General features: G+C 43.7%; 2 protein-coding genes across 2 annotated transcripts; both read right to left on the bottom strand.

Annotated features, from left to right (window-relative positions):
• Positions 1–873: 873 nt before the first annotated feature.
• On the bottom strand, positions 874–87,605 carry R3HCC1 (R3H domain and coiled-coil containing 1). Its single transcript, XM_030202502.1, has 9 exons — positions 87,428–87,605; positions 62,872–62,946; positions 25,141–25,426; positions 21,060–21,197; positions 19,937–20,624; positions 14,235–14,407; positions 12,282–12,352; positions 4,587–4,682; positions 874–2,174 (listed from the first exon to the last, which is right to left on the bottom strand). The coding sequence occupies exons 1-9, from the start codon at positions 87,603–87,605 to the stop codon at positions 2,065–2,067; spliced, it is 1,815 nt and encodes a 604-aa protein (XP_030058362.1). The 3' UTR covers positions 874–2,064.
• A 2,452-nt stretch (positions 87,606–90,057) lies between these two features.
• Positions 90,058–168,937, bottom strand: GOLGA7 (golgin A7). The gene is made up of 6 exons (XM_030201812.1): positions 168,822–168,937; positions 149,541–149,660; positions 147,654–147,806; positions 132,223–132,324; positions 126,409–126,480; positions 90,058–90,243 (listed from the first exon to the last, which is right to left on the bottom strand). Exons 2-5 carry the CDS (start codon positions 149,649–149,651, stop codon positions 126,433–126,435), a joined length of 414 nt encoding a protein of 137 aa, XP_030057672.1. The 5' UTR covers positions 149,652–149,660; positions 168,822–168,937; the 3' UTR covers positions 90,058–90,243; positions 126,409–126,432.
• Between the last annotated feature and the right edge of the window lie 74,856 nt (positions 168,938–243,793).

Below are 243,793 nucleotides of genomic sequence, written 5' to 3'. Positions count from 1 at the left end.
CAGAAGCCACTTGTGTGAGATTGTTTCTCCGCATTTTTGTACATGTAAATGGTGCTAAAAGCGTTCCTCTGTTTTATGAGGTACATGTTATATGTCACCCGAGAGGACTTATACGTACTTGAATAAAATGGATTTGATCCACTTCTGCTCTGTCTTTATAGAATGAGGAATGCTTTTTCTACAGCAAAGGTCACCAGGGGAAGGTGCGGGGGGGGGGGGGGGGGGGGGGGGGGCAGGTTCACAAACTGCTGCACACAGTCCATTTCATCTAACCAGCGACTATGATCCTCCTCTGTACACTGGGGCACATGCTGCAGGACACTTTCCAAGAGGGAGAAGAAAGATGATTATTAAGGATTTCAGAGGGTTAGGGACAGGATTCCAACATATACAAAGACCATAAAAAGGCAGGCCCAGCAGGGCAGAAAACCTAAAATAGAAATAGGTATTTGAAATTAGCATGCACACACCCACCCTCATTTGGTCAAAAAAGGATTCAGATAACACCATCATGTGTCAGCTTTCAAGGTCACATAGACTCCTTCATCAGATGTGATCATGAAGTTCACCATTCACAACCTCTACGAAATCTTCATGCTAGTCCAGTAAAAATCATGCCAGCCTGAAAAAGAATCCAGTTTTCTCCAGAACATATATAGCTTTTAGAACCTTGCACTTGTATTTTAACAGTACAATTTACTTATGACTGTTATGCCATCTGTAATCAGACTGAAAGAACACAGATCCAGGGAAAACATGTCTGCTCTGAAGAATGTTGTGCTGAACATTGGCCAGCCTGATAACCATACACATAAAAATGAGCTTTCAGAGTTCTTTGGACTGAATAAAAGACACACACACATTGTGAGGCTCTGTCAAAGAGTGGTTTATTCCCTTCAGAACTGAAGACAGCAAGTATTAGCTGAACTATGAAGACAAAAAGTTATTCCTCAAAATCATTCACCTTTTGAGTGGACATCAACGCTGTAAGTGATATCCTTTCAGCTTATGTCTGCTGATCACATCAAAGCAGTGTACAGCCTGAATAACTTCTTTTCTAATGGCCCGTAGACCTTGATAAACAACAGTTACATAAAGTATAAGAAAAATTTTGGCCACAAGAAAGAGGCTCACCAAAGCCCCTATAGACTAACACCACTCAGCCTTTTTTAGGAGCAGCAGAGGACCCTTATGAGATGGCCTCTAGAATTTGAGAAGGGTCTATACATTTCTAATACTGGAAAATCTAATATCTTGAAAACGTCCAGATAGTTTTCCCATCAGTTAACGTATTTAACAGACGTCACAGAGCGCAATGGGTAAAATAGAAAACCCAAGCAGCAACAAAGATACTCAAACTACACAAACCAGGCCCTAAACATTAGAAATCATGCAACAGTATTAATCATTCTTTTTCAAACCTCTAATACTTCAAAAACATTAAGACACCAGGACATATTCTTTTCATAGTTCAGCATGATCACAGTTGGGCTATCCACACCTTCCAGCGAAAAAGGAAAAAGGTACCTGTCAGGAGAACTTCAGTATATGGGCAGTCGTAGGTCCCTCACGTTATCTTCTGCAAGTCTAAACACAGATCTCAGCAAAAGCAATGATGGGGAAGACAGATTCAGGTCCACAACACTCATATTTATGGAGAACTATCCCAGTAAAACGCAGGTGGCTACGCGGATACTGTCACATTCTTTCCTGGCAGTTTTCTGCAACTGGGAGTTCAGAGGGCCTAAACAATTTATCATGCTTTTAGGGGTTTTTTTTTTTGTTTTTTTTAAGTTGAAGTGCTCCTGTGGGAGATGTGAAGCTCTTGCCACTAAAGTGCTACATCTGAATTCTTCAAGTATGTCAGGTGTGGCACCTCTAATCCTTGGGAGCCACAGATGGGCCTGGTTTTCCAGATAACTACTGAACATTCATTGTGGCTATGTTTAAACATGATAACCCACAGTTTATGGTCGATTTAGAAAGGCTCGCCATTCTTGAACCCACAACTGTCTGAAAACGAGGGTCCTTCATCTCTGCTCTGGAAGAAAAGTAAAGAACGTGTCATTCGGATGTTGGCTCTTTTTGGTTCTGCAGTCCCAAAGCTCTTTTTACTAGCCGTTTAGCCACTGAAGGGTCAGTTGGAGATCTCCACTTGGTAGGCTGAAAGAATTCTGAAATAACACACAAAACAAATTATTACACACACACAAACACACATTTTGCCCTGTCACCCCATTCATGCACTTTTTCCTACAATCCCTTATTATACAGAAATGGAAAAATGGGAGAACCGGGCAAAACAAAATCAATAAACACCTGGGAAAGAAATGGAACGATCCCAGTTTTCACTTCTTGTGTAATTATTGTGCCACCCCGCTTGAACGTCATCAGGCAATATTAGTCTATATTTTGTTTGTGTCCCCCATTCCCACCTAACCTAAGCTGTTCACAGCTTAGCTCTATGTCATATGGGATGTGAACCCAGTCCTGGTTTTCTATATCCCAGTATTGCTCCGTTTTTATTCTCCTGCAGAATGCACTGGGATGGCAGTTATAAAACAATGACAGAATTAGTGTACTATGACAATGTGGAAGCAGGCTGGTACTTTTTCAGCATTATGACAAAATCATTACTATAGTACAGCAGGTCTAAACCCAGACCTTAGAATATCCCATCAGTCTGGACTTCATACAACCCACAACTAATATATATGCAAATCTATCTAATGCATATTTACTGTGGATAGCCCAAAATCCAGGCCAGTCCAGTATGTCCTGAGGACTGAGTTGACCCACTGCTTCAATAAGTATTAGTAACGTGGAGGGGCATAATCGAAGGGGCGGGGAAACCCGTATTATTAAACAAGATGGGCGGCCATCTTTCGTTTCGATAATACGGTCGGGGACGCCCAAATCTCCACATTTAGGTCGACCTTAGAGATGGTCGTCCCTGGTTTTCAGTGATAATGGAAACCGAGGACGCCCATCTCAGAAACGACCAAATCCAAGCCCTTTGGTCATGGGAGGAGCCAGCATTCGTAGTGCACTGGTCCCCCTCACATGCCAGGACACCAACCGGGCACCCTAGGGGGCACTGCAGTGGACTTCATAAATTGCTCCCAGGTGCACAGCTCCCTTACCTTCGGTGCTGAGCCCCCCAAAACCCACTCCCCACAACTGTACAACACTAGCATAGCCCTAAGGGGTGAAGGGGGGCACCTACATGTGGCTATAGTGGGTTTCTGGTGGGTTTTAAAGGGCTCACATTTACCATCACAAGTGTAACAGGTGGGAGGGGATGGGCCTGGGTCCGCCTGCCTGATGTGCACTGCACCTACTAAAACTGCTCCAGGGACCTGCATAATGCTGTCAGGGAGCTGGGTATTACATTTGAGGCTGGCAAAAAATATTTTTAAAGTTTTTTTTTTTAGGGTGGGAGGGGGTTAGTGACCACTGGGGGAGTAAGGGGAAGTCATCCCCGATTCCCTCTGGTGGTCATCTGGTCAGTTCGGGCACCTTTTTGAGGCTTGGTCGCAAGAAAAAATGGACCAAGTTGGCCAAGTGCTCATCAGGGATGCCCTACTTTTTTCCATTATCGGCCGAGGACCACCATGTGTTAAGTACGCCCCAGTCCCGCCTTCGCTTTGCTTCTGACACGCCCCCGGGAACTTTGGTCGTCCCCGTGACGGAAAGCAGTTGAGGATGCCCAAAATCGGCTTTCGATTATGCCGATTTGGACGACCCTGGGCGAAGGACGCCCATCTCCCGATTTGTGTCGAACGATGGGCGCCCTTCTCTTTCGAAAATAAGCCTAATAGCAACCTAAATGACAGCACATAAAGACCAATGTAATCCACTCAGTCTGCCTGGCTCAGCCTTATTCGCTTTGGGTAGGTGAATATATAAATTACCAAATGCAACCCAACACCAGTTCCCCCACCATTGTCTTCCATATCTGACCCAAGCGGGCCCCAAATTAGCCTTCTTGTTGTGATGCATAGAAAGGCTCTTTTTTTCTTAACGTGTTTACCATTAGGTATGCAGGCAATGCAGTTAAAAATCCCTCTCGGAGGCTAGCCCTATCACTCAGGCTGTAGATCAACAGCACGGGAGGGATTCAGATTCAAATTCCTCTTCATTCAGGGCTAATAAGGCCTGGGTGGGGGGAGAAAGACATTTGTTGCTGTTGTGGCATCATCTCCCATCGGCCATTAAACAGCGAAGATTGTGCTAGTCCAGACCTTGGGCCGATCAAGGGCAGACTGCATGCTCTGCTTCCTCTCAGTGACTGATGTGAGACACCAGTGCATAGCAGGTCCCAGATGGTGGCCAGGTTTCAGACTTATCACTGAGGTACAGTGGGCCATTTACACTGCAGCCTACCACATGCTGCTCATTTTGTTCATGTATTGTCTGCAATTTTATCATTTCCTTCACGTCTTCCACCCAGTTTGCCGAGTCAAAAAATGAGGATTCCATGTGAGAAAGTAAAAGAAGGAGCTCACCAAGGAGACAAAGCGGAAGAACACGACCTAAATATGGGCCCATCCCTATCCAAAGCCAACCATCACCAGGATTCTCACCTGCACGTTGACGTGCCCGAAACTGCGACTGTTTTGTTCCCTGAGACAGAGGACGGAATTTGAGGAGAGGGTGGGTCATCGATAATGCCTGGACCGCTTCAAAGAATAATAATACCAGTCATAAAATGAACAGTGCTCCAGGTTTTAATCATCAAAATTTACAGTGGTGCTATCAGGGACTGATTAAGCTAAAAAAAAAAAAAAGAGTTGCTCAAATTTAAAAAAAGGTGAATCTTAAAATATTCCCTGTGGGTAATCACAGCAAGAACCTCTGAAACCTGGAAGCCCAGATCCATTTTCTTTCATCATTATTACAGTATGACCTTAAAAAAATATTACATGGTCAATTGTTCCAATGTCTGTGCTCAGCATCAACAGCAACCAAAACATTATAAAGCCCATAACATCAAAAATGCAATTTAATATCACAGCAAAAAATGCTTTCTTTTCTAGGACTGTAAGCTTCTTGTGACAAGCACCTTGCAGTCAAACTGTTGATGCTGTAAAATGCTCTGTAAATGATATCATAATAATTAAAAAAAATAATAATCCAGTAGTTCACCTAGCACAAGAGTCTCATATGGTATTAAAAACTGAAATCCCATCTATACGCACAGAGAAAACATTCAGAAATATAAGTGTGTCCTGCTATGTGAACTGGGAATAACAAATTCAGTGTTTAATTGGTTTGAACAATTCTTGGTTTCTAGATCATACAGTGTAAAAGGTAGACATTGGAATTCTTTTCGTTGGAATCCGGGTAGTGGTGTCTCACAAAGTTCTCCACTTTCTCCTTCTCTGTTTAATATTTACCCAAGTTCATTGGGAAATTTCTTACAGATTTTGGTATTTTTCTCTTATGCCCTGCTTTGGCAAATTCTTCAGATACTATTGCTAAAGTACAAAGTTATATCTCAATTATTGATAAATGGGCAGCTACATGGTTTTTTTAAATTGAATAAGCAAAAGACTAAGCTTTGGTTTGGAGATTTTGATCATCTCCCACATAAGATTAGCTTCTGAAGAAAGATTAATAATTAATAATCATTCTAAGGTTTTAGGGATTATATTAGATTCTAAACTATCATATGAAAAACAAATTAATGTACGTAGTAAAAAAATGTTTCTTCCGGCTTAGACAGTTAAGAGCAATTAGGCCCTCATTATCTCGAAGGAATTTTAGAATTAGAGTTCAGACAGTGCTGCTTCCTCAACTAAACTATTGCAACTGTTTATAATAATGCTTCAGCTGGGCTGCAGAGACTTTTTCAGTTTCTGCAGAATATGGCAGCAAGATTGTTCTTTGATTTGAATAATTTGATAGAATCACTCCTGTTTTGAATGATTTGTATTGGTTGACTGTTCAAAAACATATGCAATTTAAAATTATTACCTTGATCCATAGATCTTTATATGGATTAAGTTCCGAAGGAGTTGGGGAATTACTGAAGTTTCCGTCTCAAGGTCGTAAACTTTGCTTCCCTAGGACTTTTTGTATGGGTTTTCCATCACTTAAAAATGTACGTTATAAGTCTATTCATGTCAGTTTATTTTCAGTCCAGGGAGCTAGACTCTGGAATTTATTGCCTATAGATTTAAAGGTAAAATTATGTATAATCATACCTGATAATTTTCTTTCCATTAATCATAGCTGATCAATCCATAGACTGGTGGGTTGTGTCCATCTACCAGCAGGTGGAGATAGAGAGCAAACTTTTGCCTCCCTATATGTGGTCATGTGCTGCCGGAAACTCCTCAGTATGTCGATATCAAAGCTCCATCCGCAGGACTCAGCACTTAGAGAATTACACCCACGAAGGGACACTCTGCCCAGCTCACCACCGCCGAAACGGGGGAGGGGAATCCGTCCAGCTCATCCCCGCGGAGCGGGGGAGGGACACCACACCCGCCGATGCGGGGGGATCTGGCTTATCCTGCAACCGCAACCGCGGGAGGAGCTGACTGACCCTAACACCGCCGAAGCGGGAGGGGTACAAAACTGCCCTACAGCCGCACGAAGCGGGAGGGAGTGCCGGCAGAATTTTAAGTCTCAATCCAGCCCCGTAAAACGGAGGGGAGAGGAATGCAGCAGCTCACTGTAACACAAACTCGTCTTAACTCTTGAAGAATCCAAGTGAAAAAACTTGAACACGAAGTCTTTCTGAAGTAACTGAAGACTAAACTTGAACCTGAAATACAACCAGAATAAAAACAATACAGATATCTGGGAGGGGCTATGGATTGATCAGCTATGATTAATGGAAAGAAAATTATCAGGTATGATTATACATAATTTTACCTTCCATATCATCAAGCTGATCAATCCATAGACTGGTGGGATGTACCGAAGCAGTACTCACCCAGGGCGGGACATAGAAATCCCTGACCGCAACACTGAAGCTCCAAACCGGGCCTCCGCCCGAGCAGCCACAGTCAAGCGGTAATGCTTGGAGAATGTATGGGCCGAAGCCCAAGTTGCCGCCTTGCATATCTCTTCCAAGGAGACGGAACCGGCCTCTGCCATCGAGGCCGCCTGAGCTCTTGTAGAGTGAGCCTTCAGCTGGATAGGCGGCACCTTCCCCGCGGCCACATAAGCCGCTGCAATGGCTTCCTTGACCCATCTTGCCACTGTAGGCTTAGCAGCCTGCAGACCCCTACGAGGACCTGTATACAGGACAAACAGATGATCCGATTTCCGGAAATCATTGGTCACTTCCAAGTATCTGATGATGACTCGTCTCACATCCAGATATTTAAGAGCAGAGTACTCCTCTGGGTAGTCCTCCCTACGAAAGGAAGGGAGACATAGCTGCTGATTCACATGGAAGCGAGAAACAATCTTGGGCAGGAAGGAAGGCACTGTGCGAATAGTCACTCCTGCCTCAGTGAACTGTAGAAAAGGCTCTCGACACGAGAGCGCCTGGAGCTCGGAAACTCTTCTGGCTGAAGTGATAGCCACCAAAAAGACTGCTTTCAACGTCAGGTCTTTCAGAGATGCCCTTGACAAGGGTTCAAACGGCGGCTTCTGCAATGCTCTTAGCACCAGGTTGAGATTCCACGCAGGCACCACTGAGTGCAGAGGAGGGCGCAGGTGATTAACCCCCTTGAGAAAGCGCACCACATCTGGCTGCGAAGCCAGGGAAGCACCCTTCAGGCGGCCCCTGAAGCAAGCCAGAGCCGCTACCTGGACCTTAAGGGAACTGAGCGACAGGCCTTTGTCCAGACCTTCTTGCAGGAACGTCAACACTGAAGAAATTGGAGCAGTGAAAGGAGAAAGAGAGCCTGCTTCACACCACGCTGCAAAGATACGCCAAACCCTGGCGTAAGCAGTAGAAGTAGAGCGTTTCCTCGCTCTCAGCATAGTGGCGATGACCTTGTCTGAGAAGCCCTTCTTCCTCAGACGCTGCCGCTCAATAGCCAGGCCGTAAGACCAAAGGGGGAGGGATCCTCCATCACCACGGGACCCTGATGTAACAGGCCCTGCTCCACTGGCAACCGCAGAGGATCGTCGACTGAGAGCCTGATCAAGTCCGCATACCAGGGACGCCTGGGCCAATCCGGACCCACCAGGATTATCCTGCCGGGATGCTTTGCCACCCGGTCTAGTACCCTGCCCAACATGGGCCAGGGCGGGAACACATAGAGAAGCTCTTGTGTCGGCCATTGTTGGAGAAGAGCATCTACTCCCAGGGATCGAGGGTCCCGTCCTCTGCTGAAGAAGCGCGGCACTTGGCAATTGGCCGATGACGCCATCAGATCTAGGCTCGGCTGGCCCCAGCGCTTCGTGATGTCCAAGAACGCCTGAGCAGATAGCTGCCACTCTCCGGGCTCCAAGGTATGGCGACTGAGAAAGTCCGCCTTGACATTCATGACTCCGGCAATGTGGGCCGCTGACAGCTGTTCCAGGTTCGCTTCCGCCCACTGGCATAGACTCATAGCTTCCTTGGCTAGAGGGGCGCTCTTGGTACCTCCCTGGCGGTTGACATAGGCCACAGCCGTGGCATTGTCCGACAGGACCCGTACAGGCTTGAACACCAGTACCGGGATGAACTCCAAAAGCGCCAACCGAATGGCTCTGAGTTCCAGGAGGTTGATAGACCACTTTGCCTCTGCAGGAGACCAGAGCCCCTGCGCTGTCCTTCCCAAGCAGTGGGCTCCCCAGCCCGATAACGAGGCGTCCGTCGTGACGACAATCCACTCTGGGGACACCAGAGGCATTCCCGCAGACAACTTGTCTGTCTGCATCCACCAGCTCAGCGCCTTGCGCACTGCTGGATCCAAGGGAAGACGCACAGCATAATCCTCCGACATCGGAGTCCAGCGCTGCAGCAGAGAGTGTTGTAGTGGTCTCATATGAGCCCTGGCCCAGGGCACTACTTCCATCGTGGCCGTCATAGAGCCCAACAGCTGCACATAGTCCCAAGCCCGAAGAGGAGAGGCTACTAGGAACTGGTCCACCTGAGCCTGAAGCTTGACAATCCGATTGACTGGCAGGAACACCCTGCCCACTTGGGTGTCGAATCGAACTCCCAGATACTCCAGGGACTGAGCCGGGCGCAGCTGGCTCTTCTCCCAGTTGATGATCCATCCCAGGGAGCTCAAAAGAGCAACTACCCGGTCCACAGCTTTGCCGCACTCTGCATAAGAGGGGGCTCGGATCAACCAGTCGTCCAGATAAGGATGGACTTGTACTCCTTCCTTTCGCAGGAAGGCCGCTATGACCACCATTACCTTGGAAAAGGTCCGCGGAGCAGTAGCCAACCCGAACGGGAGGGCTCTGAACTGGAAGTGTCGGCCCAGGACTGCAAAACGCAGAAAGCGTTGATGAGGAGGCCAGATGGGAATATGCAGGTACGCTTCCTTGATGTCCAAGGATGCCAGGTACTCCCCTGCCTGCACTGCCGCTATAACAGAGCGGAGAGTCTCCATGCGAAAGTGCCGCACTTTCAAGGCCCGATTGACCCCTTTGAGGTCGAGGATAGGCCGGACCGAACCTCCTTTCTTTGGTACCACAAAGTAAATGGAGTAACGCCCCTTGCCAAGCTGACTTTCTGGCACCGGAACGACCGCACCCAGGCGGATCAGATTGTCCAAAGTCTGCTGCACTGCCACAGCTTTGACCGGAGACTTGCAGGGAGAGAGTACAAACCCGTCTCCTAAGGGTCGGCAGAACTCCAGCTTGTAGCCGTCTCTGATGACTTCCAGCACCCAAGCGTCTGAAGTTATTGTGGTCCACTCGCCCAGAAACGAGGACAGCCGTCCTCCAATCTGCACTGGGGCGTGGACCAATACCCCGTCATTGGGTACGAGACCCTGGGGGAGGACCGGAGGGAGCACCTCCGGGACGGCGGTCTCTGCGAAAGGAATGCTGCTTGGGGGAGAAATTCCTCTTAAAGGAAGTGGGGGCAGAAGCACCCGACCTGCCCGGGCGGTACCGACGGGCTTCCTGAAACCGTCCTCTGGAGGTACCGGGACGAGCACTCGCCCGAGCCCTGACCTCCGGCAACTACTTGCCCTTAGACGTGCCGAGATCAGTCACGATTTTGTCCAGCTCGACCCCAAAGAGCAGCTTGCCTTTAAAAGGCAATCTAGCCAGGCGGGATTTTGAGGCGTGGTCAGCAGACCAATGTTTCAGCCAAAGCCACCGCCGCGCAGAGACAGTCTGAGCCATGCCTTTAGCTGAGGCTCTCAAGACATCATACAGCAAGTCTGCCAAATAGGCTAAGCCCGATTCCAGGGCTGGCCAATCATTCCTCAAGAAATGATCCGAGGGGGAAGCCCGCTGCACCATAGTCAGGCACGCCCTGGCCACATAGGAGCCGCAAACTGAGGCCTGCAAACTTAAAGCAGCCGCCTCAAAGGACGACCTTAAAGCCGCCTCCAATCTCCTGTCTTGGGCGTCCTTTAGGGCCGTGCCACCTTCCACCGGCAATGCCGTTTTCTTAGTCACCGCAGTGATTAAAGAATCCACGGTAGGCCACAGATAGGCCTCACGTTCACTCACAGCCAAAGGATAGAGGCGGGACATAGCCCTAGCCACTTTAAGGCTCGCTTCTGGGACATCCCATTGAGCCGAAATTAAGATGTGCATGGCATCATGCACGTGGAAGGTTCTAGGCGGGCGCTTAGTCCCCAGCATAATGGCAGAGCCAACAGGGGCTGAGGGAGAGACGTCCTCCGGAGAGGATATCTTCAAAGTGTCCATGGCCTGTAACAACAGGTCGGGCAAATCCTCCGGGCGAAAAAGCCGCGCTGCAGAGGGGTCATCCGCTCCATCCGAGCGGGGATCCGTCTCCACCAAGGAATCCGCAAAGGACCGTTGGGAGACCTCAGACACGCTGCCCTCATCTACATCGGAGGAGACAAATTCCTCCAAGGCCTGGGAATCAACCCGAGGGCGTTTACCTCTGGGAACCTCAACCTCTTTACCAGAGGAGGGAGCGGGGGCAGCGTTGTGCATGAGGAAGGCCCGATGCAGCAGCAAAACAAACTCGGGGGAGAAACCCCCCAGACCGTGCACCTCCGCAGCCTGGGCAACAGCCCTAGGCGCGCTCTCAACCGGCGCTCGCAATAGCGGGGGAGAGACATGCTGCGCATCCAAAATGGCGTCCGGCGCGAAACTCCGCGAAGGAGCCGCGCGGGAAGAACGGCTCTTAACTTTAGCCGCTTCTGTGCCGTCGCCCAAATTAAGGGCGTTCATGGCATTAATGTCTCCAACCTCAAGGGCGGCCCAAGAAGAAGCCGTCCGAGCCGCGTGGCCGGCCAAGATGGCGGAGGCGAGGGGCGGGGGATGGGCGTTTATGGCGGGAAAAACCGCCACGCCGGAGGAAGGACCGGGACATGCATCGGTCGCGAAACTGTCACCCACCAAGGGCGAATCCGGCTTGAAGACCCCCGCATCCCCTCTAGAAGCGCTCGAGCGACCCGGGGAGCGACCCTTTGCGCCCTCGCCCTCCGACGCCATGAGCCACGAGGAGAAGAATCGGGGAACCCCCGCCCGCTATAAAAAGGTAAAATTACCTGCTGTCCGCTCCGAGTTGTAACGACCTGGTGTCTCAGTGAGTAGCTGCAATAGACGCTTAAATAAACGTCGAAATAAACGCCTTTAAGGCCGTTCAAAATTTTTTTTTTTTTTTTTTTTTTTTTTTTAACGGAGCCAGCGGGAGGGGGGAGAAAAGGAGGGACCTGGCACCACCAGGTTTGCACTTGCTCAAAAGAGCCCTCAACCCCAGGCACTCAACAAAACCTAAAAATTAGGCTTGGAGGCCTAGCCAGAGCTGCTGCTGTGTGTGACCACCACCTGCTGAGATAGAGAACATACTGAGGAGTTTCCGGCAGCACATGACCACATATAGGGAGGCAAAAGTTTGCTCTCTATCTCCACCTGCTGGTAGATGGACACAACCCACCAGTCTATGGATTGATCAGCTTGATGATATGGAAACAGGTGATATCACTCTTTCTCTTCCGGAAACTCTTAAACATTTGTCTATATGAGTTTTAATAAGTTAGTGATGCTTGAGTTTGAGGAGTTTGAAAGAAGTATTATTTTAGAGGACTGATTGTTTTTTTATTTTTTGTAATTTCCTCTTCAAGAGAAGAGTTCTTTTATTTTTAAGCTGTACACTGACGAGAAGTCCATCATAGATAATTGAAGGGTATATAAGATAAATATAGTGTATTTGTTAGCTGTACCTGCTGTCTGACTAGAGAATATTCCCAAGGCATGTGTATCATTCACCCACTGAAGCCGGAAGCCTTCAGCCCTGTAAGCAAAATACAAAAGAAAAAAAGACACACAGCTGATAACCAGGCAGAACAGAGAGAAAGGAACCATCTCAATACAAGATTACAGACCTGGGGAACAGGAAGGATGTAGAGAAAAGAGGTGCAGAAATGGCTACTACCCCCTAAAAACTTAATGTGGCAAACATTCCCCCCCCCCCCCCCCCCCCCCCCCCCGGGTAGTGAAAGATCTATTGTGAAGTTGGCGAGTGCACATTTTCTTCTGTTGGGTCCATGGGGAAGCTTCTTGCCTAATAAGCAGAACTTTCTTGCTGAATACTGAGACATAAATGGTGTGGCCATTTATGTGGTTACACCATTGAAAAAACAAACCTTGTGTATTGTCTCTATCTCTAATTCTTGATTTACCAAATCATTACAGATTAGTGAAACACTTGCAAACAGAGTTAAGTACAGTAAAATTTATGTTTGAGTGGCTTTGGGGAATAGCAGAATGGTTCGGGTGCATATAAGAGCGGTCCTCCAGTCCAGCTCCTAGCTTAATGAAGAGTGAGCACTGTGTGTCCTGTAAGTATAGGCACCTGCTGAAGCCCTGCCTTGACCTTCCCCTCTCCAAGGGTAAGAAAACAAGAAGACAACCAGTCTACAAGATCCACCATGGAACAGAAGAAAAGAGCAGATCTTATTATAGAAAAACAGTCTTTAATGGGTTGTTTCAAAGCTCCCAGGACTTGCAAATGAATGCCCAACATGGCATTAATCAGCGTTGGTGGAGTTTGTAGGTTAGCATCAGCTGGTTTCTATTGTCCCTGATGCATCTACTTCTGGCAAAACACGGCCATGTTGGCTACTCGTCTGCAAGTCCTGGGAGCTTTGAAACATTACATTAAAGACTGTTTTTCTACAATAAGGTCTGCTCTTTTCTTCCCTTCCCCTCTCCAAGGAAGACTTCTTGTCGTCAAAGGACAAGACACTGACGCATGGGGGTATACTTACAGGGCCCACCCAGCATGGTCTTTTTTAAGCTCAGGATTGGCATAGGAGGAGGTAAGGGGTGTCGGCAACAACCTAGAAGTGGGAAGGGAAGATGATGGACTTGAGATGGGTTTATATAAGGGAAGATGATGAACTATGGGGTGGAGCAAGTGGCTTAAGGTTTGCCTAGGGCAGGCTTGTCTAACCTATGGCTCATGGGCTAAAACCTGGCCCACCAAGAGTTTTTACATGGTCCTCAGGAGCTCAGCGGGATTTCTGCTTCCCCCGCTGTGATTTGGCTGTTTGCAAGCTTGAGTCATGTGGTGCCAGAAGTTCAGGTTGGTCTTGTAGTTTCAAGTCTTTAAACCATGTGACCAACCCAAACTTCTGGCATCGCATGGTTCAAGCTTGCAGACTGCTGAGTCAAAGTGGAGGAACCAGGAATCCCACTGAGCTTTTGTCACTGAAGCCAGATGAGGGGAAAAAGACTGGGTGAAGGCTGGGATTGGGGGTGAAGGGGGGGGGGGGGGCTACAAGAGAGAGAGAGAGAGATTGGATGAAGACTGGGGGGGGGGCATGAGAAAGAGAGAAAGACTTGGTAAAGCATGGAGAGTAGGGGTAAAAGAAAGAAAGAGAGACACTGGGTGTTCTCAGAAAGCATGTGAGTGCAAGATTCTCAAAGAGAGAGTGTGCATGCGTGTACGTAATTTGGCCCTCTGAATATTACAAAATATAAAATGTGGCCCCCGATAGAAAAAGGTTGGACAAGATTGGCTTAGGGCATTCGATACCCTTAGGCTGGCCCTGCATCTTTTGTGTTCCAAATTAAAATTAGTATCCAATTAATCAAGCCCACAATATCATTCTAGATTTCTGGTGACTGCCAAGAGTTTGGTGCAAATTTGCTGAAATGTGACAAGCACTCACTGGAATTCAGTAAATGCTTCCATAAGATCCTCAGTTCGAAGTGCTGGTGCAAAGTCAAATATCTCAATGATATGGCCAAACTTATCTTCATTTTCTGTCACATCGCAATAGGTGGAGTAGTCAAACTGTGGCTTCTCGATGCCGATATCCTTCTCTGTCAAGCGAGTTGCAATCTGTAAAAGGAGAATGTATGCATTCATTATAAAGATCTATTTTTGCATCTTTATTTTCCAGTAATGGGGAGAACAATTTCCAAAGCCATTTCTGTGTGTAAAGCACTGTTTTATCCACAAAATGGGCTATTTGAAAACTGCCCTCCCAGTGTGTAGGTAAAAGTACAAACACTGCTAACCTGCACTGAATGGAGACATTTCCAGTAGCAGTGTAAGGACAGGAATTTCAACAATACACACATTTTTCTTTTTGGTTCACCTTTATTTGATATACCACAAAATTATAAGGAATGTTTAATTGGTTTAAAAAAGAAAACAAAAAGATACAAAGCCGACAGTAGATTCCACAGGGAAAGAAAGGGATGGTGGTCCTAGGTTACAAATTTGAAGTCAATAACATAAAAACAAAGAAATACAAAATTAAACATACTAAGAAACAAAAGGAAGGTAGGAGGACAAGGTTCAGTGATAAAAGGCTAACCATTAATGCCGAAAGACTCCAAATCATTGGTCTGGGGGGAAAGCTTAAAGAAGTAAAAAGTCTTTAAGGAAGACTTCAATTTTGTAAAAGAGTTCAAGGTGAATATTCAAGGGCAAATGGTTTCAAAGAGAAGGTGCTACAACACTAAAAAAGAATTATCGAGCATGATGAAGTCTGATATGATAATGTGATGGAATAATCGACATATTATGCTGAGCAGAACGAAAAAACGTTGGGTGGGGGGATATGGGATAAGAGCACTGTGGAGAAATGGGATCCTGGAGTTTATAAAAAAAAAAAAAAAAAAGGAAAGCAAGAATGAGTATCTTAAACAGGAAACCGTAAGAAACAAGGAGCCAGTGTTTCGAATGTAACAGGGGAGTTACCCTATCAAAACATTTAGCACAATGAAGAAGCTTAACTGAAGTATTTTGAAGCAGTTGCAATTCTAATTTGCGAGAGATTGCAGCCTTGATAAAGGAGTTGCAGTAATGGAAACCAGGACAGAACCAAAGAACCAAGAAGTAGATGCAATGCGCTGAAGTCTAAAAGGAGTGGACTACAAAAAGTTCTCAATGTAACAAAAGATTTTTGTATAATGTTAGAGATCTGTGAATCGAAATTCAGGTACTTATTTAAGGTAACACCCAGGACACAAATAGAATCCTTCAACAAGATGGGAGCACCCTGAATAGTGAGGGAGGGAAGGGCAGGAATAGTTGCACTCCAAGTTTCAGTTTGTTATCTGTAAGCTACTCTGCAATAATGTCCTGTTTCAAAGAAAGTTCAGAGCCAAGAGTCAGACATATAGGAGTCAATGGGCACCAAAAGATGTATGTCATCAATGAAAATAAAAAATGTGAAACCTGTGATCAACCAGATGAAAAGTAGAGACAGATCAAGTGTAACCAAGTTAACTGGCAAAGCTCCACCAAGGCAGGTAAAAGAGGTTTAAGTGCAATACTGAGGGTGGAAACAAATTTGTCTGAGGTGAAGGGTACCTACTTTCCTTTGCAGGATAAGCTCCTAATGAGCGCCCTACAGGCACCTAAATCTAGGCATCCTTATAGAACTGGCCTCTTAATTTACAGTTGATGTCATGATATACATCCCCTTTAAACACAACCCAACAGAAATCATCAACGAAACCGAACTCGGCCTGCAAATCATGAACTCATGGGCAGATGCTTTCCAACTAAAACTAAACGCAGAGAAAACACACTGTCTCATCCTTACATCCCAATACAACACCAGCAAACTCATCAATATTACCACCCCAGATTACATCCTCCCTGTTTCTGACAACCTAAAAATTATTGGAGTTATCATCGATCGAAACCTCACGCTAGAAACCCAATCGAAAAATACAACAAGGAAAATGTTCCAATCAATGTGGAAACTCAAACGAATAAAACCTTTCTTCCCGTGGGCAATATTCTGCAACTTAGTACAATCAATGGTACTAAGTCACCTAGACTATTGTAATGCAATCTACATGGGATGCAAAGAACAAATCACAAAGAAACTACAAACTGCTCAAAACACTGCAGCCAGACTAATTTTTGGAAAAACGAAATACGAAAGTGCCAAACCCCTACGCGAGAAACTACATTGGCTCCCGATCAAAGAGCGGATTACCTTCAAAATCTATACTCTAGTGCATAAAATCATTTATGGTGAGACCCCGGGATACATGCTAGACCTCATTGACCTTCCAACCAGAAACACTACGAGGTCAACACGCACATACCTAAACCTACACTACCCAAGCTGCAAAAGAATTAAATACAAATCAACCTACGCATCCAGCTTCTCCTTTACAAGCACATAACTATGGAACACAATACAATACATCTTGAAAACAACTCACGACCTATCAAACTTTCGGAAATCACTAAAAACTTACTTATTCAAAAAGGCATACCCTAATGACCCAACCTAAATGACTCAATCTCACAACTTAATGAAACTAAGACTCAAATTTTTCACAACTCAACCCTTCTTCCATATTACCTGATGTGTTTATCATACAAGAACCTCAACATTGTCACTCTGTATCTGCCATACTGGAAATGGCGATCACCATCACGGTCATTATGTAAGCCATTTTGAGCCTGCAAATAGGTGAGAAAATGTGGGATACAAATGCAATAAATAAATAAAAAAATAACAATAAATATTTAGGCCAAGGCCACAGACAACAGTTTATGCTAACTATGGAAGCTGGCAGTTGCCAAGTATGTTGATTCTAGTGAGAGATCAAAGATTAACAAGCACATGCAGATTCATGAGGCTGCTCTCCTGTTATTCTCTTGTTCTTCCAAAAGAACTGCAGACGTGTTGCTGGTGAAAACACAATCGTGCCAAAAATCCCAAGTAGAAAGTTTCACAGACAAGCTGCAAAAGATATAATGATCCAGAACAAAGAAAATGCCAACATACTCTGCAAAACCAGTCTGATCTGAGAAGTCTGCTCTAGAGCACATGGTCTGGCCAGTCATCAAGTCCTGCAGAAGTCAGTTTCATAAGCATTATTTTACAGGTAACATGGGAAATCTCACCGATACATATATTTTCTAGAGAGCAGAACTAAGAGTAAGATTTACCTAAATGTATCCTTTGTACTAAGCTGGAGTTATTAGAATTAATAATTGTAGTCTGCAGCAATACAATATTAGCTTAAATGACTTTTTAGGTCCCTTATGTTCAGCAAATATTGCTAATTCCTCTGACTCATAACAGAACTCGGTTGTGGTTGTTCATAGAGCAGCCTGGAGGGCGGGCCAGTGTGCAAGGACTCAGCAAGGGAGGAAGCTGCCCCAGCCTTTATGGTTGAGAAGTAAAAAGTCAGGGCTATGTTTCGAGAGATTTGTGTAGGGAATTGTTTGTTAACTGTGAAAAAGCCTGAAGGGAACAAATTTGCCTCAGAAATGTAAACAACAAAGTGGAAAAAAGATTAATGGGTGCAGGAGCGAGAGCGATGGCTCTAAAACCCCAGTGGAGATAATTCTGGGGGGGGCTACAGCTGGCCTAAAGGAAAGGAAGCCCAGAGGAGAGACTGTGCAGACAGACTGATGCCAACTTTGGTATGGATACTGCAGGGTTAATTGGGCAGTGGAAACCAAGTTTGTGTTTAAGGTTTGAAGCCCTAATAAAAACCTGGTGACTAAAATAAGGAATGGCTTGAGCCTTGTGTTTTATGGAAGGACGAACACTTGTGGCCAGAAAGGAAATGTTGAGAGGCAGCTAATCAGAAGCCTCCTGCCCGTGACGTATTGTAGTATAAAACTAAATGTCCAGAATCCATCTCCATTACTGCACTTCTACAAGCATTCCAACGAACACAAGGAATCACTAAGAACCCAACAGCACAAGCAGGGAAGGAAACAACTGAATCTGTGGAACAAGAGAAAAAAAATCTTTAAAGAGATCAGTGAACAAAGAAAAACAAGTGGCCAATGAATAAATACAGTGGAAATTACAAAATGTTACTCCACGAACCATACATTGATCAAATTTGGACCCATGAATGGTTATGCTTTGTCCAAATTGAGGAAAATTGTTTCTTTACTTATCAGTCAAATGGTGGAACATGTTACCTTTAGTGATTCAACCAATTATGTAAAGTTTCATAAGATGTTAAAAACCTCTATTTCAGAAGTCTGTGGTAACCAAATGAGATCAGAGTGAAACATTTTGTTTCTTTTCTGGGCATGCCCAATCATTTTGTCCTTCTTTTTACAATTGTGAGCCACACTGAACTCGTGAGGCCAGTGTGGGATATAACTGTCCAATTAATGTAACGCATGTTGCATTTTACAAACTCCAGAAGGAAGCTCTCTTTGGCATGATGCAAGTACTACAGTGAGAGTTAGAAGTGAGATCATATACCCTGGCTTAGGAGTTAGGCTCAGTACTATCACAGTAAATGCAAACATAACCCATTTTAAGCCACTGCCCCATGAATAGATGGCACTGCCCTGGGTATGTAGTTCCCATTTGTAAACCAGTCATACCCAGTACCATAGTATGCTAAAACATATGAACTACAGGACGTGAAAATAAATGGTTAAAATGTTAGCCCAATAACGTACATATTTTAATCCTAAACAGCCTCACCTAGCATTTCAAACCATGCCAATTTTCTGAACCAGTTAAGTAGACAAGTTTCTTTAATTAAATGAGCATCATAATCATGTTTTATATTTTATTAGATGTCAAATTCACAGGAATTTAATGAAATTAATTTATTTGTTAAAAGTGAGTCAGCAATTCTTGCAAATTCTTTTTGAATTCCTGTTGAATCTACCTATGCACATCAAACTGAGTCTGGCGCCTAAAGATGGCATCTTACCTACTCCGAGTACTGCCTCTCACTCCCACCAGCAGATCCCTTTACACTAGAGGAAGTATGAAGAAAGACGGTGTATCATTCTACACTACAGTGATTCTCCACTGGAGAGCACAATCCAACACTCAGGGGCCCTTTTACTAAGCTGTATAAGCATCTATGGACGCCCAATGTGCGCCAATTTGGAGTCAAGCGTCTGATACGCAATTCAGAAAAATAATTTTTATTTTCTGGTGCCTGTCCGCTATGTGTGCCAAGTGGCATTTGATGCGCGTAGGTCATTACAGCCCGGTTAACGCATGAGATCTTACTGATAGGTCAATGGCTGGCGGTAAGGTTTCATACCCAAAATGGATGCGTGCCAAGTTTTATTTTGTCGCACATCCATTTTCAGCAAAAATTTTAAAAAGGCATTTTTTGCAGGCACGCTGAGGATCTGCGCAGCCAAAACACACCCCCACACTACCACAGGCCATTTTTCAGCACACCTTAGTAAAAGGACCCCTCAGGGAGCTGACCAAAAATAAAATATTAACTTTTCAGATCTTAAAATGGCTTCTTTCAGTGCCTTCCTTAACCTCTCTGTTTTAATTTCCTTACAAGGGGTATAAGACACCCCCCTTTGGTAAGGCCATAGCGCCTGTCTGTGAAGATATTCCTCAGCAGGTTCTGTTGACCATCTTGGTTTTAATGTTACCTCTTTTAATAGCTGATCAGCGCCATCCTCATCTGTTTCTTTTTCCTCGTCACCTGCTGTAGAGGATTCCAGTGTTCCACTGTCTAAAGGTAAGTCTCTGATACACTCCACCTCCCCTGTTGCTGCTGCTGCCACGATGCAGTTCTCCCCCTGATTCCCTTGCTCTGGCATGCCCATGCCATCAGCTAGTGCTGTTATTTCTGTACTCTCCCCCAGAATCCTGCTGCTTTCAGTCTCCGAATGTTCTTCACCAGTGTTTGCACTTGGGAACTGCACATCTTCTTCACACTTTGTCACTCCACTGGATGAGCTGAGCAAGCCCTGGTTATCTTGCGCATAATCCTTATTATCCAGATCTTCCTCTAATTTTCCTCTGAGGCAGGTTTCTTCCTTGTCTACTGCTTCAGTGGCTGGCTCCATTCCTACTCCAAGCTCATTCTTCTGTCCCCCTGCATCTAGTTTTTGGCTTCTCCTGGGGGGAACATACAGAGCTTGATCTGGTCTCTTATTGAAACGTCGTCTTCCTCTGCTTCTTTGGGATCCTCTGTTGGGTGGACCAGTGCCAGGCTGATGCTCTGCCACTGTAGAATCTGAGCCCCTGGCACCATGGTACCTTTTCTGGTGGCGATTTGGAGTTTGGTGCATGGTAGTGCCAATACTGTGAGTAACATCTTCTTGATCAGGCAATCTAATATTTAAAAAAGGCAGCAGGAGATAAAAGTTAATTCAATCACCTTGAAAGCAAAAGGACAACTCTATGAAAGCCCTTTATTCAAATACTTCTTCCAAGCACATGCGCTTGCTACCATCAAAGACAGAACTCTGGATTATATGGTGCTTCAGGTTGACACATTCTGGCAGTTCTTAAATCTTATGGTATGCCAAAAAAATGCTGCACAAACAAAACCTCTTTCTGCTTTTCACATTTAAAAATTTTCCCTTTTCGGTGATATCAAAAAACAACTCTTTAGTTAATTACTACATCAAGACAACTATTTTTCTAATCAGCAACAATATTGCTTAATTTTGGAAAGGCTACTGTCTCCTGCTCTTCCTACTGAAGTTACACACTAATCCACAATTTCATCGCCTCTAAGACAAGTGCCAGTTTCTCTAAGATTACCTGACATTTAGATGGCAAACAACAGTTCTCCTCTTCCAACCTTCCCCAACAGAAAAGCTGCTTAAGGAGTTGAATGTTTCAGTGATTCGGTGGGTTATGTATCTCAGACGACTGGTCAGAGGAGGAAAGAGGAGCACTCTGGGAAAACAAGAAAAGGCAAGTTATGGGCAAAGTAACAAAAGAAAACATGAAACACCCCAGCTTCAGACTGTCTCTCTGAACACTAAACTCCCACAGGGGCAATGAGACAGTTGGCATTCTGATGCTTTGAGACTTCTGACTCATCTCCTGTTGCGGTTACTAGCTACATTAGTTAAAAAAAAAATACATTCAGTTACTGCACATAGAAAATGGACTAGGATTTGTAGGAAATATTCTTGAGTAACTATTACTGGACACAAAATTCAAGTACAGGTGCAAGAAAAGCTGATTTTAATTTCTGACTTGTGCAGCTGCACACGAACACCCCAAAAGCCATATTGCTACACAGCGAAATAATTCAGAGAAATGCACGTTCATTACTAAGTGTTTGCTCAGCTTGCTTTCTGTCTGGCTTTTCTGCTCTCTGTCCCTCATTGCTTGGCCATGACACCAATATTAGCAAGGTCAAGATTTCTCTCTGGTCTCAACCAAAACCATAATGGCAAGAGAGCATGCGAAAAGTACCATGAGCATGGACAGGAAGTGTCCTAGCTACCTGGCACAAAAACCTTTATTTAAGGACAAGAGGTCAAGAAATGGTAGGAAATGAAATATGCATTAGTGTTATGCCAGGCCAAAACTATTACCTGTTAACATATGTTAACTATTTACTTCTCGATATCGAAGTAGCGTAGCAACAGATAACTAATTTTTAATGCATACCAGGATGGCTAAGGACAATTCACTTCAATTTTACAGCCAGCTTGCAGACTTACTGAGAGCACAGCTGTTTTGAGGAAGTGTTGCTCCCTGCAAAATCTTTCCTTTTATAACTTTACTGCCTAGAGATGGCATCCCTGGGGGAATTCTACATACTCACAAAATAATAATAATTAAAAACATTCTGCACATGGTATTTTAAAATTCTGAAAATTATATTGATAAAAATCAAACAATATAATTGCTGTCTTTGAGCTGTAATTCATTTAAACTTGAAAATCAAAAAAACATTCTACCTCATGGATGCAAACTTTCGAACGATTTTGTTTTTGTATTCCCCTGGTACAGTAAGTGCATCATAATTAATTCTGGTTTTCATTGATTAATCCAGGTAGGTTATCAACTAACTATTCCTCCAACAGGAGGAGAGAAAGATTTCAGATAGAGAGCACCTTATTTTGACAGCAAGCCCCTACTATTGGGCAGCCCTGGGTTTTTTTCCAGGCTCACTCACTGCTTGTTGTACAAAATGGTACCCAAGGTAAATAGCATGCATTAATGCATGTTAGTGCATGGTAATATGGTAGTCTTTTACCGCCATGCACATCTCCCTGTCCCTCATCCACCCAACCCTCCCTGTCCCTCACCTAACCCACCCTCATCTTGTTAGACTGTCACTGAAATGCTTTGATGTTTCACTTATAAATACTGTTATTTACTAACATTTGCTTATTTCTGATCTGATGAAGAAGGGCTACCTTTGAAAGCTAATCAAAAAAATGTATTGTTAGTCCAATAAAAAAAGGTATCATCTTATTTTCTTTTCTATGTTTTATTTTATTCTATTTCTATTGATTGCCCTTGAGTCACATAATTTTGTTGATTTTGAGCCACTTTTGGTTGTCTGTATATGATTCAGTAGCTTTGTCTACTGCTTACACATAAAGACTTATTATTTATTCCATGGTGACTACTAAGATTATTGTAATTCTTTGTATCAGGGTTTTACGGTTGAAGTATCAGTCAACTGCAGATCTGCTGCAGGATACAACTGCTAAGCTACTGATGGCAAGAACAGTGAAAGATCAAGTGTCATCCATACTTGAAGAAGGGAGTATTCACATTAGGAAAACTCTGGTTCATAGGATGCTTGATGGTGAGAGGTCAGCATACTGGAAAAAAAAACTGTTTTCCCACTTATCAGCCAAGGCAGATAATGAGTTTCCACAGGTCAGGATCATGAAGCTAAGACAGCAGGAATTCAGTCATATGGCACCTGTTCTGTGAAATTCTATTCTACTGGACATACATCGAGCAGATTGTTTTCATTGTTAGGAAGGTGGTGGCCCACTTATTTCCCCCTGCATTTGGGATTTAAACTGGCTTGGGGAGGAGGCATGGCAATGTGGATAATGTTGGGATGGGCAGGAATATGGTTCTCTGATAATATACAATGATATTTGGATTTTGAACTGAATAACTTTACTGTAAATGACATGATCCTTTTCAGGAATGGGTGCTTAACCTGTTTTTGTTCAAATTTTTAGTTCCACCCTAGATTTCTAAAACAATTTTGGAACACACTGAGCCAAAATGGGTTATCAACCATTTAAATAAATCCAAGGGGAGCTCTGAGCAGCAGGCAGTGTTGACTCCTTGCAGTTGCTAATACTCATGGTAACATATGTTTCATGGTTGTGGCCATGGATGTCAGCAGGTGAGAGAAATCAGCGCTTCCTACCACTCCTCTTGGGCTTTGTGGACTGTCAAATAAGAATCCCTAGTCAGTAAAAGAAAGTTAAGGTCCAAACTGAATAATTTATTAAAACGAAAGCTAATCAAGAAATGTATTAAGTTATGTCCAATAAAAAAGGTATAATCTTATTTTCTTTTGTTTGATTTCTATTGATAACCTTTAAGAGTGGACTAACACGGCTACCACACCTCTCTATTTAAAACGACATAAAACTCAAATGGCCATGTTTCAGCACATGCTTGCTTCAGGCCTTAAATACAATGACAGCAATGACTTTTTTTCCCCCCAATGAAAACATAAGCTGGGACCAGGTTCAAAATGATATAGATCCTAACTTGCCTTCCAACCATAGTTTACAACAGCAGCTGTTTAAAGAATACTGAAACATCATAAAGTCCAAAGTCTGATGTTGGTTCCAGCATATGTTTTCATTGAAAAAGACACTACCATCACTGTATATAGTCTACTGAAGTAGGTGAGCTATTGCCAAAGTCTTACAAAAACAACACAAGACTGTGGGACACTAAGCTGCTCACATACTGACAGCCACATGATGCTCCAAGGCAAAAGCACCTGCTCTCATTACACTGGTTATGGAGCCTCTCTCTTTTGGGCACAGCGCTGCACTGCCTCCACCTACTGCTGCTGGCCTGCTGAGCCAATTGTTTACATTGCCACATTCACACATCCAGCTGTAAAGGAATTTTGCAGTGCAGAATACCTCAGGAATAAAATAACATGATTACATTTAGAACAATGGAGGTGGGGGAAGTTTTATCATCAGGATCTGTATAGTTAACACCAGGAGTACAAAGTGAGTCTATTTCGGGCTAATGTGGGGTGTAAATTTCATGAATAAATTAATTAATGTTAAACTGCTTTGATTGTAACCACAGAAAGGTGCTATATCAAATCCCATTTTCTTCTTCTCTGACCAGCAGTAATGTTGTGGAACTTCATATACCACCTTATTGACCGTACAAGTCAAGGTGGTTCACATATCACATAAAAGAAAAGGGAACTCCAAGAAAACATATGAAAGACACAATCATACTAAGGGGCTATGCAATAAAAACAATAAAATCACAGCACTCAGAAAGGATGCTATGCAGAGATCAGACTAGGATCTTCTATGTTTATCTACCTAGGATCCAAACAGAAAGACCACAGCAACTGTGACTGAAATATGAATTGACACGACTAGCAGCTGACATCTGTCCTGTACAGTAGACAGAAAAACTGTGCAGCCTGGATAGTTCATTTGGTTTTTTTCTGCCCACGTCTATCGTGTTACTCTTGACATTTGTCCTCAGGACAGTTAAGCACACTGATTGCTCTGGATCTTCAAGGCGGGGGAGGGGGGAGGAGACAAGCCTGCTGGTGGACCCCTTCCCAAATGTCTGTCCCTGCCCCGCTTTTGCGCCTGGGGCTTCCTGCAGGACAACGGTGGGGCACGTTTCTTACTTTTTCTGATTCTCTTCCAGTCGGAAACGCTCCAGGTCCTCCAGCACCTGGCTGTAAAACTCATTCTCGAGGCTAGAAAGATAAAGCCCGTCCAGAGAAGCCAGAGCGACTACGGGTGAGGCGGAGAAAGGGGCCGCGTCACTGAAAACGACCAGAGGAGAAGAGAGACGCTCTGCAATCCTGAACACATACACACTGACACAACCGGCAGAGAGAGAGAGCAGTCGCTCGCAGGGTAAGAGAGACAGCTCGAGCGAAAGCCACCAGGCAAGTGTTTGGCGCCATCCTGCGGAGCGGCGGAATCACTGCACGTAGTACAGACCTCTTGCTCGTCTCATTCCCACTGCAGCTCACGCCTAAGAAGGCTGCACTCATGGCTAATAGGAGAGCCATATAATGATTTAAGGACTGGAAAACTATTTCGAACCCAAGTTCCAACGCCACTAACATAGCCCCCTGAGATATCAAATACACTTTAAGCTGTTGGTTGGTACTTGCACATACATTGGGCATATTATGAATACATCCCTGTGTATTTGCTTCATTAGCAGTACCATATGTACCAACCATCTGTAAATGATCACCGAATGGATCCTGTCTGTTGCTACAGCACGAAAAGCTGCCACTCGAGAAAGCGTGTTTTGATTTGTTTTGTTTTTGGTTAGTACCTAATTTATGGCATAACCTTCCCAGTTCTGTTAGGGAACAAGCTTTGTAAGACGGTTTAAAATACTGTTAACAAAAAAACATATTTTTTTTGTACAGGCCTTTGACCAGAACTGTGACCTTCCACTACAAGATAGGAGGAGGGGAAAGGGCGTTTTTATAGCATGCACTAAACGCTAGAGATACCCATATAATTTGTGTGGCGTGTGTAGTGTGTGCTAATCATTAGCATGCACTAAATATGCTACCAACCTTTGTAAAAGACCCCCTAAGTGTGTGTGATATCTAGTATACTTGGCATGTATGGATAGGTCTGTCCTGTTTGTGATGGAGTTCCTTTCTTTACATTTGAGAGTTTTTAATGTAAACTGCTATGACTTGACAAAGCTTAGCACTCTTATCAAATTTCAATAAACATAAACGTACCTCTACTTCAGATAGCGGGTGAAATCCTGCTTCTCCCAAGTCTTTAATTATATGGAAACTGACTATAAACTCATTCCACACTTAGACTAACTTGCTGCACTCCCTGTAGCTTTGACCAGTTCCTCATATCTTGTTTAAGTGTATAAAAAAAACTTGCCTTCAGTTTAATTACCCATTTATCCCATTTGACTCTGTACAACCCATCTTGTCCCCATTTATATTGTTGCAGGAATTGAGATAGGAATTTGTGATGCTTCAGGAGTCAGACAGCACACACCAGTATGAGAGAGTAATCTTCTTTATTTGCCAGCAAACAAAGCAGGACATCAGTTCTAGCTCTCTTCTCTTCTCTTAGCTCTTTGTGTCTTTCTCTCAGCTCTCTGGGTCTTTCTCTCAGCTCTCTGTGTCTTTGTCTCAGCTCTCTGTGTCTTTGTCTCAGCTCTCTGTCTGTTCCTTCTGTCCTTCTCTTTCTTCTGAGCTCCTTCTGACGTAAACTGCTTCTGCTCCCACTTAAATAGGGTCCTAAGCCCTCCTCCTAGCCTAGCCCCCTTTACTCCCAATTGGTTAAGAAACTGATTGGCTACCTTGCCTCAACCAATCATTACTTTTGAAATATCAGTTACATAGGTTCCAGACATCCTAAACTGACCTGTGACCTGGGGCCCCTCAAGCCAGACATTTGGGCTCCAGTCTCTTACATTCCTCATTATGATTGATGTCTCATCTATAGCTTAGACTGGATTCCCTTAGAGACCAAGAGGCCCCATCTAACATTGGTTATTCTCATATCCCTAGTCTGGTTCATACTAACTGCTAACTAAACTCTGGCATTCATTAAAGAGGTCAAAAGTCAGTCTTACTTAATAGCATACATATCAGGCTATCACTTCCAAGACCATTCCTGCATTTTACCTATAATTAATCAAGGAGAAGAGAGCTGACTAGTTCTGACCTTTTTCACCTCTCAGCTCCATACACAGAACTAGCTAAGACCACAGAAAACTCAAAACACATGTTGATCTCCTCACTGCAGCCCTACTCAGCAGACAAAGGATCATTTTAAAAGTAACACAGAGTTGAACAAACATCCTACATAGAAATTACAGAGAATAAAACATATTCTAAAATAAGCATTCTTATAAGACATATCCTAAATATAAACAGAACTTCTAAATACTAATCTATTGCCTCTCTCTAAATAGTATTTTCTATCTTGTAAACTACAATATATCTAGCTCATTCCTTTGTTCAGTCATAATAGTTTACAGCTGTGCCAGCTAGCATTGGCAATTCACAAGGGACAGAGTTGCATTTCTCACTGACCTTTCCTAACCTTAGCTCGGCAGCTAGACATTGAAATAATATGAAACATCTGGCATACCTTCACTTCAGTTGCAAAGTAAAAAGCTGATTTTGAAATAGGAATTCAAACACCACTTTTAAACCCCAGATTTTAACAGTTAATATCACTTCTTATATATATAATTTCTTTGTCCACTGCCTCATTCCCCCCTTTGAGACTAAAATCAGCTTATGCAGAAATAAGTCTCACAACTCAAACTCTGGAGATTATAGTGATCCTAATTAGGAATAGACTTGTGAATCACCATTACCCTACTTGTTAAGGTTCGACGGCATACTGCCGAAGCACATGAGGCCAAGAAACAAAACAAAAACCCTGCTAAAACTAAGACTATTAGGGAAATGAACAAGGGACGTATCCAGGAGGTCAATGACCACCACCAGGAGGTAAGGTCTAATCCTCCTCGGTAATCCTCCACATTAAGGCTGGCCAACTGTAGGACTTTATCCATGGCATGCCTAACTACATGCGTCCTATTTATGACAATAGTACAGCACTCTGAAGAATTTAACACTGTGCAGAGACCACCCTGGGCTGCAAAGAGATAATCAAGACCCATACGGTTATACCGAGAAACTATACTTAATTCATTAATTTGATCCTGCAATGCATTGACTACCACGTTCAGCTCATGAACTAAAACATGGAGTAGGGATTGAAGTCTCCGGGTAGCCATACCTAGTTCAGTAATACCCGCTACCGGGCCTCCAATTGGAATCCAGGCCGTGGCAGAAAGGGCTACAAGTCTCTTTTTAGTCAGAGGATAAGTAGAATTAATATACTGGAGGGCTAATTCAATCGCCTCATCCTCTGTGGCAACGGAGGAGGGTAAGGACAAAGCCTCTCGCTTAGAGCGGTGCGGGGATAGTGGCTTAAGAGGAATAACTTTAGGAAAATAATTCAAGGTTACCAATACACAAAAATCATATGTGGAGGGAAGAATCATGTGGAGGACATTATCACAGAGCCAGTAATGACCAAGGAGAGGGTGAGGAAAGTTCCCAATAAATGTTGGCTCAGGCTGGACAGGGTACTTAGGGTGCCCATAATGCGAGCCCCTATCCCAGGGGGAACGAAGACGAAATGGAGACTTTGCACACCATAGGCGCCAATCCCCAATTGTGACAGGCTGCTCATTTGTTAGTAACTCTTCATACCCCGGGGACTTATGAAAGTAGAAAATAAGCTTGGACACTATAGTCTTCTCAGTAGTATAGTTAGGAGCCAGATAATCACCTTGGTCATAATCTACAGGTATGGTAGTAGGGCACATAGGAGTACCTGGAGAAACTACCCACACAGGTTCCTCCTTCTCTAGGAGAACATTAGTATAGTTACAGGGAATGGGAAGAACAGTTGAGATGCTTCTTGTTAAACAAAACACTCCAGAAGCTGGATAGGGAGACGTAAAAACTGGCCTTAGAGAAGAGTCAGAGGGGGAAGTAGCATTATAAAAGGACCACCAAGTATAATCCTGGCTCCAAGGGCCTGAACTCGAAAAGTAGGGAGGTATAAGAGCTGGGAGTTGCACAGGGACAGGAACAGCTGGGACATCTGTAGTATAAGGAGAAAATCGGGAACACACAATACAAGGGGAAGTAATCTTTGCCTGGCTAATTAGTTCCTGGACTGAGTGTAACCAAAGGTTGGAGCGAGTTGGGGTATTAGGAACAAGGAGGCAAGGAGTAGAAAACAACAAAAGCATCCAAACTACTAACATTTTCTTTCTTCCTAATCTAAAACAAATACAGCAAACTAATTAAGCAATAATATTTCAACAGTCTGTGCTAATCACAGATTACTCTAATATAGTGTTCTCAGTCTTTGAGTTCTTATACCAGTTGGGATAGACCCTCAACTGACAAGGATCAAGCTTTCAAATTCCAAGAAAGCCAGAATCAGGCAAGAAAGAGTCTCAGTGTGAAGCCGAAGTTCAGCCGCTCCTGCAGTATGCAGTTGACCCTTCTTTTCAGCTAGTAGATTCTTTGGTTCGGGTCAGGCGCAACTTCAATGGCTCCGCTGGATCTCTTTCTGCTCTCCACTGTCTAGGCTCCGTCTGATCCGTGCTGGGCTCAGTCTGGTCAGCAGACTTAATTCGAGACCAATGGACCCATGGAGTTATCCCTGCGACCTTCACAGCTGCAGGGGTAGAAAGCAAAACAGTAAAAGGTCCTTTCCATCGGGGCCCCAAAGGCTGGAGCTTCCAGTCTTTCACCCAAACTCTATCCCCTGGCAGGAAGGAATGTACCTGAGCCTGGAAGGGGACAGGGTTTATTTCTCTCACATAAGACTGAAGCTCAGAAATTATCTTACCCAAGAGGGCTACCTGTTCCTGCACCTGGGCAGACCCTAAAATCCCTATGTCTCCCTTAATTCCCTGTAAAATGGCTGGGGGCTTCCCATACACAATTTCAAAGGGAGAGAGGGCTGTTCCTTTAGTTGGGGTGCATCGGAGGCGGAAGAGGGCTAGTGGCAGTGCCTGTGGCCATTTCAGTTGGGTTTCCTGACAAATCTTTGCTAGGCTATTTTTCAAGGTTCTGTTTGCTCGCTCAACCTGCCCTGAACTCTGGGGACGATAGGCACAATGCAATTTCCAGGTAATGCGCAATGCGCGGGACAGGGCCTGAAGTGTAGCTTCAACAAAGGCGGGACCATTATCTGAACCTATGGCAAGGGGCAGTCCATACCTGGGGATGACATCCCTAAGGAGAGCTCGAGCTACTTCTGTGGCTTTCTCAGTGACTGTAGGATATGCTTCCACCCACCCAGAAAAGGTACAGACCATGACTAAGAGGTATCGGAACCTACCACTCCTGGGCATTTCTGTGAAGTCTATAACTAGGGACTCAAAGGGTGTTAGTCCTCTAGACTGAACTCCTGGTGGAATACGGGGTCCCTGACGAGCATTATTCTGGGCACAGAGAGTACATCGGGCAGAGGCAGTGGCAACCAGACTATCCAATCCTTCCAGCACCACTACTCGACTGAGTAGACGGGCTAGTGCTGTTTTCCCTAAGTGTGATAGGTCATGAGCTTGAGACACTACAGGCCAAGCTAGGTGGCGTGGCACCAGAACTCTGGTATCAGGGAGATGTAACCAGCCATCAGGTCTCCTTACTGCACCTTCTTCTTGAGCCCATTTCTCTTCCATTTGGGTATACATAGGTGTCCATTCTTGCAGTCGAATTTGGAACAGGGGGGTCACAGTACTTGCTGGGGGTCCTCGAGCAGCTTCCTTGGCCACCCGATCAGCATGGCGATTCCCTCGGGCCACTGGAGTATCTATTCTTTGGTGTCCCCTGCAATGAATGACAGCTACCTTCTTAGGGGCCCACACAGCCTCTAGCAGCTGAAGTATTTCGGGTCCATACTTAACAGGTTGGCCTGCAGCATTTATGAGTCCCTTTTCCTTATACAAAGCTCCATGAGCATGTAGGGTTGTGAAAGCATACTTAGAATCAGTATAAATGTTGGTCACCAGTCCTGCTGCTAGCTCCAGAGCTCGTATGAGGGCCACAAGTTCTGCTTTCTGGGCTGACGTTCCTTGGGGCAGGGCTCTTGCTTCTATCACCTTGTCCTCTGTCACCACAGCATAGCCTGCCAATCGCTTGGAGTTCTCCACATAACTGCTTCCATCTGTGAAATAAATTACATCTGGGTCCCTCCACGGAACATCTTTAAGATCTGGTCGACTGGAGTACACTTCATCCATAGTTTGGATACAGTCATGATCCGGTGGTCCCTCAGATGCTGGCAAAAGAGTAGCAGGATTGAATGTAGCCACTGTTTCCAGGTGTATCCGTGGATTCTCACACAAGCTAGCTTGGTACTTAACCATGCGGTTATTTGTAAACCAGTGGTTGCCCTTATACTCCATGAGGGTAAGAACTGCGTGGGGGACTTTAACAACCAGTTCTTGCCCCAAGGTCAACTTATCAGCTTCCTGGACCAGTAAGGCTGTTGCTGCAATGGCCCTCATGCAGGCTGGCCATCCTTTAGCCACTCCATCCAGCTGTTTAGACAGGTATGCAACAGGCCTCTGCCAGGATCCCATCATCTGGGTCAGCACACCCAGAGCAACCCCCTGTCGCTCATGGACATACAGTGAGAAAGGTTTCTCCACATCAGGAAGGCCTAACGCAGGGGCTTGGAGTAGGGCTTTCTTTATGGCAATGAAGGATTGTTGAGCAGTAGGTCCCCATTCAAATGGTTCCTTTTCACCCCCCTTTGTGGCTTGGTAAAGGGGTTTCGCCATCAATGCAAAATTTGGAATCCAAATTCTGCAGAATCCAGCTGCTCCCAGAAATTCCCTAACTTCTCTTCTGGACTTGGGTTGGGGGATTGCAGCTACCGCTTGCTTCCTACTAGCATCCAGTCTCCGACTTCCCTGGGAAATGCAAAAACCCAGATACTTCACTTCTGACTGACAAAGTTGGGCCTTTGAGCGTGAGACCTTATAGCCTGCATCCAAGAGTAGCTCCAGCAATTCTCTAGTAGCCTCAAAACACTCTTCCTGGGTCACTGCTGCAATCAGGAGGTCATCTACATACTGGAGTAAAACTCGCCTGGAAGGCTCAGATTTAAAAGTCTTAAGGTCTTGCCCTAGGGCTGTCCCAAAAATAGTGGGGGAATTCTTGAACCCCTGTGGCAGGCGGGTCCATGTATACTGAAGCTTCCTTCCTGTTACTGGGTTTTCCCATTGAAAGGCAAAAAGCAATTGACTGGCGGGGGCCACCCGAATACAAAAGAAGGCATCTTTTAGGTCTAGTGTCGTGAAATGGGTAGCTCCAGAAGGTATCAATCCTAACAGGACATATGGATTAGGCACTACAGGATGTAATGAGATAGTGGATTTGTTGACCACTCGTAAGTCTTGGACTGGCCGGTAGTCCTCAGTCCCTGGCTTCTGAACTGGCAATAGTGGCGTATTCCATGGAGACTGGCAAGGTCGAATAATTCCATGGGATAACAGACGATTCAAATGTGCTTGAATCCCTTCCAGAGCCTTTCTGGGAATTGGGTATTGGCGAAGATGGATTGGCCGGGCACTTGGAAGTAAGTCTACATGTACAGGAGGAATATTTCGGGCCAACCCTGGGGGATTATCTTCTGCCCATACCCCACTGACCTGAAAGCTGTCTGCCAGGGGTAGGTCAACTTGGCCATGCGACTGATGCAGCCGCCATTCTTCTTCAAGAGGGCAGCAGAAACTCAATATACCCTTAGGGCTGGATGTCGGAGGCCGAAAGGAGACTGAAGTCTGGCCATCAGAGTCAAAAGAAATTTGGGCCCTAAGCTTGGACAGCAGGTCTCGACCTAACAAAGGGATTGGACAGTCTGGCATATACAGGAATTCATGAGTGACTATGTGTGAGCCTAATTGGCATCTACGGGTTGTCAGAAAGGGCCTCCGGTTCTGCACCCCCGTGGCTCCCACCACTCGGACAGTTTTTCCAGACACAGGCGCTAATCGCTCCGTCACAACAGAATGTTCAGCTCCTGTATCAATCATGAATGGAATTGAGCGGCTCCCTATAGTTAGCTTGACCATAGGTTCCTGGGAGCCCAGTTTATAGGAACCCGGTCTGTCCTATTCGTCCCATTCTGCCATCTCGGCTATCCCGATGATGTCAGATTCAGGAGGCTCATATCTTCCCTCTCGAACTCGGCCTCGGCTTCCTCGATCTCCTGGTCCCCTTCTCAGTCCCTGGCGCCTCTGGGGGCATTCATCTTTCCAGTGCCCTCTTTCCTTACAATAGGCACACTGATCCCTCTCCAATCTTGGTCTGGGATTCTCCCCCCTTGGCCGGGATTGATTGAAGGAATCTCGGGGCCTGGCTGGTGGTCCGGGGTCCCACTTTGGCTTCCCATTAGCTAGAAGTCGACCTCGGTTAAGGGTGGAATTAGTAATGGCTGCCGCTAAAAGGTCGGCCTTCTTCTGCATCTTCCGGTCAGCCTCTCGGCGCACCTCCTGATCTCTATTAATGAAAACCTTGGTTGCGATCTCAATTAGCTGGGTGGTATTCATCCCTGCGAATCCCTCCTGACGCTGCAACTTCTTCCGGATATCTGGCATACTCTGGGCCACCAATGCGCTATTCACCATTCTCTGGTTTTCTTGGGCTTCAGGGTCAAATGGGGTGTATGTTCTGTAGGCTTCAATTAGTCGCTCTAGAAAGGCCCCAGGGGATTCAGTTGCCCCTTGGAGAATTTCAGAGACCTTTGCCAGATTAATGGGCCTCTTTATGCCTTTCCTCATACCTTCCAGTAAGTCCCGGCAATAGCCAGACAACAGTTCATAGTGCTGCCCATCATTTGGATCCCAATCTGGAGCTGCGCGAGGAAACCGAGCTCTAACCCACCCCTCTGGATCCTGTGTCCCGTCGGGAACACGCTCTCGCGTGATGGCCTCAGCATTTTGCAAAATCTTCCGCCTCTCCTCAGTTGTGAAGAGGGTCAGGAGAAGTTGTTGACAATCAGTCCAGGTTGGGTTATGGGTGGCCATAATGCTAGTCACTAGGTCCACCACTGCCTGAGGCTTTTCAGTATAAGAGGGGTAATGCGTCTTCCAATTCAGGAGATCAGTGGTTGTGAAGGGTACATACTGATAGGCCTGTGCCTGTATAACCTGACCCTGATTATTAGGATCCGGTCGAGTGGTAGTTACCTGACGAAGTGGCAGAACTCTCGAGGAAGTGGGAATGGAACCTGAGGTAGAGCTAGGAGCTACCCTCCTATCATGCTCAAAGGTGATTGCAGCAGGTCTAACCCATTCAGTGGAGGTGTGTTGAACCCCTGAGGGATGGGGAGGGGTACTCATAGACTGAGAGGTGGTCACAGGTGATTCAGTCCATTGAAAGGGATGCCGGGCCCCTAATGAGTGGGTAGGGGTGCTAGAGGGAGAGGCTGGGCTGTCAGGAGTTGAGGAGTCAGGGAGTGGAGCCCAAAGTGGGTCTACAGAGGTTAACAGGGGAGGATGTGGCACAGAAGGGTAGAGGCCAGGTGAAAAGTCCAACCTAGGGTGTGGCAGGTTTGGCACAGGAGGGGAAGAACTATCCGGAGAAGCCTGTGCTGGAGAGGCTTGGGCTGGGCGGCGTGGATCTCTAGGGGTGGCACGGAACCCCAACAATGGGCCATAAGGTGGTGGCTCAAGGTCTGAGGGGTCATCAGAGAGTATGGGTTTCTCGGACAGGGTAGGGGCGGAAGCCACCGATTGGGTGGTAAGCTTCCTGGGGCTCTTTCCCTCTTCTAGTTTAGATTTTCTAATCTTTCTTTGAACACGGCCTAACATGAATTTTACTGGGGATCCCATATAAGTTTTCAACCAGGAGGGAGGGTCAGTCACAAGGCTGTCCCAGGAATCTATATAAGGGAGTTGTTCAGAATATTCTGATTCTCCTACTACTATGCTATAGACCTTCCGGATTACTTCAATATCTAAGCTGCCACTAGGGGGCCACCCCACTCCCATAGATGGCCACTCAACTTCACACAAGGTTCTTAAAGTACCTGAGCTTAAAGTCTGTCCATAGTCATTAATTAAAAAACCTTTCTTGAAATTTCTAAGCATACAATCTAGGGGGGTAACAATTTGTCTAGATGATGTCCCACCCATAATGCTTACAATTACAACACACAAAAGGGAGGGAGTTTTTGAGAGTGCAGTAAGGGGTCCGCACTCTCGAGACACTAGGTAGACAGACAACAATCGCTTCCTTCCGTTGCTGACCAATTGAACTCGCGTTAATTGGAAATGCAGCTATAAGAAGTCCGCACTCAGTTAATCATTCACGCATCACACATTCCATACAGAAAATCCCACCCAACAATTTCAGATTTCTCAAATACAGATAAGCTCAAGCGTTTTCGCTTCTAGTCCCCGCGACTAGAAGGTACTAGGGCCTTTGCTGAGAATTGATCAGATTCTCCTTCCTCAATTTTCTTGAGGGGCTGGTTTACAATTTCCTAGCTAGGATTACAATACAAAATACAGAATACATACCCGGCGAATGTTCTCCAGTCAGTTGGGTGCTGGGATTAATGCAGGATTCAGGATCCCACCGCTGCCACCAAGAATTGTTGCAGGAATTGAGATAGGAATTTGTGATGCTTCAGGAGTCAGACAGCACACACCAGTATGAGAGAGTAATCTTCTTTATTTGCCAGCAAACAAAGCAGGACATCAGTTCTAGCTCTCTTCTCTTCTCTTAGCTCTTTGTGTCTTTCTCTCAGCTCTCTGGGTCTTTCTCTCAGCTCTCTGTGTCTTTGTCTCAGCTCTCTGTGTCTTTGTCTCAGCTCTCTGTCTGTTCCTTCTGTCCTTCTCTTTCTTCTGAGCTCCTTCTGACGTAAACTGCTTCTGCTCCCACTTAAATAGGGTCCTAAGCCCTCCTCCTAGCCTAGCCCCCTTTACTCCCAATTGGTTAAGAAACTGATTGGCTACCTTGCCTCAACCAATCATTACTTTTGAAATATCAGTTACATAGGTTCCAGACATCCTAAACTGACCTGTGACCTGGGGCCCCTCAAGCCAGACATTTGGGCTCCAGTCTCTTACATTCCTCATTATGATTGATGTCTCATCTATAGCTTAGACTGGATTCCCTTAGAGACCAAGAGGCCCCATCTAACATTGGTTATTCTCATATCCCTAGTCTGGTTCATACTAACTGCTAACTAAACTCTGGCATTCATTAAAGAGGTCAAAAGTCAGTCTTACTTAATAGCATACATATCAGGCTATCACTTCCAAGACCATTCCTGCATTTTACCTATAATTAATCAAGGAGAAGAGAGCTGACTAGTTCTGACCTTTTTCACCTCTCAGCTCCATACACAGAACTAGCTAAGACCACAGAAAACTCAAAACACATGTTGATCTCCTCACTGCAGCCCTACTCAGCAGACAAAGGATCATTTTAAAAGTAACACAGAGTTGAACAAACATCCTACATAGAAATTACAGAGAATAAAACATATTCTAAAATAAGCATTCTTATAAGACATATCCTAAATATAAACAGAACTTCTAAATACTAATCTATTGCCTCTCTCTAAATAGTATTTTCTATCTTGTAAACTACAATATATCTAGCTCATTCCTTTGTTCAGTCATAATAGTTTACAGCTGTGCCAGCTAGCATTGGCAATTCACAAGGGACAGAGTTGCATTTCTCACTGACCTTTCCTAACCTTAGCTCGGCAGCTAGACATTGAAATAATATGAAACATCTGGCATACCTTCACTTCAGTTGCAAAGTAAAAAGCTGATTTTGAAATAGGAATTCAAACACCACTTTTAAACCCCAGATTTTAACAGTTAATATCACTTCTTATATATATAATTTCTTTGTCCACTGCCTCAATATAACTGGACTTGGCCCCTTGGTTACATTGTATTGTAGGAAAAGCATTAGCATCATATATATATGTTATTTGTTCTAATGTGTGCTTATTAAATGTTTCATTGGTATTCTGACATATCTATGCTATTGCTAATGACTGACATTTTATTTTTGTTATGTGATTGTTCTACAGTGCTGTTAAATGTGTATATTTTTTAATTCTGTTTCATGTTAGTCCCATTATTAATCTAATCGACAGTTTATATACCGACCAAATCCCAGCTGGAGATTTGAAGCGCATTACAAAGTAGAAGTTACTCAATGGCAAAAGAACAGAGAGATAAGCTAAGAATTACAGTATATCAGGGAGCAGAGGATTCAAAATTGCATAGCCGCAAGAAGATAAGTAGACTAGGGTATGCGGAGATCGCGATTTAGAATTTATCAAAGAGCAGAGTCTTCATTTTCTTTTGCAGCCCCATCTGGTTTGGGAATTCCATTCAGCAATGGCACAGTGGGAGAACATAGAGTTTACCTGACTTTTGAATCTTATGTTATTTAAAGCCGGATATTTAGTAGCATACTGTCACAAAGCCTGTTCAATTTGTAGTAGCATTGAGAGAAGAACTTCAGTTTGCTATTTCCAAGTTTACCTCATTGATTGTATTGATGGTTAAGTGTGGTCATTTTACTATTGTTATGCTGTTAACAAAATTGTAAGTCTTATGTTAAAATGTACCTGCTGTACACCACCTTGGGTGAATCTCTTCATCAAGGTGATTAATAAATACCCTTAAATAAGTAAACAAACATACCAGTGGTCTGGGTTGGCCCTATCACTGAGTAACTGTGTTTTATACATATCTCTCCACTTTTCAACTCCTACTAACTTATGCAAATGAAGCCCATAACGAACTTCTGTACATGACCCTTTATCCCTCCTCATCGTCAACAGGCTACCCCTCCAGGGACCAGTCCTTTCTGTGCCTTTCCATATTGCTTGGTTAGGAGTGGAAGGGAAGAAGAGGTTTGGAGAGCTATTTCTGCTGGGCAAAGACAGGGAAGGGATGGGAGGCCACTGTGAGGGAGATAACAGCACTGCCGAAGGAGAGAGCATTGTGTTGGGTCTGCCACCATCAAAGGAGAATGGGGTAGAAGCCAAATCCTCCAGATTCTATGTTTTCCACCTTAGAAGCCACCAGAGATGCAGTGGATCCTCTTGGTCACAGTTTCAGTGGCTTTTCATGTTGAAAGCATAGGATCCAGGTGAAGAAAAGGAAGGCAAATTCTCTCTATGCTTTAAAATTGAAAAGGCACTAGAGCTGTGACCTGGAGGATCTAGCCCAGCTCATCAACATGTGACAGATGTAAGATATTTGCAAAAACAAACCTCACCAATTTGCACCATCAGGTAATCTTTACTCAAACATGAAATTGCTGATCTGATCTGCTGCTGTGATCTGTAACCTATCATTAAAATTATCCGTAGTACCTGAAGATTGGAGGGTGGCCAATGTAATGCCAATTTTTAAAAAGGGATCAAGGGGTGATCCGGGAAGTTACAGACTGGTAATCCTGACTTCAGTGCCAGGCAAAATAGCAGAAACTATTATAAAGAATAAAATTTCTGAACACATAGACAAACATGTTTTATTGGGACAGAGTCAATATTGGTTCAGACAAGAGAAGTCTTGCCTCACCAGTTTGCTTCATTTCTTTGACAGTGTGAATAAACATGTGGATAAAGGTGAGCAGTTGATGTAGTGTATCTAGATTTTCAGAAAGTTTTGATAAAGTTCCTCATAAGTATTGCCACACTGGGACAGACCAAAGCTCCTTCAAGCCCAGCATCCTGTTTCCAATAGTGGCCAATCCAGGTCACAAATACCTGGCAAAATCCCAAAAAAGTTCAATACATTTTATGTTGCTTATCCCAGAAATAAGCAGTGTAGAGACTCCTGAGAAAATTGAAAAGTCATGGGATAGGAGGCAATGTCCTTGTGTGGATTAGGAATTGATTATTGGACATAAAACAGAGTATGGTTAAATGGCCATTTTTTTTTCAATGGAGGGGGAACAGTGGAGTGCCACAGGGATCTGTACTAGGACTGGTGCTATTTAACATATGTATAAATGATCTGAAAATCAGAACAGTGAATGAAGTAATTAAATTTCCAGATGACACAAAACTATTCAAAGTTGTCAAAACAGATGCTGATTGTGAAAAATTGAAGGAAACTGGAAGACTGGACATGCAAATGGCAGATGAAATTTAATGTGGACAAATACAAAGTGATGCGCATTGGGAAGAATAATTCAGATCATGATGCTAGGGTCTACCTTAGGAGTCAGCACTGAAGAAAAGGATCTAGGTGTCATTGTAGAAAATACAGTGAAATCTTCTACCCAGTGTGCTGTGGTGGCCAAAAAGGCCAACAGGATGTTAGGAATTATTAGGCAAGGGATGCAAAATAAGTCCAAGACTATTATAATGCCTCTGTATCACTCCATGGTGTGACCTTACCTTGAGTATTGCATTCAATTATGGTTGCCATATCTCAAAAAAGATATAGCAGAATTAGAAAAGGTTCAAAGAAGAGCAATCAAAATGATAAAGAGGATGGAACTCCCAAATGAGGAAAGGCTAAAGAGGTTAGGTCTCTTCAGCTTGGAAAGAGATGGCTGAGGAGGGATATGATTGAGATCTACAAAATCCTCAGTGGTGTAGATGAAAAAAAAAGTGAATTGATTTTTCTCTCTTTCAAAAAGTACAAAGACCAGGAGACATGCAATGAAATTACATGGAGATACTTTTAAAACAAATAGGAGAACATATTTTTTTCACTTAATGAATAGTTAAGCTCTTAAACTTTTTGCCAGAGGATGTGGTAACAGCAGTTAGCATATGTGGGTTTAAAATAAAGTTTGGACAAGTCCATAATCTGTTTTTGAGGTGGACATGGGGGAAGTCATTGCTTGCCCTGGGATTAATAACATGGAATGTTGCTACCTATTGGGTTTCTGCCAGGTACTTGTGACCTGGATTGGCCACTGCTGGAAGAAGGATACTGGGCTAGATGGACCATTGGTCTGACCTAGTATGGCTATTCTTATATAGTTTTGCCTACTAAGACGTCCAACATTAAAAGCACAGGAATTTTGCCCATTCCTTAAATTTCCTTGTTGATTCCCAAGGCAGAAACTGTACTACAGAATACAATGTGAAGCAATGACCACTAGATGGTGCACCATATCCACATAATAACTGAGCCAGACTCCAACAGAACTGGGGCGAAAAAAAACTGTAATAGTTCTGTACAGTGTGATCATTCTTATTGTAACTCCTGAAGTAAACCTTAGATCATAATATAAATGCAATCACATAGTACTTTAGGTAAATCAGTGGGATTTCATAGGATTTGAAATGTGGACCACTCAGGAATAAAATGCCAGTGGAAGCTAGGCAGGGAGAAAAAACCCATTCTTTCATGCATCCACACCTACACTAGTATGACAGGGTAGGCTTATCCTTACATTGGAGAAACTTGTGAGCATCTGCAGCTTAGAACAATTATGGTTCACTGGAACAGACAGAACATTTCAGTTTCAAGTTAATTCATAGCACTGTGTCTGAGGAAGAGCACCCAGAAAAACCCTTTAAAGGATCATTTGGAAGTTATTAGAAGCTGTGGGCAATGTCCAAAGGATATATGGACAACAAGCTCCCACTGAAGTCTTCAAGGCTTCCAGAGGAGTGGGTTGCCATCAAGAGTGAACCAAAAGGATTACTGGGAGCATCAGTGGAGGATGAAAAGTTAAGTAAGGTATTTTCTTGGGGAGCGGTGAAAGTGTTATTATTTTATATATGTCTGACCTATTTTCTAGAGAGAATGGGGAAGGATATATGGCTAGCTGTAAGTTAGGATTTATTGTATTATGCTCTTATAATTATATTCTTATTACCATATTTTCACATATATAACCCATAGGTTCTACATGATTTTACATTTAGAACAGGATAGGTGCGGGGCACACATTCCCAGACAATAAATTGTGAGATGTGAATTCAATAATAAACTGTATATCTTTTTAGTTAACCAATAGCAAAGAGACAGCATTTACAAATCAATTTCACCAACCATTTTCACAAGTCAAAAAGGACATTCACTGATTCATTTCTTGGGCGTCATCTTCCTCTTTAACATCAGAAGTAAAGCATTCAAAGTCAGTGTTGGCAAAATGTTCTGCAGCAAATGCTTTAGCTTTGTCATCTCCCATTTCAGATTCTTCATCATCACGGGAGTCTGAATACGGTAAGCTGTCATTCTCTAGTAAGCCTGCCTTTTGAAAGCCATGGATAATGGTAGCTGGCTTCACAACATTCAAAGTAGTCTCTACCCAACAGCAAACTTCTGCATATGTTGCATGCAGTTGTCTACTGGAAGGAGTGAATGAATGAGTTTGTTCTTGTATCCACTTATCCCACTCTTACGAGCATTTTAAATGCGTGATTGATGGTGATGTCCACCGGTTTGCTTGTAAATCCACTGGGAATGACAGCAATATGAGCCCCAGTGTTGTTTAACATCTTCTTAACAGATTCAAGTTTGTTGGCTGCCATTGAGTCGAATATAAGTAAAGACTTCTGAGCAAACAAATCCACCAGATTGAGCACGGAAGCACTTGTCAACCCACTCTTTCATAATGACTTCATTCATCCAGTCTTTTTTATTGATTGTCATGACCACACCTCAAATTTTCACAAGGAATAATTAAGCATTTGAAAATGGCCAATGGTTTCAATTTCCTCCCATCGGCATCACAGTCTAATACAACAATGAAGCTGGCCTGTTCATAGTCACTGCTCTAGTTACTGGTGTGTCAATTGCCATAGGGACTTCGTCCATGTTAAGAATGCTTCCCGGTAAAAGATTGCCTTTATGCTTCTCGCCTCTGAAAAAAAGCACAGAAGTTAACCATTTTCTTTTCCCATTCTTCCAGTAGCCTCTGACCAACCATGGCTCTGGCCCTAACTGACAAATCATTTCTATGCATAAATTTGTGAGTCCAGTTAACCCCTTCAGTAAAATATGGCATTTTCATCTCAACGGCAAGTGCTTTGGCCTTTTGTTTGATGCTGATAGTTGAGATCACCCTGCCACTTTCTCTTTGTGATAGTATCCTAGATAGATTGTAAGCTCTTTGAGGAGGGACTGCCCTTCTATGTTAAATTGTACAGCGCTGCGTAATCCTAGTAGCGCTTTATAAATGTCAAATAGTAGTAGTAGTATCCATTGTTTCAAATTCACCTCAAGCTTAGTCTTCCCCAGTACAGCAATTCCTATGTTCTTAAGAAAATTGGGCTTCCTAGTCCAATTGTTTCTTATGTGCTATTATCTACCATGATACTATAAGGGGCAGCTGAAAGCAAGCTGCTGCCTGCGGACAGAAGTGAAATGGCAGCACCCCTCTTGTCCCTTAGTGGTAGTCTGTTTCTTCCCAAACAGAAAAAATAGCTGTAAATGGCACTTTCATAAGACAAGAGGGGCTCAGCCACCCGAAGATATCTTCCGCCCCCACAAAATCAAGAAGAGAAGCCTTAACATAACACTCTCCATCCCTATAGAAGCAAGTGTCTTCTCTTTTCCCCTGCATGCTTTGCCCCATAGCTTAATCCCTCAATCTTGTCCCTGTCTCTCCTGCTCCTGCTGTCTGCCTCACATCCCTTTACCCTGCATTTCATGTGTTTTCAAAGAAACTCAGGGTCGCCAGCACTATTTTAAGAACTTGAGGTATGTAGATATTTTAATCATAAATTTTAAACTCTCATTTTCAGTGCCCATGCATCAACAACAAATTTTCACTTTCTTAGCTATATGAAAAGCATGTCTTCCATGTTCGCTAAAGCAGAGTAAACACCTGACACTGGTGTTTCAGCACACACAGTACACAGATGGGGGGGGGGGGGGGGGCAGAATACTGATTTGATTTTATAGCTGCATTGAAAAAGTATTTAGGCAGCTTATTGAGATGTGATTCATGATGTTTGTGTGGATGTACTTTTGCTTACTCGTTGCTGTAATATCTGTACTTTTGAACAGTTGTATTATTATTCAATGCTCAATAAAGATTCTTATAAATTAAAAAAAAAATCAGTCATCTGTTTGGAGAAGTAGGTTCAGCGCAGAGAGAGGAGCAGCAGCAGCAGCAAAATAATTGCACAGCAGAAGTTGTGGCTTCTTCTGGTCTTCGGCCAATGGTGCCTAAGGATCCCTACTAATACGTGGAGGGCAATTCTATAAAGGGGAAACTATATTTAGGCATCTAACTGGAGCCTATTCTAAAAAGGGAAGAATACTAATGTAACCAGGTATATACGCGTGTATTGGTGTTTAAGAGTGAGCAGTTACACCAACTATAGAACTGGCATAAATACACCTAGGTTTGGGAGACATATGCGTAACTTACTGTATTCTAGAAGTTACTTGCATAAGTGTGAACCCTACCTGCACTCTCACCCATCTGCAGATTACATGCTATCAATTTCAATATGAAACGACAAAAAAGGAGGTAAAAAGAACCTCACGGAACCGTGAGATGCAGAAAAAGAAGGACAATCCAAGGAGGACAACGAAGAAGTCTTTATTTGAAATACTAAAAACCGACCCGACACAGCCGTGTCGGGTCAGTTTTTAGTATTTCAAATAAAGGCTTCTTCGTTATCCTCCTTGGATCCTCAATTTCAATATCTGAGCGCCTTGGAAAGCAGATTGTGGAGTACCACAAGGATCACCTCTATCACCCATTCTATTCAACCTAATGATGACCCCATTAGCCATGTCCCTATGCAATCAAGGCGTTTGTTATGATTCTGCCGGTCTGGCAGGGGAGGGGTGTGGACTTCATTCCTGATTGGCTGTCAGGGTTTGAGCTGACATCAGTGGGTAGTACTTTAGCCTACAGGTTCCTGCTTCGGCGTTACATTCCTTTTTGGCTAAGCCTTTGCAGTTCTCTGTGCTCTGGTTTTGAATCTGTGTTCGTGTGTGTGTGTGTGTGTGTGTGTTCGTGTGTGTGTGTGTGTGTGTGTGTGTGTGTGTTCGTGTGTTCGTGTGTTCGTGTGTGTGTTCGTGTGTTCGTGTGTTCGTGTGTTCGTGTGTTCGTGTGTTCGTGTGTGTGTGTGTGTGTGTGTGTGTGTGTGTGTGTGTGAGATCAGTTCACGTGCCTCCAGATGGGGCTCTCCCTCGCTGCTTGCAGTTCTCTGTGGGAGGCCAGCTGCTTTGTTTGTTCACTGGGGGCTTTGCTCTCTTCTACCCTCTCAGCAGGCTGCTGGTCCCTGGGGCTTCCCTCAGGTTTGTTTATTTAGTTATCTTTCTCCTCCTGTTCCTGCCTCTGACTTTTGGTTCAGTAAGTGTTAACCCCTTGTGTACTGTGTCTCTGCCTCTGGCTTCTGTGTGTTTAGACAGAGGATTTTCTTCCTCCCTTTTGTGTCTTTGCCTCTGGGTTGGGGCTAGTCTACCTTTTTGTTTGCTGTATCTGTCTCTGGCTTTTGTGGCTTTTAGTTAGTTCTTTTCCCTTCTTTGCTGGGGGGTTCCTGGCTGCGGTGTTCTTGTGGCAGCCTAGTCTTCTAGCTGTTTTCTCCGTATCACCCTGTGGTTTCAAAGTGCTTCCTGTATTAGTTTTCCTTTCCTGCGCTAGTCCCCTGGGGGAGGGGGGGTGGCACCCTGTGCTGATTCCTTTGGTGTCTTTCCTTTGAGTCTGGGGGAGAGGTTCTTTCCTGGGTCTGTGGAGCCTCCGTGGTTGGTTTTTCCTGCGCCCTGTGGCTGGTGTTCAGTGCGTGGCTGGCACCTTGGGTCCTGTGGGGACTCCTGGGTTTCTTTCTCCCCTCCCTGACTGTGTATCAGTTCCAGTTCTGCCGTGAGGCCCGCTTGAATGCCTATTTCCCTTTCTTCCTGAGGTGCTGTGTGTGGGTAGGCTAGGGGTGTTGGATAGCTGGGATGTGTAGTGGCGGGTTGGTCTCCCTAGGCCTTGGCCTCTGCTATCAGTGGGCCTTGGCCTCTTCTATCAGCGGGCCTTGGCCTGGGCTTAAGGGTTCATGACCAATCCAACAGATTACAGCCTTAACCCTTTTCTCTAAGCAGACAATGTCACAATATATATACCTTTCAAATCGAACCCATCAGAAATCACCAACGATATTACGAACAGCATGAGCATCATGGATTCCTGGGCAACAGCTTTCAAATTAAAACTCAATAGAGAAAAAAACTCAATGTCTCATTCTCTCATCCCAACATAGAACAGTCCACCCCACAACCATCAATACCATGGAATATACTCTCCTAATCTCAGACAATCTGAAAATCCTCAGCATCACCATTGACCGCAATTTAACACTAGAGAACCAAGCCACAGCCACTACAAAGAAAATGTTCTACACAATGTGGAAACTCAAACGCATAAAACAATTCTTCCTGAGGGAAAGATTTCATAACATGATTCAAACAATGGTACTAACCCATGTCGACTACTGCAACGGAATGCAAAGATAAAATCGTAAGGAAACTTCAGACTGCTCAGAACACAGCGGCTAGGCTTATCTATGGAAAAACACAATTTGAAAGTATGAAACCCCTTCAAGAAAAACTACACTGGCTACCAATCAAAGAACGTATAGCCTTCAAGATTTGTATGCTGGTTCATAAAATAATTCACGGTCTAGCTCCGGGTTACATGACTAATTTGATCTACTTACCAATTAGAAATACAACTGAATCAGCAAGAACGCACTTAAACCTTCACTTCCCAAGATGCAAGGGACTGAAGTACAAATTGACATATGCATCAACTTTCTCCTACATTTGCACACAACTATGGAACACATTGCCAAAAGACCTGAAAAACCACAAACAATTACCTAAACTTCCAAAAAAAAACCTAAAGACTCACCTTTTCAGAAAGGCATACCCAAAAGAATCAACATAAATGCCCAAATACTAAAACAGAACATAATTAAACTATGAAACGGACAATACACAAAACTTTCACTGCATGATCCTACCCCATGCAACCTCCATGGGGCGAACCACACTAACTCTATTTAATTATACTATAAACTCTGTATTTGTCTACTCCGGAGTCTGTAATCCACCTCTCCGGAACTATGTAAGCTACATTGAGCCTACAAATAGGTGGAAAAATGTGGGATACAAATGTAACAAACAAATAAAATTCATCACCCTTTCCATGAAGATGTATTTCCTCAAGTTACTTCTGAGTCTATCCCTTTTCACCTCATCCTATGCCCCCATGTTCCACACCTTCTTTTCAATTCAAAGAGACTCGCCTCCTGTGCATTTATGCCACATAAGTATTTAAATATATTTATCATATCTCCCCTCTCCCCTCTTTCTTCCAAAGTATACATATTAAGATCTTTAAGTCTGCCTACATAAGCTTTATGATGAAGACAATGAAGGCACACAGTTTATTTATCGTTTATTTGTTTCCTATACCATCACTTATTGCATAGAAAGCCAGAACAGTTTACACATCAAAAAATGTACAATAACATGCAATGTAGTTTAAGCTAGTAAATCCATTATATGATAGGACAGCACAAACAGAACTTCCATACTAAAGATAATAACAAAGACAATCATTACATCAGTCATACACAATTATCTAAAATTTTATCTCCTTTTATAGTGTAAAGCATATTAGTCGTCTATGTGGAACCATGTCAAAGACACTGCTAAAATCTAAATACACCATAGGAGCCAACCTTTCAAGATGATTGGGGGTGCTTAATTTTTTTTTTTTTGTACAGGTGGTGCATTTCTCCCCCTCCCCTTGCTCCCCTCTCCCCCTCCCCTCGCCCCCATAGCCCCCCTCTCCCCTCGCCCCCCTTTCCTCAGAGTTCCAGGCCCCCTCCTCTCCTCAGAGTTCCAGGCCCCCTCCCTCTCCTCATAGTTCCAGACCTCAATCCCTCCCTCCTTCCTTCGAGTTCCAGACCACCCTCCGAGTTCCAGACTCCCCCTCCCTCCGAGTTCCAGCCCGACCTCTTCTCCCACTCCCACAACAGTCCTTCGCCTGCCCCTCGCCTTCCTGCATGCTGCCCATAACTTAAAAGTCATCTTATCGGGGTCCCGGCGGCAGCAGTAGAGAAAGGCGAGCACGAGCAGGCTCGGTGAGCCGGCGCTTCTGCCTGCCTTCTCTTCTTGTTGCTGTCAGCTCTGCCTCTGGTCCCACCCTTGCGGAAACAGGAAATGAGGGCGGGATCAGAGGCAAAGCTGAGAGCAATGAGAAGAGAAGGCAGGCTGAAGCGCCGACTCGCCGAGCCTGCTCGCCTTTCACTACTGCTGCCACCGGGACCCCAGTAAGATGACTTTTAATTTATGGGCGGCATGCAGGAAGGCGAAGGACTGTTGTGGGAGTGGGAGAAGAGGTTGGGCAGCGGGCTGGCTCCTGGGAAACTTCCAGTTCCGGCGTGGAAATATTGGGGGTGCTTGAGCACCTACAGCATCCTCGGAGTCGGCGCCAATGAAATACGCCACATCTAGTGCTCTCCCTGAATCCAACTCTCTGGTCACCCAGTCAAAGAAATTAATCAGGTTTTCTGACAAGACCTGCCTCTAGTGAAACCATGTTGCTTTGGGCCCTGTAATACATTGCTTTGAATCCTTTCTAGTGGACAGGACCCAACAGGTGGTGATTAGTGGGACAGAGTTTTCTTGCCATCCTCTTTGTTCAGAGGTTTCTCAGACTTCTACTCAGTCATTCATTTTGTTTAACATTTACTTGTGGTCTTCAATTCTGCTTCTGGCCTCTTGTGGGGTTAAGTATAGTCTATACGCAGTTGACATTAAGCTTAATGCACAGTTCAGAATGATTTTGCTAATTGTCTGCATGCCATTCATAGTTGGATGCACACATGCCATTTTTAAATACAAACAAAACAAGCTATTTCAGTAGTGAGCTGGCTGAGTACGTGATGCCTGTTTTATGAAATAGGATATCAGTTCTTTTAGAAATGAGGTGCACAATTTAGTGGTTTTATTGGATTTCAGGTTATTGATGAAGACCCAAGCTGAGGGTTGCAAAGACAGCCTTTTTTAAGTTAAACCTAATGCACATAATATTTTCTTCCATTAGACTCATTTAGAAAAGTCTTATAGGTCTATACTTCCATAGAATATTCATTACTGAAACAGTTTATGTGGGCCTGCTGAATATGTTTCTGCATGTATTGTATTACAGATAATTCAAATGCTGTTGTGTGCCTTTTCATTGTGAGTACAGGGAGCAAATAATGCCAAAGTTGAAAGCCGTACACTGGCTGTAAATTGTATAGTGAATTAATCCTGCAACACCATCCAGATGAATGGATTGTATTCCCCTACCAGCAGATGGAAGTAAGCAGAACTTTTCCAGTGACATCACTGTTAAAAAGGACTTGGAAACCTTTGGTATTTTTTTTATCTCCAGCAGATGGTGAGGGTTAGGCTGGTGTAGTAGCAGGTTTATTTGCTGGCCACAGTCCCTGAGGTCAAGTCATTTGGCTGGCTGCTCCTGAGGTTTAGGCCACAGTCCTTACCCCAGTCAAGCTTGAAAGGGTTCTCCCACCAGAGCTCTGAACCTAGCCCATGAGCTTGTGCTCATTAAGGTGGCTTGCCAGTGGTCCCTGTGAGGCTACTGCCAGTGGGGTGCATGCATAAATATGTGTGTTCATTGCCCCTCCCCCCATGCACCTCTTTGAAGCTCTTAGTTAAAGAAAAATAGAGAGAACTTTTCTTCATGGGGGGAAACAGCCAGCAATGAGTCTTATGCTTGGGTAAGTACTAGACATTGACGGGGGGAGAGCAACAACCTGGTCCCCTTAGAGTGAGTCAAGCTTTAAGTCTATCAGGGGTAGGTCTTCCCATCAGCAGCAATGTCTGAGGCCAGGAGATGCAGGGTCTCTGGAAACTGGTGGCAGAGTAGTGTCATGCCGCCGCTTTTGGAGGAGCCTGACATTGGGCAAGCCATTCCATCTATTCAAAGGGGTCCGACTGGACCCTCCTGATTGGATGGTGGTGACCACAAATATTAGTCTCTCTGGTTTGGGAGCCCATTGCCTTGGTTGGCTTATTCAGGGCCTCTGGTCATGGATGGAGGTGGAGTGCACCATCAACCAGTTGAAGACATGGGCCATTTGCTTAGTGATGCAGCACTTCCTGCTCTTGTTGAAGGGCAAGGCAGTCCAGGTGGCGATCAACAATGCTGCAGCAGTGGCTTAGGCTTACGTTACAGGCAAGAGGGATGCCATGGTGCGTAAGTGGCATAGGAAGCTGACCAATTGTGCAGCTGGGTGAAAAGGCATCTCATGGTGCTCTCGGTGGTGCACATTGTGGGGATAGCCAGGCACAAGCAAACTTTCTCAGCCAGAACATCTTGGATCTGAGGAGTGGTAGCCAATTCCCTTGGCCTTCCTGTCCCTTGTGGACTGCTGGGGTCTTCTATACTGTGACTTGATGGCAGAGCGGTGAAACGCAAAATGACCCCTGTTCATTAGTTGCAGAAAGGAGTTTGGCTTGGCTGACATCGACATTCTTGCACAGTTATGGAAGCAACAAGTGCCACTATACGTGTTTCCACTTATGGAGCTTCTGAGAAGATTTCATTGATTTCCCCTATTGTAAAGGCCAGAGAGACACACGATTCATTTAAGGGCTCAAATGGTAGTCCCACCAGACACTGAGTACCAAACTGAGGTCCTACTGCAGTAAGACAGCCCAAAGAGGGGATGAATATGCTTCATGCCCTACAAAATTGTACAGCATCAGAGTGTGCCACAAGAGATATACCTTGTACCTTGCCCCATAAACAAGACAACCTAAGTCTCTAGCCCACATCCCACATCTGGATGTGATGAATTTTTGAGAGGTGGTGCACAGAATGTGGAACTAGTCTGTCTCCTGGATTTTCTACAAAGGAGACTGAAGCAGGGATTGGCTTTCAATTCTGTCGGCCCTGGTATGCAGACCTAATCTGCCTCCTGCTGGGTTCCCCGCTCCCTCTTCCACAGGGATGGGGACTTTTGAGGCAAGATCCAGTTTTTGTGGAGGACCCAGATCTCTTTTGGCTTACAACCATTATAAACAATAACTGCATGAACACTAAATATAATGGGGGGGGGGGGGGGGGGGAGAGAGAAGGGAGTGGTAATATTTGGCAATCAGCCCGCAGCAGTCTGTGGGTTTTTAAACCACTCATAGCAATAGGCAGAATAACGCCCGGTTATTCAATGCCAGCCCATGTCCATGCTCTCGGCATTGAATATCCAGGTATGTGCAGTCACCTGGAATTTAACTGGGCACTGGCCAATATTCTAACTGGTGTATGGTTAGTTTGGTGGATAAAATTAGGACAACTAGTTTGGTGTCCTAACTTTATCGTCTTACTTAGGGGTCCTTTTACTAAGCTGTGGGAAAAAGGGCCCTGCGGTAGCAGTGGGTGCCGTTTTTACCACGTGCCAGGGCCCTTTTCAATGTAGTGGGTAAAAAGCCCTCCCCCCCAAAAAACAGGCAAGCGATAAGATAACTTACCGCATGGCCATGTGGCAGGGAGAACTTATCTCCACCCATTGAGATGGTGGTAAGGACTCCCAAGGTAACCCAGCAGTAGCCGGGCAGCACACGGCAATGCCTGGTTACCGCCACACTGGAAAAAATAATAAACTTCCATAGCGCAGGAAATGGCGCACGCTCGACCCGGAACCACCGCCGGTGACCACGTTGAGCTGGCAGTAGCTCAGATTTAGCATGCGGTAAGCCCACATTGGGCTTACCACCGCTTTGCTATCCAGTTACATATTGGTTCTGCACATAGACTGCCTCTGCACTAACCGGACAGTGTAGGGCAGTTAGTGTTGATTTGCCTGGCAATGTCTGTTTAAGTACTGCTCAGTAACAACAGAAAGGCAGGCACAAGAGATTTAACCAGGCAGGAGGCTCTCCCGCCTTGTTAAATTGCTTTGAATATTGACGCCAACATAATTTTCAATGTGTCTCATATATCATCTGCCCCATAGGGCTGGTGTTAGACATGCTAGGCGGAAATTTGGGAAGGTTTCCAAATTCTACTAACAGGCAAGTAGCCTGGTAACACTACTGTACCCTGAAATTTAAGGAGATGGATGCATTGAACTTGCTTTGATAATTGCTTTCATCCAACACCAAACAAAAACTTAGAAATGTCATGTACCTGCATTTGTTCGTCACTGTTAATTTTAGATTATTTTGGCTCCTGCCTGGTCATTTCTCTCATTGTCAATATCTAGTAGGTCCTAAAATTCCTTCCCTCATCATATTTTCACAAACCTCAGTCCAATAATGAAGACAAATGAGCTGAAACAAGCCAAGACACCTGGAAAAAATATAATACACATCCAAAGTAGTTTTTGCACAATATTTTTGTATTACTGCAGAAGAACCTCTAGGGTAAGAAAATCTGTCTGATTCCTTACATTCCAGAAGGTTCAGTTGAATTTGTGCAAATTTGAATCAGTATGTGGCTCCCCTGCCCAGCCTGATGTCTTTATATACATGTATAAATCAAATATTTAACTTGCTTTTTCAAGAGGAATCATAGCACTGCATGGTTAGGAAACTTCTCTCCAGGGTTATACTTCAGGGTCAAATAATGACCCTAGAATTGGAAAAATAGAGCGGAAATAAATAAATAAAAATGCTTCTGGATCTCGTTTCAAAAACACTAACTTGGGAGATCAATGAGCAAAGTGTAAAAGTTTTCTTTTTTTTTGTGCTTCTAAGCTTGTGCCAATGCACTATAAAACCACTAGCAGTTTCCATGAACCCCCTGGAGTCAGGCCTAGCGTGTAATGTTAGATGAGCTAACCCAGCATCAGAACCAGACACCCGCCTGGCCTGACACTAAGAGCAATTAATCATCCCATTCTGATACACCGCAGGCCAAATTACAGACCTTTCTATTAATTAACTATGATGAGATCTGCTTTCAGCAGAGGGAGCGAGTGGCAGGTTCCAAGCTGTCTTACAGAAAGAAAGGGAAGAAATATTATAGCACAGAAAACTGGAGAAGAAGCCAACTAGTTTGCAAAATTTCATTTAATTTCTCATTCCATTTGGGATTTCCCCTCTTTCTCTTGTGACAGCAAACATAATTGTTTGGAAGAGGTGATTCTTTCAAGAACACTGACATTGATAAATTCTGCAATTAAAATGCTGTAATGGATCTTATAATCAAAGTGAGAGTAGGGGTGTTTTTTGTGTTACTCTATATGTGTATTTTTATTTTATTTTACTTTGACAGCTTCCTCCTACTGCTTAATTGACTTCTAATGTTGTCCAGTGTCTCTTTGATGTTTTATGTTTATGAGATGCTTGTAAATACAAAGGAGTAGGGTGTGATGACACTTCCAACCAAGGAAGACAGGAGGACTGAGTCAAAGCAAGGAGTTTATTATATCAATTGTACCACCTAGACTTGGCACGGTGCCATGTTTCGGCATTTCCACCTGTGTCAGGAGTCTGTGGATGTGCAGCCAAATAAAACAAGAGTCAAGCAATATTTTCTTCAAACCTTAAAACAAGTGTTTATGCCTTAAGGACAGGGAGTGCACTTCTTCATAGAAAAAATGTCTCTATGAGTCTAAGTGGTGCAATTGATATAATAAACTCCTTATTTTAGAGTCAAGCCTCATTACTTCCTTGGTCAGAAGTGTCATCACACCCTACTCCTCTGTGTTTATCTGTGACTGTTTGTAGGGGTGCTCTTGTTTGGTTTCTCCTCCCTCCCCCTTGAAATGCTTGTAACATTTGTCTGAACTTATTTGTTGGCTAATGTAAGTTATGATTGTAATATGCAGGGCTTTTTTTGAGGGGTACTTGGGGGTACTGAGTTTGGATTAGTTGGAATATAAATAAATAAACTTATAACCATAACATGAGGCTCTGAAACCTTCGCTCACAAAAAAATTGAGATTTTTCCAATTCATTTCTTATTCCCCCTTTTCTTTTTCCATCCAATTCAGCTACTGTGGGCACAGTTTTGAGACATCAATTCAAGAATGGGGTAAAACCAAAAAACGTTACAAAAGAACATACTAGGACAGACCAAAGGTCCATCAGGCCCAGCATCCTGTTTCCAACAGTGGCCAATCCAGGTTACAAGAATTCCAGAGTTTAATCACACATTGAGTGAAAAAAATATTTTCTCTGATTTGTTTTAAATTTACCACTTTGTAGCTTCATTGCGTGCCCCCTAATCCTAGTATTTTGGAATGAGCTATAAAGAACAAACTTTACATAAGAACATAAGTGTTGCCATACTAGGACCGACCGAAGGTTCATCAAGCCCAACATCCTGTTTCCAACAGTGGCCAATCCAGGTTACAAGTACCTGGCAAGATCCAAAAACAGTACAATACATTTTATGCTGCTTATTCTAGAATTAAGCAGTGGATGTTTCCCAAGTCCATCTTAATAATGGCTCATAGACTTTTCCTCTGCTAAGCTAACTGCTTTTACTACATTCTCTGGCAAAGAATTCCAGAGTTTAATCACACGTTGAGTGAAAAAATATTTTCTCTGATTTGTTTTAAATCTACTACTTTGTAGCTTCATTGCATGCCCCCCTAGTCCAAGTATTTTTGGAAAGAGTAAACCAGTGATTCACATCTACCCGTTCCACTCCACTCATTATTTTATAGACCTCTATCATATCTCCCCTCTGCCGTCTTTTCTTCAAGCTGAAGAACCCTAGCCGCTTTAACCTTTCCTCATAGAGAAGTTGTCCCGTCCCCTTTATCATTTTTGTCACCCTTCTCTGTACCTTTTCTAATTCCACTATTGGGCTCATTTTCGAAAGAGAAGGACACCCATCTTTTGACATAAATCGGAAGATGGGTGTCCTTCTCCCAGGGTCGTCCAAATCGGTATAATTGAAAGCCAATTTTGGATGTCCCCAACTGCTTTCCGTCGCAGGGATGGCCAAAGTTCAAGGGGGCGTATCGGAGGTGTAACGAAGGGGGGACGTGGGCGTGCCTAACACTTGGACGTCCTCAACCCATAATGGAAAAAAAAGGCGTCCCTGACGAGCACTTGGACGACTTTACCTGGTCATGCTTTTCTTACGACCAAGGCACAAAAAGGTGCCCGAAATGACCAGATGACCACCGGAGAGAATCGGGGATGACCTCCCCTTACTCCCCCAGTGGTCACTAACTCCCCTCCCACCCTCAAAAATATTGATTGCCAGCCTCAGATGTCATACTCAGCTCCATCACAGCAGTATGCAGGAACCTGGAGCAGTTTTAGTGGGTGCAGTGCACTTCAGGCAGGCGGACCCAGGCCCATCCCCCCCTACCTGTTACATTTGTGGAGGAAACAGCGAGCCCTCCAAAACCCACCACAAACCCACTGTACCCATATCTGGGTGCCCCCCTTCACCTGTAAGGGCTAGTGTAGTGGTATACAGTTCTGGGTAGTGGGTTTTGGGGGGCTCAGCACACAAGGTAAGGGAGCTATGTACCTGGGAGCAATTTATGAAGTCCACTGCAGTGCCCCCTAGGGTGCCCGGTTGGTGTCCTGGCATGTCAGGGGGAACAGTGCACTAGAAATGCTGGCTCCTCCCATGACCAAATGGCTTGCATTTGGTTGTTTCTGAGATGGACGTCCTTGGTTTCCATTATCACCGAAAATCAGAAATGATCAAGTCTAGGGACGACCATCTCTAAGGATGACCAAATTTCAGGATTTGGGCATCCCTGACCATATTATTGAAACAAAAGATGGGCATCCATCTTGTTTCGAAAATACAAGTTTCCCCGCCCCTGGATGGGGGACATTTTGCGAGGATGCCCAAATAGAAATGAGGACGGCCCTTTCGATTATGCTCCTCCACATCCTTTTTGAGATGCGGTGACCAGAATTGCATACATATTCAAGATACAGTCATGCCATGGAGCGATACAAAGACATTATAACATCCTCATTTTTGTTTTCCATTCCTTTCCTAATAATACCTAACATTCTATTTGCTTTCTTAGCACACTGAGCAGAGGGTTTCAACCAGGGGCGTATCTGGAATCCGGCGGTAGGGGGGGCACAGCCAGAGAGGGGGGGCACATTTTTGCCTCCCTCCCCCCCCCGCCGCCGCCGCCGCCGCCGCCTCCTCTCTCCACCCCCTCCCCGCCGTCAACCCTCCCCCGCTGCTTACTTTTGCTGGCGCCGAGGTCCGACCCGCAATCTCCGTTTTTCATCTTCCTCCGTGGCCATGCTTCCAGGAAGTAACGCTGCAGTGCTGATTCGTTGAATCCAGTTCGACGTCTGACGTCAGACGCCGAACTGGATTCAACGAATCAGCACTGCAGCGTTACTTCCTGGAAGCATGGCCACGGAGGAAGACGAAAAACGGAGATTGCGGGTCGGACCTCGGCGCCAGCAAAAGTAAGCAGCGGGGGAGGGTTGACGGCGGGGAGGGGGGCCAGGGCGAAATCTGCGGGGGCCCAGGCCCCTGTGGCCCCACGCAGATACGCCCCTGGTTTCAACGTATCATCAACGATGACACCTAGATCCCTTTCCTGGTTGGTGATTCCTAATGTGGAATCTTGTATCACTTAACTATAGTTCGTGTTCCTCTTTCCCACATGCATCACTTTGCACTTGCTCACATTAAATGTCATCTGCCATTTGGATGCCCAGTCTCCCAATCTCATAAGGTCCTCTTGTAATTTTTCACAATCCTCTTATGAATTGACAACTTTGAATAACTTTGTGTCGTCAGCAAATTTAATTACCTCACTAGATACTCCCATCTCTAGATCATTTATACAGTGGGGGAAATAAGTATTTGATCCCTTGCTGATTTTGTAAGTTTGCCCACTGACAAAGACATGAGCAGCCCATAATTGAAGGGTAGGTTATTGGTAACAGTGAGAGATAGCACATCACAAATTAAATCCGGAAAATCACATTGTGGAAAGTATATGAATTTATTTGCATTCTGCAGAGGGAAATAAGTATTTGATCCCCCACCAACCAGTAAGAGATCTGGCCCCTACAGACCAGGTAGATGCTCCAAATCAACTCGTTACCTGCATGACAGACAGCTGTCGGCAATGGTCACCTGTATGAAAGACACCTGTCCACAGACTCAGTGAATCAGTCAGACTCTAACCTCTACAAAATGGCCAAGAGCAAGGAGCTGTCTAAGGATGTCAGGGACAAGATCATACACCTGCACAAGGCTGGAATGGGCTACAAAACCATCAGTAAGATGCTGGGCGAGAAGGAGACAACTGTTGGTGCCATAGTAAGAAAATGGAAGAAGTACAAAATGACTGTCAATCGACAAAGATCTGGGGCTCCACGCAAAATCTCACCTCGTGGGGTATCCTTGATCATGAGGAAGGTTAGAAATCAGCCTACAACTACAAGGGGGGAACTTGTCAATGATCTCAAGGCAGCTGGGACCACTGTCACCACGAAAACCATTGGTAACACATTACGACATAACGGATTGCAATCCTGCAGTGCCCGCAAGGTCCCCCTGCTCCGGAAGGCACATGTGACGGCCCGTCTGAAGTTTGCCAGTGAACACCTGGATGATGCCGAGAGTGATTGGGAGAAGGTGCTGTGGTCAGATGAGACAAAAATTGAGCTCTTTGGCATGAACTCAACTCGCCGTGTTTGGAGGAAGAGAAATGCTGCCTATGACCCAAAGAACACCGTCCCCACTGTCAAGCATGGAGGTGGAAATGTTATGTTTTGGGGGTGTTTCTCTGCTAAGGGCACAGGACTACTTCACCGCATCAATGGGAGAATGGATGGGGCCATGTACCGTACAATTCTGAGTGACAACCTCCTTCCCTCCGCCAGGGCCTTAAAAATGGGTCGTGGCTGGGTCTTCCAGCACGACAATGACCCAAAACATACAGCCAAGGCAACAAAGGAGTGGCTCAGGAAGAAGCACATTAGGGTCATGGAGTGGCCTAGCCAGTCACCAGACCTTAATCCCATTGAAAACTTATGGAGGGAGCTGAAGCTGCGAGTTGCCAAGCGACAGCCCAGAACTCTTAATGATTTAGAGATGATCTGCAAAGAGGAGTGGACCAAAATTCCTCCTGACATGTGTGCAAACCTCATCATCAACTACAGAAGACGTCTGACCGCTGTGCTTGCCAACAAGGGTTTTGCCACCAAGTATTAGGTCTTGTTTGCCAGAGGGATTAAATACTTATTTCCCTCTGCAGAATGCAAATAAATTCATATACTTTCCACAATGTGATTTTCCGGATTTAATTTGTGATGTGCTATCTCTCACTGTTACCAATAACCTACCCTTCAATTATGGGCTGCTCATGTCTTTGTCAGTGGGCAAACTTACAAAATCAGCAAGGGATCAAATACTTATTTCCCCCACTGTAAATATGTTAAAAAGCAGTGGTCCCAATACAGACCCCTGGGGAAATTCACCTATCTACCCTTTTGCTCTAATAGCTTTCTTCACCTCACTTTTTAACCATGCTGGCTGTCATTTGACCTCCCTTTTTAATACATGGAATATAATCTTGAGCTACTACTCAAAAGTTGTGAGCAAAATCTAAATAAATAAATAATAACTGTCCTGGGTTTCCAGGATGGTATTTTCGAACAGCATCCATGCTTGCTGTAAATTTTTGACCTTCGCAGCTGCTCCTCTTAAGTTTTTTTTTCACTGTTCTTCTCATTTTTTCATAGTCTCTTTTTTGAAAGTTAAATGCTAATTTATTGGATTTCCTGTGTGTACTTACTCCAGACCCAATATCAAATCTGATCATATTATGATCACTGTTATCAAGTGGCCCCAGCACCATTACCTCCTGCATCAGATCATGTGTTCCACTAAGAACTAGGTCTAGAATTTTCCTACCTCTTGTTGGCTCCTGTACCAGTTGCTCCATAAAGCAGTCCTTGATTTCATCAAGGAATTTTACCTTCATAGCATGCCCTGAGCCAGTCAAAATCGGGGTAATTGAAATCACCCATTATTATTGTGTTGCTCAGTTTGTTAGCCTCCCTAATTTCTGATAACATTTCTACATCTGTCTGTTCATCCTGGATAGGATTGGACGGTAGTACAATCCTATCACTATCCTTTTCCCCTTTACACATGGAATTTCAATCTATAGGGATTCCAAGATGAGCTTTGTGACCTAGAGAATTTTCAATCTATTTGAGTCAAGTCCTCCTTAACATACTTTCCACCAATTCAATCCACCCTATCATTACAATATAATTTGTACTCTGGTATGACAGTATCCCACTGGTTATCTTCCTTCCACCAGGTCTCAGAGACACCTATTATATCTAATTTTTCATTTACTGCAATATATTCTAACTCTCCCATCTTATTTCTTAGGCTTCTGGCATTTACATATGGACATTCAAACTATGTTTGTTGTTCCTATTTACATCTTGCTGAGCAGTTGACAGTAATAATTTGCAATCCTTGTCTGCTTTTTATTTAAAGACACCTGGTTCACTATGGTCTCTATTGCAACCTCGCTATTGAGATACCCTATCTTCCCTGCTTGGTGATATCTTGGACAGATACCTTGTCCAAACCATGCGCTTTTGTACGACTGTGGGCCTTCCCCCAGTTTCTAGTTTAATCAAAGTAAATCATGCAAAACTGAAGTAATGTGTTGGAAATGTGAATATCCCAAAATAAGATTGTCCACAGTATTTTGAATAATGTGTAAAGCTCATAACTTTGAGGCAGGCATTCCCAAATACAATGAATTGCAGTAAATCAAGACTATTCAATACAAGGCTTTACACAATAGATCAGAAATCAGAATGTGGTAAGCAGTTTTTCAATTTACCCAGCATCCTAAGTTTAACAAAAGAATTTTAACACCTTGATAAACATGTTATTTAAAAGACAAGTGTCACTCTAAAATAGCTCCTAAACTATGAACTTGTTTAGATAAATGAATATCATGATCATTCAGCTCAGTTATATCCAGTACAGCCTCTTCGTACACTTCTATTAACATTATTATTAACCAGTGGCGTAGCCAGACTGCCAATTTTGGGTGGGCCTGAACCCAAAGTGGGTGGGCACAAAATTTTCTCTCTACCCCCCTCCCCCAGCAAAATTTAGTCATGCTTTTCAGTGAGCTTTCAGAGGCCAAAACCTCCTGCCTCAGGTCAGTATAATGCTGTTACGGTATCCTCTCCTGACCTAAGGAAGGAAGTATTGGTCTCTGAAACTTTATTAACACAGTTACCATATTACTTTATCCTAAATTAAAAATAAAATTATTTTCTTTACCTTTGTTGTATGGCCATTTACTTTTTCTCATTGTGTTGCTCCCAGTTTCTAGATTCTGCTTTCCTTCGTCTTTCTCTTGCCAGGGTTTCCTGTCCGTTCAGCACCTATGGCTTTTCATCTTTTCCTCACCCTTGTTCTCCACATGCCCCTTCCTCTTGTTCTCCAGTCTTTCCCTACTCTGTCCTCTCCCTCTTTCCATCCAGCAGCTCCCCTCTTTCTCTCCCCATCCTTCCAGTGTCTTCCCTCTTTCTTTTGTATCCAGCGTCACCTTTTTCTCCCTACCCTTCCATCCAGTGTCTTCCCTCTTTCTCTCCTTATCCTTCCACTCATCTACCCTCTCTCCTGATCCTTCCATCTAGTGTCTTTAACTCCCCTCTCCTTCTATCCAGTGTCTACCTCTCTACCCTTTTCTGTTCAGTCTCCTCCCTCTCTCCACATCCCTTCTAGTTTCTCCCCTTTCTCTCTGCATCCTTTCATCCATCTCCCCTCTTTCTCTCCCTATCCTCCCATGTCCAGCAGCTCTCTTCCCTCTAGTCCCTTTTTCCTCTTCCTTCCTTGTCCAGCAGCTCTCCAGCCCCTTCCTCCTCTCCCTCCCATGTCCAGCAGCTCTCTCCCTTCCCTCTAGTCCCTTCTTCCTCCCTTGTCCAGCAGCTCTCCAGCCCCTTCCTCCTCTCCCTCCCATGTCCAGTAGCTCTCTCCCTTCCCGCCAGTCCCTCCCATGTACCAGCAGCTCTCCCTTCCCGTCAGTCCCTTCTTCCTCTCCCTCCCATGTCCCAGACGCTCTCTCCCTTTCCTCCAGTCCCTTCCTCCTCTCTCCCTCCCATGTCCCAGCAGCTCAGCCATTTTTCCTCCAGGCCCACCCATCCACAACCTTCCCACTGCTCTTTTGTCTCACGGAGGCAGCGTTTCCTTCCTGCCCTGTCTTCTCCTCAGGCTCCGCTGCATCGTCCCTGCAAGTGGAATCCTCCTTTTCGGCCGTCGCGCTGCACTGCCGTTCACACAGGCAGCTTCGCTCCTCCCTGCCGCGTCCATTCTGGCCCTCTCTGATGCACTTCCTGTTAGGGCCGGATGAACGCGGCGGGGGAGGAGCGAAGCTGCCTGTGTGAATGGCAGTGCAGCGCGACGGCCAAAAAGGAGGATTCCACTTGCAGGGACGATGCAGCGGAGAAGACAGGGCAGGAAGGACACGCTGAACGCTGCCTCCGCGGGACAAAAGGGCAGCGACAGCGTGCGAAGGATGGGCGGGCCTGGAGGGAAAATGGGTGGGCCTGGGCCCGTCCAGGCCCACCCGTGGCTACGCCCCTGTTATTAACATTTGTATAGCGCTACCAGCTGCACACAGCGCTGAACACCTGACACAGAGAGACAGTCCCTGCTCGATACAGCTTACAATCTAAAAATACAGACAGACAAGACAATTAAGGGCGAGGAAACATTACTTTTGTTTTGTCCATATTTAACACTAGTTTATTCTCCCACATTGAGTTTGCAGTTGCCGTAAAGGCAGATCTTAAACATTTAATCACAAGATTAATTCCAGTATCAAATCCGAAAAAGAACTGAATATCATCTGCATGTATTTATTTGATAATGCACATTCATGGACTTTAATTTTTGATATAAAATGCTAAGATAAATATTCAATAAACCAGTCTGTAAGATCCTTAAACCAGAAACCTGATCTCCAATGCAAATTTCTTGCTATCACTTAAGAATGACTAAAACCATTTCAGTATATGCCTGCAATCAATTAAAGGGCCCTTTTAAAGTTAAAGTTAATTAAATTTGATGTATCACCAGGCTATAAAACAAGGTCAAAGCAGTGTACAATCAATAATTATAAAAACAATCAAGAAAATACTTTTTCTAAAGGTTAGCACATGCTAACATAACTAGCGTGCACTAAATTCTAAGAAGCCCATACATATAAGATAAGCTTCTTCACATTTAGGGGTAAATTCTATAAATGGCACCTAAAAAAATTCAGTGCCAAAAAACATTTAAGTGGTATTCTATAAGCCATGCTTAAAGTTTGGCATGGTTTATAGAATACATGCTTAAGCGGAGAGTCATGCATAAATTTAGGTGTAGCCATTTGCACCAATGAAAGCATGGTGCATATGCTTGTGCATAGATTTACATGTGAAGCACCATTATTCTGTATTAATGCTGGTAACTCGAAGCCACACCCATGACCCTCCCATGTCTGCGCCTTTTTTGGAACATTCGTAAATTTTAGGCAGGGATCCCAGGACTAACTTTATGCACATTGGTCCTAATAATTCTAATTAATGCCAATAATTGCTTGTTAAAAAGCCTAATTGTTGGCACTACTTGGCTTGTTATTCAATTAAATTGCATGCACAAATCAGAAATGTGCCTATATTTGCACATGAAATTTTTTTGACGACCTTGATAAAATCTAGCGTACACTAATTCTGAATTCTGAAGGTCAAAAAGAGTGGATGCTGTTTAAAAATACCATCCTGGAAGTCCAGGCCAGTTATATTCCATATATTAAAAAAGTAGGAAGGGAGGCCAAAGAATATAACGAACATTAATTCTGAAGATACATCTCTTCAACAAGGCCTACAGAGAAAACCCACAACCTTACTAAATCCACCCAGTTATGAAAGTCTACTTTCTATACCTATCCGCCTAAATCTTCTCTTCCTTCTCTTATTTAATATTTTCACATCACTAATTGTACCTGACATCCTGGAATGACAAAGCCATAACAGGACTCTGTAAGCCACATTTAGCCTGTAAATAGGTGGGAAAATGTGGGATACAAATGCAATAAATAAATAAATAACAATGGTCAAGACTTTGCCTTATTACATCAGCATTACATAATAATGCAGATTTGTACTATAGTCTCTCCAGAATCCATACTGGAATAATTCTGAACCATTAGTCTTATCCAAAAATTCAACTATTTGCTTTAATACAACTTTCTCAATTACCTTAGACAACATAGGGAGTGATGAAATTGGTCTATAATAATTATTGTTTGGTACTGTCAACTTCAACCCCAGATTTATTTTTTTTAAAGAGGACATACAGTCACCACCTTACAAACTTTACAGAATACAACCCCAAGATTACTGTGTGGGGTGCTTGGAGATTTGATCATGTGACCCTGCTTCTCTGAAGGTTGCATTGGTTGCCCCTGGAGGGATGTGAATCCTTCAAACTTGGTATTATATTTAGATTATTATTTGGGTTAGCCTCATCTTAATTATATCCCTTATTCATTTTTCCTGCATCAAATAGATCATTACACAATAGGAATAAATCAATGATCAATGATCACCTTTCCAGCAGTAATGAACATAAAATATAACCTAATTTTTTCATCATTGATATCTTATCATGAGGCAAAAATTGACAACTTTTCCATTTTCCAAAGTCTGGGAAAACTAAGATTTTTTTAAAGTAATATGTTTCTTTTTGTAGTGTACGCTAGTAAGATTGTAATTTCCCAGTGATTGACTGGCCTCTTTATGTTGTAAATCACAATGAACCTTGGTTTAAGGTAACTGCAGAATATAAGAATGGAACTGTATTGTACTGTAAGAGAAGATGGTAACTTACCCAGCTTCAAAGAAGAGCTGACAATAGCAGTTATTGCTGGTGATAAGCTTGGACCAGCTGCATGATGAACTAAAGCTGAACATAAATTACCAGATGAAATAGTTAACCTTAAAGACCTAAGAATAGACCAGACTTCCTATTTGCCAATAGCATAAAATTTGTTCTGAAAGTCATCTCTAAGCAAATAACTTTCTTCGCTGAGTAATTGGGAACCAAAGGATTTTTATCTAGTTTGCAATCTTTTCTAAAAAAAAAAAAAAAAAAATCTCCAGACACATCAGGTTCTATAGGGCTAGAGAAATCAACTGTTTGTGTACTCTGAGTTAGAAATCTCATGACACTAAAAAGCTCCTTCAGTCTGAGGCTTCTCAAATTCTTTTCTGATGATGTTGTTCTCTGGCGTGGTTAACTGTAAATGTGCATTCTTCTAATTTCAACAAATAAGATTCCTTCAAATCTAAATGTCCCCTTTTCTCTACTTTCTTTCAGACTGCCCTAATTCTCTCCATAATTGCTACAGAGCACCATAATCTAACTTCATTCTTAGATGTAATTTTAATCTCTCTTAAAGGAGCCATTTCATCTAATACTAATCACAATGACTCATCCCACTCCTCCACAAGAAAATCTACATCTTTGTTCAAAATATAATCTCCTACATAATTACACATCTTTTCAGCCAACAAATTGGTATTTATATTTACTCTCATCAATTTGATCCTCTTACAAGTTATATGGCTTAATATCTCAGGAACTAACATATCAAAGCCAATTAAATTAAGGCTTCACCAAATTACAGGTTTCAAAAAAGATTTAGAAATTGACTCTAAAAACTTCAGGAACAAAAATCAAATCCATTGTAGAGCAAGCCACAAGTCAGGAGGAATATGTTTTTGGGTCATAAGTGGCAGCCGTGCCAGAAATTACTCCTGCTTTAAAAGATCGTATCTGCTTTCTTCTCAGCTACTGCAAATCTCATTAGAATAGAAATCAAGAGATTTACACCAGAATTGCAGCAGCTCACAGTTTAAACCTAATGAAAGCCAAGAGTGCAGACATAAAAAAAAAAAACTTTCTTTAGCAGCAGCATTAAAATAAAAAAAATTTTGAGGACATGAAATCACAGGTGCTAAAGTGCAATTTTTAGGAGCCATGGCAACCTGGTGTCCAGGATTTGTCGAGCTTTGATATAAGGCACCAAACTTTAGGCACTCAGAACCAGCAAATATTTAAATTCAAAAATTGAGGTTCCTTACTCTTAAATTTGATCAACAGTGCTTAGACCACAGTGTTTCAGACCCTCTTCGCCATTCCCTCTATGACTTTGAGCATTTCACTTAATCCACCTCTGCTGAAAGTAAGCTTGCAAACTCTTTGCAGTAGAGATGCCAATGTGACTGTTTTGTACATTGCAATAGCTACTCATGATGCAATGAAAATTATATTTTAAATCATGCAGCCTTTATGCTTCTGTTGAGAAAGACCTGGAAGATCTTGGTTATTATTCCCCTCCCCCATGCTGTGTGTAAGAAAAATTGGCTCCCTGAGTTCTTGGTACAGAATGCTTGGGAGGGGAGGGGAAGACAATATCCCCTAGATTCATATTCTGGATTTTTAAGTGCAACTTAATTAGCTAACAAACCAATCAGCACTGATAATTGCCAATTAAAAGCAATTATTGACACTAATTGATATTAATTAGAACTTATGCACACAACTGTCTAAGCATATTCTATAACGTGGTGCATGTAAATTCTAAGTGCATAGTTGACAGGGCGTGGATTGGGTGGGTTGTGGGCATTTCTAAAATCTATGTGTATTGTTATAGAATACATGTGCTCTGCGCATAATCCAGGCATCAACATTTATACCAAGTTTTACTTGGCATAACTGCCCACGACTAAATTTAGTCATGCGTATTCTATAAACCACATGGAAATTCAGATTTATTCTATTGTCATACCCTAAACCTGGGGGAACCACGTCAGGGGTGTCTCAGACCCAGCAGATCCTTGAGGGCCAACACAGGGGTACGGGATTGTGTCAGAACAGTGTGTTTTAAACCTGTAAAATTGCCTTCATTAACTCTTGAAGTGCATTGCTCTAGTTTGTCCAGCAGGTGGTGAATGTTTTATGTTAAAGCTGCTATAGAAAAATGCAAGCCCTCTTTTAGTTTCACTCAGTGAAGAAGTGAATCTACAGTACTGTGAGCAGTATACTTTTAAGTCTTGTTGACTGGGCTCTGATTGGCCTGGAGTTTGAAATTACCCAGCAGCTGCTGGCTGTTGCTTCAGCTTCAGCCCAGGAGAAGAGAGCAAGAAAGAGAGAGCTCTTTCCTGAAGCCCTGTAAAAAAACAGTTATATTTGATAACTGGTGAACAGCTATATATATGTCCTGATCTCCCCAGGTAATTTCTAGGATGTAAGCAAATATTTAGTGTTATAATTGATCCATATTTCAGTTACCTGTTATTGTTTCATGATTGAACATTTTTTTTTGTTCATTGTTCAATTTTAAGGCAATAAACAATTTAGTATGTTGACTGGACTGATAAAGAATCCTGGTGGTTTGTGTGTTGGGTCTGAGTGCTTTCTGGGAACTGAGGGACCACTGGGAGTGTGGCCTCCAGCAACCTAGAAATCACTGGAGATAATTTGAGAGTGATAGACTTGCCCAGAGGCGGTTGTGACCCAGTCAGAGAGAGGAGGGTACTAGCTGTAGAGCATGAGGATCAGGTACAGGTGGACCTGAGCTGTGCTGGGGATAAACCCTCCAAGTGGTTACAGAGTAATCCCAGGTGGGTGACTAGGTGTTTCATGACAGGGATGTTCTGCAACTGTGCAGGTTTGTGGCTCTCTCCCAAAGCACTGGGCCCGCTCCAACACGCCATCTTCGCGCGCTCTCGCTCTCTCACACACACTCCTCCGTCTCACATAATTGGAGACATCAGGTGTCATGGGGTATCATCTGATGTCAGCTGCACGCCTCTTCTTATTCCACTTCCGCAACTTGCTCGGGGCTTTGGCAACTGCCTCTGGAGGCTGTGGCTATGTGTGTCTTATCTTCTGCTTGGTGGTTGCTGCTGGTTCCTGACCCATGCTGACTTCTGATCACACTGTGTCTGCTGTCTTCCCTGAAGTGAGCTGACTTTTGATCACACTGTTTACACTACCTGTCCTATGCTGATTTCCAGCCACGCTGTGCTCACTGCCTGTCCTACTCTGTGCTGGTTCTGTTACCATCTTCTAGTGTGACCAGTCCGACATATGCCTTTTTCCCATAAGATTCCTAAGTCCTGCTGGCCGCCTGCACCAGAGGGTTCAATCTTCAGGGAATGGTGGTTGGTCTAGGTGAAGAACTAGGGGCATTGTTGGCTACCTTTCGCGCCGTGGATGATGGCACAAGAGTTCACTCTTCTAGGTCCATGACAGGATGTGATATCCATAAAGTACACCTACATTTAGGTGTACTTTATAGAATATGCCTAGGCGTATTTTGTTTCTGTGACAATTTTATTTTTACTCATGATATATACAATCTAGTCCTATATGAATTACACCAGAACTAGAACCTGAATAAACTTCATGCTGGTGCTCCTCCATGGCTGCTATCAATGCTACTTCTATATTCTTCTGTGCAAAGGAGGCATTTTTATTCTACTTTGAGGCATATTTTCAAAGCACTTAGACTTACAAAGTTACATATTGAGCTTTGTAAGTGCTTTGAAAATGAGCCCCACCTTTGACTCACAGCCTACTCTTCCAGCTCATTGTGGTGTCATATAATATGCTGCTAGGTGAAAACAAAAGAAATGAAGGGGAAGGATCTGACCCTTGCAGGGAAACCAAATACATCACAACCTTCTCTGTTCCCAAATAGCACAATAGATCCTTTCAGAGATTTTGAGCATGATTAAACTCTTCAGAATCAATAAACTCTCTTACACTTCACTGTTAAAATGTTGTATAGGATGATCAGATGATGGATAAAACAAGCAATAAGATTTTAGTGAAAATTCAGTCAAACTTATAATGCGTATCATTGTCTTACTGACAATAGAATGCCATTACAAGTTATTATGAATGTCACTGTTAAAAATCTGCAAATCCATGGCTGAAAAGGAATAATAAATCTGGTTCTTGGTAAAGTAGTTGTTTAGGGGTTAGAGCATTGGCCTGACAACCAGTGAAGTCTGGTTCAAATCCTGCTGCTGTTCCTTTTAAGTCTTTGAACCCTCTATTGCCTCAGATACAAAGTTAGATTGTAAGCCCTCCAAGGACAGGAAGATACCTAGAGGCATATTTTCAAAGCACTTAGCCTTCCAAAGTTCCATAGGTTTCTATGGAATTTTGGAAGGCTAAGTGCTTTGAAAATATGCCTCATAGTGTACCTGAATATAACTCACATTGAGCTGCTAATGAAAAAGGTGTGAGCTAAATCCAAATAAACAAATTGTTACATGTTGTAAAGGGGTTGAACAACGAATAGTTATAGGGATCTAAATACTATACATCAAGATACTAGAGTTAACTCTATAAACATACAATATAGTATATATGTAGGAAATACAGAGCAAAATGTCTTATTTCTCAAAAATGCCTAATTCTCAAAAATTAGAAGGAAAAGACCACTTTAAGACCTTAATCCACAAAACTGGAACTTATGGAGGGGCATAATTGAACGAAAACGCCTATCTCCATGGGCGTTTATCTCCGAGAACGGGTCCGTGAAGGGGTGGACCGAACCGTATTTTGGGAAAAAATAGACGCCCTTGTTTTATTCAACAATGTGTGAGCTGGGCGTTTTTGTTTTTCAGCGATAATGGAAAATGAAAGCGCCCAGCTCAAAAATGAATAAATCCAAGACATTTATTCATGGGAGGGGCCAGGATTCGTAGTGCACTGGTCCCCCTCACATGCCAGGACATCAACCGGGCACCCTAGGGGGCACTTTTACAAAACCAAAAAAACAGGTTAAAGAGCTCCCAGGTGCATAGCACCCTTCCCTTGTGTGTTGAGCCCCCCAAATCCCCCTCAAAACCCACTGCCCACAAGTCTACACCATTACTATAGCCCTAAGGGGTGAAGGGGGGCACCTACAAGTGGGTACAGTGGGTTTGGGGGGGGGGTTGGACGACTAATAAGCATTAAGCAGCACAATTGTAACAGGTAGGGGGGATGGGCCTGGGTCCACCTGCCTGAAGTCCACTGCACCCCCTAACAACTCCACCAGTGAGCTGCATACTGCTGCCAGGGAGCTGGGTATGACATTTGAGGGTGAAAATAAAAAGTTGTGAAACATCATTTTTTTTGTGGTGGGAGGGGGTTAGTGACCACTGGGGGAGTCAGGGGAGGTCATCCCCGATTCCCTCCAGTGGTCATCTGGTCATTTAGGGCACTTTTTGGGGCCTTATTCGTGAAAAAACAGGGTCCAGGAAAAGTGTCCTAAATTCTAGCTAAAAACGCATACTTTTTTCCCATTATCGGTGAAATGCGCCCATCTTTGTTTGGCAGATAACCACGCCCCAGTTCCGCCTTCGCCACACCTCTGACACGCTCCCATCAACTTTGTCCGCATCCGCGACGGAGTGCAGTTGAAAACGTCCAAAAATCGGCTTTCGATTATACCGCTTTATTCGTTTTTGTGAGATAAACGTCCATCTCCCGATTTAGGTCGGAACTTAGGCGTTTTTCTCGTTCGATTATAAGCAGGATAGCCTCCTACATGTGTGATTGGTCAAACAAGTCATCATTGGTCTGGAAAAACCTCCTATTTACAGTTGCTGGGTAGACAAGAATTTCAAAAACTTTAATTCACAATTTAATTTTCTGCCAACAACCAAATGGCGTAAAAATTGCTACTTAGTTTAAGTTGCATGGCATAAAGGAACTTCAAATTATTATCAATTTTCTTTGTTATCCAAATTCTTTTAAGTCCTAGGTAGAGGTCCCGATGGGGACCCATTTCACATAGGCTTCTTCCGGAGACCCCACCACTTTCTGAGATGATCTATTGTGCCTGTTTTCTTCACTGTGTCTTTCAGCCATGTTGTAAAGAGGCCATATTTGAAATTTTCAACACTGTAGTAGCAAGCGTTAGAGACTAGCTCCCATACCTCAGCTTTCATCTATTTATTTATTTATTATCTCACTTATACCCCACATTTTCCCAACTGTGTCAGGCCCAATGTGGCTTACATCACACTGCAAAGGCAGACGTCAATACAGTAAATTAAGCTAATACATCATGTAACCTACATAAGAAATAAAGGAGAGAATGGGGAAGAAACGAAAGGAACAGGGAAATCAGGGGAGAGAAGGGAAGGGTGGATGTGTCCAAAATTGTCATTGTTGTGAATCAAGTAGTGGAGACACATGTTGAGTCCTTAGGGTAAGCTTTTCCAAATAACAAAGTCTTTAGAGATTTTCTGAAATTTAGATGGTTGTGAATGGTTTTTATAGCTTTTGGCAAGGAATTCCATAATTGTGAGCTGATGAAGGAGAAGGATGAAGCCTATGTGGATTTATACTTAAGCCCATTGCAGGTTCGATAATGAAGGTTAAGGTATGAACGGGATAATCTTAATGCATTCCTCGGTGGCAGGCTGATTAGGTCAATCATGTAGCCATCTACTTCTGCTATGGTTCTCAAAACTGGACCAAGACCACCAAACTCACGCCACACAGTTCACGTGATATGTTCATGGCTGTTAGCAGCACATCAGATTGAATATCTCTTCCCACTGCGCCGAGGGGGGGTAGGGGCTTGGGTGATACGATTTGCTGAGTGTCAGTGCTCCGCCCTCGACATCATCACGTTGTGACGCAAGGGCCGGACAGACGCTCATGGAGAAAAAGCAATCTACACAACTACAAATTTAGAATGTTGGGAGACTTGAGGCTTCATGAGAACGTTGGAGGTGCGTTTTATATAGAGAGATCAGTAAAGCTCTTGGCCAAAATTGATGAAGTTTTGATTCTTTAATATGGCATCTCTTTCTGGTTTAGGTATCACTAATTTAACTAAAGCATGTATAGTTCAGCTTTACAAGGGAAAACACAAGTTCACAAGGGAAATCATAAGCATGTAAAACTATATCATAACTTTATTCTTTTCTGGAGGGAACTCACCTATTTGTTCTATCGCCTAATAGAACTGGTTAGGTGGCTTTGGGGCTGATTTTCAAAGCACTTAGACTTGCAAAGTTACATGGAGGGGCATTTTGAATATGATGTCTAAGTCCAACTTTGGACGTTTTGCTAAAACCCGTCCAAGACTCAAGTGGGGAATATAACCATTTTCAAAACAGAAAAAACATTGATTCCCCCCACCCCCAAATGGCTATTTGCTAGATGTTTTTGTGCTCTGTGCATTTATCTTTTTGATCCATTTTTGAAAAAAAAGTCCAAGTGAAAAACACACAAAATCAAGCCATTGGGATGTATGAGAAGCCAGCATTCTTAGTAGGCTGGACACACAGATGTCCCAGGAGAGCAATGGGGCACCCCAGAGGGCACTGCAGCTGACTTCAAATAAATGCTCTGATACTCAACTCACTGTTCTCCCTTATCTTGTCTGCTGAGCTCCCCAGAACCCACTATCCCCAACTGTATACCACTATAGTAGCCCATATGGGTGAAGAGGGCAGCTATATGTGGGTACAGTGGGTTTCTGGTGAGTTTTGGAGGGCTCATAGTTTCCACCACAAGTGTAACAGATAGGTGGAGGTATGGGCCTGGGTCTACCTCTCTGTAGTGCACTGCACCCACCACTAGACTACTCCAGGGACCTGCATGCTGTTCTAATGGCCATGAGTATAAAACATTACTTGCCAGTCTCAGATGTTAATCACATTTTGGGGGGATGTGCGTGGGTTAGTGACCACTGAGAGAGTAAGGGGAGGTCATCCCTGATTTCCTCCAGTGGTTATCTGGTCTTTTAGGGCACTTTTTGTGACTTATTAGTTAATAAAATAGGTCTACTCCACAAACGTCCAACTTATAGCCCTGGATGTTTTTGCTTTGTTCCATTATGGCAGAAAAATGTCCAAGTGTTAGGAACACCCAGATTCCACCCTTAACATGCCCCTGACACACCCCCTTGTGATTTGGATGCACTTCTGACAGACTTCATAGAAAAATATATAAAAATTGGTTTTGAAAATACTAATTTGGACGTTGGTGGGAAAACAACATCCAAATGCAGATTTATGCCACATTTTGGACGTTTTTCTCTTTTGAAAATGAACCCCATAGTAAATCTAAGTGCTTTGAAAATATGCCTCCATGTCATTAGATCCATTAAAATTGAAAACAACTTTTTAGTATTAGTCCATCTGGATCAGGTGATTTTTGTGAAGTCCTGAGAGGACATTTCTCTGGTAAGTGACATTATTTTGCTGTGTGCTTAGTAACTTAAAGATCGGGTTTAGAAGAGGAAATGTGGGATATTGATAAACACGGTTAGAATTTTTTTTAAAAAGTCAACTTTATTAGTCTCCATATCCTTTTCCTCATAGTTTTAAAACTTGAATTTTCTGCCACAGCATTAACAGATAGACTCAGAAACAAAAGAGCCTAGCAGTCCTTATTCCCACCCACCCTCCCAAGCTCAACTCTTTATTTATAGTCAATTATTCTAATTAGGACAACAACAAAAAAAAGGAGTTGTCATTAGAGTTTTAATTATATTTAATTAGTTTCTGAGAAGCAAATACTAAATAAACCGCATATGACACCATATACTCTTAAAGCTCTTTATAGTCATCTGATATACCCAGTACCTTAAGAAGTTTTAATTAAACAACTCAATAATACTTTGATGCAGACAGAAGTCCAGGAGCGAGAGGGGTGCTATCCAGTCTTTTACACTGAGTGCCACATGTATGATTATCTCCCAGTTGCTGAAAGGTTATATGTATGTGTGTGCTCGATGCAAAGAGCTCCTAGTTTTCAGAGAACGAGTCCGTTCTCTTGGGGCTAGAGTAGCAGACGATGGAACTTAGGGAGTCAGACAGGTACTTAGAGGAGGCCTACAAGGACACTGTAGAGAAGTCCCACCTCCAGTCTGGCAGCCCCTTTGCTGCCTTAGAGGAGGAAGGTCTTCTAAAAGGAAAGCATCACGCTGGTACAGCTGGAAGCAATCCTGTAGCAAGGACCAGTCCACAAAGGGATGCAATATCCTCTCACAATGAGGATGTGTCTCCAGGAGCTTCTGACCAGGAGGAAAGGGTTAGGCCTGCAGTTGTAGTTGATGATTTGATTATAAGGCATGTAGACAGCTGGGTGGCTGGTGGACATGAGGATCACCTGGTCACTTGCCTACCTGGTGCTAAAGTGATGGACCTCACATGTGACCTAGATAGGTCTTTAGATAGAACTGGGGAGGAGAGGTTCTGGAGGCCAAATTTAGGCTCTTGGGTAGAATGCTCAAATCCAGAACCTCTAGGGTACCATTTTCCGAAGTGCTTCCCATTCCAAATGCATGGCCCAAGAGACAGGCAGAGCTCCAGAGTATCAATGCATGAATGAGGTGATGGTGCAGGGAGGAGGGTTTTAGATTTGTAAGGAACTGGGCAACATTCTGGGGAAGGGGTTGCCTATTCCGGAATGATGGGCTATATATTAACTAGGGTGGTACCAGGTTGCTGGCATCGACATTTAAAAAGGAAATAGAGCAGCTTTTAATCTAGAACCTGGGAGAAGGACGAGTCATTCAAAAGTGAATAGTTCTGAATAAGGTATCTTCCAAAAATATCATGAAAACAGGGAAGATAGGGTATCCGGATAGCGAGGTTGCAATAGAGATCAAAGTAGACCAACGGGCGTATTTTCAAAGCACTTAGACTTACAAAGTTACATTGTAATCTATGGAACTTTGTAAGGCTAAGTGCTTTGAAAATGAGCCCCCAGGTGTCTTTAAATAAAAAGCAGACAAAATATTGCAAATCAACACTTAACTATTGAGCAAGATGTATATAGGAACAACAAACATAGTTTGAAATATCTATATGCGATTGCCAGAAAAATAAGAAATAAGATGGGAGAGTTAGAATATATCGCACTAAATGAAAAATTAGATATAATAGACATCTCTGAGACCTGGTGGAAGGAGGATAACCAGTGGGACACTGTCATATCAGAGTACAAATTATATCATAGTGTTCGGGTCGATCAAATTGGTGGAGGGGTAGCATTCTATGTTAAGGAGGCCTTGAATCAAATAGATTGAAAATTCTGCAGGAAACAAAATACATCTTGGAATCCCTATGGATTGAAATTCCAAGTGTAAAGGGGAAAAAGATAGTGATAGGAGTGTACTACCGTCCACCTGGTCAGGATGAACAGACAGATGTTGAAATGTTATCGGAAATTAGGGAGGCTAACAAACTGGAGTGCACAATACTAATGGGTGATTTCAATTACCCCATATTGACTGGGTAAATAAAACATCAGGGCATGCTAGGGAGGTAAAATTCCTCGATGAACTCAAGGGAAGTACTGACATTCAAGTTATACGATTAAAGAAACTGTGTCCTGATTTTGAAGGCTCCTGGTGCTTCTTTTTGCTTTTTGGAATATGCTCTGTACTTTGGACCCTCTCTGTGCTTCTTGTTGAATAGTTATGTACTAATCATTGCATGAGATAAGCCTGTGTAGATTGAAGACCTAGTATATGCATGCCTCTTCCCTGAAGATTTTTCAAAACCTGGCCAAGTCGGCGGAGGTTGGAACTGGGAGGAAAAGTGCTGCTGTAATACATTGAAAAGCTAAGTTTTAGTGGATAAAGTATAATGAAGTATGGAGTTCAGAAGCATATTGGAGTTACAGTTATGAGAAGTTATAATGAAAATGTGAAAAGAAACAAAAACATTTTTTGTAGAAAAATAAAAAATCACGGGTTGATCGATGACGATGTAAGCAACACCATAAAAACTACTGAGGCTTAGTCCCCGGATGGTGGAAGTACTTGAAATTCTGAAGATCCCCGTTTGATATAAGTTGATTATGAATTAGTACACTGTGGGAATACCTTGTGAAATTGTGATATGAAAGAGTGTTTGGGATAGTTTGGGAGTGTATATCTTGTTTGTGAACATCATTTTCCATAGCAGAACTCACAACTGATGTATGTGGCTTTTGAAAATTCATAGAAGCTCCAAAGGCCACGGTAATTTCCTGTACAAACACCCATTACATGAGCAACAGCTTTGTATATGAAAAACTCCAGTAACTGTTCAGGCCGTTTCTAAAAAGTTTGGATTCAAAATGAGGTATAATCAATTCCTGGATTTAATGAGATACAGCTCTTACATGCCTTCAAGTAATTGAATCATCTACTGAAAAAAAACAAAAACAAAAAAAGAAAAAGAAATGCAGGGCCCGATATTCAGTCAGTGGTGGTCAGCATTTTGCCATGTCAGGGCTCCAGCATTGAATTTTCAGGTATGTAGGAGCAGCGAAAACAGCTGGTTAAGTGCAATATTCAGTACTTAACTGCATAAAAGTAGGACTGACTTTTATGCGGTCCTATTTATATATTTACTTTGGACACTCCAACAATAGCTGATTTCAGCTTGGGCACTGTGGCATTATCCAGTTAAGTGCCACTGAGTATGCCCATATACTAATCAAAGAACCAGGAAAACGCACCGATACAAAAATCACTATTTATAAAGTAAGAGGAGCTCCCTCAGAAAAATAAATACCCATGTGGCAGTCTTACTAGACCACTATTAGGTGAAACATAGCATTTCATTCATTGGGTAGCTCACTCTCCCTGTGATTTTTTGTATACCAAAGTGCTATTAGTGCTCAGTGCTTGTGCAATTGTGCCCAGACAGGCAATTTATTATTTTTTTTGTGCTGAATTATTTTTTATATTCTGCCGAACATATTTAAATACATGTTTTATACAAGCATAAAAAGTGTTGACTTATTCTAGCTTAAATTTGTTTATTCAGCATTGCAAAACACAGATATTATAAAAGATTAGATAACTTTTTCTGCTTTTCATCTCAATCCTGCCCCCTACCCTCACTCCACAACCACTCTTTTACCCTTCTCATAAGTTAACACATTATTGCATTACATTTAGTTTCATATTTCCTCCACTGCTTTTCTAGGCAGCTTGGAAAGTATGGCGTCCAGAATTGAGTTCTAGAGTTTAATAAACAGCTTCCTGTGTTCAGCAGTGACCAGGAAAACAATCAACCTTTCACCTCTAAACAGTTTGTGCATATCCATATAGCCAAGGTGTGTTGACTCACATCCAACCACTGCTATAGAACAGAATTTTTGCTACTAAATTTCCATACAAAAAGTATTTCTGCTGCACTTTCCAAAGGTAACTCATCTATTGCATCCAATAGGCACACTTGATCTGTGTGATTCATTTCCACTCACAAGCATCTGAAAACATGGACTAAAATTGGCTTATGTTTGTTTATTAAAATGTATTATACCACCCTTTCTGGTCAGGCAGGTCAGAGTGGTTTATAAACAGGTTAAAATTACAAAAATAAAAACAAAGAAAAGAATTCCATTATGACAGGTAAGACACAAACCAAGAGCACTCAGGGCGTCAGTTAAATATCAGTTGAATCTAGTCAAAAGAAAAATAATTGTTGAGGTGTTTCAAAAGCTAAAGAAAAGTAATGGGATTTGAGTTGGGATTTAAATTTCTTAAATGAAGGCTCAGACCGGATAAAAGGGGGTAGAGCACTCCAGAGTTTCGGGCCAAGAAAATAAAAAGTGGTATGCCGTGTAGATTCAAGGTGAGACCATTTGGGTGCAGGAAGAACTAAATGGTGAGAGTCCAAGAAACGCAAGTGTCTAGGGGTAGTGTATGGGATAATCATGGAGGAGGAGAAGGAAGACCAGTGTAATAAGTTTTGTGAACCAAAGAACAGCAACAACAAAAAAAAAAAACTACAACAAAAAAAAAACCACCAATAAGGAAAAGGCAACTAGTAAAAACGTAGAAACAATGGGTTGACATAATCAAAGCACTTAGTTGCACAGAAAAAATGGGTAGCAGAGTTGTGAAGTGTCCAGAGTCCTTTTAGCTGAGAGGTTAGGAAGACTTGAAAAGATAGCGTTACAGTAATGTAGCTTGGAAATGATAGAAATGTGCTGTAAGGAGGCAAAGTCAAAGTAGGAATGGATAGAACAAAGCTTATGAAGAAGACAAAAACCTGACTAAACACAGAAGAGATATGTTGAACAAAGGATAGTTCTGAATCCAGGGCGATACCCAGATACCAAAAAGACTGAGTAGGTTGAACAACCTGATCAAAAAGGAGAAGGACTGTGGGAATAGAAAGGGGTCCGTTAACCCAATAAGCAACGGTCTTATCAGGGTTTAAGATGAATCTGTGAGAAGCCAGGACTGAATTGAAGAGAGACAATACTGGACATGAATAAGATCAACTTGGTATGGAGAAAAATACAGAACCAGAAGAATGTCATCTGCGTAAATGTAAATGTTCACACTGAGGTCTTGGATAAGGGAAGCAAGTGGACTAAGGTGTTTAAAATGAGAGGAGCTAGAACTGAACCCTGGGGAACTCCACAAGAAAGTGGCAGAGGTGCAGAAACCATGGATCTCATAGATACTGAAAAGGTGCGTCCTGAAAGAAAAAATGAGAACCAAGCCAGAGGTACCAATGTCAGAAAGTCGCTGAGATGTCTAAGGAAATAAGAAGAGAAATATTATTTTTGTTATCAAAGGTGAAGTGGAGATCACTGACCAGAGAGGTCAGGACCGAGTCAGTGTCATGATGGTGACGGAAACCCAATTGGTGAGGATAAAGAATGAGGATGTCGTCAGAAAAAGAATAAAGATGAGAACAGACAACCCTTTCAACAAGTTTGGGGAGAAAACATAGGCTTGAAATAGAACGATAGTTAGCAGGGTCACTGGGGTTAAAATTGGATTTTTTTTCAGGACAGAGTGTACTAGGGCATACTTCCAACAGGATGGAACTCTACCCGAAGACAAACCAGGGCAAGAACTGAAGGCAGAATAGAGTACCAGCTAGGGGAAATGGGATCCAAGGAACAGAAAGTGGACCTGGTGCAGGAGAGATGTATTTTAAGAGAGGACAGCAAGAGTGGCAGGAAGGAAGAAATGGAGGAAAGTAAGATAGAGCCAAACTGAACGCGGGTCTGAGGGAGACACGGGGTAGGGGATGGAGGACATGAAATGGAATGGACAGGTAGACACTGAGAAGATAGGTTAATAGGGGAAGGCAAAGCAGTGTTTGATGAAGGAAGGGATGCTAAGCGTGTAACCAACGGGGTCAAAGAGGAACCTAAGCTAGAATGCTAGGAAGCAAGATTTGAGACAAATCTAAAGGGAGTTTTGGTTGGGTTGATCAGAGATTTGATCAGTCCCTGAAAGTAGGATTTCTTAGCTTTACTAAGTTGGGCATTATAAATACGAAGTTCATGTTTACAAAGATGTGCCTCAGGGGTGTGGTGCTTGCATCAAAAACATTCCACACGTCTGAGTCTCTGTTTGAAAGGTCTAAGCGCTGGATTGTAAAAGGGAGATTTGGGTCGCGAGGGAATGGAGCCAGAAACAGACCAAGAGGAGGATTCAGCGGCCTCGCTGAGGCTACAAAAACCAACTGGCAGCTTGATCTTCAAGTGGAAGGGAGGAAAACGAGTTAGGAAAACTAAATGAAAGGGGAGGCAGTATGTTCAACTGACTGGAATACTACGGGATGATGAAGATCTAGAAACAACAGCTCTCACTGAGGTACGAGGTGAGGAAGGAGAAAAGATCATAAACAAAAAATAATAAGAGAATGATCAGACTAGGCCAAGGGGACATCAGAGAAACTATGGCGGGAGAAAGCTGCACCATCACTAGAGAAAACAAGATCAAGAATTTGACCAGCAACATCTGCAAGGAGGGACATGAATGGAACTGATCTGGAGGGGGAATCAATATGCACATTAAAATCACTGAGATCTAAGAGAATAGGAAACTTAACAGAAATATCTGAGTGTGTCTAAAAAAGCTTATCCTCAAGCCCAGTGCTAATTGATTAGAGATGGTAAAAGACCATCAAGTGAAGAGAAAAAGGGTCAGAAATATGAAGACCAAGGACCTCTGGATACAGAAAGAGAAGAGGGGATAGTTCAGTAACAGTAGAGGACAGCATTAGAACAGCAATTTCTCCACCTCGTTTGGAGGAATGAGAGGAATAGAAGGAATGGAAACCTGGGAGTTGGGACTCAGAGGCATGATTTCTCACCAGGCCGAAACCAGGTCTTGGTGAGGCAGACCAAGTCAAGATGATAGTCAAGAAACAAATCGTGGGCCTGCAATGTCTTAGCCCACAAGAAACAACAATTAAGGAGAGAGAAACAGACAAAATACAGGGTGGGGGGAGAGCAAGGTTGGACAGCAGGAGGAAGGAGGGGTGAGTGCACAGATGAACACTGGGCCCAACTGTCGGAAGAGGAATGGACAGGATGATCACCAAGGTGGTTAGTCACATGCACTGGTATGGACTGAGGAAAAGAATCCATAGTTAGGGGACATCCTGAAACAACAAAAAAAAGTACCTGGAGGCCAAAAACAAGAAAAGATCAAACAAAAATCCTGGCATACCTTGAACCAGAGATCGCTCCAAGGAGCTCGCCCAAGGTGCACTTCCTGCTTATTGGGCACGCTCCTTCGGTGCAATGCCCGCAGTGTGGGATGCACAAATATGATTAATGATCCCAGAGGGTTTACGTCAGCTCGGGATGAAAGTCACGTAACTGGTCAATAGGCAGATAGGGAGAGTCAATATAAATTGATCTTGAGCAGGGAACCTGTGAAAAAGTAAGAATCACTCAGAAAACAATCTCAGCATAGAGTTCAGATAACAAGTGAGGGATGCCACCAATATATTCAATTTAAAACCCCAGAGGGATTACGTCAGCGCAGTTGGCAGGCAGGGTCAACAGAAATTGATCTTGTCTAGGGAACTTTCCCTTCAATTACCATTCTGTGGTAATTTTTTGTTATTGATTTTAGTTTCTGATATTTCACTATGTATATTATATACTTTTTAATACAATTTGTAGAACACCTGCCCCCTCCCCCTGATATTCAGCTGGCAGCAGGCAATGCTTTTGCTGTTTGCCACTGGCATTTAACCTGGATATTTAATGCTGGCATTGAATATCCAGGTTCATTTTTGACTGCAGCAACTTAACTAGTTAAGCAGATATTCAGCACAAACCGGCTAAACACTTAGTGCTTAAAGATAGGCCTGTTATTTATGCAACCTATTTTAACCGCTAAACATAGCCGGTTTAACCAGCTAGCTGATAATCATGAATATGCAGTGGGAGTTAACCGGTTATCTCCCACTGAATATCCACACTTAAACGCTTAAATTTTATTTAACCGACCAGAAGCTGTTCCTGGCTAGTTAAATAATTTTGAATATCAACCCCCTGATTTTTTTATAACTGAATTTCTTATATATGGTAGCGCCTGCAAGACCTGCATTTTCATTTACCATCTGGTCCGACTTTTTAATGAAGTCTAGCGGCTCTGTCTCTTCCCTACACACCTGTGCTGGCTAGTTGCAGCAGCCACCTGTATACAACTAAGGGCTTCTAATATTTCTATACCTTGATGACTAGCTTTAAGCAACTTCAATATATCTAGTTATCTCTTATAAGGACGAGACATCCTTCACAACTTTGATTTTCTCAGCAACCTGAAAAACAACCTTTCAGCCTGAAAACATTATTTTTAGGAGCTCTTCTAGACCTACATCAAACAAAAGCTTTCCTTCTGCAAGATAGAATGCAAATACTTATGTGTTCAAAAGGTTCAATGTTCTCTGTGGGTTACAGCCAGAACCTACCTACAAATGTTAGGCCACATAGCCTCTGCAATATGTTATACTTTGGTAAGCCTCAAAAACACTTTAAGTTTCAATGTAATCAGTGAACCTAAACCTAATCTTGCAAGTTTGACATTCAACTTCACTTCAGACCATGTTGCAGTGATGGACTACTGAGACAAATCTACTCAATGACCTTCCCCCTTTGCATTACTGGAGAATTGCTGTGTGCTAAGTACGGACATTCCTAACATTGGTCAGTGAGTATATCTAGGCACTAAGGGGAGTCTGATCAAGAGCCAAAACACTGGTACACATAAAGAGGCATAATCGAATGGGGCCAGCCATCTATAAGGGCGGCCATCTCTAATGACGGCCCCTTCAAGCGGCGTACCCGACTGTATTATCGAAACAAGATGGCCGGCCATCTTTCGTTTCGATAATACGGTCGGGGCCGGTCAAATCTCAACATTTTGTCCGCCCTTAGAGATCTTTGGAGTTAGAGATGGCCACCATTGGTTTTCGCCGATAATGGAAACTAATGGTGGCCATCTCAAACCCGGCCAAATCCAAGCCATTTGGTCATGGGAGGAACCAGCATTTGTAGTGCACTGGTCCCCCTCACATGCCAGGACACCAACCAGGCATCCTAGGGGGCACTGCAGTGGACATCACAAATTGCTCCCAGCTGCATAGCTCCCTTACCTTGGGTGCTGAGCCTCCCAAAACCCACTACCCACAACTGTACACCACTACCATAGCCCTTAGGGATGAAGGGGGGCACCTACATGTGGGTACAGTGCGTTTTGGCGGGCTCCCATTTACCACAAGTGTAACAGGTAGGAGGGGGATGGGCCTGGGTCCGCCTGCCTGAAGTGTACTGCACCCACTAAAAACTGCTCCAGATACCTGCATACTGCTGTCATGGAGCTGGGTATGATTTGAGGCTGGCAAAAAATGTTTTTTAATTTTCTTTTTGGGTGGGATGGGGTTGGTGACCACTGGGGGAGTAAGGGGAAGTGATCCCCGATTCCCTCTGGCGGTCATCTGGTCAGTTCAGGCACCTTTCTGAGGCTTGGTCGTGAACAAAAAGAGACCAAGAGGCATATTTTCAAAGCACTTAGCCTTCCAAAGTTCCATAGGTTTCTATGGAACTTTGGAAGGCTAAGTGCTTTGAAAATATGCCTACAAGTCAGCCAAATGCTCGTCAGGGCCGGCCTTCTTTTTTCCATTATCGACAGAGGACGGCCATCTCTTAACCAAGCCCCCGTCCTGCCTTCGGTACACAGCCGACACACCCCCTTGAACTTTGGCCGGCCCTGCGATGGAAAGCAGTTGAAGCCGGCCAAAATCGGCTTTCGATTATACCGATTTGGCCGGCATTAGAAGGCCGGCCATCTCCCGATTTGTGTCGGAAGATGGCCGCCCTTCTCCTTCGAAAATAAGCAGGATAATCATCAGAAACTTAGTGTCGTATTTTACTCTTAGGTATTCAAGCCTCTTTGCCAGTGGCAATCGGTGCTCATCCACATGGACAACTAAGTAGCAACATTCTATATTAAAGAAGAGGAGATACAGGGTTCTTTCTACTGTGCAGACAGGCTGAAATCACATAGCAATCCAAATACTTACATACCAAGGAACTGGACCCAAATTGCAGATAAACTCAGCAAAGCTCTTCAGCTTTACAAATGGTTCTTAGAGCTGCAAATTCCACAGGATATTTTTCAATACTGCAGCACTCCCAAAACATTTGTGGGGGTAATTCTGAGATTACCTGGGATTTTGCAAGGCCTGAAAGCCATGGCTTTTTAAAGAGCTAGACATGAAATATGAGGAAGCGGTGATGGGAACACTCGTTATGTTTTGTAGCCACTTCATAAACTTTTAAAGTGAAAAGGTGGATAGTAAATTAAACTGACTTGTTTGCCGCTAGCAAAGCTACCCCTCTTTCATTCCATATTTGTCTTCAGATCACCTAGCACAGCTTGTGCAAGTCATAGACTGGGCCTCACCTCTCTACTTATCCAACTATCCTAACAACAAAACTCTGCACAAATTCTATAAAAGGTCCAACACAATGATTCTCATAGCACCATATTGGCCTCAACAGAACTGTTTTTCTGTTCTCCAAAGACTCAATTCTTCCTCTGTGCAGACCCCAAATCTTTCCAACCTTGATAAACAGGGCTCCCTGCTGCATCCAATCAAGTCCCTGGCTCTTACAGTATAGAAAACGAGTGATGCCCAGCTGCGAACTTTGCCATTACCAATGTAAGGCATCTTGGTAGCATTGAGAAAACCTTCCAGTAAGTGTTCATGTTTTTAAATGGAAGCGGTTTTTATTTTTAGTGTCCTCTGAAGGCCATACTGCAGCACCTATTCCATCTTTATTGCCCAGGACTACAGAAATCCTCCAGAGAGTATCTCAAAACACTCTCAGCCTATCACATTCACCTAGACAATGATATTATCCACTAATCATTTTGGAGTTTTATAAAATGGCTTTTTAAAAATGTCAAACCACCAATAAGAAAACCTATTGTTTCCTAGGACCTGAATGTCATCCTTACATATTTAATAAAACTGTGTATTCATTTGAAAGTTCTGTCAAAAATGGTCATGTCTTTTCATGTGAATAACAAAATAATACTGCCTACGGTTTATCATAAACCCCAAAAGCATCACTGTAAGAAGTCCTTCTTGCTTTTTACCTTTGAAAGAACAGAATATATTAGAATATCTACACAATTGTTTGTCTCCTTTGGAACTAAAAGATAAGGAATTCCAGTGGCAAAGCATACACAAGCAGCTGGATTATACCCTGTATTCAATTTTGTTATTTGCAGACTGGTAGCCCCCTATGCAGTTCAGTTAAACGTCAGTAAATATGAGCTACTGCAGTTACTGTAGCTCTGTTTAAAGTCTGCTTAGCTGGAAAGTATAAACATAGTGCCTACTTGGTCCCTGCTCCATATTTTGTCAGTAAGGCCTGGACGAGACTTCAACCAGAGACAGGAAAATTAAGTTCTTACCTTGGTAATTTTCTTTCCTTTAGTCATAGCAGATGAATCCATTAACTGATGGGTTATATCCACCTACCAGCAGGTAGAGATAGAGAACACTGAAAAACCACAGTGACCTTGGACGGCTAGCCCCTTCTGCCTTCAATATATGAAAACTTCCAAAGCAGAGTGAGTAAGAAACGTAAAATAACGTTAACTTTCCTCACAGTGAATGCCCCAGAACCGGAGCAATAACCAAACAAAGGGGGGACGATCTCAACCTCCAGCAATAGAACAGCATGTAGAAACCCTGAGAACTTGTCTTCAACTCCTCCCGAGGAGCTACAATATCTGCATGAAAGATCTGAACAAAAAACAAAGTCAGACAGGGAGGGATCATGGATTCATCTGTTGTGACTAAAGGAAAGAAAATTACCAAGGTAAGAACCTAATTTTCCCTTCCTTGTCATCAACAGCAGATGAATCCATTAACTGATGGGATGTACAAAAGCACTCCCTACGTAGGGTGGGAACAGGCAACTCCGCAAGTACTTGCGCACCAAAATGTGTGTCCTGCTTCGCTGCAACATCCAGACTGTAATGCCGTACAAACGAGAGCTGAGAAGCCCAAGTAGCCGCACGACAGATCTCATGAAGAGAAAGAACCATCTCAGCCCACGAAGAAGAAATCGCTCTCGTGGAATGCGCTTTAAACGGTTCAGGAGGACACTGTCCTGAAAGCAGATACACAGAAAAAATGACTTCCCTGAGCCAACGGGCTATAGTGGCTTTAGACGCCGGACCCCTGCGTCGAGGACCTGTCAACAATACAAAAAGGTGATCAGAGCCTGCAACAGAGCGTACATCCAAAAGACGCAATTGCCCAAAAGAATCCGGAAAGTCCTCCCTAGAAAAGAAGGTACAAAGATGGGTTGGTTCAGGTGAAACGCTGAAACCGCTTTAGGCAGGAAGGAAGGCACTGTACGTACCGTTACCCCGGACTCTGAGAACTGTAGAAAAGGATCCCGACAGGAAAGCGCCTGAAGCTCAGATACGTGTCTAGCTGATGTCATGGCCACCAAAAAGACTGTCTTGAGAGTCACATCCTTCTCAGAAGCCCGCCTAAGTGGCTCAAAAGGCGAACGCTGGAGAGCCTTCAACACCAGCCTCAGGTTCCAGGCCGGACATGGCGGCCGCACAGGACGGAGCCGAAGCGCCCCTCTGAAAAATCGGACAATGTCCGGATGTGCAGCAAGGGACAAGCCAGAGACTTTCCCTCGAAAGCATGCCACTTGAACTTGCAGGGAATTGTAAGCCAGACCTTTTTGTAAGCCGTCTTGCAAAAAGTCCAGTACCGACGAGACTGTAGCCCGCGTGGGTGTGATCGCCTTTGAAACATACCACGCCTCAAACTTGCGCCAGATCCAAGCATACACTGCGGAGGTAGACCGCTTGCGGGCCTGCAAGAGAGTAGAGATGACCTTGTTAGAGTAGCCCTTGTCTCTCATTTGCGCCCTCTCAAGAGCCAGGCCGTAAGACCAAATCGGCAGGGGTCCTCCATCATCGCCGGACCGTGAACCAATAGGTTCGGCACCAGAGGCAAAGGGAGTGGAGCCTCCACCAGCATCCGACGGAGATCCGTATACCACGGACGCCTTGGCCAATCTGGAGCGATGAGAATCACCAAGCCTCGGTGCAGTCGAATCTGCAGGAGGACTCGTCCTATCAAGGGCCAAGGAGGGAACACATACAGGAGGCCCGGGGACCAGGGTTGAGCCACTGCATCCAACCCCGTCGAGCGAGGATCTCTCCCTTCTGCTGAAAAAGCGAGGGACTTTGGCATTTGAACTTGACGCCATCAGATCCAATCCGGGAGTCCCCCATTTGGCACAAATCTGAAGAAAAACTTCTTCTGACAGTTCCCATTCCGCCGGGTCGATTTGATGTCTGCTGAGGAAATCGGCCTGCACATTGCTCTGACCTGCTATGTGAGCTGCCGACAGCAGATACAAATGGAGCTCGGCCCAGTGGAAAATCTGAGCAGCCTCCATGGCCAGTGCCCTGCACTGAGTGCCACCTTGGCGATTGACGTAGGCCACCGCTGTAGTATTGTCTGACAGAACACGGACAGGAAGCCCCTCCAGAGTCTTGTGGAAGGCCAGAAGAGTCTGGAATATCGCTTTCAGTTCCAAGCGATTGATGGACCACCCCGCTTCCACGAGTGTCCACTGACTCTGAGCATAGCTTCCCTGGCAATGAGCTCCCCAGTCCGAAAGACTGGCATCGGTTATCACCAAGCACCAAGAAGCGAGCGGCATTCTCTGGTGCAGCATCCTGTCGGACAGCCACCAATTCATACTGTGCCGGATCGCAGGGAGCCACGTTAAGTCTGCGTTGGTATTCCTGGGAAACCGGAGACCATTGCTGGAGCAGAGCAATCTGCAGCGGCCTCATATGAGCTCTTGCCCAGGGAACCACCTCCATGGTGGCCGTCATCGATCCCAGGAACTGAACAAAGTCCCAAGCTCGAGGGCGAGGCATCCACTGGAGCAGACGGACCCGATTCTGAAGCTTGCATCGCCTTTGGTCGGGGAGAAAGACGAACCCCGAGGCAGTGTCGAACCGGACCCCCAAATACTAGAGAGACTGAGAGGTCGTCAGGTGACTTTTCGGCAAATTGATCACCCAGCCCAAAAGTCTGAAGAACCGTTATAATGCTGGTCGTGGCGAGTCGGCACTCGTCTGCTGAATCCTCCCTGATGAGCCAGTCGTCGAGATAAGGGTGAACTCTGATACCCTCTCGCCTGAGAAAAGCAGCTACCACCACCATCACCTTGGAAAAGGTACGGGGAGCTGTGGCTAGGCTGAAAGGCAAGGCCCAAAACTGGAAATGTTGGCCCAAAACCGCAAACCGGAAAAACCGCTGATGCGGAGGCCAAATAGGTATGTGCAAATACGCTTCTTTTAGGTCCAGAGATGTGAGAAACTCCTGGCTGTACCGCCGCAATGATGGAGCGTAGGGTTTCCATGCAAAAGTGACACACTCTTAGGGCCTCGTTGACTCTTCGAAAGTCGAGGATCGGTCTGAAAGACCCGCCTTTTCGAGGTACTACAAAATAAATGGAGTAGCGACCGTAGCCGCGTTCAGCAGGAGGCACTGGAATCATCGCTCCGACGTGCAGCAAGACTAGTAAGGTCTCCTCTACCACCGCCTGTTTGACGGCAGTGCCGCATCGGGACTCCATAAAGGCGTCTCTCACCAGAGCACCGAATTCCAATCGGTAACCTTCTCTGATCAGGTCCAGGACCCACTGATCCGAAGAAATCTTGGTCCACTCCTCGAGAAAGACGACCTCCTACTGCAGGAATTGATGAGTGAACCGGCATCCCATCATTGTGGAGGACGCCCCTGAACTCCTGGCAATGGTCCGGCTGCTACGGAACGTTTGTCCGAGCAAAAGGAGTTCCTCTGCTGAAAACGGGCACGTTGAGAAACCCAGCAGAGCGCCCAGGGCAATACCTGAGAGCTTCGCAGAAACGTGTCCTGGAAGAGGATGGAAAAACAGGACTTTTGGAAGAAGGCCTCGACCTATCCTCAGGTAACCGCTGGGACTTAAGAGTCCCCTAGGTCTGTAACAATCTTCTCCAATTCCTCACCAAACAGCAGAAGGCCCCGAAAGGGTAACCTCACCAGCCTTTGTTTAGAGGCCATGTCAGCTGCCTAATGCCGCAGCCAAAGAAGGCGGCAGGCCGAAACCGCCACAGACATTTGTTTAGCCGAAGCTCTGACCAGATCATAAAGGGCATCAGCCAAAAAGGACAAGGCAGACTCCATATGCGGACCAACCTCAGCGAAGGACCCCGCACCACCCGCAGGCTGATCATCTGATGTAACCAGGAAAGGCAGGTTGGGGCAGCATAGGAACTACAAATAGCCGCCCTTAAGGAAAGGCCCGAGATTTCAAAAGACTGCTTCAACGCGGATTCTAGCCGCCGGTCCTGCATATCTTTCAAAGCGACCCCTCCCTCCACCAGGAGAGTGGTCTTTTTAGTCACGGCCGTGACCAACGCATCCACTTTAGGCATCCCAAAAGGGGCCAAGTGATGCTCACTCAGAGGGTAAAGCTGACTCATAGCCCTGGCTACCTTCAAAGGCCCATCAGGGTCAGACCATTGAGCAGAAATAAGCTCTTGGATGGAGTCATGCATAGGAAAAGCCCGAGAAGGCCTCTTGGTACTAGCCATCCTAGGATTAACAGAGGAGGCCTTGCCCTCGGCCGGATCTTCAATAAAAAGGGCCTGCAAGGCGTCAGCAATGAGAGCTGGCAGCTCGTTGCGGTGGAAAATCTGTACCGCTTTAGGATCATCCAAGTCCTGTGGTAAACAGGCACCCTCATCTGGATCATCCGTCCATGAGGGTCTGCCAGATCCCTCAGACTTCCCACAGCCAAACCACGGGGGGGGGGGGGGGGGGGGGGGGAACGGCGCCACTCTCAGACAGGGAATTTACCCTTCTACGTTTAGCGTCAGTCCAACGCTCGGGGGAAGCCGTAAAATCAGCAGCCAACACTTGGCTATCAAAACCTGGAGGGAATGCAGTCCGCAATGAAGTGTCAGACACCTCCAGCAGAGCTCTTTTTAACATAAAGGCCTTGTGCATCAGCAGCACAAATTCAGGGGAGAAAAACTCACCCTGGCCCTCCGCCCCCGAATTAGGAGAAGCGGAGGAAGGAGCTCCTCTAGTAGCCTCGGAATGAAACGTCCCCCTGCACTCAGACTCCTCTGCCACCACGAGGGTAGAGTCATGCGGCGCTTCCAAAATGGCGCCTGTTGCCAGCTCCATCAAGCAGGAAGAATCAACATTCGCCATGCCCGTACTAGCACGAGCGTCTAAGGAGCACGTACTGCAAAGCCCCGCTGCTGACCTGCGTTTACCACAGCGGGAACAGCGCTTAACTCCTTCAGCAGCCATCATCCGACTGGACGGAAAGATAGAAATAAAATGGCGGCTTCGCGCCAAAACTTACCCTGCACAGAACGCTGTCCTCGGGAACCTCCCCGGAGAGCTGGGCACCACTCTCACCTCAGAAGACCGAATCAACAAGCTCCAGGCAAGCTGCAGCGAACCAGAATCTCTGGATAAAGCCTCAGAAATAGCTGCGCTGAAAAAGCGCGCCCCCTTTTTTTTTACACTGTGAGGAAAGTTGAAGGCAGGCAGCAACAGAGGGACTCCAGGAGGATGGGGGTATGGGGTAAGGCAGGGACAGGGAACAAAACCAAGTATGCCTTCAAAGTGGGCACCACCAGCCACAACACCCCCGCTCTACTGGCAAAGCACAGGAGCCTCCCCAGGCAGAAATCCAGGAGCTGCTAAAGTGACAGCCACACCTGCTGGGAGATAGAGATATACTGAAGGCAGAAGGGGCTAGCCGTCCAAGGTCACTGTGGTTTTTCAGTGTTCTCTATCTCCACCTGCTGGTAGGTGGATATAACCCATCAGTTAATGGATTCATCTGCTGTTGATGACAAGGAAAGTGCTGTCAGTCAAAAAATACTGGGTACTCTAACTCTCTCATCTTCATCTAATGGGAGTCACTTAACAATGAACAGATGACCTTAGCTTGGGAGTCACTAACTTGGGTGTTTGAATCAATACAGCATGTCAACAAAGAAAGCAAAGTTACTTACCTGTAACAGGTATTTTACATAGACAATGGGATCAATCAAGTTCACAATCTCATATTACTTTTCAAGCTATGGAAGTGAGAGGACTGATTAGACCACTGAATGCAGGAAGGACCACATATTCTAGAAGTTTATACTAGTTCTGAGCACTGGGAGAACTGTTCTTTCTTAATGGTGTCCCCATTTATGGTCCGATTAATCCTGCTGTCTACAGAGAACAGGTTACAAATAAGAAACTTTGTTTTTAACTTTATTGTAATGTCTAATGGTAGAAATTTTTAAATGTTTTCTCATCGTTTTTTAAACCGGATGATACAATAAAATTGCTAAACAAGCAGTTTGTGCAAGTTTTAAGGCAACTCATTTTCCTATAAATTATGTTTATTTATAATAAAACCATAGAGAAAAGCATACAATTCATTACAAACACATATTATACATTAAAGGAAAAGAACCCAAGAACTTTAAATCTAACACCTCCACATCTATTTCAATGTGCTTTCACTGTTTAATGAGAGGCTGTTTCTTATACAGCCTAACTGTAATTCAGTAATATTTAACAGCTGATTTTAAAGAAAAATAAAAGTGAAATACTGTTTATTAGAGGTTGTTCATTAAAAAGAAAACAGCACTTTCCACAAAAAAATAAAAAATGTCAATATGGCATGCTCTAGTTTCATGAGATACTGTGAATTACCCCTCATGCTGTCAATTGTCCTTCAGAAGAGCAGCACAGCAATGGATATGACCAGAGGCATTTCCTGGTTTTTACAAAAATAAAGTTTTTGTAAGTGGTGAATACCCACTTTGTAGCACTGCCAGAAATTAAGAGATGTTTTCAGGGTGGATGATAAATGCTCAATAAGCAATTGGCTTGGCTAATTTTTTTAATGTTTAAATGTCTGAAGACCATGAGCCCCTCGTAATTGGGATAGCACAGAAACTAATCACTACTTGAGTTTTGCATTAAATGTTTTTTGATTATTAATCTTCCCTTATATGCGACTATTTACCTGTTTAACTGATGCATACACATACTCGGAATAACAAATTTTCAGCCTTGACGCCAGCCTCATTATCTGAACGCACAAAAATCAATACAGGGGAAAAACAAAAAACAACAGGATGTCTTCAGCCTCCAAGAGATTTATTTCAAAAGAAGAGTCGGTTCCAATATAAGGTGAATCTACTTATTCCCATCACTTTTATACTGCATCTTCAAGACAAGTGCTCACACCTTTGAACAACCTTCATTAGTGCTGCTTTTCCAAACTTGAAGTCTTCTGTTCATGGTGACTCCAAAGTTATTCAGCTGCTCAGAACCTTTAAGGTTAGTGCCAAGACAAATAAAGGGACTTTTCCTGCCTCTTAACATCTTCCACTAATGTGGAGGTGCAAGTAAACAGTGCCCCAAACAAACAGCTTGCAGTTCCACAAACATATTACACAAGTGTTAATAGTTGATGGCCCTCCAAAATAAACTGTCTCATTATGTGCTATCCTATTGTCTGATCTACAAAAATCACAGAATAAGGAACCCAGAAGTCTTGCAATGATTACACAAAATCAAAACAACTGAAGGCTCTTTCAATACACTTTAGAAAAATAAAACTGGATGCAGGGCAGTAGCTCTCTTGCCTGGTCTGGAATAGTTTTTTTTTTTTTTTTTAAAGGAAAAAAAAAGTGATCTGTGCAGTAGATGGCACCCAAGGCTTCCACAGCAGACATTAAGGAATGATGCTATAGATGGGAGGTAGGGGAACATTCGGTGGTTGACTGTTAACCATTGGACAGAGATGAACCAGCCACAGTTTCCCTCGATTCTGTAGAAACAACAAAAAATAATATTATGTAAGAGTCTCACTAAAGTCATTGGCTGCTAAATGATTTGACATTTCAGAACTTGTAAAAAAGAAAAATGGAGAAGTCCATTAGCAACTATTGCCCAGGCAGGATTGAGGAAGACATCCTCTTTCTGAAGAGTGAACAGGGCAAGGATCCCCATTATGAGCCACAGGATATTTCTTCTAACTTAACTGGATTGGCCACTGATGAAGATAGAAGGCTCAACTCAATCAATCATTAATCTAACCCAGGAGTTCTCAAATCAGACCTTGGGACACATTCAGCCAGCCAATCTTGTTTTTTAAAAAAATCCACAATGTACTGCCTATATTGTATTGCAAATTTCTCTCATGCATTTTTATTGTGAATATCCTGAAAAAACCGTGACTGGCTAGTCCAAAGGACTGGATTGAAAACTACTGGTCTAACCCATTGCAGTATTTCTTATATTCTTAAAAATAACAATAAAGCAAAAGTCCTCCATCAGAACTCAAGTGAGAGAAATTCAGTTGTCACTGGTCATTTCTCTCAACAGATTCATGGATTTGCTTCTTAAGCACAGCAAAAAGATACACTGGACATTCAAGGAACAGGAGGATTTCACAATACCTTCCAATAGAATGTGTTAACCAGGTTATCATTGATTCCAAGCATATATACAAGTTTAAACAGACACAAAACATGTACTTCCATATAATTACAATAAGTACAAAGTGGCTCAGTAACTTAACCATAGTGCAGCACATTGCTATTTCAAAGGACCCCAGTTTGAGTCTAGAATTGGATCTCCTGCACCCCGGATCAGTTGGGGATTTTGCAGTGATTACCATAGAGAGTGACACCTGATGGCTGGATTCAGAGCCTATGATACAGGGCTCTGGGAGACCAGGTGCACGGCTTTCAACCTCAGAACTACTTTTGCAATAATTAGACTAGAAACAGTAGAAAGATGGGAGTATTAAAATAAGGGGGAAACGTTTACTAGAAGGTTGTGAATAAAGGCTCATGGTACCATATCCCAGTCCTGGTTCCTACTGAGCTAGAAAAGGAGAAAGAAGGAACCACTGAGCAAAAGAAAAACAAAACGAAAAGCTTTGCATCTACCAAATAAGCACTAGAATAAAAAAGTATACAAAACATAAAAGTATCCAAAAATTGGTGAAAGGCTATATGCACAAATGTTCACAATTCAGGTAATACAATTCCTGGACTTTGTGGCCATTACAGACATGATTCAATGCATCTCATCAATGGGATATCAATATAGTTGGCTATAACCTAAAAAGAGGAAACTCTGTAGATCATCTTGGAAAGAGAAGGTGACATTTTCATTCACACTGGGATAGTATACAGACCTTTGACTCAGAACGGAAGAACTAGACAAAGACCTTATCAATCGTATTACAAAGGTGGGAACGGAAGGAGACGGGTTGCTAAGGAATGAGTTTAATCTACTGGATGTGGTCTAGAGCATCCATCTGCAAATATGGAAAGAAGTAGAAAGACAAAAACTTTATATGAATTCAAGAAAGTGTGGGACAAGTACATACGATCTCTCAGGGAAAGGAAAGGATAGTAAATAGCATGGATGGGCAGACTGGACAGGCCATATGGTCTTTATCCACCTTCATTTTTAAATGTTTCTATGGTGGTGGAGATGGATGCCTTACAAGGGGCTTTGCTCAGACAAATGGAGATGGAAGGGTCAACACTGAATTTAGTACTCAAAATGGAGAGTGTGTCTAATATCTGAGACCGCCCACCTGGGCAGCAGGGATTATTATACAGAGTGATTTGATATAAAAGCAAAGGTGGAGCCAATCTAGATTTCAAACACACTAACTTCAGTAACATGGGGAAGTACTCGAAAGAGGAGGTGGCAGGATGGGAAGAAATAAGAAAAGTGGAAAGTCAGTGGACAAAACTGAAAGGGAAAAGTAAATAAAAACCAGGAGGAAAACAAATTTGACATGGCTCTCCAAAATAGTAGCTTCAAAAATAAAAGCAAAAAAGGTAGCACTCACAAAACGCAGAATACTGCAAAAATTGAAAGAGTCAAATCAAAGAAAGAAATTAGGGTGGCAAATGTTGAGACAGAAGAAAAAAAAATGACTAAAAATGTACAGCAATGTGCCAAGACCTCTTTTCAGTTATATTGGGGAGAGGAGGAAGGCCAAAGGTGGAATTACAACACAAAGGTGCTGAGGACCAGTGTGTGGAATATAACAAGGGAAAAGCGGAATTTCAAACAAATGTTTCTGTTTGGTGTTCACAGAAGAAAAACCTGGAGAAGGTCTGCAGATGACTGACAAAGATACATATTAGAATAGTTTAAATAGAAGAATGTATTTATGAACATCTTGCAAGACTGGTCAAAGTCATGTGACCTGATGAGATACAGCCCAGGATACTGTAGGAACTCAGAAAGGATTTGGTGGGTCCTCCATAGAACGTGTTTAACAGATCATCTGAGACAATGGAGGTTCTGCAGATTGGAGCAAGGCTGATGCTGTTCCTGTTCAGAAACTTGGTAATAGAGAAAAGGTGGGAAACTATATGCTCATAAGCATTACTTTGGTGGTGGGAAAAGTAATGAGATGCTGTGAAGGAGAAAACAAATGATCTCACTAATTACCGCCCAGTAGCATCTATCCCACTAGCATCTATCCCACTAGCAGTCAAGCTGATGGAAAGTATGGTAACCAAACAATTTACCCACAACGCAACAATGATTTTGCTACTGAGAGAAAATCATGTGATTTATACTAAATTGAACCTGACGATTCCAAATATGAACTCCGAATTTGCCTGACACGTCTAGATTTTAAGTTATACATGCAAAGCCTATTCACTTATAATATTATGCATTACATATTGGAAATATTCCAACGGACATGCCCGGACGCGCTCAGACAGGTCTATTGGCTGATGTCAGCAGTAAGTATATAAGGCAAGATGGAGAGATGCAAATCTGTTAACGATCCGGACAATTTCTGCTACATATGTGGCAAATACACTACTTATTATCAGCGCAAGAATCTAACAAAGCGAGTGCACCTTGCTTACAAGTATTACTTTGACTGTCAAACTGGAGATCAAGATAAAAGCTGAGCACCTCATGTTTGTTGCACTGTGCATTACTCTGGGCTAACGCAGTGGTTGAATGGTAAAAGGAAAGGAATGGCTTTTGCAGTGCCGATGGTTTGGCATGAGCAGAAAAATCACCATTCAGAGTTATTTTTGCATGACTAAAATCGCCGGATATTCAAAGAAAAACAAGTCACAAATTGTGTACCCTGACTGTGAGTCTGCTCTTAAACTAGTACCACACGATGTAGAGAATCCAGTGCCTGCCCCTCCCGCTACAGGAACGGCAATTGAAACTGACGCTTCTGATCCTGATGAAGAAGATGTTGATTGGCATGATGTATTTCCTGATCCAGAACAACTGGAGGGTCAGCCACACTTGCTGAGCCAATCAGATTTAGATGATCTGGTAAGAGATCTGTCATTGTCTAAAGAAAAGTCAGAACTGCTTGCTTCTAGACTTCGGGAATGGAATTTGCTACAACAAGCACCGCAACTTCACACTTTTGTCATCAACACACCAAGTTAGCTGCATACTATGCAATGGAAAGCGATGTCTGTTTCTGTACTGATGTAAATGGTCTTATGATGGAGTTAGATGGTACACATGTTCCCGATGAATGGAGGCTATTCATAGACTCTAGCAAAACGAGTTTGAAAGCTGTCTTGTTGCACAATGGTAACGAAAAACCATCTGTTCCATTGGCTCATGGGGTTGGAATGAAAGAGATCATTGCTTCTATGGAGATAAATTTGAAAATGATCAAATACTCTGAACATAAATGGAATATCTGTGCTGACCTGAAAGTGGTAGCACTGCTGCTTGGCCTACAGTTAGGGTACACGAAGCATATGTGTTTCTTGTGTCTATGGAACAGTCGTGATGACAAAAATCATTACAAAATGAGACAGTGGCCTCTTAACAGTTGGTCGGTACAATGTACAACACAAATCACTAGTCGATCCACTTCAAAGTTTATCTTCCACCACTTCACATTAAACTTGGTAAAATAAAGAATTTTGTAATTGCACTTGATCGTGATGGAAATGGTTTCCAGTATTTGAAGATGTTTAGCACACTGAAAACTGAGGCTAAAATAAAGGCCGGAATTTTTATTGGCCCCGAAATCAACAAACTAATGCATGATGACACATTCAGAACAAAACTCAACCCTCTGGAACTTGCAGCTTGGGATGCATTTGTGCTAGTAGTGCAGTACTTCCTTGGGAACAGACGAGCTGGAAACTGCTGAACTAAACAACATGCTTAAAGCATATGAACAACTTGGCTGCTGAATGTCATTGAAAATGCATTTCTTACATTCCCATCTTGACTTTTTCCCACCCAATTTGGGATACGTAAGTGACGAAAATGGAGAGAGATTCCATAAAGATATTTCTACAATGGAGAACAGATATCAAGGCCGCTGGAATCCCAACATGATGGGGGACTACTGCTGGTTTTTGCAACAGGAAAATATGACCGGTCACAAACGCAAAAGCAGGTGCCTGAAGCACTTTTAACATTACTGGGCCTTGCTGAAGCAAGACTTTTAAACTGGAATACGAGACTTTTTTGAAATTTTGTTATTCCATTCCATTTTCATATACTGTTTACTACGAAAACTTTGATGTAGATCAGGTAATTGTTGGAGTAAAACTCGTTCTGTAAAAAATTATTCAATGCTTTCCAAGTGCTTAATTCATTTGGGCAAACTTATGCGTAACAAAATTTCCTGAAGTGTTACAACAATTCTGACTTCGGATTTGGAATACGCACACTGAATTTAGTATAGGACAAATGGTTTTTGCCCAGTAGCACACGAAAAATTTTTTTGTTGTGCTGTGACAAATTCTCAATATTGCATGAATCACAATCAGGATTCCGCCCCCGCCACAGCACCGAAACAGTGCTAACCACCCTCCTGGCCAAATTCAAACAGGAAATAGCAGCAGGCAAAAGCATACTTCTCCTCCAATTCGACATGTCCAGTGCATTCGACATGGTAAACCATAGTATATTACTAAGACTACTTCGAGATCAGCGGAACAATACTCAGTTGGATCAAGGGTTTCTTAACCACCAGAACATATCAAGTGAAAGTAAACTCCAACATATCTTCACCTTGGAAGGCAGACTGCAGAATACCTCAAGGATCACCATTATCACCGATCCTGTTCAACCTAATGGATGACCCCATTAGCCAAGTCCTTATCCACTCAGGGCCTTAACCCATTCATCTTTGTAGACGACATCACAATATACATCCCTTTCAAACACGATCTAACAGAAATCATCTACAAAATCAACCTCGGCCTCCATATCATGAACTCATGGGCAAACACATTCCAACTAAAACTCAATACAGAAAAAACACACTGCCTTATCCTCACATCCCAATACAACACGAAGATACCCACAAATTTAGTCACCCCAGATTGCGCCCTCCCCATCTCAGATAGCCTGAAAATCCTGGGAATCACAATCGACTGAAACCTTACACTCGAGGCCCAAGTTAACTCCACAATCAAGAAAATGTTCCACTCAATGTGGAAACTTAAACGTGTAAAGCCATTCTTCCCGAGGGCAACCTTCCGCAACCTGGTTCAATCAAATGGTGCTAAGCCATGCTGACTATTGCAATGGACTTCATGCGGGATGCAAAGAACAACTCATAAAGAAACTACAGACTGCTCAAAACACAGCAGCCAGGCTCACATTTGGAAAATCGCGATTCAACAGCGCCAAACTGCTACGAGAAAAACTGCACTGGCTCCCAATCAAAGAACGCATTACTTTCAAAATCTGCACCCAGGTCCATAAGATTATCTATGGCGAAGCACCGGGTTAGATGTCTGGCCTTATAGATCTACAAAAAAAAACCCAACACAATTGGATCATCACGATCATGCCTAAATCTTCACCACTCCAGCTGCGAAGGACTCAAGTATAAATCAATCCACGGATCCAGCTTCTCCTATATAAGCACGCAACTATGGAACGCATTACCAAAAGCCATAAAGACAACGCACGACCACCTCAACTTCCGGAAATCACTAAAGACCGATCTGTTCGAGAAGGCATATCTTACCAATCCAACTTAAGTTCCTGGACTCAGCAACATAACGAAACCAACGAACATTATGTAACTCTTCTTCTCTCGATTCTATTATGTGTCTGTAACACATACATCTCATTCTCTATCACATCACTCTGTATTTGTTTCATCTCCGAGGCGGCTTACGCCTCACGGTAATATGTAAGCCACATTGAGCCTGCAAATAGGTGGGAAACCTTTGATACTGTTCCTCATAGGAGGCTTATGAATAAACTAAGCAGCTTTAAGACATGCCTCAAGGTGGTAACCTGGCTCTGGGTGACCAGTGTAGTGGAGCGAAGTAGTCTAATGGTTAGTGTAGTAGACTGAGAACCAGAACTGCATTTAATTCTCACTGCAGCTCTTTGCGACTCTGGGCAAGTCACCTGTCTATAATATGTAAACTGCTTTGATTGTAAGCTATGTGGCTGCAGCGGGGTCAATGTAGGGAGTTACATTGGCCATATGCAGCATTTATGCATTCAATGTTTACACACACACAAATCTTTCGCCCTTTTGGCAGCTCGACTGGTGACCTTTAATGACTACCCTTTAACTTTAGAAAGTGACTTCAATATCACGTGAAACCATGATAGATTGCAAGCCTCCAAAGAAGCCCTCAAGGGATCATGAGAGGCGGGGAATTAATTTCCTTATCCGGGAATTGGAAGTTATAGATATCTGTTGACTCCTCCATATGGATGAACGTGATTACACTTTTTATTACCACCCGCACGGGGTCCACGCATGCTTGGATTATATCCTTTTGTCTTGGACTTTGATCCATAGGTGCCTGATGTCTCAGATCATCCGTCAATATGGATTGAATTGCGGTGTGGAGGGGGATCGAGTACTCTTCACTGACGGATGAACCCTGCTCATTATCAGGACAGTGATTTTCATGTTTACCTACGACAGGGGTGGTTAGATTACTGTATTGCTCTGGTTTTAGAGCCTGCCTAATCAATCACTAACACAACACTAACACAGACTGCTCAAAAATGTGGATCCTTTTGGCTTCGTATTAAGTAAATGAGACTTTTATTAGAGGTTCACTTCAAACGTATATGTCATTATTGTCTAAGATACACAATGATTAAGATATATCATCTATGCAGACGATGTCACAATATACATTCCTTACAAATCTAAACTGACAGAAATCACTAACGAAATCAAGATCAGCTGAACATCATGGATTCTTGGGCAAATGCATTTCAACTAAAACTCAACAAAGAAAAAACACACAGTCTTATCCTGTCATCCCAACACAGCACGGACAACCCCATAATTATCAACAACCCAGATTACACCCTCCCTATCTCAGACAGCCTGAAAATCCTCGGCGTTACATTGAACCGCAACCTAACACTAGAGAGCCAAGTGACATCCACAACAAAGAAAACGTTCCACTCAATGTGGAAACTCAAACGCGTGAAACAATTCTTCCCGAGGGAAACATTTTGCAACCTGATACAATCAATGGTACTAAGCCATTTAGACTACTGCAATGGAATTTATCCGAGATGCAAAGAACATTAAAGAAACTTCAGACCGCTCAAAACACGGCAGCTAGATTTATCTTTGGAAAAATGCGCGCGCAAAACCCCTCAGCGAAAATCTACACTGGCTCCCAATCAAAGAACGAATTGCTTTCAAAATCTGCACTCTGCTTCACAAAATTACCTACGGTGAAGCCCCGGGATACATGACAGACCTGATTGACCTACCAACTAGAAACACATCCGAATCAACACGAACGTACCTAAATCTGCACTACCCAAGCTACAAAGGACTCAAGTACAAATCAACTTACGCGTCCAGTTTCTCCTACATATGCACTCAAATGTGGAATGCATTACCAAAAGCCATGAAAATTACTACGTACGACCATCTAAACTTCCGGAAAAAAAAACCTAAAAACTAACCTGTTTAAAAAGGCATACCCTACCGATCCAACATAAATGCCTGATCTCTGCAACACAACAAAACTAAAGTACGTAATGGACATAACACAACTCTTCCGTTGTACGATTCCCTAATGTGGCTGTGCCACATGAACTTTATCTTACCACAATATCACTTTGTATTTGTTTACACCGGAGTCTGCAAATGCCTCTCCGGTACTACGTAAGCCACATTGAGCCTACAAATAGGTAGGAAAATGTGGGATACAAATAAACACAATGATTAAGCTATATAACTGAAGAGAAACAATAATAAAGAAATATCACATCACTGGTCATGCATCACTACATTCAAGCAAAGCCAGGAGTCTCTTGACCAGGAGAAGCAATAATAAAGAAATAGCACATATATACATACATCACAGGTCATGTATCACTACATCCAGGCTCTTGTCATCAGCTGGGGGGGGGGGGGGGGGGGGCATTTACAGCAACAGCCAGGAGTCTCTAGACCAGGAAATACAATCCCCTGCGCAGTACGTACATTTACTCACAGGTGAGCTCCCCATTTCGCTGTCAGAAATTTCCCTTTTTATTAGGTTTAGAACTCATGTTCAGAGCTAAGGAAAACTACAGAATGCTTGAGAATTTCTCTGTTTAGGTAAACAAGGCATACAAAATATGCTTGAGAATGTGGGAATGTGGTCACATGTTTCTCTGTCCAGGTGGCCAGCTTGAACTTGAAACATGCTCCATCGCCCCCTGCACCTGCCAAATTAATTAGAGCCATGTCATCTTCTTCCACATCCCAAATCATTTTCACACAAACTGAATTACTTTTAATCAAAAATACAGACCCAGAGTGTACTGTCGGTCAGACAGAGTTGAAAAACAATCTTTTAAATCCTTCCATTACAATTACTCAGCAGAGAATGATATTCAATAAGTGGGGCCTCAAATCTACTGGGAGGTAGTCAAAACTGTACTCCAACGTAAGATTATTGCTCATACTTCATCTGTAAACAAACGAATAGAGCAGAACCTTTGCAACCTAGTGGCTCAACTGAGGAATCCGTGGAGGTTATTTATTCTTTCCCCCTCTGACCACACGAGTAAGGCTTACTACGAAACTAAGACACAAATGCAGAAACTGCTGGATGCTTGAGCACTTTATAGTGTTAAATTATATAAATACCGCCTGCATTAATGGGCAAGTCGGGAAAACTACTTGCCTCTTTAGTGAAACAGAGATCAGCAAAAAGTTACATCAGCAAAGTCAGGGATGCCACTGGGGTCTCTCACACTAACAGTGAATGATACATACCTGTAGCAGGTGTTCTCCGAGGACAGCAGGCTGATTGTTCTCACGACTGGGTGACGTCCGCGGCAGCCCCCACCAACCGGAAAAAGCTTCGCGGGACGGTCGGCACGCAGGGCACGCCCACCGCGCATGCGCGGCCGTCTTCCCGCCCGTGCGCGACCGCTCCCGCCAGTTGAATGACTAGCAAAAAAGATGAAACACACAACTCCAAAGGGGAGGAGGGAGGGTAGGTGAGAACAATCAGCCTGCTGTCCTCGGAGAACACCTGCTACAGGTATGTATCATTCACTTTCTCCGAGGACAAGCAGGCTGCTTGTTCTCACGACTGGGGTATCCCTAGCTCTCAGGCTCACTCAAAACAAGAACCCAGGTCAATTGAACCTCGCAATGGCGAGGGTACAACAGAAAATTGACCTACGAAGAACAACTAACTGAGAGTGCAGCCTGACCAGAATAAATTCGGGTCCTGGAGGGTGGAGTTGGATTTACACCCCAAACAGATTCTGCAGCACCGACTGCCCGAACCGACTGTCGCGTCGGGTATCCTGCTGGAGGCAGTAATGTGATGTGAATGTGTGGACAGATGACCACGTCGCAGCCTTGCAAATCTCTTCAATAGTGGCTGACTTCAAGTGGGCCACCGACGCTGCCATGGCTCTAACACTATGAGCCGTGACATGACCCTCAAGAGCCAGCCCAGCCTGAGCGTAAGTGAAGGAAATGCAATCTGCTAGCCAATTAGAGATGGTGCGTTTCCCGACAGCGACCCCTAGCCTGTTAGGGTCGAAAGAAATAAACAATTGGGCGGACTGTCTGTGGGGCTGTGTCCGCTCCAAGTAGAAGGCCAATGCTCTCTTGCAGTCCAATGTGTGCAACTGACGTTCAGCAGGGCGGGTATGCGGCCTGGGGAAGAATGTTGGCAAGACAATTGACTGGTTAAGATGGAACTCCGACACCACCTTCGGCAGGAACTTTGGGTGGGTGCGGAGCACTACTCTGTTATGATGAAATTTGGTATATGGAGCGTGAGCTACTAGGGCTTGAAGCTCACTGACCCTACGAGCTGAAGTAACTGCCACCAAGAAAATGACCTTCCAGGTCAAGTACTTCAGATGGCAGGTATTCAGTGGCTCAAAAGGAGGTTTCATCAGCTGGGTGAGGACGACATTGAGATCCCATGACACTGTGGGAGGCTTGATAGGGGGCTTTGACAAGAGCAAGCCTCTCATGAATCGAACTACTAAGGGCTCTCCAGAGATGGCTTTACCTTCCACACGATAATGGTAAGCACTAATCGCACTAAGGTGATTCCTTACTGAGTTGGTCTTGAGACCAGACTCTGATAAGTGCAGAAGGTATTCAAGCAGGTTCTGTGCAGGACAAGAACGAGGTTCTAGGGCCTTGCTCTCACACCAAACGACAAACCTCCTCCACTTGAAAAAGTAACTCTTTTTAGTGGAATCCTTCCTAGAGGCAAGCAAGACACGGGAGACACCCTCAGACAGACCCAACGCAGCGAAGTCTACGCCCTCAACATCCAGGCCGTGAGAGCCAGGGATTGAAGGTTGGGGTGCAGCAACGCTCCGTCGTTCTGCGAGATGAGAGTCGGAAAACACTCCAATCTCCACGGTTCTTCGGAGGACAACTCCAGAAGAAGAGGAAACCAGATCTGACGAGGCCAAAAGGGCGCGATCAGAATCATGGTGCCGCGGTCTTGCTTGAGCTTCAGTAAGGTCTTCCCCACCAAAGGTATGGGAGGATAAGCATACAGGAGGCCGGTCCCCCAATGAAGGAGAAAGGCATCTGACGCTAGCCTGCCGTGTGTCTGAAGTCTGGAACAGAACAGAGGCAGCTTGTGGTTGGTCCGAGAGGCGAAAAGGTCCACCGAGGGGGTGCCCCACTCTCGGAAGATCTTGCGTACCACTCTGGAATGGAGCGGCCACTCGTGCGGTTGCATGACTCTGCTCAGTCTGTCGGCCAGACTGTTGTTTACGCCTGCCAGGTACGTGGCTTGGAGAAGCATGCCGAACCGGCACGCCCAACGCCACATCCCGACGGCTTCCTGACACAGGGGGCGAGATCCGGTGCCCCCCTGCTTGTTGACGTAATACATTGCAACCTGATTGTCTGTCCGAATTTGGATAATTTGGTAGGACAGCCGATCTCTGAAAGCCTTCAGTGCGTTCCAGATCGCTCGGAGCTCCAGGAGGTTGATCTGCAGATCCTTTTCCTGGAGGGACCACAGACCCTGGGTGTGAAGCCCATCGACATGAGCTCCCCACCCCAGGCGAGATGCATCCGTCGTCAGCACGTTCGTGGGCTGCGGAATTTGGAATGGACGTCCCAGGGTCAAATTGGTCCGAATGGTCCACCAGAGCAGTGAAGTGCGGCAACTGGTGGAGAGGCGGATGACATCTTCTAGATTCCCGGTGGCTTGGAACCACTGGGAAGCTAGGGTCCATTGAGCAGATCTCATGTGAAGACGAGCCATGGGAGTCACATGAACTGTGGAGGCCATATGACCCAGAAGTCTCAACATCTGCCGAGCTGTGACCTGCTGAGACGCTCTGGTCTGCGAGGCCAGGGCCAGGAGATTGGTGGCCCTCGCTTCGGGAAGGTAGGCCTGAGCCGTCTGGGCATTCAGCAGAGCTCCTATGAATTTCAGAGACTGTGTTGGCTGGAGATGGGACTTTGGGTAATTTATCACAAACCCCAGCAGCTCCAGGAGTCGAGTAGTGCACTGCATAGACCGGAGGGCTCCCGCCTCCGAGGTGTTCTTGACCAGCCAATCGTCGAGATATGGGAACACGTGCACTCCCAGCTTGCGTAGGTAGGCCGCTACCACCACGAGGCACTTTGTAAACACTCGTGGGGCAGAGGTGAGCCCAAAGGGCAGCACACAATACTGAAAGTGCCGTGCGCCCAGGCGGAATCTGAGATACTGTCTGTGAGCTGGCAGTATCGGGATGTGAGTGTATGCGTCCTTTAAATCCAGGGAACATAGCCAATTGTTTTTCTGAATCATTGGCAGAAGGGTGCCCAAGGAAAGCATCCTGAACTTTTCTTTGACCAGGAATTTGTTCAGGCCTCTCAGGTCTAAGATGGGACGCATCCCCCCTGTTTTCTTTTCCACAAGGAAGTACCTGGAATAGAATCCCTGCCCTTCCTGCCCGGGTGGTACGGGCTCGACTGCATTGGCGCTGAGAAGGGCGGAGAGTTCCTCTGCAAGTACCTGCTTGTGATGGGAGCTGAAAGATTGAGCTCCCGGAGGACAATTTGGTGGCAGGGAGGCCAAATTCAGGGCGTATCCGCACCGCACTATTTGGAGAACCCATCGGTCGGAGGTTATGAGAGGCCACCTTTGGTGAAAAAATTTTAACCTCCCCCCGACCGGCAGATCGTCCGGTACGGACACTTTGAGGGCGGCTATGTTCCCGTGGATCCAGTCAAAAGCCCGTCCCCGGCTTTTGCTGTGGAGGCACAGGGGGCTGCTTAGGCGCACGCTGTTGACGAGAACGAGCGCGCTGGGTCTGTCCCTGTGCCTGACGAGGCCTTCGGGCCGGCTGGTTGTACCTACGCTTTGCAAAAGAATAGGGTGCAGCCTGCCGGGCCCGGGAAAAACGTCCACCTGCTGAGGTGGATGCTGAAGGCGCCCGGTGGGAGAGCTTGTCGAGGGCGGTTTCCCGCTGATGCAGTTGGTCCACCAGCTGCTCGACCTTCTCACCAAAAATGTTATCCCCCCGGCAAGGGACGTCGGCCAGTCTCTGCTGGGTGCGGTTGTCCAGGTCAGAGGCACGCAGCCATGAGAGCCTGCACATCACTATACCTTGGGCCGCAGCACGAGAAGCCACGTCACAGGTGTCATAGATACCCCTGGACAGGAACTTTCTGCACGCCTTCAGCTGCCTGACCACCTCCTGATAAGGCCTGGACTGCTCCGGCGGGAGCTTATCGACCAGGTCCGCCAGTTGCTGCACATTGGTCCGCATGTGGATGCTCATATAGAGCAGGTATGACTGGATGCGGGTCACGAGCATGGAGGATTGGTAGGCCTTCCTCCCAAACGAGTCCAGAGTGCGAGACTCCCGCCCCGGGGGCGCCGAGGCGGTATCCCTCGAACTCCGTGCCCTCTTGAGAGCAGAATCCACGACCGCCGAGTCATGGGGCAATTGGGGCCGCATTAACTCTGGGTCAGAGTGGATCCTGTACTGGGACTCTGCTTTCTTGGGAATGGTGGGGTTAGTTAACGGTCGCACCCAGTTCCGAAGCAGTGTCTCCTTGAGGACATTGTGCAGCGGTACCGTGGAGGACTCTCTAGGTGGTGATGGATAGTCGAGGACCTCGAGCATCTCGGCCCTCGGCTCTTCCACAGAGACCACGGGGAAGGGAATGCTGATAGACATATCCCGCACAAAGGAGGCAAAGGAGAGACTCTCAGGAGGTGAGAGCTTCCTCTCCGGTGAAGGCGTGGGGTCCGAGGGAAGGCCCGTAGACTCCTCTGAGGAGAAATATCTAGGGTCCTCCTCTTCCCCCCACGAGGCCTCATCCTCGGTATCGGACATAAGCTCATGTAGCTGAGTCCTGAACCGGGCCCGGCTCGACGTCGAGGCACCGAGGCCTCGGTGTCGTCGAGCGGTGGACTCCCGCGCCGGCGGGGACGGAGCTCCCTCCATCGACGTCGACTCCACCTGCGTAGCAGTCGAGACCGGCGCCGCAAGCGGCGGCGGCGGTGTCGACGGCCCCGGCGCCGGGCTAGAGCTCGCCAGCGCCACAGACATCGGCGCCGAGGGCGCAAGCACCCCCGGCGCCGGCACAGCCTGGCGCATCAGCCCTTCCAGGATCCCCGGAAGGATGGCTCTGAGGCACTCGTCCAGGCCCGCTGCCGGGAAAGGCGGTGGGGCCGGTAGGGGTGTCGGCGCCAGAAGCTGATGGGCGCCAGGAGACGGCACCGAGGTGCCGGAACCCTGACGCATCGGTACCTCCACACCCGACGGGGACCTCTCCTCTCGACGTGGACGCTTCGGCGTCGCCTCCTCTCCGATGTCCGGATGCACCGAGGGCGACCGGTGACGACGCTTCTTATCCTTCTTGCGATGCACGTCACCGGCGCCGGGAGGTATGGAGGAGGAGGAGGAGGAGGACGATCCCCCTCGGTCTCGAGGAACCGGGTCAGACAGGGTTCGGTCCCGTGGACCGCGGGCTGAGGGAGTGACCGGGGCCGACTGCCCACGCGGCCTCTCACCTCTACCCTCACCGGAGGACCGGCGGGCCGACGGGACCTGTTCTCCTGGGGTCGATGCCATCGGTGCCGATGTCTCGGGCATCGATACCGGTACCGAAGGACCGGGCGTCGATACCTATGCCGTCGAGGTCGACGTCGAGGGGCCGGCGCAAGTTCCAAAAAGACGGTCCCATAGAACTTGCCTCGCAACCTGAGTCCGTTTCCGGAGACCGAGACACAGGGGACACGACTTGAGATTGTGCTCCGGCCCGAGGCACTGGAGGCACCAAGCGTGGGTGTCGGTCTGCGAGATCGGCCGGCCGCACCGACCACACTTTTTAAATCCACTCGGGACCTTCGAGGACATCGACGGAAAAATCACGTCGGCGAAGTCAAAGTCGTCGATGGTGGCGGAAATCACACCTCGAAAAAGGGGAAAAACGACCGTGCGGCCACTAGGCCGCAACGCGGCGTCCCCGCTAGAAGCGAGGGAAAAAAGGGGAGCGCGTGCTCCACACGCTCAGGTTTTTTTTTTTTTTTTTTTTTAAAAGAAAACCGGGCGGTGTACAACAAATAGAAAAAAGAAATGAAAATTTAACGATTCGCGTAAACGCGATCGACTTTCCGGCGGCTGAGAATAGAGAGAGCGGCAAAGCACGACTCTCTCCAGACACGGAAAAAAAGGAACTGGCGGGAGCGGTCGCGCACGGGCGGGAAGACGGCCGTGCATGCGCGGTGGGCGTGCCCTGCGTGCCGACCGTCCCGCGAAGCTTTTTCCGGTTGGTGGGGGCTGCCGCGGACGTCACCCAGTCGTGAGAACAAGCAGCCTGCTTGTCCTCGGAGAAAGATGCAATACAGTGGGAATTTGTTTGTTTTTATTCCACGCTTCATAGTAAAGGATCTTTCTCTTCTGAAGGCTGTGCAGAATTCTTTGCCAACCTAGATTTGCCTTCTTTGACACCAGAACAGATGGCTCATCTCATGTCATTGCAAGGACGAGAAGTGCAGAGGGTTATCAAAGAGTTGAAACTGGCCAACGCACCAGGACCAGATGGCCTGGGAACCGAGTACTATACAATCTTACAAGACCTCCTAGTCCCTTTCTTTGTCTCCATGTGTGATGATCTATGAGAATCCCAGGTCATGGGTGCCTTTTTGATCTATGTTTATATTACGATCCTTCTAAAACCGGGAAAGGATGCTGAGTTGGTGGGTTCCTACCGGCCAATTTCATTGCTTAATCAGGAAGTTATGATCATGGCGGCAGTGCTGGTGTCTATGCTAATACTGACTGGCCTGTTATATTCTGAATTTTGTTCCCAATCTGCAACTAGAAGTGTTGTATTACCAGACACAGCCAACACATATAGCCCCTAAGCCTCTGCTGCACAGAGTAGATCTTACTGGGAATAAGTTATGAAGCCACATGGATATCATATACCAATATAGCAACAGCTTCAAGTTAACTCTCTTTCAGTATGACTGAAATGTACATTTTATGAGCATCCTTAATTATGGATTCTCACTGTTCATTATCCAATTCTAGATTCAAATTCCATTCCCAATCTTATTTTAACAAATTCATACTGTTTAGCTTCTTTATACAGAATAGAAACCAACCCCCAAGTTCCTTGCTTTTGAAGCCAGAGACATGACAAAGTTTTTAAGTCAACAACTCCTTAAATAGGCCCCCGAAAATATGCAAACACTGTTACATCGAGATCTATTTTCTAAATCTACTTTTTCTCTGAGCACCTGGTCATCGTTGGCTGTTGAATCATTTAGATTTTTGAGATCCTTCATATCTTCCTAACATTTCTCAAGTCTGTTTTCCAGCTTTACCTGGTGCACTCCCAGCTCCAAGATGTCCAATTGCTTCCAAAGCATCTTTTATATCTTGAAAAACTAGCTGGATGTCCTTTTTGGATTTCCATAATCCACTTATCATTCCTGAGAGACCCATGGTTCCTGTATTTGATATACTACTACTACTTATCATTTCTATAGTGCTACTAGACATACGCAGCGCTGTACACTTGAACATGAAGAGACAGTCTCTGCCTGACACAGCTTACAATCCGTGCTGCATTAAGCCATTTTGTGCTCCTGGGCACTTTGTCTCCTGCCAGATCTTGATTACTGTAGCAGTTCTGGCCGTTTCAGAGTTTTAGTAGGTCACCATCTAATTGCATAGTAAATTTCAGCAATACCGCTAATTTACTATGGGATATGGAAGAGGGACTGCAAATATTATTAGCTAAGCACGAGCACAACTTCAAAGATACTGCCATCGTGAGAGTCGACGTCACTTCCAGCTTTCACTGTTTAATTCATCTAGATCCGAGATTGCCCCTTCTACTTCCCTGCCAGCAGGGGATACTCCGGCACTCTGAAATATAGAGGACTGCTTTGCTAGCAACCTTTCACCTTGCTTTTGTTCTCCATTAAGTGACCCCTTTTTCATGGACCAATTCATGAGCAAGTTTCAGTTTTTCTTTTTTTTTTTTTGCCTCAAATTGCATTTATGAGCTCCTTCTCTACTTTGTGTAGGCAATCTTGTTGCTAAGTGCAATGTTTCAGTAAAAACAAAAAAAATCTATATATAAAAAAACCAGGATCAAGGAGGGTAACCTGCATGGAGTGACTATTACAACCCAAACCCAAACACACAAAAGGGTGGACACACTGAGCAGCAGGTACAACATTAGCTACTTTTCTGGGCAGAATAGATGTACCATGGTGATCTATCTGCAATCATTTACCATGTTACCAATAGGTACAGCTGATTGCAAAAGATTCCTTATCCATATGGCTGTACCGCCTCTATAAAAATACGCACCAGCTGTTAACTAGCGATGTAAAATATCTAGCTGCAAAACTAACATTTAAATTTTAGATATTTATTCATATTACTATACAACGCTTCTATTTTAGAATGCACTTTATGATATTCTACAAAGATTATCTGTGTGTGTAAACAGCTACCAAAAAGAAGAGAAAGTAGAACTTAAGTTGGTTTGATCACAGAAAAAACATTATTTTAGCCTTACATCTTGAGACACTTACCTTGCATTAATTGAGGACTTTGCATTTCCACACAAGACAGCTGTATGCCCTGTGTAATGTGTCCTATTCCAGAAGTATAGGCAACGAGCACATTTTTCAAAACTTTACACAACAGGTCACTAATTTGGAAATCTTGCAATGTTGCTTTCTGGCAAATCTGCTGAAGCAGCTGAGCTCAGAAGAGTATCACAAAGACCTTATATGGAATAGAATATGAATGGTCTATATGAGATGTCATTTTTATTTTTTTGAAACATGCACTTTTCCTGTTGTTCCTTTAGGCTTGCCACTTTTTATATAATCACACCCTGGCTTTGGAATACCTTGTCAAAGCCAGGGTTTATTTGCTGGGAAAGGAAACACTAGAAAACATGGTTTTATCATCAAGAGTAAGGTAAAATTATGTATCATACCTGATAATTTTCTTTCCATTAATCATAGCTGATCAATCCATAGACTGGTGGGTTGTGTCCATCTACCAGCAGGTGGAGATAGAGAGCAAACTTTTGCCTCCCTATATGTGGTCATGTGCTGCCGGAAACTCCTCAGTATGTCGATATCAAAGCTCCATCCGCAGGACTCAGCACTTAGAGAATTACACCCACAAAGGGACACTCTGCCCAGCTCACCACCGCCGAAACGGGGGAGGGGAATTAACCCAGCTCATCCCCACACAAGTGGGGGAGGGGAATCCGTCCAGCTCATCCCCGCAGAGCGGGGGAGGGACACCACACCCGCCGATGCGGGGGGATCTGGCTTATCCTGCAACCGCAACCGCGGGAGGAGCTGACTGACCCTAACACCGCCGAAGCGGGAGGGGTACAAAGCTGCCCTACAGCCGCACGAAGCGGGAGGGAGTGCCGGCAGAATTTAAGTCTCAATCCAGCCCCGTAAAACGGAGGGGAGAGGAATGCAGCAGCTCACTGTAACACAAACTCGTCTCAACTCTTGAAGAATCCAAGTGAAAAAACTTGAACACGAAGTCCTCCTGAAGTAACTGAAGACTAAACTTGAACCTAAAATTCAACCAGAATATAAACAGTACAGATATCTGGGAGGGGCTATGGATTGATCAGCTATGATTAATGGAAAGAAAATTATCAGGTATGATACATAATTTTACCTTCCATATCATCATGCTGATCAATCCATAGACTGGTGGGATGTACCGAAGCAGTACTCACCCAGGGCGGGACATTGAAATCCCTGACCGCAACACTGAAGCTCCAAACCGGGCCTCCGCCCGAGCAGCCACAGTCAAGCGGTAATGCCTGGAAAAGGTATGGGCCGAAGCCCAAGTTGCCGCCTTGCAAATCTCTTCCAAGGAGACGGACCCGGCCTCTGCCATCGAGGCCGCCTGAGCTCTAGTGGAGTGAGCCTTCAGCTGGATAGGCGGCACCTCCCCCGCGGCCACATAAGCCGCTGCAATGGCTTCCTTGACCCATCTTGCCACTGTAGGCTTAGCAGCCTGCAGACCCTTACAAGGACCTGCAAACAGGACAAACAGATGATCCGATTTCCGGAAATCATTGGTCACTTCCAAGTATCTGATGATGACACGTCTCACATCCAGACATTTGAGAGCAGAGTATTCCTCCGGGTAGTCCTCCCTCCGAAAGGAAGGGAGACAGAGCTGCTGATTCACATGGAAGCGAGAAACAATCTTGGGCAGGAAGGAAGGCACTGTGCGAATAGTCACTCCTGCCTCAGTGAACTGCAGAAAAGGCTCTCGACATGAGAGTGCCTGGAGCTCGGAAACTCTTCTGGCTGAAGTGATAGCCACCAAAAAGACTGCTTTCAACGTCAGGTCTTTCAGAGATGCCCTCGACAAGGGTTCAAAAGGCGGCTTCTGCAATGCTCTTAGCACCAGGTTGAGATTCCACGCAGGCACCACTGAGTGCAGAGGAGGGCGCAGGTGATTAACTCTCTTGAGAAAGCGCACCACATCTGGCTGCGAAGCCAGGGAAGCACCCTTCAGGCGGCCCCTGAAGCAAGCCAGAGCCGCTACCTGGACTTTAAGGGAACTGAGCGACAGGCCTTTCTCCAGACCTTCTTGCAGGAGCGCCAACACTGAAGAAATTGGAGTAGTGAAGGGAGAAAGTGAGCCTGCTTCACACCACGCTGCGAAGATACGCCAAACCCTGGCGTAAGCAGTAGAAGTAGAGCGCTTCCTCGCTCTCAGCATAGTGGCGATGACCTTGTCTGAGAAGCCCTTCTTTCTCAGACGCTGCCGCTCAATAGCCAGGCCGTAAGACCAAAGGGGGAGGGATCCTCCATCACCACGGGACCCTGATGTAACAGGCCCTGCTCCACTGGCAGCCGCAGAGGATCGTCGACTGAGAGCCTGATCAAGTCCGCATACCAGGGACGTCTGGGCCAATCCGGACCCACCAGGATTATCCGGCCTGGATGCTTTGCCACCCGGTCTAGCACCCTGCCCAACATGGGCCAGGGCGGGAACACATAGAGAAGCTCTTGTGTCGGCCACTGTTGGAGAAGAGCATCTACTCCCAGGGATCAAGGGTCCCGTCCTCTGCTGAAAAAGCGCGGCACTTGGCAATTGGCCGATGACGCCATCAGATCTAGGCTCGGCTGGCCCCAGCACTTCGTGATGTCCAAGAACGCCTGAGCAGATAGCTACCACTCTCCGGGCTCCAAGGTATGGTGACTGAGAAAGTCCGCCTTGACATTCATGACTCCGGCAATGTGGGCCGCTGACAGCTGTTCCAGGTTCGCTTCCGCCCACTGGCATAGATTCATAGCCTCCTTGGCTAGAGGGGCGCTCTTGGTACCTCCCTGGCGGTTGACATAGGCCACAGCCGTGGCATTGTCCGACAGGACCCGTACTGGCTTCAACGCCAGTACCGGGATGAACTCCAAAAGCGCCAACCGAATGGCTCTGAGTTCCAGGAGGTTGATAGACCACTTTGCCTCTGCAGGAGACCAGAGCCCCTGCGCTGTCCTTCCCAAGCAGTGGGCTCCCCAGCCCGACAAAGAGGCGTCCGTCGTGACAACAATCCACTCCGGGGTCACCAGAGGCATACCTGCAGACAACTTGTCTGTCTGCGTCCACCAGCTCAGCGCCTTGCGCGCTGCTGGGTCCAAGGGAAGGCGCACAGCATAATCCTCCGACATCGTAGTCCAGCGCTGCAGCAGAGAGTGTTGTAGTGGTCTCATATGAGCCCTGGCCCAGGGCACTACTTCCATCGTGGCCGTCATAGAGCCCAACAGCTGCACATAGTCCCAAGCCCGAAGAGGAGAGGCTACTAGGAACTGGTCCACCTGAGCCTGAAGCTTGACAATCCGATTGTCTGGCAGGAACACTCTGCCCACTTGGGTGTCGAATCGAACTCCCAGATATTCCAGGGACTGAGTTGGGCGCAGCTGGCATTTCTCCCAGTTGATGATCCACCCCAGGGAGCTCAAAAGAGCAACCACCCGGTTCACAGCTTTGCCGCACTCTGCATAAGAGGGGGCTCGGATCAACCAGTCGTCCAGATAAGGATGGACTTGTACTCCTTCCTTCCTCAGGAAGGCCGCGATGACCACCATTACTTTGGAGAAGGTCCGCGGAGCAGTAGCCAACCCGAACGGGAGGGCTCTGAACTGGAAGTGTCGGCCCAGGACTGCAAAAAGCAGAAAGCGTTGATGAGGAGGCCAGATGGGAATATGCAAGTACGCTTCCTTGATGTCCAAGGATGCCAGGTACTCCCCTGCCTTCACTGCCGCTATAACAGAGCGGAGAGTCTCCATGCGAAAGTGCCGAACTTTCAAGGCCCGATTGACCCCTTTGAGGTCGAGGATAGGCCGTACAGAACCTCCTTTCTTTGGTACCACAAAGTAAATGGAGTAACGCCCCTTGCCAAGCTGACTTTCTGGCACCGGAACGACCGCACCCAGGCGGATCAGATTGTCCAAGGTCTGCTGCACTGCCACAGCTTTGACCGGAGACTTGCAGGGAGAGAGTACAAACCCGTCTCTTAAAGGTCGGCAGAACTCTAGCTTGTAGCCGTCTCTGATGACTTCCAGCACCCAAGCGTCTGAAGTTATTGTGGTCCACTCGCCCAGAAACGAGGACAGCCGTCCTCCAATCTGCACTGGGGCGTGGACCAAGGCCCCGTCATTGGGTACGAGACCCTGGGGGAGGACCGGAGGGAGCACCTCCGGGACGGCGGTCTCTGCGAAAGGAATGCTGCTTGGGGCAGAAGTTCCTCTTGAAGGAAGAGGGGGCAGAGGAGCCCGACCTGCCCGGGCGGTACCTGCCCGGGACGGGCTTCCTGAAACCGTCCTCTGGAGGTACCGGGGCGAGTACTAGCCCGAGCCCTGACCTCTGGTAACTTCTTGCCCTTAGACGTGCCGAGATCGGTCACGAGTTTGTCCAGCTCGACCCCAAAGAGCAGCTTGCCTTTAAAAGGCAATCTAGCCAGGCGGGATTTAGAGGCGTGGTCAGCAGACCAATGCTTCAGCCAAAGCCACCGCCGCGCAGAGATTGTCTGAGCCATGCCTTTAGCTGAGGCCCTCAAGACATCATACAGCAAGTCTGCCAAATAGGCTAAGCCCGATTCCAGGGCCGGCCAATCAGCCCTCAAGGAATGATCCGAGGGGGAAGCCCGCTGCACCATAGTCAGGCACGCCCTGGCCACATAGGAGCCGCAAACTGAGGCCTGCAAACTTAAAGCAGCCGCCTCAAAGGACGACCTTAAGGCCGCCTCCAATCTTCTGTCTTGGGTGTCCTTTAGGGCCGTGCCACCTTCCACCGGCAACGCCGTTTTCTTAGTCACCGCAGTGATTAAAGAATCCACGGTAGGCCACAGATAGGCCTCACGTTCACTTTCAGGCAAAGGATAGAGGCGGGACATAGCCCTAGCCACTTTAAGGCTCGCTTCCGGGACATCCCATTGAGCCGAAATTAAGGTGTGCATGGCATCATGCACGTGGAAGGTTCTAGGCGGGCGCTTCGTCCCCAGCATAATGGCAGAGCCAACAGGGGCTGAGGGAGAGACGTCCTCCGGAGAGGAAATCTTCAAAATGCCCATGGCCTGCACCAACAGGTTGGGCAAATCCTCTGAGCTAAAAAGCCGCGCTGCAGAGGGGTCATCCGCTCCATCCGAGCGGGGATCCGTCTCCTCCAAGGAATCCGCAAAGGACCGTTGGGAGAACTCAGATACGCTGCCCTCATCTACATCGGAGGAGACAAAGTCCTCCAAGGCCTGGGAATCAACCCGAGGGCGTTTACCTCCGGGGGCCTCAACCTCTTTACCAGACGAGGGAGCAGGGGCAGCGTTTTGCATAAGGAAGGCCTGATGCAGCAGCAAAACAAACTCGGGGAAGAAACCCCCCAGACTGTGCACTTCCGCAGCCTGGGCTACAGCCCTAGACGCACCCTCAACCGGCGCTCGCAAGAGCGGGGGAGAGACATGCTGCGCATCCAAGATGGCGTCCGGCGCGACACTCCGCGAAGGAGCCGCGCGGGAAGAACGGCACTTAACTTTAGCCGCTTTTGTGCCGTCGCCCAAATTAAGGGCGTTCATGGCATTAATGTCTCCTACCTCAAGGGCGGCCCAAGAAGAAGCCGTCCGAGCCGCCTGGCCGGCCAAGATGGCGGAGGCGAGCAGCGGGGGATGGGCGTTTATGGCGGGAAAAACCGCCACACCGGAGGAAGGACCGGGACACTCATCGGTCACGAAACTGTCACCCAACAAGGGCGAATCAGACTTTAAGACCCCCGCATCCCCTCTAGAAGCGCCCAAGCGATCCGGGGAGCGACTCTTTGCGCCCTTGTCCTCCGACGCCATATGCCACGTGGAGATCAATCGGGGAACCCCCTGCCCGCTATAAAAAGGTAAAAATTACCTGCTTTCCGCTCCGAGCTGTAACGACCTGGTGTCCCAGTGAGTAGCTGCAATAAACGTTTAAATAAACGTCGAAATAAATGCCTTTAAGGACGTTCAAAATTTTTTTTTTTTTTTTTTTTTTTACGGAGCCAGCGGGAGGGGTGAGAAAAGGAGGGACCTGGCGCCACCAGGTTTGCACTTGCTCAAGAAGAGCCCTCAACCCCAGGCACTCAACAAAACCTAAAAATTAGGCTTGGAGGCCTAGCCAGAGCTGCTGCTGTGTGTGACCACCACCTGCTGAGATAGAGAACATACTGAGGAGTTTCCGGCAGCACATGACCACATATAGGGAGGCAAAAGTTTGCTCTCTATCTCCACCTGCTGGTAGATGGACACAACCCACCAGTCTATGGATTGATCAGCATGATGATATGGAAGGGGCTGATGCAGAAAGCCACATGGTAGAGCCACGTGCCGACAGCTTGGTGCGTGGTTACAACAAAATCGACACAAAAATATCCACAGTGATGCAGTTAAGTAATGTGTATGCAAATTACTGCCATGTTAAAAATGCACAGTAATCCACAGCCAAAATGTCCCTCTTCCTGTCACTATGTGTGCGGTGATCAGCTCACATACCGAAAAGTCACCGAGTCTGCATCAGCCCCTTTGAAAGTCCCCCGATAGTTTTGCGATCCCCTGACCCAACCCAATGCCCACAAAAAATGTTAAAAACCTCCCGATCTCCCCAACCCCTTCTAAAAAATACACAGCACCCTTGGGTCCTCAACGAATCTCCGATGTGGCCCTTCAAACTGCCCAAAACACTGCAGCCAGACTTATATTTGGTAAAACTAAATATCAAGTGCAAAGCCCCTAAGAGAAAATTTACACTGGCTTCCTCTTAAAGAATGTATAACTTTCAAAATATGCACTCTGGTGCATAAAATAATTCACGGTGATGCCCCGACCTACATGTTAGACCTTATTGACCTTCCACCCAGGAATGCTAAAAGATCAGCACGCACTTTCCTAAATCTTCACTTCCCCAGCTGTAAAGGTCTAAAATATAGAGTAATACATGCGTCCAGCTTTTCATACCTGAGTTCGCAATTGTGGAATTCTCTACCACTTGACCTGAAAATAATTCACAACCTAATCAACTTCCGTAAAGCACTGAAGAGACATCTCTTTAACATGACGTACCATAATGACTCATAATTAGAACCGTAATTCTCCATCATTTACTTAACAATCGGATTATTTTCTCCCTATATCGAATCGTCTAATTTTATTATATAATCCATGTTCAATATGTGATACCAATTGTTTGTTTTCCCCTTTTTTACCTGATTGTTCATTATATCATCCATGTTCTATATATATTACCAATTGTATCTGTACTCTGAAATGGCGTAAGTCATGACGGAAAATTGTAAGCCACATTGAGCCTGCAAATAGGTGGGAAAATGTGAGATACAAATGCAACAAATAAATAAATAAATCCCCAAGTCCCCCCCCCCCCCCCCCACACACACACATTCCATGTACCTTTACGAGGCAGAAGCAATGCCCACTTACTTCTGTCTCTGCTCCATCCTGAAGATGGTGGAGCCAACACTGCAGAGAAAAACAGAACATTCCAAGATGCACCACGTGTGGTCAAATCTGCCAAATAAGGGAGCTTAAACCGATGCTATGTGGTGCATCCCAAGATGTATCTTGTGGGGTCAGGCTCCACCGTTTTTCCAGATGGTGGCAAGGAGGCAGGAACGAGTGGGCATCCCTTCTGCCTCTTAAAGGTATGCCGTGGGGAGGAGGAGTGCCCTAGACACCAGGGATATTTTTGGAGATCAGGGAGGGATGCTGTATATTTGAAGGGGGGAGGGAATCAGGGTGCAAAATGTTAGGGGAGGGGTTCAGGGGGCTTGGGTTGTCATCTTGGGTATGAAAATAGGGTACTGATTTTTCTTTTTTTGGGGGGGGGGGGGTGAGGGGGGCATTACCTTTTCTGCCATGATGCAGAAGGGTATGCTAACTCTTGTTTGCTGCCTCAGAACTGATGGTAAAATTCTTGTGTTGTGCTCGACTTAAAATCAGCTCTGTACTTCTCTGCATGGGGGGGGGGGGGGCAGGGAATAGCTAATAACCTTTTCTTAATATACCGTATGCTAATGTCTTCCAAGGAGATGACTTCTGTGCTGAACCCGTTCCTGCATTGTGTGGCTGGAAATATGCACACATACCTTGTGTTACCCACACACTTCAGCTTATAGTAGGGTCTCTGCCAGCAGACCCTAGCTGAAAAAAGGTTAATTCCATTTGTGGGAGGCATATGACTGGATCTGAGTTGGGATTATAGGCCTGTTAGAATCTGATTGAATTTTCATTTTGGAAAGGGTTCTTTGTTTTGAGGTTTGGAATATTATTGCTGTTTTATTTCTCTTTTACAACTGATTGTACATTGCTGTATAATTTCACTAAAAAGTTAATAACATTTTTAAAATGAATATCAGAATTTGAGTTGGGATTCAGCAACCTGAGCCTTCATTCACAATTCCTTTATTTCACATCATATCACAGCTCACTTATTCTATTCATTGTAAACACAGTCCATTGTCAGGGAGCCATATATCAGGGCTCCCTTTGGCACTCTGCAAGCATATGGCCACCAAGTCTTTTCCCTGTATGGTGGTTGGAACTTATTCCTAATTGGGGGGGGGGGGGGGGGGGGAGGTTTGAAAATTATCTTCCCAAAATCCCCAGCCTAGGCTGACCCAAAAAATGAGAGAAACAATCTAGGATGTAAACCACATGATACTGTGTCACTGCCACTAAGCCACTTGGGTCAGCCTTGTGCTGTCATTTTTGACATGACTTCACTCCAGATCTAATGGCATGAGGTCTTTTAGTGACTCTCCTGCACACACATCCCAGAGTATCAAGAAAACTTGCAGAGAAACAGTTTAAACAAGTTTAAGGGACTTAAGCTTAATTTTTGGGTATTACTACCTATGTCCTTATGGGAATGCTGCACATGGTAGGTTAAAGCTATACTTTTTTTTTGTTGTTACATTTGTACCCCACGCTTTCCCACTCATGGCAGGCTCAATGCGGCTTACATGGGGCAATGGAGGGTTAAGTGACTTGCCCAGAGTCACAAGGAGCTGCCTGTGCCGGGAATCAAACTCAGTTCCTCAGTTCCCCAGGACCAAAGTCCACCACCCTAACCACTAGGCCACTCTTCCACTTTAAGACCTGTCTTATTTGTTGAATGTACCTTATAAAGTTCTATTTACACAAAGGTTGCATACACCCTTGTTCACTATGTGTGTACAATATAATTTGCTGTTCTTGATCTATGAAATCGTTAAGAAAGACATTATGCAGACATTTTGTACCAAGCTGACATTTAAAAATTCATTTTACACCCATCACAAGCTCAAAGCTGGATCTGTTTGCAGGAAACATACAGCTTCTAAATCACAATTAAGCTTAATAAAAATATTTGCAGTTCATGAAACTATCCAGAAGTTCCTTAAGTAAATCTCTCACTTCAGAAATTTTAACTTTGTTTGATCGATTAAGCTCCTGAAGACAACTGCTCAAAATCTCCACCAAGTAGAAAAAACAGCTATTTAGCACTAATTGCCATGAAATGACTCATGACAAATACATACGGCCAAGTAGAGGCAGCTGAAATTTTGGAAGTAATAGTTTGTAAAACCTATTTTAATGTGCAAGACACGTCCTTCTAATGTTTATTGCCAATTTACCAAAGTGTAAATTCTATTCATTTTGAAAACAAAATTTTGAAGAAAAAGCCACCATTTACAAATTCATATAGTGGGAAGCTATGCACCATGCACCTAGATTTCTAAAAGATATCCGAACTTTACATAAGGAGCTGGAAAAAAATTCTCCTCTAGATACTCCTTGAGTACGGTACCACAAAGAATTTGTCAAACATATATAAAGAATTTTCAACATGGCTGTTTCCATTTATGGGGGGAAAAAGTGTTTAAATAATCAAATTAGGATGGGGATGACCTTGCCAGACATTTTTTCTACTATGGAATGTAAAGATACCCATTGGCAGATGTATGGCAGCATGTGATGACCTTCCTAAAAACTGAATTTTAAAAAATGTGGGTCCCTTCCTTTCTTATAAGATGGCTTATTTTCCAGATATCAGTATTGCCACACTGGGACAGACCAAAGGTCCATCAATCATAGCATCCTATTTCCAACAGTGGCCAATCCAGATCACAAATACCTGGCAAGATCCCCAAAAAGTTCAATACATTTTTTGCTACTTATTCCACAAATAAGCAGTGAATTTTCCCCAAGTCAATTTAATAATGGTCTATGGACTCTTCCTTTAGGAAGCTGTCCAGACCTTTTTCAAACCCCGCTAAGCAAACCACCTTTACTACATACACTGGCAACGAATTCCAGAGTTTAATTACACGTTGAGCGAAGAAAAAGTTTCTCTAATTCGTATTAAATTTACTACTTTGTAGCTTCATTGCATGCCCCCTAGTCCTAGTATTTTTGGAAAGAGTAAACAATTCACGTTTACCCGTTCCACTCCACTCATTATTTTATAGACCTCTATCATATCTCCCCTCAGCCGTCTTTTCTCCAAGCTGAAGAGCCCTAGCCGCTTCAGCCTTTCCTCATAAGGAAGTCGTCCCATCCCCTTTATCATTTTTGTCAGCCTTCTCTGCACCTTTTCTAATTCCACTATTGGGCTCATTTTCGAAAGAGAAGGACGCCCATCTTTCGACATAAATTGGAAGATGGGCGTCCTTCTCACAGGGTCGTCCAAATTGGTATAATCGAAAGCTGATTTTGGACGTCCCCAACTGCTTTCCGCCGCAGGGACGGCCAACGTTCAAGGGGGCGTATCTGAGGCGTAGTGAAGGTGGGACTTGGGCGTGCCTAACACTAGGACGTCCTCGACCCATAATCAAAAGAAACAAGGACATCTCTGACGAACACTCGGACGACTTTACCTGGTCGTGTTTTTCTTACAACCAAGGCACAAAAAGGTGCCCGAAATGACCACTGGAATCGGGGATGACCTCCCCTTACTCCCCCAGTGGTCACTAACCCCCTCCTACCCTCAAAAAACATCTTTAAAAGTGTTTTGTGCCAGCCTCAGATGTCATACTCAGGTCCATGACAGCAGTGTGCAGGTCCCTGGAACAGTTTTAGTGAGTGCAGTGCACTTCAGGCAGATGGACCCAGGCCCATCCCCCCCACCTGTTACATTTGTGGAGGTAACAGCGAGCCCTCTAAAACCCACCACAAACCCACTATACCCACATCTAGGTGCCCCTTCACCCGTAAGGGCTATTGTAGTGGTGTACAGTTGGGGGTAGTGGGTTTGGGGGACTCAGCACACACAATATGGGAGCTATGTACCTGGGAGCAATTTATGAAGTCCACTCCAGTGCCCCCTAGGGTGCCTGGTTGGTGTCCTGGCATGTCAGGGGAGCCAGTGCATTAGAAATGTTGGCTCCTCCCGTGACCAAATGGCTTGCATTTGGTCGTTTCTGAGATGGATGTCCTTGGTTTCCATTATCGCCGGAAATCAGAAATGACCAAGTCTAGGGACAACCAAATTTAAGGAATTGGACGTCCCTGACCGTATTATCGAAACAAAAGATGGACGTCCACCTTGTTTCGAAAATATGGGTTTCCCTGCCCCTGGATCGGGAGGTTCTGCAAGGACGTCCCTTTCGATTATGCCCCTCCACGTCTTTTTTGAGATGCAGTGACCAGAACTGAACACAATATTCAAGGTGCAGTAACACCATTGACCAACACAAAGGCATTATAATGTCCTCATTTTGTTTTCCATTCCTTTCCTAATAATAACTAACATTCTATATGCTTTCTTAGCCGCCGCAGCACACTGAGCAAAGGGTTTCAATGTTTCAACAACGCTGAGATCCCTTTCTTGGTTGGTGACTCTGAACATGGAATGTTGCATTACGTAGCTATAGTTCAGGTTCCTCTTTCCCACATGCATCACTTTGCACTTGCTCACATTAAACATCATCTTCTATTTAATGCCCAGTCTCCCAGTAAGGTCCTCTTGTAATTTTTCACAATCCTCTTGCGATTTAACAACTTTGGGTCGTCATCAAATTTAATTACCTCACTAGTTACTCCCATCACTAAATCACTTATAAATATGTTAAAAAGCAGCAGTTCCAGCACAGACCCCTGGGGAACCCTCTCCATTGAGAATACTGACCATTTAACCCTACTCTCTGTTTTCTCTCTTTTAACCAGTTTTTAATCCACAATAGGACACTACCTCCTATCCCATGACTCTCCAATTTCCTCTGGAGTCTTTCATGAGGTACTCTGTCAAACGCCTTTTGAAAATCCAGATACACAATATCAACTAGCTAGCATTTATCCATGTTTGTTCACACCTTCAAAGAAATGTAATAGATTGGTGAGGCAAGATTTCCCTTCACTAAATCCATGTTGGCTTTGTCTCATTAATCCATAATTTTGAATATGCTCTGTAAGTTTGTTATTTATAGTAGTCTCTACCATTTTGCCTGGCCTATAATTTCCCAGATCCCCTCTGGAAATATGGGCGTTAAATTGGCTAACTTCTAATCTTCCGGTACCACGCTCAATTTTAAAGATAAAGTACATATTACTAAGAATAGTTTTGTAAGTTCATTTTTCAATTCTATCAGTACACTGGGATGAATACCATTTGGTCCAGGAGATTTGCTACTCTTTAATTTGTCAAATTGCCCCATTACATCCTCTAGGTTTATAGAGATTTAATTCAGTTTCTCCGACTCCTCAGCTTTGAATACCATTTCTGGAACCGGCATCTCTCCCAAATCTTCCTTGGTGAAGAACGAAGCAAAGAATTAATTTAATGTCTTCGCTATGGCTCTCTCTTCCATGATTGCCCCTTTTACCACTCGGTCATCTAGCCGATTCTTTTGCCGGCTTCCTGCTTTTAATATACCTAAAAAAAAAATTTACTATGGGTTTTTGCCTCCAATGCAGTCTTTTTTTCAAAGTCCCTCTTTTGCCTTCCTTATCAACGCTTTGCATTTGACTTGACATTCCTTATGCTGTTTCTTATTATTTTCAGTCGGTTCCTTTTTCCATTTTCTGAAGGATTTTCTTTTAGCTCTAATAGCTTCCAGATAGTTGATGATAGCATCCATCTGGCCTGAATACTTGCTTCTCAGATTCACAAGTAGACCACAAGCAATCTGACCCTGTAAAGGGAAGGGTGGAGAAGGGATTTTGGATTTGGCTCACTTTTTCAATAGTAGCTCCAGACAAGTTACATTCAATACAATATGTATTTTCCTGCCCCTGGAGGGCTTACAATCTAAGGGGCCAATATTCAAAAGATTTAAGCTCCTAACTTTGACAGTTAAGCTCATAAATTGGCCTCTTTGGAAGTTTACTAGGGCTGAGTGCATAAATATTTACTCAAACTCAAATTTAGGAACATAAAAAGTGGATGGTAACAGGGGCAGATTTAGGGCATGGAAAAGTAATTATTTTATTTGTTTATTAGGATTTATTTATCGCATTTTTGAAGGAATTCACTCAAGGCAGTGTACAGTAAGAATAGATCAAACATGAGCAATAGGCAGTTACAGCAGTAAAAATATTTCAACAATACAAAGTATGGCATGGTATACTATTTGCAATTCCCTCTCTCTGAAATACAGCAGATGCGACACAGGAAAGTTGGAGAATAAATGATTCCTTTGTATGATTAAAGTGAACCCCTGAAGCAGCAACAGCGAAACGGGATTCCCTGTTGGGTGAATATGGACACGAGTGAGCCGGTTCAATATGGATTTTAGCTAAGTAACTGGCGTTTGTCACGTGCCACATATTTGTAAAAGACATTGATATTTAAAATCTGAGAGACATTCAAACCTGTGGAATATTGGTTCATGAGACGCTTGTAGAAGTGAAAGATTGTTAAAAGTGAAAGATTGTCAGAACACTGTGGAAACTGATAAAGTGGGTTGTTTTTTTTTAGGCGATATGATGGTGCGCAGCACCTATGCCTTATAGTCAGTTGAGTCTGGTTGGCTGGGTGGCGTTTACTGAAGCCTTTTTTCTCCACTTTTAAATAACTAAATCTAGATACTGCTTTTGCCGAGTCCAAGCGTGTCGTGCATCTAATATACAACACAGTGAGTGTAAAGCTGTGGTGTTGGATTTTCTAATTAATACTATTTCCAATGTCAACACAATACGTCATAGAACATTATAATTGATAGTGAAGGGTAAGGCAAAGTTGTAACATATAGATGGGTAAGAGAGTAGGAAGAGTTAGAAAGTAAGGTGACTGATTCGAAGAAAGTTGCACATGAGGTCAAAGAGATGGTTAAGTATTATCTCAGCTAGAGTAGGAGTGGACAAACATGTCCCGCTGCAGTAAGTGCAGCATGAGTCACTCCTTGTGTGTGTGAGACTAACAAGTTAGTTACTTCTTCCATTAAAGACCTGGTTGAAGAGCCAAGCCTTCACTTGCTTCCTGAAGTAGAGATAGTCTTGTGTTAAGCGGAGCCTTTCAGGCAGTGCATTCCAGAGTGTGGGGGCTACTCTGGCGAAGGCTCGCTTGTGGGTATCACATCGTGTAATGTCTTTTGGAGAGGGTGTGGTTAGTGAAAGTCCTCGGGAGGACCTTAGTGTCCTTGGCGGTGTGTGGAGGATCATCCTATTCTTCAGATACTCAGGACCTTTGACTTTCAGGGCCTTGAAGATCAGACAGTCTTAAATTTAGCCCTGTATTGTACTGGTAGCCAATTAAGCTTTTGCAAAAATGGTGCGATGTGGTCACGTCGCTTGCAACCTTCTATGAGTCTTGTTGCTGCATTCTGAATCAACTGGAGCTGGTGTAGGCCCTTTGTAGTCAGACCATTGTGTAGTGCATTGCAGTAATCCAGTCTTGATGTTACCATGGAGTATAGCACAGATTTTCAGCACTAGGCTTATACATTAGGCTCATAAATCTAGGCAAACGGATGGCAGGCTCAATAACTTATTATTTAAAAGACTTATAGGCTACCTAGGACTAGGTGGTTTCCAAGAAATGTTCACAATAAAACAAACATCACAAAATACATACAATACTTATGTACCTCTCCACTCTCATCTCTCCCTACATTCCTCCCCGGGAACTCCGTTCACTGGGTAAATCTCTCTTATCTGCACCCTTCTCTTCCACCGCTAACTCCAGACTCTGTTCCTTTTATCTTGCTGCACCATATGCCTGGAATAGACTTCCTGAGCCAGTACGTCAAGCTCCATCTCTGGCCGTCTTCAAATCTAAGATAAAAGCCCACCTTTTTGAGGCTGCTTTTAACTCCTAACCCTTATTCACTTGTTCAGCACCCTTATTTTATCATCCTCACTTTAATATTCCCTTATCTCTTGTTTGTCCTGTTTGTCTGTCCTAATTAGATTGTAAGCTCTGTCGAGCAGGGACTGTCTCTTCATGTTCAAGTGTACAGCGCTGCGTACGTCTAGTAGCACTATAGAAATGATAAGTAATAGTAGCAGTAATGAAAGTATATATAACAATACAATACATACAAACCCACTAACAATAACACCCCAGGTTACACCTTCCCTATCTCAGACAGCCTGAAAATTCTAGGAGTAAAAATCGGCTGGAACCTTTCACTAGAGAGACCCAAGCGAAATCCACCATAAAGAAAATGTTTTTCTCAATGTGGAAACTCAAGCGCGTGAAACCATTCTTCTCGAAGGAAATATTTTGCAACCTGGTACAATCAATGGTACTAAGCCATGCAGACTATTGCAATGGAATTTATGCGGGATGCAAAGAACAAATCATAATGAAACTGCAGACTGCCCAAAACATAGCAGCTAGGCTCATATTTGGAAAAACGTGTTTTGACAGCGCCAAACCCCTCCGAGAAAAACTGCACTGGCTTCCAATCAAAGAACGTATTGCTTTCAAAATCGGCACGACAGTTCATAAAATTATTTACGGCGAAGCCCCAGGATACATGACAGACCTCATCGACCTGCCAACCAGAAACACTACAAAATCAGCACGATCATACCTAAACCTCCACTACCCAAGTAGCAAAGGACTCAAATACAAATCTATTTATGCATCCAGCTTTTCCTACTTAAGCGCACAACTATGGAACACACTGCCAAAAGTAGTAAAAACTACACTCGACCACCTAAATTTCCAGAAAGCATTAAAAACAAACCTGGTCAGAAAGGCATACCCCACCGACCCAACATAAAAAACCTGACCACTTGCAACATAACATAACCAAAGACCATAATGGACATATTCTAACTCTTCCTTTTCCTCTCTAAGTTCCCCTAATGTATTTACCATACATGAACCTCATTCTACCATAATATCACCTTGTATTTGTTCATACCGGAACTGCCTAACGCCGTCACGGTACTATGTAAGCCACATTGAGCCTGCAAATAGGTGGGAAAATGTGGGATACAAATGTAACAAATAAAATAAAAATAAATAAATGCTTAAATTCACAAGGCTACCACAGTCATTCAAAAAAAAAAAAAAAAAAAAAAAAACACAGCCACAAATAATCCAATCTTCAATAAATTCTTAAACTGTGCAAAACTACCACAGTGGCAGAGCTGATCAGAAAGTACATTTCATAATGAAATCGCTACTGGAACAAAGGCCGAAGCCTGCAAATCAGCATAATGTAGCCATACTACATCATCTGTAGAAAGCCGCATAGTAGCTTCTGATCTCAATACCCGTCTCGGCTGATAGATAAGCAGAACTTGCTTCAGATAACATGGAACATTTGTATATAAAGTGAGGTACAATCAACAATACCTAAATTCTCTGTAGTACAGGTAACCCAGTGCAGTTGTTTAAGCACTGAAGATACATGGGAAATGTTTGACATTCCTACTAGGACTTCAGCAGCTGCATTCTGGACCACTTGCCATGCCCTCAAACCTGAAGATGACATTCCAATGTATAGGGAATTGCAGTAGTCCAGCCATACCAAAACCATACTTTGAAGAACACATCGGAAATCATATGCAGGCAGCATTGGTTTCAATTTAACTATCATATGCAGAAATCTGAATGCTGTTTGAACCACACTGACAACTTGAGATTTCATTGTAACTTTATCATCCACACCACTCCTAATAGTTTCAATTCGTTCCTCACAGGCACATACATATCCCCTAAACCTCCTTTCTCTGGCCAGTTAATAGCTCTTCTCTGCCTACAATCATCACTTCTGTTTTGGCCACATTTAACACAAGATCATTTTCTCTCATCTATTGCTATATCTTCATCACGTAGTCACTCAATTGAGAATCTAAACTGACACCCCCAAGACATAATCGGGGGGGGGGGGGGGGGGGGGGGAGAATAACCTGCTCCTAACTTAAGAAGAACTTTCAGGAACCTAAATTTAAGAGCTCAGCTTTTTTGAATATTGGCCCAAAGTTTCTATCTAAGGCAATAGAGGGTTAAGTGACTTGTTCAAGATCACAAGAAGCATCAGTGGATTTAAACCTGGGTTCCCAGGTTCTCTCATGCTCCCTCTCCCCGTGTTTACCTCAACAGCTTGGGCTCTGGTCCATTTTCTTCCCCTGCATGACGATCAGGCTCTGCAGAAAGTTGAGCTGCACTGTGCAGGAAGGGACTGCAAACCATGAGACTTCTCCAACTTCCTGTGCAGCATGGCTCAATTATCTGTAAAGTATGATCACCAAGCAGGGGAAGAAAATGGACTTTGAGGCAGAGAGGAAGAAGATAAAATGCAGAGCCCAAGCTGTTGAGGTAATTATGGGGGAAAGGGGGCAGGTCCGCATTAAAAAAACCCAAAACAGCTGGCATTAAAATATTAATGCGTTAATTGCCCACCCCTAATACAAATTAAATTTAGCCTGTCCAATAGGGCAGTTTTTCAGACTTAGAGGACCCATATTTAGAATTCTTATTGAAGAATTCTTATTGAGAATGCAATTTAAAATGCCACCATAAGAGTACTGCTTGCATTTTTTCTAATTTGTTACCATTCTGAGTTAACGGAATCAGGATCTCTACTAACTAAAATAAGGTTAACTTTTTAAAAAGTTAAGATGGTTTAGATTTTACTTTGAAAAAAAGTGTAGGACCTAGAGAAATACTTACATAATGTACCATTTTTAAAAATAAAATGTTAGTCATTTCGCTTTTCAGGTTTTGAATAAAGAACGCATGGAGAGTTTATGGATGTTATGATTAAAGCACCTCGAAGACTTCCAGTAACATACAGCAGAAAGCAAGATACAGTACAATTAAAGGAATCTTCTCCATAATTCATACCTTATATTTAAAACCTGGATTCAATCAATGTCATCTGCAGTGCATTATCCTTTTGGCTGCGTTATTGTTGAGCCAAGATGTTTTTATACTTTTTTAGTTGAGTTTTCAAGAAGTAATCCCGGCACACGATTTGTTTAAAACATGAAGCAATTACATGCAGAGACAGGTTAAACAATTCCCCTTGGTGGGGAATAGAAAGGCTTCATCTTTAAAACGTTCATATTTACCTTAGGATTCCCCCCTTTTATTTTTTATCTTCCGCTGCTCATACTTCTGTCTTCATAAATGGTAATTTCGATCTGCACAGCGTAGCTGTTAAGAAAACACTGAACAAAACTATGGTATAAAAAGCTACTAGAGTATGCTTGAAAGTAATGTACATTGAACTCATAACTTACATAGAGGTACATCTGGCGAAGGCGCAAGCGGAAGAACAAATGGCTAGAAATGTACGGAGGGGAGATAAAAACTTCTTCAGGTATATTAGTGAAAGGAGAAAGACTAAAAAGGGGATTGTGAGACTAAAAGATACAGCAAAACGCTATGTAGAAAATGATGAAGAAAAAGCCAATTTGCTTAATAGATACTTTTGTTCTGTTTTTACTGAAGAAAATCCTGGGGAAGGACCGAGAGGGACTGGCAAAAGTACACCTGAAAACGAAGTGGATAGAGCACCGTTCACGGAAGAGTGTGTATATGAACAACTTGGAAAGCTAAAGGTGGACAAAGCCATGGGGCCGGACGGGATCCACCCCAGAATACTGAGGGAACTCAGAGAGGTTCTGGCGAGTCCTCTTAAAGATTTGTTTAATAAATCCTTGGAGACGGGAGAGGTTCCGAGGGATTGGAGAATGGCGGAGGTGGTCCCTCTTCACAAAAGTGGGGATAGGGAAGAAGCTGGAAACTACAGGCCGGTAAGCCTCACTTCGGTTATTGGAAAAGTAATGGAAGCCATGCTGAAGGAAAGGATAGTGAATTTCCTGGAAGCCAATAAGTTGCAAGATCCCAGACAACATGGTTTCACCAAAGGGAAGTCGTGCCAAACGAATCTCATTGAATTCTTTGACTGGGTGACGGGAGAATTAAATCAAGGATGTGCTATGGACGTCATCTACTTAGATTTCAGCAAGGCTTTTGACACGGTTCCCCACAGGAGGCTCTTGAATAAACTAGAAGGGCTGAAGATAGGACCCGAAGTGGTGAACTGGATTAGGAACTGGTTGACGGGCAGACGCCAGAGGGTGGTGGTGAATGGAGTTCGCTCGGAGGAGGGAAAGGTGAGTAGTGGAGTGCCTCAGGGATCAGTGCTGGGGCCCATTCTGTTCAATATATTTGTGAGTGACATTGCCGAAGGGTTACAAGGTAAAGTTTGCCTTTTTGCGGATGATACCAAGATTTGCAACAGAGTGGACACCCCGGAGGGAGTGGAAAACATGAAAAAAGATCTGAAGAAGCTGGAAAAATGGTCTAACGTTTGGCAATTAAAATTCAATGCGAAGAAATGCAAAGTGATGCACTTAGGGAGTAGAAATCCAAGGGAGGCGTATGTGTTAGGTGGGGAGAGCCTGATAGACACGGATGGGGAGAGGGATCTTGGGGTGATAGTATCTGAGGACCTGAAGGCAATGAAACAGTGCGACAAGGCGGTGGCCGTAGCGAGAAGGTTGCTAGGCTGTATAGAGAGAGGTGTGACCAGCAGAAAAAAGGAGGTTTTAATGCCCCTGTATAAGACGTTGGTGAGGCCCCACCTGGAGTATTGTGTTCAGTTTTGGAGGCCGTACCTTGCGAAGGATGTTAAAAAAATGGAAGCGGTACAAAGAAAAGCTACGAGGATGGTATGGGAGTTGCGTTCCAAGACGTATGAAGAGAAACTTGCTGACCTGAACATGTATACTCTGGAGGAAAGGAGGAACAGGGGTGATATGATACAGACGTTCAAATATTTGAAAGGTATTAATCCGCAAACAAATCTTTTCCAGAGATGGGAAGGCGGTAGAACGAGAGGACATGAAATGAGATTGAAGGGGGGCAGACTCAGGAAAGATGTCAGGAAGTATTTCTTCACGGAGAGGGTGGTGAACGCTTGGAATGCCCTCCCGCGGGAGGTGGTGGAGATGAAAACGGTAACGGAATTCAAGCATGCGTGGGACAGGCATAAAGGAATCCTGTGCAGAAGGAATGGATCCACAGAAGCTTAGCTGAAATTGGGTGGCGGGGGGAAGAGGGGTTGGTGGTTGAGAGGCTAGGATGGGGGAGGGCGGACTTATACGGGGTCTGTGCCGGAGCCGGTGATGGGAGGCGGGACTGGTGGTTGGGAGGCGGGAAATACTGCTGCACAGACTTATACGGTCTGTGCCCTGAAAAAGACAGGTACAAATCAAGGTAAGGTATACACATATGAGTTTATCGTGGGCAGACTAGATGGACCGTGCAGGTCTTTTTCTGCCGTCATCTACTATGTTACTATGTTATATTTACAGTCAATACTGAAAGAGGCCTTTTTACTAAGGCATGGGAAGGCTAACGTGCACCAAATCAGCACTACCGCTTGGCTAGTGTACGCACCCGGTGGTAATTCTCAGTTTAGCGCGTGTCGAATCCCATGGTAGAAAATAATTTCATATTTTCTACTTTGGGAGCAATTCCCAGCGGTAATCAGCAGTTGGCATGCGCTGAATGATTACCACGTGGGTAGCATGTGAGCCCTTACCACTAGATCAATACGTGGCGGTAAGAGCTCAGGCTTTTAATTTCAGTGCAGACCCATTTCCCGACCCATTAAAAAAAGCCCCTTTTCCCAGTCACGGTAAAAAATGGCCCAGCGCATGCCCAAAACATGTGCCCACACTACCACAAGGCACTTTTTACCACAGCTTAGTGAAATGACTCTAAAGTGATTTAGCCGGCCAGAAACAACTCCTGGCCATTTAAATTGCCTGTTCAGGGCTAGCCGCTAAAAACAACTGGTTAGCACTTAACTGAAAACTGGCTATTTGGGGAGCATTCTGGGGCAGGGTTGGCACTTGACTGGTTATCTGCTGTTAAGTCCTATTTATGTGGTTAACCTAGCCAGTTAATTGCTGATATGGAGCACTTAACTGGCCAGGTTAACCACATAAAAGTCAGTCCTATCTCTATGCCATAACCCATAGCCAGTTAAGTGTTGAATATCACACTTAACCAGCTATGTATTACCCAGCTCCAGAAATCCGTTAATTCAATGTCGTTAGATGAATATCAGGCTCCCAGTTTCTGATACCGAACAATTTTTAGCTTGTGAGTTCCAGTACAAGGCATCGAAAACCTGTCCAGGTAACTCTACAACTAGTCGGGCTTTTACAATATCCAGTTTATATTCACCAATTTTGAAAAGTCCTCCATGATTTACTCAGCAGGGATGAAGTGCACCCACAACAAACTCACTCTACCACTCTAACAATTTGGGCTTGGGGTGGAGGAGGAAAAAGGGTAGAATGAGTATGTGCTAATTGCATGTCTTCCCTGACAGGTGTACATCCTACACCCCATGCAACCCTCTTACTTCTTCCTCTCCGTAACCCCAATAAGGTCCAGACCTCTCTTCCTCCAGAAGTACTACTTGGCTTCTCTCCTCAATCCGCCAGCCCCCTTTCTCCTTTTTCTGCCCTTCCAAGCAATCTCATTTGCCTGCTCTACTCCCCTACCCTTGCAACAATCCTCTCTTCCCTGCAGTCCTACTGCTGCTTCAAGCTTTGATCAAGGACATGAGTATATCTCTCTCTGCTCCATCCTCTTGTCTTACCTGGAGCACTTGTATATCACCACAGCTGACTCTACCATGCTATTTTTGCTCGATAGCAGGATGATAGTCCCCAAAGAGAATTTTGCCTATTCTCAGCTGCCAAGAGTGTATTCTCGGAAGCAGGCCAGTTCTGCCGGCTTATTTTGTGCAGTAAGAGATAGGACAATGAAAAATAGTATCTATGTTTATGACCTCTGACTTTATTAACACCGCCTTACACTGTGTTTCCTTTCTACTGCCAACTCAACAGCAACTTCAACTTTCCATGAACACTTACTACTCATTAGCTCTAATTTCGAGTTTATGTCGCCTGATAATTTCATAGTAAAAAGGAGACCAAAGGTGCTCTCTTTAGGCAAATTCAGGGTTTTACAGCCTAGAGTTATTTCAGCAATTATTTGAAGTTGTCCTTTTGAGAGGCAAGTTCATTTTTTTCCCATATGGAAGACAGTTTTATATCCCAGATTGCTTCGTTACTTACAAGGATGTCATCAAGTACTCAACCTCTTAATTAAGGGTCATGCTGCTTCTCACTCACCTTGCAGTATATCATGCTAAAGATGGCCTTTGTGTTAAGAGTACCAGACAGACCTAATAAAAGAACTACTAGAATGTGTTCATTTGGTACCAAAGGTCATTTTCAACATATGTTGGCTCTGAACCTTATATATCATTTACATATATATATATATATATATATATATATATATATATATATATTTGATTCAGCAGCTCTGAGCCTTATATATTTATTTACATATTGTTGTTGTGTTTTTTTATTCAACAGGTATAACCTACGACTGGTAGTACTATTTTCTTTCTTTCTGCACAATGCCATCAGACACTATTTAGAATTGGAAAAGGTGCAGCGAAGGGCGACTAAAATGATAGCGGGGATGGGACGACTTCCCTATGAAGAAAGACTAAGGAGGCTAGGGCTATACAGCTTGGAGAAGAGACGGCTAAGGGGAGACATGATAGAGGTATATAAAATAATGAGTGGAGTGGAACAGGTGGATGTGAAGCGCTTTCCAAAAATACTAGGACTAGGGGGCATGCGATGAAACTACAGTGTAGTAAATTTAAAACAAATCGGAGAAAAGTTTTCTTCACCCAACGTGTAATTAAACTCTGGAATTCGTTGCCAGAGAAAGTGGTGAAGGCGGTTAGCTTAGCAGAGTTTAAAAAGGGGTTGGACGGTTTCCTAAAGGACAAGTCCATAAACCGCTACTAAACGGACTTGGAAAACTCCAAAATTCCAGGAATAACATGTATAGAATGTTTGTACGTTTGGGAAGCTTGCCAGGTGCCCTTGGCCTGGATTGGCCGCTGTCGTGGACAGGATGCTGGGCTCGATGGACCCTTGGTCTTTTCCCAGTATGGCATTACTTATGTACTTATGTACCCATCTGTCATTCAGTTAATGGAAGCTCACATTCTGGAATATAATTGTTAAAACATGGCTGTGAACAGCAGGAAGGGCATGGAAAATGGAATATAGTGGTGTCAATGGAATCTCAGTCCATTCTGTAAAGCATGAACCTGAAATCTACATATACATATCAAAGAACTAGAGGATACTGTATAATTCATTTTTTTTTTCTCCAAGTCAAGTGCCCAGCTGACACTGCTGTCTTATAGGCAAGGAATGGTCTAAACTATATATGACTCATGCTCTCTTCAAGTCCCAGCATAGTTTAATTTTTTGGGGAGGGAGGGAGAGAAAGTGTCTAGGTGGGCCAAATCGATTTTTATCTGTCATTATTTACTATGTTATTATGTCATCCTGTTTTCATGCCAGAGTTGTTATTGGTTTTAGTTCCTAATGCAAAGGGTTAAAATTCAGAAGTAATACAACACAATGACTTCATGGAAAGGATGGCCTTACACCTGAGGAAAACACAGTAACTGAATTCAAGATAGCACAGGACAACCACAGATAATCCCTAAGTAGGCTGTAAAGAGAGCAGACTGACTAGGCTGAGCTTCCTTATTTGCCCTGAGATTTGTCAGCACTCTTGGGTTCCTTCATCATTTTTATGATAGTCCTTTGGGATCAGTAAGAAAGAATAGCATGTCAAGTAGCTTTTTTTTTTTTTTTTAAACACTGATTCAAGAGAAATAAAAGCCATCTCATTTTAAATATGTAAAAACACTGCAGTAAAAATTAGAATGAAACACTTAAGGGGAAAACCCAGCCATGTCATACCTTCCTGTTACGCTTTGAAAATGCTTATTCTTTCCATTCTACAAAGGATACAACCCTCAGTCCTCTTTCAAGGGGGTCTGTTAGAAGGAGTCCTTGTGGAGCATAGACTTTTTCATTTTGTTCCTGAATGTACTTGGTAATCTTCTTCAAAATCTATGAACATAAAGGTAATGGTAAAAATAAGGTCATAATTTCCATTTATTAAAGTGAACAGGTGAGTAAATTTGCAAAGCTTCACTTTTAATTATAAGATCAAAAAGCTTAAGATTTATACTACAGTTCAAGAAGCCATACAACCATAAAGCTGCAAGAGTCAAAATGTACAAGGACAAAAGAAAATTAAAAGTTAAAAAAAGAAATACTTATTTAGATAAGGAACTTAGTTCACAACATACAAGAAGAAAATATCAACCAAGGATTCCATAGGTCGATCTCCTTCTGAGACGGAGAACAGATCATGTAGTACTGGTCAAATTGAAAATAAATGTACATTTTTTTAAGTTAATATTTTCATCTTCAGATATAGAAAAATGGGGATTTTATCCTGTCTTAATAGTCATCCTTACCCCCCCCCCCTTTTTTTTTTTTCACTGAAATCTCTCCCCCCTCCCCTCCCTCCCATTTTAATGATTTTTCTTGCTCTGGAAATGAATTCTATGTCCTCAATACCTAGTAGGAAAGTAGGGTAATCTACCACATAAAGCGAATGCTACATACCTGTAGAAGGTATTCTCCAAGGACAGCAGGCTGATTGTTCTCACTGATGGGTGACGTCCACGGCAGCCCCTCCAATCGGAAACTTCTCTAGCAAAGTCCTTTGCTAGTCCTCGCGCGGCCGTCTTCCCGCCCGAAACCGTCTCGAGCCGGCCAGTCCAGTATGTAGCAAGACAATACACTTCAAGGGAAGACACAACTCCAACGGGGAGGCGGGCGGGTTTGTGAGAACAATCAGCCTGCTGTCCTCGGAGAATACCTTCTACAGGTATGTAGCATTCGCTTTCTCCGAGGACAAGCAGGCTGCTTGTTCTCACTGATGGGGTATCCCTAGCCCCCAGGCTCACTCAAAACAACAACCAAGGTCAATTGGGCCTCGCAACGGCGAGGACATAACTGAGATTGACCTAAAAAATTTACCAACTAACTGAGAGTGCAGCCTGGAACAGAACAAACAGGGCCCTCGGGGGGTGGAGTTGGATCCTAAAGCCCAAACAGGTTCTGAAGAACTGACTGCCCGAACCGACTGTTGCGTCGGGTATCCTGCTGCAGGCAGTAATGAGATGTGAATGTGTGGACAGATGACCACGTCGCAGCTTTGCAAATTTCTTCAATGGAGGCTGACTTCAAGTGGGCTACCGACGCAGCCATGGCTCTAACATTATGAGCCGTGACATGACCCTCAAGAGCCAGCCCCGCCTGGGCGTAAGTGAAGGAAATGCAATCTGCTAGCCAATTGGATATGGTGCGTTTCCCTACAGCCACTCCCCTCCTATTGGGATCAAAAGAAACAAAGAATTGGGCGGACTGTCTGTGGGGCTGTGTCCGCTCCAGATAGAAGGCCAATGCTCTCTTGCAGTCCAATGTGTGCAGCTGACGTTCAGCAGGGCAGGAATGAGGACGGGGAAAGAATGTTGGCAAGACAATTGACTGGTTCAGATGGAACTCCGACACGACCTTTGGCAAGAACTTAGGGTGAGTGCGGAGGACTACTCTGTTATGATGAAATTTGGTGTAAGGGGCCTGGGCTACCAGGGCCTGAAGCTCACTGACTCTAAGAGCTGAAGTAACTACCACCAAGAAAATGACCTTCCAGGTCAAGTACTTCAGATGGCAGGAATTCAGTGGCTCAAAAGGAGGTTTCATCAGCTGGGTGAGAACGACATTGAGATCCCATGACACTGTCGGAGGCTTGACAGGGGGCTTTGACAAAAGCAAACCTCTCATGAAGCGAACAACTAAAGGCTGTCCTGAGATCGGCTTACCTTCCACATGGTAATGGTATGCACTGATTGCGCTAAGGTGAACTCTTACAGAGTTGGTCTTGAGACCAGACAAGTGCAGAAGGTATTCAAGCAGGGTCTGTGTAGGACAAGAGCCAGGAGCTAGGGCCTTGCTGTCACACCAGACGGCAAACCTCCTCCACAGAAAGAAGTAACTCCTCTTAGTGGAATCTTTCCTGGAAGCAAGCAAGACGCGGGAGACACCCTCTGACAGACCCAAAGAGGCAAAGTCTACGCTCTCAACATCCAGGCCGTGAGAGCCAGGGACCGGAGGCTGGGATGCAGAAGAGCCCCTTCGTCCTGCGTGATGAGGGTCGGAAAACACTCCAATCTCCACGGTTCTTCGGAGGATAACTCCAGAAGAAGAGGGAACCAGATCTGACGCGGCCAATAAGGAGCAATCAGAATCATGGTGCCTCGGTCTTGCTTGAGTTTCAACAAAGTCTTCCCCACCAGAGGAATGGGAGGATAAGCATACAGCAGGCCCTCCCCCCAATCCAGGAGGAAGGCATCCGATGCCAGTCTGCCGGGGGCCTGAAGCCTGGAACAGAACTGAGGGACTTTGTGGTTCACTCGAGATGCGAAGAGATCCACCAAGGGGGTGCCCCACGCTTGGAAGATCTGGCGCACCACTCTGGAGTTGAGCGACCACTCGTGAGGTTGCATAATCCGGCTCAATCTGTCGGCCAGACTGTTGTTTACGCCTGCCAGATATGTGGCTTGGAGCACCATGCCGAGACGGCGAGCCCAGAGCCACATGCTGACGGCTTCCTGACACAGGGGGCGAGATCCGGTGCCCCCCTGCTTGTTGACATAGTACATGGCAACCTGGTTGTCTGTCTGAATTTGGATAATTTGATGGGACAGCCGATCTCTGAAAGCCTTCAGAGCGTTCCAGATCGCTCGCAACTCCAGGAGATTGATCTGTAGACCGCGTTCCTGGAGGGACCAGCTTCCTTGGGTGTGAAGCCCATCGACATGAGCTCCCCATCCCAGGAGAGACGCATCCGTTGTCAGCACTTTTTGTGGCTGAGGAATTTGGAAAGGACGTCCCAGAGTCAAATTGGACCAGATTGTCCACCAATACAGGGATTCGAGAAAACTCGTGGACAGGTGGATCACGTCTTCTAGACCCCCAGCAGCCTGATACCACTGGGAGGCTAGGGTCCATTGAGCAGATCTCATGTGAAGATGGGCCATGGGAGTCACATGAACTGTGGAGGCCATGTGGCCCAGCAATCTCAACATCTGCCGAGCTGTGATCTGCTGGGACGCTCGCACCCGCGAGACGAGGGACAACAAGTTGTTGGCCCTCGTCTCTGGGAGATAGGCGCGAGCCGTCCGAGAATCCAGCAGAGCTCCTATGAATTCGAGTTTCTGCACTGGGAGAAGATGGGACTTTGGATAATTTATCACAAACCCCAGTAGCTCCAGGAGGCGAATAGTCATCTGCATGGACTGCAGGGCTCCTGCCTCGGATGTGTTCTTCACCAGCCAATCGTCGAGATATGGGAACACGTGCACCCCCAGCCTGCGAAGTGCCGCTGCTACCACAGCTAGGCACTTTGTGAACACCCTGGGCGCAGAGGCGAGCCCAAAGGGTAGCACACAGTACTGGAAGTGGCGTGTGCCCAACTGAAATCGCAGATACTGTCTGTGAGCTGGCAGTATCGGGATGTGTGTGTAGGCATCCTTCAAGTCCAGAGAGCATAGCCAATCGTTTTGCTGAATCATGGGGAGAAGGGTGCCCAGGGAAAGCATCCTGAACTTTTCTTTTACGAGATATTTGTTCAGGGCCCTTAGGTCTAGGATGGGACGCATCCCCCCTGTTTTCTTTTCCACAAGGAAGTACCTGGAATAGAATCCCAGCCCTTCTTGCCCGGATGGCACGGGCTCGACCGCATTGGCGCTGAGAAGGGCGGAGAGTTCCTCTGCAAGTACCTGCCTGTGCTGGAAGCTGTAAGACTGAGCTCCCGGTGGACAATTTGGAGGTTTTGAGGCCAAATTGAGGGTGTATCCTTGCCGGACTATTTGAAGAACCCACTGGTCGGAGGTTATGAGAGGCCACCTTTGGTGAAAAGCTTTCAACCTCCCCCCGACTGGCAGGTCGCCCGGCACTGACACTTGGATGTCGGCTATGCTCTGCTGGAGCCAGTCAAAAGCTCGCCCCTTGCTTTTGCTGGGGAGCCGCGGGGCCTTGCTGAGGCGCACGCTGCTGACGAGAGCGCGCGCGCTGGGGCTTAGCCTGGGCCGCAGGCTGTCGAGAAGGAGGATTGTACCTACGCTTACCAGAAGCATAGGGAACAGTCTTCCTTCCCCCCAAAAATCTTCTACCTGTAGAGGTAGATGCTGAAGGCTGCCGGCGGGAGAACTTGTCGAATGCGGTGTCCCGCTGGTGGAGATGCTCTACCACCTGTTCGACCTTCTCTCCAAAAATGTTATCCGCACGGCAAGGCGAGTCCGCAATCCGCTGCTGGAGTCTATTCTCCAGGTCGGCGGCACGCAGCCATGAGAGCCTGCGCATCACCACACCTTGAGCAGCGGCCCTGGACGCAACATCAAAGGTGTCATACACCCCTCTGGCCAGGAATTTTCTGCACGCCTTCAGCTGCCTGACCACCTCCTGAAAAGGCTTGGCCTGCTCAGGGGGAAGAGCATCAACCAAGCCCGCCAACTGCCGCACATTGTTCCGCATATGTATGCTCGTGTAGAGCTGGTACGACTGAATTTTGGCCATGAGCATAGAAGAATGGTAGGCTTTCCTCCCAAAGGAGTCTAAGGTTCTAGGGTCTTTGCCCGGGGGCGCCGAAGCATGCTCCCTAGAACTCTTAGCCTTCTTTAGGGCCAAATCCACAACTCCAGAGTCATGAGGCAACTGGGTGCGCATCAGCTCTAGGTCCCCATGGATCCGGTACTGGGACTCGATCTTCTTGGGAATGTGGGGATTACTTAGTGGCTTGGTCCAGTTCGCAAGCAATGTCTTTTTTAGGACATGGTGCAAGGGAACAGTGGACGCTTCCTTAGGTGGAGAAGGATAGTCCAGGAGCTCAAACATTTCAGCCCTGGGCTCGTCCTCCACAACCACCGGGAAGGGGATGGCCGTAGACATCTCCCGGACAAAGGAAGCGAAAGACAGACTCTCAGGAGGAGAAAGCTGCCTTTCAGGAGAGGGAGTAGGATCAGAAGGAAGACCCTCAGACTCCTCGTCCGAGAAATATCTGGGGTCTTCCTCTTCCTCCCACGAGGCCTCACCCTCGGTGTCAGACACAAGTTCACGAACCTGTGAATGCAACCTCGCCCGGCTCGACTCCGTGGAGCCACGTCCACGATGGGGGCGTCGAGAGGTAGACTCCCTCGCCCGCATCGGCGAAGTTCCCTCCGCCGACGTAGTCGGGGAGCCCTCCTGGGAGGTGGCCGCAGTCGGCACCGCACGCGGTACCGACGTCGGGGACCTCACCCCGGGCGATGGGCCAGCCGGCGCCAAGTTCGACGGCACCGGAGGCGCAAGCACCGCCGGTACCGGAGGGGAAGGGCGCAACAGCTCTCCCAGAATCTCTGGGAGAACGGCCCGGAGGCTCTCGTTCAGAGCGGCTGCAGAGAAAGGCAAAGAGGTCGATGCAGGCGTCGACGTCAGAACCTGTTCCGGGCGAGGAGGCTGTTCCGGGCTGTCCAGAGTGGAGCGCATCGACACCTCCTGAACAGAGGGTGAGCGGTCCTCTCGGTGCCGATGCCTGCTGGGTGCCGACTCCCTCGGCGACCCAGAGCTCTCGGTGCCAACGCGGGGAGGCGACCGGTGTCGATGCTTCTTCGACTTCTTCCGAAGCATGTCACCGGAACTCCCCGGCACCGACGAGGAGGACGTAGAATCCAGCCGTCGCTTCCTCGGGGCCGAGGCCGAAGGAGGTCGGTCTCGGGGGGGCTGTACCGCAGGAGCCCTCAGGGTAGGAGGAGACCCACCCGAAGGCTCACTGCCACCAGCAGGGGAATGGACAGCCCTCACCTGCACTCCTGACGATGCACCACCGTCCGACGACATCAGCAGACGAGGTCCCGGTACCACCGACGTCGATGCAGTCGCCCGATACCTTGGCGCCGATGCAGAGGCCCGATGCCTCGATGCACTCGATACAGTGGCGGCCGAGGAAGATGGTCTGGACGCTGACGACGTTGATGCACTCGAAGATCCCGGTGCCGATGCCGACGAAGAGCCCGAGAACAACACGTTCCACTGGGCTAATCTCGCTACCTGAGTCCGCCTTTGAAGCAGGGAACACAGACTACAGTTCTGAGGGCGGTGCTCGGCCCCCAGACACTGAAGACACGACGAGTGTCTATCAGTGAGCGAGATTACCCGGGCGCACTGGGTGCACTTCTTGAAGCCGCTGGAAGGCTTCGATGTCATGGGCGGAAAAATCACGCCGGCGAAATCAAAATCCGAAATGACGGAAAAAGAGCACCAAAAAATTTAGAAGGGAGAAAATCTCGACCGAGGCCGAAAAGAGGCCTACCCCGACGACGAAAGAAAACTTATCGGGGCAAAAAGCTGGAAGTACGGGAAGGGGTTGGTCTGAAACCCGGGGGGGGGGGGGGGGGGGGGGGGGTTCCGAAGCACTTCCCGACACTTTAAAGACTTTTTCCGAAGAAAAAACACGTCAAAAATAAATTTGGACGCGCGAGGTCGACTTTCCGGGGCTCGACACGGCGAAACACGACCGTACCGAGTGCGGACAAAAGAAGACTGGCCGGCTCGAGCCGGTTTCGGGCGGGAAGACGGCTGCGCATGCGCGGTGCGCGCGGGCGCGCGAGGACTAGCAAAGGACTTTGCTAGAGAAGTTTCCGATTGGAGGGGCTGCCGTGGACGTCACCCATCAGTGAGAACAAGCAGCCTGCTTGTCCTCGGAGAATTTCCAAATACAAATACATTTTAAAACTAAAGCCATAATGTGCAAACCAAGAAGCTGCAAAATGCTAGTAAGTCACAATACACATTTTTTTAAAATAATAAATTGATAGCTGTACTTTAATTCAAAATAGGGCTGAGAATTCAGTAGGCATGGATAACTCTTGACTGCAGTGGTGTTGCAATTAACAATAGACAATATATACACTGTATTTTGTAAATAAAGAACTTTCATTTGACCCATAACAAAGAATAGGCTACTGTTACACAAAGCTTAACCTTCTACCTCCTATGCACCGTAAAGTTTCAATTCACTGTGCCTTTCCTTTCTAGCTCTGCTTACTATCTTTTTATCAGCATCCGTCAATCATCTGCAAAACAAAAGCTGGGTTCAGGTCTCTCCAGGTACCCTAATAGGCCAGCTGAAACTGGAGACAAGGTATCCATCTCCCTAAATGCATTACTCAATCATAAGACACACCTGCCCAATAACTACATGACCGATTCCAAAGAAAGAATTCCTTCAACATTTATCTTTGTCTGAAAGAATTGCTACCAGCCACACAGCTCTGTTTTACTTTAATTACATTTAGTTTTTAATGGACAAGGTTTTTATTTGTACATTTTAGCTATAAAACACACAAAATAAGATCAGAAAGTATTCTTGAGGAAGCCCAAGCCACATTCACGTTGGATTTGATACGTCATTGAAATACATTGGACTGACATTCACAAATACGGATGCACAGTCAAATCTGTATTTTTAAATGTAAAAACAAAACAGACACCCCAAAACCCTACAATATAGTAGCTGATAGATATCTAAGGGCTCCATTTACTAAACAATTTAGCACATGTTAACAGAATTAGTGTGCACTAAATGCTAAGAAGCCCACAAGTATAAAAACAGGCTTCTTTGCATTTAGCGCATGCTAAGCTTTAGTAAATGGGCCCTTAAGTGGGCTACATGAATAGAAACTAACACAGAAAAGGTCACTTGACAGAGAATTTAACAAATTTAATATATAATCTGTACTGTATCAAAGAAGTTTACACATTTCTTTAAAATACTTTAAAAGCTACTTCTCTTGCTTCCCATATAACAGCCTAACTATGAAACACAACAGGACAAATATGCTATGTGATCAATTCAAGCAGTGTCTCTGGTACCTTTGAAATTGTTCGCAATACAAACCAAATTTGATACAAAGTGTGAGCAAAAGGGGTCTTTGGCACTTTTTAACATGTGGCTGCGCCATGAGGGAAGGAAGACTGCAAAGTGAAACAACTTCTTAAACAATTTCAAAAACACAGCAACTTATGATACTGCTATTGGTAGCCACTTGCACTTTTCAATTATATTTTCAATTAAATTAGAACAAAATTACTGAACACAAACATGTATATTTTTGATACTGTTCCACAGTAGTACTATTATTGGGTTTTAATTTACTGTTTTCAAGTTTACCTCATTTATTGTATTTATGCTTATTCTTGGTTATTTTACTATTGTTATGCTGATGTTAACAAAATTGTAAGTTTTATGTTAAACTGTACCTGCTGTACATTTCCCTTAGGCGACTCTTCATAAAAGGTAGTTAATAAATCCCAATAAATAAATATGGCTTAGAAATGCTAAATAGTAGTAGTAGTATATGGCTTAACATGAATTCAGGCAAGGGAAATCTTGCCTCACCAATTTGCTACATTTATTTCAGGGTGTGACTAAAACACAGAAAAGCGAGCCAGTTGATGTAGAGTATATAGATTTTCTGAAAGCTTTTGACAAAGTTCCTTGAGAGAGACTCCTGGGAAAATTAAAAAGCCATGGGTTAGGAGGCAATGTTCTACTGTGAACTGAGAACTGATAGGAAAGAAAGCAGGGTTAAACAGACAACTCTCTCAATGGAGGAAGGTGAATAATGGAGAGCCACCTGTACTAGGACTGACTAGAAATGATTTAAAAATAGCAATGACAAGTGAGGTAATTACATTTCCAGATGATATAAAACTATTCCAATTTGATAAATTGCATGTGGACTGAAATTGCAGAAGGACCTTAGATGAAGACTGGGCATCCAAATGACAGATGAAATTTAATGTAGACAAGTGGAAAGTGAAGAACATTGGGAAGAATAATCCAGATCATAGCTACATGAAGCTAGGTTCCATATTAGGAGTCATCACCCAAGAAAAAGATATAGGTGCCATTGTGGACAATACATTAAAATTTTTTGCTCAGTGTGTAGCAACAGACAAAAAAAAGCAAACAATGTTAGAAATTTTTAGGAAAGGAACAGAAAATAAAACAAAAGAATATTATAATGCCTCTGTATTGCTACAAGGGGCAACCTCAACTTGAGTACCAAGTGCAATTCTGATGGCCACATGTCAAAAAAGATACAGCAGAATTAGAAAATGGGCAAAGAAGGGTGACCAGAATTATAAAGATATGGAACTCTTCTCATATGAGGAAATGTTTAAGAAGTTGGGGCTCTTCAGCCTGAAAAGGAGATGGCTGATGGGATATGATGAGATTTACAAAATCCTTAGTGGAGTAGAATGGGTGAACAACTAATTGATACAAAGACTAGGAGACACTACAAGATGTTACATAGTAATACATTTAAAACAAATAGAATAAAATATTGTTCACTTAAAAAATAAGCAGTTAGTGTATCTGGGTATAAATTGGTTTGGACAAGTTCCTGAAGTAAAAGTCCATAAATTGCTATTAAGGTAGACATCTTTGGGTATCGGCAGCATGGCATCTTGCTAGTTTTTGGGATTCTGCCCTGTACTTGTGACCTGGATTGGCCACCATTGAAAGCAGGATACTAAGCTAGATGAACCTTTGGTTTGCCATAGTATGGAAACTTACTTTTTTTTTTTAATACTTTAAGGGCAGAAATGATTTCTTTCTTGTCTCAATCACAATAGTTAATTGAATAAAGCTTTTTATAGAGCTCTTTTTTAAAAATGTACATGAATGGAAAGTATGCACCTACTTTTAAACAATCTGCATGTAGGCATTTCCATGGGCGTGGTTTCGTTAGAGCAGAAGAGGGCTGCAACATATTATGTATTTTATAAAATACGCCGTGTACACACAGTACAAGCACAGATTTAAATCTTCCCGGGAGCGGGCATATATTTGTGCATTATTTGTGTGCAACTAGGGCCCGATCTGGATACCTACTTTCTAAAATGCACATAGGTACCTAGGTACCATTTTGGAATTCATTTATAGGCATCATGAACTTTGCATGCACAGTCAGAAAGACCAACTAAAGCACATGTTCACCTTTCATTCATGCAAAATTAAATTACATATGACTACCAAACCCAAACTGTTGGTAGATGTCATTTTAGGATACTTGCCGCTGCAGTAGATATATGAACAATATATCAAATTAAAGCACAGAATATAGTTATTTCCCAAAAATATCATACTCAATAAGTAAACCTTAAAATAAGTGGCTGCCAACTGTCAAGAGTAGTAATTAAGGAGGACTGAGCAGCACACAAGAACTTGTCTAGCAAAAGGCTATTCAGGACCTTAGTGCAAAATTGGAATACTGGTAAATATTCTGGTGAATTTGTGCAGCAATCAAAGCACTTCTAGATTCCAGAAGACAGCAAGCTGGCATCATGAAGAGGTCAATTTTGCTCTTCCCTCGCCTCCAGAAGCTACAGCTCTTCTTTACTCTTCATGTTTACTCAAGCAAGAAGTGCACATTGGACAAGGGGCAGGCTTTTGCAGAGTCTCTGCACTACCTCCCTGCTGACTCCTTTTATATCAGGGATGAATGCCGAGAGCCAATGTTCTTGGAGGCAGATAGCAGGTTGGATTAAATTTGCCTATCAAGCAGAACAGAAGATATCACTGTGTCTTGGGCCAACTTAGGAAAAGAGACACTGTTGAAGTGGTCTAGTGAGAGAGGCAAGTTTAAAGATAGAAGGAAGAGATGAGTTTGAAGTCAGCTGACAAGGGAAGGAGAACTAAGCTTACTGAAACTATTTAAGGAGGTAGCCAAATCCAATCATTGATCACCTCACAGGGAAGAACATTCTTGCCAAACTTTGACTGCTTCATAACCAGTGATGTAGATAAGAGGTTCCCCCAGCCTGGGAAGTTTGATAGAAAGGTTGGCTGGAGGGAAGCTTATGTCACTACCCAAGAAGTAATCTAGAACATATGTCCAAGGAGACTGTCTCCAGAAAACACAAAGGAGGTCCAGCCTAGGGGATAAAACTATTGCACTTTGCATGCTTTGGATTTGTCCCTTGTCAAGCACATGGCTGGTGGCCATTTTCAAATTCAGCCAGTGTCCCACTAATCTTTGAGAGCATTATTTTACTTATGTCTCACTTGGGCCTGCTCACTGTGGGGAAGATGGATCTTGCTTCACCTTCTTTACTCTGGCCTAGTGGTTAAACCAAAGTCTAATTTCCCTGACTCCCAACATTTATCATTTAGAAGATAGTAGCCATAAATCAAGTCAGAGCTTGAGTTTGAGGTGCAATAAAATGCTATGTAAAACACTGGTGTCCTGTAAGCTTCAGCTCTATGCATTGGTTTGCAGTTCTCTAGCACTCTTTTTCTCCCACCCTCACCCCTACCCAACCACCTATAAAATCTAAAAAGTGGAGAACGTATGAGGAACATGACTCATGGAATTCTTTCCAACCCTACTGTTTGCACATGTATATTTATATACCACAATTAATCCCTGAGGTGACTATGGGGCTCATTTTCAAAGCACTTGGCCTTCCAAAGCTCCATAGGTTTCTATGGAACTTTGGAAGGCTAAGTGCTTTGAAAATATGTCTCTATGCGGTTTTCAATTTCTATTACAGGTACTTTGCACTATCCCATATACATTTATGTTGACTCTATAACTCTGATGTGGTCCAAATGGAGCAGTACTCAAATACTCTGTTGGTTTGGAAAGAATGATAAAATGAAACAAAAGTGTGAAAATACCTTAGCTGCCACTGATATCAGATTTCAAATAGTTTTACTCTATTACTAGGGAAATTCTGCACATAACATTTTTTAATTCTGTGTTTTAAATTTCTGCATTTATTTTCAATTGTATTAGAATTTCCCTATCAAACGTATGGCTCCTTCCTGCTTCATATCAGACACCTCCTAGCTTTCTCCCTGCTCAGGCTCTGACTGCTCTCTCCCAACCAGTTTATCCCCTGGATTTTTCTGCCCCCTCTCCACAGTGGACATCCCTCAGCATTCCTTTCTCCCAGTAAGGCCCTCTCCCCCCCCCCCCAAGTTCTCTCTCAACCTCAATCCCTAGAACACATATTCACAGCTATCTGTCCAACCTTTCCCCGCACACACTCCCCTATACAGCTCTTTCAAACCCCACCAGTGAGCCTTTGTCTGCTCTCTCTACCTGCCTCCAAAGCATTCACACCACCATAGTTATCTTTATTAATCCTCTTCATGTAGCCTCCCTCCCCTGCACAATGATCAGCTTGCCATCACTCCCTTTTTCATTAACACTGATCTGGAGGAGGAGGAGAGCAGCTACAGGTTGGACTATGTCATTCTCTTCCTCTAAAAAAAACAAAAAAACAAAAAACAGAAAGGGTCCACACGCCTTCCTCTGGCACATGGCTCAAAATTGTGCGTCTCACAGAAGTTGGCAGTGCATGTAGTAACCATTAAAAAAGTTATATGGTTCAAACACTGGGTGTCACAATGGAATTTACAACAAACATGAAATACACATCTGAATCACTACAAAACAGTCCATTAAAGCCAGAGGGGTAGGAGAACTGGGGTGGAGAGATGGGGAGGAAGAGGTAGTTTGAAGGAGCATTGGGTCTGCAATGTTTCATTTATGTGGATGATGTAACTATTTACATTCCATTTTATGGTAATTCAAGATATTACATCTACAATTAGGCAAGGGATAAACAGCCTCTAGCCTTGGGCTATAACCTTCAAATTAAAGTTGAACGCTGATAAAACTAACTTCCTACTAATAAGTCAGTCTCGTAAGGCTTGCTCAGTTAAAGGTAAGACCATAAGAATAGCCATACTGGGTCAAACCATTGCTCCATCTAGCCCAGTATCCTGCTTCCAACAGTGGCCAATCCAGGTCACAAGTACCTGGCAGAAACCCAAAAGTATTAACATTCTTTGATGGTGTAAGATATAAATTGGAATTGCAACTGAAAGTTTTGGGAGCGATTTTAGATAATTTTCTAACCTTTGAATCTCACGTTCAATTAGTAACGACAAAGATGTTCAAATTATTGTGGAAATTCAGACAAATTAAAGCTTGTTTTGAACCTAGGGTATTTCAACTTGTAATCCCCCATTATACTGGGGATTACTAAAGGTCATGAGAGAATTCTCCAGAGTTACTGAGGGGAGGGTTCTGAGGTTGTGGGTGGTAAATGATCCAGCACAACGGGGTGGGTTCCTGGGTAAGTTGCAGAGGGAAATGTTTCCAATTGCTGAATGACAGTAAGGGAAGATTTAGGAATTAATAAATGTTGTTGTTGGGGTTTGTATGAGGTCCTTGGTTGCCTCTACCCCTGCCAAGACCCTTGTGAAGGGGGGGGGGGGGGGGAGTTGTCCTTGATGGGTTCAAGAAACTAAAGGCTGACCAAAGAGGAGGTTTCTGCCAGCAAAGTATTACCAGTGAGGAGTGCTCCAGGTGGGAAGTAGGGGATCCCAGACTGGGAGCAGGTGCAGAGACAGGAAAGAACTGTTCATAGCCAAAAGCTGGTAGCCCAGAAAGATACTCCTTTGGGAGAGGTGTGGACAGAAAGGGAGGTCTGGTCCAGAAAGGGAGATCTGCTTGCTGCAGGCACAGCCTTAGATTATTTCACACAGAACGGATGGGTATGGAAAGGAGGAGCTGTAAATATGTACATACTATATTGCATTGAAGAAGATACACCATATCCCTAAGTTTGGCTCTGGATTTACAGTTTGCATCTGCTAACAAGTTGGATTACAAATTGCCTGTTTCAAAAAGGATTTGAACTGCCTGTTGCAGAGTCCTCAGTAAAGCTTGTTTATTTTGCATAACTCTTTGGACTAGAGTATTTTCTTCAAGTGAGAGTGAAACTTATTGCTCCCAGTCTGGTAAAGGAAACAGAATAAAGAGAAATAAAGCCCCAGCTCATGCCTTCCGGATTTTTATCCATTCCCCGGCCTGCGCCCAGCTCAGTGATTCAGGAGTGACTAAGGACTTGGTAGTTTGGTTTTGTGGCCCCAGTCTCAGGTGCTGACCAGGGTGCCCTGACTGAGAGAGTGGCGAGACCAGGGTTACATTTAGATTACTGTAATGTACTTTATGTAGGGTGCCACTTATCAGTTTGTGGTACATTTACATATTAATCAAGCAGCTGTGATCTGCCAATCTTCTAAGTTTGAAAGTGTTATAACACTGTTCTGTAAATTTCATTGGCTACTGGTAGAGGCACGCTCGGTTGCTTTGTTTTTCTTATCTTGTATGGCCAAGCACCACCATACATGATTAATCTTGTTTTTACATTTTAACAAAATGTAAATGACGATACTAACTGTAGACATTAAATTCAAAATCCTTCACCTTTACATTTAACTTATAAGATTAAATTTTCCTTAACTTTTTTCTATCGGTCTGAAAAATGGTGGAATATGCTACCAAAGACTATATGTCATGAGACTAATTATAAGATTTTTCATAGACTGTTCAAAATCTGGTCATTCCAAAGTTTTTTTTTTTTGTTTGTTATGTTGAATTTTACAATTAGTTTTATATTTCTGTAACTATGTTAATTCTATAGTATGACTTATTCTTCCTATGTGAGCTTTCAGGTATGTTCGGGGTTATAAGTGTTTATTGTAATATAATGTAATGTAATGTAATTCCCTAGTCATTATGTTTCATGGTACCAAATGTTTCTATGCTACAGAAACTGGTCTATTGTGACTTTTGGGAAGTTTATTTCTCTGGACCCCTGGTGTTTCAGACATGCTCAACTCCTTATGTATTATTTCTTCCCAGGATCTGTAGATTAGAAAAAAATAAAATAAATTCAAGGTGTTCTCTTAGGAAATATATGGGTTGTGTGTGTGTAACTCCTCTAATATAATATTTGCATAGTTTGTTGGCAAACATGCATACACATTTCCCAATCAATGAAAGGTTAACAAAAGCTTGGCACATGTTATCCAATACAATTTCATAATTATTTCCCTGCTATCTAATGATAGTCTAGTTGCCCCTAAATACATTATTCTCTCTCTCTCAATTTGGCTGCTACCTTATTTTGTCTTTACCATTGCCCTCTGTGCTATAAGATAACTCCCAGCTGTCAGTCATACAATTCTGACCATATAGAGTCAACAGAAGACCATCCATAGAGAAAGCCTGTTCACTAACTCCTATTAGTTTGAATAATGGATGACAAGTTTCTTTGCTCTCAATTTTATCTTTGTATGGGAAGCCAAAGAGAATCAGTAATTGCTCCAGTACCAAGAACTCTAGTTCAGAATGGCACTTTTTCAGAGAGTGGGGGTAGAGTATGAAGAGCGAGGAAAAAAAAAAACCAGTGCTCACCTTTTCATAATGTGTTTCCATGCATAAGAAGATTGTGTAAGCTGTCAAGCAAGCCAGACAGCCTTCGAGATATGATTGCCCCCCTAGTTTCTCTGCTTCTGCATAAAGGTTATTCAGAGTTCGAACTGTCTCTTCAAACTGCTGCCTGTCAATCTGCAGGAAAGATCACATTTAACAAGAGTGCTCAGCATGGTTCCCACCATTCATAGCTCAGTACAATTCAGAAACCAAGGTCTAGAGCTTATTATCTGTCATTCAAGTGCCACTGACTGCCACTGGTTCATTAGTTAAATACAATGAGCAAACATCCAGCTCAGAACCAATGCTCAGTCTTAAACAAAAATGATTTACAGAAGCACACTGTGTGGTTCCTGGTTATCTACAGGTTACTTAAATTTAGAGCAACTTGATCTGCTATGTGTGTCCTTTTAAGAACTTGGATAATAGACTTTTTTCAATACCAGCTTATTTCAGATAAAGCAGTAAGCCTTTGGATTGCTAACAGCCCCACCAAAGGGAAAAGGGCATGATTGTTATTACTGCCACAAACATCCTTGGGGGGGGGGGGGGGGGCAAGAGGAGGGAAACCAAGCATTTTTGAAAGAAAAATATAATTCCCCAAACCCAACAGGTTTCCCTTTCTATGCTCTTGACATTATACTTCTATACAAGCAGTTGCAAGGCAATGACCGGAATCTGGAGCTTGGATGACAAACGTGATTCTGTTCTCCAATAGAAAATGGAGTGGAGGAGTGGCCTAGTGGTTAGGGTGGTGGACTTTGGTCCTGGGGAACTGAGTTCGATTCCCACTTCAGGCACAGGCAGCTCCTTGTGACTCCGGGCAAGTCACTTAACCCTCCACTGCCCCAGGTACAAATAAGTACCTATATACAATATGTAAGCCGCATTGAGCCTGCCATGAGTGGGAAAGCGCGGGGTACAAATGCAACAAAAAAAAAATCAGGGAACGTAACTCTGAACAGCTACATAAACTGTTAAGATTAGAAGGCAATGTTTTTGGAGTGTTACTCACTGAGAATTATAGCACTTTGAGAAACACTACTGTTGAAAGATTCATTCTCGACACATGGATTGTGATATCAGATCACCAGACAAACCGAGAACACACACTATAGTGAATTTTATTGACAATCCTAAATTGTTGACTTTTTAGAACCAATGGGCAGTGTAATGCTCCAATAGCTGTATGTTTTCTGGAGAAAACTGGAATCTTAATAGGTTATATCTGTTTATAGCTCAACAAATAAATGCTGAAATGCAAGGGTTTTCACAACATAGATATCTTGTCATTTGAATAAGAGAGCTACGTGACATATCACAAAGTAGAGCATCTTTTGAATATTCTTACAGAGTCCACAAACGGAATTACAGCCTACTCTGAGGTTTGACTTTCCATTCCCTTGTAACAGCTAAATTAAATGCACATAACTCAATATGTGCAAAAAAAATCTAGTTGCTAAGTAGAACAGCTGGTGTTCTTAGATGCATTTTACTTTGTGTTTACTACCAACATTCAGCGAGTTATGCACACAAGTCTAATTAAGGTAAAAAGCTGTCTCAAGTTAACCAAATGCAGTTATGTGCACAAATTGTCCGGAAATATTCAGTGGCAGACTTATGTCATTGCCTATCTAGGTAAATCTGACAGCCTGGCCACACACCACTTTTCTAGCCCTTGCCCCTTTTTCTCCTGATAATGGTTCCTACACTGCAAGTTTGTGCAAAGTTACCCACATAAAAAGGGAATTTTTTAAGGCCTAATATTTACACAAGGCATAGCTAGTTGTACCTCAATAAATCTTCTGAATATGGGCCTCCAAGTGTACCAGTACAACTATTTTAAATAAGCTATAGTCTTTCACTTACCCTGTTCTCAAGTTCTGGAGGGAACTTGGTTTGAAATTGGCACAGGGTGCCATTGGTATAATCTCTCTGGACAAACACTTTACCGGCCACAGCTGCCTGCTGCTGTCTCATGGCCACGTCCTGATAGCGAGAACAAAAGGGAGAAACAATGAGAAGTTCTAATCCCATAATGCAACAAACATCTCTCTGCCCTGGTGTTCTTACAATTTTGAGAACATAAGAGAAGATGTAAACCCCACACTAAAACATCCCGCATTTTGATTCTAAGATTCTAAAATGAAAATAAGGGCCTTATATCAGACAATTAATTGCAAGTAGGGTTAACATGTAGCTCCAGAAAAAGGAGGACAGATTGAGACAGTCTGGGTTTTACTTCCATTGATTGCAAAGGAGACCATCAGAAACCTAAGTAAAATGTCACAGCTAAAGTAGATATGATATTTGAAAAATAAATGTAAATTAACAAGCCTTTAATAGTGTCAGACTAACTGCTTTTGACTTTGTTAGACAGCCTGAGCTGGAAAACTTGGATTATGGGAGATTATCTTGGAAACACTTAAATGCAGCTCTCAGAAATTCATCCCAGGACTAGTATCTACAATAAAGTGGTAAACAGACAATTACACCCAACACTTTTTATTGAACTAAATATATTTCTGACTAGCTTGTAGGAGTTAGGCTCTCAACATCGAGTCACTCTGCACTGACATGATGAAAGGAACATTACACCCTTAGCTACCAAAGATGTATTTTGTTCAATCAACTCACCACCAAATGTAGGAGGGCTCTTATGGTTACAGTATTCTTTCCCAATAACATTCATTGCGACTTTGGTTGGACAATTTATCTTCTGTTGCTTCAATAAGCACTCAGACGTCTAAAGCAATGTTAGAAATAAAGGCCATCTCCTATAGCTTACTTTGCTGACCTTTATTTCTATGTAACCAAGTCCACATACATCTTTATTCAAGTAGTAAAAAAACTACTGTCAATATTTTTCAAGACTATGTTATCTGTGCTGGTAAGTGGGAGAAAGAGGTATCTCAAAATCAGAGGGCAAAACATATCAACAAGATAATTCTATACAACTGATATAAAAAACAATTTCCCAAGTAGAGAGTTGCATGGGGACAGAAATCTAACCTGTCTCCATGGGAATCTAACCCATTTCCACCGCAAGTAATCTCCTCCATTCCTATCCCAGCCCACCCTGCCCCAACCCCACTGTACAGTCACCTTGACTTTTCGCCCAAGAAAGCCAGATTCCATAAGCAATGAAATACATAAATGCATTTTCTTCCATACTCTGCTAAATACAATTTTTTTTAAAAGATGCTGCTCATGGATGGTTGCTTTTTTTGGAAATGCGCATGTCCCCCTTTCCTTTCCCTCCCGTCCATGAGCAGCATGTCCTCCTCTCCTCTCCATCCCCTTCTATCCCATGTGCTCTTTCCCCTTTTCCCTTCCTTCTCTCCACGTACGTCCCTCTTACCAAATTTTTTCCAGCTCCCCTCGCTCCCTCTCACCCACCTCCCCCCATGCATGACTCCATCCACCCACCTCTCTGCGAGCCCTGTGTGCCCTTCCTGAACATACTTCAGTACATCCTGGTGGTCTAACAGCCTCTTAGGGGCAGGAAAGATCCCCACTCTTTCCTGCCCGCTGCTGCTGATCCTCCTCTTGCTGCCACCATTTTTTTTAATGGCTGCCGAGACTTCAAGTGGTGAACTCGAAAGACTTCTGCGGAAGTTTTGGCAGTCATTTTAAAGAAATAACGGCTTGGCTCAACTCGACTTGCCTACTCCTGCAGGAACCCTGCAGGACTTGGGCCCATCCCTGCAGAGCTGGAAGGACCCAACGGGATTCCCGCTAACCATGCTCCCATGTAGTTATTTCCAAGTATAGGCAGCAATGTGTTTATTTGTTTTGGGGGGTTTTTTTCAGATGGAGGGGGAGCCAACTCCCATCACCAATTTCTTACTTTACATTTATCACAAAAAGCAACATATATATACTTAACATCTTTCTTTAGTACATACGTGCTTTGCAAAGTAAATCACACAATTATTCATTCACACAAAACATTGCCAATCCAGTCAACAAAAACCTTGGTGCTAGAAGAAAACAAACCAGCATTACCAACAATAAAAAAAAAAAAATCCATCTCGCAGCCATAATCAAATAGGAAAAAGGTCTAGATTTTCTGTTCAATTATAACTGTGAGATGGACATTTTTGCACTCAAAAACTCCAAAATGAATAGTCATTTTCCAAGGTGAAACATCCAACTTTCAAACGACAAAAAAACAGGGATATGAACGTGTCTGGCATCATTTTCGTAAACATGGCCACACTGATGTTGCTGCAGAACAGAGGACTAATGGTTAGTGCAGTGAACTGTAAATCAAGTGACACAGGTTCAATCCCCACTATAACTCTTTTTGTAAATGCACTCCCTCCAGGGTCTAAAAGATACTGTGCCTGAATGAACACCAGTTCCATAGCTTTCAGGTGTCTTATATATTTAGATATAGCAGGTATTTTTCTGTTTACGGAAGGCTCACATTAAAAAAAAAAAATTTAAAGAGCTGAGGTGGGAATTGCACTTGGTCCCGTTCATAGTCCACTGAACTCCTCTGACCTTGTTGCTGCTTTGGTCAGACTAGCTGTAATACAGTGCACTCTGCTTAAATGAATGTTAGATAAGTGCACACTCCGCTTATCTGCAACGGAAACTTTTAGTCCCAAATTTTTCTCATTCATTCCAATGTTAACTTACTTCTGTTTGGCACACCAGCGATAAGAACATACTCTGCAAAGTGCATAAGTGCAAAGCATCGAACCACAAAGTGCATAAGTGCAAAGCATCGAACCACATTTTTTACAATTTTATTCCTTTTAATTACAATTTTCCTCATTTGCTCCGGGGATTGTAAATTCCTAATGCTGCATGAGCAATCCATCCAACCTCACTAGCTCCCTGGTTTGTGATGTCCAATTGCTGTATGGCACAGCAATTGAATACTGTATCATAAGGCCCAAAGCCAATGAGTTTGAATTGGTGGTCCTCCCTCTTTCCTCTCTCTCCTTTATTGGCTAGAAGCTTATGAAGTACAGAGTGAAGAGGTCATGTGACCACCATGTTTTCTTGCTTGCTTGCCAAGCGAAGGAGGAGGGTGCCCACCATGTTGTTCCTCTTCTGATAACCATAAATGCAAGTTTGATTCCGCATTTCTATCAAACCTGTGGGCTGTGAAGTTACGGTGAGTGGTTAAATGCAAGTTTGATTCTGCATCTGTACCAAAACCGTGGGCTGGAGGTTTTTCCAAGATGGCCACCGCTAAGAATGGACGTGTGTGAGCCCGCTCTTACTCCGCAGGGAAATAATGCCTAAACGCAGAGGTCGGGCTGCTGCCGCTACCCTCCAGCGTCGCCCAGAATCCATTTTACCTTTTTTGCAGCGGGCCACGGAAATATCAATGTCGGAAGGCACCTGCTTGCTTCACCCGATACAAGGGGAGATTCGGAGAGGAGCTATGGGCTGGAAGTCTCTCTCAGCCCCGACACCCGCCCCCGCAGCCACTTGGCGCTAGCTCTCCCATTGCGGCGTCCTTGAGCTCGGATGAATCCAGAAGCTCGAGGTCAGGAGGCCCAGAATGATGTGGAAAGCGAAGTGGAGAGAATATTAATTCCTCCGGGACCATCTGAAGGAACAAAGTCGGGGGAAGTTTTGCTGACAGATCAGGAGAAGGACAGACATACAACCCAACTTCAGGTACCGACCAAACTAATTTCCTTTTCTTTAGTAAAACCGAGTGAAGTGACTTTAGATAGTTTATGGATTTTAATTGCGGATTTTGCAAAGAATATCTGTCCTCAAATTAAAGTAATTTCGGAAGAAATAACTGACTTGAAAAGAAATTTGAGAGAAACTGAGAATAAATTGGAAACTGTGGATAAACAAGTGAAGAAGCAAGAAAAAGACCTACAAAAAACAGTTCAAATCCAAAATACCATGATTAAAGATTTGTTGTATTTAAGAAGAAAATCTGAAAATTTTGAAAATTATTCAAGAAGCAAAAACTTGCGCTTTATTAATTTTCCTGTTCAAAAATTTATATCACCTCGAGAAATGCTAAAAAATTACCTTAAAGAGATCCTAGGGATTGGGGAAGAAAATATCCCCCCTTTGAACAAGTGTATTATCTCCCTACTAAAGGAGATAATAAGAAAACACCTCAGGATAACCAACCAATAGATGCCTCTGCTTTACTCGAGACGACAAACTTGGAACAGTTAACAACAGCTACCTTGGTAGCTACAGTAGCCTTGCCTCGTGATAAACTTTGGATTTTGAGACTTTTTTTCCAAAAGAAAGATAACTTGTTTAAAGGATTAAAAGTCCGAATTTTCCCCGACGTGTCGAGAGACACACAGAGACGGCGTCAGCAATTTCTTCAACTTCGACAACAGACACTTCAAGTAGGTGGTACATTTTTCCTCAAGTACCCATTTAAATGTTTGGTCGGTTACCGGTCACAGAGATTTGTTTTCTACGAACCTTCTCAGTTGTTATCATTTGTTACAGCAAGACAAGATGGAACTAAAGACACTTAGAAGCTCAAATATAAGTTAAACCGTCACATGTCCAGTTGTGTAATATTATTCAAAGGGATTTTTTAAGATCTCTATCCGCAAAAAGGTTTGGGGAGCTGTGGCGAGGCGAAAAGGCAAGGCCCGGAACTGGAAATGTTTTCCCAACACCGCAAACCTCAGAAACTTCTGGTGCGGGGGCCAAATTGGTATGTGCAAGTAAGCTTCTTTCAGGTCTAGAGACGTGAGAAACTCTCCTGGCTGTACCGCAGCAATGACGGAGCGCAGGGTTTCCATGTGGAAATGCTGCACTCTCAGGGACTTGTTTAATTCTTTTAAGTCCAGAATAGGGTGAAAAGACCCACCTTTTCGCGGCACCACAAAGTTGATGGAGTATCGGCCGTAGCCGTGTTCGGTGGGAGGTACCGTGGACACGGCCCCTAACTGAATCAGACCTTGCAGTCTCCTCTACCGCCGCCCGTTTGGCGGCAGAACCGCATCGGGACTCCACAAACACATCTCTTACTGGGGCGTTGAATTCTATTCTGTAGCCATCTCTGATCAGGTCCAGAACCCACTGATCTGAGGAAATATTGGCCCACTCCTCGGCAAAGAGGGAAAGACGTCCTCCAATGACAGGAAGCGAGGAGGAGGCCGGCGCACCATCATTGAGAGGGTCGCCCCTGAACTTCCAGGCCTAGAGCCGGTGGTGCACCACAATCTGAAGGGGAATTAGTCCTTCAACGCTTTTCTTTATGCCAATTATCAGGGAAAATACCTCAGCGGGCAGTCCCAGGCCAGAATCCACCGGGGGGGACAATAGAAGGGGCTTCAGACAACCCTTGAGGGAGAGCTCTTTTCAGCATGTATGCTTTATGCAATAACAACACAAAATCAGGGGAGAAAAACTCGCCCTGGGCACCCAGATCCCGACTGGGGCTAGCCGCTGCCTGAATAGCCTCAATTCGAGGTCCCCCCCCCCCCGGGCTCAGGGCTCTCCGTCCCTACGGAGGCCGCGCCATGCGGAGAATTCAAAATGGCGTCCGCTGCCAGCTCTGAGCGGGAAGAATCATCACTCACCATGCTCGGGCCAGCTCTTACACCTGTACAGCACGATATACAGAGCCCCGCTGCTGATTTGCGCTTGCCACACCGGGAACAGCGCTTTACATTCTCTGCAGCAATCGCCGAAAACGGCGGGAAAATTCAAAATGGCGGTTTCGCGCAAAAAACGCCCCAATCACGGGCCCCGGGGGAGTTGGAAAACACTCTTACCTCACCGGGCCACGTATCACAGCTCCGGTCCCATAGAAGAATCAAAGGAAAACCTTTGTTCCATTTTTTTTTTTTAAACGCTGTGAGGAAAGCAGAGGTAATAAGAACTCCGGAGGCTCAGATGGGTGGGAAAGGCAGGGATAGGCGAACCAATGTGCCTGCATCTGCTGAGTGGGAAAGGACAGGGAAAAGCAAGCTAATATGTCCACATCCACGGGGGCATGGGTAAGGCAGGGAAAGGGCTAACCTATGTGCCTTCAAAGTGAAGCTGCTATAGCCTCTAACACCCCGGCTAACGGCTGGCAAGCCAGGAGCCACCCCCAGGCAGATTTTTGATGGAGCTCGAAGAAGCTGCAGCCACCCTGCTTGGGGAGATAAAGAATACTGAAGAGGCAGTGGAGCTGGCTGGCCATGAGGCACTGTGAAAAGTTGGGTGCTCTCTATCTCCCCCTGCTGGTTGATGGACACAACCCATACGTAATGGCTTCATCTGCTTGATGACAAGGAAGCTACTGTTATCACCTTGGCACAGCTGACTATTGATAGTTTTGAGGCTGCTTCTCCTTTTTGTGGTCCCTTGAACAGAACAAAATGTAATCTGTTCTTCTGAATGGTTCTGTCACTAGATATCTCTGCAAAATCCTAACATTTAGCAGTTGAAAGGTTGTTCATTCTTGGCAGCTCAATGGCATGGTTCAAGTGAAATGGGGACTACCTTTGTAAGGGAGAATACCATACATAGGGATATCAAATCCTTGGACATCCAGATGTGCAGTTCATTACAGGAAAGCACCTGCAGCTCTAGCACACATTTGGTTGAACAAAAAGCCAAAAAAAAAAAACAAACCCTCACTGCCTTCTGAGAGAGGGCCCTAATAATGGTGGTTTACTACAAGAGTTCAAAAGGAATCTTAACCAAGGAATTAACACTATATTCAAATCCCGGAAGGGCAATACCTGCTGTTTTGGGGGCCCAGTATGTGTGTCTGGGTTTATACCTCTCCAAAGGTATACTAAATCTCTATGCATCCTCAAGGGTTTCCCTAATATGATTCCAACAGTATGCTTGAGCAGCTATCTGCACACTTTAGGAGTTAAGGGAGAAACCCCTCTCCAGCCCTGCTTAAAAGAATGCCAGTAAAGATGATTTCTTCTTAGCCCCCAATTAACCTTTCTTCCTCAGCCTTGACCTCTCAAGAGCCAGATCACAAATATGGAATGAGGTCCTCTGAACGTACTGGCTCCTATCTTAGTAACTGTTTATAACAGGGGAAGTTTGAAGAGGTTTTTCAACACCAGCCTCCTCACATTCTCATACCTGGATCTATGTGCCCTGTGACCTTCTGTTGTACCCTGCCCATCAGAGGCCATGGTAGGAACATGTACAACAGCAACTCCGGTGTCACATTAGCCCTAGTGTATTTAATCAAAGTTGTTAAATCAAATGCAGATTGTGAGAAATGGAGGCCGGATAGGAGGCTAGAAGACTGGGCATCCAAATGGAAGATGAAACTGAATGTGGGCAAGTGCAAAGTGATGCACATTTGGAAAAAATAACCCAAATTATAGCCACATGCTGCTAGGGTCCACATTAGGAGTCATCATCAAGGAAAAGGATTTAGGTGTCATTGAGGGCAATATGTTTGAAATCTTTTGCTCAGTGTGTGGCGGCAGCTAAAAAAGCAAACAGAATGTTTCTAATGTTAGGAAAAAGAATAAAACAAAAGCGTATAATGTCTCCTAATCATTCCATGGTGAGACCGCACCTCGATTGTGTGTGATTCTGGATGCCACATCTCCAAAGGAAGGAAAAAAAAAAAGAAAGAAAAGATATAAAGAACTGGAAAAGATACAAAGAAAAATAAGGGAACGAATGACTCATATGCGGAAAGCCTGAAGAGGTTAGGGCTCTTCAGCTCAGAGAAGAGATGACTGCGGAGATATGATACAGGTCTATATTATCCTGAAAGGAGGGGAATTGGTAAACGTGAACTGATTGATCAATCTTTCAAAAAGTGCAAAGACTAGGGGACACTCCATGAAGTTACATAATAACACATTTAAAACAAATAGAACATTTTTACTCAACGTATAGTTAAGGTCTGGACAAATTACTGGAGGAAGAGTCCATAAACCATTATTAAGGTAGAACTGGTTAGAAACCCTGCTTATCCCTTGGATTAAGTAGCTTGGAATCTTGCTCCTTGTTAGGACTCTTCTAGATACTTGACACATGGACTGGCCTCTGTTGCGTTAGATGGACCCTTGGTCTGACCCAGTATGGCAATTCTTATGTTTTTATTCCTCTGGACTCCTCTGCCCTCCAGCAGCTGAAGGTATTTGCAGTTCTGACCATGTAGGAAATACCCCATCTGTCCATAATCACACAACAAAAATTAGCAAATTCCAGTTCTCCTGGATCTAAGAAGTGCTGATTCAGGTAATTATTTTCACATTGTCCATACCCACAATGCAGCCTCCTAATAGAATTAAATACACCATTCTGCCCAGGTCAAATGGGACTTGTCTTCTATGAGTAGCTGGAAGCCCTAAGGCCCTTGCGTTCACCCTGTGGCCAACATCTGCCTAGATGATCTGCCTCAGACTATGCAACCTTTGGGAATAGTGTCTGTGGTCATCGCCACCCAGGAAAGGGACTGTCCTTCCAGTTGCTCCTGTAGAGCCACCACTGCAGGCTGCCTTTGAGTCTTCCTCATGGTAGGAATCATACCTCAATTTCCTTCTACTGGTAACCAATTGGACAAAAGGGCTCTCTATAAATGGTCGCATATATGCCCTTGCCCACAGGACTACTTCCAGTTCTGCCATCACAGAACCTGGTATCTGCTCATAATCTCATGCCCTTTGGCCACAGGCTTCCAACAGAACTCAGATCTGGACCATGAGCTTGGCAATTCTGGTTTCTGGGAAGAATACCTTCCCTTGGCAAATGCTGTTACTCTGGCCTTTCTGGAAATATTAGCCAGTCATTGAGGTAAAGGTGGTCCTACACCTCCTTCTTGCATAGGAATGTCACCATCACTACCAACATAACCCTGAAAGTTCTTGGGGCTGTGGCTAATCCAAAAAGCAATGCCCGGAATAGAAAATCTTGGCCCAGGATAGCAAATCTGAGAGACTTCTAACATAGTAGATGACGGCAGAAAAAGACCTGCACGGTTCATCCAGTCTGCCCAAAAAGATAACTCATATGTGCCACTTTTTGTGTATACCTTACCTTGATTTGTACCTGTCTTTTTCAGGGCACAGACCGTATAAGTCTGCCCAGCACTATCCCCGCCCTCCAACCACCAGCCCCGCCTCCCACCACCGGCTCTGGGTTTGATGGGAATAAGCAGATAAGACTGTGTTCAATAGGGTCAGGAACTCCCTAGCCCTTACAGTCATAATTATTAACTGCAAAGTCTGAATGGAGACTGATCTGCCTAAGCTCCAGAATGGGCTGAAATGTGTTTTTCCTCTTGGGCACTACAAAACAAATGAACCGGGACTACTGTCCGCAAAAAGAGCAGACCCTTCAAAGTGACTCGTAAGGCTGCTACTTTTCCCTGAAAACATAAAGGGGAAACATTTTATATATATATATATATAGATAGATAGATAGATAGACAGACAACATAGTAACATAGTAGATGACGGCAGAAAAAGACCTGCACAGTCCATCTAGTCTGCCCAAGATAAACTCATATGTGTATACCTTACCTTGATTTGTACCTGTCTTTTCCAGGGCACAGACCGTATAAGTCTGTCCAGCAGTATTTCCCACCTCCCAACCACCAGTCCCGCCTCCCATCACCGGCTCTGGCACAGACCCCGTATAAGTCTGCCCTCCCCTATCCTAGCCTCTCAACCACCAACCCCTCTTCCCCCCGCCACCCAAGATAGATAAAGATAGATATATATAGATATAGAGAGATATATGAAGAATATGAGATAGAGTGCATAATTATTTGATTACTTCAAGCACCAAATGAATTCCTGTTAATTCAAACCCAAGTTTGGAAAAACCACTGGAGATGTGCCTCAAAGGACTCACTGAAGCGGAGGCCCCATCACTGCAACAATTTGAGCTCTCCTAGGGAAGCTGCTGTCACTGGACATCTTCCCCTTGATCCTTGAAAGGGCCAATTCTTTCTTGTTCATAATCCTAGATTTTTGCATGAAATACCTGCCTTGTCTAAACATACAAAAAGCCCATAAATCTCTTCCATACCCTCTTGGCAGGTCCCTGTTTTCCAGTAACTGCCAAGGCAATTCCTTGATGCCAAACTGGCAGCCCAGTACTGGAGCCAATGTACCCTGTGGCCCACGACCACGGCCATTGGCTATATCAAAGTTTGAATCAAATCATATTGCACATCGACTTGGAACACTGCTTCTCATGCTATCATGGGATCCTCCACTCACATCTCCATACCTGAAATTGTTCATTCCAAAAGAGTAGGGCTTTGAGAAATTAATACCTCACAAATTAACATCAACAGGGAGATGACAGCAACTCAAAACACTAGTTCAAAAGATGTTCCAGCTTCCTGACCTGCAAACTGCTAACAGTTGCTCCTCTTTCCACCAGACTGAGGTGTTTCTGAAGACTCCTGCCACTAGCAGATCCACTTTAGGGATTCTCAAGAGCTATTCCTGCTCATTGTCTTTTTTATTCTAAATTTTGAATCAGGAACCACCCAAAATTCCCATACTGTCAATTCCTTTATCTCTTGTTTGTCCTAATTAGATTGTAAGCTCTGTCGAGCAGGGACTGTCTCTTCATGTTCAAGTATACAGCGCTGCGTACATCTAGTAGTGCTACAGAAATGATAAGTAGTAGTGGGAGAAGGAGTGTAAATATGCATACATGTCTGGCAGAATAGGATCATCTAAAATTATAGCAAGGACTCCTGCATTATCCACGTATTAACCAGTTAGTACACGGTAGCATAGATGCACTAACAGGTTAGCGCAGGAACTCCCACTCTCTGCCCCTGACATGCCCCCTCAAAAAAAAAAAAAAAGTAGCGGATGCACATTCCAAAAATACCTTAGAACGTTTGAACATGTCAGTTTATTTTTTTTTGCACTAGGCCTGGCTGACAAGAAAGGTCTTCTATAAATTAAGGATACTTCTCTGTATTTGGAAATATTTTTGGTTTCTTCAATACAGAATGATCGTGCAGGCTTTAATTATGTCACCTAGACCAGATGGCATGCATCCAAGGGTACTGAAAGAACTCAAATATGAAATTGTTGATCTGCTGTTAGTAATCTGTAACCTGTCGTTAAAATCGTCCTTGTTACCTGAAAATTGGAGGGTGGCCAATGTGATGCTGGTTTTTAAAAAGAGAGTTCCATGGTAATCAGGGAAGTTACAGACTTCTAAGCCTGATGTCAGTGCCGGGCAAAATAGTAGAATCTACCATAAAGAATAAAATTACAGAACACATAAATAAACATGGTTTAACGAGACAGAGTCAGCATAGTTTCACCCAAGAGAAGTCTTGCCTCACCAATTTGCTTCATTTCTTTGAAGCTGTGAATAAACACGTGGATAAAGGTAAGCCAGTTCATGTAGTGTATCTAGATTTTCTGAAAGTTATTGAGAAAGTTCCTCATGTGAGACTCCTGAGAAAACCAGAGAGTCATGGGGTAGGAGGCAATGTTCTGTTGTGGATTAGGAATTAGTTATTGAACAGAAAACAGAGAGTAGGGTTAAATGGCCATTTCTCTCAATGGAGGAGTGTGAATAGTGGAGTGCCGCACAGATCTGTACTGGGATTGGCGCTATTTAACATATGTATAAATGATCTGGAAATCAGAACAAGTGAGGTGATTAAATTTGCACATGACACAAAACTATTTAAGGTTGTTAAAACACATGCAGACTATGAAAACTTGCAAGAAGACTTTAGGAAATTGGAGGACTGGGAATCCAAATGGCAGATGAGAATTAATGTGGACAAATGCAAAGTGATGCAAACTGGGAAGACTAATTCGAAACACAGTTATCTGATGCCAAGGTACACCTTGGGGGTCGCACCCAAGAAAAAAGCCGCATTGAACTTGCTATGAGTGGGAAAGTGCGGGGTATAAACATAACAAAAAAAAAAAAAAAAGATCTAGGTGTCATTGTAGACAATACACTGAAATCTTTTGCCTGGTGTGTGGCGGCAGCAACAAAAACAAACAGGATGCTAGGAATTATTAGGAAAGAGATGGTAAATAAGACCGAGAATACTATAATACCTTTGTATCGCTCGATGGTGCAAAATTCTGAGTGGTGTAGAATGAGTAGAAGTGAATCAATTTTTTTAGTCTTTCGAAAAGTACAACGACAAGGGGACACAATGAAGTTATATGGAAATACTTTCAAAACAAATAGGAGGAAATATTTTTTCACCCAACGAATAGTTAAGCTCTGGAACTCTTTGCCAGATGATGTAGTAACCGCAGTTAGCATACCTGGGTTTAAAAAAAGGTTTAGGCAAGCTCCTGGAAGAAAAGTCCGTAGCCTGCAATTGAGACAGACATGGGAGAAGCCATTGCTTGCCCTGGGATTGGTAGCATGTAATGTTGCTATTTGGGTTTCTGCCAGGTACTTGTGACTTGGATTGGCAACTGCTGGAAATAGGATACCAGGCTAAATGGACCATTGGTCTGACCCAGTATGGCTATTCTTATGGATTATGTTAACATCTTATTTATAGGCTGTTCTTTGAAATTGAAAAGAACAAATTACAAATGTTGCAAAATACACTGCATGATTAATTTGTGGAAGTGGTAAGCCTATTGTATATTTTCTCTATTTTTGTATTTAGAAATATTCATGGGTGGCCCAGTTTGCTCTCTAACTTTAACCTAAGAGGATCGCTGCTGGCATTGTTTCTCCTACCTTCGATATGGGGAAACGAAGAGGAAAGATCAGAGTATACCCCTCTGCTCCTGTTCAGCTTCCCACTCAGCGGCAGACTACTTTGGAGGAGTTTGGAGCTTCTGTGGCTGGTTCCGGGGTACTCCCAACTTTGACAGCGACACTGGTGTGTCTGGATGAACATAGAATTGAAGGGATTTCCTTTAGCGCCAAAGACAGGGCAGCTCCCCTGTGACTGGGAAGTGAAACCCCGACGGAAGAATATCAAGGTCAGCATCCAGAAAGTGCAATAGAGGTATACCCTGCAGCTACATCTTCTCCTAAGCCCTTGGAGGAAAGACCGGATCGGCAATCCATGGGAGCAGGAGCCTTTGGGAAAGCTTCATTCCGATCAGAGGGGTTGATGAGACCAGTTGACACGACCACGGAGTCCCTGTGGGATGTTATTGAAGCTGGTAATGCCTCTTTAATTGACTTTTCTAACAAGGTATTGCTGGCCAGACCAAGCAGTTAGAACTGATGTGATGTGAGTGGAGGAGTGGCCTAGTGGTTAGGGTAGTGGACTTTGGTCCTGGGGAACTGAGGAGCTGAGTTCGATTCCCACTTCAGGCACAGGCAGCTCCTTGTGACTCTGGGCAAGTCACTTAACCCTCCATTGCCCCAAGTACAAATAAGTACCTGTATATAATATGTAAGCCGCATTGAGCCTGCCATGAGTGAGAAAGCGTGGGGTACAAATGTAACAAAAACAAAACAAAAATACCAAGGTAAATGTTGTGGAAGAGAGACTCTTGGCTGTGGAAAATCTAAACGCTACAGTGATTAAGGGTGTAATAATCTGCGGTTTTTGAACTCCCATAAAACACTTATTTTGACACCAATAGATATGCTGAGGAAGTACCTTGTCACCTCTCGTTTAGACTACTGCAATCTGCTTCTTGCTGGCCTCCCACTTAGTCACCTCTTCCCTCTCCAGTCGGTTCAAAACTCTGCTGCCCGTCTCATCTTCCGCCAGGGTCGCTTTACTCATACTACCCCTCTCCTCAGGACCCTTCACTGGCTCCCTATCCGTTTTCGCATCCTGTTCAAACTTCTTCTACTAACCTATAAATGTATTCACACTGCTGCTCCCCAGTATCTCTCCACACTCGTCCTTCCCTACACCCCTTCCCGTGCACTCCGCTCCATGGATAAATCCTTCTTATCTGTTCCCTTCTCCACTACTGCCAACTCCAGACTTCGCGCCTTCTGTCTCGCTGCACCCTATGCCTGGAATAAACTTCCTGAGCCCCTACGTCTTGCCCCATCCTTGGCCACCTTTAAATCTAGACTGAAAGCCCACCTCTTTAACATTGCTTTTGACTCGTAACCACTTGTAACCACTCGCCTCCACCTACCCTCCTCTCTTCCTTCCCGTTCACATTAATTGATTTGATTTGCTTATTTTTTATTTTTTGTCTATTAGATTGTAAGCTCTTTGAGCAGGGACTGTCTTTCTTCTATGTTTGTGCAGCGCTGCGTATGCCTTGTAGCGCTATAGAAATGCTAAATAGTAGTAGTAGTAGTAGTAGTAAAGAAGTATTACAGATGACTGAACAAAGTATGCCTCCTATATTAAGAGCTTTTTAAGTGACTGTACCAGGGAAAGGTAAGCAGGGATCTTGTGGCACTGACTGAAAGTCATTGGACTTGATTAATTTTTTGGAGTGCTCACTTGAAGTAATAATACAAAGAACTACCTTGATTGCGACATTTGATTTGGAGATTGACCGTGAGTTGGTATTGTATTTATTCTTCAAATACATGCAAGAGTGTTTTCAAAAAGGCGTGGGATGAACATAGAAGATCTCTAATTAGAAAATGAATGATATAAAAAAAACGTAAAGGGTTGCATACGTGTTTGAATGTCAACTGGTGCTTAGATGGCGACTCTGGCTGTATCAACTAAAGCTGGTGCTGGGCTGGCTTGTATGGTCTGAGTCCTGCATATGGCAATCAGGTTTAGGATGGGCTGGAGAGAGCTTTGACAGAAACTCCAGTAATTTGGAATGTGAGGACAGTGCTGGGCAGACTTTTACGGTCTTTGTCCCACAAATGAGAAGACTGATTCGGATAGGCTGGAGTGGGCTTGACAGCAACTCCAGTAGTTGGAACATAAGGACCGAGCCGGGCGGACTTCTATGGTTGATTCAAATCTTGAATTGATAATGAATGTGACTGTTGGGCAGAATGGATGGCCCATTCAGGTCTTTATCTGCTGTCACTTACTATGTATATTTCCTGATTTGTCAAGGGCTATGCAGAAGAGGCAACAGATTTCTTGGCCTTAAAACCTAGAGCCCTAGCCCTTGGAGCTAGCTACTTATTGAAACTTGTTTTGTTCAGTCCTTTGAGGGTAAATCATATATTCTTTGATCCTAAACAGCTGTTAGATTTTATTTTTTTAAGATTTTTTTGTTGTATAGAGAAGGCGTGAAAGCTTTAAATACAATCAAGAAGGTATATATGCTGTTAAGTTAGCTGTCGGTTTTCTCTGGAATCTGTTATTGAATAATGTTGATCTTTTTTCTTGTTTTGTTTTCAGCATTTTTGTTGGTACACTCACAAATAATGTGGTCGAATTTATTAGTTTTTTTTTTTAATTTCCTTCTTTATTAGCTTTTTTGCTTCTTTAATGCATTGTATTTTCTTGTCACTTCTAATGATATGATTGTATATTTGAAATTATAAAGAATTTAAAAATATATATTCATGGGTTAGCTCCTGACTATATAAAAGATCTCCTTATTTTTCCTTCTTCAAACAAACTGCTTTGTAATCAAGAATCTGACACTTCATTTTTCACCTGTGAAAGGTGTTAAATATAAAAAATTATCATCAATATTTCATTTAGGGCGGCTTTAACCAGGAATTATTTTCTTTTGGATGTTAGGCTTGAAATGATTATATGTTTTTTAGGAGGAGGTTGAAAACATACCTCTTCCATAAAGTGTTCAGTCCTTTGTTGTATAATGTAATTATAACTGTTGTACTTCCTAGTGTTGTTATTGCCTTCTGGTATTCTGTAATCCACATTGAACCAAACTGGATGGGTAATTGCGAAATATGGGTAATTGTGTTGTGTTATGTTAACATACTGCAGGAAAACTGGCAATAAATAGATGAGATCATGTGACTCATCTACTCATTCAGCTCCACTGGTTACCGGTTTTATTTACAGCAGTGTTTAAGCCTCTCCCATTTGAATATGACAGGATTCCAGATTACCTGACCTGTAAGCCTGACCTATCAAGCAAGTAGAATTTCTGCCATCATTTCAAAAGGCTTTACTACATATCTATTGCACTTCTGAAATTTTTGTTGATCGTAATGAGAAATGATGCATCTAGAAATGCAGTCCTGTTACTTTGGAACTCCAACTAGAAACCAGTAATTTATCAGTTCATACAAAATTAAAGCTTAGTTGTTTCATCTGGTATTCCCTAAATGCTGATGAAGCATAGGGTGTGAAATAGAACTGAGTGAGGAGGATATGAAGAAAAACTGTGTTTGAAAGATTTCCATTTTTCTTTTATCCATTTTATTATGTTTATGTTTTGGGGCTTTGTTTTAATTATCATCCAATTATTTTGTTTAATGCTTTTATTGTCAACTGCCCTGATTTGGTTTTGAGAAGATGAATAAATAAAAGAGGAGAAAGAATCAAAAACTGGCACCAGCTCACTTGGCTAGCAACTCTTCAGTGGGCAAATTCCTTACACTTCTCATCTTTACTATTATATCCAAAAAACCTAACACTACTTCTTTCTCCCCATAATTTGAAACAGAGGATGAAGCCATCCAATGACTCTGGAACCAAAGAAATAAGTCCCTCAGCAACCCAAGATGATAGGTGTATGAATACTAAGCCCAATGTATATTGCAGCTGATGAGTGGCAGTGTTCACCAGCTAAACCATTCTGGCCATGGAAGAAATGCAACAAAAGATTAGGAAAATACAAAATGAAGATGTATAAAAAGTTTTACTGGTCTGGTAAGTTGCCTCTATATTATATCATAAAAACTCTGGAAGAAAGATGCCTGATAAGACGCAAGTATAACAAAAACTACTAGAAGTAAACTTGAGAGACTGAGATCATTCCCAAAAACCCCTAATATAATCCCGCACCTCCAAGGATGGGGGTAGAGGTTAAGAACATAAAAATAGCCATATTGGACAGACCAATTGTCTATCTAGCCTGGTATCCTATTTCCAACAGAGGCCAATCCAGGAAACAAGTACCTGGCAGAAACCCAAATATTAGCAACATTCCATGCTACCAATCCCGGGGCAAGCAGTGGCTTCCCCATGTCTCTCAATAGCAGACTATGGACTTTTCCTCCAGGAACTTGTCCAAATCTTCTTAAATCCCAGATATGCTACCCGCTGTTACCACAACCTCTGGCAACGAGTTCCAGACCTTAATTATTTGTTGAGTGAAAAAATATTTCCTCCTATTTGTTTTAAAAGTATTTCCAGGTAACTTCGACTGTCCCCTAATCTTTGTACTTTTTGAAAGAATTAAAAAAAAGAAAAATCATTCCACTTCTACTATTAACTAGGATTCTTCCCATAGACCTCATTTATTTTCTGGTGTCACCTCAATATCTATATACCTGAATTCAACGCACTTTGAACTATCAATGAAAATGCATGAACTAAACCCAAATAAAACTAAACAAATATATACCTTCCACCACCAAGTACATTGCTGAAATAATACCAAATCACACGTTAACCCCCCCCCCCCCCCCCCCCACACACACACACACACCTCACAGCACTTATGTGTAGCAAACCTACTATGCCATATTATCATGTTGCTGGCACTATGCAGCTCATGTTGAGTCAACCAGTAACAAGCCTACCAATTAAAAGGCAGTATAACAAATAATAGACTCTAGAACACCAGTACATTTCCTATGGGGAACACAACAAAAATACTTCCACTTAGTCACAACTGAAGAACACAGTGGAACTTCACCAAATACAGAATCTAAGAGCCAGCTGCTGAAACATTTCTCACCTCCACCCATGTCCCTCCCCAAAGTTAAATGAGCCAGTAAATAGGGAGAAATACTGAAGTCTGTCACAGTCCCTTTAGGACCTAATACACTAAGACTATTTTCCCAATCTTTGTCCAAAGTAAAAGAAAGCTTGACAAATCCAGTCCTTTAATGCACTACTGCATGGAGCTGGCTCCCTCCTTCGGCCTTTTTTTTCCAATCCCTTCACTATCTCAACCCCTTTCATATCCTGCAGTCTCCTCCACTTTTTCTTATCCCACTAGTCTCCTCCCTCATCCCCGTCTGTCTCAAAACTGTACCATAGTTTTGCTTACACAAACCCCCCCCCCCCCCCCCCCCATGATCGCCGCTACAGCACGCTTACTACTCTATGTAGTGCCCATCGTGACTCACACTTTGGGAAGCACAGCCTTAAGGTTTGCTACCAAGGCCCTTGCTGCATGACTTTCAGAGTTTAAGACACACGATGCTGAACTACTTCGCTGGTCTTAAGGTGTAAAATATCATAAGACCCACAGAGAAGTTCTTGTGCCACACAGCTCAAACTCAACATGAGCTGCATAGTGCCAATTAGGAGAAAACTATTTTGAGTGGCAGCAGTGGGGAAAACAATTGCACTTTTGTAGAGAGCCTTGGCCTGAACAACTGGAGTAGGAAAGTTGACCCACCTCAGTCTGCTGCTTATGTTTCCAAAGTCAGTGTTCTTACAACAAAGATAAGAACTTCAAACTAAAATCAAAACATCACCAGTACTGGCACCCAAACCGCATGAGTAGTGGTAGAAAACAAGAAAGACTTGAATATAACAACAGAAAATATGAAGACAGAAGCATCCAGAAGAAAAATATAAAAAGGACCCAAATGCTATAGCCACCACAAAGGCTGTCAACAAACATCAAAACCTGGCCACCACCCTAACCCATCCTGGTCTCCCCCTGAAATATCTTCTAGGGATCAAACATGCTAAGAGACCGTGGAATCTATGAGAAAAATGCTTGCTCCATCTGACTCTTAACATTTGAAAACTACAAAAACAAGGCAATAGAAATTAACCGAAGCTTGAAACCCAAGTCTTCTCACGTTCTCCTTCTCAGTCTATGGGGTTGGAAGAATACAGACACTAATATCGATCATTTTTCGACAAACTCTTCCCTTCTAACCCAATTCCTTTTGTTTGCAAAACCGGTGAAAGAAAACAGTATGAGACCCAAGCACACACATTTGGTTGCCCTCATCACACGCATTCAAAGAGCCAGTACCCCCACCCCCGCGGTCCAGCATCTCTCCCTGCCCGTTTTTTCATCTCTCTGGTCCAGTATCTCTCCCTTTTAACTAGTCCGGCATCTCCCCTCCCCCACCAACCCGCGGTCCGGCAAATATCCTCTTGTGTCTTATTCCCCTCCCCCCGCGAGCAGTTCTCTCTCCCTTCATTCTCAACCCACACTTCCCGTTCCTCCATCCTACCTTCAAACTTATCTTTCCGGTCGCCAGCAGCGAGTCACACACAGGTTGCCTAGGGCAGCCCCGTAGCCTTCCGTCTGCCGCGTCCCGCGCCCGCCCCGCCAGAAACAGGAGCTTGCGTCATTGGAGAGGGACGCAGAAAGTTTCGGAAGGGAAGTTGCGTCATAAGGGGCGGGGCACAGCAGAAGGAAAGGAATTAAGGAAAGAGCTGTCGTGTCGTCAGGGACAGGGTGGTGACTGTAGCTAGAGCGAACTAAACTGCTTGGGTCGGTTACAGTTGTTTTGGGTGAATCAGTGCTGGCGACCTCAAAGATATGTTTGAAGATAGGACGATGAGCGGGGTTGAGAGAAGGAGAAATAACAGTTTTGAAGAAGAAGAGAACAGGAGTTTAGCTCGGTTGTGGTGCTTTAGTCTCTTCTGTTTTTTTCTCTTTCCGCACTTGGATGTTGATAGGGGGGCGGCGGCGGCTTCGATTTCATTAACGGCCCCCCCCTGTTCGTGTAATCCGGGAGCTGCCTTTTGGAAAAGTCTAAAGAGAGAGTTCTCTCGTCCAGAAGTAGTTTGCGATGGGCCTGCGAAGCGTTTTCTAGGCTCTTGCATTTGAATCCAAATGTTGAGTTACACATGCCCTCTGATCCCTACGCTTACCGCCTTTGAATCTGTAAATGTAAGATTTTTCTACGCACTGTAGTTTTATTGTTATTGCGATCTTGAAAAAAAAAAAATAAATGTTGTCTTTAACCACTTTTAAGATAATTTTATACAGTATTTTTTGTGTGTGGAAATGGCCTTTTATATGCATGTGTAAGTACGTTTGCCAACACGACCGTTCATACTTTTTTAAGTGGTCTGCCTATATAGGCTTTCCGGGTTTGCTTTTGGGTGGAACTGTAGGTAGCTAAGGGAGGGCCTGGGCCCGGGCCCATCTACTTTCACCTCAGGCCCACCCAGCAGCAGCGTATCATTGGTGTAACTGGAAGGGATCCCCAAGCCCCAGTAGGTGAAAAAATAGCTTTCTCTCGACATCCTTCAAAAAACAACAGTGCCAGGCTGCTCACCCTGGCATTACTGTCATGCTTAGTTCATACATGAAAACTAAGCATGCATGGAGTGCCAGCATCAGCAGGTTGGAGTGTTGCCCCTGATGGTTAAGGCAGACTGGCTTGGGTGATCCCCACCTGCTACGGTGTTTGATTTTGGTGGGGAGAGGAAAATACATGCCCACCTAACCAACCTGCAAAAATTGCTTTCTGGCACCTAGCCAGAAATATTTACATACTGACAGTGTGCATGCACATAGTTGCATCTTCTCTGTTTACAAAGCCGTGCAGATGTGCTGACCCAGCCCATTTAAACCTGCTTTGTAAACAGTGGGGTTAATTAGAGCAGTTGTGTGTTGCTGGGGATTATTTTTGGGAATACATACCCTGCCTTTATAAAATAGGTGTGTGAGGGGTTTTTTTTTTAATATCAGTTCTCTTATAACATTTTTCACATGTGTTCCTTTGGCAACTCTTTAGGCCATTGTTAGGCCAATAAAGTTTTCTTGGTCTGTGAAGAATGTGACATCTTGATGAAAGAGCAACTCATGCACATATTAACAGCTGCCGCAGGCTAGTGGCTGATGCGCCATGGTGAACTAGGCAAAGTACCTGAAATGGAACAGTTGTGCATCTGTCACTTAATAAAACTGAGCCTTAAATAACTAAACACAGAAATGAATTTGAAGAGACCTGAAATTTTTTTTGTAAACTTTTTTTTTTCTTGGGTGAATATAACCTTTAATCATTTTATTCTCAAGTTCATTTATTCTTAGTTCATTCTAAGGGTTTCTTATATCAAAACTGTTTTTCTCTCTCATTTTGTGATGTGATGTCAGGTCTTAAATCTCTCTTGGCTGATTTGTCTTGCTGTGTTCTTAAATTTGCAGTTGCAAAGTTCTTTGCAGGCAGTGAAATACCTTTTTATAATAATTGACAGCAGATGAAGACCTGAACTGTCAATCCAGTCTGCCCAACTGTCACGCTGATTATCAAGTCATGCTTAAATCAACAACGAATGTGATATAAAACAATTGATCATGGTCTTTCTTCGACATGTCAGGAACATAGACTGTAGATATCCGCCCTTCCCTGTCCTTAGGTTCCAACTACTGGAGTTGCTGTCAAAGTCCAATGCAACCTATCCAAATCTATCTTATCATTTGCAGCACACAAACCATAAAAAGTCTGCCTGGCCCTGTCCTCAATGTTAGAATTTCCCAAAAATGTTACTGCACAACAGCTTTTCCAACATTGCAGTTGCCTTATTAGGTGCCAATTTGTTACCATTGCTCGTAAAAGCAGCGGAATTAAGTTTTTTTTTTTTTTTTTTTAGTTTCTTACTCTTTCCAATTTTCAGAACAGATTTGTTAAGAGAAAAAGGTTCCCAAGTGTGAGCTGTTTTCTACAGTATGCAATATCAAAATTAACCATTGGTCAGAAGTTTTGGAGGTGTTGGTGGAAGGTCACCAGAATGAGTAAACAATGCTTGCTGTGCTTCACACCATCCTCCTCCAATGGAGCATTGGGAAATTCCGCTACAAGAAGGAAGGGATCTATTTGAGATTTCAAGGTGAGTTTCCAATCTGCAAATAGGTCATGGGACCCTATGCAACCCTTTATCTGTAAACCTGATCATGAAGTAAACCAAAAACAGAATGTAAACAAATAGAAATTAGGGCCATGGAATCAGGGGTCAAGTGAATAATTCTAAAAGAACAGAAAATTAAAATACAAATATATAAAAAAACAGATATAACATCCAAAGTATATAAAATACATCTAATATTGATAATAAGGCTAAACCATGTAAAAACTATCTCTACTATAATAAAAAGCACCTCCAATGTTCTGAAGCTGACTCCGTAGCTTCACTGAAGTGAAGGGTTTGTAAGTTTCGTCAGATTCGTCAGTCTGTCACCATCTCTCTCGGCCCCGCCCTCGCGTCAAAATGTGATGACGTCGAGGGCAGCGGACCTATTAGAGGCGCGAGGGCGGGGCCAAGAGAGATGGCAACAGACTGACGAAACTTACGAAGCCACGGAGTCAGCTTAACAACGTTACAGGTGTGTTTTATTACACTACACAGCTCCCTAATTTTGCAGTTAAACATCGCAGGGTGGCTGGAGGGGGGGCAGCGACCCAGGAACTGGGAGGGAAGTGGTGTCACCCAATACCTGCTTATGATGCTGGACATGTAAATAGGAAACTAGGTACAGTGAATTTACACTCCTGAAATGCCAGAAAGTTACAGGCTACTGGCTATAACAATACCTTTTGATTGGAGAAGAGTATAGAACCCCTAAGGTAAGACTTAAGGATACAGTTTTTAGTCTCTTTAGGATTTTTATAGCCAAGGAGGTCAAACAATCCTGACCTCGAGCAGAGTTACTGAGGGTCTGCTGGGTTATGAATTTTTCAACTTGTTTTTTTAAAGTATTTTTTTCTTATGATTTAGTGATTGCTGACTGTATACATTTCTTTGGTTGCAGAATATTTGAGGTTGTTCAAAATACTATTTTGATAGGCTGTACATAGGAGGAGCCAAGTAGTACCACTGCATGCCCTGTAATTTGCAAATGTTTTATATATCTACCAATTTACAGGAGTTAGATAAACCAAGACTCTGAAAAGCAATTCATTGGATAGTGGGAGCTGGTCTTTGTTTTTAAGATAACATTGCAGTCTGATCAAAGTTCCTGATTTAAGGATAGGAAGTTATCTTTAGATAAAGTGGCTAAATTGAACTGTAATAAAGATATCTTTTAAAAAAAGAGAGAGAGACAAAGCTTGTGGTTGAATGGAAGACTATGACCTCTAAGTCTTGAACTGGGAATTGCTTGTTATCTCAAAGGTGAGTTTACTGATTTGATGATGGGTTATCTGTGTATTAATAGTGGGTCTAACTTTGGTTTACAAAACTGAGAATTTATGACATTTCACAGTCACAAACATGACAGTCACCTGTAAAAGATCCTACTAGCAAAGAGGTTTATGTATTATGCAATTATAAATACCTAAGTTGAAATTGTAGAAGGGAGTGAACCCCTGCTGGTATTTCAGTAAGTAATGGCAAGTTAGCCAAGAACCAAGTGGTGAAGCTAATCGTTTTGACATAATCTTCAAGGCATCCACTGTCCTTATTTCCCACCAGTAGCTCTTATGTGCTGGCTCTATAGGTATCACATTTTATTATAGAGAGAGAGAGAGAGGGAAAGGAAGGGCTAACCAGACACCTATGTACTGTAATTATTTTTTTTTGTTTATATTGATATGTGTAGTTTTAATTGTATACTGCATGTTGATTTATTAAAAAGGTGGTTAATCAAATATAATAAACATTACCTGGGTCAATTGTCAAACATGATATTTAGTGATGTCCACTAATTTTGCCCACAGCAAACATGTAGATCATTTAGTTTTTTTCAGAAGCACTGTATCTGGGGGCATTTCTACAACTGAGTGCTTCCATTTAGGTACTCCAAGGATGGGCAGTGGGAGCAGAGACGTAGCTAGATGGGGCACCAAGGGAGCAGCCACTTCCCAAAACGGACTTCTGATGGCACCGGCGCCTATTTTTCACGCAATCTGTCATGTTTAAAATAATGCGCCGGCACCATCAGCAGTCTGCTCTCCATTGTCCCTGCGTCCTCAACCTGGCTACGCTACTGAGTGGGAACCTATCCTATAACGGCATGTGGGCATTCAGATTCTATTATACAATACTAGCATAACATAGTATCAGCACACCTAACAATTAGGCAACCACAGTTACACCAGTCAGGCCTGATGCAACTGTGGGCAACCTACAGTAACAAGTTACAGGTGCAAGTGGGAGCTCTACCTATGCCCTGCCCAAGCTCCACCCATGTATATGCCCTCTTTGCATTTACATGCTATATAAGTTACACATGCTGTTACAGAATAGGATTTAGATATCCTACTGACACAGTCATGGAAAAGTGGACACGTACATTTGTAAGTGCTAATATTCTATACAGTTCAGTGTATACAAGAAGTGTATAAATATGGGTGTCTAGTTTATAGAATTATTATATCCCTTAATCCTATAAACTATGTGCTGTCACAAAGCCCTTGGTCCTCAGTGATTCAGGGAGGACAGTTTAAAGACCTGCCTCCCATGGCTTAGGAGACAGGGCTTGTCAGTGGCCCTTCTGTGCCAAGGTTAGAGCCTTGCCTCCAATATAAAAAAACATGAATTAGATTGAAAACTGGGAGCATTTTAAATCTTTCTTTTTCTCCTGTACCTACATTAAAAAAAAATGGCATGTGGGAACTTGCTCCTTTTGCTTTGTGGCATGCAGTGGTATATTATAAAAATGCACTTGCCTTTTTTATTATTATTACTATTTCACAGAGAAGGTATTGATTAATGAGGGAAGGGTTTCCTTTTTGCAGAACTGTCCAGGGTCAGTCTAAATGTGCCAACATTGTCCAGTTCAGAACACTATTAGCATCCAAGTTCATACAAAGTTAAATATGTTCAGTGGAAAATAAATCTGTTGGCTCAGGCTGCTTGCTATGTGAATATCCAATCATTGTTTTATTATTGCTACCAAGCATTACATATTAAGGAGATTTGTTTTAATTCATTTATCCAGTCTTTACATGCACATGTTTTTGCTTTTTAAACCCAAAGGTTTCCTATGATAGCATTGTGCATATTTGAATTAGTTTTTCTGTACAAGTTTTGCTTGATTTGTCTTTATTTGAAATTTTAAAAAATGTTTAAAACATCTTGTCAACAAGAGGTGGGGTTAGGTGGGACAGGGGCCCCACCAAACTGTTCTGCACAAGGCGCCACAATTGCTAAGACTGGCCCTAACTAGGGGGGGGGGGGGGGGGGGAGGAGACCAAGATGGCCAACGGGATGTGTGGGTAAGAGCTCTGCAGAGATTCTTATTTTCCACTGTGATTATGCCATCTAAGAGTAAGGGGAAAGTGAGGGTTTATCTCCCCCCCCCACCACCACTACCCCGGTTCAACAACAGAAGCTTGATACCTTGATGGTCCCTAAGCGGGACATGTTGCAGAAGAGGAGGAATGTCCCAGCATTATTTGAGATTCAGAGAGACTGTAATCTGCTGTTGGGACAACCATCTCTCTCTCTCCTTCAGACCACATCGTCCCAGTGCTCCAGCAGACACGGACTGTTGTGGAAACGACGGAAGTGCCAAGAAGCGGAACGGCGCTCTCGACTGCTGTATTGGGAGACACCTAAGGTTCTGTTTCATCCTGTGGGTGAGGTCTGGCAGAGACAGGGAAGGTTGTCCCTGGACCCGGGAAATCTGAAACAACGCAGTTGTCCGTGGATGCAGCTCAGATGGTGGTTCCAGATATAGAGTCTCCTCTTTTACCTTCTAAAACTTTTACTTTAGTTGCTGGGTGAAGGTTTGGCCCATTTGGAAGTGTCTATTTCTAAATGTTCACTGGATCTATCAATTTTGGTTCAATCTGTATCTACATTAACTTGATTGCATCAGGGTAGTCTGAAGGAGTTCCAGGAACAAGTTACTACAATGAAGACAGAGACTGGGAAAGTGAAAGAGGTCCAACTTGCTATTATTAAAGATAAAGAATTGCTGCATAGAAGATCGGAAAATCTTGAAAATCAAGTGAGGCATTTGAATGTTCATTTGTTAATCTTTCCTCGGGTAAGTGCAGTTTCCCCATTAGAAATATTTAAGAGATTCCTGGAGGAGATACTAGAGTATCCTCAAGAAGCATTACACTGGTAGGCAAAATTTAATTTTTGCCCACAAAGAAGGGGCAAGTGGATGCATGTAAAGAATGTTTCTGCAGCTTCTTACGATAGTTTGGATACATCTGGGGTTGGAGTTCTGCGTGCTGGTCAGGACCTGAATTCCTTGATGCGTATATATTTTCGGAAGTCTCCAAATTTGTTTGAGGGACAAAGAGTTTGGATTTTTCCTGACCTCTCTAGGGCTACCCAAGAGAGGCAAAAAATGTTTTTGACAAGGTCCCAGAAGACTGTGGCTGATGGCACGGTATTTCAATTATATTGCCCTTGTAAATGTGAAATTTAGAAACGTTTGAATGTTAAAAAATTTGTTTCTGAGGGAGTGGCTCCAGTACCCGCTGCCTCTGTTGTACAAGTCTGGAAGAGATTATGGTTGGTTAATTTGATTGAAAATCCTGCTTATAGTTGGGTTTGGTTTTTTTTACAATTTTCTCCCTTATTAGCTTCCTAGTTATTGCATTCTCTGTACTCTTCCCCCACCCCCCAAGTATTTGTGAGCTAAATTTGTGTAGAAAGCATGTATTGTTTTTGTTTGGAATATTTATACCTTTTTTCTTTTATATTTTTTTTTCTTTACTATATTTTTTGTGCAAGAGTTGTATAAAACTGACTGCTTCTGAATAGGTACTAAGAGTACTAGTCTGTTTTCCTCCTCACCCTGACAGGAGAAAACTCAACATGAGTTTACTGTCCTGTTCTCCAACCACAGCTGTTTAGCAAAAACAAATGCATCAGAAGAACAGTATCTAGGTTTCTAGTTCCTAAGTACCAGTGATACCTTGTTTTCCCTAGAGTCCTCAACTGTCCAGCTCCAAGTTCTGAAGTGAGCTCCTCAGGCCATTCTTCTTCTCCTGCTCTACATCTAGGGAACTCTCTTTAAGGGTCTCAACCTCTCCATGCTTGTTAGGTCTCTACTACCCTTGGAGCATGGCTCATTTTTCTCCCCAATTAGGATAATTGGCATCAACCCTAGCTTTTCCTAATATGGGCACAGTTTCCTGTTGGGATGCAGGCTTCCCTGCCCCACCCTTCTAGGACACTCTTCCCATTTACCTTCAGCTTGGACCAGAACTTTCCTAGCTGGCCCTACCCTTTCTGGGCTCTGGAAATTCCTTGCTCTTGCCCAGACTTCCTGGGAATTGTAGTTTTGTTTCTTTTCCCGTTTTCTTCTTAAAGGGAAACACTTTCTCTGTCAGCTATATTAATGAACCAGACAGAGTTCTGAGGATCACACCTACTATAGCCTGCTGCCAAGCTCTACTCAGGATCTGTTCATCCCTAAGCAAGCATTTAGGGTCCTTAGGCTCCCTTCTATGACCCCTTCATGAGAGAATGGGACTTGTCCCTATCACAGTGCTCATTTTTACACTTAAAAAGTTAGGTGCCGTTATGATCCACGCTAAGATAATGTCCTATAAATGGTGCTCTCTGCAAAGCACCCTTTATAGAATACTAGCTTGGCACTTCTCATGTCTAACTTTGGTCCTGCCAAAAGCTGGTGTAAATGCTTGTGCCTACCTGATGACAGATGTGCAAATCCAGGTATCCTATCATATTGCACCTAATTTCTGTCCATGCCCCTCCCATAGCCACACCCCTTTTTGAGGTGCATGCTATGAAATTTAGGTGTGCATGTTATAGAAAAGATTGTAGGGTAGATCTGCCCATAACTCCAAATTACTGCCAATTAAGTGCCAATAATTGTTAGTGCTTGATTTAGATCTGCACCCAAATATGGGTGACCAATACAGAATCTGGGAGTTGGTGTGCAAAGTTGTGTGTGTACAAATTATGGAATATTTTCAGTTACTGGAGCAATGTCATTAAGAGTGCATGCCCTTTGGAAAGAGCCTGTACTTTTTAGAAAGAGCGCACACTCTTGAAAAAGTGCACTCTTATTCATGAATAGAGTGCACTATTCACAAAGAGTGCATACTCTCCCGAAAATACGTGCACGTGTGCACATACTATTTGCACATTTACGCACTACTGGGAAAGTGCGTACTTTTCATGAATAGTGCACACTCTTGCTTTTGTTTGCCAACAACATGAAACAACATGGGAAGTGTCATTGATATTTCCTGTGTTGTTTCAAACGAGTGCACGTCCCTAATACCCACTGCACTACCGTTTATTGTTACTGTTCGTTTTTCCATGCTAACAATTCTTACTGTGTTAGGAGTAAGATTGGTGTGAAAATCTTGAGTAAACCACTGGGCAAAAAGATAGGCCCTGATGCAGTTGGCTGTTCTATGTGCCTGCAAGAAACTTGTGCAAAACTGATAGTAGAAGGAATTATGCTGATAGGGTAGTTAAAAAAATGATGATTTTGGAGGTGAACGGGATCAGTGGCAGGGCTGATCCAACCATTAGGCAAGCCTGGGCAGTCACAGCTTCTGAGGGGGTACCAAAGAGCAGCTGCAGTCAAAGTAAAACAGTAGGTCCTGACAACCACACAAAATCAGAGAACAGTATGAGATTTTTACACCAACAGGAAGGAGTAGGGTTTGGGCGATCATGAAGCAGATGGAAGTTCAATTGAGGTTCAAGGCTAAAGGTTTGCTTAGGGTGCCTAATACCCTTGCATCACACAGTGGGTATGGTAATATATATGTGAAGGGCAATTCTATAATTATAGATAGGTAGTTATGTGTGCCATACATGTGCAAGAACCAAGATAATTGGCACATGTTCATTTATATATTCTCATGATGGCATTAGCGCATAACTGCAAGGAAGCATACATGTGAGCGGTGTATGGTGCATGATCAGCATGTAAATGTTGGCACCTACTTTATAGTATTACTTCCTAAGCATGAAACTTCTTTCATTGGTCTTAAGGACATGTTTCTCCATGGATTTAGCAAGATTTAGAAAGTGAATAGCAATGGAAAGAGCAGCATGAGCACAGCATATAAACAGATCCCAGAGCCTAGATGATTAGCCCAAGCTTAATACACATCAAGTTTGTGTACGTAAGTGAATAGAAATTCTGCCCCCTTACTTGTAGGTTTATAAATGCATTGCATTCATAGATTACATATGAGCTTGATTTCTAACCCCTGTGGTGTTTTGTTAGGAATTTGAAACAGTGAGAACAGACTGACCTTTGGGCAGACATGATTCCAGGCTTATTTTGCTGATAAACATTATCTGTTCCAGGCCAATTAACCTTTTGACCTTCAAAATCCTATCTTTTCTGGGAGCAAGCTGGATCAAAGGTCATTTACTTTAAGGAAATATAAAAAGGTATCACACAAAATTGTTTAGAACAAAAATATAGAAGTGAGAGTTTCCCTCCTGATGTTTTTTTGTGATCCTTGGAATGGGAATAAATGAATTGGTAGCTCTTTGCCACAATTGAAAATTAAATGAACCTGACCTCTCTAAGTGTTTGCCTTTTTGGGTTTTCTGTTTTTAAGGAGCTTTTCTCTTCTGGGAAGGGAAATATTTAAGAATTACGTTTTCGTAGCAGTTTGAGATCGTTCAGTGGTATACGTTTGGTTAGCCAAACCAGAACTGGCCAACCTTTTACCTGGAATGGCTTGAACTGCTAGACAAAGGGTGCATTACATTCCATTTTTTTGCCATTTTCTTATTAGTCTTCCTGGGATTTGGGCCTGCCACTGTTCATTCCCTATTTCTGTTCTGCGTATCAACTAACACTCAAACGTTCCTTCTTGGTCAGGGTGAATACACATATTTATTAAACACAGGTAGAGAAATATAGCAGAATTAGCAAAGGTACAGAGAAGGGTGACCAAAATGATAAGGAGGATAAAACAGCTGCCCTATGAGGCTAAAAAGATTAGAGCTCTGCAGCTTGGAGAAGAGACAGTTGAGGGGAGATATGATAGAGGTCTATTAAATCACGAGTGGAATAGAACATGTAGATGTGGATTGCTTGTTTACTCTTTCCAAAAGTACAAGTTCTAGGATGACAACAGTCAGGAGGTGGTGTCTATTTCTGACACTGAGGACGGTCCAAGAAAGCACAAAGGCAGCCGATCTGCAAACTCCAAGACGGAAAATGAACGAAGCAGATCGTTGGAAAATAAAACGTAATATATTGTCAGGCTGTTTATATATACATATGTTCTAATTGTTTTTTATCAATAAATTACGTTTTATTTTCCAATGATCTGCTTCGTTCATTTTCCGTCTGACACTGAGGAGATCCAGGGCCTCTTAAAGCTTCCGTCTCCTTCTCTTTATGCAGTCAATGCAAAGCCATTATGACGTCCTCATTTTTGTTTTCCATTACTTTGCTATTAATACCAAACATTCTATTTGCTTTCTTAGCCACTGCCACACACTGAGCAGAGGGTTTCAACCTATCATCAACGATGACGCCTAGATCCCTTTCCTAATCGATGATTACTAATGTGGAAACTTGCATTACGTAACTATAACTCAGGTTCCTTTTTCGACATGCATCATTTTGCACTTGCTCACATTAAATGTCATCTGCCATTTAGATGCCCAGTCTCCCAACCTCATAAAGTCCTCTTGTAATTTTTCACAACCCTCTTGCGATTTAACAACTTTGACTAGCTTTGTGTCGTCAGCAAATTTATTTACCTCACTAGTTACGCCCATCTGTAGATCATTTATAAATATGTTAAAAAGCAGCAGTCCCAGCACAGGCCCCTGGGTGTTATGATTGTGGTCATAACCCCTCTCAAACTTACCTTTTTCCTGATGGTCAGCTTAGCTGGCTTCTGTTTCTTTTGTCTGTCCTTTCTGAGCTGGCTCTCTCTCTGTGCTGGCAGCTTCCAGCAGCATGGGGCTAATTGTCTCACTTTACTGCAGCTGTGGGTGTTACCTGAGTTGCTCTACCTCTCTTTGGGTGTACTGGCTTCAAGTGCTTCACGGTGCTGCATTGGTGTGGGTTGGGCCTCTATGGGTTTCAGTGTGCTCTCTGTGTTTCAGGGTGCTGCCTGGATCTAGGGAGTGTGACATCATCAGGGAGGGCCTTGATAAGGAAGTGGTGTTCTTTCCTTCAAGGCCTTTGCAACGGTGGTGTTTGCTTTAGGTAGGGTGGTGCAGTGTGCACTTCTGACTTTGTGTCTAGTTTCCCTGCTTGCTTTTGCTAAGGTCCAGGTTAGTGTTAGTGTAGTGTGCACTGGTGTCTGTGTGTTTAGCTTTCCTGCTTTTCCCTTGTGGTTCCCCTGCTTTTCCCTCTTGCTTTTGGAAGCACCTTGTTAGTTTGTGTCTAGCTTGCTAGAGTAGGGCTTAGGAAGCACCTTGTTAGTTTTGTTTCTAGCTTGCCAGAGTAGTGCTTAGGAAGCACCTTGTTAGTTTTGTGTCTAGCTTGCTAGGGTAGTGCTTAGGAAGCACCTTGTTAGTTTTGTATCTAGCTTGCTAGAGTAGTGCTTAGGAAGCTTGTTAGTTTTGTGTTTAGCTTGTTAGTATAGGCCTTAGGAAGTCCTTTTGTTAGTGTAGGCCTAGGAGTTCCCTGGTTAGTCCAGTTTCTTGGAGCACTGCTGTCTCTTCTGTTTCCAGTCCTGGTCCCTGTGTCATCCGGTATCCGGTAAGTCCTGCCGGCCACTCGAACCCAAGGGCTCAACCCTTGGGGGGGTAGTGGCCAAGCACAGGTGAAGCTGTACGGACCAGTCCTGTGTGCTCCAGTCCAGTGTGTTCCGGTCCGGTGTGTGTTCCAGTCTGGTGTGCTCTAGTCCAGTGTGTGCCGGTCCGGTGTGTGTTCCAGTCCTGTGTCCTCCAGTCCGGGAGATTGCAGTCCAGTGTTCCAGTCCTGTGTCCTCCAGTCCGGGGAATTCCAGTCCGTGTGTTCCGGCTCACTGGGCAGTGCCTGCAGTCCCTGCAGGTGCCGGGGTGTTTGCCCAGCGTTGGTTGGTGGGTTTTGCCTGCTGCTGTCGCTCCTCGTCAGCAGCCCAAGGGCTCACATTTGCTCCAGAGCCCGGCCCCGCGGGCTCTGAACCTGAGAACCTGACACTGGGGAACCCATTATCTACTCTTCTCCATTGAGAATACTGACCATTTAACTCTACTCTCTGTTTTCTATCTTTTAACCAGTTTTTAATTCACAATAGGTGTGAAGGAGAGGACCTGGGGGTAGATAAGATGGAAGTGGAAGAGGAAGAAGGGAGGCGGCTCACGAGCAGACATAGGCAGAACAGAGCCTTGCCTCCATTCCATCCCCAGAGAGCGAGATAAGTAGTAATGCCCTCTAGAAAAGGGTGGAGGGAAAAAGACTACATTACCCAGCATCCCCCGAGAGAGAGCAGAGAAAGGTTCGTGACCCCTGTAAAATGGAGGAGAGGAAGAGACTACATTTCCCAGCAACCTCGGGGAAAAGCCTGTTACAGAGATTACCTTCCCCAGCAGGAACAGGGGGAGAACTCTAACAAGGAAAGGGTGGTGCCCCTGCAGGGTAATCAAGGGAAAGAGGAACAGCTGCAAAGTGGGTGGAACGGGGAGCCCATGGAGTATCAAGAAGCTGGGCAGAGAGAAAGAGAGGAGAGCGAGGAAGAGCCTATGGACCTTTCAGCCTGGGTGCACTCCTTAGGTAACAAAATAAGGGACCAGGTAACTTCATGGTATGGTAACTGGGCTAAGAGAGGGAAGAGGAAAGGCCATGTGGGAGGATGGGTCAGTGCTTAGAGAGAGTGACCCAGATGGGTGGGGCCTTTTCATTTTCCAGAGCTCAGGCTGTGAATGAATTTTGAGTTTAAAGAGTTCTGGTTGAAGAGGGATGAGAGATTTTCCCGGAGTGGGCTGAGCCCAGCAGGAAGAAGGTGGAGTGTGAACTGTGGCTAAAAAACCTAAAGAAGCTGAAGGGGTTTGAGCTGTGTGCTGAAGCCTCAAGAACTGTGTTTGATTGTTTTTTTGAAACTGCTTGCAGTGTTTTGGCCCCTCCCAAGGGAGAGGGGGGGGAGAAAGAAGACCCAGGGCTATAAAACTGTCTAAAAGGAGCCCAGCTGGGTGCTGGAAGCCTGGGAGTTAAAAGTTGTTGTTTTTTTCTCTTGCTGTGTTTTGTACCCCTGAGAGGAGCAACAGGGGGAATTGTGAGGTTTTTTGTTGATTCAAGTATTGTGTCTTTTTGCACTGCTGGACTGTTGGATCCCAAGCAAAATAAAGAACTTGTTAAGTGTGCTTTGAAGTTGATTTCTTTGAGCCCTGCCCTGTGGACTGCAGTGAACTAGGAGGTTGGGCAGCAAGGGTGAAGGGGAGATCCCGAGGACCCTCAGGCGGAGGGGAGGATCATTTTCACAAGTGGTGGCAGTGGTGGGATCCACAGCGGACATCCACGCAGAAGGCAGACGGACCCAAGGGAAGCCGAAGCCCGTCGAGGGGGTTTGTACCAGTTTAAGCGATTGCCTTTTGGGTTGAATTCGGCGTCGGCTAGCTGCCAACGCCTGCTGGATAGGGTGCTGCGACCACATCAAAACTATGCTGCCGCCTACATGGATGATGTGGTCATTCACAGCAGGGACTGGCCTACTCATATGGCCCGAGTTCGAGCGGTGCTTAGTTCCTTCCGAGAGGCCGGGCTAACCCTGAATCCCGAGAAATGCCACTTTGCCCAAAGGAGAGTGAAATACCTGGGGTATATGGTAGGGCAAGGCGAAGTCAGGCCCCTGATTGACAAGGTCCAGAGTGTCCAGGAGTTTCCCCGGCCTAGCACTAAGAAACAGTTAAGGGGGTTCCTAGGGCTCATACGGTATTATAGACGATTTATCCCCCATTTTTCTACCCTGTCAGCACCCCTTACTGACATGCTGAAGGGGAATAAGCCCAATCAGTTAGTGTGGGAGAAGGATGGGGTACAGGCGATAGAAACCCTCCGGAGGGCCCTGTGTCAGGAACCTGTGTTAACAGCTGTAGATTTTAAGAAAAACTTTATCCTGCAGACTGATGCTTCCGGGGTAGGGCTGGGGGCGGTATTGTCCCAGGATCATGAGGGGGAAGAGCATCCAGTGTTGTACCTGAGTAGAAAGCTCGTCCCACATGAAATTCACTACTCCACAATTGAAAAAGAGTGTTTGGCCATTAGGTGGGCAGTCCAGACCTGTCAGGTATACTTGGAGGGAAGAGAGTTTAAGTTGGTCACCGATCATGCGCCTTTAAAATGGCTTAATCAAATGAAGAACAATAACTCTCGCCTCATGCGGTGGTACCTGGCTCTGCAGCCGTTCCGCTATTCGGTAGAGCATCGACCGGGCAGTGCCCTGAGCAATGTCGATGCTTTATCCCGAATGGGAGAGGAGGATACAGCACCTAGGGTTCAGGAGAGGGGCAGTCTCTTAAGGGGTGGGGTATGTGAAGGAGAGGACCTGGGGGTAGATAAGATGGAAGAGGAAGAAGGGAGGTGGCTCACGAGCAGACATAGGCAGAACAGAGCCTTGCCTCCATTCCATCCCCAGAGAGCGAGAGAAGTAGTAATGCCCTCTAGAAAAGGGTGGAGGGAAAAAGACTACATTACCCAGCATCCCCCGAGAGAGAGCAGAGAAAGGTTCGTGACCCCTGTAAAATGGAGGAGAGGAAGAGACTACATTTCCCAGCAACCTCGGGGAAAAGCCTGTTACAGAGATTACCTTCCCCAGCAGGAACAGGGGGAGAACTCTAACAAGGAAAGGGTGGTGCCCCTGCAGGGTAATCAAGGGAAAGAGGAACAGCTGCAAAGTGGGTGGAACGGGGAGCCCATGGAGTATCAAGAAGCTGGGCAGAGAGAAAGAGAGGAGAGCGAGGAAGAGCCTATGGACCTCTCAGCCTGGGCGCACTCCTTAGGTAACAAAATAAGGGACCAGGTAACTTCATGGTATGGTAACTGGGCTAAGAGAGGGAAGAGGAAAGGCCATGTGGGAGGATGGGTCAGTGCTTAGAGAGAGTGACCCAGATGGGTGGGGCCTTTTCATTTTCCAGAGCTCAGGCTGTGAATGAATTTTGAGTTTAAAGAGTTCTGGTTGAAGAGGGATGAGAGATTTTCCCGGAGTGGGCTGAGCCCAGCAGGAAGAAGGTGGAGTGTGAACTGTGGCTAAAAAACCTAAAAGAAGCTGAAGGGGTTTGAGCTGTGTGCTGAAGCCTCAAGAACTGTGTTTGATTGTTTTTTTGGAACTGCTTGCAGTGTTTTGGCCCCTCCCAAGGGAGAGGGGGGGGGGAGAAAGAAGACCCAGGGCTATAAAACTGTCTAAAAGGAGCCCAGCTGGGTGCTGGAAGCCTGGGAGTTAAAAGTTTTTTTTTTTTTCTTGCTGTGTTTTGTACCCCTGAGAGGAGCAACAGGGGGCATTGTGAGGTTTTTTGTTGATTCAAGTATTGTGTCTTTTTGCACTGTTGGATCCCAAGCAAAATAAAGAACTTGTTAAGTGTGCTTTGAAGTTGATTTCTTTGAGCCCTGCCCTGTGGACTGCAGTGAACCAGGAGGTTGGGCAGCAAGGGTGAAGGGGAGATCCCGAGGACCCTCAGGCGGAGGGGAGGATCATTTTCACATAGGACAATACCACCTATCCCATGACTCTCCAATTTCCTCTGGAGTCTTTCATGAGGAACTTTGTCAAACGCCTTTTGACAAGCCAGATAAGTTTGTTCACCCCTTCAAAGAAATAGATTGGTGAGGCAAAATTTCCCTTCACTAAATCCATGTTGGCTTTGTCTCAATAATCCATGCTTTTGAATATGCTCTGTAATTTTTTTTCTTTATAATAGTCTCTACAATGTTGCCTGACTCCGGAGCTCTGCCTGTCTCTTGAGCTGTGCACATTGAACAGGTAGCACTTTCGAAAATGCTACCCTAGAGGTTCTGGATTTTAGCTTTCTACCTGACAGCCTAAATTTGGCTTCTAGAACCTCTCTCCCACATTTTCCTATGGCATTGGTACCCACATGAACCAAGACAGTTGGCTCCTCCCCAGCACTATCTAAAATCCTATCTAGGTGACATGTGAGGTCTGCCACCTTTGCATCAGGGAGGCAAGTGACCAGGAGGCATATTTTCAAAGCACTTTGGGAGGCTAAGTTCCATAGGTTTCTATGGAACTTTGGGAGGCTAAGTGCTTTGAAAATATGCCTCCAGGTGATCCTCACGTCCACTAGCCATCTACATACCTAATAAATCACCAAGTACAACAACCGACTTAACCCTTCCCTCCTGGGCATAAGCTCCTCGATGCAAGATGATATTGCATCCTCTGGTGGGCTGGTCCTGGATACAGGATTACTTCCAGCTGCAACAGGGTGATGCTCTCCTTTTAGAAGACCTCTCTCTTCCAAGGCAGGACAGGGGCTGTCAGGTTGGAGGTGAGACTTCTCTACAATGCCCCTATAGGCCTCCTCTATGTACCTCTCTGTCTCCTTCAGCTTCTCCAAATCATTGGAGTGGAGGAGTGGCCTAGTGGTTAGAGCACTGGTCTTGAAATCCAGAGGTGGCTGGTTCAAACCCCGCTGCTGCACCTTGTGATCTTGGGCAAGTCACTTAACCCTCCATTGCCTCAGGTACAAACATAGATTGTGAGCCCTCTTGGGACAGAGAAATATCCAATGTACCTGAATGTAACTCACCTTGAGCTACTACTGAAAAAGTTGTGATCAAAATCTAAATAAATAAATCTGCTACTCTAGCCTCAAGAGAACAGACTCATTCTCTTAGAACTAGGAGCTCTTTGCACTGAGCACACACATATGACCTCTCACCAATTGAGAGATAATCATACATTTGACACTCAATGCAAAAGACTGGATAGCACACACCTCGCTGCTGGACTACTGTCTGCATCTTAGTATTATAGAGTTGTTTAATTAAATCTTCTTAAGGTATTAGTGATATCAGATGAATATAAAGAGTTTTAAGCTTGGTGAAATTTGTAATTTATTTAGTGTTTGCTTCTCAGAAACTAATTAATTGTTGTTAAAACTCTAATGACAACTTCCCTCTTGTTCCAATTAGAATAATTGACTATAAATGAAGAGTTGAGCGAGGGGTGGGTGGGAGTTGGGAGTGTGGGTGGGAATGATGACCAAACTAGGCCTTACTGTGCCTTCTGTTAATGCTGTGGCAGAAAATTCAAGTTTTAAAACTATGGGGAAAAGGGTATGGAGACTATGAAGTATTTTCCAGCTTCCTCCTCCCCCTCTTCTTCCAGACCCAGGATCAGTCTCTTCTTGTCCAAGCATCATCATTCCCTCATTCTCCCCTTTTCCCTACACAAGCTTTCTCTTGCCCCAGCTCCAGCCCCCCTTCTATCAGTGCTCAGTGCTTCTTTGCCAACTTTATGTCTGACACAATGAGAGAATGTGAAATGTGACTCCTACCTCTTTACACAAATCCAACATACTGCTAAAATTTGACATTTCCTCCTCTAGTCCAGTGGTTCCCAAACCTGGTCCTGGAGGCACCCCAGCTTGTCAGGCTTTCAGGATATCCACAATGAATATTCATGAGAGAGATTTGCACGCAGTGGGGCACTGCATGCAAATCTCTCATATGAATATTCACTGTCGATATCCTGAAAGCCTGGCTGGCTGGGGTAACTCCAGGACCAGGTTTGGGAACCACTGCTCTTGTCTACCAGATTTCCACCCTCTGTTGTGTGACACACTTGACAGACAATCTTTATAAATGTGACACACTGAGCATCACAATGTGCAGCTGAACAAAGAAAAAAGCCCTATATCATTTTGCAAATGCTAACAATGGTGCAAGGGTACTAGAGATGACAGGGATGCTGGGGGTGGGGATAGGAGGAAGAGGGATGGGCTAGAAGCCTGCTACATTTCCAGTTAGAGCCGGTTTGCAGAAGTACAGACCAGTTGAGTAGATTTCAACTACCCCTAGTTCTCGTCTCTTCCTAACTTGCTGCAATGCATGGTTGTTGAGGGAAGCACAAGCTTGCTATCAAATTTTTGGTGACACACCTCCCAGCTTTTGGTGACATACTAGCTATGATGTGCCCCTTGGGGCCAACGTCCCACTCCATCAAATCTCCCCTGGTACAAATATGAAGAATTCACTTTTCTCAGTGCGCAATATAAATTTTATTGCAGTTTCCCATAATAAAGCACAGTGTTTTCATGAAACACTAAGTTAGCTCCTCAGTATCCTACCCGAGGCTTCAAACATAGTAACATAGTAAGTGACGGCAGATAAAAACTTGAATGGTCCATCCAGTCTGCCCAGTAGTCATACTCGTTATCAATTCATGATTAAATCAACAATGAACATATTATTATACACTTGATTATGGTCTTTCTTCGGCATTTCTGGGACATAGACCATAGAAGTCTGTCTGGCCCTATGCTTATGTTCTGGCTGCTGGAATTGCCGTCGAAGCCCACTCCAGCCTATTTGTCTTCTCATTTGCAGAACACAGACTGTAAAATTTTATCCAGCATGGTCCTCATGTTCCAGCCACTGAAGTTGCTGTCTCAGGCCTTTCCAGACCATCCTAAACCAGATTGCCATACATGAGACACAGAATATACGTCTGCCTGGTATCAGCCCTAGTTCATCACAGCCGGAGTCGCCATCTAAGCGTCACTTGACACATCCACACACTTGCAGCCATTTAAGTTTTAGATTTTTTATAACTTCCATTTTCTAATTAGAGATCCTCTGTGTTCAGCCCAAGCCTTTTTGAATTCCGTCACCATTTGTGTGTCTACCACCTTCTTAATGGAAGACTTTCGGTATCTGTGCTGTTAAAGCGAGGAGGAGGAGACAGCACTAAAAGAACTTGGTACTCGTAGGTGAGAAGCTGGCACAGGTGCAGCTTATACTTCCACGGGAACCCTGCAGAAACTGCTTCTATCCCCATGGGAACCCTGCAGGAACTGCTTCTGTCCTCATGGGAACCCTGTTCCTGCGAGCCCATTCCCGTGCATGTCTCTACCCCCAAGTATACCAGTGAAACTCTTCTTAAGGGCCTTTTTAAGAAAGTGTGGAAAGCCTACAGCAGGCTTGCTGCGTGGCAATTCGCCCAGGTAGGTCTCTTCCATAGTTCTACTTCCCACCTACACAGTTCTGTATCTTCTCACTGCCCCAGGTAATGCATTAATGTTCCAACAAACACAGGCACAACTTTCTGGAGCAGATTCACCCGGCAGTACTCAGATCTTAGCAGGTCTCCCACATGGCTTATACAGGTTTATACAGTCCAACAGCATCTAGCACAAACATGCCTTAGCAATGTTAAAGTCCCCGCACTATCTTTTCAATCTTTGCAAACAAAAATTAGCAACAGAAAAATATTCAGCTATGGGGCTTTTCTTTCTCTGCCACCAGAGCTGGGGCAGCCACCTCCCTTGCAGTGTTCCATGGGCACTGCCCACCCTCAGCTACCACAGAAGAAAAATAGTACACTGTGGCCAGCCCTAAGCACTGCCACCCCAAAACAATCCAATATTATTTAGGGACTCATCTCAGTGCCTTTCTGGGTTAGTATAAAAAAGGGGAGTTTCTGCTTCACTCCATCTCACTGGCCTCTGCTGGCTCCATGTACTCAAACCACATTCCTTTTCAGAGTATCCTGGCACAGCCCTTACTTTGGGGATCCCTTCTTGCCCCAGGTTGGGTAGCCCATGTATTACTGGCTGGCCTCTCTCTCTGGGGCTCTCCTCCTTCTCTAGGCTGGAGCTCTTTCCTTTCCCCTTCTTCTCCCCACCCTTCCTCACTCGCTCTTTGGCTGCTGGAGTCCTCTAACCCCTCCCTTTCAGGCTAGAGTTACCATATGGCTCCAGAAAAAGGAAGATACATTGATCCAGTCCGGGTTTTCCTTCCATTGAAAGAAATGGAAGTAAAACCCAGACTGGCTGAATCTGTCCTCCTTTCTCTGGAGCCATATCCATTTGGTAACCCTATTTCAGGCTATACTTTTCTTTGATGGACTGCTGGGGACTGAGGGAGCCTAGAAACTCCTCTCAGGTAGGATCGCAGTTTCCTACAGAGCCCATGCTCCACCTCTGCCAAACCTCCCAGCAGGCCCTAGAACTCCCAGGTATTGCTGCTGGGTAAGGCAACTCCCTTCCACTTAACTAGATTCCACTCCGGGTTTCTCTCTCCACCCGAAACTCCAAACCCTCCTAAAGCTATTTACCAAAACTAAATGGAAGGAAGACCATTTCTGGGGCAGCATGGTCACTTATACACCGTGTGGAGGGGAATAATCGAAAAGGGGCAACCATCTCTAAAGAAACCTATCTGTAAGGACGTCCTCACGAAGGGGTGGGGAAACCCGTATTATTGAAGCAAGATGGGCGTCCATCTTTCATTTTGATAATATGGTCGGGGATGCTCAAATCTCAACATTTAGGTCGACTTTAGAGATGGCCAACCTAAATGTCGAGATGGGCGAAATTAGAGATGGTCATCCCCAGTTTTCGGCGATAATGGAAACCGAGGACGCTCATCTCAAAAACAACCAAATCCAAGTCATTTGGTCAAGGGAGGAGCCTGCATTCGTAGTGCACTGGTCCCCCTGACATGCCAGGACACCAACCAGGCACCCTAGGGGGCACTGCAGTTGACTTCACAAATTGGTCCCAAGTGCATAGCTCCCTTACCTTGGGTGCTGAGCCCCCCCAAAACCCACTCCCCACAACTGTACACCACTACCATAGCCCTTATGGGTGAAGGGGGGCACCTACATGTGGGTACAGTGGGTTTGTGGTGGGTTTTGAAGGGCTCAACATTTACCACCACAAGTGTAACAGGTAGGGGGGGGATGGGCCTGGGTCTGCCTGCCTGAGGTGCACTGCACCCACTAAAACTGCTCCAGGGACCTGCATACTGCTGCGATGGACCTGAGTATGACATTTGAGGCTGGCAAAAGAAGTTTTTAAAGTTGTTTTTTTGAGGGTGGCAGGGGGTTAGTGACCACTGGGGGAGTCAGGGGTGGTCATCCCCGATTCCTCCCGGTGGTCGTCTGGTCAGCTCAGGCACTTTTTTGAGGCTTGGTCGTAAAAAAAATGGATCAAGTAAAGTCGACCAAATGCTCATCAGGGACGCCCTTCTTTTTTCCATTATCGGCCGAGGACGCCCATCTGTTAAGCACGCCCCAGTCCCACCTTCGCTACACCTCCAACACGCCCCCATGAACTTTGGTCATCCCCGCGATGGACTGCAGTTGAGGACACCCAAAATCGTCTTTCGATTATGCCAATTTGGGCGACCCTGAGAAAAGGACTCCCATCTCCCGATTTGTGTCGAAAGATGGGTGCCCTTCTCTTTTGATTATGCCCCTAATAGTGTGTCCTGACAAACTGGTTGAGAACCACTGCTCTAGTCTATAACATCACTTAAATGCATACATTTTCTTCTGAACACACTACCAAAACCCTTAGTCATACTCCTATCACTTCCCGCTTAGAGTAATGGAACTTGCTCCTCATAGGTCTTCTAATGAATCATCTGTCTCCATTTCAATCTATTCAAAATTCAAATGCAAATCTCTGGCTCTGGCCCCCCCTACCGCCGGATTCCAGATACGCCCCTGGGCTACATTATCAGCTCTGATACTTATGTCATGCAGTGCATTTTTCTCAACACACTTGCAAGGAATCAAATCTGCACCCGAGAGCTGTCACCTTGAAACTGATGGATAATCTTCAGATAATCCTCTTTTCTTTTTGTATATTAAAAAAGGACAAATTGAAAGATTTTGTGCAAATAACTAGTTCAGCAAGGCAGCCTTAAACAGCGAGGAGACAAATCTGTCTGCAGCAATTTAAGTTAATTTTCAATAAAATCTAAACAAGACATTACGGTGAACCACAGAGAAAGGATTAAAGCCACGTTAGAGAAAGACGGAGTGCAAAATGATGTGACTCACACCCAGTTTAAAGTGCATTAACATAAACAGGCATAATACCCAGAGTAAATTTAATCTTACAGCTCATTTTTCAAAACATTCAGTGGGGAAAGAATTTCCAAGTTATTTCAGGGCTTATCATTCTTCTTGCTGTGATAGGAGAGAGTGATAAGGAGAAGGGAATAGAAGCAAGCCAGACTAAAATCAATAGTTCTGGAGCCAAAAGGTTATAGGTTCAAATCCTGAGATCTGTTGATGGTATTCTATATAATAATACAGATTTCAGAGAAAACATGCTGTAATCATTTTTATTTGGAGCCCTGTAGACTAAGATTTCCTATATTCTCCTATATGAAATATATGAAACAGATTAAGTCTGGGGTTATGTGCATGCAGTAAATTTGCCACAAAGTTTAGTTAATAAAAAAAACCCCAAAACTTTAACTGGTTGTCATAGACAAACTTTTTATCAGATTTTCTTGTATTTTAAGGCAACAGATAGAAAAGGGCATGGTTTATGAGGCATATTCTTTAGTCCTTAATCATCCAAAAAGAAAAGAAAGAGGAGAAGAAAACAATGTCACAGGCCCCTCCTTCTTAAGCCCCTCTGGAATCGGGCTTTTTCATAAGCTTCAGAAAAACAGGTCAGACATCTCGTCCAACCTCTGACCTCTTGCTTTCCTGCTCACCATAATTATGTGATATAGGCCTCTCTCCCTGGCAAATACAATTAAACAATTTGTCACTTCAATTATCTGTCAGTCAACATGGAGGCCCTTTCAACAGGCCAGCACATGTTTCTTGGGAGCTTGTGGGTAAGGGCTGTCTGGCCACATGGAAAATAGAACCTTTGTTAAGCCTCTTTTTTTTTTTTAATTTAAGAAAAGTGAATCCATTCAATGTTCCCTCTTCCCCCTCCAACCTTTAGTTTGGAATTTGCAAAAGGAGCTGAATTGGTCCTCATCCCTAAATAAGTGACCTTAGGATTTGCATGAGGAAGTGGAAATTAATTATTCTTTTCTGCTTTTTTCCCCCTTTTTTAATTTTCTTTAATTGTGCATTTGCAGAACAGGTTGCTTGCTATGGTATTGTGAAGGTGGGTGGAATATGTTTGCATCCATTTGGCTTTTCAGTTCAAATATTCTAAGGCTTTTATCAGGATTTCTTGAGCCTTTTTTCCTTTACATTAATGGAACTAAATGAGGTTATCTGCTGGTGTGATGGACAACTTTTGACAGAGTACAATGGGCATGACAGAAAAGGACTTGCAAAATGTTAATTTCACTTCCTTAGACTGTCAGTGGGCACTGAAGACATCCAAATCTAATTTAGCTTAATTCATTGTCAGCTCTTTATTAAATACAGGATGGAGAGATGGGACATTATTTCTGGTTTTAATATGGGAGGTGTTCTTAGCAACTAATTGGTATTGAAAGCATCAATGAAGGGCATTTTAAGGAAAAAAAAATACAATGCAGGCTACATCATCTTCTCCAATAGCTTTGTGTTGGAGCAGAAAGCTGTTTTTCAATGACTGAACAGAAAAATGGACTTTAAAATTTCTTTAATAGGGAGCTCCAGTGCAGTAAACAATGATCTAGTTTCAGATATATTTGTGACTTTTCATTATCTACCCATATAGGGTCACATGTGGATTTTATCATAGACATCAGAGAAACACCTCGGTGTATAGTATACCTGGTTTACTCTTTCTTCTAGAAAGAGCACATGTTCATAGTTGAAATTAACTAAACAGAATAATGTAGGTCCATTTTGCAAACTACACTGGGCCCAATATTTAGCTGGTGGTAGACAGAGCTTTTGCTGTCTGCTGCCAGTGTTAAATCTGGATATTCACTGCCAGATCATTTCCAGCGGCCGGCATTGAATATCTGTGCGGGGTTTTAACCACCTTAATGTTAATCGGTTAAGCCAATATTCAGCACTAACTGTTAATTTTTTAGTGATTAAAAATAGACCTGCTGTTTAAGGGGCCTATTTTAACTGCTGAACATAGTTGGTTAAGCTAGCTGATAACCATGGATATTCAGCGGGAGATAACTGATTATCACCCGCTGAATATCCGTGGATAGGTGCTGATATGCTATTTAACCGGGCAGTGCCTATGTCTGGCCACTTAAATAACTTTGAATATTGGCGGGGGGGGGGGGGGGGGGGGGGGGAAATAATGTCCACTTGTTCTTTCTAGTCTGTAATACTCCTCCTGCCATCCTTTTCTAATCCAGAAAGGATACAGCCTAGCAAGTACTTCTTGTCCATATCACAGAGGTCACACAATCTTCAGTATGAATGATTTATTGGTTTCTAATGCAGATTCCAGAGGGGGCAGAAGGCAAGAAAGAGGCTCTAAGTGAAGTGACCTTGTTCAAGAAAAAGGTAGCAATCACGTTGGCTGGGAGTTGAGCAAGGATGGATGAAGAGGATGGCTTACTAGTGAGTTAAGAGGTGATGGAAAACGATGTCTTATAAGAATTGTTGAATTAGACAGTTGTTTGGTAAAATAACAGGCCCTTTTTCTAAGATGCTTAGCACCTACACACGTACAATGTGCATCAAATTAGAACTACCGCCCACCCCGTTGTTAGGTTTTCAAGGCAGAAACTAGGTTCGTGAGCTCTTGGACCACTGCCAGAGAGCGACAGTGGTAGGCAAAACCACCCCACACCAGAGATAAGGCAGAACTCTGACAGAAACAGCTAGTCTTCACCTGCACTTGACCGCCCTTCCCCCGGAGTTGAGCCCCTGGGTGCAGGCGGCCGGCAGGACTTACCGGACAGGGCAGGAACTGGATCCCAACTGGCTGAACAGGGACTAAGGGTCAGAGGGGAAAGGAATATACATGGGCAGCAAGGCAGGAAACTAGGCTAGGACTCACAGACAGACAATACTACACAAGGCAGGAAATGGACAAGCTAAAGGACAGGAACTGAAAACTGCCAAGCAGCCACTGAAACAGGGTACAAATACTGACAGACAAGAGTCAGGACTGAAAGCTGCAGAGCAGCCACTAAGCAAGAACACAGACAGAAAAGAGTCAGGACTGAAAGCTGCCACACAGCCACTAAGAGAGAGACACAGACAAACAGAAACTAGACCAGGAATACAGACCAGAAACAAGACTAAGAAAAGCAACAAACCTAAGCTAAACTACACACAGACTAACTAGAACCGGACAAGAACCTCAAACAAGAAACCAGACTAGGCAGAAGTGTAACAAAGCACCAACAAACCAGGGACCTTAGACGATGCAAAGCCAAACACAGAAGTTTCCAGGTGATTAATAAAGCCCATCAGCTGCTGAACTTCACATGCAGGAATCACAAGGCAGCTATGGGTGCTGTTCAGGCACAAACAAGAGAAGCAAGTCTGGCAGCCCGGAAGATCCGGACTGGACTGGGCTGAAGTCTGGAACAGGTGACAGTTCATAGCAGCCACCGGTTCTGGCCACCAGAGGGCGAGGCGAGCACAGACAAGGAAACAGTTACCATCGTGACACCCGTGCAGTAATTCTAATTTTGACGCGTGTCCAAAACGCATGGCAGGAAATAATTTCTATTTTCTACTGCATGGCGCTAACTGGGCGGTAATCGGCAGTGTATGCACCCGGTTAACGCGTAAGACTTTACTGCTAAGTCAATGGGTGGCTTAAGGTCTCAGGCCCAAAATGGATGCGTGCTGATTTTTATTTTGCCGCACTTCCATTTTTGGCAAAAAAGGCCTTTTTTGCAGGCGTGCTAAAAAAATGGAGCTGTGTGCGTCCAATACATGTGCAGGCCATTTTTCGGTGGGCCTTAGTAAAAGGGCCCCTAAGTTTTTTAGTTACTTTGATAGGAGAAGAATAATAGCTACTTGATTTTTTATAATTTACCAATGATTCCTTGGTCTGGAGCTTACACCGCCTACACACAGTGCAGAGGGTTTGTTGATAAAGAATATCAGTCTGGGCAGAGTAAGGGAGATGAAGACTGGGATGGTTGGGAATAATGAGATGACAAGGTAGAATTCTAGCAATCGGCCGCATCATCAAGATTTAGGTTCAGGGCCGGCTTAACCTTTGAACCAGGTGAGGTTCTGGTCCATGGCACTGGCGATTAAGAGTGCCAAAATACCCAGCCTCTGATCTCACTGGTCTACAGGTTAAGCTCCATTCTTCACCACCCATCCAGTCTCTCCCCTGCTCTCTTCCGCATCCCCACTGGTCTGGTGAAGACTTGATTATTTGCTAGGCAGCTGCCTAGGGGGTGGGGGGAGTGTGTGTGTGGCTGATACCTAAGAGGTTAAAGTAGTAGGCAGGGTAGTTCATGCATGGTAGAAAGGGAGTCCCTCAGGGCCAGACCTTTCCACCTCGGAAAGATAGATTCCACTCAAGCAGTCCTTGACTCCTCCAGTGGAAGCATCAGGGTTGGGAGAAGCCTTCTTGGGCGCCCCCTAGTGGTGATATAAAGTACTCACACTGTTAGGTTCTCAGCTGCCCTACACTCGTTTTCGTTTTTGTCCATAGTTGGTTTATTTCTTACTTTTGCATGCATGCTGTTGCTATTCAAAATCTTCTTTTGTGGTAGTGTTGCATTGCTCTCGCCAGTCAGAGCAACATACATCCCCCAGTAGGACAGCACTGCCCCTAGTCTGTGCAGCTTCAGTCATGAATTGGCAAAGACTTTTAGGAAAGCATTTTATTGATTAAAACATTAATGTGAACAATCTTAAGTCTCTCATACTTTAGCCCTAGGGTAGCAAATTGGCATTGTTTTAGGAATTTAATCATTATTTTGAATGCTAAGATGAAAGGACCCTTGAAATCAAATTGCCAGCCATTTGATTACCAGATATTAAGAATGTTTGATTTGGATCATGCTCTGTTGATTGTGGCTCCAAAAGATCCCTTTAATTATGCTGGAATTGACTTTGTGAAATTAGATCTTGATTCATGAGTCTGAACATGTAGATGATAAAGTTTTTTTTGTTATCTACTTACCCATTAAATCAGTGTCTGCCCTACAATTCCTTTCTTGGTGTTGTTATCTCTTTCCTCACAGAAAGAAAGAGGATAGAGAGCAAATTTCTGTTATGAAAAACTTGCAGTAGAGTTGCACAGCTTGCGTTAAGACACAAAGCTGACGTTAAATGTGACCTAATATGGAAATATATGAAGTATTATACAATCTGAATTATTAACCTAGCAGAATGATGTGTGTAACTTATACAACTCAACTGATACATTTTAAAAAGTGGTACTGACTATATTGGAATATGGAAAATATATTTTAAAGAAAGAAATGCTGCTGGGGTCAGATTGCAGACTGCTGGACTACATTAGTTGGAGTCCCTTGTCATTGGATCGGATTTTCTCAGGGTTGAATGGAGACAAATAATATGCTTTATTTCTAATCTGATTTTTGATTGTCTCTGGGAAAAGGTGACTGAAGTAGCAGATCCAGAATGTTGACAATGGCCAACTTTTCTTGTTATGGGTCCATAAACAGTCTGCAAAAGTTACATGTTTGAACTTCTGTAACTTTTTAAAATGTATTTTTTTTTTCATATGAAAGGATGAGGTTTGGACTGTTGTATTACAATTTGTTTGCTCTAACAGAATTCATTAAAACTTTATTTTTTTGGTTTCTGGTGACTTTAGTCACCTTTTCCCAGAGATGGTCACAATTTGTCTTGTTATTGTGACCCTTTATGATGGGTAAATGTTCTTGGCATTATCCAGCATGGATTATTATTCTGATCAAAACACAAACACATATCATACTGAACATAGGCGGTCGGTGGCCCAACTGTTTGGGGAGGCTAAAGGGGGCGTGGTTAGGGGTGTGGCCAGGGGTGGAGCTTAAATCCATAATTGATAACCACAGAAAAAATAAATAAATAAAAATAAAAGTCACAATTAATACCTTTTATTAAATGTAGATATTAGCTAAGTATCATATGTCAAAGAATATAGTGGTTGCTCAAAGTATATTCTAAGCACAATCGCTCAACTGCAAAACACTATGCACAACTTTGTGCAAAAACACACTCAGAACCTTACTGTACCATAAATATTACACTGGGCAGAACTTAATACACCAATATACCACCCATACAGAAAATGCAGACCATCAACAATATGAAACAAGGGATCATAATATCACAATTCTCATGTACAGCCACAAAACAGCCTAATTCATGTTTAATGTGGGATAAAATGCCATAAATAAGTAAATAAATATAAACTTTTAATGTTGAGCACCTGATTCTCAAAGTGGACATATTCCAAACACTATAATGAAAATAAAATGATCTTTTCTACCTTTGTTGTCTGGTGACTTTTTCTGATCATGCTGGCCCAGTATCCGATTCTGCTGCTATCTGTCCTCAGTGCAGGTCAGGAAGTCATCCTCATTAAATATCTCCCTGGCAACCCAGGACACCTCCAGCCAACCCCCTCTGCTCTCCCAGCAGTAAGGTAAACAAACCATAAACCGATTTCTACAACTGGTTACACAAGGCTAGAGGGTTTTCACTGCAGCTCCTGCTGTGAGGATGGAGGTAAATCAACAATTTAAACCCCCAGAGCACAGCAGGGGAGGCTTAGCCTCTCCAAGCCTCTTATACCGGGCGCCTATGATATTGAAATGATTGTTAATTAGGGTAGGAATGGTGGCGTTGTGCTCCATAGATAAGATACTATTATATTAATAGGTATCTGTATTCCAATATAATTACACTATTTAAATATAAACAACTCCTGTAACTATGTAAATGTATCTCAAAAGCTTTATTCAGTAAATAATCATCAATTGTAAACATTAAAATGCTTATAATATATAATTCACTCACCATATCACCATTTATATTATCCTATCCTATCTAAAATCTGCTTCTCATACACACCTAGCTGTGACCATATACCATTCGATGTTTGTTGCATAAGTACATTAGTATTGCTATACTGGGACAGACCAAAGGTCCATCAAGCCCAGGATCCTGTTTCAAACAGTGGCCAATCCAGGTCACAAGTACCTGGCAAGATCCCAATACAATACAATACAATACATTTTATGCTGCTTATCCTAGAAATAAGCAATGAATTTTCCCCAAGTCCATTTTAATAATGACTTTTCGTTTAGGAAGCTGGCCAAACCTTTTCTAAAACCCCGGTAATCTAACCACCTTTACCACATTCTCTGGCAACAAATTCCAGAGTTTAATTACATGTTGAGTGAAGAAAGATTTTCTCTAATTCGTTTTAAATTTACTACTTTGTAGCTTCATTGCATGCCCCCTAGTCCTAGTATTTTTTGGTAAGAGTAAAGATGCTTCACGTCTACCCGTTCCACTCCACTCATTATTTTATAGACCTCTATCATATCTCCCCTCAACCATCTTTTCTCCAAGCTGAAGAGCCCCAGTCACTTTAGCCTTTCCTCATAGGGAAGTCGTCCCATCCCCTTTATCATTTTTGTCGCATTTCTCTGCACCTTTGCTAATTCCACTATAGATAACCCTTAATTACAACCCTAAATCATATTTCATGCAGCAACATCCATTAGCAATCTTATTAGTCTTTTCAGGATTACCATTGTCCCATTATTAAATATATTGCAATCTGCTACTGCAGATTAAATCTTTACTGTCTCATATCACTCCTAAGAGTTATCCATAAATTTCTCCTTAGTTCTCCGCTCTTGTATACATCACTCCTATGATGTGCAGTGTGAAGAGTCCATTTCAATGATGTGAACTCCATTTATTGCATTTATCTACTGAATTGTTCCATTGCTCCTTGATTTTCTTCATACACTATCCAACAGATGGAGCGATCAAAGGAACCATAACTGATTTAAAGAGCCATTTGCAGTTTCACTGTACCGGCCCTGTGTACTTACACATGCATGGCTTAATCTATAAGACAAGCATATGCTATTGGCAGGATCATTCCATTTGTTGGATAGTGTATCAGCAAAATGCTTTCTTAAATTAGTTGGATAATTATTTGAATACTGACACTGAATTTTGCCAATACCCAGATAATGAAAGTGGACACCACTATGGTTGGATTTTCAGTGCCAGTATCCAGACAGTGGCTGGCACTGAAAATCTGTGTATAGTTTGAAATAAGACAGCCGATGTTTAACAGAAATGTTGAACAAAGGGTCCACCATAGTGGAGGAACACTAAAATCCCACAGAAAAAGGAACAGAGGGAAGTGGACAATGGCTCTTCTGGGACAAATGAAAATGACTCCAAGAGTTCAAAAAAGACGGTTTATTGGTGATTGAAGACTCAACTCGACACAGCACTGTGTTTCGGCAACAGTGCCTGCTTCAGAAGTCTTTCAGTAAATCTGTGCAATGAATTGCTGACCTATTAGTAAGGTCTGTAGATTGAGATCATCCAATGAATCAACATGCCAAAAGTAGACAATGGTCCAACGGTTTTTAAAAGTGCTTCGGTAAATCTCTTACCAAAGGTTTTGTAAAAGCTATGCGCCATATTGCCCTCAGCGTACTACTGGAGTGCAGAATTGTTGCTGAAACACAGTGCTGTGTCAAATTGAGTCTTGAATCACCAATAAACCTTTTTTGTTTTAACTCTTTGAGTCATTTTGGTTGGTCCCAGAAGAGCCATTGTCCACTTTCCACTGTTTCTTTATTTTAACAGAAATGTTGAAATCTTAATTTTGACCCAATAAATTCCTGTTTCTAAGTTCCCCAAATGCTGTAGGAAAGTGTTCTTCATTGCAAGGTCCAGGGACCAGTGACAGCCCCCATTGAACCTACTGAATCTCTTACCTCAATATACATACTCTTCCCCCACCCAGTTTCAAGGCTTGCTACTAGCACTACCTCCGGAACAACTGTTCTGTTTTCTGTATGAATTGTGCAGTTCTCAATGAATTTGAGCTTTGCCGTGTCCAAATATGTTTTTCACTTGTGCATTTTTTTTCTGAAAATGGCCTAAAAACATAAATACACAGAGCACAAAGCTTTGTTACAAATGATATTTTTTTTGGGGAAAAAGACGTTCTACTTTTTCAAAAATGGTTACGTTTGCTGTTTTTGGAGGTTTAGTGCAAAATGTCCAACTTTGTTTGCATCTGCCACTGTTGCCCGTGAAAGTGATTTTAAAGTATCAGGTAAACATGGGTTCAGAGCAACATATCTGGAGTTGGCTGAGTTATTGAGTGGATTTCTTTAAAAATCTGAACTGCTTATTTGGCCTCATGGGTTATTCAAGTCACAGCTTTGGTTCTGACAATCCATAAATGTGTTTGTGTAACCGGTTCCCACCACTCAGAGCATGCACTAGGCATTTGTCTTGGTGATCAGCAGAATCTGAAATTACATAAAGAATGAAGGATTTTAAAATATTGTGCACGGAAATTTCAATATTTTTGTCCAGAATTAAAAAAAAATTTTTGTACAGAATTCCTTAAGGAGTAAAGCATGAAGACTGCAATAAGATTGGAATGAATTAGTCACATGCAGCATTCAACCTATTAAACCAAAGCAGAAATCCCAAAGGGGGGGTGGATAACAATTTTTGAGAGGGAGATTTGAGTACAACCCCTAGCCCCATCCACTGTACCCCAGCCCTTCCTACTCTGTCTCATGGCTCTACACCCCATGACCTTTCCAGAAAATACCTTATTTACATCTGTGACAACAAGGATGCACAAGAACTATAGATAACCTCTGGTGATCTCTCACAACCCTTCTTTCAATTTAGCCTCCCTATCTGTCACTATCATTGTCTTAAGATGTAGGACCTTTCCTAATCCTTGTACCCAAGAATTTGTTTTCCTCCCTGTCAGTTCTTCTTCAACCATACTGGTGCTCTTTCTCCTAGATGAGGAGCTGCTAAGAGTGACAAAAGTGTTTCAGTGAACTCTGTTACACCCCTTCCCTCCTACCAATCATTCCAGAAAAGAAAAATATAACATTTGTTGTAAACCTCTTTGTCACAGTAGGTGCAATTTACAACTGCTATAAACATCGACTGCAATATCTTCTATATCAAACTTTGTAACAGCCTGAAACTCTTTCAGCAGTAGATGCAGTGTTATGAGCAATATGGCAAGGATATCCCATAAAATACATGCTTTTATTTTTATTTTCCACTCTGGTATTAATGGAATTTCTTCTTCCCAGATTTACACTTGTGTTATCAACTCAAAACTCTACACGTTTGGACCAGGGAATATTACATTCACCCAGCTCCACATTTATCTTGGAAAATATTCCATCTGCTGTTGAAGCACTAACATCAGTGGTTATGCCCATGTCTAGAAATTCAGTGCAGACAGAAATATGAACTGTGATGGAATTCATTTTCTCAAGACTGTTGTCATTTGAACCATCGGTTAACAGAAAGTATGCATGATCACTCATATGATTTGAAAGTTGCTCTTGAAATTCTTTACCAATTGCTGCATTCAGCATACAGACAGTTTTTGTTCTGGTACTAGAAATCTGTGAAGATATTTCATATTAACGGACTGAAGTGGTCTGAAACTCCGGCTAGCAAGAAGCATGGCAACCTTTACTTCAACACACGTGATCTTCTTGGAGATAGGATCATCCAATCAAGCAAAGAGGAAATACAATTGGAAAACTGCACATCCAGCTACCCAAATCTAACTATGCAGGTTCATATAAATGTAGAACCAAATTCCACAAAGACTGGTCCAAAACCTAGAACTTTGCTGTTCCTGCCAAAGCAGATGTATACAGTTTCTGATGTACCCCATGCAGCATGGAGTTCAGTGATGTGCACTTGTGAGAAGAGGTATGTACCATCAAAGTCTCATCTGAAGAAAGCTAGAAGTGAGAAAAAACAAAGTTAGATTTTCTTTGGTTTTTCTCACTTTCAGCTTTCTTCAGATGAAGCTTTGACTGTACATACATCTTCTCACAGGTGCACATCACTGAAATCCATGCTGCATGGGGTACATCAGAAACTGTATACATCTACTTTGGCAGGAACAGCAAAGTTCTAGGTTTTGGACCAGTCTTTGTGGAATTTGGTTCTATATTTATATGAACCTGCATAGTTAGATTTGGGTGGCTGGATGTGCAGTTTTCCAATTGCATTTCCTCTTCAACTGAATCCCTTTTTTCTCTTCTTTTTAAGTGGATTCATTAGTCTAGGGAATCTAGAAGAGAAGGACCCAAGGTATAGTTGGTAGGTTCCTTTCACAGAGGGCTTGCTATCTAAGGAGTCAATATTTAAAGTGATTTCATAGGATAGAAGAAGCTCCTGGATGGTTAAATTGCTTGTGCTGGGCTATCTGCTGATATTCAATGGTACTTAACTGGTTGTGCAGCTATGGATTTACAGCCTGCTTCACTGACACAGACTACTTAGTAATTGCCGTGGATTCTTTTGGATTCATATTAGGTAAATGAGACCTTTATTAGAGGTGCTAAAATCTACAATGATTAAGCTATATATACACAATGATTAGCTATATAACTAAAAAGAAACAATACTTATCTATAAACAATCATTACATCACTGGTCTCTACAGCTATGCAATGCTAAGAGTTCTTAGACCAGGAAAAGAAGCAATAATACACTATACATACAACATCACTGGTCAGGAATTTCAGGCCCTTATCTCATCAGCCGGGAGGCCCGTTGCAGCGAAAGCCCAAAGTCTCTTTATGACCAGGAACAAGTCTTTTCTGCATGATGCATCCACCCACAGATGAGCCTCAAAGCTCTGCTGCAGCAAGCCCCCCTTTTTATTAAGCTAAAGTTTATTTTCAGAGCCAAGGAAAATTACAGAATGCTTGAGAATAGGTAAACAAGCCATACTGTGGGAATGTGGTCACATGTTTCCAAGTACAGGTAGCCAGTCTGAACTTCGAAACAAGCACCATCCTCCTCTTCACATACCAAATTAATTAGAGCTATGTCTTATCTTCTGCATTCCAACTTATTTTCACACAATCAAAGTTAAACAATCATTTTTAAACAGAATTACTTCTAATCAACAATACAGACCCCAAGTGCACTTGTTAGTCAAGGCAGATAGAGTTGAAAAGCAATCTCTAAAATCCTTTTATCAACACTAACTGCTGAAGCTGGCTATATTGTGGGTGACTGGGGGCAGAGTCAGCATTTATGTGGTTAAGTGCCAATATTCAGCACTTAACAGCCTAAGTTAACCAGACAAATTTGACCTCATAAAACTCAGTCACATCTTTGTCTGGTTTCACCTAGGCCAGAGCTTCCCAAACTTTGAGTCAGGACTCTAAATGGACTCACAAGAACCACATTTGGGGTCAAGACTTGGGTGGTCTGTCTATAGGTGTATCATTATTCTGCCCCTCTGAGGGGTCACACAGTTTTATTTATCCAGCTTGAGTATTACCCTTATGATTTTACCTAGTGAAATGGAGGGTGAATAATAGGAACAACTAACGCAAACATCCAGATACTCATGTAAATTGCTGCTTGCTTGCACCTTGTCCCCAGAGGTCACACTCTTTCTCTCTCCCTCTCCTCCACTTTATCCCTAACACTCACACTCTCTCTTCTTCTCCCTTCTTGTCCCCAGTTGCCATAGAGAGACCACAGCATCCAACATATTATTCATGAAATGCTATTGTGAATGTTGCTGCATTGCCTGTACCCTGTATCAGACACAGTGGTCTCTGTGTGGTAGTGGTATTCACATGTATATATATTACAGTTTTATACACACCATTTTTATTATTTTGTACCTGAAGCAAATGAGATTCTGGTTCTTTTGAAGATTGCTGTGGTCAAAGAATAGAAGTTATTCCCCTGAAGCGGCTGTGACGAAACAATGATTCCTTGTCAGGTTCTGTTTGTGGTGCTATGCTGTTGCCGAATTCTGGACTTTTTCACAAGATAAATGACATTTTTGGAATACTTGCATAGCGAGAAGTTCTTTTTGGGGCCATGACAGTTTTCATTTTTCTCAATATTTTTTGAGGGTATGGTGGAGCTTTTTCCGGCCAGTGATGACTTGTTTGTAGCTTGAGCAGTATCCTAAAGAACATGTCATGGTAAGCTAAGGTCTTTTTTCTCCACCTTCTGTGTAGCTTTTTGGAGAGTAAGGGTAGGAGGGAGATGGGGCGGTAGTCCCTCCAACTACCGCCCCATCTCCCTCCTACCCTTCCTCTCCAAAATACTTGAGTGCGCCGTTCACAGCCGCTGCCTTGATTTCCTCTCCTCTCAGGCCATCCTTGATCCACTTTAATCCGGTTTTTGCCCTCTACACTCGACAGAAACAGCACTCTCTAAAGTCTGTAATGACCTGTTCCTTGCCAAATCCAGAGGCCACTACTCCATCCTCATCCTCCTCGATCTATCCGCCGCTTTTGACACTGTTATCCAGATTTGCTTTTGACACTGTCAATCATGATTTACTTCTTGCCACACTGTCCTCATTTGGGTTCCAGGGCTCTGTCCTCTCCTGGTTCTCCTCCTATCTCTCCCACCACACCTTCAGAGTACACTCTCATGGTTCTTCCTCCACCCCCATCCCGCTCTCTGTTGGAGTTCCCCAGGGATCTGTTCTTGGACCCCTTCTTTTTTCAATCTACACCTCTTCCCTGGGCTCACTGATCTCATCTCATGGTTTCCAGTATCATCTTTATGCTGATGACACCCAGCTGTATCTCTCCACACCAGACATCACCGTGGAGACCCAGGCCAAGGTATCGGCCTGCTTATCCGACATTGCTGCATGGATGTCCAACCGACACCTGAAACTGAACATGGCCAAGACCGAGCTTATCGTCTTTCCACCAAAACCCACTTCTTTTCTTCCTCCACTCTCGATCTCTCCTCATCCTCCCCGTCTCATCTGCCCGCAACCTCGGAGTCATCTTCAACTCCTCCCTCTCATTCTCTGCGCATATCCAGCAGACAGCCAAGACCTGTCGCTTCTTCCTCTTTAACATCAGCAAAATTCGCCCTTTCCTCTCTGAGCACACCACCCGAACTCTCATCCACGCTCTCATTACCTCTCGCCTTGACTACTGCAACCTTCTCCTCACTGGCCTCCCACTTAGCCATCTATTCCCCCTTCAATCCGTTCAGAACTCTGCTGCACATCTTATATTCCGCCTGAACCGATATACTCATATCACCCCTCTCCTCAGGTCGCTTCACTGGCTTCTGATCAGATACCACATACAGTTCAAGCTTCTCCTACAAATGCACTCAGTCTGCAGCCCCTCATTACCTTTCTACCCTCATCTCCCCTTACGTTCCCACCCGAAACCTCCACTCACAGGACAAATCCCTCCTCTCAGTACCCTTCTCCACCACCGCCAACTCCAGGCTCCGCCCATTCTGCCTCGCCTCACCCTATGCGTAGAATCAACTTCCTGAGCCCCTACGCCAAGCCCCCTCCCTACCCATCTTCAAATCCTTGCTCAAAGCCCACCTCTTCAATGTTGCCTTTGGCACCTAACCTTTATACCTTTCAGGAAATCTAGACTGCCCCAATTTGACTGCCCCTACTTGACTGACTGTACATTTGTCCATTAGATTGTAAGCTCTTTGAGCAGGGACTGTCCTTCTATGTTAAATTGTACAGTGCTGCGTAACCCTAGTAGTGCTTTAGAAATGTTAAATAGTAGTAATAGTAGTAGCTTTTAAGGACTGGTTTTGGTCCAATATTGGGTGAGGTGAAGCTAGGTGGCAGATCTATAGAAACTATCTGTGTGTGCTTTGTTTTTAAGTTTGTAGCTCGTGTGTTTGTTTGTTTGTTGTTTTGTATTCTGGTTCTTTGACCATATAGTCCAATGGGGCAGTTTGACTTGGTTATCTCCAGGCCTCTCCTAGACTTGGGAATTGAACCCCTGTTTCTATTTAGTGCAATTTTAAAAACTGAAGAGGTTTACTGCCACAACATAAAACTCCTACTCCAGCAAAAACAACTTGAGGGGCTTTGCAACCCCAAAATAACTCTTAGAAGCCAGACTTGCATAAAGAACAACACCAGAGAAACAGATATATTTGCTCCTGTACTGTGTAAAATATAAAATCAGCAAATGTAAATTGCAAAAACTGACATTCCAAAAACAAAATTGAAAAATGAAATTTGTTTATCTACCTTTGTTTGGACATTTTTTTTTTTTTCTGTGTTGGTGCCATGCCCTGATTTCTGCTTTCCTCTGCTTATCTTTTCTTAACTCCTTTTTTCCAGATTCTCCTGCCCATTTGCTATTTCTTCTCTTTCTTTCTGTCGTCCTGTTCTCCTTTATATCCATCTCCAAACATCGTTCGCTTCCTTCTTCCTTTTCTATTATTTTTGCTTTGCTATCCAGATTTCACTTCTTATCATCCATTCTTTTTTACAGCACTTATCTGTAGTTTTCTCATTTCTTATCAATCTCTCCTTCCCCATCCTTATTCCCCAGTTCTAATATCTCTCTCCCCCTTCTCCTTATCCAGTATCTCCTTATTCCCCTTATATCCAACATCCTCTCTCTGTCTCTCTTTTCCCTGCCCCATGTCCAGCATAATCCCTTCTATCTTGAGTGGAGGAGTAGCCTAATGGTTAATGCAGCAGACTGAGATCCTGGGGAAATGGGTTCACTTCCCACTGCAACTCATTGTGACCCTGGGCAAGTCATTTAACCCTCCATTGCCCCAGGTACAAAAACTTAGATTGTGAGCCCACCAGGGACAGAGAAAGTACCTGCATATAATGTGTACAGCACTGCGTACATCTGGTAGTGCTATAGAAATGATTATTAGTAGTAGTTCTATCTCCAAGTTCCCTCCTTCATGTCCAGCATGATCCCCATCTGTCTCCATGTTCTATCCTCCATGTACAGCATCCCTTTTTTCTACCTATCTTTTGTGTTCAGTATATTTCTCCCATGTCTAGCATTCCCTTTTCTTCCTATTCCATTATCATATCTAACATCTCCATCTCCCCACCCCCATCCAGCATCTCCTTTATTTCACTATTCTCCCCACCCCCCCACCCCCACGTCCAGCATATCCTTCATCTCTCAATTCTGCCCTGAGTCCAGCATCTCTTCCAGCTCTTTATTCCCCCCACTATCTTCTCTCTCTCCTTATCCCTCATGCATCTCTTTAATCTCCCTATCCCCCCCCCCCATGTCCAGTATGCCCTTTCATCTTTTTATTCCCACCTTGCCCAGGATCTTCATCTCTCTAGCATCTGCCCAACATATTCCTATTCCTTCTCCCAGTCCCTGTATTTTCCTTTCACTGTGGCTTGGCTGAGTCAGTTCTGTTCAATTTCAACAGTCATAGCAGTGATCTCTGATTCAATCTGATCCAGATTGGAAAATTTGGGTAGAACTGTGATGTGCCATAGTGGCCGTGTGAGTCACATGGGTCAGATTTCTCTGGTTGTTGGCTGGCAGTGGAGTCTGGGTGAAGGTCACTGCCAACCAGAGAATTTTTGTCCAGGTCTGCAACTAAACAGCCATCTGAGTCTTCTTTCTTGTGCTGGAGGGAGCAAGAGTCATGGAACAGGACTTTTGTCTTCAACCTTGTCCTACATGTGTGTATGTGTGAAAGCCTGCCCCCCCCCCCCCCCCCTCCATCTTGAACTCTGTGGCATCACTCAGCACTTGTAGCTCAGCAGGAAAGTCACTGTCTTTGGCAAGAGTATGAGAGATGGCTCTTTATCAAACTAAGAGTTTTCTGCTGAATGTGGGACACTTGGCAGGTCTGAATAAATATTGCATGACCTTGGCAGGAAGCTGAGTTTTACTAAGCCAGGGGTGGGCAGCCTTTATACAGAGAAGGTCACATGAATGTCAATTGAATCCTATGCTTAGCAGGACACCACATTACGTATTGTTGGAACTAGAAATCACAGAGCTCCATAGACCTTTTGTGATAAAGTACCAGAAAAGTACCAATTTAGCTAAAACTGATAGAAACAAATTGTTAAGTGGCTATTCTGGAAATATTTCTGAAATACAATGCTTAATCATGCCAAAATTCTGATTAATAACATTTTCTGTGTATACTTCCCATGGTCTTGCGGGCCTCATAAACTCAGTAGTGAGCGGAGGATCCAAGATGGCGACTGGAGCAGACGTGACCTCCTGAGGCTCCTGAACTCTTGAAGAGTTTGACTGGAAATTTTCCTGTTGTAATATGGGGAAAAGGAAAGGGAAAGCAAAGATACTTACCTCCTCGAGTCCTTTGGAGACCCCGACTGTCCATTAGGCTACTCTGGAGGATTTTGGAGTTCGGAGGCAAGGAGAGCCTGGGCTCGCTTCGATGGAACCCGTGACTTCGGAAGCGGATCGTAGAATGGAAGGAGTCTCTCTCAGTCCTCCCTCCTGCACAGCTCCTCCGATGCCGGGTGGTGGACACACGCCGACAGAGACGCAGTGAGTGGGGGCGCCCGAAAGGGACTTGGCTTCTACCGCTGATAGGGGAGGACCCTCGACTGTACGAACCCTGAGAGAAGATCTCGCGGAGGTGAACCAGGCGTTTCGACTTGTTTCCCCCCTAGCCAGGGATCCACACCCAGAATCAACGGAGAGACGATGAGACCATCTGTGGTAACACTAGAAACCTTCTGGGATGCGATCCAGGGACTAAATGCTTCTCTCCTTCAGGAATCTAACACTTTTAAAGAGGAAATTGTGGAAATGAAAAAATCTTTTCAAGCATTGTCTGATAATGTGGATAATTACTCTCAAAGAATTGAATCATTAGAGGGAGAGATAGCCCGTCTACAAAGTTTTTCATCATTGGCTATCAAGGACAGAGATATACAATATCGTATGTTGGAGTACTTGGAGAACCAAGGAAGGAAAAATAATCTACGGTTTTTGAACTTTCCTAAGTCACCACTTATCTCAGCTCTTGATTTGCTAAAGAAATACTTTAAAGAGGCATTGGGAATCCCGAATGAGGGGTGTCCCCCTATTGTCAGAGCCCCATACATTACAGGTACTTCCAGACCTAGTATAGGTCTTCAATCTGGGATGAATTTGACGGAATTCTCAGAAAAATTCTCTGGAAGTGATAACAGAAAGGACTACCCTTCTAGTGACATTTGCATTAGAACCAGACAAAAATAATGTGTTTCAAATTTATTTTCGTGCTATGAATGCAGATTTTTTGGGTGCAAAAATTAACATTTTTCCTGATCTGGCTAGGGAAACGCAAAAAAGAAGGACAGAATTCTTGGTTTTAAAACCCAGAGTTCTTAATTTAGGTAGAACATTTATGTTAAAATTCCCTTGCAGATGTTTAATATCGTTCAATTCAAATAATTATTTATTTTTTATTTTATTTGCTGCATTTGTATCCCACATTTTCCCACCCATTTGCAGGCTCATTGTGGCTTACATTGTGCCGTAATGGCGATCGTCATTCCAGAATGAGAAATATAGAATATTATAACATTTAAAGTACAGAAAATATAAAATACATTATAAGTAAGTAGATAAAGAATTCATTTCAGGCATTAGAGAGCAAGGGGTAATGTATAATGTTCAATAGTGATAATATGAATGAAATAACAAGAGTTCAATGTTACCTTGTATTTTTTGACCCCAAAAAACTGATGGAATATATTAACTCAAAGGAGGGAGCTTTAGATACCTTGGCTCCACCTAATAATTGATCGCTATATATCGGCTGCGAGCACTAGGCTCTCATCTGCCCCATTGATTACCTAATTTTGATTTTTCTGGTATTCTATTATTTCCTAGTACTTGGATCTGATATTGTGGACAAAGTGGAAATGATTTGTTACTTCAATTTAGTATTATATTTTTTCTGTTAAAATATTGTGATTGCTTGAACATTTATGTTAATATATGTAAATGTAAAATAAAAATATATTGAAACAAAACATCAGTAGTAATGAGTGAAGTGGAACAGGTGGATGTGAAGCGTCTGTTCACGCTTTCCAAAAATACTAGGACTAGGGGGCATGCGATGAAACTACAGTGTAGTAAATTTAAAACAAATCGGAGAAAAGTTTTCTTCACCCAACGTGTAATTAAACTCTGGAATTCGTTGCCGGAGAAAGTGGTGAAGGCGGTTAGCTTAGCAGAGTTTAAAAAGGGGTTGGACGGTTTCCTAAAGGACAAGTCCATAAACCGCTACTAAACGGACTTGGAAAACTCCAAAATTCCAGGAATAACATGTATAGAATGTTTGTACGTTTGGGAAGCTTGCCAGGTGCCCTTGGCCTGGATTGGCCGCTGTCGTGGACAGGATGCTGGGCTCGATGGACCCTTGGTCTTTTCCCAGTATGGCATTACTTATGTACTTATGTACTTATGAGCTGAAGGTTGCCCACCCCTGCTCTATGCAGCACAGCTCACAGGTGCAAATGGTGCAGTCACAAGTTGAATGGACCAAACATGCTTTTTCTTCTTATTCCCTGGTGTGCAAACACTTTGTGTATCCTTTGTTTGTTTTTGCAAAATATATATTTACATTTAACACGATGCTGGTCCAGTGTGCAGTAGCATGACTCACATGTTTATGTTAGAATTCCAGGCTACATAATTAAAACTGCTATAATTTTTGCTGCATATAAACAGCATTGCAAAGTTTTGTTTTGTCTTTTTTAATTATATAGCCTGGAAATATGAGTTGCTTTCTTTATTCTTTGGACAAGCACCTGACCAGTGTTCTGAGTGAAAGGCCTCCCTCAGTCCTCTTTGGGTGCCATCTCATTCCTTAACTTAAGCTGCCCCTGCCTTTGCTGTTGTCCCAAAATCTTTCCAAGCTGGTTTTTTGCTAAAATCTGCCTTGGTTTGCAAGCCTCTTCTTTCTCCTTCTCCATTTTGCCAGTTTAGTAGGTCTAGAAGAACACCACTCTTCCTATTGGTCCAGAAGAGGTGCTGTGAGGGGACTTCCAGAGAGGGAGAGAACTTCACTGATGAGTTCTTTGCTAGGAAATTGTTTTTAAACTTGGTGAAAAGTAGACAGAGTTAAATAAGTAATCTCGGTCCCCCTGATATTCTGCAGGCAAAGCTTTGACTGTCCACCTCCAGTTTTCATTCCGGATATTCAATGCTGGGTCATTCTGGCAACTGGCATTAAATATGTGGTTCTTACAACGCTGGCTAGCACACAACCGGTTAAGTTGATATTCAGACTTAACCGGCCAGGGCTTAACAGGCAAAGATAGGACTGCTATTTATGCAGTCTTAACTGCCCATTAAGCCTAGCCAGTTAAGTTCTGAATATCAGGACTTAACCTTTCAAGCCCTCAGGTGTCCCCAATATTGTTGACTTTATTTTCAGTGTTAAACGGGCATTTTAAGCGCCGATAGCAGGTTACATGCTACTTGACCAGTTATCTGCCAAGACATAAGTTAACCAGTTGGCGGCTATTCCTGGTCAGTTAACTCATGCTAGCAGCCAGAGTGTCTTTATTTTAATTTACTGAGCTTATTTAGCAATGGCAATTTAAGGAATATGTTTTTTTAAAGCATTTAAAGTATCTATTATGACTTCACAGGCCAGCATTAAAGAGACTACTTTAGAGTTTTCCAGAGAACACTGCTGATAGTCACAGGAAACCTCAGTTTACCGTTTTAACTAAAGTTTGCAGCACAGCTTAGCCATTTAAAATAAAAGGAATATCTATCAGAAAGCAAGGTAGAATCATACTTCTGGTTTTCTATTTTGCTAGAGAAAGTTACCTTTACAGAGAACCTTTAACGAAGGGTGTTCCTGTTAGGAAGTGAGAAAAATAATGTGATAATGTTCAGTTATCTGTCAGTCAAGCCACAGTGATTGATTAAAGAGGAAAGCTGAAAGGGGCCCTACTGGCACACTGATTGCAGTGTGTCATCAAAGAAGCATAGGCACATAAGTAAGCCAGAGTTCAGTTGCTCTCTCTCCAGAACAGTTGCTGTGAGAGGACTTCCACAGAGGAAGATAACTTCACTGGTGAATTATTGTTGGGAAGTTGCTTTTAAACTTGGGGAAAGCTAGACTTAGAGTTAAATATGTAATCTCAGTCCTCCCAATATTTAAAACTATTTAACTGGCCAGGAACGGCACTGGCTATCTAGCAATATTCAACGGGAGATAGCCGGTTATCTCCCGCTGAATATTGTTGGTTAGCACTTAGCGCATAGCCAGTTATATCTTGTAATATAACAGGCTATCCGGTGATATTCAGCGCATCGCCAGCTACGTTTGGCAGCTAAACCTCTGCCAAAATAGGTGGAATATCTTTGGCCTCAGTGTCTTTATTTTAAGCTTCTTTGAAGCAAAGGCATTATTGTTGTTGTTGTTTTTAGTATTTAAAGTCCCTATTACAATTCCATAGGCCAGCATTAACTATTTTAGAGTTTACCATAGCATCTGTGTAAAGCACAACTGATAGTCACAGGAAACCTGTCTCAATACATGGATGAGACAATGTTGTAAGAAGAGCGTTTTAGATTTGTTAAGAACTGGGTACCATTCTTGGGTAGGGGTAACCTATTCTGGAAAGATGGGCTTCACCTTAACTAGGGTGGAACCTGGATGATGGCATCAACATTAAAAAAGGAGATAGAACAGTTTTTGAATTAGAAATTGGAGGAAGGCTGACAGTCCCTCAAAAGCACATAGTTCAGAACAAGTTATCTTTGAAGGATATCTCTAAAACAGGGAAGAGAGAACATCCTGATACTGAGGTTGCAATACAGGCCATAGTAGATCAAGTGGCTTTAACTAAAGAGCAGACAGACTTGAAAGATTACAAACTATCACTGTCAACTGCTGAGCAAGTTGTTAATAGGAATAAAAAAAACATTGTTTAATCTGTTTAAATTTGAATACTAGAAGCCTAAAAAAATAAGATGGGGTAGTTAGAATATATTTTACAAAATGAAAATATAGATCTAATAGGCGTCGCTGAAACCCAGTGGTAGGAAGATAACCAAAGGGACACAGTCATAGAAGGGTATAAATTATATCACAATGATAGGGTGGATCAAATTGGTGAAGGGGTTTCATTATACATCAAAAAGGGCCTTGAATCAAACAGACGAGAAGTTCTGCAGGTCACGAAAAATAAAAACACCTTGGAATCCTTATGGATAGAAATTCCATGTGTTAAAGGGTACAAGGAAAGTGATAGGAGTGTACTACCATCTGCCTGGCCACAATGAACAGAGAGATGCAGAAATGTTAGCAGAAATTAGGGAGGTTAACAAACTGGGTAACACAGTAATAATGGGTGATTTTAAATCAGCCCGATATTGACTGAATAAATGTAACATAAGACATGCTAGGGATGTAACGTTTCTAGATGAAATGAAAGACTGCTTTATGGAGCAGCTGCTTCAAGAACCAACAAGAGGGGAGCAATTCTTCATCCATAGTGGAGTGCATGATCTGGTACAGGAAGTTATGTTGTTGAGGCCACTTGACAACAGTCCCCCTGATTATTCAGCCAACGCCAGGCAGCACTGTTGATATCTGTTGCTGGTATTAAACCCAGATATTCAATGCCAAAGCCATATCCAGCTGCCATTATTGAATATCCATTTTTTAAAAAGCAGGCTAGTGCATGCCCGGCTAGCTTACTATTTGGAGCTAACCAGCCATGTGTTAACACACAAAGATAGGACATCTATATATGTGGTCTTACTTATGTGCTAATACTGGCCAGTTGGCTATGAAAATGGGGAGCTAACCGTACTCTGCCCCTGAAACGCCCCCGACATAGGCGGCTTGCACATCGGTACTAACATGCGAGCTAACCAGTTGGCGGCCATTCCCTGCTGGTTAACTTGTGCTAAGTAACGGTCGGCATGATCATAACTTGATCCAATTTGATTTAATAACTGGAGTAAGTACACATAGGAAATCTAATACATTAGTATTTAACTTTCAAAAAGGAGACTATGGTGCAAAGATGGCTAAGGGAAGATATGATAGAGGCCTATAAAATACTGAGTGGAATAGAATGGGTAGATGAGAATTGCTTGTTTACTCTTTCCAAAAATACTAGGACTAGGAGGCACGCAATGAAGCTACAAAGTAGTAAATTTAAAACAAATTGGAGAAAATATTTCTTCACTCAATGTGTAATTAAACTCTGGAATTCGTTGACAGAGAATGTGGTAAAAGCAGTTAGCTTAGCAAGGTTTAAAAATGGTTTGGACAATTTCCTAAAAGAAAAGTCCCTAAACCATTATTAAGATAGAATTGGGAAAATCCACTGCTTTTCTAGGATGAGCAGCATAAAATCTGTTTTACTTGGCATCTTGCCATGTACTTGGACCTGGATTGGCCACTGTTGGAAACAGGATACTGGGCTTGATGGACTTTCGGTCTGTCCTAGTATGTAAATGCATATACTCTTATATGATATGACCTAACTGGCCATCAGAGCTGTAGGTTCCCTGACTACTGCTAGGTCACCTTGAGTCCTGTAGCAGCTTTACCACTGTGCAGGGAACTCCTCTGCAGCTCTCCCACTAGAGTTTCTACCTCCCAGACCCAGCCTAAGGCAAGCCCATAAGTAGTGCTCTTCAAAACACAACAGGAGATGTCCACTGGCCATTTGTGGACAGGCAGGCTTAAGACAGCTATAATATTATTGTATGATGTTAAAAAGAGTGATCATGTTCAACCTCTGCTACAAGAACAAAATTGGTTACCTGTAATGAATAGAATTAAATTTAAGATCTTGTTACTTGTTCACTGTGTTTTTAACACTGGTATTCCAGGGTAACCCCATCATAAGAACATAAGAATAGCCATACTGGGTCAGACCAATGGTCCATCTAGCCCAGTATCCTGTTTCCAAAAGTGGCCAATCCAGGTCACAAGTACATGGCAGAAACCCAATTAGTTTGCTTATTCCTTATCAACCTTTGCATTCTTTAGATCACCTCAAGCTAATTTGCTGGTTATACCATTGCACAAGCAACTTTGGTTGGCTGACTAGAGAAAAACAGCTTTTAGCTGTATTACACCACAGTTGTGGAATTCTTTACCCCTAGAAGCCTGCTTGGAATCTTCCACTCAGAAATTTAAAGACTTGGTTATTTAGGCAAGCTTTTCTTTAAATGGTAACTTTTATTGAGTAGGACAGAGATATTATTATTATTTTATATGTTTTCCTTTTGTATCTCAGGAATTTAAAACATGTTTCTGGTTGATAATTTTTGTGCTATAATATCCTTACCTACTTGTGTGTATGTATATTGTTTTATGGCTTTATTGCAATATTTTTTATGATTGTACACCACTCTGATGATTTGTTTTGAAGTGTGGTATATTAAATGCTCCAAATAAATACATCTCCATTGACTCATATTTGTACTACAGAATGACACGGGGAAAAAGTTTGTCCCCCACCCCGTCCCCACAGGTCCGGTCTCAGTTCCCACCCTGTCCCTGCAGGTTCTGTCCCCGCCCCAGCCACTTGGGCTCTGTCCTCATCTGCAGAAGCTTCGAACACTTATGATTTTATATTTAAATCTTTTTATTATAGTATCAAAAGGAACAATATTCTGTGCAACTGTTGTTTATAAATCACAAATAGAAAAAAAAAATAATAACAATAAGCAACTGTAATAACCCCCCACCCCCACCCTCTACCCTTCCAACCCCAACAATAGCTGACTTCTACTACCCCAAGGAATTCTAATCCACCCTGGTAAAATGTCCAGAGGTACAAAATACAATGTGCTCTATATGCCCTAGTGGGGGAGAAATATGCCCTATGAAGCACTGTTATGATTTTTTAATCTGTGGATGAATAAGTCAACAATCTCAGGATTCAGTCTAGCTCTCCTATCTTCCACAGTCCTTTTTGCAATAGAAAATGCCTTCTTAGAAGATGTGCTGGTACAGGAATGTACAGGATCCCCCATGCCTATTTTGTTAATTATGGCCAGCGTGTTTGCTTGTTTTTCCAAAAAATCAAAATATCATTGTCTGCATCACTCAAACATAAACAACAGTCCAGTTCATTAACAGGCTTCAAAGTAGAAAATTACATGGGGACAAAGTTTGCTCCCATCCCCACGGGCTCTGTCCCCATCCCCACGGTTACCACAGGTACTCGTCCCCATGTCATTCTCTAATTGTACAAAGTCAGTTTAGGATCCAGGACCTAAAAATCTTCTTCATTCTGCACATAGAGACGAGATTGTGGTGTTCTGCTACATTTATATTGGACCAGCTTATTGTATTTGTAACTGGTTTTCAAGAACCATTGAGCCAATTTAGAATGATCTATGCACAAAATTGCTGACATATATAATTGAAACTATACAAATCTGAGAGCTTCACTATTGCAAAATGGCAAAAGAGAGATTGAAATTAATATAATGTAGATAAAAACACTTCAATTATATTCTACATGCTCAGTTGTAATGTTTGGCCACCTATCTTTGATAATTTTCTGAGAAGAATACTGGCAATGCTGGTTTTTCCATATATACTAAGTCTATACAATATATGGCTTATGTTGATATGCATAGAGCTGGCTGTGTCATTTTGTTACAAGAATTTAAGAGAGAAGCCAATGATATCTTAGACCTCTGAAGAGCTACTTATGTTTTTATAAACTCTAGTAAAATTGCAATTGGATCAAAGTCAACACTCAAAACTGCATTCTTTACAAACATAATTACATGTGCAAAAACCATTTGAGACAATGTTAACAGTATGAAACCATCTGGGATTCAGCTTTCATATGGAATATTCTCTGAGGACATTTCCTCAGGGATTTTATGCTGCCTCCTAGTTTGAGCTGTGGGGTGCTCATGGAAAAAGAAAGCACTACTTTGACAGCTGAGGGTCACTTTGATCATGTAGTTTTAAAATGGTCCCTTCTTGCTGGATTTAGGCATCTAAATTGACCTTTATGGAATTTGCTAAGGCTATGTTCCTAAGTTTAGATTTCCAGTTCAACTAGACTCCCAAATTTAGGGGCATAAAAAGTGAGTAGCTATGGGGATGGAGTTAATTGTTTAACACTGACTTATGGCACTAGGCACGTTAGAAACCTAAATCTAGAAAAATGAATAGTAGCCCTAAGTTTAGGAGCCTAACTTTTAGATGATTAAACTTAGGTGAATTTTCAGCTGAAAAAATACGCTCCAAACTGTGACTGAAAATAAGCATCTTAATTGGGTGCTTAACAGGATCCTGAGAGCCCCATTATACATAGTACTATACACCAATACAACACCTCAACTCATTCACACACACACAGTAGAGGAGTAGCCTAGTGACTAAAGCAGTGGGCCGAGAACTAAGAAACAAATAAACCAAAAAAAGCACAAGGGGTCTTCAAGAATAGGAGGTGCCAAATCAATGCTTTATTGAAGAGACCCAAGAATAGCTGGTGTCAAATCAATGCTTTATTGAATGTACCCTTCTGCTTTTTTTGGCTTAGTCAATGGGTGGCAGTAAGGTCTCAGGCCCACAATGGACACGCCCTCTTTTTTTATTTTGCCGCACGTCCATTTTCGGCAAAAAAGAGAGATCTTTTTTGCAGGCATGCTGAAAAATGGACCTGCACTCGTCAAATTCACATGCCTACACCAGCGCAGGACATTTTTCAGCATGCCTTAGTAAAAGGGTCCCTGAGTCCTTTGTGGAGCAATGTGGAGGGGCATAATTAAAAGTTACGCCCTAGTTTTTCTGAGGATGTCCTCGCAGGACGTTACCGTGAAGGGGCGGGGAAACCCGTATTATCGAAACAAGATGCACATCCATCTTTCGTTTCGATAATACGGTCGGGGATGCCCAAATCTGGAAATTTAGGTCAACCTTAGAGATGGTCGTCCTTAGACTTATTCGTTTCCGATTTTCGGTGATAATGGAAACTGAGGACACCCATCTCAGAAATGACCAAATCCAAGCCCTTTGGTCATGGGAGGAGCCAGCATTCGTAGTGCACTGGTCCCCCTGACCTTCCAGGACACCAACCGGGCACCCTAGGGGGCACTGCAGTGGACATCAGAAATTACTCCCAAGTGCATAGCTCCTTTACCATGTGTGCTGAGCCCCCGCAAAACCCACTACCCACAACTGTACACCACTACCATAGCCCTTATGGGTGAAAGGAGGCACCTAGATGTGGGTACAGTGGGTTTCTGGTGGGGTTTGGAGGGCTCACATTTACCACCACAAGTGTAACAGGTAGGGGGGGATGGGCCTGGGTCTGCCTGTCTGAAGTGCACTGCACCCGCTAAATAGTAGTAGTAGTAGTAGTAAGACTGCTCCACGGACCTGCATACTGCTGCGATGAACCTCAGTATGGCATTTGAGGCTGGCATAGAGGCTGACAAAAAAACTATTTTTAAAGAATTTTTTTGAGTGTGGGAGGGGGTTAGTGACCACTGGAGGAGTAAGGGGAGGTCATCCCCAATTCCCTCTAGTGGTCATCTGGTCAGTTCAGGCACCTTTTCATGGCTTGGTCATAAGAAAAAAAGGGCCAAGTAAAGTCGTCCAAGTTCTCATCAGGGACACCCTTCTTTTTTCAATTATGGGTCGAGGATGCCCATGTGTTAGGCACACCCAAGTCCCGCCTTCGCTACGGCTCCGACGCGCCCCCGGGAACTTTGGTTGTCCCCGCAACGGGAAGCAGTTGAGGATGCCCAAAACTGGTTTTTGATTATGCCGATTTGGGCGACCCTGGGAGAAGGACGCCCATCTTCCGATTTGTGTTGAAAGATGGGCGTCCTTCTCTTTTGAAAATAAGCCTGACAGAAATCCATATATATATATATATATATATATATATATATATCTTAGAAGGAAGGGATTTAAATGCTGGAAAGATCCAAAATGAGCAGTGTGACTTCCCTATGAAGAGGTAATAGAAACTTTTAAATGTTTGCTATTAATTTCCTTACCAAGAATTTAATGTTGGCAATGTGTATATGCCTATGACCGTGTCTATGTGCAAACCTTCAGTTCTTTTGCGGAAACTTGGATGAACCAAATACCCTTAGCCAAAAGCAATCGCAAAGACCTCCTCTCTCTGAATACCTTTCACTTTCTGTTATCTTTTGTTCATTTTCTCCTTGTGTGTGCTTTAGATTTCCTAAAAGTCTGGAAGGGCTTGTTTGTTCAAGCCCAAACCATTAGGGGTTTATTAGTCTTCATTATGGAGTGTGACGTGGCCTAATTAGTCCAGGCTGCTGCCTGCAGAGTGGGGGATGGAACAAAGAGAGAGATGAAGGGGTTGGGGGAAGGTTGGGGTGAGGGGCGTATTAACTGCTGCTGATTTTTAGTTTCCCAGGCTAAGACTTACTTAACGCTTTGTTAAGTCTTTGTTGTATTATCTGCTAACATATCAAATTAGGCTGTTCAATTACTACAGTTACAAAGCATTTAGCACAGAGGTTAACCAGGAAAGGGTTGGAGGAACTGTGGTTCTGGGAAATGTAAAGGGTCCACTTTTTTATTTGATAATGTTTTAGTTTCAGTTGTAGTGCAACTCACCCTGCAGCACTTCCAGGTTCACTGAGATCTTGTAGACATACTTGGTCCGAGAGGAAACTAACACTGTAGGCTGTGATTTCTTTTTGTTGGGTCAATATCAGATTTACACGAAGATGTTGAACGTGGATTTTCAAGCCCACATAGGTCCTGTCTTCAGAGGGTCATCCAGTTGAATTGCCAATAAAGAAATCACTGTAATAAAGTGCTGGAGGCTTAGCGCAGAGCTAAGCATGAGTTCTGAGCAGTTTTCGGCGCTGTTATGACCTCTGCATTGATACTGCTCTCTTACAGCAGGCTGTTATTCCTGCCTGGGAGCAGGTATAAACATCCATAGATACAGAGAAAAATGTAGGCAGCTACAGACCATTTGACCTATCCAGTTTGCCCATCCATGCCATCTACTCTCCCTTAGAGATCCTATGGACTTGTCCCAAGCTTTCCTGAATTCAGATACTGTTTTCGTCTCCACTACTTCCACCAGGAGGCCGTTCCACGAATATCTGTCTATTTTTGGGGGGAGATCAAATGATTCTATTTGTGAAATGGGGAATCCATGTTGATATATTAGGCTCACAAACCCTTCTATGCCTCCTGGCAATTTGTATGTGGTGAGCATCACCACTTGTAAATATGTCCCTTTGAAAAAATGGCTTTTATAGACAAGTGTATAACCTGCTATTTTCAAATAAGGGCCTTGGTGCATAATTATCAACATGGGCTACTGTTCAGATGTGCTGTTTTAGCACAGGTCCCCTTTTGTGCAATAAACCCTAGTTACTAATAACTGAGGTTAACAGTAAAATAACACATTTTCACTGTAGCCCACGTTGATAACTTCCCCCTTTATGTCATATTGTTTTGTGTGAGGGACTCTATGAGAAACAGCCACTCCCCCTTAATGACACTCCTTCACAGTGGCAGAACCACCTTAAGGTGTGAATTTTGTATATCGCACCAAAAAAAAATCGGTGTTGAAAAAGCGCTATTCTATAAGCTGTGCTTAAAGTTAGATGGTGTTTATAGAATAGCGCTTATGCCTGAGAATTGCGCTTAACTTTAGGCGCATTCATTTGCACTAACTGAAATGTGGTGCAAATGCACGCAGCTAAATTGGACGCATATCTCCCCCTTATTCTATAACAACATGGGTAAATGCTAGGAATGCCCCGATTCTGCCCATGAACCTCCTATTTCTGCTCCCCTTTTTTTATTCGCACATAAAATTTAGCTGCTGATCCCATGCCTAAATTTACTTGCATAAATTCCAATCAAATCTAGTGCCAATAGTTCCTTGTTAAAAATCCAATTATTGGTGCTAATTAGCTCATTATTCGATAAGATTTTGCATGTAAATTGGGTGCACACCCAAATTTGCACATGTAATTTTTGACAACTTTGATAGAATTAGGGAGTAAACGTCACATTCTTGCCAAGGCAGGATATAACATGGGGAGGGCAGATCCAGGGGACCATGGTCTAGGGAGTATAAAAGCTCAGGGCACAGCTAGGTTGAGGAGGCACAGAGGGAAGCAGTGAAGCCCCACTGCATTCGCCTTCACCAAGGGCATGTGAACTGCTACCATGATAGTCAAGAAGGCCCAAGTTCAACTTGGGACCTTACAGAACTGTGTCCTGGAACTGGCCAGGGACTGAATGATGAATGTTATTTGCTAGAGACAGGACTGGTATTGCTGAAGCTCCAGGCCAAAGTCAAGCAGTCTGTGTTGCTTTGCTGAGAGACAGAAGTGCACGATGTGGCCCTGCAGGAGCAGGCCATGAGAGTGAGGTCATTCTTACATCTAAAGACTGGCTTCTATTTATTTTCTCTCCTACCTGTGAACCAAACAGGACCTCCTACGCATGCATGCACTACAGGAGTTGAATGGTGCTACAGCTGATCTTCTTTGGGAGCTTTACCCGGCTGGATATTTTGTAGAAGCCCAGTTGTTACAGCGACCACCCGGGTGGACAAGCGAAGTGGAACTTTTTTCTGTGCACGTGCAGTATTGGATATATTTTTTAGTATTATGATATGACATTAACCCTGTTAATTGTTAAGCATTTTCCTCTGTTTTTTTTTTTCCTGCAATAGTTTTTCTTCTCCGAGTAGGAGTTGTTTTTCATTGCAGTTTGTTTCAGAGGACAATTTAAACTTGTGATAAGGGCCATTTAAAGGGGAAGGCCATCTTTGTAGGCACCCCTGGCTGTTGAGGTTTCCTTTCTTTAATTTATATATTATAGATACTCTCTTGGGTTAAAGTCATGGTTTACGGCAAACATTTTAGTATTGATTACAAATTACAGCCCATCCCTATTATGAAGTAGACTAGTGGTTAGCACAGCAGACCTTGATCCTGGGGAACTGGGTTCATTTCCCACTGTAGCTCCTTGTGACTCTGGGCAAGTCACTTAACCCTTCATTGCCCCAGGTACAAATAAGTACCTGTACATACTATGTAAACCGCTTTGAATGTAGTTGCAAACACCACAGAAAGGCAGGATATTAAGTCCCATTCCTTTAGTATGCAGAAGAGTTGAATTTTTAGGGTCTGGTGTATCAAATGTACAGAATTACTGCTGTAATTGTCTGTTGCTTATGTTTGATTTATTCTTACTGTACACCACCTTGAGTGAATTCTTACAAAAAGGTGGTAAATAAATCCTAATAAATATATTATTTAAAAGTGTTGGAGATAACAGACAACCATTTATATCTCACCTTCCCTAGCTGTATTATACATTTTGCTTCTATTGCTAGCATTTTTAGTATCAGTATTCAATCTAGTCAATTTTCAAAGTGATACTGTGTAAGAGCCTAAATTCCAAATCCTTTGAAAGTTGATTTCAATGTTAGTATGATCTTTATTTCTATGATGAATAATGGTGAAGTGGTGGTGGTGGTGAGGGGAGGGGAATATTAGGAACATTTAAAAATGTTCCTATCTCTTTATGAGTAAAACAACAATTGATAATGCACTTCTGGAGAGCAGTTTTCAAAACGATCTAGCCTGCTAGCTTTTGAGATCTCACTGGTCACTACTTCATCTATCAATCTGACCATCTGACAAAAAATGTTGCTAAGAAGTCAGTGGTATTTTAAATAATCTAAGCTCTAAATTTCTGCTATGAAAGTGCACAATGTTTTAACTAGGAAATTACAATCTGATTCCCAGCCTGCTTCTCTGTTCAAACTATATTTAAGTAATTCTAGGTTACTCTCCCCCCCCCCCCCCCCCCCCACCAAAAAAGCCTTTATCAACCTTAATTATCAACCACAATTTACTGCTAACATCTGGGATTGCAAATGATCTTGGCAAATATAACCTCTCGAGAAGACTCCTATTGTCTTGGTTTGTAATACTTTCTTATTTCACAAATAAAAAGAGTTTAATGCAATACTGTCACATGTCATAATTCATTTCTCAGCAAGAAAGAGACAGATCATTAAGAATGAAGTGAGAAAAACATACAAAGCATGTGTTATCTATTCTTTTCTACTCCTCTGTCTGTGTGTTTATTGCTTTTATTCATGGTTTACTCACACTACCTAAAACAAAAAAAAAGTTTGAGAGAACACCAAATATCAGAAAAGACAGGGAAGAGGTAGTTGAGCAAATGTGGAACCACAAACAGCAAAAATAATGCATTGAGAAACGAAAGGAGAAAGGATAGAACTGTTGTGTACCCCTGCTCAGCTGCACTCAACTACAGTCTGCACTCAGTTCACAAAAGCAAGGCCAAACAAATATGTCTAAACTGCCTTAAACTTGTTGAATGAGGATTCAACTCAAAGGGAAAATGGGAGGGAATTCCACAGGGATGGAGCAGACTTCTAAAGGGGCAAAAGTATTTAATGACAGCCCTGAAAGTAGGCAACATTTTGTACTGAGCAGAACATACCTTGTCCTGTTTTAGGGGGCAACAGCTAGTGTTGATCAGAAAGATGGGAGATCACATGGGCCAGCCATGTGATCCAGAGCAAGCTCACTATCTAGCTTGCACTGTTATCACACTGATGGGCAGCAGACTTACTATTTCTTGGAGGAGGTCAGCATAGAGGCAGGACTCACATTACTGATCTGGGATGGAGCAGAGAAGAAGAACTTATCCTGTGAGCGGACTATGGGACAAGTGGGAGCAGTGCGGGTCACCCACATGCTGTCTTGGCTGCTCATAATTCCACAAGACTAAAACTATCAGTAATAGAAGGGAAATAGAGAATAGTGCCTCAAGGGGACATGACATTGCTGGTTACCACATTTTATCTTCCCAGAGTCTAATCGGAAGAGTGTCCAAAGGGAAATTGACAGACTTTATTTACAATCTTGAAATAGTGCGTGTGGCTATGATTGTGAACTGGGTTAATTCAAGAGGAAAATCACCAATCACCATGTTTGATAGGCAATAGAGGAGATTTTGACAAAGAACTGAACTGGAATCCTAAATGTGCCCTGATAGCATTGAGACTAGGATTGCGCCCTGCTGACTATCTGAAGAATCCCTGATTGTTGCTGCCTGGATGTCTCACCGCCATCTGAAACTAAACATGACCAAGACTGAGCTTCTTATCTCTCCCCCTAAGCCAACCTCTCTTCTTCCCCCATTCTCTATTTCTGTGGATAACACTCTCATACTCCCTGTCTCATCAGCTCGTAACCTTGGGGTCATCTTCGACTCCTCTCTCTCTCCTTCTCTGCACATATTCAGCAGACTGCTAAAACCTGTTGTTTCTTTCTCTATAATATCACCAAAATTCGCCCTTTCTTTTCTGAGCACACTACCAGAACCCTTATCCACACTCATCACCTCTCGTTTAGACTATTACAACTTGCTTCTCACAGGTCTCCCTCTAAGCCATCTCTCTCCCCTTCAATCTGTTCAAAATTCTGTTGCACGACTTATATTCTGCCAGTGTCGCTATGCTCATATTAGCCCTCTCCTCAGGTCACTTCATTGGCTCCCTTTCCGTTTCCGCATACAGTTTAAACTCCTCTTATTAACTTACAAGTGCATTCACTCTGCAGCTACTGAGTACCTCTTCACTCTTATCTCTCCCTACACTCCTCCCCAGGAACTCTGTTCACTGGGTAATCTCTCTTATATGCACCCTTCTCCTCCACCGCTAACTCCAGACTCTGTTCCTTTTATCTTGCTGCACCATATGCCTGGAATAGACTTCCTGATCCGGTACGTCAAGCTCCTTCTCTGGCCATCTTCAAATCTAGGCTAAAATTCCATTTTTTTGATGCTGCTTTTAACTCCTAACCCTTACTCACTTGTTCAGTACCCATATTTTATCATTCCCACCTTAGTAATTCCCTTATCTTTTATTTGTCCTGTTTGTCTGTCCTAATTAGATTGTAAGCTCTGTCGAGCAGGGACTGTCTCTTCATGCTCAAGTGTACAATGCTCTGTACGTCTAGTAGCACTATAGAAATGATAAGTAGTAGTAGTAGTGATTGTACATACCAAGTTGACTGAGTAATCAACTGTTTTTTTCAAGTTGTTAGTAAAGCCGGTTAAAGTTTATGTAACTGAGCCTGCTGACTCAGGGATGAGATGCCACTGCCAACCCCCTGGGCCATGGTCTGGCATCGCACCTCCCTTTCTTCCTCCACCCCCTTCCCCGAGTTAACTTCTTTTTCCATTTTCCAAAAGGCGGCGGCATATGAGAATCTCTGCCGTTGCCTTTTGGAAAATGGAAAAAGAAGGTAAACTCTGGGTAGGGGGTGGAGGATGGAAGGGGGAGTACACCCTGAGGCCCCCCACCTCAATTGGCCCAATGGTAGGGCTGCCATTGTGCTGACTATTTCTTGGAAAACAGTGAGCCCGGAGAAAGAGTACCCTTAGTCTAGGGCTTTTTTTGAGGGGGTACTGAGTACCCGCACTTTTCCATTGTCTGCTAAAATTGACCCATGGACCCCAAGTTTTAATGAAAGAGCTCAGGCTCTACATATCAATTCTGCCTTGTCATAGATTCTGTGACTGGTTGCAGGGGGCCTGGCTATTGTGGGGTGGGTCCCTCATCACCCCACCCTTGAAGGGTGGCCTGGCCTTTGAATACCGGCACATTTTTCGCTAGAAAAAATGCACTGCCTTAGTCTATCGGATTGAATCCAGCCCCGGCCCATGCCCAGCTCTTGTGACTCTGCCAGTGGAGCTGCGTGTGTGTGGCAGAGAAGTGAGAAGTATTCTGTGTGACTCCTGGCTCCCGGGAGTGGGGTTACATATTGTTTATTCACACTCAAAAATGTGTCAAGGTATGTTAACTTTGTAGGACTTTTTTTTTTTTTTTTTACACATAATGCTAATCATGTATCAAAGGATAAAAAGCAGTTCACTATGTTATCAGCTACTGTTTGTCCTTATTCTGTAATATAGTAGGTCACCTGCTTTTGCTCTCTGTATTGTTTTTTTAAATTGTTTATCAGTTTCATGGTATACTGCCTAATGAAGGGACACACAAGGCGTTTATGGATCTGCAGGGTACTTGTGACATTGAACTTGGATTGATTTAGCATGGCTTTTCAACATATTTACAATGTATTAATGTGGTACTGAGGCTTAGAAACAATGTCAGGATTGAAGAAGTCTCTCAGTCCGACCTAGATACCTTTACCTTAGAATTTTTAAGCAAAAAGAAGAAATGTAGGTATCATTAGTTCCCCTTTCTCAGCAGTTTCTTGCTGGCACAGTGTAAGCATGATTTCTGCTGTAAATTTGGCTGAGTGCCTTGCATAATATGGTGATCCCAGAGATGCAAAGCAACTACTTATGGAATTTCAAATATAATTACTTACAGAATTAGAAATTTTATGCAAGGGTAGGAAGTATTGTTTACAGTGCACATTTTTGCCAATATGGCAGTACAGGTCAAGCAACTGAGAAGCAATTTTCAGCTGAAAGGAAGTTCTAGTACAAGGTGATATTCAGTGGTGGAAAACTCAAGAATGACGTGAGGAAACATTTCTTAACTGAAAAGGCAGGAGATGAATTGAACAGCCTCCCAGTGTTGCCTGTGGAAGCTCAGATGCCACATTGTGATTGTCAGTATTTCAGATTTAAAAAATGAAACAAACAAACAAACAAACAAACAAACAGTAAGAGAACTGAAGAAATTTTGGGATAACCCAGAGGCATATTCATTGTGAGGAAGGAAAGGCAGAGGTCAAGTAGGTTCTGCAGTATTACATCAGCCAAATTAGTGTGCACAGCTTAAGGCATCCTTCATAGAATTTGGGGGTAAACATGCAAAAATCCAAAATCAAATAAAAACAGATAATAAAAACAATTTTAATTAGCACCTTTAATGAGCTAATAACATAAAAAAAATCATAAATGGCTCAAACTGTGTTAATATCAAATGTTCACTGAAACAAAGTCTTTCAAAAGATTCATGTTATTCATGTGTCTTTTTAGCTACAATATTCATTCATTTCTTTTTATTGATGTAACAAGGTTGAATGTGTGTTTTCTTTCCTATTAATGGTGGACTGACTCCACCTTGATCCGCACATCAGTGAAGGTGATATAGTAAGTGCTCAATGAACATAAACACAATACAGAACAAATGTAGGGCTTCTTTTACAAAGCCGCACTAGCAATTCCCACGTAGCAAATATACAAGAAGCCCCTAAAAACTGCACATTGTACTATGCCCCCATCCAAGTATAGTGTCCCTTATACAAATCCCCCCCCCCACAAAAAAACATACAATTTCATCTCTTCAGCTATATACCACAACAAATATGTCCAAAGAAATGAATATACAAAAATAACCATTAATTAACTCTTAATGTGGCAACTATTGTGACCACTAAATTGTTACTTCAAGATGTATACATTTCTCTCATCTTTTTGCAGTACGTTTTAAAAGGTTTTTCTGAGGGCAAACAGCACGTTATACAGAAATGGGCTTTCATAAAATTGTTTGAGGTACAGTTTTGCAGAATTACTTTAAAAAGAAAGATTTCCTGTTTTGTGGAGGAAAGATTCAGGTTTTTTCAGATGCGTCTAGGGTTACTAAACTAAGATGGAAACAATTTATTCAGCTTAAACCTAGTGTTGGTGTTAGGTGTTACCTTTTTTTCTTGAAATTTCCCTCAAAATGTTTAGTTACTGTTTTAGATGTAAGATATATTTTCTTTGAGCCAGAACATTTGGAGAGACTAATGAGGCCCTTTTACTAAGATGCATAGGTGCCTACGTGCATACAATGCACATCAAATTAGAACTTCCGCCCGGCTACCACATGCCCCAGGTGGTAATTCTAATTTTGACGTGCTAATTGGTTAGTGCATGGCGATGTAGCTGCACTAGCCAATTAGCACAGAACATGGCTACTCTCCACCTTCCAGACACATCCCCAGTGCTAAAACATAAATTACCATGGGATACCTAAGCGTGCCCTGCAGTAATGCTTTTTAACCTGCGGTAAGCACACATTAATCTTATCACAGCTTAGTAAAAGGCCCCTATATTTAGTAAAATACATGCAGATATGCATAAAATTAGTTGGAAAATCTGCACAAGCCTCAGAGGTCTAAGTGTCTGCAACAGGGTTATGTTATAAACATGTTTACATTTATATGTTTCCTTTATAAAATAGTAAATACCTATAGGATGCAAAGTAGCAATGAGCAAAGCTACATAACAACCAAAACCTTAAGTACAATTACTGCTATAGCAACTAAAAATTTGAATATAGAGACATATAGGTGTCATAACTGATGTATACATCTGCCACACATGGTAGGGACCTTATCATTAATCATTAAATTAATCGTTAAATTAATCCTCCCTCTTTCATCATGTCTTCCCCTCAAAAAGATGACAAAATTGTCAATTTATTCATTATCAGTTGCAGTATCTATGGTTTAGTAGTTATAGCTATCTATTGCCATTAATGTAGACAGTTTCTGAATGTATCTCACATTTCAATTTCTTCATTATCCAGCATTGTTTTTCATGTGCAGAAGATGTGGGTGACTTTCAGAGTGTCCATACTGAGGATAAAACCTTCATGTATTTTACTAGTTTACAAAGGGAAAGTGCGTATGTTGCACTTGTATCAGGTTTTCTTAATAGTATGATTTTGCTGAGAATATATACTCATGATAATTTGAAATTGTAATTTGTACCAGGAGTGTAGCCAGACAACAGATTTTGGGTGGGCCTAGGCAAGAAGTGGGTGGGCACCAAGTGTTCTCCCCCTCCCCCACCACCACCAAAAAAATATCTCAGCTTGCGGGAAAACGCTTCTTTCCTCCTTGGCAGTCTGAAGCAGGCATGCGCTGAAAACTGAGCATGTGCAGATGCCGGTTTCATGGAGAGTAGTGTTTTCATTACCATTAGGGGGAAGTCTTCAGCTGTCAGAGCTTGGGATCCCCACCAGCTACCCCTATACATGTGCTACTGTTGGGTGGGCCTGAACCCTTAGTGGGTGGGCCCTGGCCCACCCAAGCCCACCTGTGGCTACGCCACTGATTTGTACACATACTTGTATCTGAAATACATCTCATAGAATTCCTTCACTTAACATTGCTAAAAGTTGTCAAACAATGTGTGCACTTTTCACCACATTGAGGGGAAGGAAATTTTCAAGCAGCCAATTTATGCAGCTTTCTTTCTTTCTTTCTTTCTTTCTCTGTGAAAATTGTCCTAATAAAAAGTAATTAAAACCAGGCACTGCTAGCCTGGTTCCAGGAAAGAAGCAGCACAACCTTGCTCTGGAATGCATCCAGGACCTTCCTATATTGTCCAGGTGCTCCCAGTAGCTAAGTGGGTTTAATCCATCTGTCTGGCTTTAGCCTTTCTGTCATCCTCTCAATAGCAGCAGCAGTGACAAACCAATGCAGCATTTCACCCTAAGGTTAAATGTTTTCATTTTCCAGAAGCCTGAAGTTCAAAAAGAACTGCCCCTCCCCCCAAAAAATACAGCAAGTAAGACTAATAGAGTGTTTTATGAATTAATCTCTTTATCTTCAAAATAGGCTTTGTTTCCTTAGATAGCCATCATCAAAACCGAAAGGAGGAGCAGGTTCTTTCTGTTCAAATCTACTTAACATTATGGGCGTGTAATCAAAATCGTTCATGGTACATCAAGCACTAGCAGAGTATTATTTAATGACATTATATAGAATTTCATCTTGCTGGCTTCTTGGCTCTGCCTCTTGCTATTAGGTGTCTCTTCTCTCCTGCACGATTCTTTCCTTTTGTCCTTGGAGTATATTTCCTTTTCATGATTACATTTATCAGGAGAAATAAATAGAGTGGTTTATTAAAATGTGGTTTATTAAAAATATAACCATTGTGTCTTATTTAAAAATCTCATCACCTGAGCTATTTTCAGCTATTTCAACTCCATTTTAATTTTAATTTATTAAGTTTTTGCATTTTAAAATGTGTTACTAAAGAACAAGAAAGTAAAATGAATAGGCTCCAGAGAAATTACATACCAGAAACAATAATACAAGCAATTAAACAAGAACATATTTAGATAGCTCACATTCCCCCTAATTTTAGAAAGTTGTATACCTAAATTTCTGACTAGCTTGCAAATTTGCACGTGCAACTTATAGAGTAAGGTCAGTTGTGTATGCAACTTTTACTAAAGGGCCATTTTACTAAGCCGCGTAAGCACCTACGCGCGCCCAACGTGCTCCAATTCTGTTAACATCTGGCTACCACGTAGCCCTTGTGGTAATTTCATTTTTGGTGCGCATCCAAAAAATACTTTTTATTTTCTGGTGCATGTCAGCTATGCGCGTCAAGTGGCATTTGACGCGGATAGGTCATTACCGCCCAGTTACCACGTGAGACTTTACCACTGGGTCAGTGGTTGGCGGTAGGGTCTCAGACCCAAATTGGACGCAGGGCAATTTTCATTTTGCCAAATGTCCATTTTTGGCATAAATTTGAAAAAGGCATTTTTTACAGGTGCGCGAAAAAATGATTCTGCATGCACCCAAAACATGCATCTACACTAGCGCAGGCCATTTTTCAGTGCACCTTAGTAATAAGACCCCTATTTTTAGCGCACAATAAAAATCAGCTGAAGCTACATGCTGAGACGCCCATAGGAATATAATGGGCATCTCAGCATTTAGTGCCTGCTAATTTGTAGCACTACTAAAATGCTAGTTCACCTTAGTAAAAGACCCCCTTAGTTAATTAATTAGCCACTAATTGACCTTACTAGTTATTGGCTATAATTGGTGTTAATTGTTGCAAATTGGCAGTTATGCATGTAACTGCACTTAGGGGCCCTTTTATAAAGCGTTGGTAAACCCAACGTGGGATTAATGCATGCTAACTCAGGACTACCGCCGGCAACTCCAGCTCAAGTACATACTATTTCTGGCACATTGTAAACATTTTTTTTATAGCATGGCACTAACCTAGTAGTAATCAGGCATTGCTGCGTGCTGCCCAGTTACAGCCGGCTTACCGCAAGAGCCCTTACCACCACCTCAGTGGGTGGCAGTAAGTGCTTCCGGCCTCATGGCCATTTTTTGGGAGGGAGGGGCTTTTTACCCGCTGAGGTAAAAAGGACTCTGGTGCATGGGAAAAATGTCTCTCCGCTGCTTCCCCTAAGGAAGCCAGCCTCCACCAGTGCAAGATGGGAGCGGGTGAACTCCCACAGGTGCTGAAGATAGTGGCACTGGTGGCCTGCCATGCTGATGGACCAGCCCGTGAGCCCCCTGCGAAGGCTGTAGATCCCTTCCCCGACCCCCACCAAAGCCTTCAGGTGAGTCAGGGTCTAAGGGCTATTATATTACAATTCTACCTATCATGTGCATTCAATCTGGTGGAGCACTATTTGCTATTATGTATCTTAGCTTTGGTGTTGGAGGCAATGTTCTGTCCTGGTTAGAAGGTTTTCAAAGAGACCTGTTCTGAGTCATGGCAAGCCACCTGTAGTATCCTGTGGCACTCTCCTTTATCACCATCTTTGTTTAAAGACTGCCTTAGGCCTGGTGTTTCTGCCGATTTCAAGGTTTTCAGTTATGCAGACAAAATAACCATATTAATCCCTGTCTCTCAGACAGTAGAGGATACTGCAATCAGAGTAAGAGATTGTATCCATCTTCTTGAAACCTGGATTAAAACTCATGGCCTAAAACTTAACAAAAGGAAAAACAAAGTTCCTTTTGTTAGGACAATCAATTATCTAGGGAACGATTATATGTTGAAATTAAGTGGCCAACACTTTACTTTTGAAGAGAATATTAAGATCCTTGGAGTTACATTTATTTTTGTTACATTTGTACCCGTGCTTTCCCACTCATGGCAGGCTCAATGTGGCTTACATGGGGCAATGGAGGGTTAAGTGACTTGCCCAGAGTCACAAGGAGCTGCCTGTGCCTGAAGTGGGAATTGAACGCAATTCTTCAAGACCAAAGTCCACCACCCTAACCACTAGGCCACTCCTCCAGCAACATTACAGGTGAGTTCATTTATTAAGAAATAATTTTTGCTGATGAGAAAGCTTAGGAGGATACATAACTTCTTTGACACCCACACCTTCAGACTGGTTGTTCAAAGCCTACTTCCATCAGTCTTAGATTATAGTAATGTCATCTATGCAGGCAGTCAACTCTAGCTTCCACACTTCACATACAAAAAAATCCATTATACACAGCCAAGCCGCATAATACCATCATATCTGCTCTGACCCAAGAGAAAGAGATAAACACTTCAAAACCCTGACTGAATCCTTCAAACAAAAAGGCTACAAACCCCAGATCTTTTGAGGAAGATTTAGACTACTCAGAATACGGATGCATGTTTACATTTTTCCGCACAGAAATATGATAGTGTATCTCCTTTGTTACAGGACTTCCACTGGTTACTGGTGGAGGCTCAAATTCAATTTAAGGTTTGCATAACAGTTAATAAGATCCTTTATGGGCTAACCCCGGTATATTTGCTTAATTGTGTCCAAATGGATAACAATGATAGAGACTTCTGAAATAATATACTTCTCCATTATCCTAGTCCTAGTAGACTGAAAAATAGGACCACTTTTTCTGCTAGTCTAATGTATCAGGCCCTTCTGTTATGGAATTCACTTCCTTTACAACTGAGAAAAAATTCAGAATTTCCCTGATTTTAAGAAAGTATTGAAAACGTTTCTTTTTAAGAAGTTTTTTTTATCACAATAGAAAGTGTTGTTAAATTTCCTTCAGTATTAGTTAATATTAGTCTAATGGATGTTAATTCATAGGATCTGCCTGTTCGCTTCTTGCTGTGTTCTGCACTGAACTTTATGGGTAGATGCGGTATATAAAAGGTAATGCAATGTGTTATTGCCACACTGTTTGAGAAGCCATATACATGATTTATACAAGTAAACTTTAACATTTAAATGTATATCTTGAATAAACATAGAAACCAACATTTTAGTAAATTGGAATTTACACATGTAAATCTGCACTACATGCATATGGAAAGGGGATGTGGTTTGGGTAGGATTAGGAGGAGCCACAATCTAAACATGTACTCTCCATTTCAGAAGGGGAATGTATGTTTATGATTACTGAGATCAACATTGGGATTTACAGCTGCTCCAAGGTCTGTATAGATTTTTTTAAAGTGTATGTTTTGGGCAGCCCTTTACAGTAGGGATTAAGCATGATCTCCCCCTTAATCACCCAGTGTTTTTTTCCCCTCACGGTTGACCTTGCAGGAAAATTGCAGCCTCTGTACTTAATTAGGAGTGTTTAGATGTTTTCCAAAATGGCAAACATACACATCTTGGCACTTAAGTCTATGTTCTGAAATACCTTTTTGCATGTAGAAGTTGCTGTGTTGCTTCCGTTGTGCAATCCTGCATGTATTTTAGAAAATGACTTTTGTCAAAATTGGCCACATCTGATCTGGATGTCCCTATTTTGATTTCTGCATTCCCCCCCCCCCCCCCCCCCCCCAAATTCTATATATCACACCTTGATTTCTGCACGGAAATTGAAGTATATTTTATAACAAGGCATATAAATTAATTGGTTAACTAGCTAATCAGTGCTGTTAATTGGATGTTAATTATCAGCATTAATTGGCATTGAGATTTATGTACACAATTCGCTAAGCGTATTCTGTAATGTAGTGGGCGTTTTTTTCAATCTATGCAGATTATTATAGAATACACCCATTCTGCTCCTAATTTAGGCACTGGGATTTACGCCAAGTATAATACGGCTAAATGGATGCGACCAAATTTGGTTCATGGAGAGATACTCGGCGTATTCTATATACCGCATGGAAATTTAAGTCTTTACTATAAAATATAGGTGTACTTTAGAGAATACGCCTAGGTGTATTTTTTTTCCACATGGATTTTTCAGGCACCATATGCAGTATCTACATCTTTATCTATACTAAATAGAAATAAAACAAAACATAGAAAAGAAAATGAGATGATCCTTTTTTTTGGACTTCATACAATTTTTCATTAGATTTTAAAGGTAACACCTTCTTCTTCAGATTCGAAAAGAGCAAATATTGACATATATCAGAATATGTAAGTGAAACATAAAAGCATTCCAATGCCAGTTTCACAGGAAGAGGGTAGGGCAAGTTGGATGCGAAACAGGGAGAGCTGGGTGGGTAGAGATGGATGGCTGATAAGAGGGTGACAAAGCAGTATAATTTTATAGTTTATAATGGGCTAGAAAACTCAGATCTTTGGTAAGTCCTGTCTGGTGGGTGTCAAAATAGTTCATCATTTTGACTTCAAAGGTCTTATGTTCCTGAATTGTATTAAAATGTCCTTTTAGTATTCTTACCATAAAATCATTGATGTAGTGTTCTGGTTTTATAAAGTTCTGTCCCACAAGGTGACATCCTGGTTGGCACTGGAATGTTTAATATTGTATCTGTGTTAATTGATTGGCGTCTTTAGCATCTGGCTTGTCTCTCCGATACAGCATCCTTCTTCACACTTTTTGCATTGAATAATATATTCCACATTTGAAGATCAGCATGTGAACGATCCCCTTATGCTGAATGTTTTCCCATGTGAATGACTGTGGGATCCTGTGAAAAGTGTTGACACGTTTTGCAGCTTGATATATTGCAGGGACATGTGCCATTCTCTTCTCTTTGAGCTTGCATTGGGAGCTTGCTTGCTTTTCACTAATTTTTGTTTCAGATTAGGTGGTTGTTAAAAGGCCAGCAGTGGTAGAGCTGGGAATATCTCTTTCAATAATTCATCCTCCTGGAGTAGTGCCTGTAGATCTTTTATGATTCTTCTCAGTTTTTCCAGCTCTAGATTATATGTCACTACAAGGAGGATTCCTTCTGTGGTTTTCTTTTCTTTGCACTGCAATAGATTTTCTCTGGGTTTTTCAAGGGAAGAGGTATATTCTTGGAAATTATTTTGGGTTTGCAGCCTTTTTGTTTGAAGGATTCAGTTAGGGTTTTGAAGTGTTTCTCCGCCTCTTGGGCCAGAGCAGATACAATGGTATTGTGTGGTTTGACTGTGTATAATGGATTTTTTTGTATGTGAAGTGTGGAAGCTGGAGTTGTCTGAATATGTTTTCATCAAATCCAAGGCCTACGCCAGTAATCACTTGTTACATGTTTCTGCATTAGTAAACCATGCCAAGTAGACCTGCAAATATGTTACAAATCAGCAGGCTTGCATGATTTGGGAAGAACACAGTTTTTTTCTATTGCATAATATTTGCGGTTGCTAAATAAAAAAATGTATGCCAAAAAAGGTCTTTTATGTATATTCATGTAGCAAAGACAGTAGTACAGGTCATAATCACTCTGACTTAGCATGAATACAAGTGGCCACCAAGATGGGATTTCTAGCAGATACTACCTTAATGCTGCCCTCTTATTTAAGAACCTGTAGGATTTATTTCTCTAAGGATGGTAGTACTGTGCAGAAGCGTAGTCAGGTTGAGGGCGCTGGGGGAGTGGAGAACAGACTGCCGCCAGTGCCGGTGTGTATCTTAAATACTACTACTACTTTACATTTCTAAAGCGCTACTAGGGTTACGCAGCGCTGTACAGTTTAACAAAGAAGGACAGTCCCTGCGCAAAGGAGCTTACAATCTAATGGACAAAATGTGCAGACAATCAAATTGGGGCAGTCTAGATTTCCTGAATAGAGGTATAATGGTTAGGTGCCGAAGGCGACATTGGAGGTGTGACAGATCGCATAAAAAATAGGCGCCAGTGCCGGCAGAAGTCCGTTTGGGGGAGTGGCCACTCCCCTGGTGGCCCAACTAGCTACTCCTCTGGTACTGTAATTCCATGTTTGCTATTGGATAAAACCAGGACTGGATCAAGCAGTTGTTAATATCTGGAGCCATAAAGAATCCTACCTTTAGCAGTTGGTGAAGTTACTCAGTAGATGAGAGCACAGTGGACACCTCCTATTATTTATATAATGAAGCAAGTCACATAAGGAGACAATTCTACAGTTCTGTATTTATGTGCCCCTTGCTTGTGTAAATGCCTAGAATGTTAGTACTTAAGTGCTATTCTGTAAACAATCAATTTACATCAGGTGCATAGTCAGCCCCACATTTTGCCCTGCCTCCCCACTGCTCTCTACCCCAACCCCACATCCCTGAGCTGGCGAGGGTCCCCAATCCCTGCCAGCAGAAGCCTTCCTCCAATGCTGTTCGCTTCCCCCCATGGTGCGCATGCTTGGTTTTAATGAAATTGAGCAAGCGTGATGCTTTGCGCATATTCAATTTCACTAAAACCAAGCATGTACATGGGGGAGGAAGGGTGGGGAAGCAGGGTGTCAGCGCAGCGGCGAACAGCACTGGAGGAAGGCTTCTGCTGGCAAGGCTTGGGGACCCCTGCCAGCCAAACCAGCACACCTTGGGGGGCCTGAAGCCAATTTTGGGGGGGCCCAGGCCCCCCTGTGGCTATTCTACTGAAATACGTGGAGGGGCATAATCGAACGGAAACGCCTATCTCCATGGGCATTTATCTCCGAGAACGGGTCCGTGAAGGGGCGGGCCGAATCGAATTTTCGAAAAAATGGACATTTTTGAGCTGGGCGTTTGTTTTTTTTAGCGATAATGGAAACTAAAAACGCCCAGCTCAAAAACGTCCTAATCCGAGCCATTTGGTCATGGGAGGGGCCAGGATTGGTAGTACACTGGCCCCCCTGATATGCCAGGACACCAACTGGGCACCCTAGATCAGTGCGGTGGACTTCAGAAAAAGCTCCCACATGCATAGCTCCCTTACCACGGGTGCTGAGTTCCCAACCCCCCTCCCCCAAAACCCACTACACACAAATGTACAACACTACCATAGCTCTTAGGGGTGAAGGGGGCACCTACATGTGGGTACAGTGGGTTTTGGAGGCCTCCCATTTACCAGCACAAGTGTTACAGGTGGGGGGGGGGGGGGATGGGCCAGGGGCCACCTGGCTGAAGTGCACTGCGGTACCCACTAAAAGTGCTCCAGGGACCTGCATACACGCAGGCCTCTAGGACTGGTTGCTGCTATATAACATTGGCACACCAGTTGACACCTGAAGACTAATCTCTCCGAAAACGTCCTTTATTGGAATAACCGCCTTTACTCACAGTTAACTGCAGATCAGAGGTTGTGCCCCACTGGCAACGAGTCTCCCTGGTAGTGAGATGAGCAGTAGGTCAGAGCTGGCAGAATGCTGTACAATGCCCTCTTTCAGCCACATTCAAGGGAAGAACTAAGTTGTCTAACATGGCTAACACAGGAAAGGGAACTAAAACTGGCTTACAAAAATGGCCACTACCACATGGACTACAACAGGAAACACAACAGGGCACACTCTGACCCAGTAGGCAGGGGGAAAAGCACCATGGGAGAAGAGCCTACCAACTACCAACATCATGAGACTGTAACACAAGCTAATGAAATCACGGAGCCCAATACCCTACACCCACCACAATGCAATGTTGATGTGACCCTGTACTGCACCCGAGAGCCACATCTGACCCAGGGAAAGGCTGTGAGAGGATCGAACACATTCTGCTGTCATGGAGGTGGGTACGGCATTTGAGGCTGGCATACAGGCTGGAAAAAAAGTTTTTAAAGTGGGTTTTTTTGGGTGGGAGGGGGTTAGTGACCACTAGGGGAGTCCGGGGAGGTCATCCCTGATTCCCTCCAGTGGTCATCTGGGCAGTTGGAGCACTTTTTTGGGACTTGTTTGTGAAAAAAAAGGGTAAAAAAAAAGTGACCCAAAATCGCGGTAAAAACGCCTTTTTTTTCGATTATCAGCTAAAGACGCCCATCTCTCCTCGGCTGATAACCACGCCTCAGTTCCGCCTCCACCACGCCTCCGATACGCCCCGTCAACTTTATTCGTTTCCGCGACGGAGTGCAGTTGGAAACGCCCAAAATCGGCTTTTGATTATACCGATTTGGGCGCCTTTGCGAGACAAACGTCTATCTCCCAATTTAGGTCGCACTATAGGCGTTTTTCTCTTTCAAAAATAAGCTGGATAGTGTATATTTGCAAAGAGAGGGGTACACATGGGCAGAGCACGGTTGGAAAGGGTCAGGGCTCTCAGTTACATGTGAAACTTACAGAAAACTACATGTTACATATGTCCCTGCCACATTTATACACTCAGGTTTATAGGATTAATTATACACCAGGTGTATGGCTGGTATGACTGCAAGCATGTGCACGTTAGGTGTGCTGATACCGGGTTATGCTAGTATTCTATTACGGAACCTGAGTACCAAGGTTCCATTACAGAATAGGCTTCTAATCACTTAAAAGTATGCTTACTTGTTAATACTTTGCTCACTTTAGCCTTGAAAGTAGTTTTTGGGCACTGGAAGACCCTGGGTCAAGTCACATATGAAGAATGGTGGAATTTGGTATTTCAGACTTATAAATATGATACCTTTCTGGCTAAAAAGTCATGTCGTTATATCACTTATAAGGAGAAGTGGTCTTTGTTATTGTCCTACTTTAGAGATGCTTGATGAGAAGTCTTTTTCTTTTTTCGTTTCTTCCTCTCCACTCTTTCTCTCTTCTGTCCTTTACATGATTTTTTGCAATTTGTATACTGTTGTACTGTTACACTGAATTGTCTTCTGTTATTCTGTTTTTAAATTTAATAAGGGACCAAGATGGCGGCCTGAAGGGAGCGCGGCGAAGTAGCTCGTGGAGTTTTCCCGCAATAGCGTTTTACCTGGAGAATGCCGAAGCGGAAGGGTAAGCGGGTGCCTGGTCCTGGGGCGCCCGCGGGACCCGCTTCAGGCACGATGGATCGCTTCGTGGTGGTGGGAGGCAGCCAGCTGAACTCGGGCGTCTTGCTGCCGGGAGGGGCGGAGAGAGGCGAAGCGTCCCTGCTGCCTGAGACGGAGCTCAGCCAGGAGGTGAGGGAACCGCCTCCCATGCCGGCGACGATGAGAGCCGAGAGCGGACGGGGCTTCCTGGCCTCCGAGGAGGGGGCGGATGGCTCAGAGTCAGGACCTGCTCTCGGCAGGAGAGCACAGAAGGCCCCGGAAGGGGAGATTTCCAGCGTGCAGGGAGGCGGCGCTCCAGGGGGGCAACAGACGGAGGAGGAGGCCGGCTTCTCTATGGGATCCCAGAGGAGTGCTGAAGTTTTGAGTAAGTCTTCACTTTTGCCAAAACCTCCAAACTTTACACTGGAAACTATTTGGGATGCATTGCTTACTTTGGAAACTTCATTGTCCCAGAAAATGTTATTATTGTCACAGGCCTCTCAGCTTCCAACCGAGACTGTTACTCAATTGGGCTTGCAAATAAAGACTGTGGGAGAAAGAGCGGAGGCCCATGATTTGGCTATTAAATCGGTTCAGGCTGTACAGACTACTATGATTACTGATAGTAAATGGTTGCACAGGAAGATTGAGGCGCTTGAAAATCGGCAGAGGGCTAATACTCTGCGAGTGATCAATTTTCCCAAACAACAGTTGATTGCACCGATAATGACTTTTAAAAAATACCTCTTTGAGGTGTTGAAGGTGTCTGAGACGGCATGCCCGCCTATCTCGCAGATTTATTACTTACAGCCTTTCAAGAGAGGGGTTCAAGGAGAGCGGGCTGCTAGCGAGGAGTCTGCTGGGCGGTTTGACACCTTGGACTTTATTCGGGAGTTGGAGGGGGAAGAGGGGCAAGGGGAGCGAGCTACCCTTATAGTGACTTTTGTTACACAGATTGAGAGAGATAGGATTTTGAAGTTATTCTTTAAATATCGGAAAGAAAAGTTTTTGAATGTACAAGTACGGATGTATCCTGATGTGACCAAGGTAACGCAGAGGAGGCGACAGGCTTTTCTTAAGTTGCGCCCCACTGTGTTTCAGTTGGGGGGCCTTTTTTGGCTCAATTATCCCTGTAAATGTGTGGTGAAGCTGAATGCTGTAAAATATGTGTTTTTTGAACCGGTTCAATTAAAAGCATTCCTGGATTCCCGGGGGGGCAGGGGGACTCCTTCTCCGGCACCTGGGGCGGTGGTAACATCTCCACCTCAGCTATAATGGCCTTCCATGACTCCCTACAGTGCCTTTTTCTTTTGAGTGGATTAATTTTGGTTTTACTTTTCCCAGAATAGTGGCTTGGTCCCTGGCCTCAGTTGTGGACTAACAGGGGAGGCGGGAGAGTATGTTGATGGAGATTTTTTTTTAAGTGTAAAAATGTTCTTACAGTTCTCCTTGATTGTACAAGAGGTATTCTTGGTACTGTATATGTGAAATGTATAAATAAAGTTATAAAAAAAAAAAAAAAATTTAATAAAAATACTACGACCTTAAAAAGTATTTGACTGGATTCAGTAAATGGCACTCAAAAATCAGTCATAAAAAATCATTCTATAAAGGGCACTCCAGGCTGAGTGCCCGTTATAGAATAGCACGTAGCACCAATTTTCACACCCAAATTTGGGTGCCTGGATTTCAGTGGCGTTCCTAGGGGGGCTGACACCTGGGGCGGCTCGCCGATGTGCCCCGCCCCCCGGGTGCAGCGCCCCCCCCAGATGCAGCGTGACCCCCCCCCCCGGTGAAAGGACACCCCCTGTGAAAGACCCCCCCCGGGTGCACGCCGCAGGGGGGGGGGGGGTGCCGCGCGTGCCTGTCCTCCGTTTGTTCCATGCTTCTCTGCCCTGGAACAGGAAGTAACCTGTTCCGGGGCAGAGAAGAAGCATGGAACAAATGGAGGACAGGCACGCCCGGCACCCCCCCCAGCGGCGTGCACCCGGGGCAGACCACACCCACCACCCTCCCCTAGGAACGCCACTGCTGGATTTATACCTGCTGAAATCTCCAGTATTCTATAAGACTGAGTGCAAATTTTTGGAATGTCCTTGTCCCGCCCATGCCCCTCCCATGGCCAAGCCCCGTTTGGGTTGCGAGGTATGGGATTTGGGCACCCAGTATTATAGAATAGCATACAGATGTATGCCAAATCCTAAATGGTGCCATTAATTGGCTCATTAACCAATTTAGTTGTGTGCCATCTCAGGATTGTGCCAAATTTTGGCATGCAAATTTGGGCGACCTTTATACAGTCCGGGGGATGATGTCCAATTATGTGTTTTTGCAGTATTGTATTTGGAGAGGTGATGAGGAGTGATCATCATTGCTGAATTTCATTCTCAAAATCTTGGGAAGGAAGAGACTTGAGGCCTTTAAAATAATTGAGATGACGCTCAAGGCTGAAGTATCACCTTCAGTCCTAATACCTTTACACCAATCCTAGTGTAGTCTCAGATGTGTGATCTCTTATTTCGCAGATGGCCCTGCTCTTCTGCAACATAGATCATGGGTTCTCTCTATCCACTGATATGCTTAAAATTTAGCAGGATTATTTTCTTTTCAGCAAGAGACCCAACTGCCAAATTTCAGGCATGCTGGCTACAGACATAGCAACAGCAAGAGATGCTTCACGTTCATAATCAAAACATATACATGAAGACCGGTAACGATAGGAAAGTGGTGGCTAAAACCCGTGCATGCCCCATGATTCTGATAAGCTGAGGTCTTCAATGTCGCTTTTGGCACCTAACCATTATACATCTATTCGGGAAATCTAGACTGCCCCAATTTGATTGACTGCACTTCTTTGTCCTTTAGATTGTAAGCTCCTTCGAGCAGGGACTGTCCTCTGTGTTAAATTGTACAGTGCTGCGTAACCCTGGTAGCGCTTTATAAATGTTAAGTAGTAGTAGTAGTAGGTCTTCTAAACACAAACTAAGATTCATATATCACAAGCCCAACATTTAGGGTTTTGAAGTATCATCATTTTTTGGACTTGTGTCAAGCAGTGGAGCTTTAGGCTTGTTTTCTCACATTCATAAAGAGCATCTAAGAACACGGTGGGCCAGAGGTGTAAGGTATTTATCTCACAGAAATAAGGATCCTTTTGTACAGATGGTTAATTTTGCCAGAGATGTTAAGAAGTTGGTGCTACTGTAAATATTTAGTGCAAACCAAGGCATTTCCTGAAGACACAAGAAGCCAGTTTCTTCCTTTTTGGGTAAATGGGGTCATCACTTTCTAAATATGGCCTATAACATTTAATAGATGAAACAGACTTCCAGCCTCAGAGTGTTAATCTGCATTTTTGTCTTACATGGAACTGATCACTAAAGAAACAGATGAAGCACAAAGTGAAGGGAGTATACATTCTTTTATATTTTTTAATCTGTATACAGCAACTTGATGGATACAAATCAGAAGCTTGGGATTGTTTACAGGACCTTAAATATCCCCCCTCCCCAATGTTTTGATTTGTTTAAAGATCACTGCTTTTTGTTCAAGGATCTGATGCAAACCATATCAGTGCCGTTTTTGTGTGTGAAACAGAAGTCTAATAAATGATCTCTCTAGGCATACTATTTAGGCAATTCCTCACTTCAAAAGGTCTGTTGCTGCTCAGATGCTGTCTACAGCACCCCCTGTTAAACAAACTTAACACAGAGCCCTCTGAAAATACATATACAGAGAACACTGTCAGGATACATGAGGCCATATCTGTCAGTTACTAATAACTTACTGTAGCTTCCATTTCTCAGCCGTGGTTCTCAGGGACACGAAAGAAGTTGTTAGATCACATGTATGCAATAGAAATATGTCTGATCAATATTCATTGCTGATGTCCTGAAAACCAGACCTTGTTTGCATGACCTTTGGAACTCAAGTCAATAATCTTTGCAGCAGAGGCAACAGGGAAAGAATTTCAGTTATAACTGCTCTCCAAGGGGTATCTGGACTGACAATATACTTGGGCTTTCTTTGTTCAAGGAAGTGTGAGATTGATTCACCCTAAAATGTTTTGATTTTGGAGGGACGAATAGTCAGAAATACGTGCATTTTGTAAAATATAGTTGCCATTTCAGAATAGAATTAGATAGGGAGATCAGATATATCACGGTCTAAAAGATATTTGGAGCATTTAGCAGGAGAAATAGCCACCATAAATTATCCATTTATTCTCCTTAGATGTCACTAATTGTTTTCATTTTAGGCAGTCCGGGTTCAAGCAGGGTCAATTGGCTCTCATTGATCTGCTGAATGAAATCTATATGAATCAGGAATATGGCAAGGATGTTCTTTTGATCCATTTGACTTAAGTTCTACTTTTCAACATTGTCAATCAAAGCCTTCTACATATAGGATTTGAAGAGGTAGGAGTGTCTGGTATAATGTTTGAGTGGTTCAGATCCTACTTTAGCTCAAGCATGTTCAGAGTAATTATGGTTAGTTCCTCTTCTGGACTGCATTATCCAAGATGTGATATCCCTCAGGGTTCTTTCTTAGCTTTCTCCTTGAAGGATTCCCTGCACTCTCTAGACAGTTCCTTACTGTTAACTCCTTATGTTTTTACTGTAGTAAAAATTTCATTTGGTGCTTTTAGGCTTGCCGGATCGCTTAGATCCTTTCTTGGTTTGAAATCTCTGAATATTCTTTTGTGTGCTTCGATTCTCAAATGATTATTGTAATCCTTGCTTGTG

This window comes from Microcaecilia unicolor, chromosome 4, assembly GCF_901765095.1.
Source record: "Microcaecilia unicolor chromosome 4, aMicUni1.1, whole genome shotgun sequence".
NCBI classification, from domain to species: domain Eukaryota; kingdom Metazoa; phylum Chordata; class Amphibia; order Gymnophiona; family Siphonopidae; genus Microcaecilia; species Microcaecilia unicolor.
Note: the sequence above shows the minus strand (reverse complement) of the source record. Positions and strands in the feature narration are given on the sequence as shown.

What these genes read in the sequence shown, in the direction of transcription:
- R3HCC1 (XM_030202502.1), bottom strand. Translation starts at nt 87,605, where the DNA reads ATGGCGAATGTTGATTCTTCCTGCTTGATGGAGCTGGCAACAGGCGCC. An exon ending in CAGCTCTTCTTTGAAGCTGG is followed by an intron (nt 25,427 to 62,871) that starts GTAAGTTACCAT and finishes GCCGCTCCGCAG; the next exon opens with GATGGCGCCAAACACTTGCC. An exon ending in CTGATCAGCTATTAAAAGAG is followed by an intron (nt 14,408 to 19,936) that starts GTAACATTAAAA and finishes CTCCTTTTACAG; the next exon opens with ATTGCAACTCGCTTGACAGA.
- GOLGA7 (XM_030201812.1), bottom strand. Translation starts at nt 149,651, where the DNA reads ATGAGACAGCAGCAGGCAGCTGTGGCCGGTAAAGTGTTTGTCCAGAGA. An exon ending in CTCCAGAACTTGAGAACAGG is followed by an intron (nt 147,807 to 149,540) that starts GTAAGTGAAAGA and finishes TCTTTCCTGCAG; the next exon opens with ATTGACAGGCAGCAGTTTGA. An exon ending in TTGAAAGAGGACTGAGGGTT is followed by an intron (nt 126,481 to 132,222) that starts GTATCCTTTGTA and finishes TACGCTGTGCAG; the next exon opens with ATCGAAATTACCATTTATGA.